Source organism: Anguilla anguilla, chromosome 14 (assembly GCF_013347855.1).
Source record: "Anguilla anguilla isolate fAngAng1 chromosome 14, fAngAng1.pri, whole genome shotgun sequence".
NCBI classification, from domain to species: domain Eukaryota; kingdom Metazoa; phylum Chordata; class Actinopteri; order Anguilliformes; family Anguillidae; genus Anguilla; species Anguilla anguilla.
This window is the reverse complement of record NC_049214.1, coordinates 12,755,622-13,043,979: the sequence shown is the minus strand read 5'-3', so window position 1 is coordinate 13,043,979 and position 288,358 is coordinate 12,755,622. Positions and strand designations below refer to the sequence as shown.

Here is a 288,358-nt window from a genome sequence, read left to right as displayed (position 1 = left end):
CAAACGTTCCAATAAGATGCATCTCATGAATATTAATGAAGGGCCATGAACAAGTATAATACTGTGGCTATGAATGTTCTGTAATATAGCACTAGCACTATCAATCAGAACCTCCTGTCCTGCAGAAGTAAAAGATGAAAAGAACAAGCGATTTCATCACCTGGCTAGTCTGGTGATCAAATGGTTTGGAGAAGAAACAGTCAGGAGCGCATTACTGTTCAATACAGAATGCCCTGAGCACTAAAAAAAGGCTAAACCTGAACCACTACACATGGACTGTTCTCGTTCTTCAAGGTTTTCTTTCTATCCTCGTTAAGTTTTCAACACATTGACACCGGGTTCTTGATGGAGTTACCAGTGATGTCAGGGCACTCTGCTGAGAGCGGCAATTGGGCCGAGACAGCCGCAACGCTTGGCATCGCCATGGTAACGCTTTAACGAGCCGCCGCGTGGCCTTCCGTGTCCCCGACAGGGCGTTATTAACAACCGCGGTTAGAGATGAAAGGGCGCCGAGAAGAGGAAAAAAACCCTGACACAAACAAAACCAACCCTGCGAAAGCGCACCTCTGCCAGAGCCAAACCACCAACCGACTGGGAGAGGCGGGGCCCACTGTTTTTCCCTCTTATCGATAGATAACGGTGCGGTCTCAACGAGGCGACCGAAAGGTACCGCACAGCCCTGAGCAAACACGAGCACTGCGTCGCTAGCCCACCGCTGTGGCGGTCCACTCTTGCCTCGCTTGTGGGAGTTTTCTCACCGTCAGAGTAGCCATTCAGGGTCCTGTTTATCAGGAAGAAAGGCGAAGGACTGTAAATGCTTCATGGCTGAAGGACGGTGCTGGGACGAAGTAAGTTAGAGAGCGGAAGATGACAAGATGGCACAATTAGATGGCACAGACATAAAACAGGATAGTCTTTTAAGCAGGCCTAATCAACACCGCTAGGTTTGCTTAGCTTAGCTTTGCTGAGGCTGCCAAGCTCCAGGCTTTAGTGAACCTAAACTAAACACACCGTAAACAACTCCACACCCCTTTCATCATTACAGACCCTGTTTAATCCCTTTTTCTAATATTTAAGCCAGACGATAAATTATGTGCATTTAGGCTACATGTTTTATTTGTAAGCAGGAAAATAACCAAGTTTCCTTGATGCAGAAAGTCATATCATTTCTAAATATGAGAGCTGGCGGACGTTCGGTAATGGACAGTTTATCTCATTGGCAGCCCACTAAACTAACACTCCGCTTATTGGTCAAAATGCAAATGGCATAATTCATTTTGGCCTCTGAAAGACAAATACTGATTTGGAAATTAGCTTTGGCTATAAACACACATTTGTTGTCTTTGGTTCTTTATGCATAGCACAACTATTAAAAAATTCTGATTGGTTTATAGCACAGAAGCAAGCCCTAATGGTTCAGGTTGTACAGTGTCTAAGCTTTTTATTGTATCTCAAAGACGCACTCAGGATGCATAAAGGGCTTTCCAACACAGGCCAATTAAAGGATACGGTGAGAATAAACACGCACACACGTAACATAATAGCGCCTGCGGTTAAAACTTAAGACAAGAAAAATAAATAATGGAAATACAGATATGCAGCAAATTAATGTAGGCCTCTCTGTTTATGAACTGCAATCCTTTTTTTCGTAACATATAATTGCTTTTTGATTTGCTGTAAACAACATATAATACATAATGCAACAGACACACGTAAATATGTGTGTGTATGTATGTGCGCGCATTATTGGCTGTATATTGATAATGTGGTGTTTCATCATGTCTCGTGATAAGCCTCTGTACTCTAGGTTTTAGAAAGGTGTGAAACAATTAAAGTGTGTGATGACATATTATAATTATTTTTTTTTTTACAGCTGGTTTTTCCCAGGTTAGCTGGGAGCTCCCATGCGCAGGTTGTTTGCCCATGCTCTGCCCTCTTTAAGACTGCGCTCGCTAGGCTGGGCAAACAGCCCCCGCAGCCGAGCCCGTCCCCGCCCGCCGCGCCGGGCCGAGCACAAACGGCACGTCTGGAGCCCCGCGCAGGTATCGCCGCGTTCGCAGATAACGCACCGCGCGCTCCACCGAGACGCAGGCAGGAGGAAATTGCAGCCGCGTTGCCTGGCAATGCCCGCGCTGCTGGAATCAATCATTAAACCGCGCTGTTTTCCCCGCGTCGGCGCCACAGCAGGGCGGGTCGGCGGTCCGGTGCCCGTGGGTTCAGGGTACGCCACCCCCGAGTCGGGCTCCGCTCATTTTGAGGGGACGCCAGTCTGCCCATCTGTCTGCCCCCAGAGCTCCGGACCTGGTCTTACAGGGTTCTGCTGGGGGGCGGGGTTCAGGTGAGCAGGGGGGCGGGGTTCAGGTGAGGGGGGGCGGGTTCAGGTGAGCAGGGGGCGGGGTTCAGGTGAGCAGGCCTCAACCAAGCGCTGCTGGCAGGGGGGGCTGAAGCTCACCCCGGTCTCAGTGGCAAAAAGCAGCCAGGACAGGACCATGGGAAATTACCCACAAGCCATCTCTTTTAATGCCAAAAACAGCGCAGCGAGGTTTAGTTTTCTTACAGTGGGACCGAGCCCCAATCGGAGAATGTAGAGGTTCATTGTTATGGGGGACTGGTGTGAATTTAAAGCCTTCATTAAAAATCACCCATTTCAAAAACCCAACCCAACACCTTTGACTGTTCAGGGAAAAATGATAAGCACTTTCATTTACAATTAAAATTCTGAGCATAGACCTGCAGTATATAGCTGACAACAGGAGCAAAATGTTAAGATATTCTGATATCTTATATTTTATAATATTATAGTATGTCATAAAACTATATTTGGAGATATTCTGGAAAGTGTGAACAAAAATTGAACATTAAAAATGATCCATAAAGGGTCACACCAAAGTCATATGTCCCAAGTGAAAACCAACAAAATTCCCTTTACAAGGACAAAGTGTTTTTTTTTTCATCCAAAACCCGAGACACCTTAAAAAAGCTAAAGGATAGAGCTGCTCCAGTATCCACCAGCTCTCAGGTGCATATTTGGGGGGGCAAAACCCACATCCACAAAGTTAGTCTTTTTTCATGATTTTTTTCCCCAGTTGTTTTCAACCGATGCTTACCGACATTTTTTATGCAGGATAATATCAAGTTCTTATCTGTAATAAACCAGGATTATGTCCAGCATGAGGACACAATGCACCTGTGAAAGACAGCTGATGCACTTGAAGCACAACTGATACTGAGCATGTGAAAATATCCTTAAAAAGTGAATGATTTAAAAATGGCTTAGAAAGTCACCTAATTACAGTAACCTGACACTTTCATTTATTATTCATTTTCATTTTTTTAACAGCCAGACTCACAAGCAAAGTAACAGAGACTGAAGCTCTCTAGACTCATGCCCTCTTCTTAATAATAAAGTAAGGAAATTGAAATACTTTATTGTGAAAATAGCATTTGTTACATTCTGCCTTCATGTGCTCATCAACTTCTTTGAGAAACATGCAATCATGACTGCAGTTTTGCATTTGTGCTATAATGTTAAACAAGGCACTGTCAGAATCAACCAATCAAAAATCAGACACTGATATTTCGGCCCTGGAACGTCCATAGCGTGCGGCACAAATTTGTTTTTCTTTTCTGTCAATTTGGAATGCCACAGACATACAACACTAAATCCTAGAGCGCCAGCAGGACAAGCACATGACAGGCCCATGCATATTAATAAGGAAGCATATGGCCTTAGCCAGTAGTAAAAGCCACTGCCCGGCTGCCCTCCCTCAGGTCCTCCCATTTAAGTCTATGACTCCATCTATGTCCCCACATACCCCCATCCTCAGACCTGGCTCCGGCTCACCCACTGATGCATTACTGAGCCGGCCACTTACTGCAAGCCGCATGCCAGTAAAACATTTCAGCATTACATCACAAAGGTATTAATAAAAACAATTAGGAGCGAGCCAATAGCAGCACAGCCTGGTTACGAGTGCACTTCCTATTTGAGATTGCAGGGTTTAGGTTGATACCTGAGTATAATAATCTCATATATATATATATATATATATATATCCTGATAGACTGAGATCAGGGAAAATATGTACTTATTACAGTACCGTGCAGTTTGTTCGTTTTTTTATAAAGAACCACATAATGTTCAATCAATAGTGCATGTTAGTGCTTGCCTATGAAGAATTCTGAGAAAGAAGAGAGCTGAATTTTAAATGGTTTTCGTTTTTGGTTTAAAGGTTTTTTTAATCAACTTTATAGCTTGTGTAGTCCCATTTTCCATTAGGCTAGTACCAGTACTAGTATCGCATTATAATTGATGAAGACATTGGGGTAAAGCACAATTATTTTGAACTGTGAAAAAATAATTAAAAAATAAAAAACCAGGATAAGTAATAGGCTATGTGTCAGAAGCCTTCACTACCTGCTGCCACTTGCTGTTTTAGCCTTATGAGAAAGCTACAGGAACACTTAGGCCTACATGTAGGGCAAACATCCAATGCAGCATCACTGAATTTTACACGTCACTTTCGATGGTCCTGGCATGCTCCTGTCTAAACATGTCCACCAGGATTTACCCCCTCTCTCTTACATGTTTAAACCTTGATAAAAAAGCTACCATAGGGGTCTCTCGCCTCTCCTCAAGGTGTAATCCAGCCCAACGAATGGCCGTTGAATGACCCCCAATACACTAAGCTGCTCTTACACTGGTTCCAAAACAAAACAATTAAGAAGATAACGGTGACAATTAAAAACACAAAGCGTGATGCTCGCACAACAAGATGTGAGAGTCTCCCTCACTATCTTATCTAGTCTGCTACACCTGCATGCAACTTGCTTTGGTCTACAAAAATAAGTGTGCTGCAAGAGTTGATTTGGTGGCTATCATAGCATATTCTGATATCACTGTGACATTTTTGTGAACTACTTGCACAACTAAACCTTGAACTACTTCCAAAACTAAGCCTACCTCTTGAATAGTGTAGAATGAACAGCAGTGTGTGAATGCAAGGCCAATTTTGGCTAAAGATAGTAGCCTGGACTGCGCTGTTAATCTTCATCAAGGCAATTGCTTTAAAAGGAAATATATTTATTATTCATATGGAAAATTCTCAAACATTAGATTGAAGTGCTTTTATATGAATACTCATTACAGCACTAAATGCAAAAAAATAGTATTTCATTTCAGGCCAAGAAAACAACAAAACCATGTTTAAAAGGTCAATTTTGTGTTTTATCTGTTTGATTGAGATTGAAACTTTAGGGTATGGCACGGCATGTTTTTTTGCTTTCTGCATGGTCTCAATTGGATAGTTGACCCATCAAGTGAAGTCTTCTTGTCTGAGAAGACCCCATATTTGAACAACAGGCAATATGACAATGTCAAAAAATTTTGGACCAGATTTAACGGGAATGTCTATTATATTGACTTTTCTTTTGATTACACAGAAAGGTGTACAAGCTTTGTCTTTTAGTGCATCGACTAAGACACCAAAGTTCCCCCAGGCACTGATTTTCCGTCCAAGGTAATCAGAATTTAACGCATGTTCTAGGGCTATGTTGCCTAGAGTGAAGAGGTGGCTGCTTTCCTGAGATTTGGATTTTAATCTTTGTTGTTTTTGAAAGGTTATGATTTTTGTCTGCTTTAAATGAGCAGGGGCCAGTTCTGACAGCACTTCCTCAGCAGATCCAGAAGCTGCTGTAGTTCCTGTGCAGTGGGCGAAAACAGCACCAGGTCACCTGCAGAGAGCAAACATTTAACTAACTGTGTTGTTTAGGGTGAGGCCAGGGCTGCAGACTGTTCCAGTAACAATGCGAATTTGGTTATACAAATATTTAACAATGTTGGACACTCTCCATCTCCCCCTTTTTCTATCCATTTCTCACAATTCTCTCTCATCATTCTCTCTGTCTTTCCTTTTCCTCTTAATCTCTCCCTTTTCTCTCTCACTCTCTCACGTAATTGCCAACCCCAGCCCTTTGTTCTGAAGCTCTAAATGGAGTGAAGGCTGCTGCATTTCCTCGGTAGGAAACTGGAAATACGGCACCAAGAAATATGAATGGAATAAAGTAAAACAGTACGTGCCCCAGCCTTGTAGCTTTTATACAACAATCATTTTAAAAGTCTAAGCAGCACCTCATCCTCAATATTTATACATAATTTATGCTTTGTACAGTATGCATTCAGACAGGAACTGAATGTACTTCCAAGAGCCTGTGCCCAAGTCGGTAAGCATGACTAAGTGTTGATCACAACTTGCTGGCTATGTTGCTGTTGTCTGTCAAGGTTCCCGATAAAAAAAGCAACACACTCCCGCTTAATCACAGGCAGGAAACCCCTTCCTGGCATTCCCAGAAAGAAGAACAAAGACAGCCTAACTGGAACGGTAAATTAAAGGCGAGCGCCCACCGAACCAGCCTTCAGCCAATCAGTGGCAAGGAGCCGAAGGCATTCCGAGGGAGAATTCAAAACCCCTCCGCGGGATCGGCGTCGCTCGCGTGAGCGAAAACAACGGTTCTTGCCGGGATAACAGGAAGCGGCAGCTTATCGCGCACAGCGGGAGGAGGCTCTGGGTCCTGCGGCTATGGTCTCCAGGCCAAAGCGCTGCGGAATAATGGTCAAAAGTCGTGCCCGATGGCTGACCAGCACGGCCTTCAGAAAACAAACCAAAATGTGAAAAGGTGGATGCATCTAAATGCAAGACCTAAAGGACTTGAGGACTTGCTTTGTTTTTGTTAAGCTTCTCTGTGGAGTTACTTTTCTTGTCACAGTTGACAGAACGTGACCACTTTGGTGATGTGCATTTTTACGCAATATATCACGGTGATCACAGTGAAGTGGGTTGTATTACTAAGTGATAAAGGCTAACTCATCTGCTCAATGAAAAACGTGGCAAATATAGGCCTAATTTTTTACTATTTCAGATAAAACCAGGTAAACGTTCTACTGTGGGAAACAGGCCTGTTAGGCCAATCTTACCAAGTACTAATGACATTCTGATTTTTGGTACATCTTTTGCCCTCAAAATATGAATCATAACTTCAAATATTTCAACGGTGAGCTGCCAGTTAAAAGATGAGTAATGGCGTTTCCTCAATTCTTAAAATATTCGAGTAACAGTGGTGAGATTTCTGACTGAAAGCCTACAGGGTTTTTCTGACGCGCAGAGGGGAGCGGGAGGGGGACGTACACCCACAAACCGCACATATATAAATACCCAGGAGGACTGAAGAAAATTAGCAAAGAAGGAGATTCATTTACCGAGGCGCAAACTTCAAAGTGAAGGGAAGTAAATAGCGTCTTGGCGTGTCTAATGTGCCGTAAGTGGTGCTCACTTTCGGGCACCACATTCGGCTCCTTGCAGAGACTCTATAAAGGAGCTCGGAGGAACGGAGAAACTGGAGGGGTCTGCTGGGTGTACAGCCGGCTGCCGTGAAGCCCGTCAACATGAGCAAAACAAATTACAGCAATATACTGAATCATAATAATATGATTAATAACCTAATTGTTTAGACTCCATGTAAAAAAAAACTGGAGTGCTTCAGAATGCAATACAATGGAATGTTCAAAATTTTTAAATGCCACTCATACATTTGTAAAAAAAAAAAAGTATTCGAAGACAAAACAGGCACACAATAAAAAGTTGCATTAGCTACAATTTCAGGATGAGATTTCGCACACACACACACACATCCATTGGATGTTTTTCCAAGGCCTTTTTGCCAGCGCCGTTTGAGAGTCGCAGGGAAATGCAGGCCATTATCTCTCATCCTCCACCTCCTTATTGAGACGAATGATGAAGATCGCTTCCTGGTAAACAAGCCTCGGGGCGGCGGACTGCGGAGCGGGCGTCTGCCGGAGGGGAGGCCGCCCGCCAGAAACGCAAGCGTGCGGGAGCTGGATGCGCTCTCCTCCGGCGCGGTAAACGCGCTACAGCGGGACACGACGTGCCGCAGTCCGCAAGGCGGGAGAGGGTCGCCTCGTATGCGAGCGCCCCACCCGCCCCACCCCCACCCCCACCCCTTCACTGGAACTTTCTGTTCTGTGATCTCTATAACGCTCATTGATTTTGCCCAGTCTGAATAAAATGAGAAAACACATAAGGAGAAGGTGGGTGGACTGTCTACTCAATTTTTAAAAAAATGAATAATAGTACAAGTTCCAGTTTGCTCAAAAGAATCTCACAACAATGTGAGATGACACACGCTCCATTCACCGTGCACAATGCTCCATGAACACAGGAGTCTCCGACTGCGTCCTTCTCGAAGGCCGGACCGCTTTGGTGCCTGCAGTGACTCTACCTGACACTTCAGCATCTTAAAATGCTAAACCTGGAGCGCGGCCGCTCTCTTGCGAAGCTTCGGCGCTGCCTCGCCGTTCGCGGTGCTTCGTTTACGGGAGTCAAAGCGTAATTCTGCCCCCCCCCCCCGCTTGAGCTGCAAGATATCGCGATGGTAAAGAAAAACAAGAAAAGCCCTGCTCACTCATAAGACTTTGTAACATAAAATTTTGATCTTTGGGAAATATAGAAGCGTAGATGACAAAACAAGACACCTGCGAGATAGAGTATAGTACACTGGACTAATTATATCGTATTATCCATTTATGTCATGCATTTTTTATTATATTTGTGAACGCTTAACTTGATTAATCATTCCCAACCAGTGCACAAGTTCATGTAAAGGGCAAAGAACATCAGACATGAGTCTGTGATTCCTGTCAATCAGAGGCTGTCAGGTGGGGGCCATACTACGGATGACACAGCCTACACTGACAGGCCCTTTTTCTTGTCCAGGGCTGATCAATGCGGCAGAAAATAACACTAATGACAGCCAGGTGTCCGAATCTTAATCCTGTAAATGCCACAAGAAAAAAAGTCAAAGTGCAGCCTCTATTTTAAAAGGGAAAGAGTTTTTACGATTGTTCAATGGTCACCGGAATCCGAAAGGAGATCTCGATCATTAGCACTCTAAATGGATGGAGGGACTGAGGGGAGGGGGGTTGTGGGACGGTGGAGGAGAACACTGTTCTACAGCAGCGTCTGAGGCGCTTCTGTCATGCAAGCTTAACCTTGCGCCGGCGTGCCGGTGACGCCTCATGCATATTAACGCGCTGAAATATCAGAAGGGTCCACCTCCAGGGCCACGGGGGGTTCTGCACGGACACAGAACCCAGCTGATCAATCTGGATTCTATTTGGCAACCCCAACACATCTGTTAGGCTACATTTCAGCCAGACATAAGATTACATTCTTTATGTACTAATTCAGACAGCTGTTCTACAATGTTTACTGTAATTCAGGTTAAGTACCTCGCTCAAGGGCACGATGGCAGCCCCGAACCTGGGGAATCGAACCTGCAACCTCAGAGCTAGGAGCCCACGTCCCTCACCATTAAGCTACTCTGCTACGCAGGACCCCACTAACAGGACTGCCAATGATGAGAACAAGTAATCGAATGAGGAAGCGCTGAGTCAGAAGAATCAGTCCATTTTTTATTGAATTTCCAAAAGAAATGGACTGCACTGTTAGTTAAGCCTATACATTAAAGGCACGGGCATGTCAATGAAATTTACATTTGTATTTTTTTTCTGGTGATAATGTGCAGTTCCTTTTGAATTTGCTGCTGCACATTAGGAATCTGTTTATACCCGGAATCAAAACAGAAGCTGTGACAGTTCCTCTCCAATTAGCTTGTAAACATGCAAAGATGTTTTATTAGAGCTGACACAACAATAACAGAGATTGACGATGGCAACACCCCAAGCCAGTGAATCTGTTACCCCATTTTATTATATAGGCCTCGTTTGTGAAATTTTTTGATTGCATGAAACACGCTTTAATCCAGCAAGTGCTTCATTGGTAATGACAGCTGCATCGTAAATGTGTTTGACAGACAAATTGAGGGCTATACAACAGCCAAAACAGCAGGCTAACGCTAACTGCAAAGAAGAGACCAGAGGCAGAGACAAGGAAGCAAGGAAGAGACCAAGCTTGTCTGCTGGAGCAGCTGTCAAGTCTTTCCAGACTCCCACTAACCACTGCGGTGAAGGTTTCCACTGGAGCGTTCGCATTTAGCTTGTACTCACGTTACTCAAAATATGTCTGCAATACTGTTTTCTGTTACGCTCTTACAAACTCAACACTGAGCATTTTAGCGTCGGTTATACTGGGTTTCCTGCTGCAACCACGGTGGCCAGAGCTGGTTGCCAAGTCTCTGAACACGCAAAGACACGCGATGAGGCTAGGCCTCAGATATATTCCACCACAGGAAGGACTACTCCTCTAGAAAGGAGACTTCAACACTTCCTAATTTTGCACTCTCACTCCAGCTGACATACTACTTAAGATGAATGGCATTTTTTCAGGAAATGATGTCCCTTTCACCCGTCCGCTCCAAATGCCGTTACTCAAATGGAAAGTGTACGCCTCATCGACGTTTAGTGGTCTAGACTGTCAGTGAAGAGCCACTGCCCATTTCTTATCTCCTCTCGGTGCCTTTTTTTAAAATGGTTCCTTCGTGACCGTCGTGGGGTTTACATGTGTGCTGGAAAAGAAAACTGGAACAAAGCAGGAATTTTCAAGTGGAAAGAATTTTAATAACTATTGCACTCGCAGACGGCAACCGTGGAGTTTATTTGATAGTCGGAGGTGTTCGGTTCTCTGAACAGGATGAGAACTGTCAGGGTTCGGACCCGGGAATGAGGCGGGAGAGGCACGTCTCCGTAACCAGGGCAACAGGGGGAGTAACGGAGGGAGAGCGGGATCCCGGGTGGCTCCCGGGGAGCTTTGCGCTCGCTAGCGCAGGCCTGAGCTGCAAAGTCTCGGAGCGCTTGGGAAGCGCGGAGGAAAGACCCGGCTAATTAGGAGGGAGCGTTCCGAGCCCCCTCCCGCTGATCCTCCCGCCGCGGGAATCCGGGCCCTCCTCCCCGGACGGGAAACCGCTCTTCCGCTCGCCGACTTCCAACGCCGCCGATAACAGGCTCCCGGATTCCTTCACGCGCTCGTCCCTCTTTGTGCCTCTCGTGTTATCCGATAGCGCTCGCGAGTGCCGACGTCGCGTCCCGGCGACTCCCGGGGGCGTCCCGAAGAGGCCGCCGGAACGCGGGGGGGGGCTTTTGTTGAAGCGCCTCGTCGCTCCTCTCGCCCCTCTTATCGAAGGCGGGCCTTTCTCTGCGCCTCCGTGCTTTCGGCCGCGAATTCCAACGCCGGCCGACTTGAATAGACGGCACCGCGCAAAAATAAAAACGTCTCTTTTCTCTCGAGCTGTCACGTTGACAGTTGGAGCGATGTGCCAGCACTTTCAAAGACTGAAAGGATTTCTATAAAGCGAAACCAAAGGCAGGTAATCTCAGGAAAAGCCTAATAAAGCCGTGGGAACCCAGTGTAATAGGTCACAACTGAACAATTTCCCAAAAGACACGGCCTTTTTGTCGCTTAAATTACCATTACACAATCAGCTCAGCATGTGGGAAGTCATATCATAGAAACTGTATTATTATTCAGAATGCTTGTACAAGTTCGACATCGATTTAAATAACAACTCGGTGGCGTTTGAGCTTCCTGCGCACGTGCATGTGGAGATGCTGAAAATCTCAGATTGAAAATGCATATTTCATTCTGCGAGATAGGACAAGCACAGCGTTTTAGGGTTTAATCAAGTGTAAAATTAACCACAAGGAAAACATAACAATAGGCTATATAAATATAATACAATAACACAATTTAGCATAACGTTTTTTTGACATTTCCGCACTTCTGGATGCAGGACCTTGGGTCAGAGCAGCACAGCATCTTCTTCGGCACAAACAGCTATGCTGCTGCCAGCTCTTACACACGTGAGCTGCTCTTGAACTGTAAGACTTCTGTTAAAATGTAGGCCAGATACTTTTTTATGCTTAAAGTGATCATGTATAATCTGACTGAACCTGCAGTTGAGGGCGGGGCCATATGCAGCAACCTCCACTGGACTACTCCACTCTTCCTCGAGGGTTCCGTCACACCTGATTCAATTCCAGGCTTTCGAATCTACGGAATCAATCGCGCAGGTTGAAGCCGCCCGCCCTGGCAGCTGGCGGCGTGTGAACGTTGCCCTTGGAGACGGCACCCATCAGCGCGCCATGTTCCACAGCGCAGGAAGGTCACTGAGGACGCCGAGGGCTGCGGTTTTTTTTCCTTTTTCTTTTTTAGGACAGTGTCGCAGGGGAGGAAACGGCGGCGTCTCCAAAAACCGTCCGCTAACGCGTTGCTGTGCCCACTTCCTGCATGGTCCCTTTGTTTTGAAGGAGACAAAAAAATCCCACCGCCATGCTGTGGGCATCAGGAGTGTGTGCGTGTTCCCTCATCCCTCATCCCCTTAGGAACAGGATCCATGGGGACGAGACTAATAATAATTTAAATTTAAATGATTTTTTTTTTTTTTAAACAGCATGTCTGGCACGTGCCGCCGGGCTTGGTGAGCGGGCGGGGCCAGTGCGAGCGGGCGGCGTGCCAGGCCGTCGCCAGGCCGACGCTTGTTACCGCTCTCCTCTCCGCCAGATGGAGCTCCTCCCCCTTCGGGGCGGGCTGTGCCCCGTGGACAGATGGAGGGCACCAAAGTGTCTGCTGGGTGACGAGGGACCACCCGGGGCCCAGACCAGCAGGTGGGCAAGGCACACGCAACAGCCTGCTTTTCACCTAGACCGACGGGCTGAGGGGACACGGGCGCCACACAAAAACAAAAAGAGGTTTGGAAGTGATTAGACTTCTGGACTTAGATTCTGGATTTGAATGTAACACGCTCAAATCCTACTGCCGCTGTACCTTTGAGCGAAAGAACGTTATCCTTAATTTCCCCACTGAATATCCAGTTGCATGCAGGGTTCGCAGAGTGCATTTCCACTTAATGGACGCAAAAACAGTTCATAAAAGCTTGTTTTTTTTGTTTGGTTTTTTGGAATGGGGGGGTTGTGGGGTCTGGTCCCAGGTTCGAACCCTGTCATGGAGCAGCTCGTGTAGATGACAATCCACTTCCCCAAAACGGTCCAAGTTAATAAGAGTCGAGCTGTGCTCCACTGCGAATGCGTTCCGCGCCATTAGAAGACGGCACCGGATAGCCGCCGTTGCCGTGGCCGCAGCGCCTCGGCGGCTGCCCTCGGCGTGCTGACGCTCACGCTATTGCGCGCGGCGGGGATTCCGTCGCACGTGGCGTGGCGGCTCTGGGCCGTCTGCCGCCTCGCGGCCTAACAGCTCAAGGCGGTCCGTCGAGCCGGTCGTCTCCACCCGCCCGGCGGTCCAGAGCCGCTGGAGTGAACGGTTCGCGAGACGAGACCAGTCCAAGAGCGGAGACAGGCACAAGGGGAGGGCGCTGAGGGTAATGTGGGTTCATGCCAGCGTCACAGTGTGTGGTCGTCTATGAAATAACGATGCTCGCTCAACTAAACACACTGACATTACTGGGCCTATGCTCCTTCCTTATAAACAAGGCCTTGGCCAGTAAAGTGGAAAGTTAAAAGACCTCATCTTTTTTATTTTGGTCATCAAAGAAACTTAATAAGGAAAAGACAGCCACACACTCAAAAAGTTTATATTTAATGGAACTGAGAAATCACAAAAGTTCCAGTTACTGACTGTCAGGGTTCAGCAGTACCTGATGGAAATGGAAGTTCAGTACACATAATCTTCTGTTACACTGAACTGGGTTCCCACTGTTTTCAAAACATTATTTTCCAGGACATTTCACATGACCAACACCTGCAATGTATAGAGAGGGGGAGATTGTGATTGCGAACCAGGGCACCTGTGGTGACGGACATTTAGGCCATTTTCTCATTTTCCATGACCAAAAAACTGCACCAAAATTCCCCGTTTTCCAGATATTCCAGAACACATGGGAACCCTGACTGAAGAATGTTTCCTTTGCTTATTCACATTAAGTTCAGTTAGGATCAATCTGTCACCCTGTCAATTTGAAATTGGAGTGTGGGCTCCTCCCTTTCTTACTAAATTATAAGATTCCATAAGCTTATGCTGTTTTTTTTTTTTTAACATGCCATTTATTTCTTTTAGAAATGTTATCACCAATCAGTTGAAAATGGCAGTAGGTTGAATTTATAAGCAGTTCTTTTTCGCAGGAGAAATCCAGGTGACTTAACCTTAGAAAACAACTGAATTCAGCTGTGTTCTTGTCAGGATTGCAGCCTGCAGCTAGGGCAGAAAAAGCAACCCATTACATTGAGGATATATCCACTGAGACAATGAAAGGCAGTGTGTGCAACAGTGAACCAGTGATTCTTCTGTTTTTCATACAGTGTGCCTGTGTTCGTGTGTGTGTGAGAGCAGAGCTGTCCCTCCCACAAGACAGATCAGGAAACCACACTCATGGCTCCACTTACTCGTCCAGGGGCCCGCCTTCTCGCATTGGTTTCCCAGCAGAACATTTAGAAAGTGCTAATGTTTTGGAGGGAGGCCCCAAATCATTTTTTGCCCAGAAAGGTCTAGGGACGACCCTGGCGGAGAGGATACCCTGATCCTCCTTTTTCCCTTTATAATAAATCCTAAGGATTGTAGGACAGTAGAACTGACTTCAGCTACGCCTAAAACCACCAGGATATGCTACAAGCAAATGCTCAAGTGAAAGAATCACCAGCAAGTAGCACAATGGTGCTAATTAATACTGCCAAAGATCCAGGATGAAAAGATGAGCAAGCAAAAGACAAACCTCTTCAGTCCTTACGACAACTGCATTAAAACTCCCAGTCACGGGCAATGCAAATTCACCCTCGGAACAGGGCCCACGTTTCACCAACAGCAGTGGAAATGTAAAATGGACACGTGAAACCTAAAGGCAAACGAAGCTGTGCAAATGAAAATAACATCTGAACCTCCACGAAACGAGCTCGGCGTTCCACCGCGGTTCAGTCTCTTAAAAGGGAATCCGGTCAAAAGCCTTCGCATTGTGGACAGTTTCGATGTGGTACTGAAATCCTTTCCCTTCTTTCCCCGTCAAACACCGGCAACTCTGTAGCGTATCTATTTTCCCCTGCCGTCGTTTTCGGGAGAAGGGCTGTTGTTTCTTCCGCTTCTTCCCTCTGGAATAGCTGTACTATCAGTTCGGTGACCCCCCCCCGGCTCCCCATCAGGGGTGATGTGTAGCACGTTCCGCTCCGTGGGTCCACCCGCTGCGTGCGGCGCTCCGAGGTTTGTGAGGACGGGCGGCTCTCCTTCTCCCAGAGCAACGTTCCCGATTCTCCATGAGGAGAAAATGGCGCTGATGACCTGCGTTTCCCCCCTCCAAATTTTGCTTATAATGTTGAGATATGAGCCTTTAAATGCTGCACTTTGCTTCATTCACTATACCAGTTGAATATCAGCATGACTTCCTCAACACTACAACTACAATACCTTTATATAACTTTGGACTGCTATTTTTTTTCTCATAAACTCACCAATCTCTAAGGCATGATTGCATGCTGTACCCAAAAATCCTATTTAATTGTTGTAAGTCTTATTTTGTATAACATACAGTACAGAATATAGCCAGGGACCGTAGTCATTATTTGCATAAGATACAGTTAAAAAAAAAAAAAAAACTTTTCCTGTATCAAACACTTCCCCAAAGCATTTCACTTTTTTATTTGCTTGAACAACAGTGAGCGAGGTTTGCAGGTTTTTATCATGAGAGCTCCACAGAAGCCTGCATTGGCTTAGAGCAAAAATCAGAAAGCCCCAAGACACAGGAACTCAGCTGGGGAGGGAACACTTCGTCAGCATGTTTCGTCCCCGCACTCAAAAGAGGGTTCCCCTAACCCAGCACCACACAGGAGGCCACTCTCACTGAACACAACAACGGACCTATCCAATACGCGGACGCCGCGGGGAAACTCAATATCAGTGGGATTCTTCCTGGAGGTCAAATGCACTACACTGTAAATTAATGAAGCTGAAACTCTTTCTTCTTTTTTTCTGGCTGTACCGTCTGAGCCCTGCTGTGGCGTATGAATGTGCCCATTTCAAGGCGGGGGGAGAACCAAGCGGCAGTGCATGACGTCTCTGTAGTAGTAATGAGGATACCCAAGCACTGCGCACGCCTCACTGCACTCCCCCTCTCTGTCTTCACGCAGGTTAAACGCTGGTCTCATCTGATCTATAGACAGCCTCACTTTGAGAGGCTTAACACACCTAATGATTTAAAGAGGAGCGTTAGGATAAACTTGACTGCGGCATTACGAGAGCATGAGGGGGAAAGAACACGTATGCACACGCGTCGACTCCCCTGCAAACTATTTGGTACAGGCCCTTGGCCAACTTTATCATACTTGCTACCAGCAGACTGACATGAATTTGAGTGTTCCAGTAGTGGCTCCTGGGTGTATGAATATTTATTCTCTCAAGATAATTCAAATATATAATACCTAGAGGATGCGAATACCTCACTTAAGTCTGCAGGGCACTTTTCAGGACTTCTCTAAAGTAAAGAAGAAAGAGCTGTGGGCGGAAGTGCAACATCTCTCTGGATGATTGACAGAGCATAACAAATGTAATGGGACCTTGCCCCCACCCACCCTCATTTTTACCCTGCACCCCTTTAACTGTTCCCTGCGTCGCAGTTATATCCATTTTAAAGGTTGCATAGCCTAATACTTCAAGAAAAAAATAATAAACTGGATGTGAAAACAATTAGGCTACATGTTATGCAACCTGCAAATGTTTTTCAGTGTTAGTACATTAAGTATCTCGTCAAAAGAGACAAATCCAGAGGCAGTGCCAATACAAAAGACAGAGGACTAAACATAGTAAATTCCAGCTTACGAATTCACCTCACATCGCACACAAATGTTTTCTGCCCCCTAGATCTCTCTACCTGGTGGGAATCCGCAAAACCCTGGTAATGACCATAATTGAAGCACGTTTTGGCAAGGTGACTCCCAACAAGAGAGAAAGGCAGAGGTGAACATTTCCAAATCGCCAGACTTCTTGAAATTAAGTGACGCAGCAATGTGCGTCTTCCCAGAAAGCGACAATCGCGCGGGGTTCCTCGCCTCTGGTACAGCGGCTACTGTGCTGGTCTGCAACCGGTTTACAACTCGAGCTCCTGCCGACTACTGTCTCAACTGCGGTTTAGCTAAGGCGTATACGTTTTCGTTCACGGGGATGTGTTACAGTTGTACCCAGTTTTATTAATATGACATGAATGTTCGTGCTGCATTTTTGCTTTTTTGATATCACACTAGTGTTCAAAAACAATGCATTAAAGAAAGTGATATGAAGTAAAATATGTCACTAATCAAATTTGTTTCAGTGACATCCTTTCCAAAACTGACACGAACTGCGCGTGTGCATATTTTTCTATAATCTATGGTGTATCCTGTCTTCTGTCATGTCACGAAACTCAACGGTTAAGCCACAAACAAATTAATTTATTTTCCTTCTGCGCATGAAAATGGCTAAATTCGTAACCATGCAAGTCGTGGGCCAAGTTAGCAAATTAGCTGGCAAATAACAGACAGGTAATCTAACATATTTCCGATCTCGTGATAACGAATAACAATTCGCTAGGTAGCTCGTAAGAATATAATTATATTATTACCCATCATAGCTAGCTACCGTACGTAAGCAACTAGTTAAACGAGTAGGCTATCTTAAGTTATACATTTATTTGTGAATTTCCCATCGACTCAAAGTCAGCGGAGCTTTTCCATTATCTAATATGACAAAGCTTTCATTTCACACAGAAAGCAGTACTTTTAGTTGACAACGATGCCAGTGCGTGAGCAACACAAACTAACACTAGTTAGCTAGTTGTGTCTTCCACACCCATTTCCATAAACAGTATCGATAGCTAAACATCCAGCTGCTGGTTAAGTTCCGAATCGTAGTGCGGACTGTTTAGTCATGATAACGTTAGTATAATGTATACAGGCTTCAGACACTCTTTTAAGCAGCTGGCTAGTTTGCTAATGCAATGCAACAACAGTCATTTTCAGATAGCTAGCTAACATTAAGTAATATAACGTAAGATCGCCCAGGGTAAAAGTTCAGGCTCAAGCAAAGTCTAATGTTCATAAAACAGGCAATTGGTATTATTTAGAACTGAAAGCAAAATTAGCATAGCTATATGACTTAGCTAACAAGCTAACCAATGACTACATAGCTATATAACTACCGTGTAACTTCACGTTCAAACTAGTTAATCAAGGTTAGCGAACTAACCAACATTATTATTTAGGCGCTTCATCCGTGAAAGCGTTATCCTGCTACCTAATTTTGTTGCGCTAGCTACTGAAGTCGCCAGCGTCAACTCCAAGCAATCGCAATAATTTTAACAATGTCTAGATACCCAACAAACTAGAATAAGGTACGTTGCCGGTGTCAATCTACGTAGCTAACTAGCTGCACATGGTTGGCCTCCCCGCGTCCATTTTTGCAGAAAATAGTTAATGTTATATTTAACAACGCCAATGTTACCTATTTCTGTTGCCATCTCGCTACATGTAGCTAGCTAGCTACGTTTCTCTTTTGCACACTCCTGACAACTGACAATAACAACTTTCTCAGCCAACCCAGCACTCTGTCGCTATCGCTACATTATCAGCTCCTCGCCAATCCATTGCAGTTACTCCTCTGGCCGCTCCGCGATTCATGCACTTTCTTCATTATCGCGATTTCCCCCCCATAAATAAAACTTACTTTTCCCTGGCTTGGCTGTCGGACGGTACGTTGTTACTCTTGCCTTTGGCGTACATGCTTGCAGAGAGCTCCGATTGTCACGCACCTGTCAACCCATCACAGCCTCCCCGAGCACAACCCCGTCACCATGGCGACACTAGGAGCGTCGCTTCCCATTGGTGTCTCGCTGTTAAAACACGCCCATTTTCTCTGGTAACCGCCATGACTGGCAGTTATTAAGCTCCGCCTTTTTCCAAACAACAACCCCTCCTCCTGCTGTCTCCTATCTCTCTCATTCCGCCCGCCTTTAGCTGAGCTTGTTGGGTACGCGCGCCGCCTGCGATCTCTCCCTGAACACACAGACACACACACAAGCATAGACACACACACACTCCCTCCCTCTTTTCTCCCCTCGCTACTCCCCCTCCTAGCTCGAAGGGCAATTTGAAACCGTCTGAGGAGGATTTTAAACAACTGGCTGTTCCTTTTATAGACAATCACACCCTCTACAGACTGGCAACCCTGTGCTTGGCCAGATAGCAAACACGGAGTGGATTTGTAAAGATGTTGAACTTGACAGGCTTCAGTGTGACTAGGAGATACAGGAAATGCAGCTGCACACTGTCAAATTAATGCAAGGTAAATCACTAAAAGGTGTTTAAGTATACAACTGAGAAAGAGAATAAAGTACTTTTTCAAGCATAGTTTTGAAGGAGAGGAGAAGTTAGGTTCGGCACTTATTTGCATGGATATTTTGGGACCTTCATGCAAACTTTACACACGTCCCCCAGCCCCCTGACTCCACCCAGAGCTATATCTATATCTGTTTGCTCATCTTCTGTTAGTGCTTTCCAGCAACATGTAAGTTTTCTGTAAACACACATCAAGGTGCTCATGAGACGGATGCTATTGTGCTTCTAAAAAATATATATTATATCGAACATGAGTTGAGCACAGAACTAGTACACTAGTACATTGCACCTAGGATGCAAGATCATTTAATGCATGAGAACCTCATTAAATAAACCAAAAACAGCCAAAATTTCCTGTCTTAAAGGAATAAATAAAAGTTTCCAGGGTTTTAAAATATAAAACAGAACATGACCTACTTGGAATAAAGTGCCCAACGTGTGAATTGGGGTTGGGGTTATGTTACTCTGGAATGAGTCCCCAAGGGCCCAATCACCATCAGTTTCTGGTGAATAGTGATAGACATGTGATTTTGGTGGGACAGCGTTCTGAAACAGCTTCAAGGGAGGTTGTACCAGAGAAGTGCCACAGGATAAGAGACAAATATTCATCCTCCTTTCCTCTCTTTTTTAAATGAAAACCGTTGAATAAATTACTTGTATTCCTGTTAGTGAATGCAATTACTGGTAAATGCAAGATGATGCAATAATAAGCGAGGTCTCTTATTAAATACGGTGTTCACAAATGCAAACCCAGGTGTTTCCTAAGCTCTAACACAGACAGTTGCTCTTATCGTATCAAAGCTACATACAAACACCCTCTAGTTGAAGCCAAGGAGGTTTACAAGATAAACCTTATAAATCTTCCAAATATCCCTGCTGAAACCATGTGTTGTACAAACGTAGCCTAAAGCTTGTTACCTTCAATCTACACAAACCCAAAAACAAAAGGGTCAAATACCAAATAAACTTTAATTTAATGAAACAGCTGTACTCTGCATTACTGGGAACACTACAAATCTCCAGCCAGTGGAATGGAGCTCCAAGGTTTGTGTACTGTACATGGAAACCTGGCAGCAGTGATGCTCAGAAAAGCTCTGGGGACTTTCTCACAAAGCTGGTTAATAGCCTCAAACTGGAATACTGTAACTGCAATCCATCAGCATTGACTTCTCCTTACGGTGTGCTGGAACTGTACTCCCCAGTGTGTCTGCAGCTGTCTCTCCAACATGGTGTCATGTCACCATTGATCAAACAAAGGAGGACATGAAATGTAGCATGTGACAGCATATGACATGCGACGGAAGACATATGAACCTTGCTAGTTCATTTGAGGCCAGGATCTGCCTACACCAGGCTGCACAGTTCACAGAGGATGACAGGCTGTAGAAGATAAACCCGTTGAAGAATTTCCATGCCTTAGGTGTACAATTCTATCTGCTTTTGGGCATTGAACAGCCACTGAGGGCTGCCTTTTGGGGGAACCATTAAAGTGTTTTTACTATGCTTGATAATTCCCTCAAGCATCAAGCAATCAGAAGTCAGCCAAGCTTTTTTAATTGAAAAATATAACTTTGTACTTTACGGAGTTCTCCCTCCCCTGAGCGCAATGAACACGTGTTTGTTTAAGAAGCGCCTAGGGCTACCCCCTGAACGAATTTGTTCAGCTATCAGTTAGCACATCTATCTAACCAGGACGTGAATTTAATATTAGGCTTTTCTGGAAAAGTCAATAAGTACCTGATAAACAGGTGGCATATCTAAAGCACTGGACTTTGATGCAGGAATTCTGACCGTGGGAATGTGGCAGCCCCACAGGGCAACATCATAGTTCCCAGGGAGGGAGAGCTTCACACAGGATTTCCTCATCATGCACTAGCGAGTCTTCAAAACAGTCTGGTGCCTGTAGCTCACCTGATCCAACTGTGCGAGAAGGGGAGACCTCTGGCACAATGGCCAGACACCTCAGCTGCAATGTAGAGTTAAAATAAGCACCAGATGCCTGCATGTGCTTCAGAGGTTCACATGTTAGTCTGACTCCTGACTCTCCCAAATGAAGTGAGGCTGTTATAGTGAGGGGGCAAACATGCAGCTGAGCATTCTAAATTGTAAGGAGGAGAAAATACGCTCAGTAAAGAACTAATAACCACGGCGATAGTGGTTACGCTGGACTACCAATCATGTGGAAGTGTACGCCCATCACCGGGCAGATTTATGAACCTCTGCCTTCTGCTGGTTGACAGCCCAGCCACTTTCCATGAATATTATTTTCTGACAGAGCCAGTCAGAGCCCTGAAACATCACACTGGATCAGTATCTCCTCGTTAACATTCATGCTGGTCACTGGCCGAAGGTCTGCTGTGTGCTGACCTTGGACTGGCCCAGCAGTTGCCAAAGCTCCATTGCATGGTAACTCAGGTAGGACGTCATAGAGTAAAGCAGGAGGAGACCCGTCAGACCCCAGCGTGGCGGATTCGTTCTGTCACTCCGCGTATGGGAAGTCGTCCATCAATGCAGCGAGATGTTGTGGGGCAGTGTAATCACTGAAGCGAAGGGGAAGATGGGGGAAATGTCACCGACCAGTTGGGATAGAGTGAGGTTTTCAAATGTTTCACTCATGGCCCAAATTGCCAAAAAAAGTAAATGGGGGATTTGTGGATATTTATTTATAAATTTTTGATATGTCATGCTGTTAGTATCCTTTCTCTTTGCCACAGCATTTATTTAAGTTTTTTGCCACCAAAAAACAACGTAAAAAGAATAGAAATTAATCTTGGAAATGAGTGGGGTTGTCAGTGTCAGTGTAAAAACATCTGATGTTTCAGATGTTTTTACACTGATTTTTTACACTGGTTATATCATATATTAGATAAGATACCACAGGCAAATCCCCCCCGTCCTTTTTTTTTGTTGTGAACACCAGCTGTACCGATCACTGTCCTTGGGTCAAAACTTGTAAAGAAACACAGTTATAGATATGGATAGTCCAATTAAATGTATTTGTGTTTCAGGCACAAAGAAACAGGTTGCCTGAAAAAGGTGAACTACTGGTTCAAACAAAAAAGTTAACTAACTATGATAGACCTATGGCCTGCTAGTGTTACTTATTCCACACCTTGATTCTGTGTTTATATCCCAATTCTAACTAAATGTCCGGGGGGGTATTTCAGGAAGCATAATTACGGAGTTAGCTGGATAACTGCGTGGAGTAATACCCAGAACAGCTCGTTTCAGTCCATGTTCCAGATTTGGAAGGGCTCCAAGTATTACTCAGTGCAGTTTTCAGCTAACTCAGTAATCCTGCTTCATGAAACAAGGCCTAGAATTGCTAAATACCAAATGAGGAAAAACACAAATAACTGCACGAGCACTATGGAGTAGCTATCATATGATGTTCCCATGTGCTAAGGGGTGCACTCAATGTAAAGATAGTTATAACACTGCCTAGTTACTGTTACCATCCATATGGAATCATTCATGTTGCAAAAAAATGCTATTTTCAATATCTCTGACCACCTCAACTCTTCGCTTGACATTTTGCTTGTAGCGTTCGAGGATGTGTCCTCAACGGATGTGTGGGTGGGGTTTACAAACACAGAGACTACAAGGGCCGCAAAATCCTACATAGTATAGCTTTAATTACTCCTAATTCCCAAGGAGCTCACCAGGCAAGACAAAGCAGCACTCTGTATATTGTGGATCCCCTAGACCAGCATGGGGAAAGACAAATCTGGTTTGCAGTGTCAAAGAGCATAGTGCCCTGCAACTTTGAGATCCCTAGACAATTTGTGCTCAGCTGACATGACTTCCCATACAATTCAACGTTTCCCACACCACTCCTTGCGTGACTTTTGTCCTCCTTGCCACATCACTTGTCAACTTCAACGACAGCTAACAAAAATATTGACCCACTGTTGCTTGCTTACTTATTGTACTCAGCTGTCTAGTCCTTGTATAACTTTTTTCCTTTAAGTACAGTGAGCTCCATAATGATGAAGACATTGTTTTTCTTGATTTGACTCTGTACAGCACAATTTTAGATTTATAATCAAACAATTCAGGTGTGGTTAAATTACACATTCTCAGCTTTTATTAAAGTGTATTTTAAAATACATTTTGGTTTCACCATGTAGAGCACTTTTTATAATTACCTCCCTGGACTACAAAGCCAAATACCAAACAAATTGTCCCAAACATTATTGAGCTCGCTGTATTTGTATCTTCATGTTCTTTGTCTTAACTTATTGCTTATTTGTTTCATTTTTATTTTCTTCTACATATTTTACCCCACATGTAGCCACAGGAAAAGGCTCATCCTTCAGCTAGATCATCTCTTTCATTTTGTTTTAACAGATTACAAAAGTGTCTTCACTGTGATCCCAGTAAGTATCTTGATCAATCAGGTAATCGATGCATGTGTGATATTCCATTAACACAGTCTCTAGAGCTCTTTCACCCACAAGCCACAACTTTCCTCCACACATACAGAATTAACCACATACTGCCCAAGTCATTACATTACCTTACATTTTAGACGACCAAAGGCAACCCTCTGAGCTAAGCACTCTCACCGGTACAGCTTTTGGTGGCGATAGACTGTGACAGGGGTTGAATGAGGAAAACAGCTGACATTTGTAGCCGCAACAGCTTGTGCCATTTCTCTGATGTTAAAATAAGTGCTCCGGTCACCGGTGAACTTTAAACACTGAGCATCGTGTTCAAAAAGAAACATTTTCAAGAGCTTCACAGACAATCTATTCATATTTTCAATTGCTTATTTATTTATTTATCCATACTTTTTTTCTTACACTGCTTTCAACAGCACTCAATTCAATCTCAGATAATTACATTGCCTCCAAAGGAGATGATTGGTAAATGGTCACAGAATGTTCCATGGCTGAGTCCCTCATAACAATGATATATTAATGTGAGTACAATACAGGACATGCCGGTATCATGTCCAACTGTGAAATGACCTGTTTGGGTCAAACAGAGCGAGATCAATAAACTGGTAAACTTTTCTGTTTGGTTCAAATGGATTCATGTCACACTTGGACATGATACTGCTGGGTAGGCATGAGGTACTTTAGTGCTGAGAGTTTCCTTCACCATGCCCAGCTATGGAGTTTTTTTCACACCTGTGTGCCGTTTCTGACACTTCATTATATCACAAATGAAATAAATCATTAGAGGGCATTAATCACTTCAGAGAAGTTATTAATAATTGTGCTTCTGCGCTCAAAGCCAAGGCACATCATTAATCACATTAATTGCAGACAGATCAGCCTGATTTACATTTAAAACACAAACAAGTACACAGCACCAAAGTTAGCTGCAAAGCAGGCTAAGGAAATGAGTTAGCCTTGATAGCTTTGTTTTTGCAAACGGACTCTGCCACAAAATCTCCAAGCCACACTCTCAGTGTTATCTTCTGTCTGTGGTCATCTAATTAAATATATCTAGACACTCAAGTCAGTGACACTTATGCCTGTGTTTTAATTTAGATATTGAAGTGAGGAGAACAAACTTAAATTTTCTGTGTCCCAAGTTTAGCCTACCAAGCGCTACTGCATCGGGTTGTTTTGAAGTGGGCCAGCAATGGCATTCCAGTTTAATGACAAACTACAATGCACACACATTATTAATAATATTGACAAGCAATCATGTAGTTTCAGTTACAGATGTCAGTTTACATTCAGCAATTAACAAACAATTATGTATTCGAACAAACAATTGTTGGAGATTAATTGCTGCTGAGGTTTACATATGCATTAGCTTCAGTAAATGATTAAGAAAGGATGATGGTGCTGAGAGAACATAACACAATCTCTGCTCCATGTCATTTTTGATATAGCCTTTAACTCAGTACACAGGTCGAAATGCGCTTTGCCCTATAGTCGTTTAAACAAAGACAAACCCCTCCAGGCCCGCAGGCCATAGAACACTATTAAAAAATCCAAATACTGGCAGGATGTTTAATTTCTTCCTTCCTTCTTGATATTAAATGAATGAATATTTAAAATGTATGTGCATGAATGATAGAAAGAATAAATATATAGAATGGAAAAACTACATACCATTAGTGACACAGGCTTTCTAGAGATACACGCTAAAATAAATCAATTTTCAAGGGTCTATCACACTGGTGAACTGGAACCATGACGAGTCACATCAGGTAATTTTATGGTCCTGTTTCTACAGAATATACACTAGGACTAAGATGTGTCAAAATGTATATACTTTGTGTCCCCTTCTCATCAGGAGTGGACAGAATTGTGTGTGGAAGCATTAGAGCTTCAGTATATATAATCAAAAACATATTTTCAATGTACAAAAACGCCAAGTTACTCACACATACAAAGCACTGTCTATAGATCATTCATTCAAATCTAGGCCTGCCATTAAAAGTATTGATATCAAAATTGTGCCAAGTTACATTAAACAATATTGGCTATCTTAGCTCACACAAATTTAACAAGATGTATTCCAAAGAAATGCTACCCAATGTTTCCTAAATTGTTTTACTAACGCTATACACTTGGTCTGTCGTCTTGTTAGCAAGGTAGCTAACGTTAAACTCCATCAAGAAAGACAATCAGAAGTGCAACTCACGGGGCTTGACAAAAGGAGTAGTAAGCATGAATATTTCTCATCTACTACAGGCCTCACTGAGAATGGGAGAATTTTATTTATTTATTTATTGAGTTCTGTTAGGTCAAAATGAAAGGCTTTCGGCCAAAATTCCTTTGGATCAGAACAAAAGGGCTGTGTAAATTCCTCCCTTTCATTTCTGATCCTGCCATAGTTCTGACCTTTCATCCATTTTCAGAATCCGCTTTATCCTTCACATTCTGACTTGATCAAACCTAAGTAAATTGTCCATAGTGCTACACATTTTCTTACAATCATTTTTGACAGGAAAGATTTGTCTTTCTCTAGCAGCACAATAGCGTTTTTGGATCCCTTTAAATGAATTCCCGGGATTATCTTTTTTCTGCTTTAACAGGGCACGTTTAACTTGTACTTTTTATACAAACACTGTTGCCAATATGTTACTCATGCAGATTTGTCAACCTTTGATGATTTAAAAAAATAATAGTGGGTGGGCTTTGTTCAAAAATGTTTTACGGGGTAAAAAATAAGACACGTAATTTATACTAAAGGAAATGCTGTTCAGAAGAAAGAACAGTCAAAGAAATCTGCACATATTTGCTAGTTGCTTCCCAATAATTAAATAAATAAATAAAAATCTGTTGCCAAGACGACTTTCAAAGTCAACAGAAGAAAAAAAAATCTGTGTGTGTGTGTGTAATGCCCCATTATCCACAATACATTTGGGAATATTGTACAGATGATGTTCTTTCAGTAGTTGCTGTTGCTGTCTGCATTTTTCTACTAGCTAGATGTTCTGTCTTCAACCACACCCCACTGTAGTTCATTAAAATGAATCTACAGGTGGAATCTACAGTTCAGCGATGGCATAGACAGAACAATTCATGTTGAACACACTTGGGGTATGCTCAAAATATTGAGAAAATACATATCAGAACTAATCTCTGGACAATACATTTATTGATACAATGACTGCCAAATCAATACCACTATTGTTTTTCTAATTAATTCCCTTGAAATATCCATAAATGTGGCTGAACCCACAAAGCTGAATATCTTGTAAGTTTAGAGAATCTGAAAAGCAATCATCAGCCAACTGTTAAATCCTTATTGGTTATATTCCATTATTTTTTAGGGTGACATAGAAGAATGATTGTATGAGAATTGCATTCAATGTCAACATTTTAAAAGAAACACTCAATATATGTTACTCATAATTAATTCTCACAGCTTTGACATCGGACACCTGATAGGACAGATCTATCCATAAGTCATGGTGGCACTGAGTCATTTCTTATTTATGCCCAAGCATAAAAAATATTAGGTGCATCTAAATGAACTAGAAATATTACACAAAAATATTACTATCAATGACTGCCACATTAATAAACTGTCTTTAAATCATACATTATTGATTTAAACATTCCAGTTCATATCATTTCAAATTAAATGTTTAGTATTTTCTCATTTAAATATAAATACTAATTTCTATGCACAATACACATTATACAAATATTTAATTGACCAATATGTAATAATAATAATAATAATTCAGGACACTTTAATATGTGTGGGAAGAAAAAGTTAACTTCGACGACTGCTTCTTGATAAATGGAAGAAAAAAAAATGCTTTTCTCGATATTTTTCAGAGCCCCACTGAATCTCCGACGGGTGCAGCGATCCAAAACATTTAACGCGGGGTGAAAGAATGAAACGCTTCAGCTTCATCACATGGTTGCTTCATAACCACTGTGCTCTGCAGTCGCAGAAAAAAAACGACTGGACTAAGAGTAATTTAAAAGGTTGTTCATCTACTCTGCAGTCAGCCTGTTCTTTCCCTACCAGTTTCGGCCGCCTTGGAAAGACCTCGCTAGCTCCAGTAATTCCCTACTAAGGGCGACTTGAAACCGCCTGTACTGAATAGCGTTTGCTGTTCCGTTACCTCCCCTCCGCAAATAAAATCCCGGAAGTTACCCGGTAAGAAACAAGAGTTTTGCTGAGCCTTTGTATGAACTTGAAAGCCATAGTGGCCGAGTCTCTCTGTCTGTACGTGCATACTGTGTCCGTAGCTCTATGTTCCAGGCTAGTTAGCTCCCTGTAATTAAATAAATGTTTAGTGCCGAACTTGCAGCAACGTAATCACGCTGGCAACCAAAACACTGGAGCAGTTTCGCTGCAACGTAAATAGTCAAAACACGCCGTTTAACTTATTTGAACATGGGTATGGTTTGCCATTGCAATATCTGAACAAGTTGTTGATTGGCAAAAGCAATGCCAGACTGTGCCTTTGGTGCATCGCTGGCCATTCATCTGCAATTTCTATACAGATAACGAACAGGTTAGTTAATGTTCCTTTTAATTATAGGTTTTCATACCAGACTGTTGGGATGTCCTTAGTTTAAGCCTTGCCTGTCCACTGTTGACAATGCTGTTCACTATCAGCTCTCCCTGGGCATGGTTGGAGAATAGGAAGCAACTTGGTATGTTCTTGCAGTGAGCTGAAAGTTTTTAATAGTCGTAAACAAATGGGTCAGTGACAGTCTATTTTACTTACTTTAGTTCGAGGAAATCCTAGACCTTATGTAATTGTCATGAAATGCAATTAAGGAATCAAGTGCATTTAAAAAAAAAAAAAAAAGATGACTCTTGAAGTAACAGGCAGGTATTTGTTCGGATGTAGAGAACTGTTATACAGTGTAAACATCAAACATATGTTAGTATTGTTAAACGGCTATTGCAACGATTATAGCTGTATGTACCAAAAAGTATTTTAGAGAGGGTATTGAATGCAGACTATTCCAATTGGCTGTAGTTAAAAGGCAACAGGCAACATTTCCAGTTATAGCCTACTGTGTGGTGGTGCTCTACTTGTCAGTAGTTTCAAAGATTTATCTTGACATTATTACTTGATGGCCATTCATTCTTTAAAACAGGTAACTTATCATTGAAACATTGTGTATTTTGACTGCAAATGTGATTTTACTTTATTTATTTATTTATTTATTTGAGAAGACAGGAAAACATATTGCCTTCACATCTGAATATAGCCTAAGTAGCAAACCAAACTTTGGCATGCTAAATGCTTTCATTGAGTAAAGCTGTCTCAGCTCATGGGGCTATATTTTTACTCCACTCTCATCATCTTTCAGATAGGGTTGCATCCGACATGGGCAAACCTGCAAGGTTAAGATTGGCAAAATGACAGTTATTTCCTGTATGAAGAGGGAAACGATGTTGATGATTCTTACTTGGTAACTTTTTCTGATTTGCTTGTAGAGCTCTGCTTTTTGCAAGCATACAACATAGCCTAAAGAGGCTAAATTCTGAGCTTGCATGGATGGAAGCAATTATCTTTCTCACTTCCCTTGATTGTGATTTATTCAGTATCATGGTTCCGTATGGTACTTTTTTAATCAAAGGCTGCATATTTTCCATGTGACATATTTGAAACCGTAGGGTCAGAACCTTTACACTGGCATTTGAAGGAATTAACTGAGAAAGAGATTATTAATTTATCTGCAAACTGCACTCATGTGCAGTAGCCTAATTTGATGATATGATTTATTTACTTTTGCATTGCAAAGGTCTTCATGATGTGCATTGTATGGCTATAATCTTTGGAAATGTATACTCTCTAATGAAGTTTGTGCCATGCACCCTGAATTGCCGAATAAAAGTTGCAAATCCCTGGAGATCCCAAATCTCATAGCGATGTTCCCTGAATTTTTTTCTTCATTGTCATAACCACCACTTGACTGATTCAGAATCATCACTCAGAAAAACAAGCTGTATTGCTTAAGAATTAGAACTGCCAACTGGCATGTAAGGTCATTCATTTAACCCAAGGGGAAAGACACACCTTATTTCCAGTGAATAGCACATATCCCTCTGAGATATCAGCACTTACAAGACCTGTGTCAGTTTATAAGCACAAGGAACCATTTAAAATCCAATCCATGAGCAGGCTAAATATTTAGTACTTGTGTGTGACCCCCACAAAGTAGACAGGTGATTCTTTATACGTGTTTCAAATTAAAGAAACAAAGTTGCTGGGCAACACAGATGTTTACTTTGATATATTTTATATGTCATTTGTCTTAAAGCACCTCATCTCTCAGCTTAGGAAGAAACACTGAACTAGTTTGATTGGGAATCTTTGCTTTTTCTGCCTGTAATGGAAAATAAAGTGTTAGCCTGTGGCTTAGTGGATGCAGCCTCAAGAAATGTAATTTGTAATCTGATATATTCAGCCCAACATCTGCATTTTATATCTATAAATGATGGTATTACCCAATGATAATTACATATGACTTTTAAAAAAATGAAATAAACTAAAAGGAAATACACCAAAAGCAGACTCAGGAAGTGACCTCTAATCTCAGGTGGTTTTTTGGTCTTAGGTGGTTTTTTTGGCTTGCATGATGTATGGTAGAGCATACGGAAGAGCATATCTGAAGAATTCACATTTGAAAGCTTTGAGTGTTTGCTGTGGTTTCCCCTTGAGTTGCATAAGAATATGCATATGTTACAGTCATAATGTGAACAGGCAATGAACACAACTTTGCTTGAATAGTAAGTTGCACACTGGAAAGCTGTAGAGGTTGAAATCCCCTGAGATTATCTTTTTAACAGTTTACCTTCCCTGTAGCTATTTACAAAGGGTAGCTTCTAGGTGAATCCAATTTAACATAGGCTACTCCTAATTTGAGCTGTGCCAATGACGTATGAATGTGTACTATGCTATATGCTAAAGAAGGCAGCTTTAGCTAGTGGGTAATGGTTTTGTCAGTGCTTATGATTCATATTTAAATTTAAAAAAAAAATCTGTATTCTCATTTTAAAAAAAACTAATTTGGATAGGGTGGCACTGAGTAATGTACAGTGTATTGTATTGAAGGCCTTTTTTTAAAACCTGATGATGGCCTTTTGCTCCCGGGCCTGTCATAAATATCCCTGTTGTGTTGTTCCCAACAAATTGACTCGGATCTTTCCCGTATTTTATTGAAAAACATTTAAACATATCCCTGCGACCCAGCCTGTTCTTTTGAACTATTTTTTTGTCATGCAGAATGAGGGGTGCTATAAGCCGGGAAATGCTGTTTCAGGGCCCATTTATTGCACTTTTAGCCGAGGGAGACCTTGAAAGATCCCTGTCATTTAACAGAGGCAGACGAAGCTGGTAACACGTTCCATATGCAGCACTCCTCCCTTTGGTCCGAAAGGAAACAGGACGAAAGTGCTTTCTTTAACCCTTTGGCCGTGTTTGTGTCTTCACAGTGAAGCCAACACGTTCCGGGTAATTCTTCTCGTTTAGCTTTTGGTCATGCAGTCTTATAATGCTTTTCAAGGAAGGCAAGCCATTTCTCTTAATCAAATTTAGTGGAAGCATAGTTTGCAAAAAAAAAAAAAAAAATTGCACCACCATCCCTGCCTCCCTCCCCAAAGAAACCTTGGATGCCAGTGCAACCCCCCCCCCCCCCCACCAACAGATTAAGTGACTGGGTTTGTGCCGTGTTTGGGTTTGCACTGTGTCAGACAGCATGTTTAGGAGATTTATATTTAAGATGCATAGCAGCATCCATGCAAAATGCTTCATAAACATTGTGTCTGCATTTCTAGTGCTTTGTCTCATTAAAGTCTGAGCAATGATTATGTTTTTCAGTAGGCACAATTAACATCTATGAGCAAGCTGTCGTCCTTTTAAGTTTAAAGATTTAAAAGCAATTAACCGACTGTATAAGATCCTGGTAATTGTACGATCAAACTAAGGTTTAATAGGCTATTTAATACACAGTGCTTTACTTTCTACCCTGCTATAATCACAATTCAACAGGAGTGGGGCAAACTGTACATCAAATGTTAAGTACTGAATGCCAGGAAATATGGGAAGTGTGAGTCCCTTTATAGTGCCTTTACTGTGTTGGCACAGATGGTGATGAAGCATCCACCTGGATCGTTTATGCTTAATTAAGACTCTCAAGTGTTAATGCTTCAGAAGTGCTTGTGCGTGAGATAATTTTATATACCCTAACTATTTAACTAAAACACTAGATTTTGAATAAAACAAAGGTTTTTTGTATTTTATTTTTTTATTATGAGATTACAACGGGCTGGTATCCATAAAGAATAAATTTGTAAAGCATTTTTTTTATTCTTGGACTATAATAATTATAAGTTATAATAATAATAAGTTCTAGCTACTGAAGTAAAAAAATATTTAAGTTCATTTAAAAATATATTTACAATTTTGGACACAATCTTAATAGGCAAAACAAAAATAGCACTTAAAATAGCTCTATTAAAAACAAAATTTTAAACGACAGAATATGGTATCACAATAAATTTGACACAAATACGGTTCTTCCCCTTAGAACTATTAATAATAGGAAAGAATTCTAAAAAAAATAAATAAAAAAAAGACCCCTTCTCTCTAACCACATTGCCCTATTGTTTTGAAAGCAGCAATGTCTTGGTACGGCTGAGAGAAAGGGGAGCGCAGTGGTCTTAGAGTTGCACGTGTGAAAGTCCTCAGAATTCCGTCCAGGTTTTGAGCCAGTGAAATTTCTAATGATGGGAGCGGCGGCGAGCGTGGGGGGGAATGCCGATGCGCGGCGCGTGGCTGGAATGCTGGGCAGCTGCCCGCGGACGCAGGCGCGGGAGAGAGCCGCTCGCCGGAGGCCCTGGCACGGGCTGCCGGCAGGAAGGGGAGGGGCCGATGGCCGCCTCGTCCACCGCCCCGTGAGAGAGAGAGGGTATTGAGGTGACCTCGCTTCAGTACCGGGGTCCTGCTCATTTCAGATGTGGCGCATATATTATATAAAAGCGAACAAAAGAAAAACAGATCTGCCCAGGAACAGGTTTTGTTTGCAGAGATATCGGTGAAGCACGGGGTCATGGGAGATATACCACTCCTGGGCGTGCATCCGTCTCCCCTGGATACGGCATGAACAGATGAAGCACTGCACTGGACTGTATAGATGAGATGTGCTTCCGTTACTCATTTCTCTCAATTCCCGCTGTCATGTGTCAGTCGATCGCATGTACCAGCATTATTTCTGCGTTTAGATCTCTACTATGTGTATGATTTGCAGGTGACCGCCACACTTTGACGCAGTGTAGATTTTGGCTGTTCTCAAATGTCTCCCGAAAATGGGAAATTCTGTGGTGAGGAAGGGCTTTAATGGCAGATCGCGTTTAATTAGCTTCAGAAGCCAGAGCCGGTTGTTCCAGAGAGCTTGTCAAAGCGACAGCTCACCTTGCCCAGCCTTGCCGGGGTGCCTGAGAAGTAACGTAACGTAACATTAAGGTGGAGCTGGCTCACGATGCGAGGTGAGCCCAGGTGAGCAGACACTCTGGTTAGGCGGATCCGCAGGGTCATCGCCCTGGAAACAGCAGGCCACATGTTCACTAACATTTTCCTACCACCTTTCAGTTAGTCAATCAATCAATCACAAATGTATGTGTTAATGTAAAGTTTTTTTGAATTTATTTATTTCTTTTTTTAAGAAAACCTGGATGTGGAGGATTTCTCCGTGGGGTAAATTAACATACTAACCTGACTGCTTGCTTACAGACGTCTTTCCCTTTGTCATTTTTAACTTAACTGTGCAGTCGCCGACTCCTCCTTCACGATGGTAGGGACTTTAAGCATCGATGGCTGTGGGTATGGCTATGGCTACTGGAAATAAGTCTGCTTTTTTTGCATTTGCATGAATTTAACTTGCTTAACGATGGATAGAGCTGAGAGGAAATGAAGGTATATGTTAGATGGGGAACGGCACTGTGTGCTCTTGTTAAATTTCAGCTCTTATCAAAATGATATATATTTATTAGCAAATACTGTAGAATATGTTTTTAACACTGTATAATATTCTGATACCAGAATGCATAAAAAAATAATGAATATGATTAATTAGGAAACACTGTACATATAAATGTATTAAATAAAGCATAAATTAAAATCTGTTTGTCAAAATAATTTTCTGTGAAAGTCAGCTGGGCAGTTTTTACACCCAGGGAGAGTATATTGTGTAACACTGGGAAATCCACTAAGGATTTGGTTGCTTTTGTGCTTGTTAAACCATCGCAAACACCAGAAAAAAAAGCATGATTCACAGAGCACCCACAGTGAACAGGCATTCAGCTGGGGAAATAGCGATACTGTGCGCCTTACGGGTCATGCATATTTAAATGATATATTTTACATTTATCTTCTCGCATTTCAGTGCCAAATGACTAATTTTTATGCAGATGGAGCTATACAGGGCATGTCTTATTCACAAAGATGATCACATATTGCCGATAAATAATAAGTGTGGGTTTCTTAAGACCACCGCAGTGGTGATGCACCGCAGTCAATTAAAAAGCCTTATCATAATAAATTGGTCAGTGTCCATGGTAGTTGTCATCCTTGCAAGATGACAATACAACTAACATGTTAGGCATGCAAGAGTGGATCTTCCATACAAAGGTATCCCCCTTTGGATTAACAGAGACTGAAATTATTCATCATGACATGCAATACTAATTGTACGTCGCTTTGGATAAAAGCGTCTTCCAAACAAATGTAATGTAATGTAATACTAGAATTGGTTTATGACAAAGATGACATTGAACATGCACCCTGTAATTTTTTTTCTCCTATTATTTACATAATCTATTTCATTGTATGGAGACAAAGATTTAGATAACCCCAATGTCCAATGTGAAACTTCATGTTTTTTCTATGATTTTGATTGATGATTTTCTGAGATTTTGCTATGATTTCTCTCTTACTTCATTTGCATCCATTATTTTGTAAATCAAGTCATTAATGTGGAACTGACAGCATTCCCAACTGCTGTGAAAAAAACAGTATGGACTGCATTCTGTATTTCTTTTTCTTAGTTGCTGTACCCATGAGTGTTTGGCTTTAGGTATAATCAGAATGCTGGCCTACATCCATCCATGTACTGCAGTAATGACCAGTCAACCTATAACTGTTTCCGGAGATATGACTTAGAATGTGCTGCACTAAGTCTCTCAAAATTCTCTCTGTAGTATTGAACAGGAAACATGGTGAGTGTGTGCAGTTGATGCCAAGGTCTTATTTTGGCAGGTCCATTTCTGAGAGCTTTTCTCGATCCTTCTGCCCAGCAGCAGGATAAAGCTCTCTTTCTGAGGAGTCGTTGACCTTCACGGTCACCCTTCGTTTACCTTTACCTTTACTCTACTGCCAGCACAGAAACAACGGAGCCACTCAAAAAAAGCCATGCAAGGAGGTATCATCTCACAGGTCCTTGCATAGACTCCCAGTGTCTGAAAAGTGACCTGCAGCAATGCTTAAGCTTGAGGGTTTGAGGGGCAGAAGAACAGAGGGTTGATGTGACTGGCTTTGGTTCCAAGAGTTTGAGAAGGGGTACATGAAGATGACTGTTCGTGCCACTGGGAGGGCTAAACAAACTTTGGTGTAGGATGGAAACTGCAGGGCAGAGGAAGACATGGGCATCACAGAGGAAGAAAGGCAGGTGAGCCTGAGGTTTGATGGCTTCATTCATTCATTTATCCATTCATTCATTCATTCATTTTGCAGAATGTAATCTCGAATCTCTCTCACTGTGTAGAAAACACAACAGGCCACAAAAGCGAGGAAAAAAAAAACAAGGCAAACCCAGTGTGTTCCCCCCACACATTGGAGCAATTATCCGAAGGAGGCACTGCAAGAGCCTTCAACTAAATCTTACAGTTTATATTAGAGTTAGGTATAATGCTGGAAAATCTTGCTAATGCTGGCATATGTTTTTATGTGCCTGTTTTTGCATGCTTGCTTGCCTGTGTGTTGCACATGTGGTTTTTGTGTTCTTCGTGCACATATTGTCCACATTCTCTAACCCAGACGCAGTGTAGTATTTCACCATCTGTGAACCAATCTCAATATGTGTTCGTCTGTAACACATCCATCCACAAATGTGTGTCGCTGTGATTGCATTTTTTCATCCTCAACTGTTTTTATTTTTGCTCTTACCACTTTCTCCACAAATCTGAATATTAACAAATGTGTCTGGTCTTAAGAAATGAATGAAACAGTCCGCAGCATTGTGCCTGTGCCGTGTCCATACCCGTTTTTTCCATTTTTTTTCTCCCTCGTTTCATTAGCGAGCCCTTGCGGCTGATTGCAAATGACACGTCTCCCTCTCGGATTGACATTCCACTCACACGTGAAAGAGGGAAAGACAGGGAGAGGGAGGGAGAGAGCGAGCGAGAGCGAAGGCACCCTTCCCTGCATCTCTTGAAATAGACTGCTTGTTAGATGATATCAACAACTGCTGAATTAAACAATCCATATGTGTTAATGAGTAAATGTTTGCCGTGTATTTCACCTCTGATATCTGGCTGCTAAAAGCCTAGAAAACACCATGGCCCCCTGCAAACAGAGACCTGTCTGAACAGTCTTTTTTGATGTAGTGTCAATGCCTGTGGAAAATTGGGCTCCTTCTTCAAGGTAGGATAAGCCCTCTTCCTTTGTGTGGCATTGCAAAAAAATAAAAAATGGCATTCACCATCTAAAATGGAGAATAGTCTACAATCATCGCACATAGCTCAAACAGGAGCTTGAACTACGTCAGAATAGAAATATGCCACAAAGGGAGGTTTGCTAAATTAAGTTTCAAAAAACGAAAAAGTTCAATAATGGTGATGATGATGATTTTCATGCATATGAATGACAAAGCATTCTGAATGTGAATTTCTGAAACTGAAAGTCGTTTAAGCCTTTATAAAAGTAACCCAACAAAGTAACCACCAAAAAAGTAGGACATGCATATCCCAGGGCTGGACAATCCGTTTCCATGGAAACCTTAAATACAGGGGTAAAATATATTTTCTGAGAGGAACAGCTGTGTAAACCACTCCCTCCAGTATATCGGAATTACAAGAGAATTTGTACAGGAATTCCTTGGGTCACAATTGGTTGACACATTAACGTATGTACATTTGCATTGTTTGCCTTTGTCCTAAATGGCGTGGCACCAACTTCTGGTGACAGTGTAGCATAATGGTTAGGTAGTTTTTTCTTTATTTTTTAGTAACATTGCTATGTGCAGGAAGATCATAAGATACACCATCATATATCTTTTCAATGATATGTTCAGCCATAGTGAATATTTCTCTTTCAATGCAATCTAGCACAAACAACTAAGCACAGCAGCTGTTGGGTGGAAAGCAAGTGTGAGGTTTTGATTTTTATTCCTCCTGGTGGTGTACAAATCAAAATCTTGTTCTGAAGTTTTGACAGTTTGCCAAAGAAATATGCAGAGCTAAACTCTCAATGAAGCACTATACATGACCCATAATCCTCACACTTTCATGAATTACACTTCCATCTGACACATTCTAAAAATTAACAGTGTACCAATTTAGGTTCAAAACTAATGTATGCTAAATATTATGAGCAGTTGTAAAACTATATGGTACTCGTATGTTTAATAAATCTGTGAAGAAAAATTTCTATTTGATGGAACGATATTGAGCTCTTTACTATTTTCTGTTGTGTCGACTCAAATTTAACACAAATGTTGATGCACATTTAATGTATCCAATATAACGTGGGATGTTAAATTTCATATCCTGTTTGAAGAACCCAGTGTTAGTGTATTTGACCTGGTTGTACATTTGAAATGGTTTAATAGTTATGTTTATAGATATATCACAACAGCAGCCTGTATGCATGTACAGTATTTTACATTCTCTATGGCCATGAAAACCCACAAAACACAGGCTTTAATTACTTTATTAGCCCTACAGGTAACATTTATGCCATCCGACATCTTAGCTACATTTTTTGATACGTAAGTGCATGAATGACAGCCGGAGAGTGTCTGTGTCCCTATATGAAATGTTTTATTGTGATTTAATCTACAAGTGAACCACTTTTGGTAGTACAATTATCTTATTTAGCCTGGGTAATTGGTGGAAACGAAAACCTGCATACACACCGGCCCTCCAGGACCAGGATTGTGGGTATCCACCCCTGGAACAGACCAGTCCAGCCGCACTTCCACCAGGTGAGGTTATTTTATACATTTAGAATACAAACAACTCAACTATTTAGACACAAATGCGCATAAATAAACATTTAGCAGACACTCTTATTCAGAGCGACTTATACAGCAGTTGGCTTTTTTTTTTACATAGCATCAATTTTTACAGCTGGATGCACATGCTGAAGCAATTCAGGTTAAGTACAGTACCTTGCTCAAGGGCACAACAGCCGTGTCTTACCTGAGAATCAAACCTGCAAACTTAAGGTTACAAACCCACTTCCCTACTCATTATACCACACAGCCGCATGTACACACACACACACACACACACACACACACTCTAATGGATTTTGGATTTCAACCTGAACAGGAGAGCCTGTGTGTTCCGTTTTAAAATGTGAACTACTGCCAAGCTTAAGTGACAGTGTTTAACTTGAATTATTTCCCTCCATTAGAGAAGTCTAACATGCTTTCAGTCACCAGGCTGCAGGTGTTAGGTAAATGCAAACTGTTCTGTCCCTCATAATGGGCTCCTTTCTGTTTCAGTGTTTCAACAGTATGCAAATGCACAGGTGAGCCTGGGAATGACTATCCAGAGCTCGGTGGCTTCAGATTTTAGGCGGCATACAAACTCCATTTTAAAGTGGTGTGTTTTAGTCAGTCTGTTACTTCAAAGTCAACATTAAGGTGCTATTAAAGAGAGCTGGTGGTTCAAGGGTAAAAAAATACAATAACAGACCTTGTGGCCATGTATAAATCAAAATGGCATTTACCCTGAAAGGGGGAATTTGAACCATGTGAGTGAGTCCTTTATTCGGTCTAAGGAACTGCTCCAGGAGACAGCAGTCATGACATGAAACTCCCAGGGGACCTGGGAACATCCTCCTAATTCATCCTGTTGGAAACTGCAGAGTGACTCGAACAATTACACATTAACAATGCTTATGCAACTGCATAGTAGACTCCTTTCACTCTGTATTCAAACACAGCTGTTAACAGGGTTCCCTATACACAATGTTTTCCCATGTTACATGAGAGAGTTTGGGAAAATCTTTTTTGCAGTCTCACTTGCAGTGCTTCTTAATTATAGAGACACATTTTAACGTGGAGTCAAACTTAAAAAACACTTGTGAGGTTAAGTATCACGTTTTCCTTTTTTGAATCCTTTCTTAGGATAACCCAATTTGGCCAAAATGGAGGTCACTGCATATCACACGAGCAAACAATGTTTTCTCCAGGATTAACAGTTACTTGTATGTATCGGGTGATGTTCTGTTGTCTCTGAGCATGATGTTTACAGCAACCATTGGGAAATTATGGGACTGAATGGCAAAATGGAGTTTTAAGTTACTTCACTTGAGAGAAAAATGTACTTTCCTTGGAAAGCTCTGGCATCAGGTGACGCCCTGCTTGGCTCACAGAAGGGTGGACCAGTGTGCTCAGACTGTGATAATCACACAATGAATGTTCAGTGGCAATAGCCATGAGTTAACTACACAGCAAATTTGTGAAATAAAACAGTATAACATAGAAAACCTTTAATTTTTACAGAGCACAAATGGCCACTATTGGACTGAATTCACAAATTTTACTGTGTTGGCCTGGTGTTCTCAAAATGGTGGTACTGGTGGAAATGGAACTGACTGTTTCCATTGTGGGACATTGTGTATAGGAGATATAAACTACTCTATGCCAGTGCATATACAAGAATATTTGCCACTTCGGGGTGACCACCCTGCCGTGCCATGTATTCTCATATATGCACTGGCATGTCGTGGCTTATATCTGTTACATATATAGCCACTAAACACCAAAAATCAGTCATACATACAGTATAGTATAATTTCATTTGAATGTAATCCAAATGCTGTTGTGGGTTTGTGGGTATTTGTTGACATTTTTATTTAAATCTAAGGGCTTTTAAAAAAAATAATCAATTAAGATTGAATGAATTATGCTTTGCAGGACATAGTATTTTATAGAGAATCACATGAAGTCAGGGAGTTAATATGACTGCATTGTAAAAAAGATAATTACATTTTTTAAAATCTACTGTTTTTTATATTTAAAAAATTATAGTATATTTACTGTGAAAATCACAATTTCAACAAGAACTATATAAATTATAGTTATGATTTAGATTATAAACTCCTTTTAAAAATATATTTTGGGAGAATATGATGACGAAGTTTACTTGATATGCAGTATGTCAGAATGTATTAATACACTATTTATTGTCCTGTTTAAATTTAATTTTGTTACTGCATTAATGACGAAAGAGATAGATATGAAATAGGACTACTTACTCTAGTAACAGGAAGTAGAAGTACCTGTAGTGTTTTATTGCAGCTGTTTCTAAGTATGTTGGTCATGTCTTCTTTCATTGTGAATTGCTTCAGTAATTGTTGTACACAGCCATGCCAATAAAACATTATTGAACTGAAGTGAGTTGACAGGGGAGGCAGAGAGAGAAAGGGAGACAGAGCGGACTTCAGAGTCGAGCTCGCTCAGATGACGAGCGCGCGCACGGGCTCGAGCGATGACTGTCAGCTGCAAGCAGCAGCATGTAGGCCGCAAGAAAGCCCTTTCAACCATTGTTCAGGGGGGGAAAATGTTCCAAAAGATCTGCGGAAGATTAGGGCAACCAACTGTCCTTTATGCGGCTTCCTGTTTTTGGAAAGGGAATTCTTTTAGGGAGCACGGAATATCTCACTCTCCAAAAATCCGTCTGGGTTAACCCCTTCTGTGGCGTGACTGCTCGGGTTGCCTTTTGGTCTGTGTGTGTGGTCGCCCGAGAGTCACTGAATCATTACCTGCGGAACGGCAGCCAGCACAGGAAGTGTTGGGTTGTGTGTTTTTCCCCTTCCATAATTGCATCCAGCTATGATTTCCTGAATGACATCATTGACAAAGTCCTGCTCATTAAAGTAGCATTGATCTGTACACGATAGTGCATAAAAATACATATTTCTATAATCATAGTATCAATCTGTTGGTAACTCATTGAGCAGTATATATTTTATGCATGGCCCAGCCCCTTACCATTTTCTTTTTCCCAATTAACATGAAATGACGTAACGTTAAAAAAAAAAACACTTAACGTAATTTAAACTTTTAAGTGTACTAATTAGTATTAAAGATGTACATACAATTCTGGTTTAGATGCACTGAGGATTATGACAGATTCTTTTTTTTATTTTGAAAGGAAAGAAAGCTGTGTTCCCTAATCCAGCCCATTGTGAAACTGGAAAGGCCTGTGTCAGTGTGGCAGTATAATCTTGTTTATTTCAATGTCAGTTTGTGTTGTGGCAAATCAGTCGGACTGCGAATTCCCTTCCACAGTTCCATTTGTGTGATGTTGTACATGGCGGTGAAAAATTGATTTACACCCTTCACTCGTTCATTGTGCAGATGTTTTGAGCCATAGCAGTGTGTTATTTAGTGTGGCGTCTAAGCATCATGTGGGCTTGTGAGACATGGAGCCATTGGTCAATGCTGTGGAATCAAAAGCAAAGAGAATGGCAAGCTTAACAACCAATTACAAACCAGGAATTTTACTGTACTGGCTTGTCGTCTTAGCAGGTTAGATAATCAACTGAGAAAATAAAAATATTGTATTTTAAATTAAATTGACTTTTAAATGAATGTTGTACGTTTGTTGATTGTCCAAGTGCTGCAAGGCGTGTGACATTAATAAAACCTGGTAGCATATTATATCTGAAGATGAGCTGGGCTTGGCTCCAATCTGGGTCACTGCCATTGTTTTCTTGAGTAACATACCTAACAGTAGCATGAACTGTCTTGTTAAACGTCAATATAAATGGATAATAGTTTGAAATGTATGCCACATGGGTTTCACCTGGAGAATGATAAAAAGAAGAAAAAGAGGAATCATAAACATTGTCATATTTATCATCAATGTGATCTTCTGCTTGATAATAATAATAATAATAATAATATAATAATAAAGTAGCTGTAAATGTCTGGCCTGATGTGGCCCTTTGGAAGGTAAGCTGACCCCACAGTGAGGGCCCCTGCCCCACACTCCTGGCCGGGGTCTCTGGGGCTCACAGTCAGTCAGGGAAAGCTGTGGATCGTGCAGGCAGAGCAAAGAAAACGGTTAGCAGAGGTTTTTTCCCCCCTCCATTTGAATTGCTAATTCTTCCCTGCAAGTACCCTTCAACGTCAGCATGTGTTATTCCACGGGTTTGTGAAAAGCAGTTTCTTCAGTTGGACAGAATGCATTTTCTCTTTTTTTTTTTTTGGACTTCCTGTAGAAAATGGGGTTCATGTTTAGGTAACTCCTTATGTAATTACAACCTCCCCCGCCACAGGCACACACATTGTACAGCCATATTTGAACTGACCTGCTCCATATAAATGCTCTTTTCATTTATGTTATTGTGGCAAATGTTTTTTTTTCATTTCATGCAATTTAATGTAATTGTGTAACCTATTTGTTTGCCTCTAAGAATGAGCATCTGAAGCCAAAGGACAACTACAACATAAAAAAGAAACCTTTGAACGGGCATCTTGATCTGGGACAATCTTCCAAAACAGGTCATTCCTAGTTGGCAAGGAGTCCTACCATCACCCCCCCCCCCCCACCCCCCCAACCCACACTTCCCTGCCAAGTAAAATGGCACATATGAACTTAAATTTCCAGTTCATTGGTGGGGGTGATGGACTTTTGGTAAATAAGGTTATGGTTTGAGGAGATGGTTATGGTTTGTTACCCCAGGGTGTAGGTACAGGAAATAAGAGAAGCCGTCCCAGAGGAGGGGGCCACAGATGAAGATGACCATCTACCCACAATGTTGTAGGGACAGTTAATCTCTCTCTCTCTCTCTCTCCCTCTCCCTCTCTCTCATGCAAACACAAACACACACACACACACACACACATGCACTTACAGAAATAGTCATACATACAGAGAAATGGGCTCTGGCCCTGGGGGATAAGGCAAGTTCCAGGTGGAAAGAGACTAGAGGGTTGCCCTGGTGTACCACTGATGAATGACAACAGAGATGGAATGCATGAGTCCCACATGATGCATCATTTATGATGCCTAGACTGGCTTCTGCACATAGGGAACTTTCCAGAGAACTATAAGGGTGCAAAAAAAACTAGCATACAGGCTGTGTGTGTGTGTGTTTGCATAAATATGCAAGGGTGTGTGAGAGGATGTGTGTATGCAAGTATAGACTGCATACACTAGTCTCAATTGATTTGCCTCTTGAGAACCAGGTTAATGTCCTAAAATAACACTAAAATCAGGTCAGTTAATGGCTCCTTTCCTGAGGGGGACGTTATAGTGCACTCTTCTTTCTCCAATCTCCCACCAAAGTGCAGTTGATCAACCTGCTTTGACCTGGGCTTGTTGATCCTAGACCTACAGGAATATAAAGATTCTCTCTCAGCTTACAGTGAAACCTAGAAGACAAAGTATGAAATGTGAGGGACAAATCATAGCTCTTAAAATTACATTTGTTAATATTTTATTTATTTTTAGGTGAAGTGTTCTGTACTGTAAAACTACTAGGGCTTCTGTTTTGACTTCTGTTTGAACTTCATAAAAAAAAAAAAAAAAGATCCTTGTAAGATGCAAAGCTTCACATTGCAGGGCCCAAAAGCACCCAGACGTCTTGCTAGGCTTCTCATACCCCTTTGGTCTCACACAGAGCACCTTTGTTCGGTGCTGAAAGTTGACTTGCGCAATGCCACCCACCCGTCTCTGGGGTTCCCGTGTTCTCGAGCGTCGAGATGGGCGGTATTCGGGGGTTAATTGCTTCAGCGTGCAGGCAGGTAATTCGTTCCGAGGGGGAGGGGTGGCGAGGTCAGTGATGTATGAGTACAGGCCGAGGGGCCAGATGTAAAACTCTTTTTTTTTTGTTGCTGTTTCTGCTTCCCTCGCGGAGGCAGGATACACGTTTGCTCAAATTACACATTTAACCAGTTCGGCACCAAGACTCCTTAGAGACTTCAGCATGCGGGGGCTCGATTGTCTGCTGCAGTACAGCTACAGTTCAAAGTCTTTGAAGAGTAAGTTGTGATCTGCCTCCACCTCGTACATTTGGATACACTTATTTTCTTTTGACAAAGCAGGGAAAACATACATAAAAATGTATTTTGAGACAAAATACCCCTAAAGTAAGTGTATTAAAATAAACTATAAAATACTTCTTCCAAAAAATGATCAGAATAAAATATAGTATTTTTTTATTTAGAAAATACAAAAATGCATTTCTTGGAAAGCATGATGTTTACTGGTAAAGAGCTTGAACCACATTATGTTTTAATGTAATTTTTTCTGGATATCATACAGTTAGATTTCTTTATAAATATTTGTCCATCCTGGTCAAATTTTATGAGGTCTGTTAAATAATAAAGGTCTGTAGTTTATCTCTAACTAGTGCAGTCAGTGAGGAGCTGCACTCTCAGAAGGTAACTTCTCTCTGCTCCATTCTGATCCTCCTTGTCCTCCCTGCCACATATGTCTCTGTTGACCAACACCTCCCACTGTCACCGTTGAGAACCCTGGGCTTTTTGTGTTATAGATTTTTATTGGTTTGCTTCCTGGCTAGAAGGTTGACCTGGGTTGGATGCGGGGCAATTTTGAGACCTCTCGATAGGTGTCCCCCAGGGTTCTGTCCTTAGCCCCCTCCTCTTCTCTCTCTCTAAACCAAATGTCTTGATTCTGTCATCGCCTCCTGTCTATGCTGATGACACACAACTCTTTCTCTCCTGCCCTCCCTCTGATACACTGGTTTCAGCACACATCTAAGCTTGCCTACAAGACATTTTCAAGCTGGACGGCATAGCATTGTGTGTAAGATGTGTGGTACAAAGAACAGAAAATTTTTTTGTGAATGTTTGAGTTGTGCTCTCTGGTTTACATGTCCTTCGAGAGATTTTCCTTTTTGAGGACAGTTTTTGAGGACAGTCTTTATTCAAAATGACAGATCCCCTTTGTTCCAGAGTGAAAAGTGGGTAGCCACGATATGTACACATTTTGCTTTTAAATCTCGCAGATTGTTTTGATCCGAGTTGTTCCCTACTGAGGTTATGCTGTTCACAGAAGTCTTTGGTTTTTACAGTGGTGTATGGGAGTGTGATGGAAAGGGGGGCAAGTGGTTAAAAATGATACACAGCAATGAAAGATGACTGGCACCAAATGTGATCCCGGCGGGGAGTGTGTCACTGTTTTTACAGCGTGTGCGCCTTTTTTTCTCCCCGTTTCACCCTTCACAGAAATAGGATGTGAAAGACTAGTAGCTTGTTTCTCAAGACCGCACATGTAAAGCGCAGATGTTATCTGCAGGGGGAGAGATGAATGAACAGGCAAGGCCTGCACGTAGCCACAGCGACCGGGCAACCTGCCTGTCTCATCACAGGAACGTTTGGGGGGGGGGGGGGGTGGGCAGATTGTGGGCGGCTTGCAGGTGAGGAGAGGTGTGTTGAGGACACAATCTTTAATCAGACCCTGAGGGCGTGGTCTTGTGTGACACGCAGCGTTGAGGTCATCAGCTTATGATGGCATTACAATCACCATTGTGCCGTCATCCAATAGAATGGGTGCAGCACGGGAGTGATTGGACAAACAAATCCGCAACATAAAAGGAGGCTATGTGTCTAATTCTCTGAGGGGTGCCCTGGAATCTTTTTGCGGGTGCCCCTTTCCTGTCTGTCTGTCTTTTTGAGGGTGCCCGTGCATGAAAGCCTCATTACTGCCTCTGACAGCTAATTAATCAAAGCAAGTCTAAGAGGAGGGAGAACAGGAAAAAAGTGGAATTTAAAGGGTAGGAGAATCCATTAATGAATGAATGAATGAATGAATAACTGCATACTGATACTTGCACTTCCTAACCAGCCTATTTCCTGTGCCCACAGTAAAACACACACACACACATGATAAGAATATGATGTTAATAAGCCCAAGTGCCCAGCTTGTCCTCAGTGTGTGAGGTAAGAATGGCGGGAACACTCCAAACAGAAGCTCATTCGGAACCCCCATGACTGGAGTGTTCATTGTGCACCTTCTGCTGTTCTGCTGAATTGAAAAGAGCAGCTTTTCTGCTTGCTTGGAACCAGTAAATGATAGGTTTCAATGAAGAATATTTGCCACTTCATGTGTTTTAATACATTATTTTTTGAAGGATGAAATGAACTGGTCCTGTTATATTTTCCAAGATGCATGTATTCCTAAAGGCTTTGTGAAGCATGTGTAATACCTTTATTACCACAGAATAACATCTTTATAAATCATTCTTAAGTGCATGTTACACCTTTATTACCACAGAATAACATCTTTATAAATCATTCATAAGTGCACGTTACATTGTCATTAACATGGAATAACATCTTTATAAATCATTCATAAGTGCACGTTACATTTTCATTAACATGGGATAACATCTTTATAAATCATAACCATAACCAGGAGTTTTTGGCTTAACCTCAGGTCAAGTGACACCGTGTGTATTTTGTAGCATTTGAGTACGACATTTGTTCTGTATCATGTCATCTTTCTTAAAAAGTTATATTTATTTGTTTTTCGAGCTTTAGGAACGGCAGTTTGTGTAAAGTATGACTAAGTACTATACAAATTGTACATATATATATATATATATATATATATATATATATATATATATATATAACATATATTGTACAAAAATATAACAATATTGACTCATGCCACTAATTCACTCTATTAACATGTATGTGCTGCTGCCTCTATGATGGCACCAAGGATAACATTTTTCCCAAAATGTGCTATTTTATAAACCCAGCAATTCAGATAACCTTGACAGAGAAATCCTGAGTGTGCTGAACAAGTCAAAATTTACATTTAAAAAACATGAGAATCTGCTGTATATGGCCAGGTAACATTGTTTACAGATGCTTCAGTATTATCTTTTTAAAAAAATTTATTAAAAAAAATATATATTTTCAAATAAAGATTACCAAGCTACATATGGCTGAAACATGCTTAGATTAGTCTGGCTTTTTAAACTTTTCATCGGCACAAAATAATACTGTAGAGTGTTCACACGTGCAGATGTGGCTAATACTGTAGCTTAACATAGCCATATATATATATATATATATATATATAGACATTTCATTGTTGTATTACTTTCATTCTCCTTCAGAGCAAATTGTGGTTCATTTGCCATGCTTTTAGATGTTTCCTGGAATCTGAGAAAAGTGAATAATAGGGGAACAATTTAAAAGACCCAAAATAAGCTTCATTGCGTATCATTGCACTCACCGCTCTTTCCTGTTATTTGTATATTTATACTGTTTCTTAAAATGTGTCTTCAGGAAAACGATTTAGTAGACACAGTGTACTGAGTCGTCACTTAGCTTGACAACCTTCACAAATGAAAGGATGCGTGAAAAATCAGCCGCAAACAGAGCAGGCTTTCTCAGCGTCAGCAGATAAGTCCTGCAGTGTAGCGAATGGTCCAGATTGTTTGATCTCTTTTCAGCCGTTTCAAACAAAGAAAACTCCTGAGTGAACGAGAGATAGACATTTTCTTCACATTGTATGTTTTCATTAAGTGCAAAGTGCATGAGTGCTCAAAGTGCAGACCTGGCAAGACACGCAAAACTTTCAGGGCAAGGAAAGCAAAATAAAAAGTGGTTGAACACATTTTTAAAAAACCGTGTTGTAAACATAATTCACTTAATGCTGATCCAAAATACAGATTTCTACTAACACTGAAGTCGGTCATTTGCCATTATGTTTTTAAAAAGAGAGTTTCCTTCTATCTTGAGGGAGAGCTAGCATTTTTTTTTTTTTTTTTTTTTGAGGGGTTCAAAATGTCAGGAGACATTATGGTGTTCTTTGTTTGAGACAGCAAATGGTTGAAAGTGATACATTATCAAAAATCACAAATGATTTCCCACACAGATGTTTATCCAAGAAAACAATTATGGATTCGTCTTAATCCCTGATTTGGATAGTACCACTGTTATTGCATGTTCCCTCCTTGGTTGCCATTTTACTTACACAGGTGCCACCATTGGTATTTACTCAGGGAAAACCTTTGGTGCCACTGGCAAACAGAAATGGAACTCAGAACTGTGCCAGATGCCCTCTCCTACATTGGAAATTAAACCACCTATGGCCTTACTACAAAGGATAGTGAGGGATTCTTTTAGTGTGTTGAGAGGAACGTCTAGTGAATGAAGTTAGATGCTTGGGCTTGTGTTTAGGGAGTACAGCCAAGCGGCCAGGGGTTTGACTGCAGTGCGGCTCGGCCTCAGAGATAATGCTAGTCCTCTCTTGGTCGCGGTCCAGAGGCCCGCAAAACCCGACAGGCCGAGGAAAGCCGTTAATCAGATAGGTGGTTTTGTCCCGGGGATGGTTTACAAAGCTGACACCAAAGGTTATGTCTGCGTGAGCCACATTAAACCTGACACGGCCCTTATCGGAGACGGCTGGAGTCAAAGCGCATTTAATGGCGGGCCCGGAGGTAACGCACACCCGTTAGCGATCCCGCTGTTGCCCGGGCGATACGGCCCCTCGCCGCAGCGTGCCGAGCGGCTGCCGACGACGGCGAGCTTTCGCTTTTCAGGAAATCAGATCGCGTTTCCGTCAGACCCGGGCTTGGTGTAATCCTGCAGTTCACAGATACCGCAGGCCACGCCGACTGTTCATTAGAACCATCCATCACACCAGAAATGTCACTTCAAGCCCTTTCAGCACGACAGGCCACAAAAAGAAAAACTTTATTTGCTCAAATTGTTTATTTGTTCAGGTTGCTTTAGCCTTCCGGCAAATATCTCAATGGAAGCAAATGGCTTAAGAACATGATGACCATGCTCATGGTACTCTGTCTCACACAACATGCTGTCTAACACTATGCCATCGGAACTGGACTGCATCTGACCTAGTTCTGTCACACGCAAGCTCTCAGCAATAATAATAATAATAATAATAATAATAATAATAATAATATTACAGTGACGATGACAACATGCAAACACTGTCTGTTTTGGCCACTGATCCACTTTTGTGGAGGTAAAGCAAAAAGTGGCAGCGTCCCACCAGGTAAGCACCGCCCCCCTCGCGCAATGCGTTTGTCACCAGGTCATGGATTTTCATGTCTCTGTCTCAGAGGGTTGACAGCTGTCTCTAGAGGATGTGTAAGACAATGTCTACCCCAACGACAGGCAGCGGTCACTGCTGAGACCCTAGGACCATGACTCAGCAGGTATAGCCTTCCCATCCTTCTCTCTGTTATTTCCTGCCCGACTCTTCCTTAGATATATCACTGTTTTAAGGTTGTTCTGCATCGGCATGCACTGTCAATGAAAAAGCCCTTTTCCTGCAGCTAACAGGCCTAAAGCAAACCCAAATCCTCTTACCAGTAATGCACCCTCTTCTTTAGCTTATGGTGTAGGAAGTGGATTGTGTCCTTTAAGTGGGTTTGTGTGCCGAAATCTGTGACCATGTGCAGCCCCCCCCCCCCCCCCGCCCCCCCCGCCCCCCCCCCACCCCCCACCCACCCCCGCCACCCCACCACGACCCTCATCATGCCCTGTCCCACCCCTTTCCATCCTCTCCAATACCCCATACTGTTTTTGGAGCGTAACCCCCCTACCCCACCCCCCCCACCCCCAACCCCCTTTGCATAATATTCCCCAATACCCCCTACCAGTTTCTGTTGTTGGAGTGCACCCCCCCCCCCCCCCCCACCCCCACCCTCCTCCAGGCAACAGGAAGCAGAATTCCGGAGCCCAGCCCTCTCTACAGGGACTTCCATCTCACCCCCATCTTTTACCCTGGCACAAGGACCCCTGCCCCCCCTTGTGAGGACGGCGACTTCGGGGACCTGCGCAGCTGCAGCGGCCAAACGCCTCGTCTGCAGCTCCGGCCCCCCTGCGGACCCTTCCGGCCGCCTCGTCGTGACATCAATCTGGGACACCTGGCGGAGAGGGGGGAGTGCTGTGCACTGAAGCGGCGAGGAAATTAGGGACTGTTTATAAGGCTGAGTGCCTATTAAAAGAAAAGAGACTCCCATAGCAGGGCCCCTCTCCAGTGCCATTTTTAAATTCAAAAACACAAGAGGAGGGATGCTTTTTTTGGATCGCTTTCCTTATTTGAGATAAAAGGGGAAGAAGGACGCGTTCATTTTGGGGAAGAGATGGCGCGCCCGGCTCATGAAAGCACTCAGAGGTCATCTGTTTGGATTCTCTACATGCAGTCTCAACGCTCAGTGTTTCTCTTCATTTTATACATTTTTAATTGCCCTCCAAAGTGGTCATTCCATTGCTGATGTCATAACTACACAGGGCTGCCTTTGAAAATTAAGTCATCTTTTCTTCAAATTTATTTCAGCAATTTTTCACTCAGAAATAGCAATTCCATTCCAAATCAACCAGCCTGCCATTGAATATCAGTTAATGAATTGAATAACAGATTAATTTGGCGTGCTCCTGGTGGTCTTTGCAGCTTTGCCTTCACCGTAACTCAGCAGAAGGTCTAGGGGTCCAGCGATGCTGAGCGTTTCCTAGCTGGTGCCGGTCCAAGAGCTGCCAGAGGCGGTGGAGCTCACCCTGCTAATCCCCACACTCTCACGTGCCGGTGCCTGCTCCCGCCACCAGATAAGCATTTCAATGGACAGCGTGCATTTGCTGTGGTCAGCATAATCAGCATATCAACTGTAATTATTAAGCGAAAGACAAACAGAGGCACTCACCACCCACCTGTCTGCCGAAAATACTTTTCTGTTACTTCTGAGGTCTGAGGGACGGTGATTATTCCTCCATGGAAATTATCAAAAATTCTAAATGATCAAGAGGAACAAGGCGTAAATGTAAATGCTTCCACTATAAGGCTTAAAACCCCTAAAGAACCTCACAGCCAATTTCCTTCCCCTACAAACTCTTTTCTGTTAAAGGATACAGTAAAAACGTTTACCTTTGGTAATGGTTGAGCGTTACTGCCTGTCTCATTTTTTGTGTCTGTTTCCATTTCACTACAGAGTAGTATCTTGAAACTGGTCATTTGTGGTCATTTGGACATTGGTCATTTGGAAGCATGGTCATTTGGACAAAACATTTCACTTTGACGTAGGAACGAGGATTAGGATTTTGGATCTTGGTGTTGGATAAGCTGCTATTAGAGACGATTCCCAGTTTAGTGATCCTTGCTAACCGGCTGCCTCCCTGTGTTTGCAATTGTGAGTTTGTAACTGTGTTGTGAGCTTCAATACTGATACTAGAAGAGAAAGTAGAGCAAGTTGTAACGGACAAGAAAGAGATGATTTTGAGAGTGAGAGAGGAATAGGAAAAGAAAAGAGAAAAGGGAATCAAGAAAAGAGGATGACAATTGAAACTGAGAGAAAACAGGCGATACAGAAAAAGAATAGGGGAGGGAGAATTATGGAGATGGAGATACGCATGGGTGACTCAGAGCTGGGGTCTGCATGGTGATGTTATTCTCTAGTCTTCTCTCTCTCATCTCATCCTTCCTCTCCCTCTCCAACTCTATCCCTCTTAACTCATTTCAGCTCAAGCAGCTTGATTGGCATGACAAACAGGATATCTGAATTTCCCAGGAAAAATATAAATGCCAAAAGCTGACTCACTGGGCCTTAACCTCAGCTTCAGTGCGGTACAGCAGTACGAGGGTACAGACAAAAACTGCTGCCTGCAATATCTGCTCACAACGCTATGGAGATACCTCTGCCCATAAGAAATACTGACCACTGCTCAGAAACATCTCTGCCCATAAAACTACTGACCACTGCTCGGAAACACCTCTGCCCGTAAAACTACTGACCACTGCTTGGAAGCACCTCTGCCCATAAAAAAGACTACTGACCACTGCTCAGAAACATCTCTGCCCATAAAAAACTGCTGACCACTGCTTGGAAACACCTCTGCCCATAAAACTACTGACCACTGCTTGGAAACACCTCTGCCCATAAAAAAGACTACTGACCACTGCTCAGAAACATCTCTGCCCATAAAAAAACTACTGAGCACTGCTTGGAAACACCTCTGCCCATAAAACTACTGACCACTGCCCGGAAAAAACCTCTGCCCATAAAAAAAACTACTGACCACTTCTCAGAGACCGCTTTAATACACTCTTTTTCTTAAGTAAATTTTGTACTGAACTGTTCTTCCTGTGTTTCGGTATTGAGGCCTCCTTGCATTCAATTTGGCGAAGTTTGTTTTTTCAGGTTTTCTGATTCCCTCAATCATGTTGTCTGAAATTTCTTGTTACCAGCTGGAAAGTCCTTTAGTAACCAAGTAAATAAAGGGAATGGAACGAATGCAAGAGGTAACCGTCTTGCTATAGATAATCTATGAGTGTATTTTTGAAGTTGCACCAGTCCACTCCACAGTTAGGGTGAATTCCATTTCAGTTTAGTCAGTTCAGGAAATGAATTAAAAATTTAATTAATTCATTGAAAATAGTTTTTTCTCTTCATTCATTGAGTTTCAGTTCTGCGACCGTGAAATGGATCTGACCGCAACCCTCGTCCGCTGTACAGTACTGTAATCACATACAGTAGCCTGCAGCTCGGTCACTGGAGTTCTAGTTTGCGGTATTTCCTGTGGGGGAATTTTCTCCATTTCCTGCAGTTCCTGAGCAGGCATCTTGTGTGGAGCTGCCTGCTGTGCATGGACTTTGCAGTGAGAGTGGGGTTCAGTATGAGAGGAAGAATGTGGGGTCGATTCGATGACACCTCTTCTCGTCTCAGCCTTAGATCAAGTGAGAACTGATCAAAGGTCACTTAAGGTATCTGCTTATGGTATTCGTGCTCATCACACGCCTTGTCAGTCACAGAGCTGGTAGCGGGGAGCGGATTACATCACAGTGAACCAGGTTCACGTTGCCGCAGCATACCTTTTGCCATTTTACAACTGCGTAATGGAAAAAAGAGTCAAAGCAGACTCTGGTAATAAAAAGTAAAGCGTAAAAAAAGAAAAGGGAAGATAAAAGCGAGTGAATCACCGGGGACGATCGAAGGGCGATGCGGGAAGCTCAGGGGGGCTGCGGTGGGCCCCTGGCATGCTGTGGCTGTTAGCAGCGATGTAGCGGTTAGCGCTGTCCTCCCCCAGGGAGCCTGCGGATGAAGTCATCTTAATGGACTCGGCGCTGGCACCGAAAGCCTTTCAGATGGCTGCAATTTAGGCGGAAGTCTTGTGGGAACGTCTCGAGCCCCCGCTCCACGCCGACGGGCCAGCAGCCACCTCCCAGCCCGCCGACTGCAAATCTGGGGCACAGATTGCCAGAGCTTCTCACACACTCTCACACACACACACGCGCAGATACACACACACACACACACACACCCATACACGCACACAAACACACAAATATTCTTTAACGCACACACGTACGCACAAAGGTTCACACATATACATATGCACAGACAAGCACACACACAAGCACACACACACACACTCACACATACACACGCACGCATACACACACAGAGATACACACACGTACACACACACACACACACACATACACACATGCATACACACGCGCTCACACACAAACACGCACACGCACACAAACACACAAATACTCTTATAACTCACACACATATACACAGAGGTGCACACATACCCATATGCACAGGCACACACACACACACAAACACACAATCACACACTGTCACACTGGCAAGCAGGCACACAAACATAACACACAAACATACTCACATGCACAGTACTGCACAGGCTCGTATACGTGCATTTACACACATGCACAGTACTGCACAGGCTCATATACGTGCATTCACACACATGCACAGGACTGCCAGACACAGGCGCCAAGTGAGGGGAGCAAAGGATCAGATAACCCTTAATCACATTGGGGGTGCACTGCCTCAATAATCAGGACAATATTCCTGAAGGATGTATTTATTTATGTCAATGCTGTGTTAATTTGTGCTAAATAACTTTCCTTCCTCCTGCTGACACACGCAGACTCTCAGCAATAATAATAATAATAATAATAATAATAATAATGTGCATCTTTGGAAGCACCCATTCATACCTACCTGCATGTCTGTCAACACTACATTTGTCAAATCTGGTAGGCTAAGCATAATTTTGTATTAATTCAAATGAGTTGAGAAAACAGACTTTTCCCTTTTAAGGGATGTGAGCATTTTTTATTAACTTCCAAAGTTGCAGCTAATTGCCTTTAACATTACCTTTAGCAGCAAAGCAATTTAAAGCCTGTTCCCATGCATTGCTTTACTGACTGTGTTCAAAATTGCTAACATTAACTACTAACTGTATTTATTGTGCGGCTGAATAAGTTAGAGAAACTCTGCTCAGGACTGATTGCATGTTTTGTTATGTGTGTTTATTTGTGGAACTGACATCATGTTTGTGTTCTGAGATGGATGTCTCATATTTTGTGTATTGGTTCTTGGCATGCTTGGCCAGGGTTAGCAAAGATGTTTGGCAAATGTTTTAAGTTTGTTGGCCAGCTACAAAACTGTTTTTATTTTAGCTCTCCCAATGCTGATGCCAAGTCGGCACCTATGCGCAAACACACAAACACACATACTGTGCACGCACACATACGCATACACACACACACACACACCAATGCACACATGCACAGACGCAAACAAACAAACACACACATGCACACATACACACATACACACACACTCACACAAAGAAACTCACAAAATCAAAGACCCCAGCAAGGATAAATGAGGAATTCAGCCTTGTGGTATTTTTGTAATGTACATAGAGAATTATGAGAGTACATTTAATTTCTGTTTTTTACAACAGTACAATTTGAACCTGAATAACAGTCCCTTGGCATAGCCCGGTTGTTTATTGATTTTCTATATGCCCCATTATCTTCTGCCGAACTAAAAGATTGAAGTAGGCATAATGACAGCAGCACTAGAACCGTACAATAATCTGACTACCTGTGAAATGCCGCGACTTAATTCTTGAATTAATGTGTAATCGAGATATTGTCATTGTGTTACTGTGGGGAGGCCAATGCCTGAGGCAACACATCTTTCATTCTTTTTCTTCTTTTTTGGAGAATGGTGTATGGCGCTGAGGATGGCATCAGCCATAACATGTCAGTTTGTGAAATTAAACAAATGGAAATATTCTATGGATCATTCCTCAGAGTGCAAGCTACCATGGGCTTTTATAAACCCTTAGCGTTCCCCAAATACTTGGCCACCTGTCATCTGAAATTCTGATATGTCCAAAGAATGTACCATGAGCACAGTGTCTATGCTATTAGTTTCACTGTATTTTTACACCACATTTGCATGATTGTTTTTCCTATGAACTGCAATAAAAGCCATACTAAGAGCTTTAGGTAGTGCCACTCTTACCCCTGCCTTTGGTCTACAAAGGTGCTCTTCTGAAAGTGATATTGAGTGTTAATGTGACCGTCTTGCATGGCAGGTGGAAAGTGTATCATTAAAAGTGATTTATCCATGTCTGTGGAGCCAGCCTGTTCCCCTTGGCCAGGGTTAATGCAGAGGGAGGTCACTGTTTCCATAGTGGATTTGCCAGGAGTTAGCGGCGTGGATGAGTTTTTTTGCATCTCTGTCTATGGTGAAGAGATGAGGCTGGCTACATTTCCCTGAATTTTGCTGAGGTCCACGTCTAGTCTAATGAGGGGGCAAACTGTGTTTCCCAAAGGTGTAGCTTGTGCCCGCTTCTTCCTTATTGGCACCAGTTTCTCTCTGTTTGCCCAGCAGCCTAGATTAGCTGCCATTGGTGCCTCTGCCAGTTTTGAGCCGGCTATAGCGGCATAGCCGATGTAGCGTCGACAACATCCGCGCGGTGCTGTTCAGCGATTTCTTTCATGGCATAAATCACGAGTGATATCCCCGAGCGATTTCGGTGCCAGATGTCAGGCTGACATGTAACTGATCGTCTCTCGCTCCGTCTTCATCCCGCTCCAGCGCAGCCTCCCCCCGCGAGGTTTGGCTCTGCGGCTAAATTTGTACACAAACCCGGGGCGTCGCTCGTCCGGCGGGTCAGGCGCAGACACGCGAGCGTGTGAGTAACGCTCTCCCGGGGGCGGCCGCGTCTTCGGAACCCCGCCGTCACGCGGATTAGCCGTTTCATATTCCTGCAGCGACGCGCGACGTCTAACTGACTGCGCCGCAAAGCATTGTGTTTGACAGGCCATTTAGTCAGAGCGTTGCGCTCCACTGCCCTCGCGTGAGCGCAGCGCGGCCCCATTCGTAACGGCAGGGACTTCCCGCGGACTCAGGGGGAGCCGCGCGGCTCAAAAGCCCTTCTGCCAGGAGCAAGATGTTTATTTCCCAAGAACCCGCGTTTTTGGCTTCGTGTGAAACGTTGAATTTTTAATCCCTTGGTTTGTAATTGAAGCTAATTTAGTTCCTGCAGCATGTGTTTCTGGGAGACATGAGGTCACAGTAGCATGTCCCATAGCAGACCATCGGACCTCCTTTCAAAGGATGGACAGGAATGACACTAGGCATATATGCTTTCCATACAAAAAGTGTGAGGGCATAGAATAGGACACCAATAATTGTACACACCAAAATTCCAAGTTTTAAATAAACCCTTCCATAGTCCAATAAGTACAGTAATGTGCTCAATTAGTAAAATGAAGGAGTGACGTTTCTCAGCAGAGGAAGTGAAAAGATGCTACTCGTGATTGGATGCCAGCCCTTCTCAGTTCCCTTCCCTGGTCCTGCCCGTCCTCTGTCTCTGGCCTCAGGAGGCTGGATGACGTGGTGTCCTGGGTGGGTAGAGTGGGCCCAGCGGTGGGCCTGGACACCCCGCTCGGCTCCCGTACGACACCCCCAGACTGACGCTGCAGTGCCCTCCCCCGAGTCAGACCTTGATTAAGGTTGAAGATGGACGTTACGTAGATTTCAAACTGTGGAGGATGAAATGCAGTCAAGCTCAAAGGCTTTTTCTGTCACCATCCTCTCAGGTAAGTGTATAATTACAGGACTGTCAAGACTGACAGCTGGAAAAAATTCAACAAAGTACAGTCATAGAAAGGCAGTGTGAGAGATATACACAAAAAAAGCAGATTAATTCATTAAAATGTTCACTTAATCAGATGGTTGTATAACCGTCTCTTCAGTACAATCTTATCTTGAAGCTTTTCCCATCAGATATCGATTTCAGGCAGGTTGTTCCACTGAATGGCAGCAGTATATAAAAGGTGGATTTTTTTTACCCATTAAGCTCTTAAATGTGAATGGGACACAATCAGCCAAGTCACGTGATTACAGTGTCTCTGAAGTTGGGGTGGTCCGTGCATGCTTAGTATCTGAAGAATACAGTTTTGTTTTTGTGTTATCCTCAATAATCGAAGGACCGAGAGCATTTAGAGTCTGTGGAGGGCTCCATGTGGCACCCGAGACGTTAGTTGAATAGCCCTGCTGAATGTGATTACAGGAACACCTATATGCAGTCCACCATTTCTCCTACTCAGCATCATAGAAGGTCAGAACATCATAGGTTCAAATCCCCCAAAAACCTGTTTCAACTGAAATAGAAAAACATTCAAACTAAATAGCAAAAGGCTATGCCTTGGTGTGGTGACGTAAGAGTCACACAGAACCCGAGTTTAATAATAGTGTTACGGTAGTGTTGTAATAATAGCACACACCGGTGAAGGACATTGTCTGTATTGTATATGTTTACGTATTGGTTTCACAGGTGGAAAGGGAAATCTAATGGACCACGCTGCAGCATTTTTATTCATATACAATAAAACTACAATATGCATGTGCATTATTCTATCAAAAGGTATGTCTCAGTGATGCTCTTTCAAGTGTCAATGAAAATCTCACTACAGAGCTGAAGTTTATTTGGGCCAGGAGAAACCAGCATTTTTTTTTTTTTTACATTTTTGCTGGGGAGAGTTTGTATAACTTTAAAACCAGGGAACAGATTTTATTGCTTCTTGCCAGAAAATCTCTCCCTCTGGACCGGGCTTTGTGCATGAAACATCTTCCTGACTGGCGCGGAGAGGCTCAGAAAACACACCGCTGAAATAGCGAGTTTTAATGTCAGGGTCCGGCTCGCCCCTTTGTGCGCGCCACATGGCGCGTCTGGACGGAGGGTGTCTGGTAAGCGCATGAGTAATGCAGTAACATAATCAGCCGCCCCCGCTAAATTTGAGCTGTGTCCTCGCGCACCGTCTGAAAAGTCTGAGATTAGCGGTATAAATACCTTGTTGACTGCCAGGACTCCATCGGCACTTAACCCATGAAACCTCGCACACTTTCATCACGCTCGCGCGTACGCCCAGACCTCGAAGGCGAGGCGGTTTTCTGCTTCCTCGCGTCTGTCTGGCCGTATGTAATAACCGTGGTGTACCGTGCTCAGCTGCATCGCAGAATGAGATGTCGGTGCTGAAATATTCCCTAGCCTCTTAGAGTTACGCTGTGTGTGTGTGCGTGCATGTGCATGTATATGTGTGAGTGCATGTGTGTGTGTGTGGGTGTGTTTGTGTGCACGCGAGTGTGTGCGCATTTATATGTGTACTTGTGTGTGTGTGTTTCCGTGTGTGTGTGGATGGCGAGGTGAACAGTATATGTGTTTGTGTGTTGGGAGGGTGGGGAACAGTGGAAATCTATTTTGGTTGCATGTGTAATGCAACAGAAAATTTCCCAGCGATCTTCACAGTCGTATTCTACTGCTGTCGCTCTGAGACATAAAGAGAGGGAGAGGGGGAGAGAGAGAGAGAGAGCGAAAGAGTGAGAGAGAGAGAGAGAGAGAGAGAGAGAGAGGGAGAGAGAGGGGGGGAGAGAGGACAGCCTTCACAGAGAGGTGCAGGACAGGAATACTGGTGTGAGGAGATCAGTGATATCCTACATATCCTTTGGGTGGAGGCATTTTCTACATGCTATTCAGAGAAAGCACTCCAATAAGTTTCGTTCACAAGCTGTGCACAATTCATTTGTGTTTAATATGCTGGCATCCTTCACATGTTGTTAAGTGAGCAGCACAAGTGCGCTGTTCAGGTAGCCACCCTATTACAATGGTGATTTAGTCACGTCTATTATGTTTGGGGTCAGATTGACCTCAGCATTATGAATCTACTCAAAACAGTCATGCGTCTTGCATATTTTACCCACACACCATGTTCGGAAATAAAATGTTTTAATGAAGTAACTGCCTGGTTGTTGTCAATGTTTTTAATTGGATAATGCAGTAGATTGATCAATTTTTTAGCTCCATGGAGCTAACAGGGAGTTCAGTGTCAGTAAAGAACTAGCCCTTAAACCTCCAGCGGCTGTGTTTCAAGTTTGAGACACCTTTTATTCTGGTCACCAGCTCTGGACAATACTTCATTATCGGCCATTTTGTTTCCCAGAGGTGGTGGTGGTGTTCCAGCCACCAGGGGTTTCCCCATCACCTAGGCGATCTGGCACCTGCGGGTGCCTGCTTGTGCCTGTGGTGTCAGCAAAGGCCGTCTGGCTCCAGCGGGTGGCTATGTGAGCTTTGGAAGAGGCTAGCGCTAGTGCGAATGCTCCTGAATTGATTAAGGATGTTTCAGAGATGGGGCAAGGCCTAAAATATGCTTTCCCATTCCAATAAACCATCGAGACAGAACTCAAAGTTGTCAGCTGGTAGCCTAAGAAACTCTTGTGTTCTCGTGTTCCAATCACTGTGAGATTGGAAGCCGTATTTTAAAACATATTACCTCTACTTAAGGGTGGCTAACCATGATTCTGCTGCCTTACTGTTTTCACTTTAAAATCAGATGATAACTCAGCCTAAAGAGTCTGGCTACATATGAGGTGATTTTACCATCTTCAACTCCTTTAATTGATCAGATAAGTACTATGCAATAACTATCAGCAGATCCCACATTTCCAACAACTAAGGTTTTCCTGGTATGCTCTGGTATAGGCATGCCTGAACTAGTTTTTTCACTTTACTTCTGCTTGTTTAGTTTAATTAAGAAAAAACTACAAGGTAGATACACAAGTAACCATTTTTCATCCTGTTTGTTTATGCACATATCTTATTATAGTTATGTTATTCACATGTGTAGTATATTTTATGTTTTGTAACTGTAGTACAGAGCGTCTCATGATTCTTGCAGCAGCAAAATCTAGTCTGTCTAGCATGGTGTTCTTTCAGAAAAATATAAAAGCACTACTGCCATCTATTGGTGGGTGTGCAACAATGCAGCTGATTGCACGCCCAAGAGTGGTGAGTGACCGCGCAATGACACACGACAGGGAAGGTCATTCAAAACTCCAGGGGGCTCTACTGCATAATCTGCTGCTGTGTTTCTAAATCATTATAAACTGAGAACATTAAATGCACTGTCAAGATTGGCTGAGCAGGAAGATTGTCTCAACAATGCAATTAAGGCTTCAGATCAAGGGCTGTGATTATATAGACTAACGCAGGACTTAAATACAAGCTCCCCTGTGGACATTCCATGTTTGAAATGTCACAAATTCTATCTTTGCCCTTACTGACAAAGGAAAATACCTTTTGGGGGATTAAAAAGGATTTTGGCTTTGAACTCTGTTTTTTAAACAGCGATTTTGCTTTTCTTTTAAATTTGAGGGTGAAATCGTCAAAAATGTCACCCGTAAATTAAAAACGGCAAAGTGTATTTCTTTTGAAGCCATTTCCCATGTTGTCCTGAAAAGCCTGTTCTGTGATAGAACACAGAGATCAGGCTCCCCCTGCAGGCAATCAAATGATCAAATTAAAATGTAGCACTATAAAACAAATAACCAAATCAATACGTTTAAAAGAAGATAAGAGAGCGTGGTTCTGCCCTTTGCCTTTCAGCGGGGAGAGTGCAGCGGGTTTGGCCGTATCATCGGGGAGTAATTGTGTGTGACGAGGCCGCATCACGGAGAGGCAGGGGACGGCCAGACAGCAGACACAATGCGCACTCTATATCAGAGCGGAGGAGACGCCGAAGCACTAGACTGAGACGGCTGGCATTTCACAGCCTCAGACAGCACCCCCCCTCGCCCCACCCCCCCGCCCCTGTCCCAGTATACTCACACACACAGACACACAGACATGCACACGCGTGCGTGAGCACACACACACACACACAGACACACAGACATGCACACGCGTGCATGAGCACACACACACACAGACACACACATATACTCGCACATAGTGCCATAAGAACTCACATACACTCATGCACGCAGGTGCACACATGCAAACACACATATATACAGACACACATGCACACACACACATACTCACACATAGTGCCATGAGAATACACATGCACGCATGCACACAGGTGCACACATACAAACACACACATTCACACATTCACACACACACATACACACACACACACAGTCACTCATTCACTCACGCACACTTCTCAGACATAATCACACATTCATCAATATGCACATATTCACAGAAACTGAAACTATTCAGCTATGTAAATAAATAAGATACCAAATGTAAGCAATTATATTTTGGATTATATTTTTATGCCTTTTTAAAATACATTTATAGTAAAGACATAAAGCATACAGCCAGCCTGAGATGACACACAAGTCAACCTGCCGGCTCTTAGTGTTACTCACTGAAGATGAGGCAGGGATGTTCGAATTAAAGGGTCTTGGCGTGCTTTCCAAGAGAAGCTCTCTCTCAGAACAGCAGAACACAGTGTGTTTTCTCAGCCATGGCATTGACTTAAGGTCCCATTCTATAGTATAGGCATCTTTCAAATAAATGATGGAGCATGAATGTTTGTGCTTACATGTCATTTATAATTCTGATGCCATGTTTCAAACGCAAGCATGGCAATGTCTTTCAGAATTCACTAAAACATCACCATCAGATCAGCGGCTCCCAAACCTGGTCCTGGGGGACCACTGTGTATGCTTGCTTTCGTTCCAACCACAATTTCAATCCCAGAATAGGATTTTTTATTTTTGTGCTTTTCAAGTTTGGATGGATTATTTGCCCAGGAGGTACCAAGATTTTTATTGAGCTGATAAAAATATAGGCTGAGGTGAGCCAATAGGCTCCTAATTGGTGAAAGTATGGACATATGGCCACCAAAGCTAACCATTTGGGAGGCACACAGAATTCACAAAACAAAAAAATAAAGAAATCAAAGACAAAGCAAATGACAACAAGTCAAACCTGAATTGTGCTAATAAATTTAATAAATAAATAAACTCAAGCACTTGTGTTGAACAACTGAATTAGGAGCCTATTGATTCATCTCTTTAATATCATCATTGTTTCATTGCTACCTCTTTTTATGTAATCTTAATGGCATGCATAACTATTCCTGGCATAATGTGACTTAAGAGGGTAAATAATCCCTCTAAACATGAAAAGCACCTAATTACGACAAATTAACAGCTTGTTAAAATTCTGGGACTGCTACTGTGCTTGGAACAAAAACCAGCATACGCAGTGGTCCCCCAGGACCGAATTTGAGAGCTACTGCATTAGATGTTGAACATGAATGCAATGTTGCCACATGAACATGAACACGAATGCAGTGTTGCCAAATGCAATTTAATATGTGAAGTGCTGCAAAATGAAACACGTTTTGATCATTGCATTTGGATTTTTTTGCTCATTGATGATTCATATATTTTTATCATAATGGATAATGCCAAAAAATTAGCTGTCTTCTTGGCAAATTATGGATCGATCTGAATGTATTAAATAGAGTTATAAGATGCACAGTCTCCGTTGTCCAGCAGAGGGTACTGTTAACCGAAATTTCAGACTAAATACGGACATACCAGACCACAAGTTAAAAAATCTAATTTGGGGCAGTGATGCTTGTTCACCAAGATCCCTTCTATAGATTTACCCTTTTGACCTAAGTGTAACAGCAAATACAACGAGCAAATGTCAGATACACAAAACAGAAAACAGAACAGAACAATTTGTGTCTCTCTCCTGCAATAGGCAACTTCAGTGATTCAATGATTTCTATCATCTATCAAGTTTGTTATACATATTTCATATTTTTATATTTTCCAGTGCATTCTTACTTAGCCTGTCCAGTATCGAGGAGCACGGTAAGCAGCATGAAGCTGTCGGGCTTCTGAGAACAGTAGCAGTGTCCTATGAATGTGGGCTGGGCAGAACCAGACACTTGCAGGGGATATCTCAGAGAGACTCGAGGTGTGTGATTATTTACAGGAGCTGATCTTTCTGATCTTCCTCTGGTCTGCGGATTTTATCCTTTAGCAAACTTTGTCACACAGTGCTGATGGCCGGGCATTTATTCGGTTATTAAACCTCTACTCACGGATGTTTATGTCGGGTCCGATAGGATTCCCTCTGCCGATGACTATCCCTCCCTGGACTGTCCTTGATTCTGAAGTGCAGAGGGTTGTCAGAGTAATCAGCATGACTGAGGACAGTGCTCACAGCTGTGAGGAGTTTTTAACAGCCACTGGATATCTGATCTCCCATTATTATAATATGAGGCATAATGAATGCCCTCTGCTTAAGTGTGTGAAGGGAACAGGCATGACCCAGTGACAACAGCTATTATGACTCTGATCCAAAGCCTTAGCAGCTCTCTGTCATTCTAATGCTATGAAATTCTATCTGATGCTTAATTGAATTTGTCTTGGTTGCTCCTCTTCTGTTTAAGAGCCACTCTCTCATTCTCAATAAACTTTCATTCTCATGCTCTGACACAGCCAAGCTGAGCTCGACCTGCACAGCTGTACCTTACTCTATGTGCAATTTCAGGCAGAAGTCTAACTTTATTACCAACTAACACAGTGAACTAACCAACACACTGAATGCTAAATAAATCTTTGTTACCCATAGTTAATCCACAGTTACTACGGCCATGTACTTTACAGATCTCCAGGCCTTTTTCAGTATAATGTCCAGTGTTAATTCAACTCTAACAGCGTTATTTCAGCTCTCAACAGGTACCATTTGGTTGCACATTCCAGAGTGGGACCAAATGTTACGAGTTGAATTAACACTGTTAGAATGGAATTAACGCTGGACATTTCATTGTGTAGCAACAACTCACAGGCTAACATAAAGAAATGCCATGCACAAATCCCCCTCTAGTGAGTTTAATTGAGTGCTTCAGCCCAGCATCCAGCTGAAGATAGTTCAAGTTCAAAGTGGATGTGAGGACAGACCAATGTAAGGATTCGTGTTGCTGCCACTTTCAAGTCCTCAGCTGAGAAACTCACATCTGGCAGAACCATCTTTTCCAGGAGCATCATCAGAGAGCTCGCCCACTTGCCAGATCAGCAGTTCATTCGATAAGAGACCTGAGATGCAGACTACAAAGGGTCCTTTTACTGGGACTGAATGGGGTCTACGCCTACAGTCTGGCGGCACAGAGCAGGGCTATAGACTCCACCCACACAGCCTTTCCACACATTTAGTTCACAGCGTACTTGCCTGTGATTTCTGTACATTATGTGTGTGTTCACTGTGGTTCTCCTATGAAGCCTGAGATTGCTACAGTAATTTGGTTCCGTCTTAAGGAGGCCAGGCATGAGCTCCAGCCAATCTCCCCAGTCAAGGACCATATCGTCACCTCCACTGTAGTGTGATTCCTGAAACCCAGCACATGCATGCAGGCAGACACACACGCGCACGCACACACACACACACACACACTCAGAGGACCGTCATCACAATAACATCAATACCATACAACAATTGTCCCGACACTTCTCTACCTAGTTTTCCTTCATCCCTTGGGAAAAATCACTGGAAGTTCATTGTATTTATCAGTAGAGCTGTCTGCTTCACATCTGTCAGTCATAAAATCATAAACCCTCTAGAGTTACCCCAGGAAATGAATCACAGGAGCAATAATAATACCATATTGTAGAGGGGTAACAATCGGTGCAGGTCTGACCTGGCAGCGAATCAGACACAAACCTTTATGCCACTCCAGCGCAAGCAGCAGAGTCAGATTTCCCTAGTTCCTGTCGTCCTGGTTTTATCATCCCCAGTGGTATAACAACAGAAATGCAGAGTCTTCTTGTTTTTTCCATTTTTATTTTATAGAGCTCCTGCTGCATCCAGTCCAGACCATACAGCTTCCAGTTTCTGCATATATGCTACAAGACATCAGTGCTTGTTAGTTTCAGTGGCTCAATAAGCTCTTGGATTGCCTCCATATTGGCTCTTCTCCAGGCAACATTAAATGCTTGGCAGTGACTGGACAATTAGGGCCCCTTCATCACAGTAGGGTGTCCAGTTTGGGATCCCTGAGAAGCAGGCCCATTGCCCCTAAATGGTGACCCACTAGCAGACCTGTAAAGAGCAGCTTTCATTCAACAAAGCTATTAACACCATGCACAGAGGTTGTTCAGTGTTCACCTAGTGCTCACCTAGATGCAAATGTATTTGCAGAATCCACATACAAACAGGTTGCTCTTGGTGTTGGTCCTTAGGTAAGTCTGCCAGGGCACTGACACATTGCAGCATAAAAGATGGTCACAAAAGGCTAGAGGTGACAATAGCCTCTTTATCAAGCACCGTTTCGAACAATTATCCCATTTGCACCACCTCAATAATCTAAGCTGATCAAGTAATTGCCACTGATTAAACCCAGATAATGATTGACAGTGATGTTTGCAAGCGACACTTTGATTGAATTCAGTTTGATTACTTACTACTGTGGACATGCTGCAATGTTTTAAAATGTTATATAGGGGCATGATAGGTTTTCTGGGAAATGCCCAAATGAAAAATAAGAGCAGTTATATAACATATAACTTGCACAAAAAAGTTTAAAAAAAAATCATGATTCAACTAATTAACTAGTCATGGTCTTCAATCAAGATTTGAAATAGAATCAGGTGATTGGGCTAAAACACTGCTGCTTTTCGTATTGGACACCCCTGCTTTATATGGATGCATTTTGCTTTTTTTTTTTTTTTGCAGTGATACTAAGTCCTGGTCCTGTAGAGACACAGAATCTGCTGGTTTTTGTTCTTCCTAAAGATCAGTGATTGATTCAGACCCAAGAAACCAGGTGACCTGAGTTAACAGTGTAATCAACTGCTTTAATTGATCAATTGCTGTGCTACTCAGGTGCTGAGTAACCACGAAAGCCAGCAGACCCTGCAGCTCTCCAGGAGTGAGGACCACTGGCTCAAAGACATGCTTTTTGCAGCATTTAAACTTCCATCCATGTTCACTGTCCTTCCTGACTCTACCCGTATTACTGTAGATTGAATAATTGTTTTTATAAATGCCTCAATTAAAAACTCAACTGTACAATTTGTCACTTGACTGTGCTGTTGGAGTGCCTATGGGGACCCCTGGAGGATAACCATTGAAACGCACAATAAGCGGCCTTAGCAGCGAATGTTTAAATTTAGTTATGTTAATAACCTGATATATCACATCAAATAATGAGTATGCAGATAAAAAAATAAATAAAAAAATCAACAGGAGGCACATGCAAAAAAAAAAAGAAAAAAAAAAAAGACTGTGGCCATCTGTAGGGAAAATAATGATATATCATGTACATCAGTTTATTTTTATTGACAGGTTATAGCCACAGTAGAAATCCCCCAGCAGCAAAGCAGACATAACTTAAAGCTGGAGGGCCACACAGAGTGAACAAATAAAAGAATTAATAAGCATGGGAGGGCCTACGCAGACTGAAGCCCTGTTACATCTTTATTCACAAGTCTGAGAATGTTGTTAGTCAGGCTGGGCATTAGTGCTCATATTAATCAGGAGAAAGCACTTACGTTACTCCTACATTGTAAGTTGCTCTGGATCAGAGCATCTGCTAAATGAGTGTAATGTAATGTACTCTAATGAAAGAAATTGAGAAAATGGCTCTAAACACAATGGGATGGAGAAGATTTGTGAATGGCTGATGCTCTCAGTGGAACAAAGGGTCAGGCGAGTCTTGCAGGCGTACAGGGCTGTACAGGAGTGTCTCCCACAATACCAAAGCACAGAAGTGCAGGCCACTCTTCTCCCATTTGACATGAAACAGAAAACACACCAGCAGCGATGGCACTTCACTTCCATGAACAGGATTAATGGCCCACTTCCTGTTCTCAGCCTTGGCTACATGATGAAGTCTCCTCACACCGATAAGGAAGATGACTGTGTGGGTGATTTTCTGTCAGAGCAGCACAATGTTTTTTTTTCACTCTTATCATATTTTCTCTTTACATCATCCTGACACCTCTTTTCTCTGGCACGAATGCCAGAAAGCTTGTCTCTCTATTCATTATCTACTGATTAGTTGAATGCAATTCGAAGCCTTGTGCCAGCCTAGCTAGATTTAAATTTTAATGCAGGACCACATCAGTTTTGTTCACTGCTCCTAAAAACTTCTTCAAATAAGTATTCTGAGTATGATGTGTTAATAGTGATTAAGCCTGAAGTCAGCTGTGATAGAACTAACAAAAATGTAGCCGAGTTCATGAGTCAGGAACGAAGTAAATAAAAGGAAGGTCAGATTTAACAGTACTCAAAAAATGTGGTTTTACACTGAAAATGCTGGAGAATTTTCTAATTTATCATTGATATTGTACAGGCAGGGATCTAGTGAGGCCTGAACTCCAGTCTCCAGGGAGAGAGGTAAATAGTGACATTTGATAAATTCATTTATTATCGTTATATAGCAGGTTGTTGTGCTGCCGCAATTCAGAATATATGTGCTGTATAAATACAAAATTAAAATAGCTGTTTAGAGAGGTTGATTAAATTATTCATGTTGCATGCACTGGATATTTTTGATGTTAAAACTGAATTAATATTTGGGCATGAATATGTGAAGATCTGTTTTAACATCCACTGGGGATGCAAGTGGACACCATTCAGTTCCATCGTTGGTTCTCGCCCCTGGCCATGGTGGACCACTAGGTCTACTCGGTTTATTTGTTTATTTAAAGGATCCCCATTAGCTGATGCCATGGCAATCAGCTACTCTTCCTGGGGTCCACACCTGACATACTGTACACAACACATTACATGATAAACATTAAATTGCATTAATATACATTAATATGAAATGCAAGGATTACATTGATATAAAATAAAAAAAATTATATTCATATAAAATTCAAAGCCAGTCAACACTGAACATACATTTAAGTTTCGTTGTTAATGAGCACTTTATTTATTAATTAAGGCAGTTTATAACAGAGTTAACTTTGCAGGAGTAGCTTGTGTTGTCAGGCTCTCTTAGAGTTAGCTGATTCACCTGTTTTTTGCTTCCATCTTAATTGGTTGGCTTGTTTTGTCATTTTTATTGTCATTTAACTGAAGGTTGAAATAAAACGCTTATTTTTTACCATAGCAGAAATACTTGGAAATTCCATCTCTGGAGCCTGTATTTTTTGGTCCAAGCAGTGAGTCATTGGGAAAGTGAAGGCATCCCCTTTGAGAAGAAGCTGAGCGTGTGAAAGAGTAGTCACAGGAAGCTGCATTAGCAGGGACTGACGGTAAACTGCAGTTGGCTACAGGCTCTTTGTTTTCTCTCACAACAGCTAGGAGTGAAGGAAAGTCGTGATGTTTCTCCGGCACTAACAAACAATCTGGTACACCGGCCCATAACTCTGGCCTCAAAAGGTCAGCATAGTTTCATCTCCCTCTCACTGAACTCAAATAGAGTCCATCTCTCTCTCTCTCTCTCTCTCTTTCTCTCTCTCTCTCTCTCTCAATCTCTGTTTATGTCTCATTCACACAAACCCACACCTCTGTCTCATACTGTTCCTTTTTTCTTCGCAAATTGTGAAATAGCGGACATCATAAAGGGAGAAACCGCATTTAGCTGTTTGAAAAAAAAGAATGGGAATTGCCTGAAATTATTCAACACTTGTACCTTAATCTTTGACTGAAGCCCTCAGATGAGAGGGACAGCAGGATGTGTAGAACTCATCTTCCCACAATTTTATGCTCGGCTCATCGGTACTGCCTGCCTTATCCAGCATCACTTGTTTGCACATTAAAAGTTTTGCCATTCATACAATGTGTATATTTAATTATTTTTGTGTGATTCATACACTACTTCAAACTGAGTATCACAAGTGCGTAACTTAAAAATTACAAATAAAATATTCTAGAGACCAGACATATTTATGACTTTACCACCAGACCACCATTAAAAAATAACAATCCACTATTATAGTATTTGTTCTAGTATACTATAAGGTGCTGTAGGAAACATAGACACGGTGTACATACTGTTCTTCTTTTATATTTCAACCCTGAGACCAGCTTGTTTTTACATAAAACCGCCACATTAAGTTTTACTTTCACGGATATGATAGACGGCATGTTTCCAAGGCATGTTCCTTGCATAAAAACCAGTGAAACAAATGAAACAGACTATTTATTTTATTTAACCTTTATTTATCCTGGTGAGCCGCACTGAGATGAAAATCTCTTTTCATGAGATCAGTTGCCGCTAGGCTGTAGCACTCAGCACGAAATACAATACGGCACACTACAATTCAAAAACAACAATATAACAAAGGGTCTTAAAAGACCTCAAAGGTCAACTGCATCTCATCTGTCTCGAACTAGTGTGAACATCGAAACGTTTCTATAACACGGATAGGTGCAGCACTGTGTAGAATAAGGCGCGCGGCCATGACGTTCTACACGCTATAAACACAGGCTGAGATGGCATTCAGAGCCTCCCCCTCAGAGAGACGCGCGTTAATGTAAGTCTCAGAGGCACCTGGTGTTCGGCTGGCTACATCTGCAAACCCAGCACAGTCGCGCATCCCAGGGGAAAGCGGTGTGTTTCTGATTTATTTTCCGTTGTAGTTGGCAAACACCCCATGGGAAAGCACTGTGGCACAAACAATGCGGTTTTGAGTGAACTATGTATGGAATCCCGGGGTTTTTCCTGTTAAAAAGCCTAACATTTGGTCACACTTTGTGTAAAGTATGTTTTCCTTAGGCCTTCATGGGGCATGTATGCTGCATTTATTGAGTATATCAGTAAAAGCAGTGTACTCATAAACATATGCAATGCTTTGTATTATGTACAATGATGTTCTCGCATGCAAATTATTCCAGGTAATGCCAGTTGACTAAGCTCACCTCTCATCCCCAGCACCAAAATCCCTTCTCACTTGCTTACAAATTACTTATAAACATTTCATATTGTGTTAACTAAGGTGAAATGCATGCTACATAAAAGCTTTTGGATTCAACATATGTATGTACATTTACACAGTGCACAGTGTGATCCAATATTTAACAGACATTATGGGTAAATAACTCCCAAGGTGCATTGCAAGTGACAGAAGTCATAACCACGTTACAAACTAAAAGGGAATAATGTGAAAAGGGAATGTGATGTTTCACAGCAGCCTCAATGCTAAATATCCAGGTATGTCTCAAGCATTGAGACAGCATTTCTTAAATAGGCTAATAAGGGCCTGGCTGCATACAGCTGCTGGATTCTGCTGCTGCATAGTGGGGGTCTGCCCCAGTTACGTTTGGGCAAAAAGTCCTTGGTTGTGGTACTGGAACAGCAAGCTGATTCTGACCGCAGCATAACAAGCAGGCGTTCGATACCAGTCATGGTAAAAACTAAACGGACGGCTGTAAACTCAGGTCATTAGGCAGGGTCTGCGTGTTCATACCGGCACGGTCCAAACCCTGAATGAGGCTTTGTTGTGACGAGTTCCCGGACTCTGACCACGTTTACGATCCCCACAAGGCTGAAACGTGTAATGCAAATGGTCTGCTGAGACCAGCTCTCATCCACTACCCACGGTCGTGAGCGTATCTAAATTCACGCTATTACACTGTAATAGACCTTGTGGGAAATTACAATGCGCTGACATATTTGTAAATACAATAAAGATGAAACCCCAGTACACTGGTATTATTTCAAATCATTTTTCAATCAAAGTGAAGTTTTTTCTTTTTTTAAAAACTTTTTTTGATGGATTTCCAACATAGTGATGTTTTTCAAGTAAAAATAAAAATTCCCACACATACTGTGCGGTCAGTGCCAAGCAGTAATGGAATTTTACTGTACTGAAATGGAGGAATCACTAAATTTATCAAATAAGCATGCTTTTGTTTTTCAGACAAAAATACAGATGGTAAATGGCAATATCGAAAAATTCATCTTGAACTGCTTGTGTCTGGTTTTCTACAAAAATCTTCCAGCATTCCAAGCGATTAGGTAGGCAGTGTTTTGTGAACTAGGTGAGCCCTTTTCTGCTGAGTTCTAGAGAGAAAAAAACAGCTGACCAAGGGGTAATAAACCTCCATCTCATTACGGGATGTCCGGATCATTCTGAATTTTAGTGCTATGGACTTTCCTGCTGTAGATACTTCTTCATTCCTTTACCATCTGTCTAAGTGATCCTTCAGCTATGTGCTGAAAAGAGATGTGTTTACCTTTATAAAGTCATGTAGATCATCTGAGATCTCAGTTCTCATTTACAATGATGACCTGGGGAATGAAAGCCGGTAAAAAATGCAAGGGATTGTGAAGCTAAACAGATATAGAGGGCAATTAGGCGGGTAGTTCTAGTGTGACAGTTTTTATGCTAATAGCCATGTAACCTCAAGCAGCTGAGTTTGTGGTACATAAAGTTTATCGGGTGGTTCAAAATACAGATGCATGAAGACAGAATATCACTAAAAAATCACAGAATTTACTCTCAGAATTTCACGCAGAAATCACTCCTTGACTAGCAGAACCTAAAGTGATGAGACATCTCTCTGGCTCCTGGAGTCAGTTAGTCAGCTAGCTGCTAAAATAGCTATATAAATAGTGAACAAGCTATTAAGTTGCTTCACATTGTAAAATAGACTTTAAGCAGGTCTGCCTGCTCCAAATTTGACTCTAAAACAAACAAAAATATATGAAATGTCAAGGCAGTGCAGTGTAATAGATAGGGAATTGGACTTGTAATGCAGAGATTGTGGATTTGGGACCCAGTGGGTGTGCTGCTGCTGTACCTTTGAGAAAGCCAATTAACCTGAATTAATTCAATAAAATATCAGGCCTAATGCACGCATTGCATGCAAAAATGTAATTTGTTAGAGTTGCTCTGGATAAGAGTGTCTGCTAAATGTCAAACTGTAATGTAAGGTCCAAGGTAAGTGGCCTACCCAGATAAACTAGAATAACTACCAGATCATTGATCGTGCAGTTTTAATAATAAACATTTCATGTCATTTCATAAATATCTCTTGGATTTTCCCCATCCAGCACTGAAACTACAAGCTTCATAGATAATTAAAATAAAATTGTTTCAAGAACTTCTCTTCCTCCCGTGTGATCCTATGGAAATTAAATTGAGATAAGTAGGATTGAATTGAAAATGTAACCACTCAGTATGGTAGATCTGATATGTTGAAGGTCAGTGCAGTTCACAAAGAAGGTTCAACTGACATCCCGGACCTAACAATATCCTTATGACTCATATGTTGACTTATGTTGAGCTTATGATATGAAATTGTATTTTTCCACAATTATTTCTTCATCAGATGTGAACCACTGGAGCTGATAGCTTCTGGCAGCTTAAAGTGGCATTTCGTTCAATTCTTAGACCCGAAACAGACACAATATGAGAGAGGATTTCCATGGGGACAGCAGAGGAGGTCCAGAGACACAAGCCAGCAGATGTCACAGGAGAACAGGCCGTGCTGGCGTTGTGAAACGTGTTCTCTAGACATTTGTGCCATTGGCTGCCCCAACGTCTGTCTTTAAAATAGATCACGGAGGCAAAACTGTGTGAAAGGGTCAGGATTATGGGAAAGGGCCCACTCTGAGGGCTCATTATTCCCCTCCGTTTATCCCCTGTTCTCCACTCAATGTCATTGTTCCGGGAAAGCTCGTCATTTCAATAAACCGAGACATCGGATTCATGTTCTTATGACAAATGTCTCGATGTTTACTAGGTTCGTCAGCCTTCAGATTTGCTTAAAAGCTGCTTTGTATGAGAAAAGAAAAAAAGGTCTTGTATTTTGCCGATGGTTTTAGGACGTGTGCTTTCAGGAGCCCTGTCACAGTGGCCAGTCAATGAGGTGCACTGAACCGGTGTGCGTGGAGTGTGCTCCTTTCCATATCGGTCTCTTCTCACAGGCCCCTGTCCAGGCACTCGTCAGGACCAAATTACCCAGGGATTGGTTTATGGGTGACTCAGCGAGGGCCGGGGACAGATTATTGAGAGCTGCAAGTATACAGACATACAGAGTTTATATTGCCGCTCATTCATGCGAGTATGTGGCTGCAATGACTCCCATCCAAGAAGTAGAAATTCATTCTGCTTATATGAGCTCCATTGGATGTAGCACTCATTGCTCCCTCTCTCTCTCTCTGTCTTTCTTTCTTTCTCTCTCTCTCTCTGTCTCTCTCACTCATTCACTCTCTCTCTGTGTTGAGTAACAAATAACTGCTTAATTACATGGGACTGGTTAGTGTGCGTGATTTAAAAATAAATATCCCATGGGGCATAAATCATTGAAAGTTGCTGTTCATTAGCTTAATCCTATTTCTTAAAGGCAACTAAATATGTTTATAAATATTGTCAAATGAGCAGTGGCAAGTTGTTTTCAAAAAGAGGTGATGCCATATAAAGTGGATCAGATTGTGAAATGAGTGAGGTAACAATGATCAGGACACACGCTCAGCGCTCACTATATAGTGCTCAGTTTAATGTTCTGGCAGGGTCAGCCTGCCAAGATAAACACAGCTCTGGCTCTGGGAGAGGAGCTTAATTCATTCCAGAATGAAGTGCCTGACTCATACATATGTGGCCCAGTAGATGGCGCCAGAGGCCAGAACTTCCCATGGTTTCAACCAAGCAGTAACACACCTGATTCTACTAATCAAAGTTCTTAGCAAACACTCTACTGGTTGATTAGTAGAATCAGGTGCGTTACTGCTTGGTTGAAACAAAAGCCAACATCCACACTGGCCCTTTCTGGATACGTTTGGGGACCCCTGCTCTAAAACATGGAGTCTACAGTCCTGGAATGACTCTGATCTTAAACCTTTGTAAAAGGTGATCAGGGTTGAGATATGTGGCTTGGTCCCTTAATGTATTTTCATGTTCTGGTAGTCTTCTCAGAGCCCAGCTCCCCACTGCCTCATATTGCCACCTAGTGGTCGCCCACATTTCAAGGTGGTGCCTATAACGTATTTCTGCTTCCACAGAAGCCTAAAGGCTAATGGATAACTTTTTTGGAGTTTTTGATATTATTTTGGTTGCAATATATGTTTTCAATTGGTCCAGATAGTTTGTTTGAGTCTGAGAAAATATATTTTTCTAACACCTGCCAGCTTTATAATGGCAATATAGTATAGCACATTTTGCAAGTTGGTTTTAAAACAAGAAAATACATTTCAAGCAATTTAAAAGCAACTTGTTCAGCAAGCTTATGTTTCCAGTGGAAGTACATGCAAGTTCATTGATTTCATATAATTTATTCACAATTCTAAACATAAATATCAGTTTGTATATGGTGCTGGTACTTCTTTCCTTGAATGTAACAGTCTCAGGTTGCATTTGCTTTAGGTGATAGTTGCAAACAAAAATAATTTATATCATATATATATATATATATACAGCCGCTGGAGGTATAACATCCCTGTAAAAGCAGCTTTGGATTTACCTGAAGTGTATTTACTTACTTTAACCCACAAACCTCTGAAAGCCCCAATATCAGATGTTATAAAGCCAGCAGGAACTTCTGTAAGAATCAGAAATATCCTTCATATTGCAGAAAATGATCTGAGCCAAACAAAATCATACACAAAAGCTGAAAAAATATATATACTTTAAAAACCCAGAAAGCGAACTATCCCTTTAATACACATAAAATGAAAGCAAACCAATCTTTGATTTTCTCCAGGATTGTTACTGCTTGGATTTTCTTTTCCAGAGATAAGGTTAATATAGCAAAATGTCTTTCTCACTGAGGTAAATTATCTTCATTTTGTTCTACTGGTAAAGAAAACGCTCCCCTGATCTTTGTTTGGTGCCTTGATCACATCTGAAGTTGGTTTCAAGCATGATTTAGGGTCAATTAGGACGATTTTATTAAACTAGTCATATTAAACTAGCATTCATTTTGTAGATATACAAATACAGCTGCAGCTTTCCTCGTCAGACACCAAAGGAGTAGAAATGACTAAATAATAGTTTTAATGTGGTCAGCTTCCGAATTTTAAACATCAAGTGATAAACAGTGATAGATATTTGGATTTGCTATCCAGATGTCTGGATGGATAACATTCTTTATACACAGGTGGTTTCTGACCCAAAATGTGACCCCTCCCCCCCCCAATCCCAAAAGTACTTTTGCCTCAGTTCAGTTACCTGAGATCTGGAATGAATTTCTAAACAGTCGACTTAATGAGGCATTCTGAAGCGCTCTCTTCCCCTTGAGTAAAGGAGCTCACATAAAGGAAAATGAGCAGTTTGAGTTTATAGTTACAGTCAAACAGTTATAGTTTGATATTTCTGGCTGCTCAACTGGACGCTAAAGCAACTTTGAAGCCCGTCAAACAGTAAATTCTCTTGCCCTGTCTCTTCTCCCTTCTCCACTCAGGCATTTGGAGCACGTCGGCCACCCATCCATTAGCAGAGCTGATGAGAATATGGGTCCCCGGGCAAGCGTTCAGCTCTGACACCGAGGTTCTGCTCCCGGACAGGTGTTGATGTGTGAGACACTATTCTAACGCTAACATGGCACAGCTGTCATAATAGGGCCTGAACGCTGCTCAACACCACCGTAGAGCGCCACTGCCGGGGCAGTTTATTTCTTTACAGCTGAAAATGAGGCATCTCACGCACACAAATATGTGCATGCAAACGGGTGTACACGCACATCTGTGTGCACATCTATTTACACATAGACAAGTATACACACATACGCACACAGACACGCATGCACTCATTCAAGTACAGGCTTGTATACACACGTGTGTGCATATCAACAAATTATAATGTTGAGTTCTCTCTTTGGTGCAAATACAATTTGAGTGCCCTTTTGACCCCTTTGCATCATGTCCAAAGGTTAATACCTTGCATTGAAAACAGTACATATTTTATTTAAAAAAAATGAAATATGGAATTCATACTACAGGTTTCTTACTGGTTTTAAAGAGTGTGGTCAATTGCAGGCATTTTTTATATGAGGAAAACTCCTGCGATGAATTTGATTATCTGCAGAAGAGTAACTGGCTCAGCTGTTAATTTTATTTGTGGTGCAGGTTGCGTACGGATGTTTCCTGTTATGACAGTTATTAAACCACAGACTTAATAACCGTCCACTGCTGCTGAGGCTGAGCCCCACCACATGGCTCATCTCCGAAACTGTTTACGGGCCCCTGAGATGGGTCTGCGCAGGCCCTCTTTACAACACAGGCACCATTTCGCAGAGCTTTGTCATTAGCCACATGTGCTGCCCAGAAAGTGAACTGCTCTCGTTTCACTAACTGCGTCTGTGAAAGACCCGCGCTCGAATCTCTTTTAATCAAAAAGAGGGAAAGATCCAAACACACTGCCATTACCTATGAAACTGCATTTTGTGAGTCCAATGTGTCCTTTACTCGAAGATCTTTCGTACTGAACAACAGAAACTCACTGCGAAAAAATCTAAGCCATGATCATCTTGTGATACTGTAAACCCTTACTGGCTGTTTCTGACTGTAAATTGCCAAGATGTGTTATCATCCATTTTGGATAAACAGCTATAATGCTGAGATGTCATATTTCTTAAATCTCTTCAGACACAACAAGTAACAGGAATTAGTCCCTGGAGCTTAATCTTTAAAAGTGCATCACCCAGTCAGAAATGAGATATTGGTTTATAACTGTAGTAAAGCAAAACCTACGGATGTGGTAGCGCTAACAGTTACACATTTCTGTAGCGCTGCTTTTCCTGGCGGCTTCATTTATTGTTGGTGACACGCACATCGACGCGCCGCAGGTTTATTTTTATCCGTGCGGTTCATAGTTTACACTGCTGAGTGATGTTATGACAGTCCTTCAGCAATCAAGCACTTTCTACAGTAAAAAAAAAAGGCTGGAGACCCAGGAAAACAATAGTTATATCCGTCGGTCTGTACGGAGGGGTCACGCTCTCGCTTTGATAATGTAAACCCCTGGGAGTGTGAAGACGCTCCTCCAGTGTGGCTGGGTGGTCTGAGGATCCGCTCTTGGTTTCTGTCTCTGTCGGTTCGGCACGCTGGACTGGCTTTCCTTTTTAAACAGCTCATTTAAACAGCGCATTCCTTCACATTTCAGCCGGGGAAATCCCCCTGACTGGGTCGACAAGATGCGGCCAACATGACAGAACTGTCTGCGCTCACAACATTCACCATAACTTATGAGGCAGAGAATCAGTGGTTCGTTTTTCATGCCTTGTACTATGTGCTAATTCAAAATAAAATTAACACTGTAGATCAAGTTAATTTAACTCAATGGCTTAAATGAATCACCGGTGCCAAAAAAATACTGAAAACCAGCAACATGGCCCTCCGGGACTGGAATCTGACACCTGTGATGCATGCTAATAGATATCATATAAATATAAGCTTTAATGAACATGGATGGGAATATAAACTGACTGCATGATAAAAAAAATGAACTGTGAATAGTATAGGGTTAAGAGTCAGTAAGGGTCAGCCCTACTATACAGTGAAGGACTGTGCTGTTGGGTGGAGGAAAAGGAAATTTGCTTGTTCGCCACATGTTTTACCAGATAATGCGAATTCACTGCACACTGCGTGCTTATACAGATGGCAACTGGGACAGCTCAGCAGTCAGCCACAGGGAAAACAGCTGTACAGCCTGAAATTCCACAAAGACACTGTTAAATGTAAAACCCAGCAGAAAGGACTCAGCAAAGATTATTCTCAGGATCTGCTGTCATGAGATACCTGTTTAATAAGCTGGGTATTATTTTAGTGTTGGCCTGTTATCTCCTGCATGTGTGGGGGCAGTACTGCAGTTCTTAGTCCCTACAGTGCATGAGCATTGTGCTGTAGCGCTGTGCAGTTAGAGCGGGCTGCAGTGGGGGCAGTCCTGCAGTTCTCTGTCCTCGCAGTACGCGAGCTGGGCAGCGCAGTGCCGTGTGATCAGAACTGGCTGCAGGCTGACGCAGTGCAGCTGTCCTGTCCTGTCCATGCGGCAGCAGAGCGGGGTCGCCCCAGTGCAGCTGAACCGGGCGGCGCACGCCTTACAGTCATCATGCGTTCAGTCCTCTGGAGGAGGTGCATGCGAGCCTAGGAGGCGGGCTGCAGCATACTGAGAAGATTACTTTTCACAATCTTAAAGACCTTTCACCGTAGAGGGGGGAGAGCTCACTTCTGCCTTTGCTGGTGTTCCATAATGAAGCACCCACCTGCGTGGGGCACGGCAGCCATGTTCGTACCAGAACATCAATCTGCACATAAGCTGAGGTCGATAGAGGTTCAGAGAAAGGGTCCCCTTCAGGCTTTAGTGAAGCCCTCCCCCCACCACCACCCCCCAGTTCGTGCTGGGTTTTGGTTTGAAGTGTGTTAGATTTATAAAAGGCAATTGACAACATCTTTCCATTCACAATATTTAGATAATGACCCCCCCCCCCCCCCAAAAAAAAAAAATCCTGGAATGGCCCATGAGAGGAGGAGAATTAAGCTGGAAATTTAGCCAGGACATTGGGAAACCCCCTTTGTCCCCTCCCCTGCTCCTCCAGGGTGCAGTCCAGAGAGACTTTCCCATAGCTTCCCCCATCCTTGGCTCCCTTTGTAAAAAGTAATAATGTACAGTAATGTATTGTTAAAACATGGACTTTTTGGAAAGCTTAATGTTAAATATATTTCACAATAAAGTTTTCTTTTTAAATTTATTTTAGCATTTGAAAATGGAAACAGTATGTTTATTTTCCCATGATCCAATATTTTTTCTCATCTTGATCATGTTTCAATATATGGCAACATATTCTATTTCCTTATAAGACCATCTCACCACACACACTCATCTGAGTTTGAGCCAGCCTGGAGGTATCCCAAACACTGTTAAAATTTATATTGATACCACATTAGGCAGGCTTACTTTAGCAATAAGCACACAAGCAAAGCCTGGAAACATGAATATAGGTCCTAAGGCCCCTGGAATTAGCGGAGAAGATTAGCGGAAATTATTAGCTACGCTACGTTGCCTGGTTTAAACAAACACCCATGGGCTTATCAGCAAAGCCTCGGATGAACAATAATAAACTTATCTCATCCCTTTGCCTCTCTGCGGCTTGCCATCAACATACTGAAGCAGAAAGGATGAGTCCAAGATGACAGCAATCACCTTTGAGTGCAGACCCTGTAATTTCTCCTTGAAGACCTGGCGAACGGAAGGTAAAAGACAATAATCAGACAATAATAGATCATTGTGCATTTAGATTTGCTCATGAAATTTTGTGGATAGAAAGAGCGATCCTTTCTGCTGGTAAGGTACTAAGTGTAAACTATTCTATGGAATGGATGAAACAGAAAAAAGCTTAAAAATAAGTTTAAGCTGAAAACTAAACCATTTGAGACGAGCCAGCTCATTGCTGCCACCAGGTGTAACACTGAGGTAAATTCACAGACAGGTGCTGTGTGTGACAGAGGCATGAAAGCAATTGCAAATAATGCATCAGAGGGTATGCAAGGCGATGGAAAAAACAGACAGGGCACCCACAGCCTGCCTGCTTAAAGTGTCTTCCTCCGACTATTGTCTGTGCAAGCTTGGCTTGTGAACTGGTGTGAAAAGAAGCAGCTAGTAACATCACATGCTTCAGGGGAGAGTCCGTGCTTGTTTAAAGAAAAAAAAAAATAATAACAACAATATAAAGACTCTTAGGATGTATGTTCTAGCCAGGAGACACAGCATCATAAAGCTTGGAAGCAATATCAGACAAACTATGATTAAAACAGCTAATCGCCTACCCCCTTCAGATGACATCATTTCAACACCCGTAGATTCACATCCACCTGTCCCACTGGCCATTTTAGTTTTGTATTTTAAAATGCCAAAACATTAATGACAGTGGCCACTCTACGATCAATAGCCTGCCCACCGCTAGTGAGATGTTTACCGTTTCCTCTGGATCATTAGGCACTGGCTGTAAACTTCACAGTCTGTTTCCAAGGTCTCAGCCTGCTGTGGCCATGTGTTAGACAGGCATTTGGCGATGACTCATTAAAAACCAGAGTGGATGCACTGTACAGAGCACTGCACTCATATCTCCTCATGCTTATTCTGATTCATACTGGGTTGCTGTAGTCACAAAAACCCAGAGGAGCTAAAACTTTGAATTTCATTAGGGAGGGTGCACATAGTACTAAAAAGAGGATGCCAAACTTTAAAAAAAAAAAAAAATCATGGGAAATAAAATGATTACTTAAGAAAAACTACATCTCTGAAGAATGATATTAGTGCAAAAGAATATCTTCTTATTTTGAGCAAAAACATCATCAGGTAACCAAATCTACTAATAGCGAATGATTTCTCCCTTACTGGGAAGGCCGCACACCATTTGAGGGGTTTTAATATTTTGTGTCTGTCGATTGAAGTTCACAATTAAATTAAGTTCATGATTAAAACACTGCAGATTCTATGGATAAGATTTTATTGGTAAACCTCAATGGCAGAACCTGATGTTTCTGGTTTGAAAACCATAAGAATATTCTGAAATCCTCTGCTTGTCGTACAGTACAATTTTCTACCTTCCTGATATATGCTTATATTGATGTCCATTTACTGCTGTAAAAATGGTCAAGACATGTCTGCCCCCCTGCCACACATACAAATGTTATTTAAACCACAGTTTAATTTAGATTCCCCTCAATATATCATATTCCAATCGGCGTTTCAAACTGTAAAAGAAAATTATATATATATATACAGGGCTCTCGACAGCTAGAGAATCAACCTACACAAAGCCAAAAAAATAATGACATGCACTTTTCCTCATATATATTACCCAGACTGCTAAATTGTGCCTTGTGAGACTCCATTTCCACCTAATTCTCCACACAATGCGTTAAGACCCTAAATGCTATAATTGAAAATGATTGAGGTAAAAGGATCCTTTCTCAAAAATCTTTATCCAAATGTCAACAGTCCAGGGCAGGAATTCTCCCTGGAATGGCTTAAGTTGTGTCTGAGTTTCCCTGAAACATTGCTCACTTTTGTGTAAAAACACTGCTGCTCTCCTGATGGATATGAAACATCTGAAATACATCAATGCAGTTTTATGTCAAAATGTTCACCGTTAAATAACTTTTCATGGTTATTGGGGTGTACTGGCTGATTTAAATAGATACATAATACTTAGAATACTTCCTCTGAGCAAGCCAAACATCATGGTTTCCCAGAATATAATATTATTCAACAATTTGGAATAGCAAGCCAGTCCCATATTCATATAGGGTAGGATATGGAATGGCCACAATCAAAATATTAAATTATGCTACACTTAGTAACCACACAAGAAGCTGAGGACATTTTTAGTTTGTTGCTGAGGAAACACAAAGCCTGCCATTGAACCTGCAGAAATGATTGTCTTGCAAATTGCGATGCACCTCTTTGTATTGAAGTCAACAAGTAGGCAGCTACAGGCACTAATAGCAGGAGATTACAGTATAGCACTGTTTTGGGATAGGATTTTCCCAGGCTCTTGGAGACTTTGCTGAAATGGGTCACTGCCTAGATTTACCTGAGAACTGGCAGCCTTCCCACAAGATTGGAATACAGTACATGACCACTCAGTGTGTAGTCACAACCTTTTCATCTGACTGCAGAAAATGATTAATTTCATCTGCCATATCTTGTGCGATCCTTTTCGAATGAGGTTCATTCAGAGATACTGTATAAACATGAATGCTCACAGATGAATGTGGTTTCCATATGAATTGTAATTTGTAATTTAGGTGCAATAACTGTACAATTTCACTGTTACCCATTGGAAAATATTTTTAAGGATATGGTTCCATGTTTAAACATTGAAGTCCATCTTAAGTTCCTCTCCACAGTCACAGTTGCCCTGAGAACTCTTTCTGCCCTGACAACATCCAAAATAGTTCATTTCCTGTCAGCTGATTCGCAACCTTTTCCCCCAGCTGTGATTAATTACTTTACCTCAAGAGCAAAAAAGAAAACAAGGACTAAAGACACATCCATAGAAAAAACTGAAGGTAGTTTGGGGTCTTATTTGCTGATTTTATCAAACTAACAACATTATTTTCTTCTACAGCTTCCCCTTCCCTGCACATGTATGCACACACACACACACACACACACACACACACACACATTTTGGTAGCAAGAGCTATCAGGAATTGGTGCTGGTTGATCCTAGCTGTCCCTGTGGTCTTCAGCCTGCTGCTCTTGGCAAAGCACCATGGGATATCCCCCCGCTCAGCTGCTGGCGGGAGAGAGCCGCTGTTTACGGAGCTCCGTGTACGCATCCGTGTGCGGTGTCCCCCTCGTCTGACCTTTGACCGCCTCTTCACAGGGGAGCCCCGCCAGTGTCTGCGTCCAGAAGGTGGAGGCGACTCCCCGCTAACGCAACTGCATAAACAAATCTCCCTTTGTTTTGCTGTTGACCCGCCAATCATTTTGTCACCCAATCAGAGCGGGCCACAAAGGCAGGGCAGTGTTTTCTTCGGCCGGGCTGTTTGTTTGGGGGACTTCATCCTTCCACCTGGCTGGAGTCGGGCCCTCAGAGAAGGAGAGAGAGAGAGCGCCACATGCTTTCTTCCGTCTCCCGGGTGAAGCGAACACAAACAAAAGCACCGTTATTCAGCTGCGGGACGTGGTGCCAAAGAGGAGAAGGATGTTCCCCCGGGAGCATCACACCTCCCAAGTGGTCTCCTCCTTTGCAGACGATGAGGAAACATTCCATGAAGTCAATTTCTGTGGAATTCCAGGGCCCGGATCGCATTTCAAAATCCAGTCTCCTTTTTTGGATGCAGTTGTGACTGGACTCTCGCCTCCACACGTTGCAACGATTACAATGAGCAATCAAGGCAAAGGAAATTGGATTGCCTGCCATATTAAGCAAACTGGTGTCTGTCTCTCACACATTTGCATAGAATCTATTTTAATATTTGCAGGGTTGATCTCAGAAAGAAAAGATAAAACAGAGAAGCTGTCTCACAATGATGTCATTTAGTGACTAAGATTAGCCAGTAATTGTTAAAGCACTCTCATCTTGCCCCTTCTGCGAATTATAGTATGTGATAATGGCGATTTCAGAGAGGTAGCAGGGAGATCTCTAACGTAACGCAGATTCTGCTCTTGGAAGCGATTTGCAGTGGTACCAGCAGCATTGGACCCCAGTCAAGAAACAGCTGGATGGCTAAGAAGCTAATTGCAACCCAAAAGGGGACCTCACAGACACGCGGATACGCAAACACTGATGTACTTCATAGAGCTGCCTGTCACATGAATTTGCTGGGGGCCATGCACAAAGGGCTGAAGATACACCCCTGGGGGGGCTTCTGCCAAAAGATGACCCGTTGTGCCAGCTGTGATCTTTGAGATGTTTATTGTACAAATCGCCTGTCTTTTCTCCAAAAGGAATTGCACAACAAAAGGACAGAGAGTCCATTCACTGCAGATTGCTCTGTCACTGTTTCTAATTCAGGCCAGGACATGGCCCTTGGGAAGCCAGTGCTGTGAAACTGTGCAGCTTTTTCCTCTGAAAAATCAATAAACCCCCTTTATTATTACAAAGGCAAACTCTTGCTCTTTTTAATTTATTCACCTTTACACTACCTTTAATTTTCCCCCTTCCCGTTGTTTCTGTTATATAACATTGTAAAGCAATGTAAAGCAAATGAATGGTCCTGAGGACAAAACAGTATTTTATGACATATTGAGGCACTTCAGGTGTGACACCGTTTATAATATTGTTAGTCTGTCTTATCCACTACAGTGGTCACTGTACTGGATGGGCCATTGATCCCCTTGTCAATGAATAAAAAACTAGAGAAATTCTGGACAGTGATGACAAGAAGCAGGTATCCACTTTTATTTCTCTGGATTCTCTTCCATTCACTGCCAAGGCTGTAAGTTCTTCTATAGAACACATTAACACCTTCTATAGAACACATTAACACCTTCAGTGTTTGGTAGTCTGTTTCATCCATTGCTATAGTTTACTAAGCAACTCCCAAATGGAGAATCAGTCTCTCTGAGAGCACGCCCTTATACAGCGACAGAAGCAGAAGCAGGAGCCATTCTTCCCTGCATCCCTGTTTCGGCTTCACTCTGCTGGCAGAGCCACAGATAAATTCCTGGTGCAAAACATAAAAGTTGCTCGCACCATTCGAACTCCATTACACATCACTGAGGGCAGTTTAGGAATGTGGTCCCAGGAACTCTTCTTCTTTTGTTTGGAAGTGCGGTCAAAATGGGGGTGGAATGGGGGAGCGGATATTTAAACTCCTTGTTGACATGCTCGTGCAATAAGCCTCTTGAGACGCAACCTGCTAGAAAAGTGCCATTTGGGGACAGTACTGCCATTTGACTGTAGTTTTCGAACTGTGGGTAGGGACCTAATGGTGAGCCATGATAGGGATTTTGGTGGATTATGTTTAATATGCAAACTCCATATTACACTTTCCATGCACATATGAAACATTACACTATTACATGTGCAATGCTAGTACCATAATCAGTGTCTTTAAAAAGTATTTGTTCCCTTTTCTCTATTTCCTCTATTATTACATATTTGTGATACAGAATGGTTTAAGATCTTGAGACAAAATTCAAGATTAGACAAAGGGAACCTGAGCAGAAAACACATTTTAAAAAATGATCATTCCATTTATTTCATGAAAAAGTTATGAACCTCCAGCAAAGGTAATTAAACTAGACATCTAGAAGCAAAGAGAATTCTTGGACATGCGAACAGGAGCCAATCTTTCACTGAAGCAGCCAGAGAGGGCACTTGATAAATACAAGGTGCGGGAAATTTGTGCCTTGGCCAAACTCCAGGAGTGTACTGGCATCATTCTACACCAGTATCTGATGCTAGGCTTAGCACCCTGTTAATGGTGGATTTATGGACACTGAATCAGGCTCAGCCAGTAAGTTGCTTTTCAGTACATTTGCAGGCGAGAAACATTTTAGGAGTTCCTGCCTGCCAGGGGTGAAAAGAAGAAGGAGAAATACTCCTAAAAAAAACAGGCGCAAATGAGCTCTGAGTTCTGTCATAAAGGGGTGAGCGGTTAACTTGTGCTGTGGCCGATGCCTGCCATGAAAGATGCCTCGCTTTGACAGCATTTAACATTCCAACATGGCTTCCACCAAGACTTTAAAGAGCTGTTAGCCACCAGTGTATATTCACCTGTGTTTGAGGACAACACGCCATCACAGTGGTTGTGACCCACGACGCTCGCGATGACAAAGGAGGTGTTTAATTGCACGTGTTATCTTTTTTTTGCCATACTTTTGGCAGCGAGCCTGCGTCCTTAAGAGAATTCGCAGGACGGCCTCCTACAGTTATTATGAAGGAAAATGCCGCGTGGTGCTAGCGCGCCGCGGTAATGCGCAGCCCTGCAGCCGCGAGTCCCGTCTGTGCGTTTCCAGCTGTGACTCTTAGATGAGTCTCCCGCTGCCCGAGGTGTAGATCGCGTGACATCGGCAGCGCTGGTACCGACCGGAGCAGAGCTGAGGGGCGCTGCACAGTGGCGTGCGCCCGGTGAATAAACATATTACCTCACCAGAAAATACGAGCTGCCTCCCACGGCGTGGCAGAATAACTGCGTTCTTTAGCCCCTGCGCATTAGGCAAACAAGGCGCCCCCATAGTGTACGTGCGTTACGGAGGAGAGCCGGAGGAGGGGGTTGCCAGCGTGGACTGACTCAGCGAGCACGCTGTGGTTATTGCGGGGGGGGGGGGACCCCTCTTTATCACCCTTTATGGTCTTGGCTGATGCCCCTGTCCAGGGTGACTCAGCATTTGTGAGGCTGTGAGACCAAAAGAGAACACAATGCAGGGGACAAATAACTAAAAGCACTCCTTGAAAAGTGTTAATAATAACAATAATAATAATAATAATAATACGAAATTGATTCTCATACAGGGCAGCACGGCAGTTCAGTGGGTAGTAGCACCATCACTTCACCCAAGGTTTTGGGTTCGAATCTGGCCTGGGCCTTTCTGTGTGAAGTTTGCATGTTCTCCCCATGCAGAACATGCAGTTTCTTTTTCAAATTTAATGAAGTACCGTTTTTACATGGAAAATAAATACTTCAGGCCTCATTTATTGCAAATTTGGCAGAACTTGCGCATGAATCAGAGAGGTTGCCTAATGATTAGTCACAGAAATTGAAAAAGTCACGGTACTCCAAAGATGGTGAGAACCAGCCCACTTCAAGTACTGAGTATGAGCATGCGATATATTGCTTTTCTCCCTTTATGTTGAAAATAAATGAAACTAACACAGACCAAAGGACAGAGAACTATAAACTGGTTGCATGAAAATGGCATTGTCACAAGACATTTTGTAACACAAACCCCCTGTGGTGCTGTGGAAATTACATTGGAAGAAAATATACAAATAAAAAGTGATCTTTCAGCTCAGAGGGACCCAATTTCTATGAATAATTATTAGGCAACCTCTTTGATTCATGTACAAGTTCTGCCAAATTTACCTCCCCTGAACAATCGCTTTCACGTTTCAAGTTCATTTATTTTGAAAAATGGTCCTTGCATATTGATAAACATAATGTAAAGTGTAGATATGATGTCCCTTAGTTCTGTGGGTGCGGCGTTCCTGTTTTGTACTACTCAATATGAAAAGGCTGACTGCCCAAAAGCAACTGCACTTGCACATGTTCTCAATCCATTTCTTATGAAAGTAATGTCAACTCATTAATAAATGCTTTTTTTGAAGGAATGTTGAATCTGTGTTCATAACAATGTAATAAGCAATATAGGAAACATGATGCTATAGAAATTTAGAGAGAGACAAAGACAGAGAGAGAGAGAGAGAGAGAGAGAGAGCTCTGTGTGTGAGATAGAGCCCAGAATTCAGTTGAGGAAAGAGCTTCATTTTTGTATTTTGGGGTAAGATCTTACTGGAAGGAAGGCCTGATGGCTCAAACTTCCTGGGGAAAACCAAAAATCATCATTAAATGTTGGCAGTCTGTCCGTGGGAATATACGAAAAACCAGACTTTCTATACAGGGAAAGTTACTTCTTTAAGGGGGAGTCTGACTAATGTTAGTCTAGCTGAAGCTGTGAGACTCCCTTAACAGTCATATTTTGCTTAATTGTCACACATGAAGCAATGTAGAGCTGCAAAGAAACATCATTAAATTACATTTTTGTTTGCCTAATTGATCTCCTTATCACAGATAAAAATACACATTTTGTATCTTTGCCATTTTGCAAACAGATTTATGCAGTTGGATTTTTACCAGAGAAATTGAGGTAAAGCACCTGGCACAAGCATACACGCAGTAGAGTCCTACATAAGGTTTCAGCTCATTATCCTCATTATATGGCCATCAGCCAATAAAGTGATGCAGGTTGTCTGCCAGGAATAAGTGAGATGTGGTGGTGTGTTGATCTGATGATTATTTGTTTCTGTAGTTTTTGTTGACATGTCTTCTATGGATGTTTCAACGGATGAGGTCAGGAAATGTCAGGAAGAAACTGTCACCCCATCCGTCTGTTTCACCCGTACTGTTTCAGACAGGCTCTGGCTCAGGGCCCGTTGGACTGAGCTGTCTATCTCAAGAGCCTGTCTGGAAACATTTATATTCTTGGAAACATGAAAGTTACTTTCAGAAACTGTGCAGAGGTCCCAGGATAGCCTATTCCTAACAATAACAATCTAAGGAGCTTCTCACACTACCAAACATATGTGTGTCATTTACAACCTTTAGTTGGAGCTGCGATCACAGGTGTTCTCACGAGAATGCAGTTCTTTTGACAATATTCATTAGTAACAGTAGTATAAGTTTGTGAAGTGGAAACCTAACAGTTTAAACATGTATGTTTCTTTGAAATACAAATTGATATTGATATATCACTAGAAAGGCCAGAGGCCACACCATTGGGCATTTACAATTTAAAATTACTCAGACACTGTAAATGCAGTACCCTCCTCCTTCCACAACTTTTCCCAAATATTTGGACTGAAAATAACTGTTTTTAAAATTCTAAAAAATAATCTCAGTAAAGAAATACAGGCAGTTTGTATTATTTTCTTCAAAAACTTCCCGCCAGACAATAAGCAGTAGGTGTTGGTACTCAGCCAGGAGCAAATGAATCACATTCTCCTCTGACATGCTATTCAGTAACTGAATGACAGGAGGGGATGAATAATTGTTCCCATCGTAGTTACAGAAACAATAGGTTTTTTAATGCAACTTTGAATAAACTCTGAAAATGCGGTGTCGGGGTTAGGGTTAGAGTTAGGGTTAGGCAAATGCAGCTGGAATAGGGCTAAAGACAAATGTGTGAAGTGGAACTGAATTTTGCGTGGTCCCTGCTCACACAAACCACCAAAGCTGAGCATTTTCTGTGGATTTGATGAGAGAAGAGAAGAGAGGCAATGCATGTGTAAAAGCACACTCCAGATAGTGGAAACAGAGGAAGGAAGAAGCGTAGCCTACTGAATTCATTATTATGGAAGAAATTATTTATTTAAACATATTGCACTTTGTATATCTTTAACGGCTCTTTCCTTTTTGTTTTGTACATTTGTTGTGCTTTTCTCAGAGTGCGTGTAATACGCCATGATGCGTATTTTCCCTATAAAACAAATTTCCATATAAAACGCTATATTTTAGAAACAAGAATGTTGCAATTGTTTCTGTTGTGTCCTTTATTTCAAGAAAATAGTTTTGCAACATATGGTCTCATAACCTTTATGAAATTAGGTTACTGTGGGTGCAGAAATCAATGTTGCAAGACTGGACAAGCCCGTATACTGTGTGTTTTTTATTTTATTTTTTGTAGCTGTTTTATCTTAGCGTTTCACACAAGCTGATGTGTGGCGAGTGTTCTGACTCAGACAATGCCATGCAACATCCAGGTGGGTGCTACATTTTGGTGGTGGTTGAGGAGAATTACACCCATATACTGCAAATGTCTTTAAAATGAAGAAACCCTATATAAATGCAATTCCTATTTTTTTGTTAGGATTCTTCTTCTTCTTCTTCTTCTTCTTGCTAAATTCTCACCCCTTTCCAAAAATTGTGGAAAAGATATTTGACCACACCTCCTTTAAATCCAGTCACTGTTACAATTTTGGAAATATATAAATTGAAAAGGGACCCATGTAGATCATGTGTATCACATTTTGTACACCTACTACCCAAGATGGCGCTACAGCACCACTTCAAAATTGCAATGTTCAAATCATTATTGCTGATGTACCCTTACACCAAATTTGGTATGGTCGATATTTAGATAAGGTTTGCAGTCCATGACAAAGTATAAGTTGGTACAATGAATTTTGGCTGAACAATATTGACATTTCTATATTCACTAGGCTATGACATTTCATAAAATACTTCCACACAAAGACAATCACTTTTTTAAAAGACATCAGATGATTTCCCAGTAGCTAACTGGGAGCTGGTTAACTTGGAAACAATTTAATTCCATGCAAAGCATGCATCACATGCTATAACTGTACAAATTACTACAAAAATATAGTATATATAAGATGACTTGCTTTCACTTTCTATACATTTCAGAACTGATACCATCCATAAGGACTATATCATAACTGGTTGAACTCAGGGAAGATATCCATTGTAAGATATAGTCTAGCTTTTAAATTAAGGAATAGCATGCTTTACTTGCATTTCACATTACATGAGCACTTGTGTGTGAGAACAGGACAGGCAGAAAGGCAAGTATGGACAGCAGCCAGCAATGGGGGAAAAATGAAAAAAGGGCCAGTTTTGCTCCAAAGGGGCAAATGGGGTGGTGCTCCAGCACCATTAGGACCTTATGTGTGCATGTGCCAGGCTGGGAGGAACAAAGGAATGGCCCCCAACATCGCTGCTTGCAGCTATATTTATCATTACTATTATTTGAGGAATACACAAATTGATTATGGACCTCTCATAGACCACTCACAGTCCTTACATGCTCTCCCCATTGCAGTAGTAACTAGGGCATATTTTACAGGTCAGTATGTGTCCTTTTTTACCCTCTCTTTACAGCTTCAGATTTAGTGGAGCAACGGAGAGTAGCTGGCCGCCCTTGGAGAGTATAAACTGCGGACCTTCCGTTTCACCCGTGAGGGAAAACTTCACAGCACTTCCACAGATTAATGACTTTCAGTCGCCAGTCTCCAATGTGGGAGGGGCACTCTCACTGGCCCCTCCCCAAACAGCCTCCTGACGCGGATCACATGCTCTCCTGTGGCGTGGCAGGCGCGGGGAATAGGTTGGGCTGATAAAACACGTCTGCGTCTCATTTGTCTGTCACAAGATGTATGGGGTTTCAGCTGAGGCCCCCGGTGAACTCCAGAGCAGGTCCGCTTTAACATGGGAAGTGGAAATAAAGACAGCTCAGCCAATAATAAACTCCCAGCCATCCCGGCCCCTGTGGATGAGCTGCTTTAATACCATTTAAATGCTACTCAGTGGTGTACAAATGTAAAGACACGGCTGAAGATTAATTACAAGGAGAGGAAAGGGGATTTTTCCAATGGCAGCTGTCATTAATTTGCATGAACATGGGTGGTTCCAATATACTGGCCAAAATATAGTATAGTGATATTTGAAACACTGTATTTTTCATATATAAAGATGTAGGTAGGCCAGTTCTGTACAATAATGGGTAAGTATGTGATAATATCCTTTATAATGTGTGCATTTAATACTCATCCTATAGTCTAACCTGTTCTGGTGTAAAATACCATCCATATGAAGCACAATCAAGCCTATCAACACTCACCCAACCTGCAGCAGCATTATGGGTGTAACCAGATACCATTGGGCCCATTAAAGACCAGAGTCATTAGCCTTTCATCTAACATTTATAGGGACTCAAATGCTGGTCCAGTGTGTGTAAATCAATCAATCCTGTGCTTAATTGACACCAGAAATCCTTAACTGCTTGTCGCCAACTTTATTTGGACTTTTCCCCCAATTTTTGCCTCTGGGGGAAGAGCAGACGTGAGCGAGGCCAGGGAAAGCGGTGAGCTCTACTGTCCCTAGTCAGGTGTCCATCATTAAGAGGAACCCAACAAGGAGACATTTTGAAAGTTGCAAGTTTCACTCACAAGGTCTCTTATAAAACACCTCCAAATGTTAAAATTTGTATCATTTATCAGTGAGTGGATGAAAACATTTCACTGGTGTAAAATGTCAATCTTTCTCAAGGTTTTATACTCAAGCATATTATAGGCATGCATGAACATGATGTTCTGAGCGTTTTAGCTCAAAACATTTAACTCCCAGTCCAGGAATAAGTGCTCCATAACACACATCACAGTAATTCATAACACTAAATCAAATGTCACTGGGAATATGAGGAGAGGAGGCACCAAAGGCAGTCCTAAGCATTGGCTATGTCTCGGTTTGTGCATCCAGAATTTAGCCTGAACAGGTGGAATTCTCAGCTCATAGTCTGATTTTGTAGAGGATTATACTGAGAATGAAAAGATGACAACCAAATAATTCCCACTAAATCCCATTCTATCAGAGTTAAGAGTATTCCATCAGAGTTAGAGTTGATTTCACGCTCCAGTATGTGCTAAGTTACTCAGACACTGTGTGTCCACAATCACATGATGTATGTACGATACTCTTCTAGCAGTCTTATTTCCTCAAATTATTCATGATGTTTCATGCAGTAAACCTGAAAGCAGAGTTTGTAAGTCCATCTTGTTCTGGTGGTTGTAGTTATTTTGTTATTCTACACTTTGGTGTTGTTTTTCATAATGACCTTAAGAAGTCTCTTTGGGCTAAATTAATTTAAAAATAGCATAATTGAAAGATTAAGTATAAATAAAATGAATATATCAATAGACAGAACAGGTTAATTCAAATGAACCTTTACATTATTTGAAACCTAAAAAAGTTATTTAGATTCATTGTCTCAATTGATAGAAATTAAATTTAGTTAACAACAACCCTGAAACCGACTTGATTTGACTTGACTTTTAAGGACTACTGTCATTGTAAATTCCTTGATTTGTGGTACACATTTTTTGTGCCAAAATTGTAAAATGTTCCCTCAGAACTGATAATGAAGCGGCACATTAAAGAGTTTAGGTGACCCGTGTCCCATCAGAGAAAGGGCACTTTGAAGAGTCCGGACGCCAGTTTTATGCTTCCTTTATTGGGACAGTGCCCTCTGCCCTTTCCGACCCATCCTGAGCTGGTTAGTGCTGACTCAGGGGTGTGACAGGACACTCACAGGTGGGGCTTCTCCCCAGGCAAAAGGGAAGAGCTTGTTACCTCCTGCATGGGTTCAAAGAGCATTTAAGAGAATTTAAACGTTTCCGCATTATAGGATCTTCAAAGTGCCTTCAAAGAGGGTTGCCTGATATGGATGAAACATTAGAGAGCCTCTATCACTTTTACTTTAAAGATGGGTTAGTGTGGTCAGCATTTACAAGAACTCATTAAAGTTATGGGTCAATCCACCAGGCCTCTATTAATGTGCAACACAAACACACACACTTTCAATAGACTGGGCCACTTTCCTTCCTCTTCCAGACTAAAGGGGCATTATGCATCTATTATAATAACACAGCTGTTTTAATAACTCATTATTGCACTAGATACCTTTATGAACAAGAGCAGTGAGGGCTAGGTACACCAGGCTGTACTGTAGCATTGCGACCAGAATCAGATACTAACATACTGACAGTTTTGGGAGATCATCTATTAAATTTAATTTTCCACATGACGGTGGATTTTAGAGAAGTTGAGTAACTTTCTGTGCTCGCAGCAGAAGGACCATTCCTGGTCACAATGAAGAAAGTGGCATCCCCACAGGCTAGAGATGATTCACTCTTCCTCTCCTCATTCTCTCTTCTCTTTTCTCTGCTCCTTCCCTTTCCGTCCTGAACATCACTTCATCCTCAACCCCTCTGTTCCCTGGAGGTGACATCTGAGAGGGTGGGGCCCTTTAGAGTGCAGCAGCAGACAGCCTGGTAGACAGTCGCCACAGAAGGCCTCACTGAGGCCTATGCGATCGAAGCAAGACAGAACCATCTTTTTTGCTTGCTTGTTATGTTGCCAAATTGTGTGATGACTTTCCAAAAGACAGAAAAGGGAACCAGAAAACTGTCTGGAATTGACCGGATTCACATAAATATCAAGTCAATAGTTGTATATATTGTTACATAATGCATGCAATAAAATCTAAATTTTAGTCAAACTTCTTCATTAGAGATTACCTACTTTCAAGCAGAAATAGCATTAGTGCTTTATATGGCTTGATTTTAATGTTATATTTATTTTTATCTAATTAAGCAGTCCTGAAGCACAGTAAAAATGTATTAATGCTTTCTAAAGCTAAAATACCATGACCATGAAAATACTACGTATACTTTTTGAAGGCCTTGTGATGTTGTGTGGAGCTCTACTCATCATATTATACCTTATTTAAATATCTGGATATTTATTGGAGCAGTTCATGTACCACGGCAAACACTACAATGGCAGTGTCATATCACATTTTAACACATGGAAGCTTCTAGAAGTTAAGTTCCCAAACCCCTATAGCACTCTACTGCCTATTCTATTTCCACACATCTTTTATTAGCTTTGGGAAAATGTGGCTGAACAAGCTTGTTGGGTTCCTCCATCTTCATAGAATCCACAGGTTTCCTTAAGCCCTTGTTCTAAAACCATGGGAATAACGTTTGAACATTTGAACTTTTCATGAGCTATAGTACAGACCATATGTGTAATAAATAAAAGGAGGAAAAGGCTTAGGTTTGTACTGTAGAGTTTGGGCCATTGTTTATTGCAGTCTGAAATGTTTTAATATACTAAACTTAAGTGGTATTCTCCATTGGCAAAGTAAAACTTATAACGGCTCAACCCTCACTTGGCTTGATTAATGTCACCGATGACATGTTTGACTTGTAATGCATCTTTGTAAGGGTAAGCTTAATGGTACTTTGGATCTGTCAAGAGAAACCGTTCTGGTGCCGACTGATTTTTTTGGCATGCTGCACATCAGCACTGTGGGCAAGCGCACAACGGCTGGAGGGGTACTGCAAGAGCTCCCTCTTCTCCTGGAACTGCATTGTCCAGCTCACAATGGAGTGGACTACAGGAAGAAAGCCTCTTTGGTCTGTTCCCAAAAGCCCTGGGGCCAAATGGTGCTTCATACGCAGCACGGCCCCAGCCTCATTTCACCCCCAAACCCCGCACTACTCCGAGCCCTCACAGGGCCAGGGGGGTACAGTTCCTCCACCGGCCACCGCTGAAGAAGTTTAATAAGGGGTTTGGTACCCCCCCACAGAGCCGTCAATGTTGCACAATTTATGTCTTCTCATCTGCTATAAACGAGCCATAAAAGGTCCACATCTGGAGCCATTACAGATCTACAAAGCCAACTCACAGGGAAGACCACTGGTGCTGTTGGTATTTTTGCGAGGAAAGCGCAGTGGGGTCTTCGTGACGGTAAAGGTTTCTTTCACGCACTCGTTTGTTGAACTTTCTCTCTGACACCTCCTGTCGCTAAATGAGGCTCGGCTCACAGATGTGAACACCTGCATTTTCTTCAGAAGAGTACACAATTCTGTACAAGATTCCAAGAGTTCAAGTTTTTCCAACTTACCTTCATGCCCTCATGAAATCATCAAATTAGCATTTATCTTAAACCCTGAACTTTGGCACCAGCAAGAACCAATAAGAGCAAATGACTTAAGGTCATCAGTAGGAATATATTCTTTATTCGATTAAAAATACCCACTGTGCATATAAATTACAATATGGGATTGTCCGGTGTCAATGTCTTCTGTGGCTGCTTAAATGAAACTACCTTTTGATTCTTCTCTACAGGTTAGATGGACATGTAAAATTATAGATACCGTTTCCCCAAGGTTAGCAGATACTATAAGAAACATTTGTAAAAAGCCATCAACAACTTTGGTTTGAAGACACCAGGTTCCAGTTGAAAAATGTCATGTTTTTTAATAAATTAGTACCTCGAAATGCATCCAACAGACTACCTTTTAAATGAACAGAAACATATTACGAATCCGATTAATTGCTTACACGTTATTTTCTTTCACCTGAACATAGCCATGTATAAACATAACTTTGTAACTGTAAAGCATATTGAGCAGTTTGCCAATTGATGTTCTTTTAAAAGTAGATTTTTTATTTTTTAAATCCTGTTTTACTAAACATCTGTTTAAGCGTAAGGAGAGTTCTTGGTGGCGATGATCAGCAATTCTCTCTGGCGTTCCCTGGCCAAACATTCATCTGGAAAGTTTGAAATGACTTCATGCTAAGAAATGCAAGCAAACTGCATACCAGCAAACAAACGATCAAACAGCTGTATTCTAGTGCTCTTCAAAAACGTGATTTCTCTTTAAATAAAACTCTAAATGGCTTTACAAGAGCTGCTGGCCAGCAGGCTCACTGAAACATTTTGGACCATTTTGTGCAGGCCCCCAGGATGGGTGACTGCTGTGCTCGCTCCACAGGAACCGCTAACTGTAGCGAGGAGCGACGACTTCAAACAAACACATGGGACGACTTTTCCACAATTTGGTGTTTGACAAGGCATTTTGTACTCAGGATGACAGAAAACTACAAAAAAACAAAAAAAACATGACATTTCACAATGGCGCAGCCCTCCAACACACACGCGTAATGACACAGGGGAGCTGGGGGGATCTGGAAAATGAGGCCTCTACGCCGTGGCAACATTACAAGGGGCCTGCTTCTCCATGTTGTGTTTCCGGAAAGCTCCGCGGGTTCGACAGATGAAGAACTGCGCTTTTGTGGACTCCGCAGTCCGACCGCCAACGTTTCGGCCTCGGGCCCACGGCCCCAAAGCTCGGAGCCGCGGCTGATGGGATAGAAACCGTCCGTTACGTTGATGACGCGCCCCGCTCGGTGACAGAGTTCTCAGAAGCGGTTGCGGTAGCCGCCGTTGGACCGCGCAGCCTTCCCTTCCGTTCCGCTACGCTGAGCTACTCCGCGAACAGGATGGTCGCGGCCATGACGATGCAGCAGCAGGCCACGTACGGGCTCTTCCGCTCACCTGCAACCCAGCACAGAACGCACGCTCAGAACGGCACGCAGGACGCGGAGAGGGTCAAACACAAACAGCCGGGGCCTTAATCCTGCAATCACAGCACTTTGCATACCTTGTGTGCATGTCATTTATCTGCGCTCCTGCTATAAAGTCACTCTGTCAGTCAGGCATTTTCTTTACCGCTAGGAAGAAGCTCACACACAAGAGAGGAGCCATATAATCACCTCCCTACCTGTTCAATTAGATAGCAACTGAGGTGCAGACTTCAAAATTCTCATTTAATGGCTTGTGTTGAACTTTTGTATGTTAATATTAATTGGGAGCTGGCAGGAATGTGGGGCTTAGAGGCTGGGTGAGAGAACTGGTCCTCCGTAATGTGAAATTATATATGCAGGACATTTCACAGCTTACCTATTCTTGCACATTTCCAGAATATTCCCAAAACCCTGCAAACAGGAAGAAAAAAAAATGAGTCTAATCACAAGGTAATTACAGAATATTCCCAGTTTATACATTAGTACTTTTGGAGATCATTTCAGATCACTTTGGCCCTCAGCCAAAAAAAAAAGACGAAGCATTTCAAATTTAGTCACTGCAATGATCTATTTTGCATAAGACGTATCAAAGTGCCTGCCATCACTGTAAGCCATCTGAACTGAATCTGAACTCAGTGGCGGTGGAGCGATACTAATCCGTGTGTGGGTTGTGGCTAGCCCACAGGGTGGTGTGATGCGGCTGGCTGCCTGTTCGCTGCCGCTGACTAGCTCATCATATCTATGGGGAGCTCGGCGTATATGTGCGTACGTCTCCCCTAGTCTGTATATAACCTCTCCATCACCGAGCCCCCTCTCTGCCTCCTAAGGGCAGCCCACAGTGACTGGGTGCCTTCGGGCTCCAGACAGAAGAGTCAGTGACGCAGGAACACCAGCAGCATGTACGTAAAACTGGGAGGCAGACTATAAAAACAAAAGTATAATTCAGCGGCTTATGGACAATCTTCTTAATTTTACAGCCTGTTTCTATAAGACACAAAAAGTATAATTTCCCAGAATTCATTGAGGAGTCTGGCATTAAGGTTGTACTGCTGCAGAGACCAACAAGTCACTACTCTGTGGAACACCCTTTTAATTTTACTGCAGACACTTTGATGTACCTCTACCATATAAAAGACCTTCAAACATTTTTCCCTCTTAATTAAAAAAAATAAACGAATAAACTTCTGTTCTCAAGCCACCACAATAAGTAGCTAATGTTACAGTGCACTTCCACAGTGACCCGTGGGAGCTGCCAGAATCCTAGTCATGTGACTGCTTAACTCTGGCTGCATTATTCTTATAATTCTTCGGCCTTTATAAAGGGGAGAGGCAGTACGGGATCCAGAGGAGAGAGAGGGGAGTCTGTGCAGCAGATGCGCTGAGGGGCAGCAGATAAGCTGCAGATGCTGGTGTCCCGTTCGAGCGCGTCGGAGGTTCCCTGCGAGATGACACCGGGGGGGGGGGGGGGGCGGCGTCCTCCCCTTCGCCTGAAAAGCGCGGCCGGAAATTGTCACCGCGGACGCGAGCGTGTTTATCTGATGGAGACGGATTTGCAGGCTTAAGCGCTTCCTCTCACTCCCCCCCCCCTCCGGACTTCCAAACCACAGACCTCCACTTATGGGACCCTCGCCGGGGGTCACATTCTGTACCTACTCTGCCTAAAAAGCTTCTAGTCCACTTGTGGTCTGAGCTGTAGGGTTCCAGCAAGACCACGGGGGAAAGGACTAACATGTGTTATGTGCAAAAGAAATGACATTACTATTTGGGCAAACATGTTCCCCTTGTGACATTTTTGTAAGCAAACAGAAAAGCTGTAATGGATGCCGCTATTTTGTGGAGAAGTTTCTCTGCAGCCGTGATTCAGTGTAAATTAAGAACGTAGAGTTAGGGTGAATTCCATTTCAAGTAGGTCAGTTCAGGATGTAAACTGAAATTCAGTTAAATAACAGAAAAATCCTCATAGAGCATTATGGCCATTTTTGATTCATTCATTTGAATTAATTTCCTGAGTTGAAAAGTAATTGACCTCTGACCCTGGACTGTACACATGATTACATCAGGGAGAAAGGTGAATGGGAGTGTGCCTTCTGAAAACCTGTGGTTTATCACAATTACAATCTCATCAGCCAAGTAGAGAAACAAACAGCTTAACCAGCTACCAGTAAACTGTGTTGCACTGATAACCGGCAGGCGGTAGGTTGCTCTTGTCCTAATTAGGCGATCTGTGCAGCTGACTGGTCACAGCTGATTTAACGATGTAGTACAGGCACGCAAAGCGTCCAGCGGGGTGCAGACGCCCAGGCGGAAAACAGCTGCGCCTCTTGGACAGCCAGGAGCCAAAATGGCTGTGATCAGAGGGCCAGCAGGATAAAATACAACACCTCAACAGGAAAACCCCTTCGGGGTGTTCCTCTGGTCCAGGACCAACTGTCAAAACCCATTGATGGTGCAAGGGCATAAACATCAGCCGCAGGGCCCTGTCCAGAATGAGCAAAAGGGCACATGGGCAGAATCTGGGAGACGGTGTTTTTGGTATCATGACCGGGGATCTGATGATGAGATTGCACTACTGTACATGAATGCTCCTTTGAGTGGTTTCACCCCAAATGTCCTGTCCATGGAAAAATTCACCCTCACCTCCTTTGCGCACAGAAACTTTTTTTGCGTAGATTAGCTTCGTTTGTGTGTGACATGAAAGAAAAAACTTGGGTTTCACAGTTTAGGTCCTCGAACAAATCCACAAACGCACTTACAGTTCTGGGAAACAGGGGCAAAACACGATGTCGAGGAGACAGTCAAGCTTTATCAATTTAAGGACACAGTAAATCAACGTACAGCCCTCCAACTGTACGCTCGTAAATTTGACTGATTGTTGGTTTACAATGCTCCGGCGGTTTGCTACACCGGATCACTCAATGCGTTTGTCTAAACTCACATTCACTTCTCCGTTACAGAAACAGCCTGCTCACTCCAGCAGTATGCACTGCACGCACAGCACAACTACAGCAGACAGTTCATAACCGCCTGACGGGGTGCTAAGAATCACGAGAGTCTTCTTTCATTCAGCTAGATCATCTGTAGGGCTCCGGTGGCTGGACGAGGATAATCCCCTTCATTTCCTCCACTCCGCCAGATTTACAAATATATGGCAACATCCTGTTGCTGTAGCCTCTTTAAGGAAGGGCTTTTAATGAGGGAGCTTGTTTTTTTTCACAACAAAGATACAGAGAGAACGTGCACAACATTCAGTTGTTTCTTTTCTTTGAGCTGTAAGGAGGATGCCTCCATTTGGCGAATGGTTCTTACTAAACACGCACCACTGTATCGCAGAGGGGCAGATTGCAGAAAATTTGCGGTCGCTAATAAATGTCGCTCGTTCTCAAGATCAACCGTCACCAGCTTCTGCCCGCCCCCAGAATATTTTGGGGAAAATATCCAAAGCTATTTATGCTTGTAATCCCATGATCAGGAAAGTGTGGCTCATCGAACAATTTGCAATGTGGCAAAGCGAGGCCTAGCTATGAGTTTTTAGAAATAAAACACAGGCAAACTGGCTAGCACAATTACCCTGTTAATATGCTAACACTTACATAGAAGATTGCATGTAGATACCTGCTAATAAGACTAAAATATTTCCACGTGCAAGTATGCTACAGTTCTGTGACCGTGGCCCACTGTTACGAAAGCAGCACAGAGCCAAGACGGATTAGTGCCAGTCGAATGTGGAAGTTCATCGTCTCACGAAGGCGAAACCCAATCTGCAACAACTGCACCTCCTTAAAGAGGCCGGCATGCGACTCGGGCTCTCATTCAGTAGCATCCTGGCCTGGAGGCTCTGTGCTGCAGTGAGCATAGCGAACCCGTACCCACCCGGTTTTGTTCTTGTCCAGCAGGCTGGGAGCGAGGGCCCGGAGGTAGGCACACGTGCAGATGAGGAGGAGGATGACTGTGAGGAGGCTCTGAAAGTTGAAAATGGCAGACTGCAAAAAAAAGAAAAGAAAAAAAGCTATTTTTACTATGAAATGAAAATCACTACGTGAATAAAAATGATACAAGCCTAACTTTATGTCAACCAGCAGTCTGGCAGTGCATAATTAGCCTATTCTTGTTAGTGGAAAAAACAAAACGCTAACATCACTTCAATCAGACAGGTTGCCTTATTTTCATTGTTTGATAAGTAGGAACATTTATTTATGCTGCAAATTTAATTTGGCAGGTTAAACCATAAAGATGTGAACTTTCAGTAAGAAGGATTTCTGTGGATCTGCAAATGTGACAAAGTTGGAGAAAAACATGGAGGGCACAGACAGAGTACAGAATCACACTCCTGAGAATGTGCTTTGCCCAGATATGTCCCCTTGGCCACTCAACGCCCCTGCTAGCTGCAGGCAGAAGTAGGACAGTCATTAAAGATTCCCTGGAGACGAGCGGATGTCCGGACAGGTGAGCAATCAGTCGTCGGCTCTTGATTACTGGTTCTGAGCTTGCGTCTCAGCTGAAGTTGTGGATTATGCTCAAGCTCAGAAATGCACCCAATCTACACTTTTCATGACCAACAACCCTTCAAGGGCCACTGCAACAACAGTCACCATTTCAAAACATACAAATTAAAGGATTCTAGAATAGCCACTGTACACCATATGGCACATCTGTACCAAACTATATTCCTTGTTTACTATTCATCACCCACCCAGCAGTAATATATACATGCAGATTATATCCAATATTAATTTATATACATCTGATGTGTGTATATGCATATGTTGCCCACTGTTTTTACACTGTAGCCGCTGCTGTATCGGTTACAAGTCACCGTAGTTGCAAAACCAGCTATAATTGAGCAGTCCTAAAAAAACACTGAGCCAGGGAGACGGTACATTTGCCAAACCCAGGCAAAATAGCACACAGGCCCTATCATCAGAACACAGAAGAGCAAGGAGGTGTGTTTTCCACAGGTGTTGCACAGTTTACACCAGGCAATGAACATTCCGTCTCCCGTGCAATACACTGCACATCTTATTGTTGAACTCCCTCCAGAGCAGGAGCAACAGAAGCACATTGCATTTTCCTTCTTCCTCAAAGGCTTCCAAAACACAATACAAATTCACCAAACCGGTCTTCACCGATAAAGTACTTTACATATGTGAAAAAGCATGTGATGTGAACACCGGCAATTTCCACAGTAGTTTTCTTTCCCCCCCATACTCAGCGAACTGAAAAGTGAACCACCATTTTGGATACCATTAGAACAGCACACACAGGTGATTTCAGTGGACACTAGGCTCATGACAGGGAAATTATGAAGAGAATGCAACCCCATATTTCAATCTGTGTAACCTGGTTATGATACACATCAAAATGAATGCACAATTTATCAGCCAGTTCCTCTTTAGGCTTTATATTAGAACGTTAAGGCTTAAAATCAGGGATTTTGCAAACTGAATATACCAGTCCATTAACGTGAAACACTCAGTATTTCAAATTTATAGCAGAAGAGTTTTAAAAAAAAAAAATCACAGGATTTCTTCGTAAAAAATTAAAGCAAATCAAACAAGATAACGACACGTAGCTATAAATATACCAATAATAATCACAAACCAGTTAGCTAGTAGGAACAGGCGAGTCAACGTCACTATTATTGAATCTTATTCATTAAATGAATTTGCAATTACTCAGAATAGCTAACATTAGCTACATCGGACAACAGAGCACAGCTAATGTTAGGTACTAACTGTTGTGAATCAATAACCTGCTAATTTGCTAGCTCAAGAAAATTATGACTGTAATACTGGGTAATTCTGCAGTAGTTCGTATGTTATGGTGTAACGTTAGCTACTGGCTCAGGGTGGCTATAACTATAATTTACATAGGTAGCTAATGTGCTAAGCTCAGCCAGCTAATCCTGCAGATACTGACTGACATTTTGCCTTGAATCGCAATTAAACATTAAAATAGGAACACGAACGTAATTCTTTCAAAATCAACTCAGTTAGCAAAATTTGGATAAGGGTGCACCGATTTAATTGTTGCTAATCGCTTACCATTGTGAAAGTCCACTACAGCCACATCACATTTCCTGTGTGACCCTGGAAGTACGTAAAATACGTGAGCATTATCACTTCTCATTGGATCGTACCCGCTCTAAACAGAAGCATGGTGGTTAAATGTTCGCTGGTGCGCATTGCACTGTGATTGGTCTATGATTTTAGGTATAACATTAAAACCAATCACAGGAATGCGCGTTTTAAATGCGTAGGGAAAAGCAACGTTCGCGATACTTCACGTGCTCTATTATAACGCGCATTTCATTGGCTGCCTGATGTCAGCAAAACTCATCTCTCGCGACAAAACAGCGGAACTTCCTTCAGGTATGTGTGCTGATTTCCCACCACTGAAATTGGGGGAGAGAGAGTACTTTTGTTTCAGTTAATAGTTGACCGAATGCTTCCGCAACTATCGGAAATTTATTAATTCACTAAAAGAACAAGTTAGTTTTTTTTGAACGGGTATGCGTGGGGATTTGTCAGTACATGCAACGGGGTGATATACATTTAAGTCCCTACACTGTTGTTATTATTATCCCTACACTGTTGCTATTATTGCTGTGAACATATTGGAAAGTGCTCTGAGTATAAACACGTTTAACCTACAGACATCAAAATAGTTTATTAGCTAGCCAAACTGTTTACATACTATTGTATTTTGCGATGGCTAGTTGCTAGATTAGCTAGACACCTTTGCAACTGTTTTGAATGAATGTACGTTGGATGTAGTTAATATGATTTATCTAGGTATATATAGTCGTTTCACATCAAATAATCCATGTCACTGTTGCAATACAGTAATGTAGCATGAATTGCATTGCACTGAACGTTAACGAGCGTGCTTTTTATGGTTGAGTTACAGGGTCAGAGTGAACTTGTGACTTATGTGACATACAGAAGCCCAGCAAAGTTGACATATGCTTATGCTCCCAACATCCCATAACATTCCATCCCCATTAATCTTCGTCAAACAATTAATCTTTTAACACATTTGGTGGGATTATATTTGGATTGATTATGATTTCACAAAGCATCTAGGATAGAGACTGTCAAAAACAAGGTTAAAACACCAGTCCAAGATTTGCATTATCTACCTTCTGAGGTAAAGATTAAAACATTTTTCACAATTTACAAAAAAAAGCCACCATTGAATAAATAAATTGATTTGCTCGATAGCACTGTAGGTATTTGTGGTGTAGTCTAGCAATGGATTGTGTAGCCCTGCCACACGTTTCCGATATCACCTCTTGGCTAAATTTCATTGATATTTTTCGTACTGTATGACCCTTTCATGTGCTCCCTTTCACACTGTTGAGCTTTACTAAAAGTAGTTTACTGTATATTGATTAGAATTGGCATAATCCAACATGCTGATGTGTCTGTATGAAAGTATTTTTGTTCTATTTTATTTTATTTTTTGGTTACGGTCGGGGAAAGTGGCTCTCCAGCGGGACATCTGTCAGGGTAACGTAATTGTTGTGGCAGTGAGTTTGGAAATTTTCTTATGGGATGCAGTGACCTTAAAATTATGGGCACCAGGGGCAGTCCAGTGTCCAGAGAATGTGACAGATTCACACAAATCAAAGGCACCACTTGCAATAAAGGGCAAGAGAATGTAACAGAGTTATAAGCTACATTTTGCTCACAGGCCTCCATTTAATTAAGACTCAATTTGCCCGTCCAATCGAAAGTCAGCAGAGAGAAGAAACCTGTGACTATTAGGTATGTTATTGGGACGGATGGGCTCATTCCTGAACACTAATGGCATTGAGTCTGTAATTATCAGAGGGCTGGTGAGTGACAGTTTTGGCTTAATTTTAGCCTTGCTGGTGCAGCTGCTCCCATCTGCATGCAGAGTATATCCCGGTATTTATTCTTTTTTTGGGATCTGTAAGTCTTTCTTTGTTTGAAATGTAAACGTGATTATCATTGGGCTATTTTTCTGCCACAGATCTTTGGGCTTTTTCAGTGCATAGGCCCTGTACGGTAGAGAGCAATGAGGGATAATTTATTATGCCCATCTATGCTGTGCACTCAAGGAATTGTGGGCATTTGGCCTTCTGATCTCTACCCGCCTGCAGGCAAGTCCCGGTTTACAGGGTCCGGGCACGAAGGGAATGCGTTTTAAACACACAGCTGTTACCGCCGTACAACAGAATCTGGATGTGTTATTAGCAAACCACTAATCTCAGAAGACACCTTGAATTAGTGACTACTTGCGGTTTAACCCGAGTTTCTCAGAAGCATAAATCTTCCCCTGGTCAGTCCGAACTCATACAGTATCTTTTTGCTTTGTTGGGGCGAGGGTTTGGAGAGACCTCATACAGACCTCGCACTGTAGGCCACAGGCAGTAATCATGCTGAATATCGTCCTCTCATTTCCACGACATCAGCTGATTCACATCAAAGGCAAACTGTTTATCATCTCCACTTCCACTGACGTTGAGTGAAAGCCAGCATTTTACCTTTTCTTCCATGTGGTCCCCATGCATTCTTGTTGCACCTTGTGCCCCCTTTTGACCCGTGACTCAATGCCGTACTTTATATTTTGTTTGTTTTCTGCAAATATTGTGTCAGTATGCAAGTAAGCATATTTGCTTTTACACTATAAGTTCTTAATTAAAATGACTTTTGCTTGGATGTTCAAGGTTGAAGTAAGTTTTGTGAAGAGCTGTGGTATGTATGGAGTGCGAACATGTAATGTTGAACAGATAAAACAGCCAGTTGGAGCAGTTTTCTGTGTCAGGCCTTTTGTAGCTAATCTGGCTCTCCTCTCCTGCAGCTACACTCTCAGAAGCAAAGGAATGAAAAAGGGCCTGTAAAGGCACAAATGCTTGTCACTGGGGTGGTACTCAATACCCAGGCATGTGCAGAGAGGGTGGCTCTGGGTGCCCAAGCACCTGCCCCTTTTGCCTCAAGTGCCTGATATGGCCTTTGATAAAATTTAGGCTATATCCGTTCATTTTGTTAAAATATATTCTGTACAATAACTGGGTGTCATTAAATAGTTCCTTGAGGTTGGTGTGCCCTTTTCTCACTTTGAGCACCTGCCCCTCAAAAGGTCTTTGTACTGTCCTGCCTAAATCTGTACCCCTAGCCAGCAGTATATAATAAATTTGTACATTTTTTGTTTGTAAAAGGTACTTATTAGTACCCAAATAGAACATTATGGTACTTTCTGGGTGAAATTTGTTCCCTAAAGAACAAAAATGCTCTTCCACTGTATCTTAATTTCTGAGAGTATATCTTTGCTCTACTCTGATTTAAATTTCCAGCTTTCCAGGGTGATAGAACAGATCCACTGAGGCTGGTCCTTTTTTTGTTAGCTTAGAGTCAGACTGCCCAGTCAGCTGGGTGGTGAATGGTGATGCTATTGTGCTGTAGCCCCTACCATGGAGATCAGGGGTTCCCAGAGTTATGCTTTGCTCCCAAAGTTTGGCATATGCGTCTTTGTGCCAGTATGTTCACCAGTACCGGGAGGTAATGCCATGGATTGCAGGTGATCAAAACTGGCTCTTCTCATGGCTTAGTGGGACAGACATGGTGTGTGTTTTACATTAAATACCTGCCCCTGTGTTTCTGGGCTGCCTCCGTCTCATTTCGAGCCAGCCAGGGCCATCTTGGATGGAACATCCCAAACTTTTGGCACAGGGACATGAACGCCTGCATGTGGGCGCCGCCAGCTTGGCCCAGCGGGCACCCCTGCAGTAAAGGCCTGGAAGAAACGAGGAGCAAGCGTTTTACCGGGCTGTGGCCTGGCCAGCCGTCTGTCACTTGCGGTCCGCTCTTTGCAGACTCGTGAGCGGCTCCGGTGAGTCCCGCCCGTACAGGATGTTACGGCAGCCAGCAGACGCTGCAGATCTACACTGGATCTGTGTTTAAAGTTTAAATGAGTTCGCTCTGGCCATCCTCACTGACGATTGGCGGCCCACAGAGCCGCTATTGTTGGAGTGTGGCCTCTGGGCCGGACCCAGGGCTTCCCTGGCAGGCAGGAGGACGGTGTCCAGAGCCGGGCCTGTTATTCACTGCTAGCTCCTGGCTACATGCTAACAACTAAACTGCTCTCTCAGTGTCTGAGTCAGCGCTGAAAGGGCTGTGCTTTTTTATCGCCTGACAGTTGGCGCTTTTGGATAAAATGTTTGAGTTACTTGTCTGGGTGACTTGGAGAAGGGAATAGTGGAATTGTGGGAATGGGGAAGGTTCTCGTCATGAACGGGAGCAAAGTGAAGAAGAGCATTTTAAATGTGTAGAAAGGTGGAGGTCTCCAGTGTCTGTTTAACAAAAGTCAAATTATGTAAGTTCAGAAATGAACAAAGTAATAGACAAAGATTTAAGGGAGGGTGAATTATGTCAATAGGGTTGTATCGATTAAGGTTTTTGCTCTGGACATTTGGTTTACAACAATGGCTGAGGGATGTTCCATGCACGACAGCAATGCATTGAACAGTATACGGTGCCCTCATTACTTCTAAGTTGCAACTATTATCAGAATGGAGATGACTGATGTCAAATTTAACCCCTGCTGTGCTTGTGGCTGTTGACCGTTCCGCGCGCCCACTTGTTGCCTGGCACCAGCCTGGCCCGTTGGTTTTTGGGAGGAACCCTCGCACGTCCCCAGAGTCCAGGTGGAGCGTACAGCTGATTTACGGAGATTTCGGGCCCGCGCGGGCTAAAGACAGGACCGCGGGATTCCTCCCGCGACTTTGAACTGGCCCCAGCGTCTCCGTGGCAGCAGAATGCGCGGCGGGGCTCACGCCTGTCATTACCGCCGGCCATCGCCGCCCGCGCAGCTGTTACTGTAACTAATGAATGGCTGGCCCGTTTTTATGGGGTTAAAGTTTAATCTGTGGCAGAGCATGCACGGTCAGGCTCGATCTGTCGACGGGGGTGCCTGTTACCTGTCGATTCCGCGCGCCCTTCCTTTAAAGCCACCGTTAATCGTTTCTGGGAAAAATCTTAGGGTGCATAAAGTGCTCTTTTTGTATGGCGACAGCTGTTCTTTAGTTTAATGGATCCAGAAGGGTGAATAAAGCTTTTTGCCAATCCTCACTGTCCCAGCACAGTTCTTGTAGGTAGGCCTATATAAAGCTGATAGAGTTTCTGTGTTCAGTGTATTACATGACATTGCGAGAAAGTTATTTTGTTTAATTATAGTAATGTTGGTGGGGTCAGAAGCTAATAAATAGCCTTTCACTGGGTGTTGTACTCTCAGACAAGGACAATGCGAATCACCTGGAGCAGTACATTAATGACTGGAACTAATTTTGCCTTTACATTGGACTGGAGCGGTGGAGTCCAAGGTGAATTAAGGTGATGTCTGTGAGTGTATTTAAGGCTGAGGAAACATTGATTCAGTTTTTTCATTTCAAAAGATACCTAAGATCCAGAAACAGCTTGAAATGCTCCTCCAAAAAGCCTTGATTTCAAGGGAGTAATGACCTTGAAATCCAGGCCAGGGCAAAGGTCGCTACTGGCTTTGCCTGAGAAGAGAAATGACCACCCTGAGTTACTGACCACACCCAGAGTGTACAAGACTGTGGGGGTAAAAAAAAAACTCTCAAAAATCTACCACTACGCTTTTATTTTCTGTTGGGCTCTCTTTCTATTCCCTACAAAGGCTGAGTGCTCTCCATGTTGCTGGTACACCCCACGCTCCCCATTGTAATCGGCATCCTTGTGGTGGCCCAGAACACCCATTGCCAAACCCAGTGGGGTTTCCTTGTGGTCTGAAGAGACCAGGAGCCCAACACTGTGAAGTCCTTTCATTAGGGACAGCCTGCTGTGTGTTGCAGCTTCTAGCACTGCGTGTGTGTTAAGCATCACCCTGCATTTACAGTAAAACCTGTGTGTAATAATGCACAAGACTAAATCCACAGGGACTGATAGAGGGGCAGCAATTATTATTGAGCTGAAAGCCTTTTACGTGTCTCAGGGTCCACAGTAAAACACTTCCCGTAAGCGTTTCTGACTTCTTGATGCTGACACATCTGTGTTCCATATTAAAACCTTCCATTCCTGTTTTATCGATACAGAACGGTGCAGTGTGCCACACATGCCAGCTGAGACCACAATGATTCATTCATTTGATTATTTCTTGAATTGCTAAAACTTCTATAACAGCAACGCTTGTTCCAAAAAAAGTATATTTTTTACATTTGTCCCCCTGGTGACCATTTAAAATCCATTCAAAATCACTATTGGTGATAAAACCATTACTGCACCCTGTGTATTTTATGTTTTTAATTTTTCACAATACACCAGAATATAGTAAAACATTAACATTTAAACTTTTAGTCAGGGCATTCCCAAAATGATTGAGTAGCCAACCAGGTTAGAAAAGTCAAAAAGGGCTTAAAGGAAAAAATCACATTATTCAGCCAATACCCCCTCAGTCTCAAGAAATTTAGTGATTGCTCCTTATAAAAGTTGTCAGCCCAGCAGAGGTCTGTAGTGGGCCATTGACTGGACAGCTGGCAATTGGGGAACTCCTTGTATTTGTTTTGTAACAGGAAATAAGAAGAAAACTTGTATTGTGAGTGTGAGTCTTTTTGAATCCAATGGGAGGGGCTAGCACATGCTCTCAATCCCTGACTTGTGTGAACCAATCAAAATACACCGCAACAAAACACTTACCAATTCAGATTGGTGAATACCCAATAACACTAGTTGCTCCACCATTTTGTTACGTTATGCATAGATTATGTTTATGCATAACATAATGCATTTGTGTCTTTTTGTATCTGCTCCATATGTTCTCACCTTTAATATATCTCGTCTGCAGGCTTCAGAATGAGTGTCAGCGTGCGTGGGATCAGCGTGTCCAACAGGCCCGGGCACTCTTTCTTCCTGAAGGTAGCCTGGAGAGAGCAGCTGGGGAGAGGCTTCACTGTCACCCTGTCCGACGGCGTCTCTGCCTGGGATGGTAAAGGTGGGTCCAGGGAATCCCTGAGTAAACTTGGGTTCTTGGGTTTGTTGGAATCAGCCCTTAACCCCCCCCCCCCCAAAAAAAATAAAATAAAAAACCCAGCTAAGAATTATAGCAAAAAGGGTAACACTGACATTAGCTCCAAATATAAAATGTGCAGGGGGTGTCATAACCATGTGTGGACACAAAGAGCCCTTGTGCTGGATATGATTTGTGATTTTCCATGTAATATTGCATAATCCTTACATTTCTGAAATGTATTAAGATTAATTTCTGTAACGTGCATCTATAAGTCAGAAGGAGAAAAAAATATGAGTGTGGGAAAACTTGAAATTGATCCCAGGCCCATTTTTCAGTGATTGAGGTAGCCTCCTGGAAAACTCCTCAGACACATTCAACAAAAAAGAAAACAAATTATTGAAGATTAATTGTTGAACATTACGCTAAAATTTATGAATACATTAAACATATCTACGTCATGGCTATATATCAACAAGCACAGTAGTTGAAGGGAAAGTTTGTTTTCCTAAAAGGGATGTATTTTCTACAACTGAAAATAAGCTCCTCCTTTTCACAGGGCATTTAAGAACAGGGTTGAGTAAATGTAGTGCCGTGTGTGGTGTGACGGCCCGGGGAGCAGGAAAAAGGGATTCAGGCATTCATTGTGTGCAATGCTTGGAGGACTTAAACTTGTGAACTTTAAGTGTCACTTAAGGGCCCTCAAAATGTCCTCTCCTGGTCTTAATGGCCACCGGTGACCACTTGCTGTTCCTTCACTGCCGGGGAATATTCTGGGGGGAAAAACTAACGCTCAGATTTTAACTAAACACATAGCATTAAATAGCTACCTGAGAGACTTAACCGTAGTAACTGTCTGTAAGAATCAGCCAAATTACTTCTCTGAGGTCCAGAGCCCTATTTGGAATGGTGGGGTGATTTGAGTCCCGCAAAGGTCCCCCAGTGATCTCAGTGATACTAATTCAAGGCCTTTGCTTGCACAAGGAGCACAGCTCCCAACAGTACACCACGATGGTGGTGATGTAAGGAAAATCAATCAAGAATGAGCAGCACAGCATTGTGTTTTTGTGTCTGTTAGGCTCCATTGGTTTGTGTGCCTACATTATTAGACTGTGCCTGTCTCCTCCTGACTGTGTGTATACACAACAAAATATTCAGTGTAAAATCAACTCCAATCGATTACTTTTGACTCTTGCTTTTGATTTGACCCTGATAATTTTGCCACGTGAGAATAAATGGGTTGTGGCTGTCTTTCATCTATGGTCATCGCTAATCAGTGTCTCTGTGTCTGTGTCTCTCTCTCTCTCCATCTCTCTTGAGTATGGTCATTGCTAATCCCTCTCTCTTGGTGTCCGTGTACATAGTATCTGCGAGTGATGTCATCCGGGAGTCAGAGGAGATGGAGATACAGATGGAGAAGTACGTGCAGGACCTTCAGCTTGCACTGACTGAAGAAGGACAGCAGGCCAAGGGCTACACCTTCCACCTGTCCCCTGACTCCGCCCAGTCCGGTGTCCTTCACCTGTCCTACGAGAAGGCGCAGAAGGACATCTCGGTGAGTGGTTGCAAGGACTACTGTTCTACAGTTCTGAGTGTAATACATCTAAAGGTAAAACAGAAAATGAGGTGGCCCTCTCAGTTTAGCTCTTTGCACACACACACACACACACACACACACACACACACACGCATTAAATCCTATAATAGGATCCATGGTTCACATTTAGGAAGCACCAGCCCTTTCATATTGGGATCGCATCAGCTCTAGATTCTCTCTAAAAAGCTTGATGTCAAATGGAGAATATTCCTGGAACATAGCATCTATAGCATCCACAGTAGAGTCTGTACTGGTCAGGCTGTAAACTGTACTGGTTTTGCATTGGTTGTTAGACAAAAATGCTTTTTTCCTCCTTTCTACATGCCTTTTAGAACACAGCACTTTGTTGTACATATGATTTACCAAACCATTTTCGCTTTGCGATTTTCAACCGTAAAACAGATGTGAAGAAAGAATGAATATTCACCACATTTTGGTCTTGTACAGCACAGATACATAAATTATGTTATGCGATGCTTGTTATGGATCACTGCCCTTTACATGTCTCGAATATGAATATTTATTTTTCAGTTTTGGTCACAACTCACAAGTAACTCACTAATGAAGCTGTATTTCTTTTTTGCTTTAAGTCACCGATGAGCTCCAAACTTTGTAACTGAAGTGAGGGTGGATTCCTTGGTGGATTTTGGGGTTACGTTACAAAGCCCCTAGGTTAATGAGCTAAGTAATTTAGGGTCCGTTGGCCACAGAATGTAGCAGTAATTCTTAAATTGAAATGCACTGTTTTATGAGAGTTATTTAAATTCAACATGCCGTATTCCTCCCTCATTGGGGCGACATAGCTCAGGAGGTAAGACCGATTGTCTGGCAGTCGGAGGGTTGCCGGTTCAAACCCCACCCTGGGCATGTCGAAGTGTCCTTGAGCAAGACACCTAACCCCTAACCCCTAACTGCTCTGGCGAATGAGAGGCATCAATTGTAAAGCGCTTTGGATAAAAGCGCTATATAAATGCAGTCCATTTACCATTTACCATTGGTATCACCCAGTACCAGCCCCCTCTCCCCCACATAAAAATGAAATTAAGATGTAAATGGAGTTTTGCTGGGACCTAATCTCCTGATTGGACCCTACTTTTGAGGTTGGATCGGTGGTCCTCAGCCCACAGCCCATCAGCGCGTCTTGTTCTCCGTGTTCAGAAAACCATCAGCAGTGTCTCCCTGGTCATTGGGCCTCCACCCTCCCTACTGTATTAGTCTCAGACCACTGTGCTCTCGAAGACTAGCACAAATGAGGTTTTTGGTGGCTTTGATGTTTGGGTTGGGGTATCTGTACAGTTTGATGAAGGACAAAGAGTGAGCTTAAAAACTGATTCTTTCAATTATTCTTTAGATTAGCAAGAGCAATTCAGAGTAACACCTGGACTATAGAAATGTCTACTCCAGGCACTCCCCTGCTCGGTTTGCTTGGTGTTGGTTTTCTTGATTGCCAAACGATGCTTCATGGACCATTCTGTAGCCATTTCCCCCCATTAGCCCAAAGGCAATAAAAATCAAATGATACTGTCTGATGGCCGTAGCTTTAAATAACTTGCACCAAGTCAAGTTTTCATTGTTATTTAGTCTGAAAAATGCTTCTGTGAGTTATGTAAATCTTGGATTGCTCCAGTATCTTTGGCGTTTTATGCAGAATTTTTCCCCTTGAGTATTAATGTTGATGCAGGGCTTTAGACTAGTTCATGGACATGTTTTGAAAATGCTTAAACTGGATGAATGCATTGATAGATTGTACAGAAGCCAAAATGATCTGCTCTTTTGAATCCAAGACCTCCCAGACTCAACACCAACAGGACCCAGTAGTCCCTGCTGACAGACTGATTGAATTGTTGTTGCTGTGGTTTTGGGTAAACAGTGATTAGTGTGTGAGCGTGTATGTGTGTGTGGGTGTGTGTTTCTGTGTTTGCCTTTGCATTTGGGACAAAGGAATATTTCTTTCATGATTTGGCGTGGAACTCCCCAATTTTAGATTTGGAATCAAGTGATTCATATGTGGTTAAAGTGCTTTTCAGTTTTTATTAAAGGGTATTTTTATTTATTTATGTTGCATAATGTATACAGTACAGAACTCTTTATACGTAGTCCCCCCATTTCAGGGTGGCTCCAAATGCCTTCACATGTATTTCTGATTGGTCAGGTGTGTTCTACTGCTTCCCTAATGCAAGTATAAGAGAGCGTCTAGTCTTGAGTCAAGACTTTTGATTGGCTTTGGAGTCTGTCTTTGGTGTTTAGTGCCACGTGGGCACTAGACTCGTGCCAGTGAAAGTCAAGGAAGCCATTTTGAGGCTGAGAAAATAATTCATAATATGCTGCTGATCTCATGGTAATACCATCAACTTTGCTTACCTCTGTTAAATGCATACTCTGGTTATGTGTACAATTATAACTCTTTAGCGCATGTAGTTATCGAGGGTTGACTGTGCCTAATAATTACACATAATGTACACTTAGAAGCAGGGGAGGGGCAACTTGTGGAATATGAGAGAGCCCTTTTGTCTTTCATAGCACATAGCAGTAGGACCCCCATATCAGTGAACAATTTTAATGTGCCATTACAGGAACTGTTACAATGGACCATAAAACACAGTATTTGAGGATGACACAAAGCCATCCAGCCTAGGCTTGTCAAGTAAATTTCCGGATGTCAGACAGTCAGGCGAAAAATTGTCATAATTAAGCTGTTGCACACCACATAGTATCTGAAAAATGCAGGGCCATTGTCATTGGAGTACCCTGGTGCAGTGCTGTTCACTACTCCTGCCATACAGGTGGCAGCATACCATAGCGGGCCTGGCTGGAGGTGGGGAGATAGGTGTGAATGGGCTTGATGTGCAAAGGGTGGGTGAGGAGGACGACAGAAAGGGCCACCCACTAAGTCTCAAGTCAGCAACTGCCAGGGGCTTCAGCTCCACCTAAACAAACGGGACTGGCCGGCACTACCCCCCCCCACCCCATATCCTTCTGGGGGAGAATGTGAGATCAGGGGAAGGCAAGACTGCTTATCTCACCCCCTCCCCCGCCCCCCCCTCCCCCCCCCCCAGATATAATCAATGTGATCAATGTGCTTGAGTTTCTCTGCGGCAGGGAGAGGACCTGCATGGCACTCTTTGACACATGACTGTCACTAACGGGCCCTTTTAGGGGACTGGGCTGCTGGCAAATTGACGCAAGATGCGCGTCTGATTTCCTCTTTCAGTTGAACGGTCTTGGCTTGTTTTAGACCGGTAAGCGTCTGGTCCACTGGCCTCAGTGAGCTAGCAGGCCAAGCAGATGGCTGAGTTTGGGGTCCTGTCTGAAACGTGCTGTGACTGACACAGATGTGGACCTGTGTTGGAGTTAGTCAAAAAAAAGTTTAAAAGTTGTCGCAGATAGCAAACCTTAACTTTAGAATAGCATTTCATTACAATGAAAAAAATGGTGAAATGGTGGCTGAGAGGAATGTGAGTGATGGTGTCACATGTCATCTGTGCCTCTTAAGAAAATAAAGGCATGTGACCAAAGGCTGGGGATGGAAGCAGGCCTTTCACCACACAGCTATCCTGTCAGCAGGGGCCCAGCGGGACCACCCTGCTCCTGCTGGAGGCTGTAATTGAGCTCCCAGGCTTTAGGCTGCCCCATGGATGGATCTGGGATTGTCTTCTGTTTGCTAAACAGCACTGCACTGCATTACACTTCTCTGGAGCCCAGTCTGAAGGGCCGTGCTTTTTGATGAAGCTAGAGCGAGAACACAGGCCTTTTGCGGAGCACGCCGTTGTCTTTTTTGGCTCGCTGACCGTGCCTCGGGCCTGCTCCCCGGGCAAATCCTGACTGTGGGAAACTTCCCAAACCATCCGTTCTCTGCTCAGCCCATCCATAATTTCCAGGAAAACAATCCGTTGTTTTTCTGATAGACGTCTGTATAAACTTTTGAGCATTCAACCACCCTGTTTCTAGGCAAACATTCGGAACTGCAGCCTAATTGACGGAACTGGGCTCCTGCATCACTCTAAACACCTAACAGCTGCCATGAATGCATGCTGAAATATTGCAGACCTCCTCCGCCATTGTTCCAGAGTTTTCTTTTTTGGAAGGGGGTTGAGGTGTTTTCCGGACCTTTTCGCACATATAATTATCTGTGCTAAAAAAAAGCGTGTTACTGTGCGTTACAATGTGAAATAGTGAAGAAAGAGGTTTTGTGCACTTATGATAAATTGCCTAATTGCGATGTGTTTGCTTATCATAACTTTAAGAAATTAAACTACATCAGTTTATGTGTAAGCTGATCAAAGGTAAAGAGAATCTGCTCACCAGAGCAGGTTCTGTGCATCTGTCTGTCTGCAGGCCTACACAGTTTGGAAGGGTTGGCACTGCGATGTGGAGATATTGTGTCGTTGAGCATCTGAGTCAGAGTAAAATACCTCCCTTCGCTACCATAAAAATGACTGTGGGCCTCATGCTTATTATGTGGAGAAAAACTTTACATGGAGGTTTGGTTTCCTTTTATTGGAAGCTTTTAAAAAACCCTTTCCACTGTGCGGTGTGGGCCTACTAATTAGGTACATAAAATAGTGGGACACTGTATTATAGGATGTACTTCAGCATCCCAGAGAAACCTCATAAAATACAATAGCATTTTTTAAAATGACTAATAGCTAATGACACATATACTCAACACACACACACCGTCACAGACACATTCACAGACAGTACAGAAAGAGATGATAGTTTATGCTCGGTGAGAGATGATAGTTTAAACGGCTCCATGATTGCTGATATTGTATGCATGATGCATTTGAGGGGGCTTATGACAAAATTAAATTGATGGTGTCATAAATGACTTAAGGGGCTGCTCAATTTCAGTTGCTGTACGGTGAGCTTGAACATGTGAATTCCACAATACCATTGCCTTCTTGACAAATAAGAACAAAGCTGCTCTAACATACTGTATTCATATGCTGACAATAAGTTATAATGAGGTAACAACATTGGATTTTTATTTTTAAGTGGCGGTATCTGTTCTTACACACTGAAAAATCGGAGCAAGCGTAAACGTTAGATGGTGATTTATGTAGGCATGCAGTGAATATTGTCGACGTTGTGTGCAAACATGGTATCTCCGTTTCTTGAGAGAGAGAAAATGAGTGTGTTATGGGCTGGGTGTGAGAACCTCTCTTTCTCCCGTCCATGATAACCATGTCCCCTTCCTGGTGGATGAGTGACAGGGAGGGTGTTTTGGGGCTGGCCCTAGTCTCTGAACAGGTGTGCTGTTTGATCAGCTGGGTTGATGTGTTTGTACAATTACTTTTTTTACTCACCTCACTCTACACCACCCGGTTTGTCTCTGCTACTACCCCCTTCCCCCCACAATCCCCCTGTCACCAAATGCACACCTCACAAATGTGGGTGAAGTCATGCCTTCCTCTTAAGCGGATATTCTTAGCTTGTGTTCTTGTTGGTGGAAAGCTTGCCAGGGAGCCTCTGTATGTGCAGTCTTCCAGTCCTCCATGCTTGCTTTGATTCTGCTCCACAGCCTTGGTTAGAATTAGCATTTTTCATCCTAATGATTATAACTGTCAGGATTATTATAAACATTTCAGCGATATTAGCCTTATTCTAACTGGTCCTGAGACTATGACGACAGTCAAATAGTTTTAAAATGATTCAATAATAAACAAAGAAATGAACCTTGGTGAAGGAATACCTTACATGTACAGTGATCAGACAACACAACTAGGATCCTTCATACAAATGTTGTAATTTATTGTTTGTATTGTTTGTATTTGGTGGTGCGTGTATGTGTGAGTACTGTGGGGCTTTGTCAGTTTTCATGACGTGTAATACCCAGATTTTCTCTCTCCCACCACATCGGTTGCAGTCATGGCTCGGGAGCTTTCTCTATACCGCTGGAGAGTAGATACTCATGTGGTCACTGCAGAATCGCTACTGGTTTCTGGTTTTGTTAACAAAAAAAGTGTTGCAACAAAACCAGCTTGGGTTAAAGACAAACCCCAACACAAATTTTATCTACCAAACAGCACAGCTGTTTCATTGCTTAGGAAGTACAAAATGTCATGGAAATTCTAAGCATCCCTTTAGGATGTGTTGAATAATGTATAATAAAGTCTTTTGTGTCTTCGATAATGTGACCTAATGTTGTACAGTAGAACCTAATTGGACTGAAGGAAAGAAAGATGTATTTGATTTCTGTTAATGTTTTGGGGGATGGGGGGGGGGGGGGGGGGGGGGGGGGGGGGGGGGGGGGGGGGGGGGGGAGTGACTGGAAGCATGTGTGAAACCTCAGCCAATCAGCAGGAGAGTCAATGCAGCCTGTGCCCGCCCTCAGGGATATGATGTAATTGACTGCAGTGGGTCTCCCTCTTCTGGACTCCCAGCAAGCTGACCAATGAGATTTTCCTGGAAGCCCTCTTCCATCTCTGCTGTGCCATGGCTCAATGTTCTAAGGCTGAATCTATCTGCCAGTCTTTCCCATCGGTCCAAGGGGGAGTCTTTCTACTGCTGCAGGTTCGAGGGCGATTGGGGAGCCCGTAAAGAGTCGCGAGGTCCTCTCCTCTACGTGCGAGTGACTTTATCCCCTTTTAGCATTTTTGCCCAAAAAGAGTGGATTGTAATGTTTACAGATAAAACAAGCACGGCCTGCCTTTCAGAGATATGGGGGCTTAAAAACATTGACGTGCCACGCCTTTTGGCACAAAGAGAATGACGAGTAATGCCATTTGAAGAGATAATCTCTTCCGTTATCCTTGAGTTGAACTTCCCTCTATAAATCTTTTCTTTTGGAAGGGCTCCAAAACAGTGTAGATTTATCATTTATGTGCAAACCATTCTTATGGGAGCAAGTCGTACCGTCTCTGTGTGGGAACCCAGATACACAGTGATGCTGCAAGGTGCAGTAAGTTCAGTAAATGTCTTAAGTATCGAAAGCTGTTTGTGCAACCACATTTAATGCGATTTGCATTGTTGATTAACCACTGGCTAATATTTTTCAGTCTATTCCACATACAATACACCCTTAAAAACATATATCACGTTTTGTTAGGAAGAGCTTTTTACAGCAACAGTATGACCCCCCCAGATGGAATCTGGAAGTTCAGTACAGAAGAACCTGGCAGTGAAAAGCATATACTGTACACCCACAGCACAGGAAGGAATTGAATATATGGATATGTCACACTCTTCATAAATAACTTTGAATGCTTGATGTTCTTTAGCATTCATTTCCCAAATGGTCTCTCCCTATCTATATAAAATAACAGAAAAATAATGTTTTCTGTAGCACAAAAATAGCCAACACAGATGGCTTGTGAGCTTTTTTCCTCCAGGTATACAGTTGTAATTGAGCTATTTAGTTCTCTGTTTACCCCTTCAGAACATAATGTATAGTGGCTTATCTGGTTTTATACACATTTATTTTCTCCTGCCAGAAAGCTGCTGTACCTGATGATAAAAACATTCTTCTTTTGGAGAATCATAATTTAAGAACCTTTGATCTTTAAAAAAAAAAAAGCTGTCAGTGAATTCAGCCATACAATTAGCAGATGTGCATCTCAGCTCTGCATTAAAAAAGAATTGAAATGAGGATAGAGTAAATATAGTGCAGAGGGCATTACTGTGAGCATAAGCTCCCCCATGCATGTTTACACAGGGAAATGAATTCCCTCCTGCATACCAAGCTAATATCGTGTTTCTTTAGTTTTCAGGTATGAGGAAGTGAGAGTGGAAATTTGACTTTTCATAACTGGCATCAGGTTACATGACTGCATTAGGATACACCAGCAAAAGAAGTGCAACCTAATGGGTGACTGGACTGTAGACCTCTTTTCTGTGTATAACAAGAGTGCAGCTTGTGGAAAAGCTTACGTGAGGCCTAATTGTGAGCCTGTCACCACTCCAACCGCTAGCGGCCTGTGCCTGGAACACAGGGTCTACGGACACCACGCTCAAGTCCCCTGAGTATCACCCAGGGAACTTCTCAGAGATGGCCTTCCTGATTCAGCCGAGTTGAGCTGTATATAAGACAAGTCAATTTCAGTCCAAAGCCATCTTTTAGTTAACAACAAGGAGCCAGGGCTAACGTTGATGCAACACCGGTGGTCTTCCGTGGGCATGGGAAAAGTTGCTCTACAGAGCAGGCGGATAGTGCAAGAGGCTGAATTGCGCCTTTGAAACCGGGCTCCGTATCTGTGACCAATCAAACGGGCTCCTGGAAAGTGGCAGTACCGCCATGTGGTGAGCGTCACGGCGCGGCCCCCAGCTTGCCTGCTTTGCGTCGGGTCTACTGGCACAGGCGGGACGCCCCTGGAGGCCAACACTGCGGTACTGCAGAGGCTGCAGGGGATCGACCCCCCACCATCGGGGTGTTGGCCCTTTCGCCAGGCCCTTCTTTTGCATGGGGTGTGCCACAAAAATCTCAGGGGGGCCCCTACCCTAGGTCATGCCCAGCTTGCTGCAGCACTGGAGGGGAGGCACTCAAGTCCTAATGGATCTCAGCTTAGCTTTTGGTGGGACATGTTTCTCTGGAGCCGAAACTACACCAGGAATAGCTCGGCATCTATTTTAGCGTAGCTTGCTTGAAACTTTGAATGAGGGGAATCTTCTGGTGCTGAAAGTATTGTGTGGGGGGTGAAGGAGCTGTGGAGGTGTTAAGCGTGCAGGGAGGTGTAAAGCTCGCGGTGAACCTGAGGGCGGAGTCAGTCTGTATCACTGAGCCAAGGCACTGAGGCGCTGAGTACGGTGTCACGGAAACGGACGCCCACAGGGGCGATCCCTCCGGCTGACAGGGAGACCTCGTCCCGCGTCCTCTCTGTGGCGGTCCTGTCATCCTGGACTTCGCACCACCGATCGCTGTAGTGCCCGATCAGCACTCTCCTCCCTCCTCACGGCGACCGCCTGCCCTCCCCCGAGCGCCCCGCGCTCACGTGTCCCGCAACACGCCGCTACGGCGCTGTCGCTTGATAACACCCCCGCCCCGGTCTGACCCCGGAGCCCAAACGCCGTGTTTTCGGATGGGTCTCTGTGCTTGTGAAGTCTGTAATGCTGCCGCTACGGTGTCCATAAAGGCATTACAGAAAACGAATACAGTGAACACGTTTTGGGTGTCTTTTAGGTGTTCTTTAAGAAGTGATTCCCCTGTCTGGATTCTTATTTCTTTGAAGGGACGATATTCAAAAAGTAGAAGAATATCCAGCCGTTTCACATACTTTTTTTCAGTGTGTAAAATATAATTTATGATAGGATGAACTTGGAACCATGCGAGAGCATAAGGAAGAGGTTTAGATGGACTGCTTCTCTGATCTCACATGCTGGTCTGGTGCAGCAGGTTTATCCACTCAAAGTTACAGTGTAAGAGACCTCCACTTGCGCATCTTGAATAATCATAAAATAAATCTGCGGTGTTGCTGAGGTCTCCCACAATTCAGTCTTTGTTGTGGGGAGGAGTGGTCCAGTGGTCCTTTCCATTGTAGTAGTAATATACTATTGCTAGAGTTAAAATTTCACTTTACGTATACCATTTTTTAAAACTATAAAATGTATACATTTTTATGTTGTAATATGTAGTTTACCATGTGTTTTACATTATCGTAGGCTGAACGTTTCACTTTGTACCGTGAAGTCTAGATCTTATAGCCATGTTTAGTCCCCGGTTTGGAGAGTAATTAGCCAGTTACTCCCTTTGTACTGTCTCATGCTGTATTGTGTGATTTACACTTTGTACAGCCTGCGTTAGAACAGCCTTCATCTTTTAAAGGCTGCATTGGTAGTGTGCTTTCTAAAGGCTGCATTGGTAGTGTGCTTTTTAAAGGCTGCATTGGTAGTGTGCTTTCTAAAGGCTGCATTGGTAGTGTGCTTTTTAAAGGCTGCATTGGTAGTGCGCTTTCTAAAGGCTGCATTGGTAGTGTGCTTTCTAAAGGCTGCATTGGTAGTGTGCTTTCTAAAGGCTGCATTGGTAGTGTGCTTTTTAAAGGGTACATTAGTAGTGTGCTTTTTAAAGGCTACATTGGTAGTGTGCTTTCTAAAGGCTGCATTGGTAGTGTGCTTTTTAAAGGCTACATTGGTAGTGTGCTTTCTTAAGGCTGCATTGGTAGTGTGCTTTTTAAAGGCTACATTGGTAGTGTGCTTTTTAAAGGCTACATTGGTAGTGTGCTTTTTAAAGGCTGCATTGTTAGTGTGCTACCAAGGAAAATAATTTTTTTAACTGAAACTACAAAAATGAGTTCCAATTCAAACCAGTAAATCTTTCTGCCTCTCAAGCTCTGTTGACTTGGCGTAGGCTTGGTACATCCAAATAAACACTTTCTCTGGGGGTTTGTTTTCAAGTACCTATCAGCAAAATCAAATTGAATTTCAGATCTCAAAACAGTCATGAATATTAAATTGTGCAAGTGTGGTGATGGCCTGTAATTTTTCAGATGCTGTCCAAGGCAAGACTATAAGGACTTCTGTGTGGCTCTGGCTTTCACGCTTGGCTAAAGATTTGTGCTGAATTCTGCCCGTGAAGTCTGAATCATGTCTACCAAAATCCATAACCAGATGGCCTATGTTTTGGCTAAGAAATGGGGTGGAATGATTTAGTGCTCAGCTGGCGCGCCGTTCTAAAACAGACCTCCTGGTCTAATCGGTTCCTGTCTTCTGGGGGCGTCTCCGAATACCGGCTGACTGGCACTTCCCTCCTTTTATCGCTCTGCCAGGTGGACGCTCTCGGCCAAGGGACGGACGCATGGGCAGAGACTTCCGTAAAGCCCTGTGCCCCCCCCCCCCCCCCCCCCCCCCCCACCAGGCTTAATGGAGATAAATAGCTATCTTCAGCCCGGAGCACAGAAAGGCGCGGGAAGCTGGCACACCGTTCTGAAACAGACTTCCCGGTCTGATCGGCTCCTGTCGTCTGAGGGCGTCTCCGAACGCCACAGGAAGTGGTTCTGACACATCTGTCCCTGTTCCAGAAAAGAACGTCCCGGGTGCGGCAGTTGTGCGGAGGTGTCTTTCTGCTGTTGATGTGGTCGGTGTTGTTTTGAGAAGAACCAGAGAGGCCGCCACAGTGATTTATGAGTCAGGGACTGGACCTAACCCCCCAGCCCTCAAACTGCTGTCCACCCCTCCCTGCCTCTGGCCACCCACCCACCCACTCACCCACCCACGTAACCGGCAGGCCAGACATCAGGAAAGGCTGACTGGCAGCTCCAGATTGTCTGTGTCCGCTGGGACGGCCTTACCTCTCCACTTCCCTCCTTTTATCGCTCTGCAAGGTGGACGATCTCGGCACAACGGACGGACGCATGGGCAGAGACTTCCTGCTGACATGCTGTAAAGCCCTGTGTCCCCCAGCCGCCCCCCCCCCCCCCCCCCCCCAGGCTGTATGGAGATAAATAGCTATTTTCAGCTCGGGGCGCAGAAAGGTGTGGGAAGCGGAGGGCACGGGTTGGTGGAAATGGCGGCTTCAAGGACTGTGTCCTCCGTGCCCACACAGGACATCGCCTGAAAGGTCAAAGCTTTCACAGAGGACTCATTCCAGCCATATTTTTCTGTTCCTCCCTGAACTTACAGCTGCAGTCACATAACTGAAACACACACCTCTCCCGGCTGCCTGTGATTACTTCTGCTGAATTGTAATTGCTGCTTGATGTACTTTATTGTCTCTGAATGGGCTACAGTCCCGATATATTTGACCTTGGCAAGTTGGAAGTTGTAAATGTGTCATGCTACTGGCTACACTTTGCTGTGTGAGACCGCACTGCATTCCTTATGGTTAGATAAAGGGAAAAAATAAGGCTTTCAACAGTTAGAGATAGCAAAATAACATGCTGCCTAACATGCCTGCCATTTCTTTTTAATACCTTTTCCTATTTTTTCCTCTTGTTGCTTTTAATCACTTTTTTTAAAGACATCTTTTTTAGCTATGACGGCTTGCTCAGTAGTGGATGCATTTCAGGTTGATTATGCTTAAAGCAATAATAATAATAATAATAATGATAATAATAATTTCATTTCACGGGATCCTTTCATAGAGAATTTGAGAAATTGCACCATTGATGAGGCTGACAGTGCTTCACAGAATGAACGATTAGGAGCCAATTATAAACAAAGCTTTTAGGTGAAGAGAGAAGAGTAAAATTGAGTGTCTCTGAGGGGCTGTGCAGAACGGAAGTGTTTGAGTGCTTCACTCCTCCGCTTCTTCATTCGTTCATTCCTGACGTCTTGTTTTCTCTGACCGTCTTCACACCTACATTTCCCCCTCCCGAGAGCTGACCTTCGTTCCTGCTTGGCGAACCTGCCCTGTGTCTAGACAAGCGTGACGCCCTCTCTGATAATGCCTCTGTTGTGCTCCTGTTTTGGCCCGGTCAGCGTGGGTGCCTATCCTAAGGGTTTCTTTTGTAGGCACCAGATTCCATGACCTCAGTGGATAAAGTGGTAAAGAGCCACAATGTTCCTTAGCCGCTAACTTCCTGTTACACCTTCGCCAAGGCAATGAATCTTTCCCTGTTTTCTTTCCTCCTCCTGGTTTTAATGTAGTTAAATGCATGGGCCATGGGCATGCTTTTTTCTAGTCAGTTGGCTCTTTGAAAGTAGTGTGAGGGCTTCCTTACCTGCAGGAAATACTGCCTCTTAATGCAGCCATAGTTCAGGGTACTGGTCCCTCTCCTGCTGGCCCAACGTCAAAGGGCTTTTACAACCAGGTCAATGTGGAAAGAGGTGACCGGAGGTAACGTTAAGGAGATCCACATGCCCGAACACTTCGTACGGTCAATTTGCTCAGGGCAAACTGAAAAAGGAAGGGGGGGGGGGCGTATTGGGGTCAGTCTGGGCAACGGTTGCCTGCATCACGGTGAAGACGTCCGGAAAAGGGCGGAATTATGGGCCGAATGTCTCGGGCAGGTTAGTGGTGTGGTGGGGGTCGTAACCAAGAACTCAGGTGAAGAGCCCTGGGCTTTGATCTGGAGACTGGAACCAGCGTCCTGTTGGTTTTTATGCCCAGACTGTCTGTGCAGTTATGGGTCTGCTCCAGGCCTGGAAACGGAGCAAGTGTTACCACGACAACAGTGCCGACTCAGATAAAAATCTTTTAAAAGATGCAAGAGAGACGACACGTCGAAGCTGCAGCATCCCCTGAGATTTATTTCGGATCTTTTTTTTTGACATTGTGCCATTATATTCATTCTAAAGGGCAAATCGGGCCAATGCAGTCAGCAAAAGGGCTGTAGAGGTAACAGAGCTCCAGACTGGCTAAAGGACTGCAGGTGTGCATTCGCTGACATCGTTAAAATGGCTGAGCGAACTGCCGAAAGTGGCTCTGTGATTTACTCACCAGTCATAATGGGTCAACTCAAAGTCATGTACTTTTTTCCTTCAGGTAAAGTGACATGTGTCCTGGTGCCCTTGATAAATGTAATTATTTGTTTAAATATCTCATGGTCAAATGAACCTTCCAATCCCAGGCGGACATTAATGAGATCACTATATTGTTGAAATATTCCTTGCTACTTTGGGTAGCTGGGTGTTGTCCTACATTATGGTAATTGCTAATGTACGCTGGTGCACTGCACTGTTTTAGGAAAAGCAGATGATTATATTTTTAGGTATTGATTATAAATGTTTTCTACTCTATTGTTTAGAAAGATTTAAAGTTTGCTTAGTGTTTTCCAGGTGCTGCTGACTTATCTTATAATTTAAGGGTACACTTAAGATGAATGTAGGTTACTGAAGAGTGCATGTACCCTACATTGAACAGTTGTTCCAGCTGTGCTTGATTCCTACAGGTATGTGTGTCAGTGCATAGCTGAAAAGAAGCTGCTTCTGTATACGTAGATTTGTAAAAGAGAGTTAGTTATAATTTATCCCAGGCTCCTCATGGTTACATATGAATAGACTATTCCTCATATTGGTCTAAATTTATACCTGTGCATTATTTTAACCTTTGTGGTTGTGTAACGTTTCGCTGCTTGACCTAGGTTTTTTAAAGTCGAATAAAAGAATTGGAGTGGGCAGTGATATTTTTTTTGTTTATTTAGTGTAACAGTTTTTATTGCAGGATTGTAGAAGCTACATCAGGTTGAGATCCTTCAGCAGGACAAAGGGGCATGGGGGAGTTTAGAACTATGTGAACTTAGTTATTGGCTGCTGGTAGTGAGAAGTATCTTGTCCAGAGTGCAGTTGTTAGTGCATGCAGTAGCATACTAGCACTCATAGGAGAAGCAGTGACCGCCAAAGATGTTAAAAAAAACAGCCTTGATACAGTTCTCGAAGTTTTCCCGACTGAATGAATGGCCTTGGTTGGCTTAATGGCCGGTTCTCACTAACGAACCTCCTTATTTTTATTCCCTTTATTCCTCCTCTGAAGACATAGAAGTACCTTCTTTGAAATATGAGGACATTTTCTGCCAATCAGGAAACCAAAGTGTGAGCTGGTAGTTATTCATCCAGCCTTCCATAGTTATGTTTGTTTGTTGGTGTGTAATGGGGCAGTGGTAGTGGGACTGACTATAATGTCCGTATGATATGTTCACGCCTCTGAAATGTAAAAAGCCCAGTAATCGCATGATTTTCCCATTTTAATATGCTACTGGAAACGTGAGTAAAATGTGTAGGTTTAATGGTGAGACTGAAAACATGAATTGCTTTGGCCTTTCAATTCTTTACTAAAAATGTAAAAAAGGAAATGGAGCTGTGTAGAATCCAGCTGTATTCTTTATCATGACTGTGGTGAAAAGTTATATATTTGATCTGATCCAAAATGCTATTTCCACAGCCTACACATTGTTGCTTCCACCAATAAAAATGAATAAAAAAGAATGTGGTTATAACTTGATTACATCACAATTAAAGACAGTTAAAATGTGTAATTTTTGTGTATTATGCTTTATAAAGTACAGGTGTGTAGACATTAAGTAGAGGGTAGCTGTACTACAGAGAGAAGATCTGTCTTAGAGTATGCTGTTAGATTGCACATGCCATTTCTTGCCTGTCAGAAAAACACCAAGTTTACATTTGAGTAAAATATTGATTGAAGAATTACAATATTGGGTATGTGTGTTAGCCTTGTGCTATGTACAGTGTAGCCCATGCAAAATGCTTCATCTGGGAGGAAAGGAAATCCTGTCTAGCTGAATGCCATTGGGGAAAAAATGATGATATGGACAATTTGCCCTTTCCAGGAGTTCAAATCTACGCATCATTGAGTGAGCGTTGAGAAGATGAATGCTAGTGAATACAATGGGAGCATTCCTCACAATCCTCCCATGAAGTCAAATGTGTAACTGTGATGTTGTGACTCACACAAAGACTTACTGACGTATTGTTGGTAAACATCATATCACCAGGATTCATAAATTGTGGAAATGAACATCTTTTCTCACATTTATGGCAGAGTTGGGCAGAAAAAAAATCACGATTACATTGTTGGCAGCTTTGAGGCCAATGCCATGGGAACCATTTAAATAAAATATACTGTTAGGTATTGATGTGTGTTTGTTGCTTGCTTGAAGAAAACAAGAACACCATGGTCAGTGAAGGAGAGTGGACTTAGACAGTCTGTCCTGGCTCAGTACCCTTGTAGGTCATACATGTGGACCCCATCAAAGTGCCCTTGTCAATCGCAGCAGAAACCACATCTGGGTCTACGACGTAAGAGGAACTAAAACAGGAAGGCAGGTCTGTTATGGATATACCCCTTGTATATTTTTACAATTATGTTTTCATATAAATCTGTTAACCCAAGTGGGCCTAAAACCACTTTAAAAACACCAGGACCCTGTACCTCCTCATAACTGGAATGTTGATACTTATGACATACAAGTCCGTTTTCTGAAAGGGGGGGAAGAGAACGCTATAATTCTGTTGTCGGCGGATTTCCTGTTGAAATGTTATTTTTCTGTGTGATGGCAGCCTGCCTCTTTTTTCAGGGTCTTTGTATTTCTGTGTTCTGTTATGTGTGAGGATGCCTTCCTCCAGCTGAGACGAATCTGTTCAGTGTCCTGAATCTTTACCTGAAAGGCTACCTGAGAAGCTACATGTCACTGTCAACTGTTCAATTAGGCTGTGGGTGCAGAGTGGTGTTTTGCAACTTTTTACAACCCAACCACCCACTCACCCCCCACCTCACTTCCCAAGTTGCTCATATCCTTTCCCCACCCATAGGGAATTTTCAGCATTCCCTGGTCTCCTTGACCTCCTGCTGAAAAGGCCCTTTGCGGTTCTGGATTTAATCATCTCCCTCATCCCAGATAGATTGATCTTGTCTGGAGCCTTCCCAGTCTCACAAAGGTTCTTCTTGTCTGTGTTTGTGTGTGTGTGCACGCGCGTGTTTTGTTTTCAAAGTCTCTCAGTTTTGGGTGAGCTGCATTGCTCTCACAGACGTAAATCCAGCCTGCCACAGAGGGTCCAAAGGTGATCTTGTTCCTGCCTGATGTAGATCTTCTTTGGCAGGAAAAACAAACCCAGAAAAAGTGTTGAGTGTTTTGAGCTCAGGTTGTGAGTATCCCACAAGGCCTGGCAGATGCGCTTCCCTTAAGTCGCGCTGAGAAGCTATGGCAACAGAAAACTGCGGCACTTTTCTTGGATTTGAAATCCCGACCCATGCGGAGCTTTGGATTATCAATAACAGAGAGGGATTCCCAGACCCCCACAGGCACTCAGCTAAGTCACCTCCAGCAAACCAGGGAGAGGAGAGCATTAGTACTAAGAAGTACTGAGATTGTAAGCAGTTCCCAACAGACAGGGATAAAGCAGTTCCTTTTTCATCGGGCCGACGAAGCGTGACTGATTTCCTGCTCCGATTGTTAGCGCGCCAGGGGTGTCTCGCTCTCGGCGGCCCACAGGGGCTAAGCTGTCACCTGCGGCTTTGTGGGGCGCTGGCAGCCGCCCGCCACGTACCGGGAACAGCGTGCTAATAGGAGCGCTAACGTGCTAGTTGCCGGGGGCCTGCTTTATCAGGCTCCTCCGCCTTCGCCTGTCAGCTGGAAGCCTTCTTCTCCAGTTGGAAGGGGGGAAGCTGAACACCTGCTCCGGCAGCGTTTTGGTCACTGCCGTCAGGCTGCGACCTGCTCGACCACCTCGTCTAAGGAAAAGTGCTGGTGAATTATGGGTTCCACGCAGCCGCACGTGCTCATTACCTTTACGGGAGAGAGAGGAATGTCTCTGAATAATATACCACCCGCCATCTTACTTGTTTTTATTGCTCGTGATTTAGGAGCTAATTTCTTAGACCTTTTACTCATTTTTTTACAGCGCTAATTTATTATATTATTTTTGTAAACATTTTTTATCCTCAATTTCTTCTCGCCAGCTGTGCCATTTGAGTTACTGCCGTGCCACCCGCATCAGTACGCTAGGAGTAATGCAGCTGAAGCATAGCAGACCTGCGCTGTACTCACCTGCAAACCAGCACTTTTTCCTTTTTTTAAACACTGGCTCCTGCTAGTTAATACTGTGCCGTATCTGGCCAGAAGATGATTTTCATCACATTTTGAACATTAGTCACCCTGTGGAGAATGGTCAGTTTTTCTGTATACGTCCAGGTAGATATTTTTACTTATTGGAATGGGATGGAAATTACAAAACACTTACGGTAATTTCTGGGAACTGGTTTATGTCACTGTACAAGGAAACGCAGCCAATGTGAGTGTGTTGTGTTACCGTAGCAATGGCAGCTCAGTAGAAAGGCAGCCTTTGAGAAAGTGCTGTCAAAGTGAAAAAAGGAAATAAAACTATTGCATCAACTTTTCTGTTGCCATAAGCATAAATGAAAACGTCAATGATGAGTAATACCGGACGGCATAGTATTAATAGTGCAGAAGACATGCACTGAGTTGCCTTTCAGAAATTCCTCTGGAAATTAGTTGCTAGTAACTGTGGCTTTTTACATCTTATTATTTATAAATCTGATCTTCCCATTGACATGCTTGGTATTAATGGCAACAAATGGCCTTTTTTCATTCAAAGGAAAATGGAAAATTTGCCATAATGCAGCGCAGCTGGCTTTTCAAAAGTGCTTCTCTCCTGCTCAAACATCGCCTGTTAATGTCTTGGAGAACAGGGTGGGGGGTAGAGGGAGAAGGAGAAGGAGCTGGAGAAAAAACAGGGGAGTATGTGCCGATGCCAATGACAACGTGGTTTCTTTTCTTCGAGATTGGAACTTCTCCGAATATCTGTGGTGCGCTACTGTCAAATGCACAATGCAGTTGCCTCCGGTTGCAGTGACAGTTGGACGACTGTTGCCAGAGCGCTGAGTATCAGACTGAAAGCGTAGCTTAGCACCTTCCTAACCTACGCATGAGACCACTGCTTTATAATCACTGTGTCATGCCCTTGAAGTGTCAGTGGGATGATGTGGGCTAGGCTAGGCTAGATTATACTTATACTTAGCCCCCCCCCCCCCCCCCCCCCCTTCCTTTTTCAGTTTTCCCCAAGCAAATTGCCCCTACGGAGTGTTCGGGCATGTGGATTTCCTTAACGTCACCTCCGGTCACCTCTTTCCACATCGACCTGGTTGTAAAAGCCCTTTGACGTTGGACCATTATACTAGATTATACTACATTAATCCCAGTTGGGATGTTTGCGTATCTCCTTGATGACAACATATACTGTATGTATGATAATTCACACATTCAGAAAACAGAATAGATACACATTTTACAATGTGGCCTTTCATATTTCTTCCAATGATGAATGTGTACACATTAGCATGAAATGCTGGCGCACAAGCTCATATGCAGTCCCGCATTGGGATGTGACCCCACAAACTCGTGGGATTGAGCCTGTGAAAGTCTGGTTGTTGTGTCCTCTGAGAGGGGTGCACATGATTGGACCTACAGACCTGTGCTGCTCTATGCTCACTTTAAGGCCCCCCTTCGTGCCTGGCGGCCCGTGGTGGTACCGCGGGACACACTCCATGTGGCCCACTTCACGGGGGGGGCCCTCCTGTTTGTTTCATTTTCTTTCCTTTTGTTCTTTTCCCGAGTATTTAGAAAAGCTCTCGCAGCTGTGATTTGGCTTTTTTCTTTTCTCTTTTTGGCGGACTCCGAGGACCAGCGGGAAGGGGCTGGCATCTGCACAACGGTGATCCCTGTTTCTCTCTCTTTCCATCCTTTTCTTCTGTCGTTCCCCCTGCTTGCCATCCCTGCTCTCTTTGTTTTGTTCTTTGGCTGCAGTCGCCCACCCCCCTACTTGAGTGGGGGCCTTGAGTCAAAACCTCTTCTTCAGTGCATAAGGCAAAAGGGATGGACTGAAATAAACAAACTGACTTTGTTCAAACTGTTGTATAAAAAGGATCTTTGACTTTTTGTTGGTGGGAGGGTAGTGGCGGTGAGGGAGGCGGAAGGGGATGGCACAGGGACATCATGACCAAGCGTATCCAATGGAAAACTTTACCACTCAGGACCTGCTGTTATTGAGCTGTAAGGTGAAGCAATTTGGCAGATGCTTTTAGCCAGTGCAATTTACAAAAGGTGCATCTGACGTGGTAAGCAAACACCACTAGACCTAGAGATGGGCAAAGTTGCAGTACAGTCAATGCTGCTGTTCGTGCATGTCGCCAGACTAGCAAGATGGACACAGAGGTTTAAAAAAAAAATTAATTAACTCTAATAAGGTGTAGTCTGAACAGGTTGGTTTTAAGATGTTTGTGGGAAACAGTCAGTGATTCTGCTTTCCTGACTGCCTACCCCAAGTTAAATGTTAAAGTGTTAAAATGTTTAAAGCAAGTTACATGTTTCCAATCAATATCCAATGGAAAACAGCAGAAGCAAAATTCTCCAAACTCTTCAATCCTGTCATTATTGGCTCCAGTGATAACTCCAGCTGCCATTTATTGATCCAGCAAGCAGCTGTGCTTTGCTAGTTAAAATGTGGACTTTGAGGTGAACAGTTGTGTGGTCAGAAAACAGGTGTTGCCCGGACAGTTCAAACTGCAGTAGAAATGACAGGTATCACAAAGTCTGTCTGAAGGCAGGGGTTTATAACAGTAAGATCTGAACACTGCTGTAACCATGTGGAGTTTTCAGGAGAGCTGTGACTTCTGCTTTGCCATGTTTTCACCACTATAAAACAAATGTTTTGGGAGAAATTCATTCTTGCAAGGAAAAGTCTCATTATTTATATAAAAAAGTTAATTCTGGTAATTTTTGTGCCAGTTTCTTCCATTCTGTGCCAGAAAATTCTATAATTTATACTCACTTATATTCTACTGTTAATGGAGTCAAACAGTCTAGCATGCTCATTTTCTTCATTATAATTAGCTATGAACCATCTAGTCAGTTTCTGTTGCTGTGGTTTGATGTCTTTCCAATCTCAACAAGCTAACCATAGCATCTAATAGCAAAACTGTAAAGAAACTTACTTGACTGAGAGAATGTTAGAGAGAGAACAAAAGACAAACTCACACGCAAATGTGGATTCACTCAATAATTTTTCCTCAACATTGAAATGAAAATAAGCGTAAGTGCTACTTTCTTAGAAAATATACTTTATTTTTATGATTAAAAAAAAAATTGCTCAACTCTCCAACTTCCACTCCAATTTAATTATAAGCCAGATTTAAGGGCCAAAGTTGGTAAATCCAAGCTAAATAAATGGGAAAGGACTGTGTGAAACGTGGAAGATAAAATTTGCATTATGGCTGTACTGTTTCCTCAGTAAGATTAGTTTATTAGCCTGCCCACTCTCATGGGGTCTCCCTAATTATGTCTTTGGAGGCAGTGAACCGATCAGGACTTTCACTGCTGGACTGTCTCTGAAGCCTCGATCCCGTCTCCTGCCTGTGACTGATGGCCTCTTCCCGGAGCAGGGTCAGAGAAAAGAGGAGTTAGAGATGTGTGAGCTATGGCAGGAACTGTTTATGCACAGCAACAAAAGTGTAACCGTTTAAAAATATATAGTCCATAAAAAAATACTTTTATAAAAATTCTTCCTTATGATGATATTTGTGGTATGTCACTGTCACATAAATCAGTTCTTTGGTATTTCTCCTTTGTATTTGATATTGCTGAGTTCTCTTTCCTTGATATTGACTTTGAAAATGGTCTAACAATGCATGGGCCAGTTTAGCTTGGGCCATCCAGGCCTTCACGACTTTCAGGACAGTGATTATGGGAAATGGGCTCAGGTGGAGATGAAATGCACTCAGGTCAAAGCTGAGGCCCAAAATACTGTTTTCGAGAAAAAAAAGTGCATCACCCTTGAAGCTGTAATTGGGTGAGAATTGGTTTGGTGAGCAGATGCACTCATATTAAAAAATGCGCATACACAGTAAAATGTTCAGCTCTAACAAAGCTGTTCAACTCTATCAATTTTTCATTATTTCAGTAAGCATCACATGCCCTCTATCAGAGCATAACGTGCTCAACCAGTGCTAATTTAATACTGAATATTTTACTGCGTTAGTGTACATAAAATGTTGCAGTAATACATATTGTTCTAAGATCCACACTGTACTATGATACTCTAAATTTGTTCGTTAAATAATATAATGTCTTTTTGATAGGCTGGCTCAGCTCCAGCACCATTAAACAGTTTTGGTTTGAAACAGATGAGCTCACTCGTTAAAGTGTCAGCATAAACAAGTCTGCTGCACCCTGAAGCATGGGGATCTGTTAATTCCTCAGAAACATCTGTGTCAGCACATCACCCTTTCCTCTTTGAAGACTGATTAGTCTAACAAGCTTCTGAATAGAGGAAGACAGGGATGGGGTCTGCTGGTTTCATTGGATTGTGTAAGATCATGGAGCTCAAATGGTGGTGTAGGCATCAGTAAGTGCTCACTGATGTTTTTTTGAGTTCTCACAGATGACAAGGCTAGCTGTGAAAGTATCTAAACTGCTGAAATTAAACATTGTCATAATTTCCCTTCGGGTGGGACACAAAGGAAAAGGAACAGGAAAAAGGAAAACATTTTCTTAGCGGATACAATCGTTCCAAGATTTTTGTTGTTAATTGCCTCTAAGTGTTGATGGGAGAAAAAGTACAACTAAGGCACCATTTCTGCTCAGTAGTCACAGGATGACTTTAAACTGAGTTAAGATCTCACTTTAGAACATTTAGGTGAATGCATAGTGAAATGGGGACACCTCAGTTGTTACTGGCTTTAATTAAGATGCAGAACAATACACCATTCTGGCTAGTGCCAGCCCTATCAGCCCATCTAAACTCACTATTTACCTACAAAATAGTGAGTATTCATGGGGCCTGAGCTTGAACACACTTAGTCTCTGCCTCTCTACAGGAAATAAGATCATTGTATTGCTCAATCATATCCTACTAAGACTCGACAATTCATTTTGTTTGGTCCATTCAGTTAGGTTCACCCCTACATTGGATTAGAAATAAGTAGGGATTGGTTGTAGTAGTTGAGTAATTTTTCGATGCCTGAATTTAAGAAGATCATGTTCTTCAGATTCAGTGCTCAGGGTGCGGGCGATGCCACGGTAACCCAAGAGGCACATTCGGCTAAATTCCTAATTGTGGAGGGGGGGAAAAAAAACAGGGTTCAAAAAGAAAGGAAGTAGTTATGTTTCCAGTGTTTATGTTGTTGTAACATGGAGGCCCTCCAGGGCTGCTGTTGTTTGGCCAGTCAGAGTATTGAGACTGAGGCCTGGAGTCCTTTCCTTGCACATATCGTATGTACAGTGATGTAAGGTCCCTGGCCCCGGGCCAGTTGCGGTATGCTGTGGTCCCTGCGTAGTGTCACCAGCTGTGAGCCTGGGTCGCTGTGCGACATCGCTGGCTTGGCCTGTCCCCTCAAGGAAGGACACCTAAGAAAGTAATGTCTGATGATGTGCACAGCCCAGACAGCATGTAGCACTGTGTCAACACTGGTCTTGAGCACCAGAGTGTAGGAAAGAGAAAATTTGTATTATTTTATTTATCAGGGAATGCCATCAATTCTTTTATTAACAGCACGGATGGTTATCTTGAATAGTGCTGTTGGGAAAAGCTGATTGACTGTGGGGATATAAATGGATCTTATGAGACCATGTGATGTTTAATGAAGCTATAAGGTCAAGCTAGCAGGCACTGCTAGACTTGTGACTGTTGGAGCAATAGGGCTTCCTCCGTCCACCTGCTTCTATTTACTGTATATCATCCTCAGGGCTGTTAATGTCTTCAGCTGGGCCCAGCTGGGACAGAATTCCTGTTTCAATGCAGTGATTTATTTTGTTCTTCTGTGCCATTTTTGGATTGTGGCTGGGATTCACTCGGTATTTGTTCTTAACTTTGCTCTTCATTGTCTAACAATTAAAAGTAAGAATAAATAAAGAAAAATTTCAGACAACACTTGTGTTTAATTGTCAGTCAAAGGAAATGTGTTTTTGAATACAGTGAAGAGAGTGGAATGTATCTAACCTAATTAAAATCTCTTGCGTGTAGAACACTATCCCTATTTAATATATTTGAATGGTAGCAGTAACTAGCACTAGAACATTTTTTGTTTTTTTTGTATTTGAGTGTTATTTTAATTATTCATATATACACTTATCGTCCATAGAGGAAATTGAGTAATGGCTGGCAAATTTGCAATGTTACAAAATCATGCTGTAATAGTCTTTTAAAGGAAAGGCGTGTATTTTGGGTTTGGCAAACCTTTTACTGACATGAGTCAGGTTTTCACTAAGGAAGTCTAAGCACTAAGCACCAAGAAACAGAAACACAACTGGCCACTTTTATAGGAACTGGGTGGGGCTGCACTGGCAAGGCCATATAAATCAATGATATGTAGACATTTGCTCATTTTATTCCATGTAGGGACTGGTATATTTGTGCTAATGTTTTACAAGTTTTAAAAAGATTTGAAATGCTTCCTGAGATATTTTGGTATGCTTCAAATATTTAATATATGACAAATGTATCTGAAACACATAGGCCTAATGGTCAGTATCTGAATATGCGCAAGGCATTATTCTCTCCAGATGAGAGCATATGATAATTGCTCTTTATGATGGCATACAACACTTTATCTGTCTATAAGAGCAGAACTGCTTAATTACATGAAGGGATCATACATCTTTATATTTATAAATGCGTTTGAGTCATAGGATGGGCTGGATTTGGTCTGATTACAGGAATGACAAACTGATGATTTTTGTTATTTGCTTATATTCTTTCCTTATTTAAAAAGCTGTAGATACAATGTAACTACTCATTAATTTCACTAAATATATAATTAATCATTGCCTTCTTAATGTGCCAACATAATTAGAAAGGCTCCAACAGACCAGAGCTTGTAATTGTCACCTGAGCCCGACCAGAACTCGAGAGTTTAGATCAGGTTGGGTCCTAATTCTCTCATTTTATATTAGGCTCAGTTTGGGTTGGAAAAAACAATGGCTAAATTAATTGCTAAATTAAAAATTAATAAGCTAGTTCTTGAACAATAGTAGGCCTGCCTTAACCATGAATGTGAAAAAACAGGGCGCTGGGTACATTTTCAAGCAAACAACAAGATTTTTTCAACAACCGCAATAAAACCGCTACCTCCCATTTTTTTTAAAGCGACTTTACAAAAGAAAAAAAAGCCCAAAGTCACACATTACAAGCAGACTTGGCAATTCTGCTGTACTATATATAAGTACGTTGGCCGTAAAACAGGAACATTGTCATTAGGATGGTACAATGCACAAGCCTGCCGCCGTGCACCATCTACTAATCACACACAGACGTCTGCAGAATATCGATGATACCTCAAACCAGGGTGATGCACTTGCTAAAATCGGGTTTGAATCGGGTCGGGCTTTCAAAATGGTGCAACGCACAGACTTGGGCCGAAAACAGTGTGGGCTCTCGTTGGGTCGTTGGCTCTGGACCCGTTTCAAGCTCTGCAACAGGCTATGAAGTGTCATCATATATTTAATGACAGGGAGACCTAACGTCCTAACGCCATTTGGTCCAAGAGAACAAGGTCTTATACTCAATTCCAGTGTCCTGAGAGGAACTTAATGCTTAATGTGAAACAGGTTTTCCGCAAGGGGAAACGAGCTCACAACTTGGAACATTCATTTATCAGGCTTTCATCACCTCAAGAAGACTAAAACTGTAATGTTCGAAAAGTTTATTTGATGTTTAAAACCTCTTTTATGTATGTTTTGTTTAATGTTTTTACAGTCGACCAATGTTTTACTAATTTGTCTACACATATTTCAGAGTATCTGCTGTGAAAACTGTCATTTTTACCTATTAGACATATAACATGACACTCTTATCAAATGACTTATTCAGCTTATTGTTTTACACACAGTCAATTCATACAGCTGGATATTTATTTAATCAATTCAGGTAAAGTGTTCTGGGATACAATGGCAGTGTCCAACCTGGGAATTCAACCTGCAACATTGAAGTTGCCCTGTTCCCTAACCTATGTACTACAGTGCTGCCCATTTACCCGCCCTTTAATTTAACCCTTTCCTATCGCTGACTCCAGCCCTAAACCTGCCCCAAACCCTAAAACAGACATTCAAATATACAATTACACAAGTTTAACAGTCTGCATAATGTATAGCAGTGAAAAAGTGGTTACTTAACTACCACTGTATATTTCTCGCTCATTTTAAAGTGTCACATAGAATTTTCTGGAGTTCATTCAGATTCCGTTACACATTAGCCCAAAGCTGTGCATATGTGTGTTTATTTGAGAATGAGTTTCCATCTCAGATCATTACGTTTCCAGTTTGATGGAGTGCACCTGCTGTTTGGCAGGAGGTGTGTCAAAAATGTGAAACATTCAACCCCCTCGCTTTATTAATTCTGGAGCTATATGAGCATGACGTACCGACCCAGACGTTTCACCTTTTCCGTAGACCAAGTGTGACTCAGTTAACATTGGTTCTTTTATAAGGAAGAAATACTACTTCAGTTTGAAAGACCAGCCCAGAAAGTAATGGCACACAGGTCATAAAGCATGAATAAGAAGCTTTTTTTCATTATTGTGTTTATATTATGTCTACAGTGCCTCTGTGTGATATAGGACCAGTCGAATGGTAATAGAATCAACACCACTGTTTTCTTCTGCTCTCCTGTTGCAGTGAAATTATGATGCCTGTGAATGGTCCTTCAAGTACAGTACTTCAATTGTAGCTGTTTTTCTGGTTTTCCCCCAGCTGTTTACACCTATTGTTTCCAACGCATGATGTGTTATATGTCCTGTATGACGTGTTATATAATTTTTCTGTTGAAATGTAGATGGTTTTGTGGGTATAGTGTTAGCGGTAGCCATAGGAAACCCATAATAAATGCTCACAGGTTAGCCCTAGTCGAGCCGAGATGCAGTTGAAGCAGGTCTGTTTTTAGCCTGTAGCAGAATTGCATTTCCTGACCATAGCGGGGAGCTCCTTCCACCACTGGGGAGCAGAGAAGAGACGTGGCTGATAGGGAAGTCTGATTTACTGATGTCATCCTAACTGCACATGTGAGTCCAGACAAGAAACAAAATCAACTGATATTCACTACACAGTGCATCAGAGGCTGAAGGAGATGGCTGGATTGCTAGATATGTATCACTTCTCTATCTATTTTGGTGATTTAAAAGTTCACCTGGCCATAATTATGGCATAGTCATCGTTACTTCTGATGTGGTGTGTCTGATTGATAGGTGTTTACACTGCTCACAGTGGGGGCCAGGCAGTCTGTGATGATAAGCAGGACCCGTGCTCAGAGCACACAGGGTCCAGAGCGTGGCCCATGTGGTCAGTGCCTGGGGTCAGTTGCTGGTGTCGAGACGGGTCAGGGCCTTGCCCAAAGGGCGTGAGAAGGTCATGGCAGTTGCTTTGCGCTCATCTTCCTGAGGGAGCACTCAGCCTGTCTAAGATGGCATGAAACATACTTCATTCTGAGAGCGAACAAGGTGTGTCTGTTTTAGAATGTGTTAACAGGGAGGTTTCAGAAAATGCCCATATCATCTGTGCCTCTTGCAGTCAGTGTGATGTTAAATCACAGTTATCACATTTTTTGTTCTTCTGTCCATATAATTTCAAACACAACTGGAAAATGTAACAATTACATGTCGTTACAGAGCATTCATACTGCATTCATGAATATCATATCTAGTGTACTGTGAACTTTCAATGTACTCATCCCGTCGACTAAATACCTCCCTTCACTAGCTATCAGTGTTGCACCTACATTGATTTTATTTTGATATCTCACTTCTGGGTTAAAAATCAGCTTGAGAACCAAGAAACTGGGAAAAGCGTATTTCTCGTCAGGACTAAATTTGCCCCAACCCCCTGACAATTTTGCTCACCATTATAAGTTACATGTTAACAAATGATTTTTTTAAAAATATATTTTTTTTAAATATAAAATAATTACCATGCAGGAGAATTGTATTGGCTGTATGATTGTTCAAGAGAGAATGTCGGGCCATCCCTGTTGGAAGACATCACAAACACGCAGCAGGGAAAGTTTCTGGGTTTGTGTGTCCGAGCTCTGAGTGCTGTCTCCTGGCGATGGCGTCCAGGGCATCCAGGCCCTTGAGATAGGCCCCGTGCGTTATCTCGCAGGCACTACTCCAAAGTGACCTGTGTCAGGCCCGTGGCCTGATTAACCCGATAGCCGCTAGTTCCGCCGGGCCTCCCAAGTGCCCGTGGCCTTTATCTGTGCGGGGTCGCCGCGGGAACTGCTCAGCGTCCGGGGTCGTGACGCTGGGCTCCATATCCAGGCCTCGCCGCCTTGCGCCTCCGGGGTGATGAAACGCCACTTCTCGGAAGCAAGCGTACGCCTGTCCCCGAAGAGCGTCGCTGTGATAGTCACCATCTCAGCCCATCGCTGGCAGAGGCACTCAGCTGTTTTAGGACAAGGACCCTTACGGACATCAACCATCGGGATCCATTATTAACTCCTTCTGGCCATCCCGAGTGTCTCCTCTTATCTCCGTGGGAACCGTGGTTTGATTCTAATGGCATACGCAGGGGTTGTAGGGCCCATAGATGGCTTTTCTGCGATTGTTTTGGTCTGTACATGTAACTTCCTTTTAACACAATGTGTGTGTGCGTACAGTCTCAGTGGGCTCCACAGTAAAGTTACCCACAACTGACAAATGTAAACATGTGGGTTCAGCACTTTTGAAGCATTCATAATCTCGGCAGTAATCACCCCAACTCAAACCAATAGCCCCACCCATGCCAATTTGTGTCTTCTATGGCACATGGAGGAATACCTCTTTTTTCTTTATACCCATTGTTAATCTGATGGTGAATTATGGTGTGTCTCCTGCATTGTTTGAAGCAAAATGGTACCCTGTGTAGTGACAATGAATGGAAAAAGCATATTTATTACCAAAACAGAAGGGATATTGGTGTTGGAACAATGGTAATGAACAATATATCCTCTCTCTCTCTCTCTCTAACTCCCCCTCCCCCTCTTCTTCCACCTCTCTCTCTGTGTCTCACCCCCTCCCTGCCTCCGTCCGCAGTTCAGGCTGGGCTCAGTGGAGCTGCAGCCTGTGGCAGAGCCCTGTGAGGTGATTAAAGCGCTCATTAGCCACGGGCTGGAGCGCAGCGGTCAGCTGCAGGCCAGCAGCCTCCACCTGCGGGAGGAGAACCAGCGTCTGAGAGAGGAGCAGGACCACATGACGGCAGAGTAGGTGATCGCCCACAATGCACTGCCCCGCCTCGCTGCCCCACCTCACTGAGTGTGGTTCTGTTTGTCTGTGTCTGCCTGGCGCTCAGGTGAAACTGGTACGAAAATGCCCACAGAAGCCTGGATTTGTGCAAGCCGTGTGTGTCTGAATGTGGAGCCTGTTCCTTTTGGTGACTCCTTCCGTGGTACACTGCAACACCCCCGGCGTGAGCCGCACGTTTCCTCTTACGAGTCACGACATGGGTGTAACGCGGGTGGGAGCGGCATCGCTAGAAGTGTCTCTCCATGAAGCACAATGGCTCAATTTTCAGCACTCTAAATTTGGGAGGCAGAAATATAGCAGGTCCAGAAGCACATTAAAAAAAGGGAAAAGGAGAGGTTGCGCTGTGAGACTAATGGATAGCATGTGTCACTAAGTGGGCCTGCCTGTAACACACGTATTGCGGTTCTGAAACTGGGGAGGGGGAGGGGGCCCCCCGGCTGCCTGCCCAGACCCTCGCCCCCACAGCGATCGCCCTCCCACACCCCCGGAGGGTGTGAAGGGTCCCGTGCGTCAGCCAGGCGCTCGCCCCCGCACTCTGTTTACCGCCTTCGCCATGGCGACGGTCTGCACGGTCTCCGCGGATTCCCTCCCCGCCCCTCACCAGCTGGACCCCGTCCTGAGGATCAACGATGACATCATCACTCGGTTCCCTACACAGTATCCTCGCCGGCCCCTCCCAGGAACAGTCGGAGCGGGAGTTTCTTTAAGGGGGGGGAAGGGCAGTAGGTCTCTTTGACGCGTTTGTATTTGTGCTCAGTGGCCAGACAGCAGTTTGGCTAGGCTTGACTGTGCTGAAGTGGACTGTGTGTCCACATCATCCCACCCAACCATCCCTTTTGCGTATTTCCTTTAAAAGTCAATGTAAAAATAGGAATAATGATGACCACAACCTTCCCTTTTCTTTCTCAGCTTTCCCAACTCACGTCATGTTCAGTTTGGCTTTCAGGAGGCCAAGAATTTCTTTCTGAACATTGTTTAGTCTGCGGGGACAGTTTAGTGGTCTATTGAGCAATTTGGTTGCACATTTTGTGACCATTTCTGACCTTTCATCACACTAAAGTTGCTCTCAAAATAGTTCCTCTGGGCGTTCCTGCCAATGCCTGTAGCATTAGCATCCACAAGAACCCACAGGTGATGACATAAACGTCAGTTAGCTCTATGTTAGTATCTGTTGCTAGGAAACCATGTCTGTGTTTCTTTTCAGATAATCAGAATTTGGTTGTAATAGGGTTTTAGTTGGGGTGGTGGTCCTGTCTGGTTGTGAGTGTATCACTTTGAGTCACTCAGTACGTGGTGCCTGAGGGAGATGAGGAAGGGTGGATCCACCCTCACGTGGGCAGTTTGAATCGCTCAGTTTCCTCTCTTTCTCACTTTTAGGAAGTGGAGTTATCTCACTCAGGGTTCAGGTCAGCACCCCTGTTTTGTTACATTTTTGGGATCATTATCAGTTGCGATGATTAAATGCACTGGTGCCAGGCAAAACAGTATTCGTCTCTGTCTCCTGCAGTGTTCTTTCAGATCCGTGGTAGCGCAATCACATAAGATGAGCGCGGGTGAAACATCAGTTAAATTGGCAGGAGTGGTGGATGAGAACAGGCATCACAGCTGCAAGCTGCAAGGCTGGTGCAGGGAGGTAGATGTCTGGCAGACATCAGCGCCTGATTGGCTGCAGGCGTTGCTATTACACGATGCGGTAGGGAATACCCCCCTCCCAGGGATGTGCAAAAGCTATGTTTAGACTGCTATGATTATGTGACAGATCTGAATTTGAATCGGTTACGAAACATTCTTCTTTCACCGAATGTATTAATGGCAAAAAAATTCAACAAAAAAAAAAAACACAGCCTGGTTCATCCAATGTCTGCTGCAGCTCCCATAGCAACTGTACGGCAATATAAAACAAAGGAAATACAGTTATTTTTCAGATGCTTGTGGTTGTTTTTTTGTGTGATGTGAAATTATCTGAGGTCAGAAAAAGAGAATGTCATAATTCTTTTTTTGCACATGTGGCCTTTCATAGTTCAGTATATTTAAGCACAGAGAGCCACACACACGTCACTAGTGAGACAGCGAGTGGAGGTTTGAGAGAACTCCTGACTGGACCAGGTATGTGACAGTTTAAGTGACAGAAGGCAGATTATGTTCCACCTCGTGGGACTGCTGCCCAGTCCTGGCACAGTCACTGGCCACTACACCTCACGGCATCAGTAACCTGCGCTCTAGCCGGATTAGCCAAATAAAGCCTGTTTTCAGACACTGTTGTATTTCACTCTACAAGTGAATACAGGCTGCTTTAAATCAGACTTTTCACTTAGTGCAGATTTTGTAAAAACGCTCTCCTTTGCTGATTAATGGCAGTGTGGGGAAATGCTTGCAGGGTTTTGCCGTGTTGTGTAACCCTGACAGTGAGTCAGAGACCCTGCTGTTCCACGGTGCTGCTGTTAGGGGACAGTGGGAAGATTTCATGTTTTATTAACTTCTTGAGTATAAGCACACAAATGTGAAATACATCCACCAAAAAGCATGTGTATAAGGCTATTTGCTACTGTTCGGTAGCTGTGGCGATTTCCATGATCTGTTATGCAGATATTGCCCTGTATCCAACCGACATTTGTCTTTAACTTATCTTTGACTTGTAAGCGAGTGCAAGTTGTACTCTTATATTTCATATTATTAACTGTTGATTGATTTGTCAGAGACAGGTAGTCCCAATCTTGTGTTTGCATTTGATGATGAAGATCAGTAGTAATAATATTTCTCCCCAGACATAGCCCTTCTCCATCAGCTTGCCCTTCTGTATGTGAAAGTTGAGAATGAGTGGTGCTGATGTTAGCACTTTACTTGAACTGGAGGGAGATGAGAGGCTGGGTGTGATGTGGTTTGCGTGCCCCTGATCATGTGACTGTTTCCTCTTTATCGTGCCTTGGCTAATTGTGTCCTGCTGTATATGCGCATGTTTGCCTTGAAGCAGAACCCCCCCCCCCCCACCCATTACTCAGCCGTAGTGAACGTTTCCTGTTGCTTCACACTTGGGATGCTGAAGCAAATAGATGCAAACAGAATTTTCCCAGTAAAGTCACCAGATGCTTTGAAGGGTTCCAGGTCTTAACCAGCCTTTTTATATCATACGGTTAGATAGATCACAGATCATAAAGGTGTTCTTTATGCGGAAAATGATCAATCCCGACCATATGAGTGGCTCAGTTGGAGAGGTCGCTCACTGCGAGCTCAGGCTGAACCCTGATGCTCCTGGACCCTCAGTCATGGCATCAGCTGTCTGTGCCCGGCAATCCGTTGCCATGGGATGCAGTCACTACATCAGCCCCTCTGTAAAACACAACAGGCCCCATGGGCTACGGGTTGCCATCAGTGAGAGAGGTACCTCCTGGTGCTGTGAATGGACTGCAGGGTGTAAAATGGTTGCAGGTTTTTCAGGTGAGAGGAGTGAGCGAGCGAGCTTCGCCTGCTACACTCCCGATGCGATGGCGCGACGGCAGTTTAGCATTCGGGGAAAGGAAAGTCCCGCCCGTATGCAGACCAGGCGGCGGTGGCTGCAATCCCGCAGGCCATCATAGACGGTATTGTTCGCTGCAGACATGGTGGTCAGAACAGCAGGATTTAATGAGGCTTCACTGCAGCAGGAGCGGTTGGAAGCGGTTGAAAGGCTTGGGTGCGGCTGGGAAGCAGGGCTGGGGAAGTGATGTCACACCTTCGCCGGCTGTCAGAGGGCAGGTTAGCAGCCTCTGCACGGCGCCTTGCCGGTGGACGCTAAAAACGAAGCACAGCTCACTGCAGCTGAAAACATGTCTTCTTCCCAGAGCAAGTTACACACACCAGAGCAAAGTCAGGCAAAGGCAGTTGGAGGCCTGGAGATTAGACAGATATATGTACAGAGACGGCAGTGCTGCCTCATCAGGGCTCTGGTCTTATACATGAACCTAAATGTAGGACTAAGTATGTCTGAATGAGATGCCAAGTTTCACTGTCTCTGTGCGGTAATGAAATTTCATACTGTACTTTCTATTTAATATTTATTTTTTAAAGTGAATGAAACATGCTGTGTATGAAATAAATAAGGTGCTATGTTATGGGCAACGGTGCATCGTGCTTAGATTGAATAGGGACCTGGAGTTCCCCTTCAGTTTGAGCTTTTGTGTGTCTCCAGGTCCAGAACTACCTAGCCACAGCCCCATCGAGGAGAGCTTGACCGACATCGACGTTGCCCCCTCCCGCAAACGTCGCCAACGCCATCTTCAAGGCCCGGGGTCAGAGGTCAAGAAAGGGGTTCAAGAGGTCCAGAAGAAAGAAAGGTAGACATGGCCAATGGGCCCGAAACCGTTTGCATGGCTGTGATTACAAATTCACAGATGATGCCTTTTTAAAAGAATTGGCCATAGCTAAAAATGTGCATTTATTTTATAATCAGTGCAAAGGTCTTTTCTGTATAATCTTTTTTTGAAAATCTTACTCCATGGCATAAATTTATTGCTTGACACAAAATTTATTTAAATATCAAAGTTCATAGCAAATCAGTTACAGCTTCAAGAGAAACAATATGCATCACTTTGGTTCCAAAAATGTGCCACATAAAGTGTGGGAAAGTTTGCGCTTATATTTCATTATTGTAAAAAGTCTTTTTTTGGTGGAGATTCAGTAATGCACTTTATTTAATATATTCCTTATGCAGAACTGGGGAAAAAAATACAAATGATCGTATTTATTAGAGTGAAATCAATGAGGTTTCATAGAAAACATTTTACATGCATCTTTGTGGGTCTACATTTGTCTTTTATGGTCATGTAAACTGCAGTTACACTAGTTGCTGTTCGTTCTACTCTAAGTAACACCTCCACACCATCTACACCTTTTTCTTTCTTTTCTTTTTTCTTCAGCTGCATGTCTTAAGACTAACTGCTTGGGCAATGAAAATACATGAAAAAGAAAGGTAGCAAGGTAGAAAGGGTCTTCAAAGAGAAGACAAAAATGTCTTTTAGCCAGCTTTCTCTGATCTGCCACAACACTTTTACATACTTTACATAACAAATAATACACTTTGAGTATTGTAATGCCTGGAGTGAGCTTTGGAGGTAGACCCCCATTCAACATCGAAACTTCAAAAAATAGTTGGCTGGATCCACTGTTGGCTCGGCCACTTGGAGCAATGGGGCCAAACTTGTGAAATGGACATTTCAAAGACACTTTATTAAACAGAGAGAACTGACTCCGCATTGGAAGTTGAATCACTATATTGTTGAACTGAAGGTTCCATAGGTGGAAGATTTAAACACCGACAGGAGCTCAAGCACTTCCCACCCACACATTCCTTGGAATGAAAACCACGCGCCAAAGGTCTGTGCGTATTTCCCAGATAAACAATCCAATAGATCATGTAGCCCTAAATTAGTGTTGTTTTGAAATACACAGCCTATTACAGCACACACACACACTTAATTGGAAGCACAGACTGGGAAGGAGGGACCACTCAGACTCTGTATCTCACTTTGATCAGCCCCTGAACATGGACTGCACTTGCCATGGTTTTCCACATGACCATTCACCTGCTATAAATGGTGTCAATTGCAGTGTTTAGTGTTCATTTTACCATAGCGGTTAATGAGTCCAAGTGGGATCAATGTAGTCTTTTAGAGTAAAACATTTCAGATCGATTTAACTGAGCACCGAGTAATGTATCTTTCATGCTATATTAATATTGCTATCTGTTCCTGATTGGAAATGATGTTCTGTGCAAACGGACAGAATCTATTCAGCATTTGCCGTGCGCTTTTTTTTCCGGATGTAATAACTATATGCAAGAAGAGTCCGAAATTTAAGCACATACATCTCACTCGTGCAGGCGTAGCCTGGAATGAATGACAGACGTTGTGCAGCTCGGTTGATATCGTTTGAATTTCTGAGGTTTTCGTGTGGTTGATGGTGAAATCCTACTATACTGAACTGGGGTCACAAACGAGACCGCTATCCTTGCATTGTCCGTTAATGTAAGAACAGGGCAGGTCTGTGGAAGTGGATGTCATGCAGCATGAAGTGTGATTTAGGAGCAGGCAGTCAGTGTGCTACAAGAGGTGAGGTCAGTCCCCTGCTTGTCAGCTCTGTCATATTTGGGAGGCGTTAGGCCTGGAAGGCTGACTGGGTCTACAGCGTATGTGACGAATTGCATTAACGCACAAGTCTGCATATTTTTACTCTGAGAAAATTGCCAAAATTCAGGAAATAATATGCTACTTCATATAAATGCAAATACTACAAGGTCTTTAAAAAAACTTACAATGGGTGATTACCCAGACTTGAACCTCAACAAAATAATTACGCCTGTTTCTATGAGCTAATCGTCTTTTGTTGTCTTACATTTGTGTTGTCTGTTGATCATACTATTTACACAACCATTGGTAGCATTATGAAATTCAAAGAGAAAGTGCTTAATTTTAATGAAAAATCTAAAATTAGATATCACACTCTTCAAACTTTAAAAACAAGTTTATTTCTCTTCTGATCTTGCTCAACATGAGTGGAAACCGAAGTTGCTGTTAGGGTTTTTAAAAAACATATCATTAGCTTGCATGGCAAAAACTTGATAATCTTTCTATTTCATTCTGCTTCTGTTACAAGTGTCATAATAAAATTAAAATTATGTATTGTGTTATTATTGTGAATTGGCATATTATGGCAAATTAAGTGCTGTACGTTAAACACACTCGTGTCTCACTGATGTTTACCAGACCTGACATTCTCAACCAGTTGCCAGTCGTGTATGGCTGGACCTAACACACAGTGATCCGGCCGACCAATGGTGTAACTTCGTCACTCACTCTCTCAGTCACTCACTTAGTCACAGACATTCGCGTTTGTAGGGCTGGCCCTGCTGTTGCGGTCCAGCCAAAAAAAACGATTTCGTGTTTATTTCTGGGAAGATTTTGATGCGGTTTCTCTGTATTTATTAATGGAAATTGGGCACAATTCCCTGTCATTCTCGCGTCTCCCAGGACTTGTTTTATTTCATTGTAAAAGCCATCCAAAGGCTACAATTGCACAATAGCAGAAATCCTTCACACAACATTTTTAATTCACGAAAATGTTTTGAAATTATCTCTTTTTTTGTACGTTAAGTGTTGTCCTGTACTTCAGTGGTTCAGTAGCTTTCCTCTTTGTCCTTGTGAAAATGTGTGTAATCTGCAAAAAGTACCAATGGCACTTTCTTTTCTCTGTGCTGTGGGACTGCGCTTAACAGAAACAGTATGTTTTTTGATCACAATTCCGTATATCTCTGACCACTGAACATCTGTGGCACATTTGTAGCACATTGTCATTAGGGTAAATGTAATCGAATGCGTAGGCCTGGTTTTAGTTTTGGTTTTGGTGCATGGAGCCAGAAAGCTTCCTTTCTTTTTCCCACCTTGCATTGTGTTCTGTTTAAAGCAGTGATAGTGGCACCTCTCTTCATTCCTCTGGTTTTCCTCTCTCTACATTCTGTCGTTGTTAGTGCTCTATTAGTCATCTGATTTGCTATTAGTAGGGAGTTGAAGAAGCAGGAGCCATAATTGGAAATGCATATTGCAATCAGGGGAGAAGTTAAAATGCTCAGGCTCAATTTTACGTTTTTCATTGTACTTTTTAATGCAGATTTTGTGCTTGCCATACCTCCAGCTGAATCATCAGAAGTCAGTTACTCCCGTGTTCAGTGTTTGACACTGAAATAGATGAGTGCAGTGAGTGTTTAACTTAAACAAACGGGCAGCTGGTGCAGGATCGTGTTTGCATATTAGATGGAAAATAAGCTCTTGAGAGGCAGCTTGGGTGAAAGCTTTAGCTTGGGGCTACTTCGAAATCTGGAAGGTTCCGTGGTCAGGCTTTTCTTTTTTTCACAAGACCCTGAGTGCTGTGTGGTGTTGTGAGAAAGGCTGTCTGTGATTGGCCAGCATATGATGGGCGGAGTTGGCAGGACGTTTAAAGCCTGTGAATGATCAGTGGGGTCTCTCTCTGCCAGTGTCCTGTTCCACTCATGCACCCTGCTCATTTCTCTCTAGTCCTGCTGTTAATCTTGACTGTTACCCTGCAGACCAGACCAGAACAATCACTGCTTTGGTTGCATTTGAGGTATATATTCGCAGGGCTGTGTCATATTCTGTGACTCTTCTGTACATCTGTACATCCATGGCTCTGTTGAAGTAGTGCCAACATGAAGTGAAACCCCCTATTTTCCTGGTTACAGAGTCCAACCGGATGCACGTTGACAGCACTTCATCATAACAACAGTATATGTTTACCACGAACACTAAGGCTTGGCAGTTAAGCCCAAAGCAATTTGCTGTTCGATGTGAATAGTGGGGAAGTTTCTTGTAAACACCTACAGCGGAGTTATATGCTTGTTTCAGAGCTATGTTAGCTGTGTCTGTTTGCAAATGGGTGCCTTTGAAATGCTATCAAACCATTACAATATTGAATAGGTTTGGTGCAACAGGTCACCCTTGTGAGGTGAGGCATGGATGAGAGAAGGAGTGCATCTGCGATGTTTCCTCTGGTCAGCGGCACACGCTGTTTGATGAATGGGCGCGTCGCTCCCTGCGACCATGATGGGGGGTCAATGGCGGGATCTGTGGGTGGGTCTTGGACTGACCTTGGGTAACCGTGGAAAAAGACTGTTGATTTTGGAATGTCTTTCTCTCTCTCTGGGGAGAAGAGTTTGTCAGTTCTGACACTTAGAAAGAGTTTGCACTTTGTCTTGTTTACACTGCAGTTTGAATCAATGGAAAATGCAGCTGTGACCTTTTTCAGCCTGGGGAAACATGCGTTCATTAGCTGTAAAACACAACTGATAGCTTCCTGAATTGGTCTGATATTTTATTGCTATTATTCTTGCTTTCAGGGCCCTGTTTCAAACTGCGCTACACAAACCTTTTTTTATTAGATGGCTATACTTTGTGAATTATTGCCAATAGTTTCAAACTAAGAATGTCCTGTCCGGATGCGAGCTATCTTCCTTTAAAGCTGCTGGATGATTAAAGATGACGTTTGCTGAACAACGCTGAAAAGAGTGACACTATATGTGTGGTTATTTTTTCCTTTTAATTCTGGGTTCTTATTATCTCATTTTCAAAATAAATGCAACATGGCTATGCATACCTCTGCTGTTAAGTTGGTTGCCTCTGTAGTATATCTCCACATATTTGAGGGCTTTCCTTCTTAAAAAACCAAGCATAACTGCTTTTTTCCTGACTTCCGTTTGAGCTGGAAATCCTTTGCCACCTCTGCGGGGTTTTGGCATGGTTTTTTTTCTTACGTCATGGAAGTCACCATTCAGAAAACTTCAGCGAAGTGCAAGTTGATCCTATGATGTCACATTTGTTTCAAAGCACTGTGATAGGATAATTACTGAACTACATGGAGATAGCATATTGGGTTAAGTCAGCTTTGATTGACTGCAGCTTTTGATGCCTGCTGCCAAGAATCAGCAGCATTTAAACCCTCGGAAGTGGGTTCTTCGGAAGTAAAACATGAAACTTCATGTGTGATTTATGCAACAGTTTCAGTCTCCTTCCCTGTGCATTTGTTTGATGATCCCACATCCCCCCTGTAAACCCATGCGCATTCCTGTACATGTGTAGCTCTCTGCAGCATATCAGCACATGGCGGATGGTGTCTGAACCTCATGACACGCACACTCTTTTCCCTGGCTTTCTGCAGCAAAAGCGTTTCTGTTCCGAAGAAGGACAGATGCGCAAGCCTCAGCAGCCTGAGATGGAAGAGAAAAGGAGAAAGTGAGGGTTGGGAAAGGAGAAGTTCTGTCATGCTGTGGGGGATTTCTCTTTTTTTCGTGGCGGGAAGTGGTGTCCGTGCAACTGCCACTCCGTGGTGAAAATGGACTTAAGCAGACAAGGATCAGACAATATCCCTGTTGGCCCCACTGTATCAGCCCAAGGGTTGGCTGATTGTCTGCATATGACCAGATTTCTATTACGAACAGTTAAATGTACTTGTATATGATCAGCATCAGAATTCTCCATTTAATTCTCCTGTTTACATATTCTTTCCTGTTACACATTTGGAGAGAAAGTATAAAGTATGGGGGGAATGTATAAATTAACTGTTGATATTGGTAACCTGATATTATTTTTTAAAGTATGGTTTCTGTTTTGGATCTCTGTAGGGTTCTTAACTTCCAAACGACGAGCCATGGTTTTACATGAAAAGTCGTTTTGACACTGGCCTACCTTTTCCCGTCATGCTTTTTTGACTTGAGACAGGTGTGGTCTGTCTGGTTCACCCATGTGTGGCCATCCGAACCACCCCATTGCAGAGGTCAAAGCTATGATATGAATGCTGATGACAGCTTCAGTGCGATTGAGTAGAACTTGCTGAGTAAGGGTTCTCCCCCCCCCCAGCTTTGTACCTGGAGTCAGGAGGGGGTTCACCTCCAGCATATCCCGGAGTCAGGAGGGCTCTGAATGGCCTCATTCACCCCGCCAGAGTGTCATCTCAGTTTAGCCGCACTCAGCCCCCACCCAGGTGCAAACTCCTTCAAAGGACGGAACCTTCCAGAATCCTTGCTCCTGTCCTTATTTGACCTTTGCTCCCACTGCAGTCACAGCAAAAAATGGATTGGCTCTGCCCCCTTTGACTTTAGCCACAGCAGCCATCACTTTCACTGTCGATTACTGTCTCCAGCAATGGAACAGTTAGAGCCCACAGGTTTCTCTGAATGGCTGCTGTGGTGACGGTATTCCAATAGAAGGTGCCACAAGCAAGTGGTGCCCTTTGCGACTGGAGCCGCCGTTAATTGCAGGAGCACGCGCCCAATGCAGACCAGATTTAGACGGGCCAGAGCTAACACAGACCCGGGTCTCTCACCCCGTCCCTCAGACCCATTATAGCAGCTGCCATGCACCCATGCCAGGCAGAGTGAGCAATGGGCACGAGCAGATGGGCGAGCCCCACAGGCGCCCACATCTGTTCTACTACAGCCCACTTCCAGCATAACCCCCGAAAAATAAATAATAACTCCTACCTACCCTTTTATTTCAGATCTTCTTGGCTGCTTGCTACAGGGGGGTCAGTCAGATTAATCGCAGCCCACTGACTCCTCTCTCCGTGAATTATCCTGTCGCACCTCCTGTCAACAAAAGATGCATGTGCTGTTGTGCAGAGACACAGAGACGCCGTTGTGGAGGTCTCGAAGAGGAGTCAAAAGTGCCCTTTGTTTCCCGATGTTTCGCGATGCCGCCCAGACCCCAACCGAGACCCTGGGGAGGGGCATGGAGCACGCTCAGAACGGCTCGGGCGGAGCGAGTGAGGAGTTATCGGTGAAGCCGGCCGCCGCCCCTCCATCGCGGGTCGCCGGCTCCCTGTGAAAGGTTAATCCCGGGCAGTGCTGTCAGCCCTCTTCAGCGGCAATTAGCCGCGTGCCCTTTGAATCCTGGGATGACTTTTGCCCTCTCTTCTGCGTCCCTGACGGGGTCGCGCCATCGGTGCGCGGCGGACCTCGTTGGGGTCAAACGAATCGCCCCGCTCTGGGCTAATGTGAGTAGCCTTAGAACAACCACAGGTAGCTTCACTTTTTCCCCTAGTTTCAAGGAAGAACCGGTGTCCAGCATTTATCTATGATAGAGGGAGTCTGAACCAAAGTTTGCAAGTGTGGTTTAGCGAGTGTGTAGGTCTGTGAAAGAATGACTGCTAGTGAGTCCTAGTGAGTGAGTTTTTAGGTGGTGGAATAGAAGTTAAAAAGAAGGTTCTGTCTCAGACGTGTCAGAGATATCAGAGACTGCGACGGCAGGCAGGCAGAAGGGCAGGTGTTGGACAGATGAAGAGTGTGCACAGAGAAGCACAGAGGCAGGGCAAGCCGGGCAATGAGAGAGAGAAGACAGTGTGGTTCAGAGAGGTCCCATCTCTAGCTGAGGGCCCTGCTGTGGGCACTGACTGGTCTGCAGCTGCCTGGCAGAGTCCCAGAACAGCCTCCCCTCTGTCTGGAGGACCTAACTGCTGCCACTGTCTCTACCCACGACCCCACCGGACCCTTCTTTGAGAACAGCTGTGCAGAGAGTCATCCATCCACAAGTTCCTGGGAACCAGACAGGGTTCTGGCTGACTTACCCCTACGCTGACATCCACACTGTTCTCAATGCATTTCTGCAACAGTTATTCATTTTGATCAATGGCGATCCTTGTCATCACTGTAGAATTTCTGTCTTTTTCTTTCTTTCTGTTTTCTTTCTTTCATTCAGCCATTCAACCATCCATCTATCCTGCCTTCTTTTGTTCTTCCCTTCTTCCTTCCTTGTTTCAGGTACTGTAGCATAATTTGAGTGACTGGCATTTGAAATTTCCTCCAGATCAGTTTAACTGTCTTGCCACCATGCATCCAGATAACTGAAAAGCAGTTCCCCTGAGGTCCTGTCATCACATGCTCTGGAGTGCTACTGTAGATGAGTGCTCAGGCCTTTTCTATGAATGGAGTTGTTGGCAGCGATGTAATGCACACGCATGTGTTTCTCGTCCATCTCCCTCTTTAACACCTGTCTACAAGGGAAACAAGACCAATGCGTCTCAGTCTTCTGACCATCAGGCGGAGAAAAAAGAGACAGCACGGTCTCCGTAGCACAAGATAAACATCCTCCCCTGCTTTCCGTGGGCTGTGGCAGGGAAACATGATATATCACACTGTCTTCATCATCCTATTGCCTTTATTTAAAGACCCGCAGAGAACATGTTTTATGGTGGCAATTACTTTGAGGGTCGAACAAAAAATCTGAATGAAGGAATTTTCTTTTTTTTCGCTCATTCCAATGGAAGATCTCGAGATTCCCTCTGTTTTCAATGACTTACACTTTTACGTTTTCTGGGCCATCGTGTTTTTTTACATTCTTAACTTTTTCCATGTGCTGAAAACTGTCCTCGTACATTGAATATTTTAATGGGTGGCCTTTTCATGCCAATATATCATACTGCATGCAAATGTCACGCGTCACTTGGGGTTAATTGGAACCACCAGTATGTATTTAGTGCTTTGACACATAACACATTTGCTTCACCATTAAAAATCTTTAGATCAATGATCAAACCCATAAGGAATCCTTTCATTAACAAATCAGTGAATGTGATGTGTGATGTATTCATTCATTAGCTCCGTAATGAAAGGAAAACCCTGTGCTAGCGTAGGGTTGACAGGCATAGACTGGCATATATTCTTATGCAGCCCTTCAGTGAAGTACATAATTGGGTGCTTATCATCATGTTTTACTTAAAGGTGCACCTGCGATGTTTCTTGCGACAAGGGCTGACACGATGTTTCCTGCATGCATTATTTCACCCAGCAGGGTTTCCCGCATTCAACAGGGCCCCTTTTGTCCCAGGCCCTGAACTCTGACCGCCTCCTCATACACGTAGACCTCCGTCAATAAACTACTGTACATTTTTGAAGAGGTTTATTATTGTCTGGAATTTTTGGAATTTTGAACTTAAGCCAGGAACCACAATACCCTTTTGAATGAGCTTTGACTGAAAACATTTGTCACTCTTTGTCACGGTCCACCGTCCGCTCCATCCAAAGCTGAGGCCGAAGCGCGTTGCGGTTTGGCCAGACCTGGCCCTCGGTGAATCCCTGTCGTCGGCTTTCGGTTGCCCCTCTCTTTCCCGAGTTCCCCTTTCCCGGGAAGAGTGTGCAAACGCGCCGGTCTTCACAGTAGACTTCCTTTCGCGGCTCGGACACACGGCCCTGGAGAAATATCGCCCGCTGTTGGGGGCAGGTAGGCGTGAGCTCGCATGAATGAACAATGGCGGCGCAGTGAAAAGCGAAACGCTTGCGGTGGGGTTTGTTATGATCCCCCCGGTGTTTATGTCATAACGCAGGCACATATCCCATGAGCCGTCGTGCTCTTAGGGGCTGAGGGCACTGACGGGAAGAGCTTACGTCCGCTTAGACTGTAGTACTTTAACAAAGGGCTTATGTGATACTTCTAAGCTGTGGTTTAAACCTTTGTGGGAAAGTGTCATTCAGCTCTCATAACCCCTGAGATTGCATTTCAGCTCCGCAAAAATATCTTACAACGATCTCCCCGCAGGAGCACCTTATAAAGTGTCCCTCTGTACATAGTGATTTACAGTGAAAAGAAAATGAAATCTCTTCAAGTATTTTAGGAAATTTAAAGCATATGTTGTATTTTTGTTTCTCATCAATGTTGTACTCTCTAGGTATCTTGTGGAGTAGTCAGAGGTACTGTTGTAAAGAAAGGGCTCTCAAAGCCTGGTTTCACACTTTTATGTGGGATACATGCCTGGACCCAATCCCAGAATCCCAGATAATTGTCTATGTTTCAAGGGGGACACGGTAGATATTCTGGGAAAAGCAGTTCATTAATGCAAGCTGCTTAACAAACTGGTAATAACGTGGTCTTTGGCAACAACCATGTAAATGTTGGATGAAGTATTAAGGAAACAAATTTTTGCTTTTCCACTGCAACATAGTTGAATTTTGGAATATAAAACAATTTTAGGATTTTTAAATTAACAAGAAACATTTTAAAATTAATTTATGCTTTTTCACTTTTTTTTTCATTTCAAAAGATGCATATTCAAAAGCTTTTCTACCCTGTCCCATTTCGGTCAGCTTGCTCATGAGGAGGATAATAATTGACAGAACGAGGCTTTACTGCTCCTACAGATACCTTTTGGAATTAATATTTTCCCTCTTAAAGTACTTCTGTATCCAGGGCTATCTACATAACCAGATTTTCACAAATTAATTTTAATGGTGGCTCCTTGCCTTTAGATTTACAATGGCAGTGTCCCATCTCAGAATAAAACCAGTTCACCAGCCATTTGACTTGGCACAGAGCTTGTGGTTGACTTTGTTTTTCTGCCTTGAATGTTTATTATTTTATTTTAATTAACCATGCACTTCCTGTGTTACTTTCCTTAGGTGAACTCACTGTGAATCACAGATCTTTGTAAACTGTTCTTGGTTCTATTGGTTTTGCTCTTAGACATGGTGGAAGGAAGCAATGAATCAACTTTAGATTCCTTATACGTTAAGGAAATACTGATAGCTGGTGTACTGGCACGCTAACGGATAGAAGCTGTGCCGGATAAGTAGAGTCAGCGTGGGTGTTAATGCTACAACTACTTCCTACATTAAGATATATGGCTTTAATCTGAAGCAGACTTTCCATTGCTGTCCGCTCAGTTGGTTCTCAGGAACTCTACTTTTAATGTGTGCTTTAACCCTGTCATGTAAAAGATCTTTACAGGCCAGTGAAAGGGAACTGTTTTTAACAGCCCTTTACATGGCAGATGGTGTGTTTCATCTCTGAATCTCAGGGATGACCAGGTGTGGTGTGAGGGCGTGGGCACTCGGGCACTGTCATCTTTGTAGCTGTGAGTGTACCCTGCCTTCGCCCAGCACATCGCCTTTAGAAAAACAGATCCCGCTCAGATGGTCCAGTGCTCTCCGGGTACGCATTGAGGTGAAATCTATGACCCTCTAGATCCGCTTTTGTATAGATTTTGTTCACAGATCACATCGACTTAATGGCCCCTTTGCCCTTACCCGTCGTATCTATGAGAACATCCTCAGTTTGAGTGATTCTACTTCAATTGTAAAAACAAAGACATAAAAAAGTCAGCTTACCTAGACTTTCACCCCTGTCTTTTGCCTGAAGGACGTGGAAGAAGAACTTCTCACACGTCAAAAGCCCACAAGCACCATGCCGTCCAGAGCTAGTTTGCTGCGTAATGTGCAGGAATCGCTGACCTTTCACCTCTTCTCCCTTAATGCTACTTAATTTCTGTCTGAACTTACTGAACAGTGGTTTTAGTCATCCATGATTGGTTCTGATTTACAACCATCTTGTGTTTTTTTTTTTTTTTTTAACGGTCAAACGATCTCCACTCTTGCAGTCAAATGAATAAAAGTCAGTATAAATTAAGCAGTGGTGTAAACCAAGGCCTGTGAGGTCAGGGGCTGGGTCAATGGAGGACAGAAGCCTAGCAGATTCATTTTTTTTCAGCCTCCTGTGGGACTTCCTGTTTTTAACACCAGTTTGTTTTCTGAAGAACTTGGTAGGACAGTTTAGTTTCAGTCATTGCTGAAAAAAATAAACTATTAATAAAAATGGTTAGCAATTATCTCACATGCTTAGCTTTCTTTATTAATGCCTGTGTTGCATGATTCACAAATTAGTGTGTTTACATGTGTGTTAATTTTGCAAACACATGTTCAGTCATTTTGTTCCCTGCCATCACATACCCCCAGCCCATTATTATTGACTAATGGGGTAATCCGTGCTTTTGTCATGTTCCCTGTTACATTGTGTCTGTGTAATAACCAAGTCAAGTGTAGCTATTCATTTCATATTTAAATTAACTACATTCATTCCATCTTAATTATTAAAAATGTACACATTTCTAAAGCCTTTTTCTACAATTCACTTAAAAGGCAAAGGTTATTCATCATTCATGATTCAGTACTGTCTCACAGATCCACCCCATGACAGGATATTACAACATGGAAATATGGAACTCACTATGACAGCGGTTGGCCCCTAATTGCTACATTATTCTATGGAGCTGGGTTTGGATTAGACTTTGAGAATCCAGGTGGAGATAGCCAGGCTTAAAATGATCATGCAGGCCTAAAAAGTCATTCTTTAACACGCTTCCAAACCATTTAGCCCAGGAGTAAATTACAGCTCTTCAAGCACAGACCAATCATTTGTAATCCAATCTGACAAAGTAGTCGTGGTTGCTGTTAGACCACACAATGAAGAGAACTCCAATGTAGACAGCTCCTCATAACCCTTCTCCCAGAGGAGAATCTCGTGCCTAGTGATTAGGAGGTGAATGGGTTTGAGGTTAGGGTGAGGTTTTATCTGTTACTGCGTGTTACTGCTGCAGTGACACATGGGAAGGGTCTGTCTCACCAACAGATATCCAACCCCCTCAGGTTGTGAACAGAAGCAACGCAGCTGGGTGTAACCCACACCCTGCTGAGGAAGATCATCTTTCCAGGGGAACCTTGCAAAAGAGCTATTCTGCTGACATTGATCCCATCCTTCAGTTTAATAGCCAAAACACTGTTTCTCTCTCTCTCTCTCTCTCTCTCTCGCTTTCTGTTTCTCAGTGTGTAACTGATTTGATTAAATACATATGCCGCAATGTTGTCACGGGACTCACTCATGGATGATGAGAAATGTGTGCATTAAAAGCTTACCGAGGTTAAATGAAAACACAGAGTTCAAAAGTCTTGTTTCCACGCTGGTCCTCACAGAGAGTGTTTTCATACTGCCTTCAGTCCCGCTGTCATCTCGCCCGTGTTCTTACGAGGGCTCGCAGCTGGAGGCTGGAGGCTGGAAGCACGCTGCACAATGTATTAGCTTGACGTATTAGCGGCATTGGCGGGGTGGTGAACGAATGAGGCGCAGTCTGCCCCGCGCCGTCCTCCCCTGACCTGCTCTGGCCTTCTTGTGCAGGCTTAGAGTGGCGCTGTGAAGCGGCGCTCGCCCAGAGCAGCGCTGCTGAAGCGCAGCAACCTGGCCTTGCTTTACCAGGCTAATGTGATAAATGGGTGGCTGTGCGGTGCAGCGGTTAAGCTAATAGGCTTGTCCCTTTAAGGTTACACTTCCTGAGCCTTGGCCATGTAATGCAGTAGCACTCGGCAAGGTGAATTGCTTCACTGTGAAGCATTGATAATTGATTGAAAGAATAAGCCTACGTGCTGTTAGTCGTCCCAAATATAAAGGAATGTTTGAAGCAAAACCAACCTAAACTTCCAACCAGTTTCAATGATAGATGTTTATATACTTACTTTTTATCCTCTTCTGAAGGGGTTGGAAATGGAGAAAGCTGTGTGGGAATTGTTCTTCCAATGAAAAGCAATTTGAAATCAATTGATAAGAACACTGTTTCTCTTCTTACTTAAAATTTCACAAAAGAGAGTATAAAGTTTTCTTTTAAGGGTCAAACACGCTGCTTTGGTCAACCCCCAGGCATAAAACGGAAACCTTTCTGAATGGAGCAAATATGTGGCTAACACGGTCCAGATGCAGCCAATCCTGCACTGGTAACATGCTCCATTTTGGCTTTCATTCTCCTTAATCAAATAAGGACTTTTTTACTCACTTAACTGCTGGAGAGGTTTAACCTTAATTTGGGGGGGGGGGGGGGGGGGTTCTATCCACACAGGCTGTGTATAACCAAAACTCAGGACTGCAGCAAAAACTCAGGACCCCAATGTAGAAACCGAGCTTTTTAAAGCATCAGCAAAACGCTCAGCCTCTCACTGTGGTTTTTATAGGACTGCACTATTTTGAGCAAAGAAGCATGTCCAGATCATTTGACATTTTTATGAAAATAGAGCTGATTTAGAGTTTTTATTTTGAAATGAAGCATGCAATGAATACAAAATGTCATCTGCGGGTACAAACATTCAAATAAATGATTCAGCTAGAGAAGCTTGAACCAATACGGTGAGGTTTATTGACCGTGCATTCAATTTCTATTGCGTGCAGTATGATAAAATTGCATTTGAAAAATGCACAGTGATTTACTGTCAGCAGGACTGAAGTACAATTCAGTCTCCACAGCCAACAGTAGCTTGGTAATGTATGCCCTCATAGTTAAGTTTTTTTCTTTCTCATTTGAGGTTAGAACTCCTCTTAGTGTGTTCACATCAGGGTTTTTTTGTTATCATTTTGGTGAAATGTATTGGCCTTCTAAGGCTTGTGGACGCTTTTCCTCCAGGAGCCACCTGATGTTGGTGAAATGCTGTTATTCAAACCATTTTCCCATGGAAAAACTTTGTTTGGAGCTGCCATCTCCCATTCTTGGTTGTGCTCTTACAGGGCCAGCAAGCTGGGCATTGCTAGTAACGGCTGGGATCAATGCCTGAATATGGCTTTTTTTTCTTTTTTTTACATTGCGCCCTTTGCTGAACTCGCTTTTGTTTTGTGGGTGCGCTTGCTCTCTAATGGGTGGAATCCGGTTTCATGTTATGGCTTCTTGACCTGCTGTAGGATTGAGTGGCTTTCAGACATTTGCCCCCTCAGAGAAAGCAGAAAGTGGCCAAGCATTTAAGATGGTGTCTATTATTTTACTGGCTGATCTGGGAACAGTCCATGCAATCACATTAATTTAAATGCCCTCTGAACGATTACGCCAGTTCTTTCTTTCTCTTTGGAAGAAAGTCTATCAATTTCCTTTGTAATTATACAGTGGTCACGTGATGGCTGTTCCTTTTAGTGTCCTTGGGTACCTTTGACCTGCTTCCCTGTTCCTCATATCACTATTGTAATTTGGCAGTTAACAGGGATATCAAGCAGCTGCTATGGACTAAATGGCCAGATTTCAGAAACATAGCCTGTCATCATTGCCTCATTTCCTCTCCTCTATGGTGACTGAGACATTTCCCATTTCTCAGCTGGACTTTCAATAAAGCAACACAGATCAAGGCTTTGGGTAGTAAATGGGACTGTGTCACCTACAACAAGTTGGGGTTTGCTGGAATTTTGTTCATTTGAGTATATTTTTGTCTTATTGTTAGTTATTTTTCTTACAATATATACTGGAGTTTGTCCTGTTGAAGGTGAACCACTTTATTCACATTTCCACACATCACAAATATAACACATCATAATATAACATCAGTACTATCTTAAAATAGCTTTGTCATCTGAGTGAGGGGTGAACATACATAGAAGTGCTTTAGAGGCACAGACCGGGTCTTTCTTCAGGCAGAAGATTGGGGTTGCACTGAAGAATCGGGTTGCCTAACCTGCCAGTTAAGTTGCATTTGTTACGCATGAGACAAGTGCTGCTAGCTGAACTAGAGCTCAGCCTTTAACACAACAGACAGACCAACAAGAGCATGGCTTTGTGACCTGTTGGGGAGGTTTGTTTAAATGGGGTGGTCCAAATAAATTATGATTCGTCCCCAGGGGGGTCAGGTATTTTTGGTTCACCCCTGTTTTACATTACTTATTCTGAGTTATTTACAGGACAGGGGCTTAAAATTGTCTGTTTTTCCAAGTGTCACCACAAGGCCAGTCAAATGATATTTGACAGACTTATTGCAGTTCTCCAGGAGTTGGGTCGAGTCCCACCGGATTAGAGAACAAAAATCTCCCGGTGCTCACAGGAGTTCAGAAAACCTGTCGAACCATTTGCTTAAAATTGGATTTAATTACACAACAAATCTGACTGAGGCCTGGTCACAGTAACGTTGTGCGTATTTATTGACTATTTAGTGCTGCATTGAAAAGCAGCAAGGCGGATAACACTGCGGCTAGCTGTTGAACTCGCTGTGTTAGGATGGGTCACATTTGCATTGCAAATACATGGTCACAGAGGTATGTGCCTGAGGAAAGGCCTCGGTCATGAGCCGCAAATATTCCACTTGTACAAAGACCTAGTTTCTTAAAATGTTTACCCGGGTTTATTACTTCTCAATTAAACAATAACTGCCCATCTTTAATAAAGATAATGCAGTGATTGATCTTTTATTAAGCATGCATTGAACTGATGACTTACTACCCCCCCCCATTCATCTAACCCACTGATTCCACATATATGCAGTGATGATATATGTAGTGGAAACCCATTAAGCCCTGAAAGGCTTGTGCAGACATGGCAGGGAAACGGGCTGTGTCATCGCTGTGGCCCCTAATGAACCGGGGCCTTGTGCGTTTGGCAGATGCGGGCCCTCCCCTGTGTCTCTTTAGCGCGGCGGGGTCATAAAATCCTGTGACATTGCGAAATCCAGCACGGCCTTAGCCTGCCCCCGCATGGTTTGTCCCCCCGAGCGGCCATCAATTATCCTCCAGCCGGCCGGGGCGGCCGCAGCCCAGGAGTCGGCCTCATCCCCTTTTAACCAGTGCTGGGTTGCTGGTTTGAACTGGACCGAACATGGCACTGCCTGGGGACAACATTCGGTTTTAGGTTTCAGGTTGAACTGTTGTGGGATGCTCTCTTTGGGTCATCTGTACATCTATGTATTTGCATACATGCATTTGCTGCTCATACGTCAATCTGTCAAATGTGCTCACTTAAACGCATAAACTCTATATCTGTGTGACTTCAAAGACCCATAGACCCATAGTTGTTGTCTATTGTAAATACCATGAAGCAAACTCAGTGAGAAAGAGATGCCACAGCACACAGAAACAAGGAGCAAGGGGGTTTATTTATGCAAGCAAGGAAGAAGTTACTGAAACGAATTTGGCCATAAAGTTCAACATAATTTGTTGAAAGAAAAACAACAAAAGCAAGCAATTCAACCAGAAATAATCCATTAACAAACAACCAGAAACCCAAAGTAACAATAAGCCATGGAATAATAGAATACCACAAACACATACATATACACATGCCTACATATATCCAGACACACATATATCTTTGACAGTCATGTATTGATACATATACATGGTCTCACACACATACTCACACACACACACAAACACGGACATGCCTGCATATACACTTGTATACTTTGGTGCTTTTTCTCAGATGATATAATATGATGTAATGAGAATGTCTTTGTGCGTATGACTTTGTGCTTTTGTTTGTCCTGGACCTCCCATTTCCTGTTCATCTGGGTCTCCCGCCAACTGCAGCAGTAATTCACTGCAGTTTCCCGGGACCCTCACTTGTCACAGGTAGTTGAGATGGCTCTCTCAGCAGTCGCAGACGTGTACGCAACAATTCCTCCGTGGCACTCCTTTTTGCCTAGTAAGGTTACATTAAGGCTCCCTTACTCAGTGTATTGCATTTTAAAACGTATTTTCTTCAACACATTCCTATCAGCCATGGAGGGGTCTCCAGAGAATCCACAGTGTTTGGGGTTAGAGAAGCCAGACTTGTCCTGATTGGAGTCCTTCCTCCACACAGCTTTCCACCAACATGCTGTGGAAAAGCCAGAATACCCCCCATCACACGCACACACACACACACACACATGCACATGCACAAACACACACACACACACACACAACGTGACCCCTGTTTTCCCACTTATGAATATGAAATCATCAGTTGTTTGTCTAGTTTTTATTTTAACAGAATAAAAACTAGACAAACAACTGATGATTTCATATTTCATATTTCATATATCCTCGGTGGGAATGTGAAGAAATGAAGTGCATTGCCTGTTGCAGTCAAAGTAAAGTGGGCAGAGATCCAATAGAGCTGACTTTTCTAAACTTCTGACGTATGTAATATATTCCAGACAAAAACAAACTGCATTTTAATGGTAAGAGTCAACAATTCCAAGCAGGTGAGTTTAAATAAAAGTTCCGCTTCTTGACCTACGTCATGACAGTCCTGCTTTTCAAAATGGCATTATACCATATGGGGCTTAGTTTTAGATAAAACCCGCCCTGCTGGGGATTCTGATGACTGAAATGTTCTAATATTGAAGCTGTCTGTGACTTACTAAAGGGTTGCTTGTGTGCTCTTATAATGAAGACAATATTAATAATGAAAGCTGTGTTGAAAAAGCAACATATGTGCTATGTTTTTTTTTTTTGGCATTGTAGCACAGTAGATAAGGAACTGGGCTTGTAACCGAAAGGTCATAGGTTTGATTCCTGGGTAGGACACTGCCGTTGTACCCTTGAGCAATGTACTTAACCTAAATTGCTTCAGTACATATCCAGCTGTATAAATGGATGGAATGTATACTGCTATGCAAAAGTTGTGTAAGTCGCTATGGATAAGAGCGTCTGCTAAATGCCTGTAATGTAGTGTAATTTTCAATGATGCAATGTGATTAAGGAGTGGGATAGAGTTCTGACTGGAAGCATCTTTTACTGGCCAGCAATGTGACCAATCATGAGGTAATCTACAGGACTCCTGGTTACTGTTGGCCCTAGCATGGTCAGGCTCAGGTTTTCAGCTATAGGGTCACCATGGCACCAAGGAGTGCTGCTTAAGCTGAGTGTAACCATCCAGGAATTCCATTCTGTGCTATGTTTTGCATTGGACTATACAGTGCCATTAAATGTATTTGCCACACTGCATGGTTTCAGACAAAATATAATATTAGACAAAGGGAACCTTTGTAAACAAAAAACTCATTTTTAAAAACGATTATTTCATTTATTTAATGAAAAAAGTTATCAAACACCCATATCACCCATATGAAAAAGTAATTGTCCCCATAGTAACTTAGTCAACCAGTTAACCTAATTTAATTGAGAATTAGATTCAGCTGATTGAACACAACCAGGCTTGATTGCAGCCAGCCCTGTTGAATCTAAACCTCACTCTTATTGTATAGTGTATAGTGTATTGTGTAACTGTATCATCACAGTGAAGTCACCACAAAATGTCTGCAAGCACACTATGCCATGATCTAAAGAAATTTCAGAAGAGATGAGAAAAAAATAGTTGTTGAAATATATCAGTCTGGAAAGGGTTACAAAGCCATTTCTAAGGCTCAAATGGAGAACACTTGGAACACTGGTGAATCTTCCCAGGAGTGGCTGGCCTGCCAAACTTTCTCCAAGAATGCAGTAACAACTCATTCTGGAAGTCACAAAAAACCCAGAAGGATATCCAAAGAACTCCAGGACTCTCTTCTCAGCTAAGGTCAGTGTTCATGACACAATAAAAACGTGACTAGGAAAAAATGGGATTCATGGGAGAGTAGCGAGATGGAAACGATTTCTAACCAAGAGAAACATCAATGCTTGTCTCACATTTGCAAAAAAAGCACCTGGATGATCCCTAAGCCTTTTGGGATAATGCTCTATGGACAGATCAATCAAAAATGGAACTTTTCGAACAACATAAAGCAAATACAGCATTACGTCATACCAACTTGTCGAACATGGTGGTGGTAGTGTGATGGTGTGGTATGGAGATGCTGTGCTACCTCAAAACCTGGACAACTTGTTATTATTGAAGGAACCATAAATTCTGCTGCGTACCAGAACATTCTTAAGGGAAATGTCCAGACATGTGTCTGTGAGCTGACGCGTAATTGGGTTATGCAGCACAACAGTGACCCAGAACACAAAAGCAAGTCCACTTTAGATTGGCAGAAAAGAAACAAAATTAAAGTTTAGGAGTGGCTTAGTTAAAGTCCTGACGTGAACCCAATAGAGATGCTGTGGCAGGACCTGAAAAGTGTAGTTCTTGCTTGAAAACCTACCAATTTGTCTGAATTTAAGCAGTTCTGAAGAGTAGGCTAAAAATCCTCCACAGTGATATGAAATATCAAATTATAGGAAGTGTTTGGTTGCAGGTATTGCTGCTAAATGTGGTGCAACCAGTTAGGTTAGGCAATTAATTTTTCACATGGGAGATATGGGTATTTCATAACGTTTTTCATTAAATAAATTAAATAATAATTAAAAAATGTTTTGTGTTAAATCAGGTTCCCTTTGTCTAATATTACAAGACCTGAAACCATTCAGTGTGACAGATATGCAATGGGAGAGAAAATCTGGAAGGGGACAACACAGCATATGAATGATAATCCTCCCACATCAACATTGATTCACTATAACTGCTAACTGCAGAGATTCTAGGATTTAATTCCCCAGGAACCCGTTTCTAATTATTTGGTATTCATTCCAGGGGTAAAGGCTTTTGAAAGCTTGTGTGGATGGTTTACTTGTGCCCTGTAAAACTGTTAATGAACTTCAGCTTCCTCTGCATCAGGCAGAATTATTGCCAATGACCTTCTCTCTGACGCGAGAGTGAAGGAAGACCTCAGGCAGTCACTTCCACTGTTAAGTCAGTGCAAGATGAAAGGCTTCCTAAAGTAGCCATTTTTATTTCATTTTTGACAGAAGGAAGATTTAGATCAAATGAAAGAATAGTTTGGTGCTGACATTGTACTGAGTATGGCCTTGAACTTTTAAGTGAAGTATGCAGAGATAAAAAATTTCTCTGGGGAGTCTGGAAAGAGAATTAGTTTGTGAGATTTTTCGCAGGAAACAATCTATTCATTTTAGCAGGTTTACCAGAGTTGGTAAGTAAGTCACCACCAGAGAATTTTCAGGTGGACATGTTTAAATAGAGCCCCATGGTTCGTTTGGTTATGATTCATCAGGAAAAGTAACTGATCATTGGTTAATTAGCAATATTAGCATACCGAGTAATGACATTTACAGTCTTTTGCCACGTTACTGAGAAGACCAGTTTCAAGCTTCCTAACAATAATAGCATAAGTGACCAAGATGTGTCTAAATAAGATAATCATATTTCATATTTCAAATTTCAAATAAGATTTTGGGTGAGGGTGTCTTGAGCGATCTCGGCTTTAAAACAGGCCATTGGTTGAATCCTGTTGATCTTGAAAATGGCTGACTATGGATAAGAAATGGGTTGTATGATGATTTTCTTTATTTATTTTTTTTGTGTTATGACCCCCACATTATAGCAATTTTGCGGATTATGCATTTTTTTAAATCATCTTGGTGTTGTAGAATGGGGGAATATTGACTGTGCATTGCCCTCTGTAGCGTGGTAGTGTAGTGTCAAGACAATAATGGGTGGATTTTATTGGGCTATTAGTTAACGAGTATGGTGCAGTTGTGCAGTTTTTGGCAGTAGCAATATGTGTTAACAAGTTCCTATCCCAGTGATCGAGTTGGGAAATCTGTAAATTAAAAGCATAGCTTTCTGCTCACAACAATGCTGAAATTGAAATTGATGAGCGAAGTATGCTCATTGCATTTGAAAAGGAAAGCCCAACTGATATTTCAAAATGCCCACCCTGTCAATGCATTCTAGAATCACCCCTGATTCAAACTGATGTACTTACAGCAGTTTCATAAATGGTTGAACTTGTAATGGAACTGTTTGTAAGGTCCCACACGTAGCTTACGCTCTCCATATATTTGAGGATAAACTTCTTGGTACCAGCAGTTATAACATTGTTTTTTATTTTCTCAGAAAGCAAGAGCCCACCTCTATCTTTTGATCCTTCAGCTCCTGAATTGGGTCTGTTGTTCCCTTTCGCTCTCAGCTACTGCTTTGATTTAATATTCACCACAAGGGTTTCCGTCATCCTGCATCACCGGAGCCTCAAGCTAACGACATTTTAAGCCACCGCAAAGACACGTGGGATACCTTGAAGTGAAGCTCATCATGTTTTTTCAAAGGGCACTTATTAATGCCCTCAGCTGGTCTGGAAGTCATTAAGAACAGGGATCCTGTAAATAAAAACTTCTACACAAATTTACTGTTTCAGTCTAGCATAGTGGTTTTGTGTCCTGCTTGACATTATACTGAAGTTTACAATTTAATCTGTGGTCTATCTACCTAGGAAATGAGTCATCTCTAGTGAGAGTCATCTCATTGACTAAACAGAGGGAAAAAATGTACGCTCTTGTTTTTCACGTGCGATACATTTTGAAAGTGGAATAAATTCATCATATTGGAGTTAACCCTGAATCATTTACTGTAGTCTGGGATACCCGTGACTCAATGAGACTACTGTTTCTTTGCTGTGTACTGTCCTGTTTTTAGGCTCATCAAGTTGCTATGGGGCAAGTTGCTATTTAAATTAACTGGGTGAACTGATCATATAAAAAAAGTCCTGGAGGTTTGCCTGAACCCCTGATGAACATTTTGTAATATCTTTCCACTGAGCCAGCTGTTGAGCCTCCAAGCTCTAACGCTGCTGCAGCCTTGTCTGGGTGGTCTAGGCCTTCATCTTTGGCTTTAGAGGATAGCTGCACTATTCAGGCTAATCTCTCCTAGCTCTTCTGGAAAAGCCCACTCATTTTTGCCCTTAATCTGCACAGGATCAGACAGCACTTCTTAATAAAGGGGGCGCGCTGCATACAGTAGCTGAGAATGCCAGGGGAGGTGATGGTTAGTTTCAGGCGTCTGCCTGCATTTTAAATCTTGTAATGATCTTTATACAGGCTCTACTTTTGTATGATGTTTAAATTGTGTGTGTTCTGTGTTTGCAGAAATATGTCTCTGGCTGTGTGAGATTTTCAGGGTTATAATTTCCCACATGCATTTTCCCCCTATGTGCAGTATCATCTCACAGCACATCTGGTGAATGGATCTTTGATATCAACTACATATTTAGGGAATCCAAAGGGTTAGTTTTTAGTGTCAGTCACAGAGGGAGAAAAATATCAGACAAGCAAAAACTCACTTTCAATGAAACTGTTCCCAGACTGATTAGCATGTCTTTGAGCTGTATTTCACAGTATATTTTGTCACAGTGTGTTTATACTGCTGTCAACTTTGGTGTTCATCTTAGTCAATGCAAGGAATAGGTGCTTCTAATAATGAGAATCTGGGTTCATCTTTGTGCTTCATGTACAGCGTCAAGTCCAATAGACTAGCCGTTGCTACCATTTTCTGTGGTACCTTCCATTTAAAGACTAGTAATGAGGATCCCCCCTTGTTTTCTAGGGCAGTGGCAGACGTGAACTACTTTAACAGGCCACATGATACACACCACATCCTGAATTGTACAGGAAAACTGGAGTAAATCACCTTTTTCTCTCTCCCAGTGTCCGGTTTTCACATTGGGCTTTTAGAGAGCTTGACCTGGCTGCTGTCAAGTGACCTCTGCTGGATCATTGCAATTCCCCGCTGTGTATCACTGGGAGGGGGTCGCTAATTGGCACGCTGAAATATTTTGATAATGGTCTCCAGGGTATAGGTCAATTCAATTAAAGTGTAAATTCATGGGGAAATTCCATTTCAAATCTTAAGAAGTTTTGTATTGATCAATTTCAATTTGAATTGAAATTGATTTGGCATTAGACGTGTTGTAATTGTTGGAATTGGAATTGCATTTAAATGTACACATTTAAAAGTGGAGTTGAATTTCAAATAGTCAGTTTCCCATGCTTATTAATTGGAATTGACATTTTTCAGTCCATTAGGAAGTTCCTCATATTGACATTTCTAGTGTCATTGTTCATATAGTACTATGCAGATACTCAGTATACATATGGCTGATGCTTGCATGCATTTGGTTTCACTGGGTATCAGCTTGACCCGAAATCGAATCCATAATTTCTCTGAAAAAATAACTGGTCCATTTTGTTTTCTGTTGTGCTTTGTCACCTTAGGAAAAAAAGTCTGTTGTATTTACATACATAGCCCACAGCAGGAAAATAACACAGCACTTTGGTTATCATTGGCTGAGTTTGGCCCAGGATTTGGGGAATAGATAAAATCTGTCTATAACTTGCTCTGACATAAAACATACCAACACAAGTGTTTGTTTTTTTTCCCCCTACTGTGCAAGTGAAATCAGTCAGCCTCAATCATGGTCATTCTCCTTTCACATCCGTACATTTTGTTTTGTATTTTTAAGCGTTCACAGAACATGAGAGACCAAATTCCAAAAATCCCCAGAATCCACAGAATATAACTCCATTTACACACAGATCATACAGTAAAATGGCCACAGCAGTGCCTCATCTCAGGATAGAAGCGCTGGTTATTATCCCAGTATCTTGATGCCTCTCACCCATAGTCTTCAAAGTTATTCTTGTTATGTCCTTGTTTCTTTAAGCACTGTGTTTGCTTGACAGCAGCTTTTTTTTTTATCAGAACACTTTGTATCTAGTGAAGAACAAGGGCAAAGAAATTTTTTGAACTGAATCTGCTGCAGATAAGGAGAGCTCGGTATGTGCGCTGATGCCTTTCTCCAAACCCGTGCGCGCGTGTCATTCACTCTCCTCTGTCACTGTCGTAAAAGAATGCTACAATTCAGCGAGATCAGCGGAGGGCAGGCAGCTGGTGATGTGCTGTACGCGGAGATACTGATCGTAAGGGCTTATCGCACGGAGACAAGGATGAGAAAGACGCCACAGCTCTTTGACACGCACCCTTTCGGGGTTAAATATTATCTTCGCGCCTATTCACTCGATTGCCTTCGGCAATGTCCTGCCTGGTCGGGACCATAGTAATCAGGGAGACACAATGATTTCACACTATTAGTGTCACCTTATTAGTACAGTTAGACTCACCTGTCAGATTTGATTCAGTGACTCGCTCTGAATTACACTCATTTGGCGATCGGTATCGTTGTTTAGACACAGGTAACAAGCGGCAGTTGAATGTTGTGCATTTTTTGTGGCTGATGTGGCCCGTGTTTCCCTGTTCGCAGCACGGAACCCGCGCGATCCAAAGCAGAGGCCAATCGGAAGGCGTCTCGACGGTCAGCTGCCATCGCCACAACTAGTAAGCCTACAGAGACAGATGATTTGTTTGATGACTTCTAATCGTGACAAGACCATCGCTGGGGTAACCAGATACTACACTACAATTATGTATTTTTTACAAATATTAAATGCGGGAAACAACAATAAAAAGTGGGGTTTTTTTGGCGTAATGAAACCATTTGGTGTTTTTTTTTTCTTTTTTTTTTAAACTGGTACAGGTTACTGTAATTCAACTCAGTTGTAGACATTGGATCTGTATTCATCTGCAATATAAACTACAGTTAGCTGCTATAATCATGATTAAGGAGAAGTTCTGTAATGACAAAGTATGTGGGGATAACACAGCAGCGCCAACTATGTGGGAATATGGTTATGCTATTAGGTTCTTGTGGGGGCTTGTTCAAAAGAATTTGGATATTAAACACAGGTTAGAAGTGAACAGAAAATGTAATGGCAAGATGACCTTTTGTCTGCATAACTTACAGCAGCGGGTAAATATATTACTCTCATTTATACAAATTTATCCATAACTTTTTATGATTGTCAGGATAGTTAGTCTTGCCAAAGTGTATGAGTACACTAGCATATAGCCATCAGTAAGCCTACCGAGCACAAAGTTTCAAAAAGACTTCTAATCCTGAAACGCGTGTCATGTATTCATTGAGGCCTTTGGGTATTAAGACATGCATAAATACTCTTTTTATGCATGTCTTTTTAAAAAGTCTTTTTATTTAAAAAAATGTAATAATCATTAAGTGATGCATTCAAATTAAAGTAGTTTTTGTGCCACATTTCTGCAAGGAGCAAATCTTCGGGGAGTGAGGATCTAAATGTTTGGAGAAGATCTATAATGTGTCAGTCCAAGTCAGGTCAATACCAAACAGGAGTATATTTTTGAATCATAGGGTTTGTGCTGTCAGGAGTCACGGAACAGAGAAAATAAATCAGTTTTTCTTGAAGGGTCTGACCCTTTCTGTTGTCTCAACTGCATGCATGAACACACTCGCATACACACACACACCCACACACGCATGCATGCACGCACACACACACAAGCATGTCTGTTAATCAGCCTACTCAATCATGGAATCTGCCAATCTGAATCTTATCCTCATCTCTTCATCTCCTCTTTGACCTGTCTGGCTATGACTATGTGTGAATGCAGTGTCTTCACCACCTGAATATTTTCTCCTTCATCAGAGATAACAATCATCCTTGCACTGGTGATTCTGCCATGCCTGGTGCTTCACAAAACGTACAATTTACAAAGTGTCAGCAATAATACTTTTCCTGCCATCTTAATATCAGTGTCTATAGTAGGGACTTCAACCCTGGTTCTGGAGAGTCACTGAGAGCTCTGGTTTGTATTTTCAGTTTAAAATCAGTTAACAGTTCAGACCCAAGAAACCAGATGAGGTGAGTTATCTGTTTAATCAACTGCTTAATTTTATCAATTAGCAGCTGAGCAGTAATGAAAACATGAAGACCCTCTTGCTCGTTATGACCGGGGAAGCAGCCTCCTGGTCTAAAATAGAATGTAAAAGTGATCACAAAATCTGAAGCAACACAAGAAAGGCTGCAAAATACAGGTAATATGTGCTATCTAAACCTTGAGCAGTGAGGATGGGTCTTATCATGCCAAGTAACCTGTGATGCCTGTCAGCTGTTGGTAATGATTGGGTCGCTGTGATAATACAGCTTCAGAGTGAAAGACTGTGTGGGTCATGTACCTGTCACATGAAACTACCTGAGCATGACAACACTGGCCCTGGCATTCTGGGGTCTGTCATCTAGTACACATTTTAACAGCCATAAAACAAAAGCCTGATCTCCAACCTGCTGATGAATGTCTTTGTGTGTTCAGAGTGACAGAAAGATGGCCTTAGCCTGGTATAGTTATGTTTTCTGAAAGAGAAAATTAAAAGAATACATTTGTATTTACAAGTCCCAGCATCACCTCCACCTGTCTGGATGCCAGAAGACCAACATGCACATGAATTACTTTAATTTCTGTATGCAGGCAGGCTGTAATTCAAAATACTGGAGTCTTTAACCATCCTAAAATTAAAGAGAAAAGAGAAGTGACAGCACCCTGTTGTCTGCATTATAAATGTTTCACTTTCAGGTTTGAGCTCTGTTAGCAATCGAGACTGAGTGTGGTGTTAACACTTAATACTCTAGAGCAGAATTGTCCTCAGCTGGCTAATATCAGCCTTCGTAAATGAAACCTAAATTAAGTCATAGAGTCAGTAATGTAAGCTTGTTTAACGCTCTAAATATTTTAAGGGGGAAATGAGCATAGAGAAGTCGGATGACCCAATAAGCAAAAGTAAATTTAATAGAAATCAAAGGTGATCCGCATTCATGCGCTGCCCCCATACTTAAGCCTATCATACAATTATATAAATGCATCCATGTTAAATGTATCAGTCCCTATCAAATTCAACCTAACAAAAACGTAAGTTACGCTTCAAATAGAATGTAGTTTATTTTGGTAATTTCAGGTTATAAACCCCCATAATACTCCAATGGGTATTTGGTTCTGTGATAAGCTATATACCCGAGTGCTGTTAACATTTAAACGACTGGCTATATTGGAAATGTATAGGCTATAAAAGGAGAGCCGAGATCGTTTTATTATTTCTTCTTTGCGTCCGTTATTTCTCAAGTAGTACCAGGAAATTGACTGTGTTCATCTGAAAATCGTTAACCAATAGTGGTGCGGTCTCTCCCCCGTGTGGAAAGAAATGGGAACGTGGAGGCTCCGCTATCGTTAGGCTTTCCCTTGCAGCGCATTATGTGCACGAGACTTCTAAAACTTGTCTTCAAAATGCAAAAGTCTCTATAGTGTCGTCCCATGTGAATAATTGGTACATGCTTTATCGCTATACTCACAGCCTGCCAATTCGCATTGATTGTGTTATGACAAGAATACGTCAATATGTAGCCTACGATAGCGTCAGCAATGAAAATGTGGATTTATCTACACCAAGGCTAGAGAATTGAAGAATTGAAGCAGAAAAGTCGCGTAGCCAGTAAACTGTCAGTATTGTCACTCTTGAGCTGCTCCGTCACGAAACCTGCATCTTCTGAAAGAGCGGAGCGTGCCGGTGACTCAGATGGGGACGCCGCCTGTGGTTCCAGGCGTAAGACTCAGTTTTCCAGGTAAATCCATAAATTCCGTTACTCTATTTTTCATCTTATGCTTGTATATATATATGAACAAAATACGGTAAATCGAGAAATGACAGCTTTACACGAATACATACATTCATCAATGAAGGCAACACATTTTTTCGTCACAATTAGTAGTATTATTAGTAATTCGTATTGGATGCTAATTATAGATTGTGGATTGTCAATAAATCAAATATTGGTGGTTATGATACATCAACCAAGTAAATAAATATGAAAGTGATTATCCGAACATGCCCCTAGCGTGTGTTTTAATAATGAGCTCTTTAAAAAAAAAACTCCACAGGGGGTATCCGTTCACTTTTTAGGGTTGCCGTCTGTGCCCCTCCTCTTGCACTGACGAAATAGCTTAATAGTGGGTGTAAATCGAATTTGAACTTGCAGCCGGCTGATTTCTTGGTTCTTCTAGCCAGCATCTGAACAGACAACAAACAAGAGCAGGAGTCCCTACAGATGGAGCTGTAAGAATCGTCCGCAATCATTCTGGAGAAGAGTAGCCTACTTACTGCTCGCGCTGCCTGTGGGAAAGGAAAGCATCCTGGACTTTTTTAAACAATTGCGCAGATAGAGACGAGACGGGACTGAAGGATATACTTTGAATACTTCTTAAATTCTGGATTTACAAACACGTGAGGTATTATTATTATTATTATTATTATTATTATTATTATTATTCGTTACTGTTGTTTTGTAAACGTCACTTAAAATTAAGTTTTCTAGTTTTTTTCAAAAACCTCAAATGCAATTCACTGTACTCTATGTTGACAAGGCGCATTTGAATAAGTGACAAGTGAGTAGTTCCTTTAAAGAACGTTTAAATAAGTTAAAAGTCAAATATATGTGAATTGTAACGCCTGTGAAAATCACTAATGCCAACAAAATATAGGTTTTTTTTTTCCTTTTCTGTAACAGTCATTTGCAATTCGCAACAAAAAGATTTTTTTTTCAGTTTCTCAGAAGCGGCTCTACCTTGCATTCAGCCCTGAGGATCAACACTACATAGAAAACAAGAGAATGCCACTTGTTTTGGAGAAAACAGTAGAAAAGAAAAGAATTTTCCTCGCCCCGGGATAAAATCATTTTATATGTGCATAGCTCACAAGAATAGGTACTTGTGTCTTTTATGAGAAAGCCTTTCAAATTCAGTGTTTATTGTTCTGTGACAATGACAATATACTGAAGCCGCTTGCACGGAATACACGCTCCAACTTTTTGTTCCCAAGATTCTGAAAGCAATCGGAGATACGGCCTGTTTTTTCCTCCCGATCGTCCAATGAGTTAACTTAAGCCTTCTGCGATAGACTGTGTTGTCACTTTTTTGGAAAACATGTAATATCTAACTGATGAAATGTTCTAGTCATACAGAACCCCCCTCAAAAAATCCAGTGACACACGCTTTGTGCTGAGCACTCCAAACATGAAACCAGTCAATTCGGCAGTGAACTAATAGTTGCTTGGTGATCTAACGGTAACAGACGTGTTTCACTGAGAACAACGTTAATTAAAAGACAGGGGTGCGTTTCCGCCTAAAACCAGCCATTACTTGAGATTAAAGGAGCTCTAGACGAATGCCCTCGTAATCTTGTCAGCAGGTAATGTGCATGTATCATTAACGCGTTACGTTAGTTGCTACAATGTTTCAACGAAGGAAGACAGCACTGGCCAAGGAACACCGAACTGTGCAGCTGGATGCAGTCTATTTACGTCACTGTGCCAGTATCGCTCCCTAGTGTTTAACCAGGACATAAGTTTGCTCTTGTCTATTTAACGTTTTTATTTTTATTTCTATCATTGTCTGCCATCACATTAAAAGGCAATGGAAATATTTTAGTGGTAGCACAACATATTTATTTATTTATTTATTTATTTATTTATTTATTTATTAATCCATCCATTCATCCATGAAATGCACGATTAGCTGTAGCCTACTTGAAGAACGCGTACAAAACAAGGAAACTTAAATTTGCCACATGCAGATTTTTAGAGCCATTGTCATTGTTCCAGCGTGTACGCTGCGTTTCTGGCTAGGGACAGTCAAAACGATCGTTCTGTTGCAGGGACAAACTGGACATCTGCACGAAGGTATCTGGAAGAATCTAACGGGCTTCAAAAGCAGGTCAACAGGGAAGGAAGGAAAACACACGTACCAGAAGGACAGCGCACAACTAAAGAGTCACAAGGGGAGCACAACGCTGTGAATTCTCAAGGCACCCCGCTGTCAGGCCGCATTTCAGGTTAGTGGGCATTAGAGATCTGAGACAAGCGAACTGTAAAGTTGTGGAGGAGACATTTTAATTAAAAGCTAAACTTGCGCGAGAGCTCAAATAAACCAATTGCAGATTTAATAAGTTATTTTCTCTTCTTCATCTTCATAAAAGTTCTCAATTCGAACTGATTGACAGAGAAAGTCGAGACATTTCCTTGATTTTATTCGGAGAAAGGCAACTTGAAGTGATTGATTTGAGTTGGCGCACCACCTTATCAATCTTCTCGCAAAATTTGTGTCTGCTTCTCCGGCTTCCCTTCCTAATAAACGACTGTTTTTAGTTTAAGGGCTAAGTTGCAATCATAGGGAATTGTTAGTTTGCAGTCCCTCACCCCCACTTTTGATTTTCTTGTTTCCCACCCTCCCCCCTTGGTGTGTGTTCTTAATTTAGATGTTAAGTGTCAAATAAAAACATGAAATGCTGAACAAAAGTTTTAGCAACGCTGTCCATAGGATCTGTTGCCCAAGGCTTCTATCCTGAAAAGACCTGTACTCAGCTGTCTATCTCCCTTCCCCCTTCATCTGGTGTAAATTTAATGTCACAATCCAAGCAGCAGTGAGTCCTGTTGTCTAAGTGCCAAACAGTCTTCCACTGTCAACACCTCTAGAATTTACAGGCCCAGTGCGGTGTTGGGCCATGATTGCATGCAGAGGTGGACGCTCCTAGTTCAAACTGTGTGCGCTGCTAACAAAGTGGAAACAGGGTCTTGCCCTGTCTCTACTCCGCCTCCCACCTGTGACTTGACCCAGCAGGGTAACCTCATTTGGAGTTATTTTGCCACCCACTTAGAGGACTTTGCCCCAGACAGACAAATTGCCCCGGACCACCAGAGTATGACAGAAGCCTGAGTGGCCACAGGCAGTCTCTCTGGGCTGTGGGTGTCACATAAAACAGGAAGTGCCTGGGTCAGTTGAAATGTGTTTCTCATAACCTGTTTCAGGCTTTAACATGGATCTCTTATGTGCACTCAAACTTAAGGTGAATGCTTTCCTGTCAGAAACATCCTTCTTCCCTATCTGCGAAATAAGAGTGATCTGTAATAGTGTGTGGTATGATATAAAAGTGAATGTAGGCTTTCTGTGAGAATGCTAGCAAATGTTTTCAATTATATGTTCTCTTGTTTTGTTGTTTGTATTTAAAGCACATCTGACTTGTTGAGTATGATGCTTTTGTAGAATAGATTAATGCAATGTTCCCATTTATCTGGTTTGCAGGTCAAAGATGACACTATTAAGTATAAAACACTTCCTGTGGATATTTTATGTGTGCTGTGCAGTTGCTGAACATGGTAAGATAATAGCTTCATGTTGCGCATTCATTCATAAGATGACACATACCCTGAACACTCAGACAAAATGCCTTTCCATTTCTAATGGAGAAAAACGTTGGTAACACAGGTTACCACAAGCTCTCCCATGTGAAGAAAATGTATACTTCAACATTCTTAAAATATTGTTATATATAGTTTTTGTACTACTTAATGTACTTCAAAAATCAGCATACAATTTCTTTCACATGACTGTGGTCACTTGAAACTATAGGTTTATAGTATTTAGATTTATGCTTTACCTGACTGAAATTGAGCTCCCCATGCTGACCTGTCTGAGAGGTGAACTTTGGTTGGCTTGTTTTACTTGGGGTTTTGGACATCCACAGAAATACCCAGCAGCTTTTGTCAGCCAAGAGATTGTTGTTGGACTTTCCTAAGCCATGTAGACAGGGCATGCATCATTAGCTGTGCCACTGGACCATAACTAAATGCTGATTTTCATTTCCTGTAATGTTATCAGATAATAAGAGCTGCTTGAGTGGACATATTCACACTGCATGCAACATGCCTTCATCATCTGATTATTTGCAAGCTGATTTGTGCCCTTTCTTTTCCACCTCCACCCCTAAAACACACTCTCTCTCTCTCTCTCTCTCTCTCTCTCTCTCTCCCCCTCTCTCTCTCTACCTGCTCTCTCATTATCTCTTTCACCCCCTCCCTCTCTCCCTCTCTCTTTCCTTCCTTCCTCCCTCCCTCCCTCTCCACAGAGCCCATCTGGCAGATGAAGGTGGAGAAGAGTCCCCCGGTCAGCGGCTCTCTTGCAGGAAAAGCGGTGCTGACCTGCCACTTCTCGACCGTGCCGACCGCGGTCCCCACCCTCAGCTCCACCTCGGCCGAAACCACCACCACTGCCAGCCCCGCCCCCACCACCACCTCGGCAGACCACCTCCGCATCAAGTGGACCAAGTTGGAGGATGACATTGAGATCACGGTGCTGGTGGCCCAGAATGGGGTGATCAAGATCGGGTCGGCCTACCAGGGCAGGGTGTCTGTGCCCAGCCATCCGGAGGATGTGGGCGATGCCTCTCTCACCATGGTCAGGCTCCGGGCTAGCGACGCAGGGCTATACCGCTGTGAGGTCATGTACGGCATCGAGGACACCCAGGATACCGTCTCTCTGGATGTCACTGGTGAGTGTGGAGCAGAAATAATACTGTTACAAGTCCTGGTTTTGCTGGTATGATTTGATGCTCAGTTGTGTTTTCTTATTACTGAAAGCTATGAAAAAAATTGTTTTCTTATGAATATTCTTTGAAGTCCATCGCAAAGATCAATGTTGGTGACAATAAATGCACCATTCTTGGGTACCCCCTTTCATGCAATTCTAGAAATGCAATTTTTTAGCACCCATGTTGCAACCCAGAATTTGTGTAAAGAAGAGATAGGAAATAATGTATGCAGCAGCTTAACATCGGGCAGTTATAGAGAATCTTCATGTTGATTGAGGTTTATCCTATTTTCACATATCTGAGAGAAAAAAAAAAAACACAGTTTCTTGTCATTATGAATCCACCATCCTGGTCCAGCTTCTAAATGTGTCCAACTGTGATTCAGTTCATGGAAATTCAAGTCAGGTGAATGTTTCCACGAATTGCAGTCTGTGAAATGTTAAGTACTGGTATTCTACGGGCCATTAGTCAGTCTCATTGGACCCGCGCTTGGATTTCTGTGGCCATGGTTACGCACACCATTGAGACGGGCTGCTGGCAAAAGTGAAATTTTTACTTCTGGAAAGAAGACATAGTTAAGATAAGACCGTAGATGGCCATACACACCAGGTTAAAGCATTACATTATATTAATCATGTCAGGAAATTCACTTAAAGACCAAACTCCTGATTCGACTTCAATTCATGGCAAACCTCTAACCGTTTAATAGCCATTACATATGTTGGCATGGAAAACCACAAACATACTTTTCATTGTTTGAAGGATCAAATTATGAATAACGTGCATTTTGCTGTAATATCCGTATGGTTTAGATTTGGTTTAACAAATTTAGACTGGTGGTGAAATCTGTGAAGCTCATTGACAGGTTGGCAAATTTTAATATCATTAATATAGTTGATCCCTAGGAAAATGTAGAAGTCCCTTTGGTTCTTACAGTGACTGCGCCAGCATGTTCCAAACACCGAGGAGTCCGTTCATAAATTTGTCGTATTGTGATGGAACCTATTTAAATCTTCATCATTGCCCTCATAAGGAAATCCAGGGTCACTATCCAATTATATTTCTCCTTTGGCTGACTGTCAGTTCTCTGACTGTACTTGAAACTTGAGGAAATTCATGCTGATTCAGTGAAAAGCACCACACAGAGCTTGGAGACTTGAAAGTGACTTGAAAGGAACAGACCAGCAGATCTGTAATTGAGAGTTAAGTTAAAAAAAATTTCCATCAAAGAAAAATCACGCAGTCTGAGCTCAAATCTAATACACATAGTTTGGGATGTGCTGACTAGATGTTGTCGTCATTCAGTTTAATGCAGAAGAAAATATTTCAGACTTGAGGCTTCATTTAATTCTAACTGCAGCGCACATTGTCCCAAGGCGTTGTCCTTAACATTGCGTAACACATGCAACGTACAATGTCATTTTCAATTTTTGGTACATTACACATTTTGTAGCTGCTGAAATCAGCCAAAATGTTGTGGAAAAATTGTAATAGCATATTCTTATGTTAAATGTTAAGGACAAAAACCAAACAGAAGCCAACTATTATGGGCAAGGTAATGAATTCTCCCATGGTTAGTGCGGAAATCTGTTCACCTGACTGAAACAAGCTCTTTGTTTCCTTTATTATTAGACTTGTAAATCTCTCTACATGCCTTTCTGATCGTTATGTGCTGGGAGTTGTTTTTGAGGAGCATATCTCACATGATTTGATATTTGCTTGTTTATGAGGCATTTGCTGTTGGCCAACTAAATGGAGAAAATTGCATTAAAACACTTACGCACACAAACACACACACACACACACACACACACACTAGTCCACATTGTAATAGCTCATGCCTAACTGATTGCTGAGTTTTCTGCCTCTTTAGGACACCCAGCCATTAGCATAATTTACTGCATCTGAAGAGTCATTTCAGGACAGAAATGGATCCTCCAAGGGCTGCAACCGCCTGGGGTTTTTTGCTCCAGCTCAGCTCCCACTGAATACGATTAGGCCCATAATAGTAGCTAGCTAACATGTCTCCTAGGTCATCCAGGCATTGGAAGTTTAAAGATACCTACTAAAGCTGCTGAGTCCTTTAAAATGGCCCAACTGTCATTACTCGACAGCCTCACCCAGTAGCCCTGAGTAAGACTGAGCTCAGGGGATGTCCCAATACAAATTTGGAGGGTGAGATCCAAAAGACAAATAGTTGATTCATTTTTGTGCCATGTAACAGTACACGATTGTTTCATTCACATAATCCATCTCCTTCCCCTCTTTAGTCAGCCACATGGAATAAAGCTGAAGTCCTAAATATATTTTATTTCTATGAAATATCCATCAGTTGTATTCTGATGTCAAATGTTGCATGGCCTTATGCTTTACCTAACATGCTTTTGTGAAGCTTGCACCTAACTCTGTTGTGTTGTTAATTCAGATTTTTAGATTGTGTTTATGTTCCCAGATTAGTTTAAAATGGAGTCTACTGGCAGTCGGGTTGACGCATGGTTAGAGGGTGATTACTGTGTGGTAGACTGGTTTCCTGTTCAGAGGTTATGATTGCACATCAGGACATGTTCAAGGCCACATAAGCCCGGGAGTGCTCCAATCCAATTAGGTCTTCTGGTTTAGACAAGGTCTAGGCAGGGACTAACATTATGAGCTAAAAAATATTCCACTAACTTGGATTTAATCCAAACAAGCAAGCCAACTTAAGTGTTGCTCTGTAATACCCCAAACAGCAAAGGAGATCAAAAAACATATACTACCCAATGTACTTCACCTCAACCATAGTTTGGTAATTATGTTAATAACTTCAGTCTTATTTTAACACGGTGCATTAATTTGGGAAGGTTGTTGATTTCTTGTACATTTAGTTGTTTCATTTTACCTAAATATGACCCGACAGTTTTGATTGAATCCAGGACTAAATCTAGTCTCTAAAGCCAAGTGCCTCGGTGTGTTTGTGCAGGTGTCGTTTTTCATTACCGGGCTCGCAGCAGTCGATACACGCTGGACTTCAGCGAAGCCGTTAAAGCCTGTCGCCAGATCGGGGCCTCCATCGCCACAGCGGGCCAGCTGAGGTCTGCTTTTGAGGACGGGTTCGACCAGTGCGATGCTGGCTGGGTTGCGGACCAGACTGTTAGGTGAGAGACAGTTATTTGTTGCGGCTGTTTTGATTCTCTTTCTTTCTATTCTAGATGTGAAAGTGATGGGTAGGTAAGGTTTTTTTTTTCTTCCTTTTTTCACTGCTACACCTTGGTTTAAAAACATAAGGAAATGTAAAGAGCAAACCTTTTATTCCATCTGACCCTTCATTTGTCTGTAATCTGAAGTGAATGTGCTGTGTCCTGTTTGAGGATCCAACTTTTTTATGAGACTATTTTAAATGTTAAATATCTCAATCAAATGCCCCCTCAGCCCCCTTTTATATAGGCCTATGGTATGTGAGTAATTGTGTTTACTCACAGCTTTCACATCTGGAACTAGTTTTGTTGCTCTACTCTTATGTATATGAAGTTAAAGTGAGGCATTACAAACAACCATGTTGTCTATGGTTCATGCCTTCAGCCTCAAATTGACCATTATATATCTGCCCAGCTGTTCTTCATCCCGTATTTCCTACCATTCTGGAATAATTCCAGAACGATGTGCCAATCGCAAAGGAAAAATGAATGCTTCCTGGCTTGCAATGAGCACACGATGCCATACATTCGACACTGTGCCTTGGGATTGTGCAAAGAGAACGTTCACACTACATTTTAATCCACTCAGATACCCTATCACGAGGCCCAGAGCTGGTTGCCATGGAGACCAATACGGAAGGCCTGGCGTCAGAACGTATGGACTCCGAGACCCCAGCGAGAAATACGATGTGTACTGTTATGTGGACAAACTGCATGGTAAGCAAACTTATGGTTACAAAAGCTATTTATTCTGCATGAACATTAGGCACTTTAGATGTGGTAAAAGAAAATTCTTAGGAAAACATCCGTGGCATTGGTAGCTCTCAGTATTCGAAAGTATGAACTAAGGGAGAAAGTCATGGCTGAAATATAAGATATCTGACAGGTTGACTGGTTGGTTTCTTGAATAACGTCAATGATAAAGCCAACCAGCATCCCATGTTTTGAGTCATTGCTCAGTATAAAACTCTGATGTATAGAGGAGATTAAAACCATCCTCTGGAGACTGTTAGACAAGCTCTCTTTCTCTCTTTTTGGCAAAGCTCTATGAGGCAAAGCTTTAAAAAATACACAAAAATGTGTGATAATTTTAGTGCACAACATGTCTGACTCCATAAAGGGAAAAATTGTGTTAAGCAGATACTTTATCTCTTTCTCACGACGTTGACTCTACTGCCACTCTGAACTCTACAATCTCCATGGTTGAGTCATGACATTACAATCTAAAGGACCTTTTGGCTTTGTGGGCTCTGGAACATTACAGTGCTTATTGCAGGTTAACACAAATGGGAAATGTGAATTAGAGGACATGGCGGGAAGTAACGCAACTATTTACTCTCAAAAGCTGGTTTTGTGACATTTTCATTGGATGATCGCCTCACCACACAAATATGTACAGATTTATGATTGCAGTTGTGCTGTTCCTCTATCAAATCCCCGCCCTATCAAGTCCTTGTACATGAGACACTGAGACATGACATTACTGCTTTCAACTTTTAAAATTTGGACCTGCTCTGGATACATATGGGTGTTGCAGATTGGAGTGCCTAGTTTCTCAGAGCTAAATTCCCAGGATTCCTGCTGTGATTGTTTGATGATTTATTCGTGTTCAGCTCCTGCTCCAGTGAGGGAAATGCACCTCCAGTTTGAGTTCAGCATTTGCAAAAAGGATCTAACACACGGCCGGAAACCTGCAGTCCAATTCAAAGAGAGTTCCACACTGCTTTAGCTTCTGCATTTCTTTCTGTGTGCAAAATTCTTATTTCAACGGGAAGGGAATACATAGACTTAAATATATGAGGTGTATAGCATATCAATGAAATAATTATACATCTCTCTAAACATAAACATTTATACAAAAAGGCAATATGGTGAGTAATATTCCGATGAGGGTGAAATAAACAATTTTTCAATTTCTCTCATTAAAATGTTCAGATGTGAGAAAAGTCCAAAGTTAATGTAATGTCAAGTCAGTGCCTTTACTATGAGACTCACTGGACAAATGTTTAGCTAAATTCTGGCTCCTCCTGACACTAGCACTGCTGTCAAAATACAAACGCCCTTTTGTATGTTTTTGTGTTTAATACGTTTCACATCTGTTTGAAAAAGAATTCAACAGGACAGGCTCAAGGGGAAAGTCTATATTGTCATGGCAGTCCGTGCACCACATTGTATGGATAGCTTAGTGCTTATTTTCTAGGTTACGCCCAAATCTAAATGAAAACATGCACTCTTTCCACTTTACTTGCTGGTTTTTCTTCCCCAAACTGTCTGTGGGAGGGATATCATTTAGTTTTTTATAAAGACGTAATGGTGCTTATGAGCAGAGCTGTAATAAGAGGACCAGAAGGAGAGGGAGGGGGAGAAGTCAGGCATTAAACCAGTTGAAGGGCATGGCTGATTTGAAAGAAGTGTATGGTCACACCCCATAATATATAGCACTCCAGAGTTCTATAGAGAGTGTCTTAAGTTCTGACCATCCAGGCTCCAAGAGTGAACCCAACAACCCCTTTATTCGTGTGCTTCTCCAGGTGAGGTTTACTTCTCAGCCTCTAAGATGACCTTGGAGGAGGCCAGGCAGGACTGTGAGAACAGGGGGTACGTGCTGGCTTCCCCCGGCCACCTCCATGCAGCCTGGAGGAAGGGCCTGGACCGCTGCGACTACGGCTGGCTCTCAGACGGCAGCGCCCGCTACCCCGTCTCTGTGCCCCGGACCCAGTGCGGCGGGGGGCTGCTGGGAGTCAGGACCCTCTACCGGTACCAGAACCAGACCGGCTTTCCCCAGCCCACCGAGAAGTTTGGGGCCTTCTGTTTCAACGGTAAACGCCCCGCACCTTTTGAAGTAAATTATAGATGTGTGGTTGGAAAAAGACACATCAGTCTGTAGACACCTGCCCCAGTTACTGACGACTGGCACGTGTGTTTTGTGTGAAATGGAGCCACGTATGGTGCACTGCCATTTTGAAAAGCTGTGTGTGCAGAAAACACTGTAATCGGAGGTAAGTGTGTGGAGGCCCTCCTACTTGAATTTCCCTACTTCTTTAGCTTCTGCAACTCTCACGGTAACTTATATGTTGTTTTTGTCTGGGATTACATACACAAAACCTGTGAAATTTGCTGTGATTTCATCAACTTTGAGCCTGGAGATTACAGGGTTTCAGGGGAGATGAATCCAGATAGAGTCCCTCTGAAAAACATGATATTTTTGAATTATCAGAGCATATATGAATAACTTACACCTCAAATTTTCAGTGTATGTAATGACAAATTCACTTTACTGCAGTTTGTCATCAGCTTTGAGTGTGACTCTAAATTCAGCGAAGCAGCAGAGATGTGCCACTTACCTAATGAGTGAATCAGAGGCTGAGGATTGAAAAATATTTTTTAGCGATTCTGAGTGACTTGGGGTTTAGACCAGGCTTTCCTTCCCATGTAAACAGTTTGTTGGCAGCAACTGTCATGTTGAATAAAATAAGCATATCCACCTAAGCAGTGATTCCAACCATAAAGCAATTAAACACGGGTTAAGTTCTTCGTTTTCACAGTGGTGTTTACATTGACTTGTTAACTGATCAATGACACCCATATTTATTATGTCGTGTTTATGTGTATTTCCCTTTGGCTGCCAGCTACGGAAAATAAAACGTGCGTTACGTTCTTCTTAGAAGTATTTAGAGCCTCTGAAGACACACTTCACACATTCTAAAAGGCCAACATACAAACCTATAGGCCTAATACTTTACTGGTCGATGAGGGGAACAGCTAACAGAGGGAGGTGTCATGTCGGGGAGCTGTCTCTTCAGTGTGATGGCATTATTTTTTTGCGAGTTCTGATTGGACAGTATGTTAAGCTGTCCGGTTTCTTCAGGGGAATGACCAGGTTTGGCTGTATCTTATCATTAACCAGTCATTCATATTTCTTGTTGTTGCTCATCTTGTCCGTGTCTCTAGAGTCCTAGTGGAAATGGCTGTTCCCGGTTCCCTTTTTCTTCTGGGTGCCAGACTATATGGGTGCTTTTACTTTTGAACACTTTTCTGCACTCAGTAAAAGTGGCTTTCAATTACAAACTGGGGTAGGGTCATGCAAATGCACCACTATTTTGTACATTTTAGATCAGTCCCCCATTTTCTGAAGGGTTGCTCTTTGACCCGTCTGTGCAGCAAATGTTCAGCTAAAGAATCTTAGGCCTGCCCCTTCACCTCTCCAGTGTTTTCAAGTTGCCGTTTTTCCATTTTGTGAAGCATCTCACGTCACCTCATGTTACCACCTCATGTCAATCAAACTAACTTCAAGGTGTGCAAAGAAACACTGAACCCAACACACTGAGGTTCGCTGTAACACAAAGTCTACCTAACGGTGCACAAATAACGATGAGATCATTCTGTTTCCACACTCCTTAGTAGGTCAGTGTGCATGTGTGCTTTTTCTTTTTTTTTTTACAAAGGGGAAAACCGTACCTCATATCTTACATCAGAGATATAGCTGCTGAGAAATAGGGTGTGTCCCTAATGTAGAACAGCTGCCCCTTGCTCCAGACGGCCGATTTAATCAGCTGGGAAAGGCGTCCCTCAATGGCTGCTCTGTGTGGTGTGTGTCGCAGGGGTACGGAGCAGTGATAAAAAAGAACTTCTGTAGTCCTTTTTTTCCAGACAGCGTGAACCCCAAAACCCCACGGAACAGTGCCTTTATTAAACCCTGTTGATCACTACAGCCTATGATATTGGCATATGATATTCGCAGTGTAGAGGGAAAAGCCCGTTATCCCCCTAAAGTGGGATTGGCAGACAAATCAAAAAATGACAGGGCTGGTACCGCACTGACTGACAGACAGGATGCACCATTTAGAGCTAAGAGGAGAAGCATAGAACTGTGGACAAGGCCCTACAATAGATCATTCATGACAGCGGTCTGCTGTAGGTCCAAACACAGCAAATCTCAGACATTGTTGGCAATGTAAACTGTTAAAAGCAGAGGATTACATTCAAGTTGGATGTTATGAAAAGGCAGGAAATGCATTGTGAACTAATCCCATTTCATTTTTAATGAGGAAAAGCAACCCGTATGGCTTGGTGGTAATCTCAAAATGGTGTTTACAACAGATCAACATAATATGACTGCACTCTGCAGGAAGAGGGAAAGAAAACTGATGAGCATGTTGAATGCTAATGGTTAAGAGAATGTGAGGCCCATGGAATTATTGTTTGGAGAGTACATTTGATCCTTCTGCTGGCAGTCCCTTCTCTGGGAAGTCCAGTAACTACTGTTATAATTTATCACAGAATGAATGCACCACTTTTTCAAGGAAGGGAAGAAAATATCAATAACCAGTGTATCAGTAGTAACTTGTTTGACCTATTCCTTTAATTGTATGGGTTCCCTGATGATCCCTATCTATTGATTAGTTTTTCAGTTTTTTATTGTAAAAGGTTACAATACAAATATTATCAAGGATTTGAAGGTGGATGTGACTCAAAGGAAAGGTTTGCTTTTTTCGTGAAGGAGAGAAATCTTATTATTCCATAAAACAGGCTGCAAGGTTTGTAGGTTATGAGTCTGAAGGAACACACCCTGCTGACAATAAAACAAAGGGGCATTTGAGTCTGAATTGAACTGGTTGTAATACAGACTTTGGCAGACAGAAGAAAAGTCACAAGTTAAACCATAGAACACTGTTGGAAAAGTATAGAACAAGAACAAGGTGAAGAAAGAGTATTAAAAACATGGGGGGAGAGAGAGGGAGAGAGAGAGAGAGAGAGAGAGAGAAATGCAGCTGACATTAAGCAAAAACTGACATTGTATGTAAGAGGTGGTGTAGGAATGCGTACCGTTAGTCACCATTTTTGAGTCTGTGCTGTAGATATTTAAAACTTGGCCTATATCAGCATAGCCTGTGGAAACGCTACTCTTCTGTGCCAGAGAATTTCTAACAGGAAATGGGGGGTGGGGGGAGGGGGGGGTCGGTTAAAATAAGATGAAATAGCCAAATTAAGAGCTGGTGAAACATTGCATTGTCTAAAAATAAGGAGTTGTTGGCAAAAAAACTATTTGCACAGTACGTCTCTCAGTGCCCAGAATAAAATTGGTCTCTATAGATGCCAGACCAATGGTTTAAAATTTGAGTACCTTTCGATTTCAACATCTGTATTAATCAGTGTTATGATACTACATTCTATGCCAGTAGTTCCCAACCCTCTTCCTGGGCATCTGCCGTCCTGTAGGTTTTCATCCTATCCCTGATTTGGCACACCCGATTCTACTAATTAGCAGCTCAGCAAGATCTCAGCTGTTGAATAAGATGTGCTTTGTTAGGGTTGGAGTGAAAACCTACAGGACGGTCATCCTCCAGGAGCAGGGTTGGGAACTCCTGTGCTATGCTGTTATTATGCTATTGTACATAAAATCAAATGTATTCATTTTAAAACACATTTAACTAATGTATCAAATAAGTCTTTAATATAAAAAATGAAAAAACAAAATCTTTACTTGTGGTATTTATTTTGGATTTTTACTTCCCTAATATCTTGGCACTGCTTCTGCTAACTGTAATTGTATTATAATTGTGTCACTGTAATTGCCTGGAGGTAGAAGGGAATGTGTTGCTGTTGTGTGGTAACGTATTCTCTGGTGCTAGAGGAGCATTTACTGACAAATGTAGCACTGTACAATAGTAATCCTTTGCATTTTACTAAAGGTGCCAGTAACTCACTACATTCACTACAATCAGTGTTTCAGAATGTGAATTTACCTTGCAGGTTGGGATTTGATATACAGTTAGGAAGAATTGCATTATCTGATTATGTAACCCATTTTTTGCTGGCATGTACTTCAGTATCACATATATTTCCTGTAATGCATTCATTGCTGAAAACATTTGCTCTGTATATTTCAGATTGAATTCTGTTGTATTCCATGTTTATTTTGCTATAGGATGTTTATATAGCTAAACGTTTATCCCAAATGACAAAAGTTACCTGTGTTTGGATTAGACAGCCATTGATTTACCACATTTTTTATTCTTTTCCTCCCAGGTCAAGACCCTGTCACCCCAGAACCAGTTACCACGGTGTCTCCCAAGTTGGCTGGCTCGGGCAAAACAAAGCCACCCATGACTCCAATTCCTGTCGGCACCACATCCATGGCGGAGGCTCCCTCCATGTTCTCTACAAGCATGGCTGCCCCATGGGAAAGAGGGTCCCTTGGGTTGGTCACCCTTCCCCCTGAACCTGCCGTCACCACACATGAATTTGATGTGGACGACTTCATCAGTGAGAGCCACAGCCAAGTAGAGTCCGTTCCTCGGGGTGACACGCTGTACCCGGAGATTCTGCCTCCACTGCCCACAATGAGGAGTGCGCCACCCTATCTGGACATTGCCACAGAGGAAGTCAGGGTGAAGTCAACAACGGCTTCCCCTAGAGCACGGGAGGACCAGGAGGGCTCGGCAGTGGAGCGTCCCGTGGATGCCAGCGGGTTCAGCCCAGAAACACCTGTAGACGAAACTCCTGCCCCTACGGCAGCTACGCAGACTGTTGCCAGGCCAACAGCCGGGGACAGAGCAGGAAAGACCACAGAAGAAGAAGGAAGCTCAGGGAGTCCTGACTCAGAGCCAAAATCAGAAGAAAAGGAAACGAAGAAAGAGCTGTCTTCCTCGCACCATGACTTGAGGAAACCGGCGATTGTTTACAAGGAAGATAAGGAGGGCTCTGCAGACAGTGACGTGTCTAAAGACACCACCGAGGTAGTCATCATTGAGGAGTCTACCACGAGGGTGCCCGGGCTGCGTGAGGAGGCCTCCAGGGATAAGGACACCAAGGCTGAGGTTGATGCAGAGTACCTTACACCATCCACAGTGTCTCACACCATGGACAAGCCATTGGACACCCAGGACGTGGCCATCCCCACAAAGCTTCCATTCCATATTCTTTTTGTCAACGCGGAAGAAACAAATCAATCAGGTGAGTCATATGCTTTTTCCTATGCTTTGTTGATATGTGATTGGTTTTTCATCTATATAATCAGGCACAGTACGAGGTCAATTCATGTGTACCTTATACTTCAATTACACAGTTCTTAAAGTCATATGCAGTATTCAATGCTGTTTATTGTATTTCTTCTCAAAACTATTTTTTTTTTCATATTGAAATTTGTTTTATTAACCAAAACACTATTTATATTGTATTTTATGCAGACATATTACTTAGATTTGATGTGAATTGAACCCCTAGCAGAATTTTATCAAGCATATAAATTATTTATATAATTATAAAGGTTTTTCTTTAAAAAAAGATCCTTAAAGGGCTGGTCTATTTGGTATAGGATTATGAACTGGTATTATCCGACTATCACCTTGACAATGTTAACGCAAGGAAATACCCTGTATCATATTGAATCTAAAGACAGCTAGAGCTGTATAAATTAGGATTACTTGTCCAGTTTAGATTTTAGAGCCCCTTGATGCTGGTGGCTTTGCACTGCAGGGGCTCATTATTGGTCTTTATGGCAAGATCTGGACTGGTTGAGTGAAAGAAAATGTGTGTATTTAAGATATTGACACACAATCCACGTGAAATACAAACTGTGATACACCTTTTAAAATATAAAAAGTAAAGTTGTAAAATTATGATTTCACAAAAATCCACATGACCCTATTGTTAATGCTCTTGTATATACATGTTTTAAATTTTTTACGTATACTCAGATATCAAAAATGATACCTGAGTATTCAGTCTTTATAAGAATTTCAATAGTCACAGTTGCAATGGATTATTAAATCCATTTGGTTTGAAACATCTCAGATATTTATGCTATGCCTCACATGTGTACATTGTGGGCCAATAAGAAAGAAATAAATCGTATAAGGATTCATTTCCGATGAAAGGACATTCATGAGGAACCCCAGGATACCTCAGATTTTTTGCCTAATGTGAGATATTATGGCTGTAGATGGAAGATCTTGCTGTGAAATTTTGATTGAAAAATTGTACCTATTTTTATGTCTGGTCCTGAGATGCTGGAGTCATCACTGTTGGGGCTGTCCATGGTCCTGAAGCTACTGTATCTCCTCCTCCCATCCACTGGATTATTACTAGCTAGCACAGCCTAAAGCATGCCTATATGAATGATGGGAATATGTTTTTAATGTATAGATCAGCTGTGCAAGACAGCCATGTCATTTTAAAAAAACACACTGTTCTATAAATTGTGGTTCATAAAATCTTGATAATTTTTGGTTTAGGAATTTATGACATGGCAATTTTGCTTGCAAAGGGGCACTGTCATTAATAATGTGTTTACAATTGAACTTGCCTTTTTTGGGTTGCATCCGGACTGGGTTTCTCTCATGAGAAACTTTTAAGAAAATGGCCAGTAGTATTTCATCTCCATACTTTTTACAATTTGATTGTACTTTCAAGTCATTAACCTGGCAATGAGAGCTGTTTTACTCAAGTTAGAGATTACATTTCCTGGTGGCTGGAATGAGAATTAATCATTTGTACAATAATGTTTATCTTTAAAGTTAACTTGTGAATAAGTCCACTGAAACTGCTTTTGCACAGGGGAAGCATTGTATCTTTGAATTTAAGTTAAGAATCCACAATTGATTAAGTTGGAAGTTGTTCTTTATTCAACCCTGAATCGGTTAGAAACACAGCTTGTAGAGGTTCATGAGAAAAGTAAATGCAAGTATGGCTGCTGTACCCATGGGAACAGCCTTGGTTCAAGGTGACCTAATTTTTCCTGTATGTAGGAAATGTAATAAATCTTGGTATTTTACAGCTATCATCACTCATGGCACTGAATCTGAGACATGCACTCATTTTTGAGTTGGTGAGATTGAAGTGATGTCAAGTGCCTTAATACACCTCAGACAGAAGGTACCCTGAATCTGAAGACATTGAAAAGCAAAATGAACAACTGCGTTTTGTAGTTGCTATGCAGACACTTAGATACCGGGTGTTCTGGTTCTTAGCTGACAGGAGTGGAACCCGGTAGGATCTTGTGATGCTGTAGCCCGTCTGTTTCAAGGTTTGACTCATTGTTCATTCAGAGATTCCTTTCTGCACACCTCTGTTGTAAGTAGCTGCTGTTTGAGCATTTGTGGCCTGTTTGTTAGCTTGAACAAGTTTTACCATTCTCCTCTGACCTCTCTCATTAACAAGGTGTTTTTGCTCACAGAACTGCTACTCACTGGATGTTCTTTTGCTTATCACACCTTTCTCTGTAAACTCTAAGAGTCTGCAGTGTGTGAAAATCCCAGGAGAGCAGCTGTTTCTGAGATGCTGGAACTACCAACGTCTGGCACCGACAATCATACCATGGTCAACGTCGCTAAGACCACACGTCTTGCCCATTGTAGTTTTTGGTTGAACAACTGAACCTCTTAAAGAGCAATTGCACTCACTGTTTCAGCCTGACTCCGCCTACTACACAATTCTGAAAAATGCGTCCAGGAGTGAAAAATAACCAGCCAAAAAAATCAATATGATCTAGGGTGTAATTACCCTTCAGCCATGCATGCCATATATATTGAGTTGCAGCCACATGATTCACTGAGGAACAGGCTATTTGCATTAATAAGCAGGTGTAGCTAATAAAGCTGGCTATTGAGCATATATATATATATATATATATTTTTTCTTCATATGTATGAAAAAAAAAGATTCATATTCCCTATAGGGGTCAATTGCCGGGTTTTAGGAGGATATATAAACTAAACTATTATAGAAAGAATTATGCTGATGTAACTTGCTGAAGGGCACAGCATCAATGAAACCTGAGTCTGCAAACACCCTGATAATTCCAGTTGCCGTTCTCCAACCACTTCCTAACAACACTTAACTGCACAGGTCACCATGAACAATTGTTTTTCTCTTTTTCAGCAATTTTAATATCATTCCAGAATTTGAAATGCCCATTTGCAATTTCAAGCACATTCTGTGTTTTTGGGAGGATGAACAGCAGCACATGCATTTCATTTCACCGCAATCCACACATGTGATCTGTATGATTATTTCTCCAGCAGTCTGGAGGTGCAAAATTTGCAGTGGGGGGGGGGGGGGGCTGTGTTGAACAGTGAGCCAGGGGAAACCCTGTTGACTGTAATTCGTCCTCCTTGGGTGTTAGTATGACTAATTTTGGTGCCACATTGGGCACTGACAGGAATCCAATCAAGATAGACAGGCATGCCAGTGTAAACTGAAAGCTGAGTACGTCAGTTAGATATGCTTCTCTGGAGCCCCTCTATCAGCAGTGTTTTGATGTAACCAAATAAGGAAAAGCAGTGGTTCACCCATTACCTCTGAATCAGAAGGCTGTAATGCGGTGGAGTGACTGGTTGCTCACAACCCACAGCAAGAAAACAAACTTTGTGAAATCGCTATTCAGTCTGCATTAATGAATATGTCTTCACCCAGTGTCTGTTGAAAGAGCTCTTAGTCAGTTGCAAGTGTCAGGACCACCTTTGTTTGCACAGATGTGGGAACATTAGCGTAAGAAAGAAGTGAATCCACTCTCAGGCGGCAGCTGCTTCAGAGACTGAGGTCAGTGACATGACAGGCCTTCACGCGGCGCGTTATTTTATCACAATGGAGGCTGCCAGCGCATGTGCACGTGTGGGGCAGGATGAACAGCCCTGCGCACACGATACCTTGTGGGTAATTGGCCAGTGGGTTATGGTAGCTGACAGTTGTGTGCACTTGTGTGAGGGGGGCCTGGGTGAAATGCCCCAGCTCAACAGGCCCAGCTTTGGGGTGCTTTAAGGAACATATTCAGAGCAATGACACCGCAGTCCATTCAAGGTAAGCAAAGTATGCACACAACTGCAGCATTCCAGTTGTGGTCAGTGAAAGATAAATCTCCTTAAATTAGTGCTAGCTATCTTGTAGTACCATGTCCTGTGCCTGCAAGCCAGTGACTGGATATTGTTAGAGTGAACGTGCTTCTTTGCGTTAGATATCAGTGAAACCGTAATAATTAGAGGCACAGATACACAGTTTTCATACTGGGGAAAAAAGGTTGGGGGTACTTAATGACTTTTCAAATTTGAAGTTAAATTGCAGGTACTATTGCAGTTGTATTCCATGTGGCAGTATGTAGAAATTTACTGCCACCTTTCTTTGTTTGGACTGGCTGACAGCCTGGCGTACGTACCTGTGTAAATATGGCTGTGCTGTGGTCAGGGAATGATGTCATTACAAACGCCAGGCCTCTGTCTGCTGGAGACGTGGAGCAGTGGACGTAAGCGCTTATGGGAATTGTATTGCGTCAGCATTGCTCAATACAGGAGAGGCCTGACAGCCAAAGCTCTGCAAATCTGTTGCTTGTTGGCAGCAGATTTGGGAAATGTTGCGCTATTTTCCACTTTGAGAGAATTCCAACTGGGTTTTACACTGTTTTAATGAGCATAGTCATAAAACAAAACAAAATGAAACTGTGTCAGTTCTTTGAACTTAGCATTTTCATACATTAGTACAGTGTGGTTATCATGATGTAAAGCATCCTATAGCTTGTTCTAGGGCTGGCGGAAAGCCATACGTACAGATATTTATAAATAATGTGATATTTTTGCCTGTATTTCAAAAATATATATTTTTTTTAATTTTGCATTGCAACCTATCGGTTAGATTATTTTATACTGGACATAATATGTGCTTCCAGACAGTTCTCCCTTATTTAATTATATCCATTTTATAGATTAATACAAAGTGATGATGGTTTTGAAGTATTTGTTGATGGATGTCGCTTGCACAGCTAAAGGAAATCACAGCTCGTGACTGCCCTCTACCACACGTTACAACCATATAATATTAGCCAGCTGCTTAAATGTCCTTCCAGTTCCATAATGGGTGAATCTAATTTTTTTTTTTTTTAAATCTCAGCTATGGTTCATGGATTTTGTGTAAAATGATGATGTATGACAAGAAACCACCGGGAGTTATAGGCAAGCGTCAGCCTGAGCCATATGACGATTTATATAATTATATTTATAGAATTTATATCATTGTGGGCATAATTTTAATGAAAAGCTCAAATACTTTTAAACAATTTTCAAACTGGAGTGGAGCTTGATAAAGTACCACCCCAGTAAAAGGCTTAAAATTTTATTGTTTTATTTTTCCAACCAACAATTATTGCATGACTCTCATCAAAATATTTCCATTACCAGAAAGATGAACACTCAGGGCTGCCCACATAACCTTAAAGGCCCCACTGGTGGTAGAGATAAGGTATCAGTTGGTAATGGAAAATCCTAGTTGTGTACTGATTATCAAATGCTGTTTTGGGAAAAAAAATTCTAAGGTCCTGCTGTAACAGTGGTGACGCAAAGCCTATCTGAGGCAACGGTTGTCCTTGGCAATGTGCAAAACAATTTGATGCAATGCAGCACAGCATTCTGGTCCTCCTCCGTAGCAGGTCTTGATATGCTTTTTAATTTGACCTGGCTTATTTTAACAGATACTTCACGTGGAACCAAGGCCTTGGGTACAGGGCATTCCCATTGGCCCCTACGGTTTTTGGGGCTCCAGCTCTCCCCAATCTAGAAACTGGTGTCCCCGTGATTGTGGACATGACTGAGTACGCATACAGGCTCCTGGCCATGCATTTTCTCCAGGGCACCCAGCTGAAGTCTCCTAAAATGACTTTTTCCAAAACATTTCCAGATTGTTTCCAAGATTTTTTCCAAACGTACTGGAAACAAATAAAGTTTTGGTAGAGGAAGCAGATGGAGCAGTGTTTGGGGCGAGATGGACCAGAGTGTCCTTTCTGCCTGTTGAAATTTTTTTGCCACCCACCTTGGCCAGTAAATGAGGAATTGTTTGGAGACAACTTGTGGAAGTAGCTATGATTTCTCTTAAAAAATATTGTATAAGCAGAGGGCTACTAATGCTATTTTCAGTTGTCCTGGAAAATTGTTGTCCTGGATTTTGGATCTGCATTCTCTAATGTGAAATAATTGAATACTGTATGTTTTTTTTTCCTGAATACAATTGTTTGTTTCACTATTTCTTTGAATTAGAAAACATTGTTCTTGGTTGCTTTTGATGCTTCTTGTGGCTTCAAATCTAGTTGAAACAGTCTTGTTTACTAAAGAAATTACTTTCACCCAGCCTTGATTCTCCACAGATCAGGTTCCTGGTCTGTGCTTCTATCAGAGGAAGAATGCTGATGAAGGGATATTGTTCAGTACTCGAGATAGCATGTCCAAATGACGTTTAATTAGAATTTTCATTTTCACATTATTTTCATCTTTTTTTTTCATTTTCATCTTCATTCCTTTTGGCTACAATCGCGTAAAATATTGATAAGGTAAAAATGTAGAACAGTTGTGGCAGTTAAAATGGAAAACAGATGGGGTATGCATATTTAAATTACAGAGGCTTGGTGCTGTGGTCAGAAGTTACACTAGTTCATATATAGCATTGACAAAATAAATCAATATAATGTGTCTGGAATAATTAAAAGTGTGACTTGTGGCATGAATAGAGTAATGTTGAACCTTAATATTAAAAATGAAGTGTTTCATTACAATACTGTATCACCAGCTAATTATGGAGTGAATCATTTGGGAAGTATTTCCAAGGGAGATGACAGATCAACAGTTTGTAATCGTATTTGCAGTTTTAATCCATTTGGGTCCCTTTGCGAGTACATTTAGTAGTAATACTAGTAGTAGTAATTGTAGTAGTAGTAGTAATAGTAGCATGGTAAAACAGTATTAGTAGATGCTGAAGTAGTCATCAGAATAATTGTAGCATATTCCTATTTTAAAGTGTTGAAACATAAATTAAAAATTGATCCAACTGATTTATCCTTTTGACGCTTGAAACTTTCCAAGTATATTTTTTGCATAATTCCCATAGCAGTTTATAAATTCTGTTTATGAATCACGTCCCCCTTAAAGATAACAACACCACATGTACATCATTATGTGTCGGGAATACTAAGGGGCAGTTCATTCTAATCAAGTCTATCCCTGTGTTTCAGTGTGTTCATTTAATGTTATGTTATTCCTTTTCTTAACTCATTAGGTTCTTTATTTTTCAATTATTAATTCTACTAAATACATTTAAAATCTAGGTGGGAAAATAGTGTATTTTATTTTGCTTACAAAATGTCTTTACCACACCATGCAACCATTTCATGTGATTGTAATAGAAAAATTATTCTTGGATCAGAATAAATAATAAGAAATGCGTTATCAAAAATTTTACTAACAAGCTAGGTTTCCAGAAGAAATATAATTTGTCTCGAACATGCCAAGAGACAGACACAGACATAAACATTCTTTGTAAAAAAATGAACAAAAAACAAACAAAAAAAAAAAACTGTGATGGTCAGGTATTTACTGTTGTTGGTTTGATTCTTCACAAATGTAATCCAGTGAGTGATTTATCGTCTTTGTTTTGCAGTCGATCCCATTTTGCGGTTCTTAGGAGAGGGAGCCCGCATTGATTCTCCAGACCAACCACACCCAGCAATTGTTGGTGAACTCCCGTTGGGTAGTGGGGACAATGATCTCTATCCTTCTCCTTTGGCCACCATTGTCCCAACCCTGAGCTTTATTAATGGGAAACATGAGTTGACTCTGGAACCAGATCACCTAGGGGTTCAAGAAGCCAGAGGAGATCAATTTGAGAGTGTGTCTCCCTCTGAGAATGAGGTACCCCAGTATGAAGGACCTGGAGACTTCTCACAGGAAACAACAACCTCATTTGACTACTCCGTCGTTGAAGCTGGTGTTTTACCTGAGGAAGAAGTCTCAAGGGACTCCATGTCAGCAAAGCTCAAACCCTTGTTCTCAACCACCTTTCAGCCCTATGACAGCGACTCTATAGGAGCAGATAAGTTTGTTGAGTCGACTCCTCCCCAGCGTCCCCGTCCCTCCTCACCTGAATCATCAGGTGAGGAGCCTAAAATAAAGGCAACTACATCAACCCATGCTCCCGCAACAGTTGGACCGAGCACACCAATAGGTGCGACACCGGGAAAAGATTCCTCTCTGGCAGAAAAGGATAGTCCCAAAGAGTTATCCCCAGATGGCCCAACACACAGAACCCCCTTGGATGAAGATATGGAAGGATCTACTGGTCCAGAAGGCTTAGGGCCTGAAGGTTCAGTTGTGCCCACAACTGAATCTTTCAGCCAAATGTCGGTGGCAACAGATGAGGCGGAAATAGCAGAGCGAGGGAAAGACTCAGAGGGTGTGAGTATAGATTTTACCACAAAATCCCCTTTGAAACTTGTCTCCGTTAGTACTAGTGTTCTTACTGCAGACACCAGTCCGCAACCAGAAACTTCAGGTGACTTTGAAGGGTCGACTTCAGCCGAAGAGGAAGGCTCCACATCAGAACCGTTTCCACCAACCTCTGTTGACGAAGCCTCTAAGGATGATGTGCGGAAAGCTGTGTCACCTCTGGAAGTCCCAAGCACTGTTGAGAATGGTATTGATTTTACAGAAGGGGAGGAGACTTCAGGTGATCAAACTGCTGAGAAGCTTCCCAAGGAGGCTTCAGTGACAAAATCACCTGTTTTGCTAGACACAAAGGTGGAATCCACTGCACCTTCAGTACAGTTGAAGATTGATGGTACCACTCAAGAAACACTGGGCACAGAGGAGAGTTCAGGAGACATAATTGATACTAAAATGTCCCAGCCATCAATTCCTGTTGTGATACCAACTCCAACAAGCAGCTATGTTAAATCTGGTTTAGAAGAAAAGTTAGACGAGGAAAAGCAAGATGAGGAAAAGCCTGTCATCGACGTTGATACCTCTTCAGTGGTTGAGTCTTCCCCGTCGCCTTTTCCAATCCTAACCGAGGAAGCAGTGGGCATGGCTGTTGTGACCATCACCCCAAAAACCCCGTCTGAAAAGACCCAGGACACAGAGGGATCCAGTGAAGACTTAACTCCTGACTCCAAGCAAGTTGTGTCAAAATCTACCACAGCCCAACCAACAACTACTTCTAGCTCTGTGTCGTCAGAGGAATTTTCTGGAGACAGCGTCAAGGCTTTGACTGCTGCCCAGCCTGAAGTGGTAGTTTATGTAGGGACCACTATCATCCCAAAGCCTGCAACAACACCTAAAGAGTCTTTCCAGCAAGTGATGTCAGAGGTCACTTCAACACATCTTCCATTTGCTGATAAGGTCCTTGAGGAAACTGGGCCTACACCCACAAAGCCTGAATCAAAATCAGACTCCAGTTCTCAGGAGCAGGAACCTCAGCCATCTCCAGGCACAGAAGTAGTCAAATTGCAGTCTTCCAGCTCTGAAAGCTCCTCAGGGGAAGAGGAGGAGGGAAAAGAGAAATCCCTATTAGAGGCTACTACCTCCAGCACCACAGTGGCATCTACCACAGCTTCGGAGGAATATGTAGTAGACTATGATAGCGTTGCAGGCCCTCCACTGCTTGAGGCTGGGCCTCCTCATGGAATGGAAACCACCGTGGAACCTGAGACAGGAACAGACCTTGGATACACCATTGAGGGTCAGACTGTTGACATCCCAGGTACTCTTACAATCTGATGCTAATTAATATTTTCTTAAAGCTATATGCTTTTCAAAATAATGAAATACCATCAATATATCAATTTATACCAAAATATCTGTCTTTATTCAATTCATACATTGAATAAAGGAGGTCCTCTTTGCTGTTAGGGAATTAAATGTAATTATATGTTATAATATAAAAAAGTAAATTTTATTTAACTTATTTTTGTACAACTCTTTTTCACAGAAGTTACAGGAAATTTTTGTCATTGCAGGTGTTCATTCTTGCACTGAGAACGTGTGCCTGAATGGAGGTTCTTGCTATAAGAGGGGAGAATCCTATATCTGTGCATGTGCCCCTGGCTACAGCGGGGTGCACTGTGAAACAGGTAGGTAACACGCCTTACATGTCCATGGACTATGCCATGGTCACAGAATCACTGCACAGCATACTGGCCCTTGTGCTTTCTTATTCCTATTCTCTTTTGTGAATGCTGCTGCCCAGTCTTTTGCTGCTTGTTTAGCGCTGATCTATTCAGCTGTATTCCCAAGTGTTGAAGAGAGATGAGGATGTGAAATATTCTTTCATATTTAGTTTATGTGAAATAATAATTGTTTTATCCCATTGGAGCTTTTGGTGTTTTTAAACTACACTGATGAAACACAATCCTCTCATTTGGCACGTGTAGATATTGACGAGTGCCAGTCCAACCCCTGTCGAAATGGCGCCACCTGCATAGATGGAATAAACTCTTTCTCATGTATCTGCCTTCCAAGCTATGCAGGAGCACTCTGTGAACATGGTAAGGACTCCTTTTGTTACAATTATTTATTTATTTATCTATTTTTTAATATAACATTTGTTTAACAATGTTTTTCCAACTGAAATCAATTCTCTTTTGATAATAAAAGGGGAATAATATAAGGGATTATAATTATTAGATGGCCAGATACAGAGAATCTGTTTTTATGTATTTATTTGGCCCAGACACACAGATTAACCCCCCTCCTCCCCTACATACATATACTGCACATGCCCACTTGTGAATATAACTTGACATCCAAAAATCCTACTAAGCAAGTAATATCTTTAGCAGCTTTTCAACCTTTTGGCTTTTACGAACCACACTAAAATAATTAGAAAATATATTGTGGGATTGAGTGCTGTTACCAGATGGGTTTACATTGCACAATCTCTGGCTGGTTAGTCATGGCTCGAGTGTCCCTTTAGTTGTAAACAGCATGAAACCTTCTTCCCACTATATTTTGGCGCTCTATATTAGAGTGTCGTTTGACCACATTCTTCAGTTTCAGGCAATAGTCCTACAAAAACTGCATGAAGAATTTGAAGGACACAATGACCAGTACAAAAGAAATGAAACCCAACAAAATTCAGTGACATGGAGAATTTCACAGACGGGGACATTCTGATCTTGATTAAGTCGAGCTGTTTTCGCGGGGGTGACGTGTGAGTGTGGCTGTAACCAGTTCTGACCGCCCACATGTCGCTGTTGGGCCAGTACTGGTAACCCCCATCCAAAAACAAAAAACTGAACAAAACAGCTGGAGTCAATTTAACAGTGTTCGATGTACCTTTCTGATTGCCACTTAGCAGCCTTAGAAAAAGTAATGTTCCTTACTCACTCTGTGACTGACTGTCTGAGTGAACATCACCTATGAAGTCAAAGACAGTACCTCTTATAACCACTAGATGGCAAAAGGATTGGTGGAGTCACTATGTACTGTCAATCACTTAATTGCTTGAAGAAATCAAATTGTTTGCTTTCTACAGTGATTGGGTGAAAAAAGGGAAATTACACACTTCTTTTCATGTAATTAAGTAATTTTTATTTGAAAGTCACTTTTTATTTGCATGGAGAGAAGTGTTTAAATCTGATTTAATAGGCTGTTAATGAGCACCTTTTTTTGGGTTTGCGTTCTTTTTTCTTCAGTGATGCATCAAATGAGTTAGTCGCTAATAACACATGACAGCTGCACCCACTTTGGGGGATTATGAAGCCGTACTGCTCTGGCACTACGAGAACAGATGTCCAACAAAATAGTTGCAGGTTATACAAAAACTGTTTCCAATTTGATATTTTTAAAAACACCTCAAATTCCACCTGCATATAAACAAATAATCCTAGCAGTATCAGTTGCACACACCTTGTTCTGTCACCTTATTCAGTGGTGTTTTGTTCCCTATGGATTTTTATCCAGTGCTGGGTGTACTGTTGGTGCCTGTGTAGCTCAGAGTCATACATGGTCCAGCTGTTCTCACTTAAGTGTGAGAGGTTGGCTTTTATTTTGTCTCAGGTTCTGGTGATTGGCAGGCTGCACCGAATTCAGTTCCCCCTCCCCGAAAGTTCTGATGCGAGCCATCGTCCCCTCGGTGAATTGGTTCCAGGCACACTTTGCGTGTAGCTGTAATTATGGAGCAGCAACGGCCACCCCCCCCCCCCCCCACACACACACACACTCACACCACATACCCCTCCATCCTCCTGATCATTTGTTTGTTCGCACACAGCTGTTTTCTCAGGCTTCACTGCCAGCAAAAAGGCAGAAATAAAAAAATAGGAAAAAGGAATCCATTATTGTTACAGAGGAGATTTACAGCTGTGCAGACGTTGAGGATAAAAACTAATTAAATAATTTATCCTCTTCACATGTGGTGGGAGAAAAGGACACAGCCACGTTGGTTAGCACTGGAATGAGAGGACTCTACAGAAGTCTTCTTCTCCCAGACTGTTGAGTCTAATAAGACTCTTCTAGATGCCATTCTTTCTAAGATTTCTTTAAGCACTGTTATTAGTTAAATACCACATTTGTGAATTTTTCTTCCCACAGAATTTTTCTTTCAGTGGTTTTGTTAGTTCAATTGCTTTAACATGTGCAAAGAAAAAACCTAAAATCATCATTAATACATCATAAATATATCATATCAAGAATTTACGATATTGAGGCGCACACATACTGAAACTCAAAAGTGAGAATTGAAACGGTATGATGTTACTATTTTAAACAGTTGTTTTAGCGCTTAATGTTTTGCAGTATCCTGACAGAGAATCTAACCAGACCCCATCCAAATATGCATGCCCTTATTAGGTTACAGTGTTGTGATGATTTTCTTGAGATTTTGCACAAGTGGCTCATTTATTTACTTTGGCCCTAAGAAAAAGGAACTCCCCAAAAGGAACAGCAGTACCTCAATTTCACAACTAGATGGCGGAAATGCACTAATCAGGTGACTGGCCAGAGTAGCTGTAGACCCTGAACAGTGCCTGTTCTTGTTCTTGATTTTGATGGGCTCGACCTCCTATAGAGGGCTGAGTCCTAACATTAGGGTCACATGATGCCGGTAATCCTGATTCCCTCCTCCCCCGCTCACCCTGGGGGACCCTTATTTTGCTCCCCTTCATCAACTCCAGACTTCCTGAGAGATCGGGTCTCCTGACAGTAAAACAGGCACGAGCAGGCTGGAGAGCATGGGGCCTAATTGGCACGCAGGGCACCCGTGCCTAACGCCAGGCCTGGAATCAGTCTCTCAGCATGTCCTCCCATGACCCTCAACCTTCCACATTCCCCTCAGCCCCCTGGCCTCTCTCAGGTGTACAGACACAGCAATGGCAGCTTTCCCATACATCAGTCCCAATCCAGCCATAATATTAATACTAAGTGCTCCTTTAGTAAACCGATATATTCTTGGATATTCCATGTGATATGGGGATGTCTCCAGATATGAGAGTACCATCGCTCCAGTACAACTGAAAATGTATCACATTCTCATGAAAGCAGAAAAGAGAAACCCACATGCTTTCTGAAATTAGGAAACAAAAAAGTACTGTCATGAGATTTATCAAAAAATAACAGCATAACTGCTAGCTATGTAATTTATTTTTTCCAAAGTGATATGGGATTCATCACTCATTCGCTTGGCTTGATTGTAATGTAATCAAGGCCATTGTGAACATTGGGATGAAAGTCTCGACAGTTTTATCTCCAGGCCTGGATTTAAGCCTTTGTTTATTTGACAAACAAAGGGCCTTGGTTAGACTTTGTTACTCTTAGAAAAGGGCAGTATTTTCTTTTTCCTGTCTGCCAAAAATGATGCCAAGCTTTGCTGTGTGAGATTGGCATTTAAATTTCCAGCTATACCTCCAGGTTAGCCGCAGCGATTTGCAGCAATTTGTTGATGCCAATTGCAATGTTTTCCTCAAAGTTTAATTTACTGCAGTTGTTTTCATTATAAAACAAATTGAAAAGAATGCTTTACTGAATTCTTTATAAATTTTGTGGTCTGTAATAAGACACAATGTTTTATTTGTACAATAATCATACCTCATGCGTAGAACTCAAGAGCTTGTGCAGTTTGTACTCAGACTTAAAAATATTAAGCAATTTTAATTCAGATGTTTATTGAATTTGTCATGTTATGTCAAAGGTTATGGAATTATTTAAGCACATCTTTAAGACCTCATTCAATGAGTCCGTTTAAAAAAGAATGCCCTGTCAGTCGGCTATGGTTTAAAGCCAACTTTAACTTGACTTAACTAGGGGTTTAAAAGGATAGTTTGTTTGCAAGCCACAGTCAGTGATTTGTACTGATGACTCTGTTGTACACTGTATGTTTGCAACAGCAGCTAATTCACTCTCTGCAACAGCAGCACATCAGCCCAAGAATGAAAGGACAATGGAATTTCCAAAAGGACGGCCAAGAGTCCAGTGTAGCACAAGCGAGAGCTGTCTGTATGGGTTCATTCATTAAACAGTCCTTCCTTTAGGAGCTGTGTGGCTACCATTGTTTCGCCACTCTGGCTTTCCCCTGTGGATATTGAAGTTATTAGGGGTTGGTTGATAAGCCAGATCATGATAATAATTGTGCTAAATTGCGTTGGCTGGATTTGCATAGCGGTGATTAGCATAGTAGCAGTTGTGTGCCTCTGAATGTGCTCTTTCTGTGAGCCAGTGTGTCAGGCTGCCTGGCAGATACAGCACGCGGCACTGTTCAGCAAACAGTGCCGCTGTAATCCCTCTGATGGGGATGAAAGACAAACTCATGCGACATGAGGCACAGTCAGTAAGGTCCACTGCACATTTCAACCCATTTAGATACTGCTTGCTCATTGGTCTCTTTTTCCTCTTTTTTAAAAAACTTTTTTTGTGTTAAATTTTCTTAAGTTAAGTTTTATTATAGGAAAACAAGTGCCATTGTCTATTTTATTGTTGTTATTGCATAATTTACATTAATGCATTTTTGTCCATACTGTGAAGTGCAGTTTTTAGTTATACAATTTGTCAATAGGTAAAATGAGCACAACAAATAGTTGAAGTAAGACCCATCCTCCCACTGCAACACTTGTTAGTAGTTCAACAGCCCACAGATTGATTGATTGATTGATTGAATGCACTGAGACCACCTCCTCTACTTTTCTTGCCTACAGACACAGAGACCTGTGACTATGGGTGGCACAAGTTCCAGGGTCACTGCTACAAGTACCTCACCCACCGCCGGACGTGGGACGCCGCAGAGAGGGAGTGTCGCCTGCAGGGGGCGCACCTGGCCAGCGTTCTTTCGCATGAGGAGCAGCTCTTTGTCAACCGTAAGCGCTTGTCACCATTCGCTCCAGAGTGACTTTCCATGATACTGAAAAGTTCCAGCTCTTCATTTATTGGCCATTTGTAATTGATACCTTGGAATTCTTCGTCACAAATTTTCATTTTAGAATGATACTAAATAGTAATAAAATAAAATGCAAATACATTTATTTTATGCTTCCATAAAAGCAACAAGGGGGTGTACATGCTCCTCCTGGGCATCTGAAAAGTACTGTGAATAAGACATGTTCCATATCCTATTAATCTCTATTGTAAAGAGTAACTATGCTGATGAATGGAGGTGGTAGTGTGGCTTGGCACTTCATATGGAACTGATCTAAGATCCCCTTGACATTGTTACTGAACCTAAGTTGGGCCAGCATATGGTATAAATAGCACGTAAGTGGATGGTATGCACATCTGAGCTGTGTACAGCAGAATGCCTTTGGTAAGGATATCAGAAAAAAAGTCTTTAATTTAAATGACAGATTCACCTCCATAGACTATGACTACTCTCTCGGGAATTGTTTTAGTTCTGATTCTTAACAGTGTAATCGCTGGAATATTCTGTTATAATAAAGGTTTAATTCTTCTAGTCTTCAGTAGTCATAGCTATTGAACTAACTTTTGGCAGTTTTTTAGAACACATAAAACGTTTGGGCTTTTTAAACAGGAAGCATGATTCACAAGTATGAAATTGTCCCTGTTTTCACATTTGCGCTGTGAGCTTAATATGGCAGAGGAATTGTCTCCTGACTTTTAACTCTGTCCTGGCAGGCTTGGGACATGACTACCAGTGGATTGGTCTGAATGACAAGATGTTTGAGAATGATTTCCGCTGGACAGATGGTCGTCCCATGGTAAGAAATGGTTACTGTTTTGAGGAAGCTTGTATGAAATAACAGCTGTGTGTCTTTCCCTACATCACTGATTTAACACAAGCCTTCTGAACTCGAGTATCACAGTGAGGGTTGTAACAGGGGATGTAACTCAATAAAAAATAATTTTTTGCTAGTGAGTATGGTCAGATAGTGTTCTGTAAGCCACTTTCAAACCCACGTTGTTTATCTTCTGTATGAATGGATACACACAGTAATGTCCAGTTAAATACAAGTGGTTTTTCTCAGTTCACATGTACGTGTGTGTGTGTGTGTGTGTGTGTGGCGGGGGGGGGGGGGGGGGGGGGGGGGTGTGTCTGTGTGAGTCTGTATGTACGAGCCTGTCTGTGTGTATTTGTACGCACATGCCTGTGTGGAGAAGTGGAGTGTATCACAGCAGGATGCCTGTCAGAGGTCTCCATCTGCCGTGTAGGAAAGGAACTTAATTACTATTTGTGTGGAGTAGCTGAATCAGTTGTCCATCACTTCAAAGCCAGAGCGACAGAGGAAAGAAGGATAGAATGAAAGGAGGAGACCGGAGGGTAGGGAGAAGCATTGACCATCTGCAGAGACACTGCCGGTGGTCTCACCCGCGGGTCCAAATGGAAGCCGGTGAGCCCAGACAGCGATGACACAGGTGTGGACAGTTAGCAGGAATCTAGGGGAGGCAGGTCTCTGTGGAAAGGGAGCAAGTGGGCCCCACTTGTCAAAGGAATCATTTGCAGGAAGAAGCAGCGGGTTGCAGCGCACCCTTCCAAAACCCCTGCAAGAATGTGTCTGTGGTCACCTGAGCAGGAACGCCAGAGAGTTTTAGCCCTCACATTTGGCGAAAGACAGAGTCTGAGATCAGGAAGCCCCAACAGTGCTATTCACTCCCTCCAGTTAGCAGTTGAAAGAGATATAAAACTTAAATATAAAACACCAAATGAAGAATATTTCTTAACGACGTGAAACAGCATGCAATGCCATAATTTTGTACAATATATTTGCAAAACTAATCAGGGATGTTTGTCTTCTAAGCTGGATGACCTTTACTTTCTGCCCATGCTGAGTACTCCAGCATGCAGTTTATATGTTTTGCATTAGTTGTTCCTCAGTGTGGTTCCATGCGAATGTTGGCCTTTTTAAAACTGACATTTGACGGCTGGCAGCATTCACAGGGTGCTGTAGATGAGTCACTGTCCTGGGTTCAGTACGCAGTCTTCCGTAACTTTGACCCACAGTAGAAAAATTCCTTCTTTGCAAACACAATTTGCCATTTTCAGCAATCGCCAAAATGAACTAACCTTGTTTGTGAGGGAAAAAGGCCAAGGTTGCATTTATCCACAGTACACTGTGTACTGGGCGTCCTAGGTGTACCCGTTTTTCGATTGGTTCACCAGAAAATCAAAGGTCCCGTCCCCAGGTTCACTAATGCAATCTGACTCCACCAGACCGCAATCGTCCACCAGCAAATTTCTCCGGTACACCCATGATTGGAACTCTGGAGCCGCTACTGGGTCGAAGTTTTGATAAATGTAGGCCAATGTATTGTGATTATGAAGTTCTGCACATTGAATTCTTGAGTCTGGGGTAGACCTATTCTAGTCATGAGGGTGCATGAGCAGTAGTGATTGGCACCGTAAGGACCAGATGATGGATCCGATGCTGTGGGGCAGAGAGGCACAACTTGTGATGTGATGACAGGAAGTGATGAAAAGCCCCCCAGATGCTGTTCCTGAGTTCTGGGTTTTCACTCTGTGTCTTCTGGCTGCTCTTAGGCAGATGTGCCCTGCAGCTAGAATCAGGCATCAAACACAATGCCAGAGCTGACAGAAGGGTTATCAAGGGCTGAGACAGGAGAGGGTGGTATTGCTCTAGCACTGATTATTCACAGTGACATGCAGAATGCCTCTATTATTTAATGCGTCTTCTTCTGCTTATCCAACAGAATCCAAGCTATCTCTCTCTTTTGTATCTCTCATCTCTGACACACACGCACGCACGCACACATACACACACACACACACACACACACACACACGCACACACACATGCACACACACATTCAGGGCCTTGGCAAAACATTTTCTTGCCTTTTAGATAGTCTTCTTGATTTTTACTTTGTGATCCATTTCACCACAATGTCATACTGGGCTATATGAGGTCATATACATAGGCTAATAATTTATGCCTTATAGGATGCAAAGATGAGGAAGTAAATAGCCGGCCTTGAAAGAAGACTTGAGTCAGAAATATGGGATAATAGCCTTGGTGTGGGTCCTGAAAATACCCTGCTCGCTTAGCTTATTGTTTTAGCAGAAACTCTTGCAAATCCTCAGAGCATTCGTCTCCAGTGGATCAAAATCTGCTTGGCTCTGCAGTTCTATAAAAATGAACCGTGGCGACAGCCAGGAAGGTAATGCAGTGTGGTTTAATTGTCTAGGGGAACAGGGCTATTTGTGTTTGGGGTTTGTTCTGCAACTGAATTACTGGCCAATTAACATTTTTTAAAGTTATTTTTACCCAAACCCTGTCAAGTTTTTAATTTATTTGTATGTGTGCGTGTGTGTGTGTGTGTGTGTGTCCTGCAGAGACCATAGAGAAAGTATGTCAAAGCAGTCAGAGTGATCTCGCTGAGATTAATATAAAGTATTTTAATGGGGAGGCTGTTGTTTCTTTAGTTGCTGGTAGGCTTTGGTTTTATCCTGCTTTTTGTAAAGACGCAGTACCACGGACATCCACCTGAGGGACCTGTTCCTCAGTAATACTTTGGCTATCAGTATGGAGTACAAGACATTTTCAGTTTAGTTCTGAGAAAACCTGAGCTGTGTCTGAACCTCTTAACTGAGTTTCTTAACTGCTCATCCAGGTTTTTGCGAATGAAGCAAGAGAAAGGGCAAGTATGCCCCCTAGGGTCCATTTCACCACACGAACATTACTGATCGCTGTAATGTGAGCTGAAAGTGGTATGATTCAACGGATGATAGAACTTACGACCTCCTGGATCCATGAGAAAAAATACTGCTGACACAACAAATCATTTGCTGAGATGTGGGCGGATGGGTGGTGCAAAGGAAAGCTTCAAAAACATTTTTACTGTTTTTGTGTACTTTTCTCATGCGTTCTGTACACATTTGTTAAAACATAGATGGAATGCATGATAAAGACACATCTGCCAATGTGACTGTAGTTCCCTGTAGTTGTACCTGTATTTAATCCAGGGAATATAAATCACAGAATGGTGCGCTTGTATTCATGCCTGCTGTTGGATGGTTAGAGCATCCTGTACTCTCTTAGAACAGACATTTATCTGTGATTTATCATAGCACTGGAGGTAGAGCAAGTAGAAGATAAGCGTATAAATTGCGATAAAGCAGGACTGTGTCGGGTGGTATTCAGGTCTAAATGTACCGGGGACTGGGGACACCCAGGCTGTGCGGAAGTCAGGGTGCTTCTGGCTGGGGATAGATAAGAAAGTGGTGACCTGTGGATAGTGGAGTGGCTGGCATGAGGCACCTTGTTCTGGTGTATTGACTTGTCAGTCTTTCCACACTATGCTTTGCCTCCTGGTCTAACACTCACCTTAAGCGACTGCAGTAGAAAATGAACACGGATAGACCACTCACCTCTTTATTCAAGTGATCACCAAACTTTATGTAGCGCCCAGTTAATCAAATCATATGAGCTAGAGTCCACTTCACCAGCCAACTTGTTTTATTAACTGGTATGCTATGCTGTAAATAAATCAGCAAGCAAGTAAATTACATAAATGTAGTATTTTTATATCCACATCAAATTTGTGTGCTTGACGTACAAGTTTCAAGATAATGTGCAAAGTTCACATTCCTGCCCTATAACTGACTGAAAACCAGCACAATTCAGTCTCTCTGGATAAGCGTGACAGAAAACGCCCAAATGTAGCCAGTGATTAAGAAAGAGGTCAGCTGGGAGGTTTACTTGTGTTCTGTGAAGTTTACATTTCATGGCTAAGCTTGGACTAATGGAAGTCTGCAGCGTGTAAATAAAAGATTTAGAAGTTTATACCAGAGTGACGCATAGGCCTGTAATAAAGTGCGGGGGTCGAGCACTTCCCCTCAGTGAGGGAAATGACGCTGCGCAGAAGGCCTTATCAGATCGTGATGTGCAGTAATGGACTCAGTCATGCCTCACGAATCAGCTGCCGAACCCTGCCAGGGCTCCATGCTCCCCCCGAGGTGGCTGTAGATACTTTGTCGTTCCCACGACTGGCTGTGAATCAGCATCCTGGAACGACTGCATTAGTTTAACATCTTATTACAACAGATGGGTCAGATAGGGCTGTCTGTAGCGCATTTATGTCTGATGGTTATAGACTAGTGGCAAATCATTTCCCCCGTAACAGTGTTTGATGGATCAGTAAGCATCTGATAGGAGGCGAAAGCAGATTATTGTGTAATTATTTTTAATAACCAAAACCATTTTCCTTGCAATTTAATAATTATTGTTGTTTTTTTTTACCTTGATTGAAGGAGTCGAGTTATGTTGGCATTAAAAAAAAATGTTGATAGCATTTGTATGTTTTTTTTTTTGTTTTTTTTTTTGCAGCAATATGAGAACTGGAGACCCAGCCAGCCGGACAGCTTCTTCTCCACAGGCGAGGACTGTGTGGTGATGATCTGGCATGAGGGCGGGCAATGGAATGATGTGCCCTGTAACTACCACCTGACCTTCACCTGCAAGAAGGGCACAGGTGAGGGGGGTCACTCTGCAGCCTCTCAAACTGAGCGTGTTGACAGCCACAGCTGGAATGTGCTCTGTTAGTGGCTGTTATTATTAAAGTTTTAATGAAGAACAGTGGAAGCTTAGCGTCTGTGGACTTGGTTAGTACTTCAATAGGAGATCTCCTGGGAAAGTTAAGTTGCTGCTGGAAGAGATGTTGGTGGCCCAGTAGGAGGTGCTCTTCCCTCTGGACCAAATGGATTACTCAGTGCCTCAGCTCGGTCATGTACCTCAAAAGGAGTATGCCAGCTGATAGGGGCATGGATTTCCTTTGGACTGAACTGAATGTCTGAAGATTTCCAGCTGGTTCACCTGAATGAATATTCAGTAAAATAAGTGTGTGTGCATTAGGGCTGCACACTATATTGAATCGCGTTTTTTTAAAGCATAATAAGATTAACCGCGACCATGCGATGTACATGCATTTTTTTCTCTTTTATCATACCTGATACGGTAGTAAATAACCCAAAATCACTGGCCATGTAAAATGCTTCCAGGCACAAATTATAATAAATCACTGATCTATGAGCCTGGCGGCAGTTATGCCCCATGGAGGCAGTTATTCTTATTGCCCTTAAAAAACCTGGCATTTTATATATCATGCAGCCCTAGTGTGAAAACGTAGATATTTTAGTTCAGTTTGGTTTGTTACTTTTTTCTTATCATAAAAAGGGGGATGTTAGATGATGACTGATTTTATGAACACTCTGAAAGAGTTCTCCCCTGTATTCCTCTACACTGAGTCGTAGCGTGGCGTCATTCCCTAATCCTTTTGCATTCTCCCTCTCCCTTCAGTTGCTTGCGGTCAGCCTCCGGTCGTGCAGAATGCCCGTATCTTCGGAAACATGAGGCCTCGTTATGAGATCAACTCTCTGGTGCGTTACCACTGCAAGGACGGCTTCATCCAGAGACACGTGCCCACCATCCGCTGCCGTGGTGACGGCCAGTGGGACCAGCCCAAAATCACCTGCATTAGCCGTGAGTGTCCAGACCTTCATTCTGTTAATGTAATGTCAGCCATTTTTACTGAGTCATTAATCCAGACAAATAAGCACTTGAACAACTATTGAACATGGCACAAGCCTAGGTACCTGCTTTGGGTGAGTGTATTAGAGAACGGCATACTTAGTTCATCTACACACTAAGCTATTCAGTGGTCAATCAACATTTTACTCTAATAGAGTACAATTGATCCCCCTTAGACTCATATAAACACTGTTATATGAGTCTAAGTTATATGAGACTTAAATTAACACCAGAAATGTTACCATGAGTCACATAACTGTCCTTCACAACAGGTTGTTATGGTTTTGGGGGGCTTGAGCATTCTGCCCTATTCCTTTCCACCCCTGTTTCTCTAATTAGAGTTTGTCACATCGTTTGGATTAATAGTCCATGCGCATGCAGAATTCACTCTGCCTACAGACCCCTTCCACGCTGATTGGTTCAGAGCTTGGCAGGTGTGTTGATTGCGTTAGCTGCGGCCCCTGTCTAACGTTACTTAAGGTGTGGGTTCACAGAAAGACGGTGCTTTAGTGTCATCTACACGCAAGAGCCGGTACTGGTAACCAAACAGTGCTTTTCAGCGCTTTGTACCTATATATAAAATTCACGTCAAAGAATTATGCCCATAGGCGTTAATAATCTCTTGCGTGAAAATTGTATAAGGGAGGTATCTGGTTTAACTCACCCGTGACTTCTTTAGTCAGGATTGTCACGGGGTAGAGAGTTAGGAGGAGATCAGTTCTGCAAGTTGCGCAGTTAGTCCTCTCTCTCTGAGCTATGGAGGTTTTTGAGTGCAGTGTCCAGAAGTTGGGTCTGCATCAGCTCGCTCCGTTGAGCTATTGTTTATTTTATTTTCGTTCTGAGTTTTGGAGAACCTATCTACTCCTTCCCCTTGGTTCGGAGTCCTCCTTTTGAGGTTCCCTTATTTAGTTGGGATATTCCCGTGGAGTAGTAGTCGTTTCTGTTCGTTTATCTTTGCCCTTCCTCGATCTCGAAAGAGATTTTGTGGCGTGCTCAGCTTTTAGAGAGACGCATTAAGATCCCTGTTCGGTTGCGCTTGGTCTCCGTCCCCCAACCCTTTCACAGGTGGATTCACAATGTAGATGTAGATAGACCCTGTAAATGTGCTCATTCAAATTAAAGTATTTTCAGTGAGTGAAATAATGGGATTCCATCGTATGACATTTCTGTGTATTTTGTTTTAGCTTCCACCTACCAAAGGACATATGCACAGAAATCTCAAAACAACAACTACAACAACACCAAGAGGAGATTTGACGAGTCAGCCCGACATGTCCACCGCTGGGCCCTTAGACAAGAAAAACATGACCACTGATCCCTTCGAGTATCCCACGGCACAAGCGTGGAATATGCTTTTTTGTGACAGACAGCTGAAAAATAACAAGCAATATCAGGTGCCTTTCGAATGTTTCACAACAATTTCCGCCATTTTGTTTTTCTTAAAGAGACTTATCTAAGGACAACCAAAGGGACTCGGTCAGCTGGCCCTGAAAAATCTGTGTCTGTCTGCCATTGGTTGACTGCTGGATAATTTTTATGTACTTTTATTTTCCTCCTCTTTGTTTTTAACAGGAATTACTTATGATCTCATGTCTCCTATCTATGACTCCTATTCATGTTGGAGCTGATCATTTCAAACCTACATTGTGAAACAAAATGCCCGGACAGTTATTGAAGGGGAAAAGAGTCAAGGCAATAGCAACATACTGTATGTAAATAGGCAACAGTGCAAGGCTCAAATAATTTAAATAATCAGTACATCGCATTAAAACAATTTAAAACTGTTAAGACTTTCTCCTTCAGAGAGTCTGATTACAGCTCCATAAGGGGCTCAAACGTCCAGAGCTAGACAAGCATAGAATTTACAACAAAAACAAATAATGTGACAGCTGCAAAGCAAGGTTTTATCTAAAATATCAAATGTCAGTGTCAGATGTACAAATAAAACACAGATCATGCACAAGCTTCTGTGATGTGACATTTTAAGTTTTCAAACAAGGGTCACGCTTCCTGCAGAAATCCGCAGATTATATACTGTGTAGGGAAAACTGTGATCTGTACTGACTATGCAAAAGAGCAAGCCAAGAGGACTGCATATCTGCCCCAATCAGATTTCAAATTTCTGGCGCACAAGATATGGGAGGGGCTTTTTTGAACTGCATTATGAACCACACATACAAAATATAAGTAAATATAGGAATCTACATTTTAAATTGTTTTCTTATAGAATTTATAATAAGTTAATAATTGGGTTCATGTTTGTGTATATAACCATTTTAATATGTTTGTTTCATGTGTGGTATGATAAAAAAAAAAGCTGCCAGAAAACTTTGTTTGAATGTTAGTGCCTGACTGTTGCTTCCAGGGAACTTCCTACTATGACGTTAGCAATTAAAGTGAAACCATAGAGATTCAGCTTATTGGATATTCTACACAAGGGTAAGGGGAATTTTTTATAAAGATAATATAAATTTTTATTAACATCCACTATTTGCTTCTGAATTTTATTTTTTATTTAACCTTTATTTACCCGGGGTAGGTTCGCTGAGCACGGATGCTCTTTTGCGGGAACGCCCTGCTTCACACTCATACACATTCAGACCTGCGAGCTGCCCAGTACAACCCACAATCCTCTATTGTTGGCCACTGAGCAGCTCCACTGGAGGGAGAGGACATTTTTTTAGCCAATTGAATTAGGGGATGATTCGGTGGCAAGTTTTTGTGAGAGCCAGATCTGGGATTTTAGCCAGGACACCGGGGAACCCCCAACACATTGCGATAAGTGTCATGGGATCTTTAATGACCACAGTGAGTCAGGACCTCGGTTTATCATCTCATCCGAAAGATGGCATCTCCTACAGCACAGTGTCCCCGTCAATGCACTGGGGCATTGGGGTTTATTTGACCAGAGGGAAGATTGCCCCCTGCTGGCCCACCAACACTACTTCCAGCAGCAACTTAGTATTCCCTGGTGGTCTCCTATCCAAGTACTAACCAAGCCTACACTTGCTTAGCTTCAGCCAGTCGGCAGGAGCAGAGTGCGTGGTGGTATGGCTGCTGGTGAATTCCTTGCTATGTTAATAGAAAACTACTATTTCGCCTTCATATTTAAAAGTGACTTTGCTTTGCCAATAACCAAGGGTCTTAATGTGTGAAAGCTGCTCAGGCTGTATTTACACTTTTTATTTTATGACAATGTATTAAAACCATGATTAATAGAATGTACTATGTGGAAAAAAAAACTCAGAGAGACTTGAACAATTGCTTTTGATGAGAGCTGCAAATAATTTATTTTAACACTTTTTCACATGTCTAGGTATCTTGGAGAAGCAATCATATATATACATGGCACATTTTTGATAGAGATGCAGAAATATATTTATGCAGTACAGGTGATTGGTGAAAACACAAGGCCTCATTACAGTTTATCCTAAATGTGATTGTTCTTTAATTAGAATGATGAATCAAAATATGCCCTGCACTTTTTATTCTAAAGTGATGCCTTTCATCAGTTGTGCCAGGCTTGATGCTATGGAAGTGCTGAATAATGGTACTATTTTTACAGTAGAAAAGCATGTTGAGGATAGACTTGAACTGAGGCCAAAATGCCATTGTAATAAAGATGGTGCTGTCACATTCATTCATAAAGATGTAGATGATGTAGTCTGGGCTTAGTTTGGAAACCAAAGCCCCAAACTCACTGTGTCCATCAGTAAACCATCTGTGGCTCAACACTGAAACCTTTTTATAAACTTGTGTTGCTCAAGGGATTCAAGCCGATTCATTTGTCTCGTCCCCACCAGCAATGTCCTTAATTAAACCTGTTTGTTTGTTTCTTTTATTTTCTTCTTTTTTGTCTTGTGTTTTATCATTAAAATGCACATGTATTTGTATTTATATCATAACTTTATTGTATAATGTGAATGTCTGGGATGTTTGTGAATTATGCTTTGTAAAGACTTTTACCTTTTTGTACATGCTCTATGTCACCAAAGAAGGCCACCCATTTTAATACATTATTTTGTGTCTATTTTCTGTTTAAACTCATGGTAGGAATATCAACACACATGCCAACATTAAATTACATTACATGTATTTGGCAGACACTTTTATCCAAGGCAACATACAGTAAGTGCATACTGAAGGTAATTAGAACAACTACAAAACACAGGTCCGATAAGGTATAATACTCATTATGTAACATATGATAATACAGTTGATCTTTTATTTACAATTGGACTAGCAACCAGCTGAGCACTGCTCAGTTATTTTGATTGTTTCACATTGAAACAGGCAAAAATAAATAAATAAATAAAGAAAAAAAAAGTAAAAATTAAAAAAAAAATCAGGTTTACCCAGTCCTCAGCTGCACTAATAAAATCAACTATTATCACATGTAAGCGAAGAACATTAAATCAATACCAATTTTCCCAACATAAAGCAATTTGTAAACTCTGAAAACAGAGAGATTGCAGATTTAAAAAAAAAAAGATAAATTCACTGCAACAGTCCAATGGAAACATGTGTCCGTCTCGATATAGCATGACGCGAAGACACATTAATATCGGATACATTATTAACAGAAACCTCAGAACCAGCTTGGTGTATTGATTCTCAAATAATGCATGGATGCCTAAATTTTTGTTGTGAAGCTAAAATGCTAAGGAAACAGTTTGCCTGAAATGTGCATTATCAGCTGAAGAATTCAACCAAGAAGAACAGCACCCATAATACAACCGGATTTGTTGGGCCTGATTTTCTGCTGCCCGGCCCCAATTAATTTTTGGCCCCTGGGCCTGGACTCAATGGGTCCATTAGGTAAACCATGCTTGCACATTAGGGTTTGGCTAGTGTTACATTTAGGGTTAGGAAAATGGGAAGTAATATGGTTGAAGCAAGATTCCGGATGTGTTCAGAAGCTTTGGAAAAGGTTAAGACATGAGAGAGTCCTTCATTTTGGATTATCCAAATTTTTTTCACAAGTATAACCATACTTAATTGGATTTTTTTTTCCAATTAAGTACTTTTTTACAACAACAACAACAAAAAAAGACTTCAAACACATTACTTTGTATTGGTTTCATTTAATTGATTATATTTCAGTTGTTTTTCATCAATCTTGATGCAAGAATCTGATATTTCAAAGAACTCCTTGGACTAGAATTATATTTTTGGTTTCTAATGAAGATTAGGCTTGGGTTATTGTCAGGATTAGGATTACAATTAGGATTAGGGTTTGGATTTATGGTTAGGTTAGGAAAAAATCTTTCTGTCCCAAGTTACTCCTTGTGAGTGCCCCTTGGGGGAAAAAATGATTGTATTGGCCATTCAGTGTACTGGAGGAAGAATTTGGTCCCTCTTGTGTTGAAGTATTGTGTGTTTACTTAGACCTCCTGGGAATCTGTGTTAGTGCATGTAGATTGGGCCAATTGCTGTGTGCCATGGGAATGAAAACTATGTTCATATTTTAGCTTTTCTTTTTAAAATTGAGGTAGTCATAAAACGTACCCCCAGGTTTAACATGGTGTTATGGGCCGATGATATCATGACAGAGCATTTTCCTATCATAAACGAGAGTTACCAGCTGAATTTACCATTAGTGAGGCATCACTACCCCCTAGTGATCATTTGCATATGTGAAATCAATTCATAAAAGAACATTGCGATGCGAAAAAATCCACCTGCTCTAGTCAGCAGGTATATTTGTACGTAGCGTACGTCAGGGGTTCACATCGACTTTTTTTTACTTATCTTCTGTGAAGTAAGCAGCTTTGCTGTTGGTTTTGTTAGATATTGTCTATTTGTTAGGCAGTCAGCACGTTCTGATGTTCATCATACAATTTATTAAGAATCGTAGGAACCAGCCTGCTCAGACAGGCAGGAAACAGTTGGGGGCTTTCATTTATGACAGTTCCTTTGAGCCACTGCAGTAGTTTGTGTTTTTTGGAGACTATGCAAATGTCCCTACACAGAGATAACACAATGAGCAATAACACCCAAAAGATACAGTAGTGAATCATCGACCGCTGGAATATGCATATTGCCCTAAAGTGATCTTTTTCTCCGTTCTGAAACCTGCAGTGTTCTTTGTGTAACCACAAAGAATGCTTAAACAGTTGCTCGCATGTTCTTAAGATAATCAAATATTAATACAATCAGAGAAAACACTGATGTACACAAGGATTAAGGACAGATACAATTACACCAATTTCTGTTTTAAGTTGTTTTATTTTTTGAGTTGACTTTGGGTCAAAAGGTATTTTACATAGATACAAACAATACTTTGACAAAGTACTGTTTTATGTACACAAAACAAATTAGAAAATAAATATTTGTTTTTGTGTGTCATGGCTTTCAAGCATATTTTTTGAAATTACGTTGCCTGGGATAAGTCGACCCATTTCTGTCAGTCAACCAGTTTCTACCAGAAGAGTTGCCAGATGGGGAAAAAAAAGCAAGCACAATTAAGCTAGCATGGGCACAATCAGCAACAAGAACTCAGTATTGGCACCTTTCTTACCCAGTTTCTTGTTTCTTATTTTATAGCAAAATTATTTTCTGCTGGCTACTCCTAGTGGCTAGGGTTAAAATGTTATCAGACAGTGAATCCTGTTTCTTACCCTACACTTCCAAAAATGCGATTCAAAAAAAAAAAAAAAAAAATACAATACCTAAGTAGCCTACTTGGGAGGGAGGATTATGGAATTTTTTCATGACTAACAAATATTAAGCTGCTTTAAAAAAAAGAAAAAAAAAAAAAAGGTCTGTTTCTGTCCAGCAGTTGATTTTGGTAACTGCCCTGAGTTCAAGATATACACTGCTTAGATTGCCTTTGTATTATCAATAAAAAACTGTCACAGGAAAGCTACTCAAAGATAACCTGATACTTACATGGGAGCTACAACAGATTATTGTTATACATGTTTTTGAAATGTATATCTTTACAACGAGTATCAAACGAACCGATGAGCACCACAGTATCCCTCTGTCTTATATTTTGCACCATTAATGCCTGTTAGGACTAGAAGAGAGGGAATGGAAAATCAAGAAGAACAATACCCCCCATTCACACAGCGAGCAATTTGTTTGACCAGTTGCCAAAAGTACATTTAATTTCTATTAAGCTGAGCGACGGTCAGTGACCAGAACAACTGTGCAACTAAGAGACAAAAGTTGCCAGAGAAAAGTTGCCCGAGACTAAACAGCCAATCAGGTTCCTCGCTCCCCATTTTTCTAACCAATATGATACCAATTGTTCCACATGGCTTCACTCATTGTAATAGAACAGCTAAAAATGTAAAGGATAGGTTATGGCAAATATGTTGCCTGCCCAACCAAAATCAGTCACATTAACCCGAAAACACTTTGTTGAGTTTTACACCACTAGAGAGACGGTGAACTAGCTAGCTATGGCTAACAATCTATCTCTCTCACAAGCTAGCTAGCTAGTGAGACAGATAGAGAGATGGGGGCGACATAGCTCAGGAGGTAAGAGCGGTTGTCTGGCAGTCGAAGGGTTGCCGGTTCGTTCCCCCGCCCTGGGCGTGTCGAAGTGTCCCTAATTGCTCCCAACGAGCTGACTGGTACCTTGCATGGCAGCCTTTCACTGTTGGTGTGTGAATGGGTGAATGAGAGTCATCAATTGTAAAGCGCTTTGGATAAAATCGCTATATAAATGCAGTCTATTTACTAACGAGAGTGCAGTAACAGGTAATAATTATCAGGTGTAACTATAGCAACTTAAAGGATAGGCTATATGGTAAATATACATCTTCGATACATTGTGAAGGCCAATGTCTCTATTCATTAAAAATGTGTAGCTGCACGAGGACACAATGGGAAACTCTTGCCCCTACCTCAGCCTAGAACACTTGAGCGACCCGTCGACCAAGTTGCTCGCTGTGTGAAGGTGGGGTAAGTTCCGCCATCTGTCTACATTAGACTTGTGTAAACCAATTGTGCCAACCATAATTTAATGCAGTCAGCAGTTGCAGTGAAATTAATCATCAGCAGCACATTACTTGTTGCCAGAGACCCTGCTCAGCTCTTTAGTTCCAGTGTTTGTAATAGCCCCAAGTGCTTGACGTACATTTCAGAACTCAGGATGAGTCGACAGTATTCATTCCCATTGCAAAGCAATGATGACATATATAGGCAGTGGGAACAATATATTTGATACCGTGCTGCTAAGTTGTAGTTGATAGCTTTTGTTTTTTTCTTTTGCTGTCCTCAGTTAAATGATTGCTGGATTTGCTGCCACGCACTACCCATTCATGTACATACATTTTTTTTGTTATTAACTGTACTGGGTACACAGCTGAGCACTGCATATAACAGACAAAAGTGACAACATGGAAGAAAATGTAATCTTAAGAAATATATATATTACAATAAAAGAGAACACTGGAACAAAGGAATACATGCCTCTTTGTCTGAAAAAAGTACAGGATAATAGACAAATGCAAATCCTATATATCTATGGCTTTTCTGTTTTATTCATATTGTATGTAGTAATATGATAATGATATAAATATACCAGTTTGGTCCACAGACATAACAATTTACTTGAAAACAAAATACACAAAAGTTTGACCATAGTACATCACACATAATAGCACCCCAAAGAGATGTTACATATAAGACAACAAAGGTGCTTATTACTTATTGTGCTAATTTGTACATAAAGTCCAAGGTCTCTGAACATAAAAAAAACTTCAATACCGATCCGTCTTCTGCCCATTTAGAATTTTGCACATGTACTAAAATGCCAAATTTATTGAAAACCAACAACACTAAGTGCCCAAGCATATCAGTTCCCACTTTGAGAAGCTTTACTGTTTTTGTTTTATTTTTTGTCCAGTCCAAACAAATTCCCCAAGCTAATATATGCCCGATTTCATAGAATTACATAGATTCTGGGAGGATACCGGGTTGATGTGACTCCATGCTTTTATCTGCCCTGTACCCTCTTCCCCACCCAACCGGCCCCACTCCCACTCTCTCCCACCCCAATTTCCTCTATACTATTTTATATAGACCTTCTGATAAAATTACATTAATTTAAAATATCTGAGAATGATTAACAATGAAATAACAGTTTGTTTCAGTTTCTGTTTCAGTTTACAAAAATGTTGTGTACATTACTGTATGAAAATGATCGATTATCCATTCACCTTCTTACTATGGTATTAGAAAACAAAAGGGATGTTATCACAGTTTGAATGCGTTCATACTAGTTTAAGTCTAGCTTCCACTTGTGTTTCGTTCTGCCGTTTTTTTTTTTTTTGTTTTGCTTTGTTTTGTTTTGTTTTGCTCAGGTGTTGCATTATTTGTAGGCCTTGAAGCAGTAGGCACCATAGAGCTTGTGCTTCTTGTCGGGGAAGCCTCCGAACCGTACGGCCGCCTCCGTGGGGCTGCAGCGCCTCCTTGGGCGGGTGATGGGGTAGCGCACGCTGCCATCGGCCAGCCAGCCTGAGTCGCAGCGGTCGTAGCCTAGCAGCTTCCAGGCCGCAAACATCTGTCCCACCTTGGCGATCTGAGCGCCGTCCTTCCGACACGCTTGCACGGCCTCATCATATGTCAGCTTGGTTGGGTGTATCAAGTAATAGAATCGTCCTGGAGAAAATGACAAAAGATTACCAAAAAAATAAATAAACAAATAAAAAACCACTTGCATGCAGAGCCCCACATTCTAACATCATAACATACCACCTCCTCAACTTTCTGCCACGGCAACCCCACTTTTAGATAACAGGGACTCATGATGTTCTATGATGAGTACATTTGTTAATCTGTAGTTATTACACATTGCGCAATACTTGATTCTGATGGTAACAAATGATAACGGTGAATGATAAAGGTCAAGCTTTCACATACAATTAATAACTTAATCTGCATCAAAGTGCAGAACCTTGTTGTCAATCTTGACGTCATTTCAACATGCCAATTTTCTAGCCCCCTGACACCCCCCCCCCCCCCCCCCCCCGCCCCCCCCCACTTCGAAACTTGTTCCAGCACCACTGTCTTAAACCAAGTTGTAGAAGAACCATACTGAAGTTACAGTATATGAAGCCTGGGCCAGAGGCTGAAGTGGATATCTCTGAATGGGGAACAGAAGAAATATATCCCTTCCTAACCAGGTAAAGCACTGTAAATTAATTCCTGCTCTCAGTTTATCTTCTATTTCATAGAAAAAGTAAGGATTCTTGTGGTTGAGGCTCACCTCTGTAGTTGGACGTAAAGCAGAACACGTCATAGCGGTTCTTCTCCTTGTCGCGTATACCGTAGTTCCTGACACCGGGCACGGTGTCCTTGCCCCCACAGGGCTCCCGGGGTGTGGTTATGGGGTACTGCACGGACCCGTCACTCAGCCAGCCTGCATTGCACCAGTCCAGCCCCCCTCTCCAGGCGTCGTATAGCTGGTCGAAGGAGGCTATGACCGCGTCCTGGTCCTGGCAAGCCTTCTCCGCGTCGTGGAAGTTCAGGTTGTAGCGTCCCAGCCGTGGGAAATAGGGGAACACAATCCCTGCCAAATTACATGCAGGTGTGGATGAATGTTCCCCCATGTTTGAGGATATACCATACATTAAATATCTCTAATTATACTGCAAATATTATATCTATTATATTACATTGCATACATTTTATGTAGCAGATGCTTTCATCCAAAGCGATGTACAATAAGTGCATACCGAAAGTAGTTGGAACAACTAGAGAACACAGGTCCAGTAAGGTACAATTCTCCTTAAGTATCAGTTATTCATATGAACATCAAGTCAAGTTCAGTGAATAAACATGGGCTAGGTCAGGAAAGTTATGGCAATCAAACTAGAAGTGAGGCATGATAAAGGCACGATAAAGAGCTACAACATCAAGCTATATTAATATACTGACTGACCAGCAGATTCATGACATTTGGAATATAAACATGTGAGTAGGCATGTATCTTAAAATATAAAAATATATTTTATGTTGCAATATTTGCAACATATATTTTCACACATTCTTTAAAATGTTTTTGGGAATGCTACCAATTATTTCAATGTACATTCTTATATTGCAGTCCATTTGGTTTCCACAAGAGCTATGTTAGATCTGATTATCTACATTTGCAAGAGTGAAATGAACAGTTGTTCAATGTTTCTTTATTTTGGAGAAAATGGGAAACCTTTGATTTTGTATTTTAGGGGATGATGCTGGAGTGGAGCCAGAGGCACAGGGGTAGCAACCTCCAGTTATTTTAGTGTGACACTTCTTCCCAGCAGCCAATGCAGGAAGGTCCACTAAATATAGCACCCACGAGATCCTACAGTACAAGAACAGGCTGTTAAAAATGATTTACAAGGTAAACAAGAATCATGTTTTCCTGTGATGAAGACTGCTTCTTTTGGACCAGGCCATTTGGCTGTGCCGGTAATCCGTTACCGAGTAACCACAGCAACATGCCCTTATGACGGTAAAAACCAATTAACAATCAGTTTTAAAAAAAAGGTCATTCATTTATTTATTTTGCGCATACCATAGCAAGACATTAGCATAGCTACAATTCCCACTGGGCACATAAGAACATTTAAATATTTTGGGTGGTAGCCTAAATTAATAGCACCTTTATTGTAACTAAAGTAGTGTGCACTGTGCCCACCAGAAAAAAAAGACTAATGTGAAGACTTGGATTCATTAAAAATCACTCCCTAACATTAACTCACAATTAAATCCAACTGTTGAGTTCGTTTTATTCACGGAGATGGTTGACAATTTCAGCACATAAAAATTAACAAACGTAAAAAGTTGATTGACTTGATTTATCTAAGTGGGCAATTGGTTGACATATCATGTCTGAATCCAGTCCCAGATCTCAAAAAGAATGTTTAAACTCTTCTGAGGCCAGTATGCACTGACAGTGTTAAAACTGCATGATATGTGAAAATGAATTAATTCTATTTAAGGCTCATCCTCCCACTGGCCCATAACTGCAAATTACAGTGTGATTAAACCTGATCCCCAGTCAAAGCTGGTTGGGCCAAGCTTTTTTTTGTCCTGCCCAATTTGAAATTGTCACCTGAGTCTCTTGAGTATCACTTGTAAAGAGGTAGAAAGTAAAAAAGAGATGTCAACGCCAACTCTTTTATAAAGAGATCTCTGTAAAAATCCTCTGTGGATTTGGTTTGCCTTTTGGCTGCAGTGCCTTTTGGCTTCAGTGGGAGTTACTCTAGCAGCTTACAGTAGATGCCCAGGCTCAACAAAGTGCTTGTTTTGGAAAACACAATCTCTCTGAGTGAGCAAAGGGTTTTTTTTTTGTTTTGTGCCTTGATGTCCACCATACAGGCTTCTCCCTCCGCTGGTGCCCCACTGAACGCAGAGACCATTAAAGCAGCAAAGGACTCCAGCATTGGCTTCAGCCTGATCACAGTGTAGGTGTTACTGCATGTCTCTGGATGATTGCAATTCCAGGACAGTGTTTGTGCTGAGGCTAGTGGGAGTCTGTCAGGGAATTTGAGAGAGAATATATTTCATTTTTCTATACTATTTACTGAATACGTTGCTGCTGATGTATGGTGAGTTTCTGAAGGCTAATTACTGTGGGTGCTCTGGGGTTGTCCCTCTGAGAGGATTCAGTTCAGAAAGTGCAATATCATGTGTAAACTGGATCGATTGGAGACCCCCCCCTCCCCCCCCCCCCCCATCTTAGTCAGTGATAGCGCATGCAAAAAACCACCATCATGTCCTTCACAGTAGCATTTTTTTAATCCGAAGTTATGATTAGAAATACTTTTTCTTCACAACTATGTGTGTGGTGAGAGACAGAGAAAGAGTGCAGATGATTTTAATGCTGCATTGTGGTTGCTGTTCTCCCTGAAACACCCTGATAGCACAACCGAACGCCTAGTTTTTTTTAAACATCAGTACTGTATAACAAAATACTAAATGGTAAAAACCACCTGACTTGAACATGTCAAGTATACTAGGATACCACTGAGTCACCATGTCATTATATTATTTAATTGTGCATTTAATTAATCTATAATTCTGTATGTACACACGCACAGCCATGAACAGCAGCACATTAATAGTGTTCAGCTATTTCAAATATCTCCTGCTGTGACACAAGTAATTGGCACTAGTACACTTGGTAATATTACTAGTGTTATTATTGTTACTGTACAATATTAAGCAGCATATATGATTGTGTTACACTGTGTAGGGCAGTTCACAGAAGTCTGCTTCTTATCAGACCCCAAAGGAAAACAGTCTGTTTACTGTGGTGACAGGGAGTTAGCAGGAAAAGTGGAAACATGGAATGGTTCGAGAAACCTCGTCAACACGGTCTCCTATGCATTGCATACATATAGCCACTGAACTACACACACAATTTGCACCATTGTATATTGCCATTATTAACACACTGTACAATAAATTGCATTTACTTTAACCTGGCATTTCTCCAACTCTTACCACTGCACACCTTGCAGTTTTATGGTCCCAACATGCACATAGAACTCATGATATCTGCACCCCGTAGTCACTCGCCTATACATTAGTGTCATAGCAGGATATACAATTGTAGTCTACACAAGCCAGAGGCACGTCCGCGTCTACCAAGATAGATAGCAATCTGTATAGAGCCACATGACTGGCAGAAAACAGTCTCCTCTGTCTATGCATAACTGTTAGCACAGAGGAAAGGTTAAAACACTATTTTGGTGTCATATAATCGAGATGCCGTTAAATTAATCCTGTTCCAGTAGCACCAGGAAAGATTAAACATATTCCTTCGCCACTCAGATTCTTCCTCTTTGGTGTCAGAGGGGTTTCTTACAGTTGGTGACCATGACATGATAAGTTCTGGTTTATTTCACTTGGTGACCTTGATGCGTTTTTTGGTGTGTCTGAAGGGTTTCTTACAACAGCACGTCATTTAACCTTGAACAACACCTTAATATTGTACATTGATCAAATTCATGCTCAATCCAATATATTGTCAACTGCCGATGTTTTTTTAAATATATATATTTTTAAAGGTATGTACATACAAATGTTCTTGATAGAATATATGTATGCCAATAAGTGAGAGCATCAGTCATTGGAAAACCCTGCAAAACCAAAGCGGAAACCTGTGTTCCTCATTTTAACCACCCTCTCCCCTGAGCGATGTATGGTTGCTTCAAGTTGAATAACATTATTTTTAATGCTTTCCATGTTTTGTGCTTGTCATGCAAAATTGTTATCAGTGAAATGTAAATTTTCCCTCTGAGGGACAAAGGAGTTTTCATTTATTCATGAAGTTGTTCAGCTATGGTTCACTGCCAGCTTTCGAGAATGTGGTCAACATAACGTCCTCAATTCCAGTAATGTATGCAAGGATATTTGGTGCCCAACACCAGGATATGAGAAACACCTTCTAATACAGGTGAGTGAGCAGAGGCAGGTCTAAAATGACAGTGGGATGCTGGGAAATTACCTTGTAGATCCAGGGCCACTACCCCAGTGCCATCCTCCAGCCCATCGATGATCTCGCACTTGTACTTGCCGTAGTCTTCCAGTGTGAGCTCGGTGATAACCAGGGACGCATCATTCTCACCGGACCCTTGGAGGAAGACCCTTCCGTGGAACCTGCCATAGCTTTTCTTGTGGAAGCCCATGGCCACAAACACGTCATCCTCCTTCAGGTAGTCAGAGGTCAACTTGGTCCACTTGATTCTCAGTTTGGGGTTGGGGGGTGCCGTGTCCTCACGGATGAACTTGCAGGGCAGGGTGGCATTACCTCCACGGCGAGACACCACTTTGGCCTGCTCTGTCATCACTGAGAGGCGGGGGCCATTTTCTGAAATTTAAAAAACCCACAGAGGGAAGGTTATGTACTGTAGACATGCCAATGTATGATATTGAAAATTAAGATTGGCATAATCATATTACTGGTTCAGCAAACAGTACAATTAGTAAAATGTTGAGTATTCATTCAATCTGAACGAGTTCATATTAGGCCAATAGGGAGAGCGAAATGTATTCCCTCAGAGTTGATTAAGCACCAAACCATTTGACTGTGCGTTCTCCAGGGCAACATACTTAACTTAATTTTAATGTATTGTCCAAAAGGAGGACATTCACTAGAGGGTGGTTATATGGAGATCATGGTTATATTACATTATTTGCTTGGCAGATGCTGTCTTCCACTGCAGCTGGCTTGGCTTACAGTTTTTAAAAACATGCCTGTTAGGCAGGGTGATGTAGCTAGGAAGAAAATTATAGTTGGACATTATACCTTGCCAAGAGGCACAGTCTTTTGGAAATGCAGTAATTTCATTGCATTGTAGAGAGAATAAAACAAGGGTTCAATTTTCATGCCCAGCAAGTAAGCACTTTACCTCCTTAAAAACCCACTTTTTATTTATTTATTTATTTATTTTTATGGAAGCCGTTTTTGTGGAAGGTTAAAGACTTATGGGTAAAGAAGGAAAGTCCAATTTGGGAATCACACTTGCAACCTTTTGGTCATAAGCCCATCTTCTGGACCACTTCAGCAGGCACCATCTTAGGAGCTGGAGCTTAAAGGTTCTGAATCCTCAATCATGTGAAATGCCATGTATTCAACTCCTAATCCCAAAGTGAGACCCGAGGAGCCTTTCTTTAACTATGGGCCTTTTTTCTTTTCTACCCGTTTGCTATCAAACTTGGCATCAGCTGACACTTCACTTCAGTTAAAACATTCCGTGGTTGTCTTCTCTTAACGTTCTCCTCACAAGAGAAAATTGGAAGGAGCACAATTTTGGTAAGATTTCCATGAGATGGAGCGCTTATTACTCGATCAAGCAAATTTGCAAAGAACATTTTGTTCGGCTGGCAGCCTCAGCATGAAACGACTAACACTGACCATGTGTCGCGTTTCTCTAAACAGAAAACAAAAGCTTTCATTCTCATGGTTAGGCTATTCAACATTAATAAAACATGAACAGCACATAAACATGATTATGTTTGTTGCATATGCAGTTGATTATAGAAATGTCGCTCTGCTGAATAAAAATAGCTACAAAGACCAAGCTGACCAAAGGACTTCAGTACCTACTATAACAGGCGGCTATGGCGGCTAACCTTGAATGCAACTCAAAATCAAAAGTTTTCACGTATGTACCAATTATGAGATGGTTGTTCCTTATACAGTATATTAAACTCCGGAAGGAAACAATGTTGTGATAGAGGGATCAATGTGTTGGTTATATCTAGATTATGAGTTAGACCTCTCCAGTAAGGAAAAGGAGGCTAGATATTTGACCATGAATATCAAAGAAATGTGGAAGACAGCAATAAGGGCATCAAAGAAACATATTTACTGACAATAGCACATTAAACATCATATTGAGAGTTCCTTCCACAACCTGATACATCCACTGGTCAGTTATAAGATAAATTGTGTGTAAAAATTTCACGATCATGTAATTTGAAACACTACTGTATCAATAACCTGTGTGTCTCAAATGCTAAGAAAAAAGAAATAAATCAATAGATAATTATGCAAGAGCACAAGTGCCAGCATAGTTTACTAATTTACCTCCTGCTAATAATTAAAACACTAGTCATTTATGCTGCATTCACCAATATTTTAGTACCTGCAAGAGTTCATAAATCTAACATAAACATTTTTTAAAGTTATCATATTTGAGCAGTACTGATTTATTTTAGTAGGATAGTAGACCTCTTTAAGAAAGACACAACTGAAATGCCATGGAACTGTGCTCACTTTAATGTGTCTTTATCACTGTTTGAGATTTCCCATTGCACTGCACATGGTACACATGGTACACAAAGAACAGCATTATTGAGTGATGTTAAAAATGTATTGAATCACTGCTTGTATTACACTTTGTATACACTTTGTTGTACGTTGCTCTGGATAAGAGCGTCTGCCAAATGCCTGTAATGTAATGTAATGTAATGCTTGGAATTTACTTAAATAATGCATTTTCACATGGCCACCCTTTTAACCCCTTAGTGCACATGCCAAATCTGGCCAATTCTTGCCCATTTAGGGGGTACCCTATTCAAAGCGTTATAACTCCAGATGTAAACACCACAGAGACTTGAAAAATGGCTTAAATGAAGCAAGACATTTGTACCATTTACAATACTAACAATACTCACTTAGATTCGTTTATATATATAATTTTGGAAGAAATAAAGTGCCAAATACAATTGTCTAGGCAAAAAAATCAAAAATGAATTTACTCTTATTTAGTTTGCAATGAAATACTGAGAGATTGCATATATACAGCAGGTTAAACTGCACATGTCTTGGATCAAAAACCTCTTGACCACAAGTTCATAAAATCTAAGGGTGGATATGTAGAACTACTATAGATCTATGAAGCAAAAACTAAGCAGTGTACCCAGTGTCTCCAAATCTATCCAAAATGTTTAAATTATGCATTGCTGTAAATCACAACATATTCACGTATTTCACTACAAATCAACTGTTTTGACTCAAGAAACTCACTGTGCACCATTTTCAAGTGGGAATTACAAGCTTTCCATCAGTACTGTGGTCTAAAATATCTAGGGGTCCAGAAACATATCCAAAATCTCTCTAAAATTGAATAAAATGCGTTTTGTCCATTATAAAGCATATAAATGAGCCCCTTAAGAAGATTTAAGATGAAACATTGATATCAGATTAAAGAATAATGCAAGAATATTGTCACACAATGCGGCACAGTACCTAAAAGCTAGGTCTATCAGCAAACATATGGCTTAGCTATGTTCAGAAGTCCTCAATAATAATAGTATTTTCCAATAAATTACGAAACAGCATTTTGTCAGGTACAGTGTCTTTTACTGCTACCACAGAGTGAATGCGTATGTGAATGCCATGATGAGAACATTTTCGGTTATGCTGACCTATAAAACGCTATTCCAAAAGCAAAATTAGATATGTTATACATTGTTAGAAAGCTTATACTCTCACCTACTGAATAAATAAATTGTCAATCAAGCCAGACTGTACTAAAAAGGGCGACAACGCCGTAAACAACACGTGTGGTATTACACACAGCTATTTTTGAAGGTACCCAGGCATCACAAATGCGCGTATATTTCATAAACGGATTGTCCAAGACAATATATGACCACTCAGTCTCAAAAGGGACATCTCTACGCATAAAACCGACGCTAAGGTTGTATATCTATTCAATATTTAGTCCCAGATATTGACTGTAGAATGACATGGTATCGTTTTTGAAAACTTTTTCTTTCTCATTTCATTATTCATTGAGCAGCGTTTTCACTGCTGTATTGTCATATCTTAGGGCTATTGTCGGGTTTATCTTGTTGCCATGATGAAATACGATTTTTGAGTGGTGAAAGAATATTTTTATGAATGCCCAAACAGACAATATTGTCCATTATGTCATGGGTGGGGGGTGTAGTTGCAAATGAGACTGCAGGGAGGGGGTGCGTGTTAAATGAACGACCAGAGCGACAATGGTGGCGCTGCGAAACTCCGTATTCGGCATAGTTGTCGTGTACCATCTACTAATGAAACTAAAACAAAGCGTTTCTGTTTTTAACTCATACTTTGGTTGCAGTAGCACTGACGTCTGAATTCAGTAATCTCGGCATGCCGGCATGCCGACCGAGGGGCTTTGCGCTAAGAGGTTTAGATCTCTCAAGGATAATTTTCCTCTGAATTCATTTTATACTACATCTCAATTATTTTCTACATTCCTCTACGATACGAGGAGACCAAGAGTGATTTTAAATCCATCATTCCCAGAACGTAAATCCTACTATATCAGATGCTGGAACCTTGCTGTAAACTACAGTGCAGTAATGGCACCACCAGTAATTTGGATAGAGGTCATTTGTTAATTAAATAAGTCAGTGGCGCATATTGGCATTAAGTAATTAGTGGCAATATCCCACTAGTTCTACGCAGCTGGAGGCATTGCCTCTGCCTGCAGGTGACTGTCTGGCCAGGCTCAGAAAACACAAGGAGAGAGACAGAGGAAGCATCCGATCTACCACAGCTACCCTTGAGTAATCAGACGGTGCAATGCAGAGCAGTTGCAGAATTCCCATCCCACAACTCCACCTTAAAAATAAAGAGCACAGCTTAGGTTTTTGACATTGCAGGTTTTAAGGTCTCATATTTAATGTTGTGCTTTGTTTATTTAAAAAAACCTGTTTAAATAATTCCAGGCTTTAGGCTAGCATTTCAATTTTTGTATACCCCATTTTAGGGAAAACCATCACAGCCTTTTCAAGCACATGAGAGAAAGAATAGAGGAAGGAGAAGAATGTTGTGTAAAATAAACGCATTCAATACAGTGCAATGCAATTCTCTAGTCAGTTAAAAAGCCATTAACTGTCCTTTCGTGATCATGCAATTTCAGTTTCACCCAGTAACATTCTATTCTCTCATTTGATTCGAAACATCTGCTGCTCCAGGAGGGAACAGAGGCCACAGAGAACCACCCCAGTGATTTGGTATCGCTACACACTAAAAATGTGAAGTAATTCATAACATTTTTTGAATAGCACAAAAATTACATTTGTGCTATGAGTGACACGAAACACCCACTGCTGAAGGGCATATAAAATTATTTTTCAAATAATTCATTATGTATATATATATATATAAAAGAAAAAAGTACAGGGCATAAAGAAGCTCCTAAATGCTTGGGCAAGCTGTGGAACAGCAACCTGAACTAACAGGAAAACAAGATCGAGGGAATTGAAGCTAGTTCCATGTTTGAGGTCATCGGGAAAACAGCACTCTTATTCTTCAGCTCAAATCTGAACCATCTGCCCATTTGTAACAACAAATCCCCAAGGTCACAGTGAACGTTTGTCGGCCATTCAAACTGAGTCTAAGCATGGACATGATGTCCTCACGTTGTGAACACTGAGGCATGTTCAAGGTGTGTTATGACACTGCACAGGTCTGGATTTATTCCCTGTTCAACAATCAGTTACTTTTACACTACAGGCCTCAAGCAAGTGCTCAAACAAGTTTAATGAACCCCCCCCTTTAAAACATGATGCAGAGAATTTGAAGCTGCAGAAGAGGTCAGCAAGTCAATGTGAAAGTCCACTAGTCAGCAAGTCTCTCCCACGAGAACCTGGGAACTCCCTCTGTCATGGCAGCTGCCCAGGTTGATGACATCATTGGCCCACACAAGCATTACTACACATATTGTAGGAATCAGATTACCCTCCACCAAAAACAATCCTTGTTATTTGTTGTTTTCGTTTTCTTGTATGGCAGAACCTATCAAGGGAAGATCCAGGAGGGAATGCATTAAAATGTAAAAAGCTTTGCTAAACATAAATCATCATTAACAGTGGGCATTGTTTTTCTGTTAAAACTCCAGAGAAACTGAGGTTTATTTTTTTATATAGCTTTATGATTGCTTTAGACCATCTGCATCACAAGGTCAACCACACATCCAAACCACATTCTGCTTTTGTGACACAAAGTCAGTGGAACACACGCCAAACTTGAGAGGATACGGCCAACAGATAATGCGGGGATGTGAGAGTAGCGAGACGCCGCTGTCTTATCATTTATTCATCGCCTGTAGTAAAGCAGGCTAGTGCTCAGCTTACACTGTGGGTAGGGTGGTGGTGGTGATTGGGGGGGGGGGGGAGTGGTTAGTGTTGTTTGGGGGGGTGGTTGGTGGTGGGGTGGGGGGGTTCAGGACCCTGCTGGGAGCACCGCTGAGGTGATGGTGCAGTGGTAGAGATGCACAGTGGCATCGTTTTTTTTGGCTGCTGCATTAGGGGAGAGAGGCAGTGCTTCACCGCAGTCCTGCTCTGTCCTGTACCCTGTGCTCACACAAACCCCATCCCCCCCAGCACTCTCCCCCAGCACTCCCCCAGCTCTCCCCTCCTCCTACCTGAGATGTAGATGGTCCTGTAGTGCTCCAGGTCGCTGTAGGCGTGCTCAAAGCTGTCGGCCAGGCACAGGGAGATGAAGCCGAGGAGAAAGCTGGAGAGAAGTAGGGAGCTCATCTTTGCAGCACCAAGAGGGGGGGGGCTTCTTCACTGCAAAAGGAGGGTGAGAAACAGGGGATGGTCTGTTTCGCAGATGGGCGATGCACAAAACTTTGATCACAGGATCGCATCCTTTCTACAGCAGGAAGACGGCAAAGACTACCAAAAAGTTTAAAACTACAAGAAAAGTCACTTCTTTCCAATTGTACAAGGTTAGAAGTCTCCCGGATCCCCCCTCCCCCTGCCCGAGCATTGGCACGGACAGCTCTGTGCTAAATGTGCAGAGAGGTGCTCTAACCCCCTGGGGGGAGAGGGAGGGGGCGGGGGCACATGAAGGGCATGCATCCTAAAGCAATCTGAGTGCTTTTCCTGCAGCTGTCTCCCTGCGCGACAGAGACGCAGTTCCTCGCCCTGTCCTTCAATGTCATCAGTGGCAAAATAAATGGAGCAGTAAAGAATGAGCACTGCCGAGAATAGCGCAACACACTTACGCCGACACTACACTGTTCCTGTAAGAATAAAATCTATGAGTTATATCACAGCCCTAAAGTACAAAAACACACACACACATTACTCAGGCAGCTCTTCCGGTAATGAATTGTGCATTTAATGCTCAATGCAGCATGCAATATATCACCCAAAAGAACAATGAAAAAGAACTGCTTCACGGAGCAACTTACAATAACTTGCTCGTCCTCACAAAGACGAATTTGCGAAACCTGAAGAAAACTTTCAGAATCCCACATCTGGTGCTGCATATCCCACTACGGCATTCCTCCCTCTCTCTCCTCTGACAGCAGGCTGTGCGGGCAGGCGACTGGGGAAACTTACCATCTTAAAGAGCACATGCACCTGCTCGGGGCGTGCGGAGAGCCGTGCGCAAACTAGGTTACAGTTGTGTGGGCTCGCTCTGCAGTCATGCCCATTGATTTTTCATTCATTTCTACCCAGAATGCTGACGCACCCACGCTCTGTGCCAGGTAGCGCTTCTGCAGTCAGCAGAACAGCAGTGCGCTGCAGAGGAGCCCCCTCGCACCCCCCTCCCGCACCCCCCTCCCGCCCCCCCCACCAAAAACCCGCACACACCCCCCACCCCCCGAATACCCACACACACACACACACACACTGCCCTCAAACCCACCAGTTCGAAAATAGTAATTAGGAAACGGGGATCTGACGCCGATAAGAAAAGGACAGGGCTACCAAACGTTCTCTATCCTGGGGGAGAGTTGCCAGCATCACGAACGGAATTTCCTTGAGAAGTGCAATGTCTGCAGGAGGAGGACGAGCGAGTGAGAAAAAGAGAGCACAAGACAAAAGAAAACGAACCAAAACTGAGTTTCTCTCTGCAGCAGGGCCGATGCAGAGCTTCAGCCCTTCATCAGTGCAGGGACACGCAACATCAGGCAGGAGAGGGAGGACACTGTGTAGATCTGCACTGTTAAACCAGCCCTCCGAGCTTTATTACGACAAGAGTTTTTATAGCTGGGGAACTTCACTCTCCCCCCTTCTTTGTCCGAAAAAATCATCAGCTATAACCAACAGGACTTCTTTCTAGAGGAAAAAAAAAAAAAAAACCTTTATCAAAATTTCTACTGTTTTGTTGTGCTTTCTTTTTCTGGTAAGATTGGATGTACGTATGGCTGAGAGAAACAATGTTTGTCTACTCTTGGACAAGGGGGGTTGAGGGTGGGGTTTATTGGTTTCTAGTTGTTGGAAAAAATAATCTATTGATCATTTTGTTTTTTTATCCCTGGAAGTAACTTTAAAAAAAACAGAGAGCTGCTAATTGTCACCCGTAATTAGTGTTTATAAATGATGCCAAGTAATCATCATTGGAGAGCAGTATTTCAGAGTCAAAGAGTAACCAGAGTAAACATCATGTCAATCGCTGGCTTTTAGCTTAGTCCAGATGTCTGGGAATGTACACGTCAGCTCCCTAAAAGGGACATCAATGTCAGCAAAGATATGCTGTAACTATGTGCACATGTGCCCGTGATAATCTGTGTGTGTGTGTGTTACACGGTGCAATGATAAATTAGCCCATGGTTTATTCGAGTGGGCCTGTAATAGGCCTGTCTGTAGAATATGAATTTGTGCTGTGATAAAATGAGCTTCAGGTTAACAGTGCATTCTTTTTTAAAAAATAAATTCATTTTTAGGATAATATAGCATTTTTTTCAATAACAAGATGGTCTGTAGGTTTATGTCATTACACTGCAATATGATAAGTACGTTTGCTAGTTAATACAGTACATACCGCAAACTACTATTACAGTGTATGGTGCTAAAACAAGCTGGTGTCTAGTTTATTACACAGTGCCGTGATAAACTGACCTGATGATTAGTATATAAATCATATGTCATAACAATAAATGGTGCTCTGAAAAGCTGCTTATGGGTTATAACATGATACTGTGATAGGCTGGGCTGTGGGCTATAACATGGTGTTATAAGTTGTCTTGCTAGTTCATACAGAACATAAATGAGTTTTGCTAGGTTATTACAGTATTTAATATTTGCTGTAATAAGTAGGCCTATAGGTTATTTAATGGCCAGATTATTATTATGTGGCCATGTCGATAAACAACCTGTATGCTATTGCTACCAAAAAGCGAGGCTGCAAGTCATTACAAGGCAGTCTGCTCTTGGCAGGTCCACGTGGTGTATAATTTTTCTTGGTGCATGACTGTTCCCTGGCTCAGTGTCATTGTACTGAAGGAAAAGAGGCTAGCTTACACGCATCATGAAGGTTGTCTGGGGGCTGTCCCAAATATGTGCCTCTTTGCTGATCAGAAAACGCTTACACAAAGCTTATTGTATTATCCACAAGTTTCTCCTATCCCCCATCTGCTTACTATCCTTCTGATGGGAATGTATCCCACTATAAAGTATCATCTGTTATTATCTATCCTATTCTGTCTAGTAGGTCAACTGTCCCTTCCCCCAACAAAAAATATATAGAGTATATTAATTAGAAATATAATTCAGGACGCATACCAAAAACATAATCAATGACATATTTGTGAAATTAAAAAAAATTAAAATCCTTAGAATTAACATTTTAATTCACATTGAACAATATTTAAATGTATATTGCAAAATATTTGCCACAGTGATGAAACAATTTGGGGTGGGGGGCAGAGGATGTGATTTCCAGCAAATTCCTTCAAGCGGCCTCCAAACATTTTGCAAGAAGCAATTTCACAGGCCCTGCACTTCCCCCACCCACCATGTCCTGGGACTCTCCGGGAATATTCTGTTTAATTTTGGTCCCAGCTGGTGCTAGCCTGGCTTTAGGACAGTGGAGTTAAGCCATAATTGCACAAGAGGCTGAATTCTTCTGTCAGTTTTTTTTTTTAAAGATATTAAATAGCATGATGGCTATTCTGCTCTTGACATGTGAGCTTGAACTCATTTTCGTGGCCAATATTTTTTTTGCATTAGTTATTATTTCTGAATTAATGTGTTGTATATCCCACTACGGCATTCCTCCCTCTCTCTCCTCTGACAGCCGGCTTTACGGACAGGCGATCGGGGAAACTTACCATCTTAAAGACTAAACTTGTTTGACTTAACTTGTTAGTTATGACAGCTGGTATAATATGTCAAACTTCCCTGATGTTGGTGGCATAACTTGTGGCAAATGCAGTGTGCAGAACAGACCTAGGGAGTCTTTTTGGATACATAAATTCTTTGTTCTTTGATAAAGTTTAATATAGATAGTTTATGTATTTACATGTTACAATTGCATATTTTCTGTTTTGTGACCCTTACAGCTAACTGATTCTACAGTGCTTACATAGTGATGTTGTCATAATGGAGATTCCCTTTGGCAACTGCATACACCAAAATTGCATTAAGCGATGTCAATTTGAGGGATTCGTACATCCAATAGCACAGACAACAATGAAGGTCGTAGGTCGAAAACGTTTTGCCTGTCTACCGACATGATGAGTAAATAGTATATTTTGTCAAGAAAACATCTGTCGAGTACAATTCATCTGTTCTATGTAACACTAAAAGTTTTGTGATAACAAATTAAGTCAGTGGATATCTCTATGTGAACACTGGATACAGAAGGGGCACACACACACACATAAGCTCTCTCGCTCTCTCTCTCTCTCTCTCTCTCTCACTCACATACACACACAGGCACACACATGTTTAAAAAGACACATCACTGCAGGTTTAATAATTGAAACATATTTTAAAGTTTAGTAATTGAGAACTAAGCTATTTATAAGTCAACCCAATATGATATAGCAGTATTCATGTAAGACTAAGACTTGTCATTATTTCGCATAAAAAATACTTAAGCACAACTTATTTATGTTAGCTGGATACAAACATGATCAAATCATACTGTTCTTCAAAACAAATTTAATTGCATATACCAACAATGTACCACCACATTGGCCTGTAGCAAGAATGTAGTGCATGAAATCAAAACTAAAATAAACAATAACTGTTAATAATTTTGAATCACTAATGATAACATCTTAGGACACAAGACAATAAAACAATAGACACAGGTTTCTTTAGCCGTCATAGTCTCAATTTGCCATGAGTTAGATTACAATGTATTCTCAAGATACCTCTTGTAAAATAATACGAAGTCCAATATTGTGTATGGCTGAAATAGTACACAATACCACAACCAGTGTGTGCTAACACCAGTGCACTCAAACTATGTACAGTATAGTGGGCATTCATCTCTCTGCCAAACGTGCCAGTCTGGAGTGTCAGAGGGCTGTAGTTTAGCCAGGGTGGGCAAGGAGACCACAGTCTGCCTTTTACCCAGCACTGGATATGAGCCTTCAGTTTGACATGGCTAGGCACACGATCCTATTTTTCTTTAAAATCCTGTGATCTTTTTTTGTTACATGAGAACAATCCACACGTTGTGCTGCTGAAACCCTTATGTTGTTTTTGGATGGGTATTCAATTGGCAGAGCACTGTTTCACCATTACTCCTCCTTTAAGAAAGAATGAACTGTACTCAATGCAAGCTTTTCTTCAACTGAAGACGTGACAAACACATTTTAGTTACTATTTTTTCAACTTAGGTCAATGCAGTACAATATATTATGTCAACATAGTTCCAGCCAAGAAATATAACCGAGACATAAAGCATTCGCTACAGTTATTTTGTAATGGGTTTCAGACAGCGTTTGAAACATTTGGAAATGTTTTAGGGGGCCATTATTATATGTATCGGACATGGTATTTGGAAAATCAGTAAAATGATAAAAAGAAAGAGTTTATAGACATTTTTATAACTTACTGTACATTCATGTCATTGCCTGTTAACTATAAAACATTAAATTAGCCAGTTTATATGGTTTTAATACTGCAAATGGATGAAAGAAATCTTGAACATAACTCATTCAGAAGTGAATTTGCAGAACAAACTCCCAGCATGCACTTTTCACCATAGGACTCCGTGAAGTGTAATTTTGAGAGCATAATGGAGAAAAATTGAGCTTTGATTCAACAATGACATTCACTGTTGGTACCACTCCGCGTGTATATTCTGGTTTTGATATAAAAATAAGCTGGATAACTAACATTAAATCATAAAGAATTCCCTCTTAGTACAGTTATGGTAACTAAAGCAAAACTTGAAGAGCAAATACAGCCTTTCAGGTAGACTGATACAAGTAAGAACAAGGTGTGTAACAGTTGTAAACAGCAACACTCTCAGTCTTTCACACCAGGAACAAATAAGAACAGCAATAAAGAATAATTTGCTGCCATGAAACAATGCCAGGCTGCGGTAAGCAAACAAGTCAAATGGGGCTAGATTCCTCTCACACCGCTCTGTGTCCACATTCCATACGGCACTGACAGGATACTGCCTTGTGTCTGTCAACAGCAGACCAGCTATACGTTTTATCACAGTGGCATTGCCTTATAATATGTGCAACAGGGGGTAATAGTCTCAGTGGGAGTATGCACAATGCAGTAAAATCAAATCAGTGCGCTCAGATTCTTTGCACGCAAAGCCCCCTGGGATAGACACAAATGATGGACATCCATGGTTACTCTTTACTGTTGATGGCCAAGGTGACGGCAGAAGCAGCTCACCAAGGCAGCAGGCCTGCTTTATGGAGACACGTGTCTTTCAAGTGGGGCCATGTCAGGCAGTCAACACCTGTGGTGTTTGGGCTTAGGAATGTATGAACAACATTGCAGTAGCTTTCCGCTATGCTCAATGGTGTGATCCACATCTGCACACAGCTCTCTTCATCAGGATTAACCAGGTCTATGGAGATTTCTGTCTGAATGCTTTGTGATTTCTACCTACCAGGAAATCTCAAACAGAAGTTACATATGTCCAGTAACAATGAGTAAGAGCAACAGGCCATTTACAGTTAGGCTTCTAAAAATCCACCATCCCTTGATGTTGAACTGGCCCTCTTCAGGATTCATGTACAGCACAGATAATTTATCTGCTTCCTAAAGCTATTAAAAGTCCTAGAGGAAGTATCTTATCTCTACACCAATGGGGCTCTTCATATTCTTACTTCCATACTGGGTAAGGATTTTTCCATTAACATTATACAGGTTCAATTTTGTTAACGCTACTACAGACACTGTCCTAGAAATAGTGAAGTGATTCACTTCTAAATCTTTGCTAATATGTAAGCTGGCCTTGGACCAAACATAGCCCTTAGCCTGGCTGTGAACTAGTTGCTTTAGGATCTGGAATGGATGAATTAATTCTATGGTCATTCACATTCCTCCAACAGCAACCAATTAATCTAATCTTAAGGTGTGGATTTATGGCAGTATTTTATGGCGGAAGCAACCAGCCCTTGTGCTTCTGAACAGCTTCTGCAGATAAAGAGGATGTTTGCTCACTTCAAATGGGCTAGCCGGTTCAGAGAACAGACTCTTTTTCTTCAGTTGATAATAGCCAGTGACTGACACACACAGAGTGAGTGACAAGCTTTAATCAACCCAAAGTTGCCAATGTCAATACAGAGAGAAAAAGAGTATCAATTTTCTCTCCCAAAGGCCATGTTTGATGTCGAGATGGCCTCTGACTGGTCATTACCTTCCTCTTTCAACATTAATGTGGCACAAAAAAGTGATGAAATTCCTTGCAAATGAGGCCACACATCTGAAGTTGAATAGTTATCATTCCTTATGACTTGTGAGGTGCTAGTAGAATAAGAGTTTTTGTTTTGCTGTTTAAAATATCGGCCATTCAGAAGGCAAGTTCAGACTGATCTTCTAATGACCACTGTTATAACTCGTATACCTTACATAATTGGCCACTAGATAATTTAATAACCAGGGCAATATTCACACATTTAAAACAGACAACAGAGGTGTTTGTTTTAATGCAATTACTTTTAAAAATACAAAATTCTTCTTCAATAGAGTAACTGCTAGGTTTGAAGTCTTTCTGTCTGGCACCAGCACGTGCAGCATGGACCTTGCTAACACCAAAGCACTGTTGTCTTTAAAAGGAGCAGGATCTGGGCTTATGTTGGTAGGGTTATTTTGAGAAACAGGGGAATGTGTAATCATACAGTGTGCCAGAGCAGCTCTAAGAGCCGCGTACCAAGACGGCGCTTTGATCTGCGTCAGGTCAGCTCCGTCGGCTGCAGTTCCTCGCCCGCGTCCTTGTACCGCATTAGGTCCAGAGTGTCCCCCTCCCACCGAGCCACGGTTTCAGGCTAAAACACGAGACGAGTCCACTCTGTGTGTTTACGTAGAGGACCACATCTTTGGAGTAAATGTCAAAGCTTTTCCATCAGCTGCACATAAAAGCCCATTACAGCCACTATAGGGTGGCTGCCAGATGAAGGTACTTTGTGGCATATGTGTCGTAATTATATATACATTGAAAGAAAAACAGATGACAAAGAGTGTGCGTGTGTTCATGTGTGTGCGTGTGTGTGGTTGACAGTTTAGGCAATACATTTACACACAATTACATTGTACACTGTATAAACTTCCATTAGCATGAGAAAACTACTTTTCTTTAGAACTGTGAGTATAAAATGTAAGCATGGCTTTATTTTACTTCACGTGATTTTATCCATGCGTTAAATCTTGTGAATTTATGAATTGGTCCTGCAGTCTTCCCATTTCAGAAATGGGCATGTGGCCTAAACATTGCATAGGAAACTAAGATGGTTATGCTGCAGGGTGGCTCATTCGGTTACGGCACCACGCTGTGGTCACTGTGGTGCAAGGATAAACCCCACAGTCTCTGATTGAATCCAGCCTGAGCCAGTACCAACTGTGACCAGGTGCTCCAATAGTGTGATGGCAATAGTGTGGCCCAGGCTAAAGAAGGGTTTAGTTGGTTAGGGTCTGCATTTCATCTCTCACTAGCAACCCTTGCTGGTCAGTCAGGCACCTTTGGCCTGCAAGTGAAGGCTGCATATGAAAGATCTTCCTCAGACTCTGCTCTGTGCAAGCTGTTGTCTGTGGAGTGTAAAGACGCAGCGAGCAACACCACATGGTTCGGAGAAGAATGGTGGATGTCTGCACTCTGAACCTGAGGTCCACGTATGAATTCAGCTGTGGTTGCAGGTAATTGGACATTCAAAATTAGGGTGTGAACTGAATGTTCAGTCCCACACTGGGGCAAAATTTCAGAAAAGTTTTAAATAAAGAAGAAAATATATATATATATTTTTAAAGAAACTAAGATGGATACTGGCATACACCCCATGCTTACCATCTCTAAGTGTCAGGATTATGCTCTTTTCTGTTTCTGTTTTTCCTTTTTTGGGCCACCAGATGGCGGCACTTCTCAGTTTTGTATTTCAGTTCGTTCCCCTCATTGCTTTCCCCTGTGTGTATTATTGTGCTCATTTATTCTATTATTGTTTTTGTCTGTGTCTCGTTATCCCTTCCCCCTCTGGGTTAATTGTGCATTGTGTCCTCCTGTGTCTTGTTAGCCCCTGTCTATTTAAGTCCTTTGTTTGCCTGACTCGGGTGCTGGTTCCTTGTGTTCCGCCTGCCTGTGCTCTGCCCGCCTGTGTTCTGCCCGTACTGTTTCTGTTCCCCGTATCTGCTACGTTTCTGAGTTTTCTAGTGTTTCAAGTTCTCTGCTTGTTTTGAGTGTTTTAAGTTCCATTGCGTGTTTTCTGGTTTTTGAGTTTTCTTTTGGTATTGCCCCTCATGGACTTTTGTTTTGTTCTCTGTTTATGTTGCATTTGTAAGTAAAGTCTTTGCTTAAAAACTTTCCTTTTGAGTCTTCCGTATTTTCACTCTGCGCCTGGGTCCAACTCCCCGAAACCCTGACACTAAGTATATCAACATTAGCATTTCTGCTGAGTCACTCACCACCTCTGAGTACCAGCTGAGAGTGCATCTCTGAAAACTGATTTGACTGCCAACAATCTGATACCCTTTTGAATTGACACTAGAATCAGCTGATTACAGTGTTGATGCATGTGGTTGAAAGATTATTCATTACTGAAAAATAATATTTAAAAGATGAAAGGGCCAATAATCTCTTGTATTTTACTGCTTCTGTTTTTCAACCTTACCAAAACAGAATTTCATTTTACCTTTTGTGTTAAAGTTGATCAATCTCAGTTAGTTCATACCATTTGGTTTTGGTCAGCATGATCACACATTAACAAATTTAGCACTTTATCAGGATAGTTACAGTAATAAATGTGCTTTTAATACAAGAGCATTTTCACACGCAAATGTGAGTAAAAGGCTTATTTGTGTGAATGGAGACATAAGTGATAAGCCAGCATTTAGACCTGTCGCAAAGGTAAAGCCTCCATTTAGGGAAGCAGCATATACAGTGTTCACTATGTATGGGGGTCATTTGATGTGGACAGATTTGCAGACTAGGCACAGTTGCTGCTTATAATAAAACTTCTGCTTCAGTATTGCTTTTTATTTGGGCTTAGAGCTCAGAGGATATTTTTTCCACGTGGTAAAAAGAGAGGGTTCACTTCAGTCCACCCACACAGGATTTCATTTAGAGAGATGCTGTGGTCTTCAGCATCACTCATGCTCCACCTTGGCACAGACAAAGAGCTCTCAGTGTGGACTGCGGCCATGTACACTGAACTCATCATTCCATAATCACGGTGGTTTTGACTGGCTACCTGCCTGGGTACCAAACCTCTCCCACACCACTTCCCTCCCATCCCCTCCCCTCCCCTCCCCTCCACACCTCCCTCCAGCTCCAGCACTAGCACACACACCCTCCCTCTCACCACACCCCCACTTCTCCAAGTCTCTCAAGGTAACTTCAGACTCCCTGATTAGAACCGTATTGTCGCTAGCCTTACAGAACAGATTTACAACAGTTTTTTTTTTCCATTCTGTTAAAAAAAAACAAAAAAAAAAAACTTGAGTACATTCCAGCACATTTTGGCAAAAGTGTTTTGCCTGAAAAAAGAATCAAAAAAGGTAATGACTTCCTCACTCCAGAAACTGTGGAGAAAAGGGCAAAATCTCACTTTGGAGAGTAATCTTTTTCAGGTTATTCTCGTTCAGCTCTTAAGGTTTATACAGAGCTGAATAACTTCTCCACATCTGCCAAAATCTTCTCAACCTCTGTCCAATTTGGACTGGAAATTAGACTAAAGAAAATCATTCTGGCTCCTTTAAAATCTCCAGTGGGATTCATACTGATGTGTGAGAACATTGCATTCCCATTTATTTTTTCTCATTGTTGTCAGTTTTTTTTAACATTTGGAATGCCCCGTTTTGTTTTATAGATGCGTCCCATGGCTGCAACAGCTTAGGACAGAGCAGACAAGCAAGGTATCCTCTGAAAGGCCAAATTTCATATTCAGCTGGTGCAGGCTGACCACAGGCACCCAAACAAATGAGAAGAGTCCCTTTTGATGATGAGGAAGGCGTAAACTTTTGACAGAATCCCTCCCTCCCAGGCAATAGTATAGCCATATAGACTTAACTCTGCACTATGGGGTGCATCACTGCACCAAGGGTCAGTGCTTTAGCAGGACAGGGCAACCAGGAGGCCCTGAAGCCTCAGTGATCCTTAAAGATCCATGAGTGGTTGAAATGTCATTTGCCCAGAACTGTGAACACGTCATCGTCAACTGTAAGTGACACAATACATGCCATATTCTTAGCGGATAAAAATAATGTGGATTTGTTCATTTATTAGTTAACTTGACAGCGGCAATGTACATTAATTACATTTATGAAAATGTGCCAGAGTTAGCCAAGGAGGTTCAATTTTCTTCTGTAGTTCCTGGGCTACATGTCTTTGCTTGGTAAATTCCCTTTCAAATTAAAATGCTATTGTTATAGACTGAAAAACGTTTAGCTGTATCTGAAGGCGAATACCATATTTGGGAATGTTAACCAATGATGTCTGGCATTTAAATTTAAACAAAGTTGTACACTATAAAATAATTGCATTCCTCAACACTTTGACAGCTGCATCAACCAGCCCCACCCCCCTCCCCCTTTCCACCTTGAGTGGAAAACAGTCTATAAATCAGGGAAGATTAGGGAACCATTGACCTCTGATTTTTAAGAACAATACATAACAAAGAAAAACTCCCATCTACGACCATATCTCAATTCACAAGGATGTGAACACAGATGTGGTCGTGCCGTAAATACAATAGACCACCACAGGCTGAATGTGCAATAAAGCAATTACACTGTCTATTCCTCACAGACACTTCCTGCTTGAAAAAACAAACTTATCTCTAGAAAACAAGCAAACAAACAAAAAAAAAAACCCTGTGGTGTTTTGCATTAAGGGTGGTGGGGGGGGGGGGGGGGGGGGGGGGGGGGGGGGGGGCGGGCGACAGAGGTCGCCTCTGAAATTACTCTGTGCAATTGGACGGCTCCAGGCTGTCACCCCACCTGAGCAGGGCAAGAAGGCAATTAGGCTGTGCTACACCTTTCACTAGACTGATAGTGTACTAGGAATGTGAAGCAAGCAATGTGAAATACTCAGTGCTAATTTAACTCTAACAGAGTTTGACTCTGAACAAATAAAATGTAATCCATCAGAGTTATTTTAACACTGAACGCCTTGCGTTTTGAGTCAGGGTTCTGGACTAACTAAGTAAAATGAAGGGGAAAAAAAGTACAATTCTGTGTCCAACAGGGACCAAATGTGCTTTGTTAGAGTTAACACTGTCAGAGTTAATTTTACTGAGAACATTTTGTTGCATGCTATGCCGAATGTTTTGTTGAAATCCTGGGTGGGGTGCATATTGGATGGGTTCTTTGTTGACAAAAGGCCCAGCTCACTCCCGCATTTGATTTGAACACTGCCTCAAAATACAGCAGTCTGCTGTGATCACCAGCATCACAGTATTAAAGCATATGTTTGTTCAATTCAGAACACACTGAAATTAAAGCCTCTGCAAAAAGATGGTTGATGATGCAACCTGCAGTGTCGTGCATCTTCGCGTCATGTAAATCACTGAAGGTGGATTGTCATTTTAAAGTAGTAAGGGCAAAAAGTAAAACCAAAGGAATAACATACATAGGTGTCAGAGAATTTGAATGTCCAAAAATAAAATCTTTGATGAATGGCTTGGGGTTTTGGAGACTCAGCAAAGGTTTCAGAATCAAACACAGTCCAATATCCAAAGAAATGCCATTAATGAGGGCAGGCCAAACATCTGTCTTTCGGATGAGACGTTAAACTGAGGTCCTGACTCACTGTGGTCATTGAAGATCCCATGACACTTGTCACAAAGAGTAGGGGGTTCCCTGGTGTCCTGTCTAAATTCCCAATCTGGCTCTCTCCAACTTGCCACCTAATCATCCCCTGATTTAATTGGCTTAAAAAAATGTTCTCTCCCTCTCCACCTTAGCTAATGTGTGGTGAGCGTTTTGGCGCAAAAATGGCAGCCCAGGTGGGTGCTACACATTGGTGGTAGGTGAAGTGAGTTCCCACTCATCACTGTAAAGCACTTTGAGCGTTCGGAAAAGTGCTATATAAATGCAATGATTGATTCATTCATTCATTCTCTGACAATCTCCCAGAATCCTGGGCCCTTCAATAAAAGCATGAACAATGAGGCAAAGATCAAGTGAAAGGGTAGCAGTCCAAATAGCCCGTCACACATGGCGCTTAGTAATGATGAATAATTGGGGAAATTGGAATTCTGTGCTACAGGCATATGCCAATCTTCATACGTAAATATATGAGCCAAGGATTTCCAACTGTCAGTGTCTCTGTATATTCCAGATATCCAGATATAGAAATAAAATCTGATCTTATTTAGAAACCTTAGATTAACACAAAGGACAGTTTGGAATTGATATGTTGAAAACTACATATATACAATAGACAATAGGCGAGATAAAATGGTTCCTATAAAGAAAAGAAACATGAAGAGAAATCAGTAAAAAGAAATCTTAAAAGCAGATGGTATTTTCACTAGGGGGCATAGTTTATGCCAAATAAATACATTCAATAAACATTTTTTTAAATGTCTTTAGAAAATAGACTTCAAAATTATTGGCAACCCTGTGATTAGTACTTGGTGCACCTCCCCTGACAAGGATAGAGAAACTGGGTCTTTTCCTATATTGGAGAACACATTATTTGGGGATGCTGAACCATTCCTCCATGTCAAACCATTCAAGATCCTTGATATCCTTAGGTTTGCACTTAGGAACCGCTCTCTTCAATTCAGACCAGATTTTGAAGTGTGCTCGGGGGAAATTTCCTTCTTGGAAAGTTCATCGAAGGCCAAGTCATAGCCTCCTGGCAGATGCAACCTGGTTTTTGACTAAATCTTCCTGGTAGTTGGTTGAATAAATTGTGCCATTGATCTTAACAAGAGCACCTACATTGTTTCCAGAGAAACAGCCCCAAAGCATAAATGAGTCACCAGCATATCTGATGGTAGGTATGAGGTGCATTTCCTCGTATGCACCCCTCTTTTATCCCAAACACGCCAACAGTGTGCACTGCCAAAAAGTTCAATTTTGGTCTCATCTGACCATAGCACACAATTCCAGTCATAGTTCCAATGATATCTGGGAAAGTCCAGACCCTTGAAATTGTTGGTTGCTCTCAGTAAGTGCGTTCTTCATGCAACCCTTCCATAGAGCCTGTTTGGAATGAAGGAGGTGTCCTATGACTGAATTTGAGCTGTAGGGTCCCCAAGATGCAACTAAACTCTGTAATTCTTTAACTGTGATCCTTGGGTTTTTCTTGGCCTTCTTCACTTGGCCTTTTTGCAAATGTTCCAGATTACTGACTAACATTTCCCCATGGCGATTGATGACAAAAGGATTTTATATTCTTTTTGCTATCGTAATGAAACAGTATGTGAAAGTGAAGTGCCACAACACAGTTCCTTAAGTCTGTGATTAATTTAAAGTTGAATTTTATAACAGATTTATCTTTAATTTAATTTTAAATAATCTTCTCAATGTTCTTTTTTTTTTTTTAGTATTGTAACTGTATTTGACTATAGTTTTCCCATATACTTGAGCACAAAATATAGTTATTATCTAATGTTTATTTTAAGCTGTAATTTATTTCTCATTTACATCAAGCTTGCCAGTAATTCTGAACCTCATTGTATATGCTGGGGTGGGGGGGATTATAGTTTACCCTAAAATCGTCAAGTATGTCATTGTTTTAGAGGCTAAATTGCAACAAAGGGAACCTGTGTGACATTTTAGACGGAAACACTTCTGCTATAATGTGAATGGAAAAAGTGTGGATAAAAACTGCTTGTGAGTATGTGTACACCATGTCATACTGAAAATGGAAACAGTGTATTCAAAGACCAAGAGTTTGCTTGTAATTTTGTTAGTTCCTAAATGTTTAGACAACACACTTTTAAAGCAAATTGCAAAAGAATAATGTTTTAGAAATAGCATTTTATCATTAATATAAAACTACAGATATGAATGAAGATTCAGCGAGAGACCCCCTTAAACTGAAACTTAGGTTGCCCTTCTGAGAACACTCGAAGTGGGTAAATGTATTGCTAAGACGAGATCACATTTTCTCCTTTTGTGAAAATGACACCGTTTAATAGTTTGTAATGCGTAAAAGCTTACATCCACGGCAAGCCTTCCCCAATGGTGATGCAATTCGTAACGGACTACGTTAGAGAAGCGAATACCTGCCATAGCTCATAATTATATGCTCATTTAACCCACTTACGTGTCAACATAACGACATTTTTTCACCATAAAAGGCCACAACCTGAGAAGTGTCTTTCAAACACTTCATCTCAGACACTTCACTTGGACGTTTATATTCTGCTTAAACCAGTAGATGGCAAACTAAACTAACTTATCGCCACAAAACGCCCCATTCATGAAGTCAATAAAGAAGCGTTTATTAATTTATACCATTACACCAGCACTGCCCCCGATGTTTGTTTAGCCAGCTGTTTCCTCCGGTGTGCTTTCAACTGTATAGAAGTGGGCCTTATGTTAACGCACTCCAAGTCCATTTGCTCCAAAAGAACATTCTGTAACCGTGCACGTAGCTACTATAAGTAAGTCTTTTCACGTAGTAGATTGTGGACTGCACTTGCTGGTTTCTCGTGGAGCCACACAGTCTCATAATTCATCGAGTATCAACAGAGGCAAATTTGAGGGGAAAACACTAGCCACGTTAATTTAACTCATTTATTGAACCCGACTGCCTTTGGGGAAACCGCTCCCTCAAAGTTGCATGAATGGGAGCATCCGCAAACTAAAGCAAAAGCAAGCACATTGCAGGAACGTTTATTCCAAAAGCGAGCATCTATCCAGAAAAATAAATAAATAAAATCATTCCCGAGAAAGTCCACAAAGTCGTAAATTTACCCACACTGTGAAATGTTTAATATCATAGTCGTAACCTTTCAAGAATTATATAATTATATATAATTTTCTCTACTGAGAATTGTAAAACCTCACAGGACACTTTAATCTGAAATTTTGGAGGGGATGTGCATATCAAATTGTCAGTTTAGTATCGCTTGCATTTTACATGCTCCAGGCAAAGTCTCCCTGGTCCCGCTATAATTCTGACATCATATTGGAAGAACGGTCCAAAAACATATTCCTATTCCCAGGCCACGGCATATTTTGTATGATAGAAAAAACTATATGTAGATGTATTGTTCAATTTATGATTGGCAAAGGGAAAAGCAATAGACAACCATAATATTTAACAATGGACTGATGGAATTTAAACGTCACTGTTAAGACAACAACAACAAGAAATCACAACCAAACAAGCTTATAATAATAATAATAATAATAATAATAATAATAATAATAATGATGACAGTTAAATACAGCTAACATCAGTAACAGCAGTGCCACCCAACTCTATCGTGGAGTGTCAGCTACAAAACATATAACCTCAAAATCCGAGCATCATTTGCGTCGCCACGAATTTTAAGCCTTTGCATTCAGTAACTATTGTTAAGTGTTTTTCCTTACTTGTTACCCAGTCCTGAAATACATCAGTGCACCTTTGTAGATCTATGTAATATAACAGCATCATTTTTCAACCTCTACAGCATTTTTAAGAAACACGCGGTCCCACTTTAAGAAAGTTGAACACTTCAAGAGCAAGTCCCTGTTGAAAGTTAAGCTGCACTCACCTTGTGAAGTTGCGCGTTCAGTTGCAGAATGGTTGAAAGGGGTCCTTGCCTGAGAAAGAGTGAGTCCGCTTTCTCAGAACCTCGAAAGGAGGAACCACGTCATAAGCGAAGCAGTAACAACTACACAAAAAACGTCTTCAAGTGCTCCTAATTACCGACTAAACAGGCACCTCTCACAAACCCGCCCGTCTGATACAAGTACGGCAGTTCAACAAAACACAAAGTCATATGAATTCCCAAGGGGAGTTTTTAGCATACTTCAGATGAGGCTGTTTCTGATAAACCGTCAAACCCTAACAAAACACAACACAAGCGATACGATTATACATATACCCTTATTCACTGTAGTGGGATGCAACAATGTAGATGCCAGGAGAGGGTGTTTATTTATTTATGTATTGATTGATTGATTGATTTATTAGTTTGTTAGTATTTTTTGTTGTTTTTTTTCCACGTTTCCCAAGCGAAACCTAGATGATCAAATAAAAAATATATTCAATCACTGTATTGGGATTTATTGCAATAGCATATCTGTAAAACCTATTATTATTATTATTATTAGTATTATTATTATTATAAATAGATATTGAAAGTTGAGAGAGAGAGAGAGGGAGAGAGAGAGAGAGAGAGAGAGAGTTTGTTTAAAAAATTAAAAAATAAAAAAAAAACCCAGTTTATGCACGTGGATTTCGCGATGGTCATGGGCCATCTTCTTCCCCCTACAACAAAAGGTTTGTCCGTGCCCCCGTCTATACCCCATAAAAGCGTTCTTCTTCACTTAACAGAGAAGAGACTACTCCACCGTTGGGTATTATCCTGATGCATTCTTCGTTACACCTAATTTATTTAATTTTTCAATTATGTAGCAAAGCACGAGTCAGTTTTGTTTTGTGTCACAATGAAAACGCGATACCGATTCAGAATGTTCCATTTCTTCCACAGCCTTAATGCATTGGCGGAAATATGCTGTCACTTGAATTTCCCCGTAAAGACGAGCAATTTATTTTTAACGTCTCTACGTGTTATTCAAATATTTCTGATTTCGTTCTATCTGGTAAGACTGTAAGTCCTACTTACAGCAACACAGCAGTAAGCTAACAGATGTAATGTCGAATACATATTTCTTGGTTAAACGGTTGATTGTCAATCTTCTGAAAATGACTATTGGGCAGTGTGTAAATACATATGAATCAATAAATAATCTACAATGACGTATTTGCTTACACAATTCATTCATTGTATTGAGCTGTGATAGCAATGTACAATTAATGAACTGTAGAAATGGAAAAGATTTACAAATAGCCTAAAGCAGTGTTAGGGCCTGGGATAGGATCATTCCAAAGGCCCTCAACAATTGTACTGTAATTGTGCATCGATGGGGCGATTTCCTGGGGCCCAAAATCCCTGGCAGCACCCTTGTATGCAAGATTCTATTTCCAGCAGTTACCTTGGTTCAGTTAGCAAATTAGCTGTATATACAAATGCCAGTTTACACCATAATAAAACTTTGCATTTAAGGACAGGAAAACAGTCTTCAGCTGAACCTGAACTTCTCAAAACTTTGCCATCCAATGTGGTAGTACAAACATTTTTTAAAGCTTAACTTGTACAATTCTCATGTCTACTTAAACTGATTATATCATAATTTTTGATGTCACTGTCAGCTTTGATTCACTGGACAAATTTTGATGTTCAGTATCCAGGTAAATAGTGGGAAATGCAACATTACTATTTATGGTGACTTACCCTGTTGGGAGAGAAAGTAACCTCTATACAAATTATCCCATGTTAGTAGACAACTGTTTATAAGCTTTATCTGATCTCATTATAAGCAAAACATCCTTAGAAACCAAGTGAGCCAATTGCTGTGTTTGAAAGTTTGCTGTGTTGTTGTCATTATTTTACGAGATTTTTATTGTTTTGTGGGTGTATCCTCCTTGGCAAAACTTTCTGTTCTGAATGCATAGCTATGGTGACCAATAAAAGGATGTTAGTGGATTCTGATCTTTAGAGGATGATTAAATTTTGGACTTGCTACTGCAGTGATGCCAGATAACACATCTGCTTCATACTAAATGACATCATACCACGTTTCAAAATTAAGTAACCACGCATCAAACTGCTAAGTATCTTGTACATCACACTGTAAATGATTTATGGTCTCAGGATCTTTTGTATACCATCAAATAGCATCTTAAAATGACAGAACACATAAAAATGTGCTATTAAAGAGAAAGTCAGAAAGAGAGAGAGTGAGTGAGAAAGACAGAGTCTCAAGTATTGTTTTACAAATGTCCTTGTGAAGAGAAACAGGGTTTTTTTTGTTTTTTGTTTTTTTTTGTCAGATTTACAGTGGTCAGTGGTGTGCAAGTAATTTACTGTCCTGGTTCTCTGCCCTGTGTACTGCAGTGATTTCTTCCTTTGGAGCTCAAAGCACAATCACCGTCACAGTGCTGTCACTTTAATCCTGAGCCAGAGAGACAGACTTCCACAGTGCCTACCTTTTCTCTGCCCCCTCACCATCTACAATCAGACAATACCTGCTGATGTCCAGTGTGTTGCATTCAGAGGCTGTGTTATACTCACCTGATGCATTAGCTGGACAGAACATGCTGCCTCACACTACGGATAATATTATGCCTTTTGTTAGCCAAGCACCCTTATCCAAGACTTCTATGGCATGCACTTTACATATCTTCAAGATTATTATTTTTTTAAATCACAATTTAGAGTTTGACACATATATAGAAAACGTACTTCACTTTGTGTAATGTCATTGTTTTATGGCTCTTTTTCTTAAATTGTAAAGGTTAATCACATCATTTAACTAAAACTTGTCTAATGTAATGTAATAATAGTTTTTTCTCTCATTTCCTGAATGGATGTTTTTTTTTTTCTTTTGCAACTGACTATAATTGTATGTTTATACAGCTGGATATTTGCATGTACCAAACTCAAGGATACAAAGACAGTGCTCACCTGTAATATAAACCTGCCTCTCATAATACAAGCCATGTGTCCTTACCTTTGACAGAATGGTAGTGTAGGTAGATTCTGATGATTCATGTATCAATCTGATTGGCTGGGTTAACACCCAATGGCATCAATACAGGATATAAACATTGTAGTGCATGCTGTTAATGAAGACCCCCTATATTTGCCTTTGTCTGTTTACAGGTGGATTGGGCTGAACTTAAGAGCTAGAATCAAGCACAGTGTAACAAATTCATTCTGGATGCAGTGTATGTGAGATTTATACACAGCAAAAGTGTTAAATAATCTCTAACAGAGTCAAAAGGGGACACTTTTTGAGTAAAAAATAAAAATAAAAATGAGGAAATCTACATCATAAATTTACATCTACCAAATTACATTTGGTAATTCCTTCAATATTCATAGGTCATATATTTTCTTTAACTTGGGAAAAACTAAGTGTACAGTATAGCAATAAAACACATTTCTGGAGGCCCACTGGAACAGTATTAACGTTACACCCTCTCACAGTAAAACGTTTCCAAATGTGCTAGCTTAGCTTGGTTCTGAACAGGGACGCATTTGTATAGAAAGCAGTGTCCCAGTTTGAAAACTATATGTTGAAGGCATATTGTAGCAAGGTCAGACTCTCTCTGACTTCTTCCACAAAGAGGCCTCCAGAGAAATTCAAGATGAATTCCCAGCCCCGGCAGATACTTAGAGGAAAGAACAGCCTTCTTAGCAATTCTATGCTATCTGTGCTTTTGCATGGCTATTCTGAATGCAAGTAGTGCTCTGCCAGATGTGGTTGAGTTTGGCATGTTTCAAAATGTGACATGTTGAATTGCCCAACTGCTCCAGTCCACGGGATGACATTATCCCATCCCATTCCCTCTCTGAAGTACAGTACTTTGCTTCTAGTGCAAAATGAAGTTAATGCTAATTGCTTTATTTTATCAGACTGTTGGGGTTCAAGGTTAAGTCATGAGTTATTCAGCACAGTTTAGTTGGGATGGTGATGAATTAGCCATTGGCAAAGAGAGTGAGTGAGGAGGAGTGGTTTGAGAGCAACAAAAAAAGAAAAAAGCCTCACGCCAACACTCCTCCCCCAAGCCCGCCCATCAGCTGTCTGCAAGGAACTTCACAGGAAAGAAGCACGCATTTGAAATCCCTGCCATGATGAATGAAACAATTTCCACTTGTTTACACAAGACAAAGTCAATACAGTCTCTGTGATGAAACTAAAAGCCATGATGCAAATTTCCCACCTTTAAATTACTGTCCTTTATGTTTTTTTGTTTTTTTAAATCCAAAATCTGCTAGCAATTACACAATGATAATAGAGAGGTATAAGCACATGTAGACTCAGCTGTGCTGCTCAGAAATGTAAATGCATGTGGCTGCTCCACTAAGCAAAGTCTGCAACAGGGCTGGGGCCCAAAGTTCTTTCCATGACTATAGCCTCAGTTTTCCATCGCACACAATCTGATGTGTGCTTATTCACAGACCGTAGGTTCCAGGTTCTTGCAATCTGAATGGCAGGCGAGTCAGAACATGTACTCTGGGTTCCCCGTCATGCAGCACAGTTGCCCTTGACAACAAACACAACCAATGGCAAGCTTGTAGTGTTCATATGCAGATTGTAGGTCTGGAATAATTTGCCTTTTGCCCAGCCTTCTATGTGCTTCATTATAAGGGTATGCATATATGGTGTGTAATAAAACAATGTTGCTTGCTTTAAACAGTCAGTTCATTATTTTACCATCATTTTTCTTTAATTGTACTTTAATTGTCTCAGTTTATTGTGGCTCCTTCTTTAATTCCCTGTTTTCTTCTTTCCCAGTTTGCAATTCCCAGTCATTGTTATAGGGCTGTCCCACCTCTGCAGCGTTCTTTGTCATTTCAGGAGGGATTTTTCACAATGAAATGAGGGGTAGCTTACCCACCCCCTTCCCTGGTTGATGCAATGGCTGATTATGTGCTGTTCCATGGAATTCCCAGCCCTTTTCTCTACTCAAGTGATCCATGGATTCCAGATCATGAGATGCACGAGTGCAACAAGCAATAGAAATAGCAGATAACTAATGGACGTACTCCTCTGTCATCGCACTAAATATGTGGTTGTCACTGGTGACTCCATGCTGAGTGCAAATTGATTACAACTGCTGGAAATGGATGTTATTTGCATAATGGGCCCCTGAATCAGGTCAGTAATTAAACTAGAGTCTAAAACTAAAAGAAGGTGGTAATGGCACACCTTATTGATTGCATGGACATGTGTGTGGGGGACAGCTTAATGAAAAATATAATTCCGTAGTGTTATTTTAACCCCACAATGGTATGACAGAAAATGTCATATATATTATATTATAAACGATATTGGCTATCTTAATTTATTTTTGTATTGTGTTTGTTACGAGTAACTTATAATAATGAATGTAAATCTATTCATGTGTATCTGAGTAGAGTGCAATTGGCAATTTTGATCAGTCTACCTTGATCAGATGCTGTTATTGGCAGAAGATGTAGCGAAATCAGAAGGAAAACATACGGAAATGCAGAAATAACCCAATTTTGGGGCTTTATTGTGTGAAGTTGCATCTGAATTCTGTATGTTTACATGAGGTCAGAAGGTACAGAAGTTGATGTTCTTAAGGGCTGAGAGCCTGTAGCCATTGTGTCATATTTCTTTAGGAAACCCGGAAAATGCCAAACTCTCTGTGCTGTATGTGGGGTATGCCTCGCCAAGCCATAATTTAGTGGATGGCATACCTGCCGTCCCAATGGTGACAGTGGTTTTTTGATAATCTGTTTGATTGAACCCTTCAGATCAACAGTGTTTGGTGTCCACAAATAAACTCATTTTGTCTGTCTCAAGAGAATCAGGCCTTGAGCATCCTGTGTGTATCAACCTTAAAAAAGGCAGAAAGCTCTCTCTCCTTCTGACATTCGCCCTTTCTCCTTCCCTCTCTCTCTCTCCCTCTGTTGGAGACCGCCTGAACTGAATATGTTCTGCTCGACAAGGTAATGAGTGCTGCCTCTGTTTACAATCGGTGAGGCCACACAAAGACACCATTTTGGGGGCTATGTACTTGCTTGATTCCTGGAGTCGTCATATTTTTAAAAAAGCTAACCGTTTCCTTGAATGATTCCTTCTGTAGTCCATGTTGTGTAGAGGGACAGGCTAACAGGTCTGGACTCAGAAAGCAAGCTCTGTGCACCCGTCACAAGGTCCGATTCATTTTGGAATGGGCTGGAATGTACAAGGGCTGCTCCCCAAGGCCCATGGTTTGCGCTCTGGCTCACCGATCAAATGCGTCGCTGAGCACACACCTCTCAACCAAAATGCACCTCAATATTTTTCAGCTTTCAAAGAATTTATGGAACAAGTCATGGCCATATCTTGTACCCAAGAGTGAGGCGGGAGGCCTTTTGTGAAACCTGACCCACACAAGGATATCAAATCATTTGAATTCATCTTACGGTAGGCTTCAGTTGAATTAACCAAAATTAATTTAATTGCATAAACAAGCATTTTTAAGCAGTCAAGGTTCAGTGTTAATCTATTATTAAACAAACTTTGTCCATTTAAAATGCTCCCAATGGGAACACTGTGAATGAATGCCACACAGTAAGTTTTTCAATTAAAAAGACCAAGCCCAGAAAACCCTAGCTGACACAAGCAGCATTCATTCTTTCATCCATTCATACTCATGCTTAGGCAGCACACCTTAACTCTCTCTCTCTCAAAAAACAAAAAGAAAAAAAAGGCTGAGAACCCCTTTAGGAGTGTTTTTTTTTCACCCTTTCATGAAATTTCTGTGACCTTTTGAGACATGGGCGGGTCAGCTAAGGGTGTTGCCGTGGATGCTGCAGGAAATGAGGCGTTAAAAGTTGGGAGTGGGTGGGGTACTGGCATGTAGTTCCAGTTGAAGGGGACCATAAAGGGGGAGTAGATTCCTGATGAGAGAAAGGGGCATTGTGGGACAAAAAAAAATAGGGAGTGGTCATTTCAATCACAGGCTCAGTGACTCGGAGCAGCAGGTCCAGGGAGTCCAGGAGCTGTGACCAAACAACACGTGTTTTGGCTTCTCAAGCAGGATACAACACCAGCGCATACACTTTGTGGAATCAAGTTGTATGCTCTCTCTTTTGCAGGGGGCAAAATAAACTGACTGTAAACAGTCAGCTGAATATTTGGTGAGATTAATAATAGATGCACAAATAAAAAGTCAATGAAAACCAAGGAGACTGAAATTGGTTCTGGGCTATTTTGGCCATCTCTCTGGAAATATTGGTGGGAAATATTCCTGTACAAATATAAATATTGTCTGGCACTGCCCTTGGGGGGGGGTCTTTTTCCATGGTCAAAAGCTGACCATGTTCAGAACCCACTTAGGCGCTACGGTTTTAGCATGCGGCTTTATGTTAGTGTGGCCCCCTCGCAATAAATAGAAGAGGACAGCCATGCTTGTGTGCTTTAGCATGTTAATGTTTTGAAGACTTCCTGTGAACAGTTACTCTCATTTTCCTTCAGCCCCAAAGTCTCTAAAATCACCTTATCGTTGAATTTTGGTGCTGACTGTTAAAATCCTCATTTTCTCCACTCTACCCACCCCTATGCTTGCACCAGGAAACCACCATTTACATTTACGCATTATCAGCTCAGTTAATAACCTATGGCCTAACCCGCTCTTACCGAAGGAGAAAATAGCTACTTACAATCAGCTCTGTTGCCTCTCAACCTTAGAAAAATATTTTATTTGTGATGGGTAACAGCACAACAATCTCTGCCTTAAGGGGTTAATTATGCAGCAACCACTTGTTGAATGTGTGTTGAACCTTGATAAATTTTCGCACCAATGTGCTCCTGCTGCAGGTAGAAAATGTATCCCCCAGGAGCAGATGGGACTGGCAGAAGGGGTGTTCGGTGTGACTGAATAATTTATTTTGCCAGTGTCACACAGCAGACTCTACAGCAGGGGTATAGTGGGAGGAAAACAAACAACCTGGAGATGAGGCATCCAAACCAAACTCATTGCTCTCCATCTAATGGCAGAGAGATGGTGCTTCATGCTCATTGTGCCACAAAAAAGAGGGTGTAATTCAGAAAGGGGATGTGCTACCGGAGGGATGGGGGTCACAGCAGCAGGAGCTTGTTCCAATGACTCCCAGTGTTTAAAATGTAAAGACTGTTAATGTGGCGCTTCTCCGTATCGTAAAACTGGGGTCACTGTGAGTGGCAGCTCGGCCTTCCCCAGCCAATCAGAGGACAGCAGCTAACGCAAAAAAATGAGTTTGCTTCAGTGGTATGGTTTTTGGGGTTTTGAGACAACTTACACACTTTAAGTTGTCTCAAATTATAATATTATATTATTATTGTCTATATTATTGTCTAATTATACACAAATTAGAAAACTGGCTTTCTTCTTATTCCACTTCACGAAATGAGACGATGGTCTAATTCTCTTAAATCGAGAACAATACCTACTTGTTTTGCCTTGAATGGATCCCTGAAACATGACCACGTCTGTGGCCTGTATACATACTGTACTGCCAATACCTTGCCAAATATAGCATCTCTCCAGAATCAAAGCTGTGATTATGCATGTTGAATTAGTTACTGCATACTACATTAGGCTACTGGAAGATTACTACCCTGGTGATTCAGAAATTCAGATGAAACTACAGAAATCTCACAGACCTGGATGATTACTCAAAAGGGAGAAAGATGAATGGTCATGCAGGGGCCGTGTAAAAGAGACCATTGATCATTAACACAGAATGTGTCCATGTCTGTTTTAATACAGCAGGAAAACAGCCATCGGAGTGAAAAGTACATAATGTTGAAATTCAGTTCCTACCATGAGCTCACACCTGCACATTCAGAACAGCGTCAGACTATGACAGAAGTGATTCCCGCTACCTTTGCTAGAAAGTCGAAAGAAAAGGAGGACAGGAATAAAAAATAAAAAATATAAAGAGAAAATTACTGCTGGGGTCCTACAGCGGCTGTCTTGCCTCACTGGCTTGTTTCAATGGGTTAAATCTGAGGTCCTGACAAAAAAAGAGTGCCCATGTGGAAACTGAGCCCTATCTCAGACAGCACATGTGAAGAAGGGCTTTCCCCACAGATAAGGAGGCAGACTCACCGTCACCCTGCTGCCTGCTGGACGTCACGGGGGGCACGAGAGAGAGAGCCGAGGAGGGTTCTTTTGAGAACGCAGACCACAGATTGAATGCTTAAGGACAAAGAGAATGACTAACAGAATAACAATGAGTATGTGTACTTAGACCTTAGAACAATTTCTTCCCTTCTTCTATGACCTCAAAACAGTCATATTTGAATAAGTTATTAATTCCATCTGAGATTTGTCCTAAATACATCTTTGAGGGAAAGCCTTTGGAGGTCACAATAACAACATAAAATCCCTTGGATGTATAACAACATGCGTCTAATCAAACTCATAACCCATTCAGCCCAAAGTTTACAATTCGATTATATATAAATATAGCAAATACATATAGAGCTTAAACTTGGATCATGTGCCATAGCTTACATTTAAAAAAATGGATTAGATGTTTCTGAGCCCTTTGTGTACATTTATTATAAGATCTATTAACAGTATAAACATTTCAAAACATCTGGGGCTTTTGGGTATGGACCAATATTCCCTTTCAGATAACAAAAAAAGGCAGTAGCATGTCATGGTAGGGGACCGATTTCAAACATATCCACCCCTATAACATACAGGTTTTATTTGTTATTCAATTACATAGCATTTATTCAAGGCAGTAGCGACAGCTTTCAAGGGACCTCAATCACACAATCAAATAAATGAATAAATGAGCAGTGCTGGTCTTACACATGGAAAATATGGACAGTTAGATGGATATGATTAATATTTTTCAAGGTTTTTGGGCTTATAAAAAAAAACAAGAAAAAATAGCTAGAAAGAATATTTGATCGGTTTTGGAATTTTTTTTCATCCTCAGAAACCACCACTTTCGTTGATTTGAATGATGGTGAAAACGTCCTATCAGAAATGAACCAACTCACAATATTATGCCAGGTAACACAGGGAGACCTTGTCAGAAGATGAGTCCTCATCCAACCTTGTCACAGTTGTGTTTGAATTCCCCATTTCTCAGCTGTATTTCCAAGCCATAAATTGTTACCTAACCCTTCTAATTTAATTTAAGTGAAAAGTCACGGATATTCAATTTGATGTTTTATAGTTTCCCCCTCAGCTAACCGTGGCAGGTGACCTTTAGCCCCCGCAGGTACAGCTGTGAAATCTCGACACAGAGCCTATTATCTCTCAGGCAGTGACAAAGTGTGAGGGTTTGATCTGCAGGTCGCGTGAGACAGGCTCTCGCTGATAAGAGCAGGATGTGGGCATGACAGGAGACTGTGTCTGCCTGTCAGGGTTTTGACTAGCCCTCACTCCCGTGAGGTCGGGGGGTCGGGGTGGGTGAGGATGGGCGGGGGTTTGGGGATCCGTTGTAAAGGATGATCCGCGTGTCTCCCTTGGGCTGCAGGACCGAGACGCTGCAGACGGTCATCCTGACGTCTCTGCTGTTCTGGTAGCCCGTTCTGCCTGGACAAACAGGAAAAATCTGTCTTCTGTCAAACTCAGATTGCAGCCACCTCAAATTTACCAGACATGTTCCCCTTCAAAGATCACAGTACTTCATCCCAAACAAATCTTAGATCAAGTAGATTTTTTGCATTGTTAAAACAACATTTTAAATATTTTAATTTAACGACTGTACTGCTTAGAAGCTCACTCCCTCAAAAAACATTGGCATGAGGTTATAGTCCCTGTTCTGTATAAACCTAAAATAACATTACACAGTCTTTGGCAGCAACTATGTATTCACTGTACATAGGTCACCTGGGGTCGTAGGGTTTGAGTAAGGAGATGGCAGAAACCCACTGTAAACCATCCAACTTCTGTATTGTTTTCATTTGTTTTTGGCTGAGTTTCCCTGAGAGCCCAGTGATCACAGTATAACTCCTAATTTGCATTTATGAACCTTTGAAAATGGCATTATCGAATGTACACGCTCCAGCTCTTATTTTGCAAACTTAATAAGTACATGGACACCAGCACAAATGGTCCCTTTAAACTCTGTAATGACTGACTGATGTGTGTGTGTGTGTGTGTGTATGTGTGTGTGTGTGTTTCTGTATATAGGAGAGTTCAGGTTCAAAACTAGTAAAGCTGGAAGCTCCTCAGTAGAGTGTGTGTCCTTGCCTTGCTGGGTGTGTCTGGAAATGGACTCCAAGGCCATTTATGCTCACTCTAACAAAAACAACAAAACAAGCCCTCATAGAATCCCTCATATGACTAAAAAGGATATTAAAATAAAATCAAATAAACTAATTCAGCGCATAATGGAAAAAAGCAAAAAAAAAAATTTCTGGAGTCAGAAATCCCATCCTCCTCAATTACAGTAGGCCATTGAGAGTTACTGCAATTACACTTTTCCTTCTTGTCATTAGGGGGCACTGTTGGTCAAAAATGCTGAAGGGAGTGGTCTCCTTTGGATACGGAATCAGTGGTTCCCTCTTCAGCTTTGTGTAATGAGCTGCTCAGTCAGTGTCGGAGGTAATGCATAGGATCAGTACAGGGACAGCCCTGACCCTGCGCTACGTGCTCTCTATAGCCTCAGATTCACAAGTGAATATTAAACTCAGTACCTGCTTGGCACCAGTGTACCAGTGACGGAGCATCCGTTGTGGATTATTAATAGAAAAATACCCCCATATGTTTATGTAGTATGTTAGTTCATTTACACAGTAGGGTGGGGGGAGTGGCAACAAACATTCAACTCTCTTCCCCCCCAAAGGAGAGATGGACAGAAACCATCTGTCATCCTAACTCTCTGAGTTTTTTTTTCAATATTTTTGGTGTTCTGTTCCTTTTTTAACAATATTAAGGCGATGCATCAGCGTGCCTCCAAACTTACACAAACCCACAATACTGACAGAATCACAGAGAAGTGAAAGCTGTATGTCCACAGACTGTGCAGCCCCAGAGTGTTTGCATGGGGATTTGCTCCAGCTAAGACACCAGACTCATTCAAGTTCATTATCGTCTTGATCAAACCCATTCTGCCTCACAGCAGGGCTTTCAGGGTGTTAATGCTTTACAGAAGGGATAGGAGGCCACCAGCCTGGATCACGGCCATCTTGGATCTGCAAGGTTTCACTGTAATCCAGTTTCAAAGACATTAGCGTTTCATGCTACTATTTTTAGAATAACGTGTGATTCCCAAAAGATGAGGCAGGGATTTCAGGTGCTATTTGAGATTTGTACTGAAACAACATCAATATGAAAAAAAAACTGAGCATGCAATCCAGGAGAGATGCAGAAAATAGTTAAAAGGCTATGGCCTGGTGGCCATTGGGCTCCTGATGGATAGTTATTTCTCTAGAACCTGACAACAGGGGTACACTTTGCACAGCACAATTGGATCACATAGTGGAGAATTCGTCACCACTCCACTATGTGATCCAATAAGAGGCTCAGCTCATCTTGTCACACCTGCTACAGAGGTGAGTAACAAGAAACACAGGAGAGACTTCAGAAATAAAGCAGGACCATTGGTCATACAGGGGGGAAGATAGATGGTCTCTGCTTTCTGGAAAAAAAGGAAATGTGATTCTGAACCTGGCAGAACTTGCCAATGTTTAAGTTTGTTTTTGTTTTTTTTAACTTTTTTCTTCTCTTGGTCGGAGGGATCCACTCCTCTGTGAAAATGTGCTTTGCATCCCCAAAGCCAGCCTGCAGTAATGCAATGAGAGTACTGCCATCTTATAGGCAGTCAGGGGTAGTGCTGCCTCTCATAGGCCATCAGGAGTAGTGCTGCCTCTCATAGGCTGTAAGGGGTAGTGCTGCCTCTCATAGGCCATCAGGGGTAGTGCTGCCGTCTCATAGGCCATCAGGGGTAGTGCTGCCTCTCATAGGCCATCAGGGGTAGTGCTGCCTCTCATAGGCCATCAGGGGTAGTGCTGCCTCTCATAGGCCTATCCCAGCTGTCCTTTGCAGGGGTAACTTCTTAATGACCCAAAAATTGTGCAAAAACTTCAGACCTGACCAGATTCCTCTGATGGAGGGAGTTTGATCAAGTAAACAAGCTAATTAAATAAATAAGAACAGAAGTCAGCAGGAAACTTGAAATGGATCTGTCTTTTTTGTACACCGTGATTCAAATGTTATCCATCATGCTTTCAAAATTTCAGAAGACACTTGCTTGCAATCAACTTTGTTTAGAGTGTATCCAAGCTTGATGGTTTCATGATGTGCTCTGGTCTACAACCTCCCCAGACATTCCCATGTCACCCCCCTGCTCACTGACCTCCACTGGCTGCCTGTTATGGCTTGCATCAAATTTAAGACTTTGGTGCTTGCATACCAGGCAGCTAAGGGGTCAGCACCAGGATACATCCAGAGGATCATCAGACCCTACACACCAGCCAGACCTCTCCGTTCTGCCACCTCTGGACGCTTGGCACCTCCCCGTCTTCGTGTCTGTACTTCCCGTTCACGTCTGCTGTCTGTCCTGGCCCCTCACTGGTGGAATGACCTTCCCGTGGCGGTCAGAACAGCAGGGAATCTGATTACCTTCAATCGCAGACTAAACACTCATTTCTTCAGGCTGCACATCTCCCCACCCCTCCCTAGCCTCTAGTTTAGCTCAATGTACCTAGTTAGGCTAATGCGATCATGTTAGTTTTGTATTTGGCAGGATTGTTTTGTCTGATTCTGATTAGGCAAATGTGATTTCAGTGCTAGTTTTGTACTTGGCAGGATTGTTTGTTTGTTTGCTGAACAGGTTACCCTACAGGGTTGGAGTCCTGATCTGTGGTCACTTCTGGCACTACGATCTTTACTTCACTCTAGTGTGTTTTCTGCACCTCTGCACCTTGAACTAATGCACTTGTTGTACGTCACTCTGGATAAGAGCGTCTGCTAAATGCCTGTAATGTAATGTAATGTAATGCTCTGATTAACTTTGTTGATCGCCTGCAAGTGATAGGAGCTGTGAGTTACCAAAAATTGAAAAAATATATTGTTTCTTTGCAGAAATTCATGCCTCTAAGGCTCAATTGGAATTCAACTGTCACACTGCCATTTCACTCTACTAGTGTTATCCATATATCCAAGCAGAAGTGAAAGTAATATTTTAGTAAACTTAGTACACGGAGGAAAAAGCACTTATCATATGTCCTTAAAATCTTCTCTAATTGGCTAATGATTCACTAATGTGTAATCTTGTGGCCTATATATTGCATTACTGCCATATGCTGCTTCTGTGGAGGCCTGGTCTGATCATGATACTTATACATAAGCAGTCACACTCTTCCAAATGAGTCACACAGTGTATGTTTCAGTTGTTTGCGTGGGAGCACTAATGCTTATGTAATGAACTATGATACGTGGGCATCTATGTAATGTGTGTACTTACTTGCAAACACCTTTATGAAATAAATTAGATATGCAGCATGTTTATGTCCAAAATATGCCCTGATGCATAGCATTCTATGGCGGCATGTTTATTGTAGAGAAAAATAATTTTAAAGTCAAAATTCTGCATTCAGTGAGTTTGAAACAGCTCTGTCCCTTTTATCAGCAGGGAAAACATCTCCTTTGGGAGTGGCAGCAGTGCCAGGGACCCAGCACTCTGAGAATCCCTCTGTTCAGGGAACCTATAGCGTCCAACGGCTTTTCTCCTCAGCGCTTCCCAGTGCCACAATGTTTCGGGGGGGGGGTTAGCGTAGGCAGTGACCAATGACTGCAGAGTGACCTCAGGGTCTCGCAAAAGTCCTGGAGCTACACCCCCCCCTCCCCCCACCCCCGAAAGGCTGTTTTCTCCCGGTGTCTTATCTCCAACCCCCAGAGCATCAGGATAACTAGGCCTGCCAGTGACAGGCTATCAGAAGAGCCAGCTCTCTGATCAGACCCCTGAGGGCTTGATAAGGAGATCTGTTCGGGGCCTCTTTCGTCAGGGAAACATCAATACATTCTGCACTCCCAAGTTCCTGTTCAGCCCAGATTCAGAGCTGACTCTTCCGGTGGCCACTATCTATACTCTGCTCCTGACTGGCAGTTCACAGATACTGCGGCAAGCAGCATCTCCGGCGAGCCTCGCTCTCCAGATGGTAGACACCAATTGACTGCCTGCTTTAGAAGTCACGCACCAATGAAATCAGGAATTTTTAATTGGCCCCAGCATACCGCAGTGAACCTTTTCAAGATTACAAGCATCATTTTGAGTGACAGATCTTTGATTGGCCATCACTGTCAGTTCAATGCACATAATGTAGTCATCAGCCTTGGTGAACCAATTTGAATGTGTTTGTTTTGCGGTTGCATCTTAGACCTTAGGCTGTGAGTATTACACCACTTTGGGATTTCTATAATCCTGACATACATGACAAGCGTCAATAATATGTACCTTTTAATCCAAAGAAGAATATATTTACAGCAACATAATAAGCAAGCCCGTGCATATAAATTTAATATGAATACCAATAGCCATGCTTTTTAATGCATTGTAAGTACATTGAAGCAGAACAGCAATGCTCATTGGTGAACAGCAGATGGTGCTTTTGCTCTCCTCAGAATAAAAATGTCAAGAAAATGTGAGGAGCTGTGGCATTCTTGGGAACTTGATTTGCAAAGTGTTTTCATTTATAAAGGCTTCCACTCCTCTAGAAACAGTCTAATATGAAACTCTTTGGGGGGTTAATTTGCAATGGCATTTGGAATACTCTGTACTTCTGAAAAGGTTTGGCCAGGCTTAGTTTTTCTTTTTTAAATATACTTCAAGAAAAAATAAATAATCATTTAGGAAATATATTTGATAGTTAATGAAGCATACACATAGACTTTAGGATTTAAAGTGAGTTAATGTTTTTCTTTTCTTTCAGACAATGAGACAAACTTGATTTACATTTCACAAGAATTTAGTCACATCATTATTAAAGATGGAAAGGTTGGAGTGCATAGGCAAACTAAAGATATACAGTATTTATGGAACAGATGAGAGGAATTGAGGTATAACTGAGGTATAACAGTTAAGCTACTAATTGTCATTTAAACATTTCAGAGTTTGACATTAACCCCTTCACGCACATGCAAAATCTTGCCAATCCTTGCCCATGTAGGGGATACCCTATTTAAAGCTTTATAACTCCAGATGTGAACATCAAAGAGACTTGAAAATGCCTTAAATGAAGCAAGACATTTATACAATTTACAATACTAATGCAGATTAGTTTATATACATAATTCTGGAAGAAATAAAGTGCCACAAATGCAATTGCCTAGGCAAAAAATCAAAAATGAATTTACTCCTATTTAGTTTGCAATGAAATACTGAGAGATTGCATATTTACAGCAGGTTAAACTATATATGTGCTGGATCAAAAAGTTCATAAAATCTAAGGGTGGATATATAGAACTACTATAGCTGTATGAAGCAAAAACTAAGCAGTGTATCCAGTGTCTCCAAATCTATCCAAAATGTCAAAATTATGCATTGCTGTGAATCACAACATATTCACGTATTTCACTACAAATCAACTGTTCTGACTCAAGAAAAACACTGCTGCATCATTTTCAAGTCGGAATTAAAAGCTTTCAGTCAGTACAGTGGTCTAAAATATCCAGGGGTCCAGAAACATATCCAAAATCTCTCAAAAATTAAATAAAATGCTTTTTGTCCATTATAAAGCATATAAATTAGCCCCTTATGAAGTTTTAAGATGGAACATTGCTATCAGGTTAAAAAAATCATGCAAAAAATATTGTCACGCAATGCGGTACAGTACTTGAATGTGTAATTAACTCTTGTATGTATTTCTATACTTTGTACTCTAGTATGTTTTCTTGTATGGGGATGGGACGACCACATGAAAACAATTTTCAACCGTCCACCACGTTTTGGCAATGCTACAACCCTCACGTCATCACTGTTGCATGCTTCACAAAAACTATTACACTACTAAATAACGCTTACATTACAGTGTGAAATATCCACATTATATAATACCACTAACCTATTTAAAGACACTCAACTTCAAAAATAACGTATATAACCGAAGTATTTTGAGCAGTAGTCCTAATACTTACATAGCAATGATGAAATCGTATCTGTTTTCAGTAGATGGAGACAGAGACAGGAAATCGATGATATAGTTCTATCCGCTCCTGTCTTACACCAGAAAACTATGTCAGCTAGGTCTATCAGCAAACATATGGCTTAGCTATGCCCAGAAGTCCTCACTAATAATAGTATTTTCCAAGAAATTTCGAAAAATCGTTGACAAGGTTTCGTTAGCAGCGTCTTTGTTTTACTGCTGAATGCGTAATTGAGTGCGATGATAAGACAATTTCCGGTTATGCTGACCTATAAACGCTATTCCAAAAGGAAAATTAGACATGTTATACATCATTAGAAAGCTTATACTCTCACCTACTGAATAAATGAATTGTCAATCAAGCCAGACTGTACTAAAAACGGCGACGACGCCGTAAACAACAGGTGTGGTATTATGCACAGCTATTTTGGAAGGTACCCCGGCATCACACATGCGCGTATATTTCCCAAACGGATTGTCCAAGACAATAATGACCACTCAGTCTCAAAAGGGACATCTCTATGCGTAAAACCAATAGTAAGGTTGTATGTATTCAATATTCAGTCCCAGATATTGACTGTAGAATGACATGGTATCATTTAAAAAAAACCTTTTCTGGTTTATTTCTCGTTATTCAGTGAGCAGCGTTTTCACTGCTGTACAGGCGGGTTTACTTTGTTGCTATGGCGGAATACGATTTTTTAGTGGTGAAAGAATATTTTTATGAATGTCAAGATAGACAATATTGTACATTATGTCAAGGGTGGGGGGTGTTTTCTAGATGAGACTGCAGGGAGAGGGTGCGTGTTAAATGAACGACCAGAGCGACAATGGTGGCAATGCGAAACTCCGTATTCGGCATAGTTGTCGTGTATAGTCTACTAATGAAACTAAAACAATGCGTTTCTGTTTTTAACTAATACTTTGGTTGCAGTAGCACTGAATGTCTGAGTTTAGTAATCTCCACTAGGGGCTTTGCGCTAAAGGGTTAAGCACAGACTTCTACATAAATATGTTTCAGGACCACTGAATAGATATTCTGATTCCCTCACCTCCACCCCAGTTGGAATGGGAATCTCAGGAAGCAGTCTGACATGGAATGTTTTCTACTTCTTAGACTTCTTGGGGACTCTCTCAACAGGGGTCCCCCAGGGCTCAGTGCTTGGCACCCTTCTAATCCACCATTAAGATCAAATCAACTGACACTATTACTTTTGTATTTGTGTTTTCTTATATATCACTCTAATACTAATGACCCTGAACTATTTTTATACATCTGACTCTGACTCACAAGCTGAACTAAAGGTTTACACACAGGGAATACCATTACTGGCCAAATCCTTCATGTATCAAAGACATTGGTGTATTTCTGCATGGTCCTGGATGCTTGTGTATGATTCCCTTCCAAAATTTGTGAAAACCATGAGCCCTGTACCCTAGTGAAGAGCATATCGCCTTACAGCTCCTCAATGCTGTGACCCCATCTGTCTGTTCCTCTGTATAAAGAGATCCCCGCTCCTGATTCAGGCCCTTGTGGTGTCCTGTCTGCACTACCGCGACAGACTGCTTACTGTCCTCCCAGTCTGCTCCACCACAGTGCATTGGTTCATTCAGAATAAAATGGCTTTGCTGGTCTTCATCCTCCCAAAGCATGATCTCCAACTGTCCCAGCACATGACTGCCGCTGCATGACTGGTCAGCCTCCCAATACTTGCCACTGTTTCGTCCCTCCGTATCCCTCTTCTTCTCACTGTTAAAACAATTAACTACATATTATGTAAACGTGCTGCTAGAAAGAAAAAAAAACAACAACTAGAAATCTTCCTCAATTTCTTTCTTAATTTGTCAAGTGCTCAGTTTATTTCTCAGTTATGTACAGTTCTGAAAAACAGTCCATTAATTGGTAAATTATTTATGAATTCACTCATTTCTGCCTCCTGCAGAATTTTAAAATACAGAAGTCTGTAAAGACCTTATGCAAGTGCAATATAAAATGTAATTAGTTTATCACATGCTGTAGGGATTCAATATAATTGCAATGATTAAACTAAATTATCTCTTGCTGCATCTTGTCAGGCTATTTTCTAGGTGGGATGTGAAATATAAGGTACATTACAGCTTATTTTCTCCTGGGTGAACAGAAGCCAGCTTTCGTGCCAATGTCTGAAAAGGGCATGCCACAAAAGGCAGCATTAAGACTTCATACAGTTCTGTACGAGAGACATGCCTGCCACTCCTCCTCTCACACACTCACTCTGAATGAATGACAGATCAAGATTAATTTGAGGCAATGACACTCTGACCCTGAATTATTGACCGTGCTCCAAAGACCCTTGACCAATAGATTTCTTTTTCTCTTTTTTTACTTTTCTGGAGAGCAGAGACAGGGACATGGGGTGAAAATGTTTGAATATTTTTGTTGTATTCAGTCCTATGTAGGCACACACACACTGATATTTCCTATTCCTGAGATGAAATTTCAATACTGTATATGTATACTATTCTGGAATTTCTTTTATTAATGTCATAATCCTTAGAGAAGAGAGCACTCAAGGATTATCATACCTGGGAAATTACCTCCTCAGAAAAGAACACAGAACAAAGGGATTTATGGTTCTTAGAGTTTGCTTAGAAACAATTACAAAGAACCCCACCCCCCCCACCCCCCCATAAAAAGCCCTTCTACCTTTTGTTAATTTATTCATTGCTTTCCAGAATGAAGCAAAACTCTAAATATCCCATATGGCTAAGAAGCAGAAGTCAGGTCACCAAGCGTTCAGTCATTTGGAAATCCAATATCTCTCTCCTGTTGTTCTGCGTGTCAGAGAAACGAGCAATGGAAATTTGTTTGGATATTTATTTTACTGGACTGAGAGAGAGAGAGAGATGGAGAGGGAGAGAGAAAGTGAGAGAGAGAGATGGAGAGAGAGAAAGAGAGAGAGAGATACTCTCTCTTTTTTCCCTTGGTGCAATATCTGCACAGAAAATAATCCACCGTGCTGCATGATGTACCATTCCAAATAGTAGTAAAATGGTTGTTGATGCTGAGTGATTTAACATAAGAATGTGTCTACAGCAAATTGGCGGAAAACGCTTCAGCTGCTGCCCTGCCCCCAAGTGACCAGCGGGGGGTACGTTGGCACACAATTAGGCACTGTTATCCCAGCTGACCGAAACCCTCCTACCACACAGTAACCACTGGCGTGGTGCAGATTCCATACCAGAACATGGGGCCCGTCCATACACTGCGAGAGTGCCTTAAGCGGATGAGCCACAAGGCAGCCCCTTACACTACATTTTAACATCTGAGGTATCACAGAATAACTCATGGCTAGAGTAACATCCTTTCTGAAGAGCAGTCTTAATGCTTTCATGTGATTTATGTATTTTTCCCCCAGCCCTTCACTTTGCCATTTTATTCTTTATGTAGGAGAACTCAGTTAGGCAGTGGTGTAATACATTAGACATTTTTTACAGCTGCTGGGTCAGCCACAGTTCCAGAGCGATTAAGCTTTTGACCTTCCCCAGAAATTATTCTCCTGGATTAAGAGCTGTCTGTCTCAGGTAAAATGCTAAATCAAAACACCATGATATCAGCCCAAGGTGTTTCTGTGCCACATTTAACTGTGAAGTGTCATTTCAGAATCAAGCATAGTAGAGACTAGAGTGTAGCACTACAGTAGCACTACAACAAAACTACAAAAATGTCTATCATCCACACACTGCTAATCCTCAGTGACAAACCACTGGCCACAGTAAAAGATATTTGTGAATATTTGATAAATGCTGATCCAGTGTTTTCTTTGTAATCAATGTCCCCAATAAAAAGGCATCCAGTACAGCAAATTAATTGAAGTGGTGTAATATATGACAATTAATAACAGCCACTTATTTTTACAATCCCAATACAGATAATAATATTGAACGTACCATGATTCTGATTATCAAAATATGTTTGTTCCTGCGGTTATAGACATGCCAGTACACCTTAGCAGTGCTGATTGGTAAAGATAATTCACTCCTCCGGAACAGGAAGTACATATTGACTGTGGTGGCTGACTGCACGTGCTTACTCTTCTGAATGAATGGGTTGGTGAGGACTTAGATTACCTTACAGGACTCTGTGTGTGTGTGTGTGTGTGTGTGTGTTTGCGTGTGTGTGTCTCAGAGATTTCGATCAGTACGCTGATGACAATCAAATCTTAATTGTGCAAGGATCTCATTAAGCCTCCTGCATGCAAGGGCACCTCAAAGAAATGATCACATCAGATAATGGATGGGCTCCCATCAGTGAGAGAGGAGCAGCATCAAAGCATGCCCTTGCTCTTGCCTCCCAGCCAGTGGCTTTCAGCAGTATTCATCCTGTTATCACCATTCTGTTTAGTGAAGATGCATAGCCCTCAACTCCAAGCTGCGCTTTTCTGAGCACCCAAAGGCCTGGAATCCTAACTTTGACTCATGATTAAATGCAAAAAAAAAAAAAATTTCCAAACACAAGTGCACAAGTCTTAAAACTGGGCTTCAAGTCATTTCAATAAAATTTTATTTGTACAGTGCTATTTTTTTTTTTACAGAGACGCTGTCACAGGGACGCTTTACCGAAACAGGAAATATGAAAAATTTGGCAAAGCCAAGCCTGAACCCACAGAAATCCAGCAGTTTTTGTAAAAAAAAAAAACAGTGGGGAGCAAAAAAAAAAAAGAAAGAAAGAAAACTTCCTGGGGGGAATAAATCTCAGGAGGACCTTACCTATATAGAGCTATACCACATCCTCTGTAGACTGGTCCAGTTTATGAAGAAAAAATAAATACAGAAATGAATAAGACTTACATTATAAGTCAAATTAAGCTGAAACGTACATCACCAATCAAGTAAAGTGGCCGATAACACAAAACTCACCTCACCGGGTTTCTTTGGCCTAACTTGGTTTCTGATTTTGTGGTAAAAACAAAAAAGCAGACCCTGCAACTCTCTATGAGTGCAGTTACAGATCCTTCCTCCTTATGCAGTGATCGACATGAAAAACCAAATACTTTGGGCTGCTAATTAAATGTTCTATAGCAAGTGGGTCACTACAAGGCACAACGGCAGCACTTATGCGTGAGACTGGAAGTCAGTGCTATCGTCTTCCTTCTGGGTCACAGACTGTTCACTGACCCAGTTTCAGAACCCATTTACAGGACTGAGATGTACAGATCGCACAACAAGCTCTATTCATTCCGCACCTCTCCTAAAATCCCACAATCCCTCAAATGATTCCACTGCTCAGTGGCTCAGAATATAAAGGGACATACAGAAACAGGATAAAACAAAATAAAATTTTCTGCCTCAGATGATGCAAAACCCAATTATGCCAAGGAAGAGGGGAAGGCATGTAAGGGGTGTTAAAGGGAATTAGAGATTCCGGGGTGTTTTTTCTTGAGAGTTGGTGTGATGAAAATAAATTGCCGTGTCTCGTCTCATCCTTATCCTTATCTCAGTGTTGACTTTTAGGCCAATGTGGGTCTTGCTTGTACTGCTTAAAGTCACATTGTTTAAATGGAAAATAACTGTGTGGTGTGTGCTTTCACAAACCAAAACTTGTGATTTTGGGGTGGTTGGACAGCCTCAAAAGAAAATAAATTAAAGCATGTGGAAAAGGGGATAGGCCACATTCTTTTGCAAAAGTACAGCCTAGCATGGCAAGAACAGAAAGGCAACACTAATTCACAGGGACATGCACAGGCCTAAATAACAGCTCATACAATTCATTTCTGATTACACCTGATATCACCTCCAATTTCATCTCTGATTTCAGATTCCACCTTTCTTCCCCAAAGCTTCCTTCAACTCTGAAAAATTCTACACATGCATGAGCGCTCACACACGGACGTGCGTGTGCTCGCACACACACACACACACACACAGATATGTCCTATTCCTGAGTTGAAATATACAATTAAGATTCAACTACAGATATGAGCAGTAATCCATGCTCCCTGGCATGCAGTCTCCCTGACCTTGGGAAGAGGACAGGACATAGACGATAGAGTTAAAACGAGGTGGACAGGCTTCTGCCAGTTATTAGTGTTCCAGGAAGGTGGGGGTGGGGGTGGGGGATGGGGCTTACTGTAGCCAGGGAAGACAGCCGGATTTCAGCAGGTTTAATGAGGAACTGAGGGGTTTGGGAGGGGGCAGAGAGAGAGACAGTCAGACAGCCGTCAGACGGTTTCTCAGATGAGCAGGTCAGAGGCATCTCTTGGAAAGAGAGCCCCTCTGTGAAAGTCACCTTGTGCAGCTTGTTCAGGAGCAATCCTTCCAATTGGGAAGAGCAACAAATCACAATCAATCTCTGGATGTTCAATTTTGAAGAAAAAAAAAAGTTGACAGGAGTAACTAGCTACCATTGCATTTCCTCCACATCTTTGAGAAAGAAAGAAAGAAAGAAAGAAAAAGAAAGAAAGATGCATTCTTCATCACAGCCGCAGAAATTCTGCCTTGCTGAGAAAACATGTCTGGATGCCGAAGGGTGCAAGAGTTTTGAAATGACTAGACACGTTGACAGAAGTGACTGAACATAAGGCAGGTGAAAATGAAAGGCCAATCAAGGATGAAGGCAGACAAGTGATGCAATGCGGGCACTTGGCGTGTAAGCGCAGAGGGGTTCTGAACCGTCCCCTTTAAGACACAGTCAATAGGAAAATACAGCTACAAGCTAATGTGGTTTATCCGTGCCCAACTCCGCCCCCTGGCCACCCCCTCCCTCCATCTGCCCTCTGGAGCACATCAACACTTACAAACACGAGGGCAAAAACTGTGTCTAAAAACGCCTTTGGTCCATTAGGCAGGGAGCGCTGAGGCAAACTCAAACAGTGTGATCGCCTTCCGATTTAGCGCTCTCAGTTCTGTGCTGTATGTGGCTCAGGCGGCTGCCGGCTCGTGGTGGAAGCCCTCTGATACAGAACGAGGCGCCTCTGGGCAGCGGAGGTAGAGTGCGGGCGACAGGAATGCATAATGCATTACGCTCGGAAGGAAACGATGGGGGCAAAAAAAGATTGCGCACACACACACACACACACACACAAACACACAAAGACGTGTGTACAACAGTATGGGACTGCCCTGGAGGACTACTGCAGGCTACACTTCTGTATGTAAGCCTGAGGGCCACCTGTGATTGGTGCTTCAGATCCTCCAGTCCAGGGTACCTCGAGGCAGCTGTCCTGAGGGGTGCCCTGGGCCTGCTGTCTTACCGCCCCTCTGATGTTCCATCTCCATCTTTCAGCCATCAGAGCAGATACAAGGACCCATCCCCGGTCCTCCCTTTGAAAATATTGTGCTCTTTTTCATGGTCGGCACAACTGTTTCTGTGGGGCAGGGGTCCTAAGCCCTGGTCCTGGAGACCCTCAGGGTCTGATGCTTTTCGGTTTCACCTTCACAATCAGCAGCTAATTTAGACTTAGAAAACCTGAGTCAAGAAAGCAACAAGCTCAGTAACAACGAAACCAAACCAAAAACAAGAAGACTCTATGGCTCTCCAGAACCAAGGTTGGAGACCCCTGCTATTGCCATTTTTTCTGTAGGTGAAATTTAATAGGAACATTCATTTTCCGTTTGGTTTTTATGAATGAAGATATTGTGTCAAATTCTGGGTCTGTGCATTTTGCATGAAGCAGACATCAATTTACTCTACAGCTGCTGGTCCCCTGCAACACCACTGCTGACCCCTAGGGGGAACCACCGATGCAATACATCTTTCCAGCTGCATCCCTCTTGCTTAGTGGCCTGGTGAAGTATCATTAAGAGATGACACGCTGTCCTAAGCGCCTAATAAGCGATGCTTTGTCAGAGTGGACATGGTTTATTGCCATTGTCTCTTATCTCTCTGAGCATGCACGTCAAATTAGCCGCTGCGCCAGAGCTCAACGCTCAGCCCTCGCATGCAGGCACTGCTCTTTATTTCGGCTGGGGAGTACAAATGTGACACTGCAAATGACTGTGTGCTTGTTAAGCGACTATTAACTATCCTCATTTGTCTAGCAAATGATGGTGAGCCATTGAACTGAATTGTAATTCAATATCTGCATATTACATGACCCTTTTTCACACCAGGAATGACATTGCGTGATTTCATCAGCATTGCAGGAGAACTGGAATCATTTTTGTTGTTTCTGATATCTGGGCACTCGAGAAAAGTAGCTACTTTAGAAAATGATTTAATTTAATATGTGTGTGCAGACAGAAGTCTGCTTATTAGCTGACCGTATAGGATTTATCCTCAAACACTTACCAAAATTCTGAAATGATGAGGCAGATATTTTGTGGGTATTGTAGAATCACTGAAGCGCATCTGCAGTAAGTCCAGTAACAACCGTGCACGCACACACACACAGACACACACACACACACACACACGCACACACACACACACAGACACACACACACTTTGACACTTAGCCAGCGTTGAAACAATTTAAGAGTCAGCTTATTGCATCCTCTCTTGGGCTGAGGAAGAAATGTATCAAATAACAACACCATTACGTTGCCATCAAATACCACCAGGGGATGGCTGCTTCCCATTACTAAAGCAACTTGCTGATGGAAAATTTTGGCCAGGTTGAGTCATGGGTGTGTCACAGTTGTGCCACACACTCCCACACAAGGAGCACTTTAGAGAATGAATGAATGAATGGGGTGCATTAAGAAACATTTGTCATGTGCTTCACAATGTGCACACCCCACCCTAAACCCCAACAAAAAAGGTGACAGCGAACATGAAAAACTGCCAGGGTGGCAAAAGGGGGAAAATATCTGGACTAATGAGCCCAATTGGGAAATGCCATCCTCCTTTAGCCAGCTTAGAATGCAGGTTCGTAGTAATGAACAAGTACACTTTCGAGTCAGTCTAAATCAGTTCAGAGATGGTTGTACGAAGTCAGCCGTAGGTGGTAGTCCTGTGGCAGGGTGGCAGGTGCCACACCTGAGGGAAGGAAATAAGAACAGTATGGACTGTAGACAGTCGAGAAAGAGCTACAGGTAGCAGGCCTGAAGTGCGTGAAACACTTTCTTGCTTTCCAAGGACAATTAAAGCATGCACTGTCCCTGAAAATGCAATGCTAGCACATTCAATTGAGGTAGATAACTATAAAATATATTCAAAGAACTTGCATCATTGCAAGCATTGCATCATTCTCCTCCTTACACTTTAAAGTTAGGTACCAAGCACAAGCTTTACATAAACATACAATGCAGGAGAAAATAAACATTTCCACTTGAGTAGTATGTTATAACAAGCATAAAGCTTGTTGTTAAATATACTGTATATCAGTACTTGAGTTTTTTAATTTTTTTTTTGTTTTTGTTTTAGATAATTCAAATATTAATTGAAACAGTTAAGTTCAAAGTATTATGTAGATATACCACACTTTGGACCTAACCCATTCATCTTGTCCTCTTCTTTTATAAGACTTCTGGTAACTTTTTTACAAAGTAAAAAAAAAAACTTTCTTATATAACATGTCCAAAATGTGAAAAGCCAGAAAGAAAAAAAACACAAAAAAAAAACAGTGAAGTACAAAAACAAGAAAGTACAAAGCACACTATATGGGGATACACTCAGGTACAGAGTAAAAGCAACATGGTGTCAGGAGGAGGATGGAAGTCTCTCAACTTAACTTGGAGTTTTGAAGATTTTAAATTAATATAAAGCTGGATCTAAGCCTTAGGACAATTCACCTTGGTCATCAGATGCATTTCTTTGACAATTTTGGCACTCATAAAATAAAATAAAACATAACAAGTAGCCATTGTGCAGTCATATTGAAATTATGCATTTCCTGGTGTTTTTCCTGTGTCATTAAAAGAAGACAATTAACTTGGAGGTGGGGGTAAAGGGAAGTAATGTTGAGGTTTAAAGAGAAAAAAAAACTAAGTAAAAATGCACTCTAATAATAATGATAAGCATGTCACCAGGTTGTGTTTACACCACCTGGTAAAAGTGACCCAATTCCAGTTTTTTGCTCATAAGTGGCACAGATAAGATACGTATCGTAACATGTAAAAAGTAAAAAGCACATGGAATCAAATATTTTCAGATTTGTTTTGGGCCTGTGAAGGAGTGACCCTTCACTAGTTTGTTAATTGTTCAATTGATGGCATTTAATTTTAATTGATTGTGTATTTATTGTTTAATTGATTATTAATTGTTTAATTTGTTAATTTGATGTGATTGTAACCAGGTGCAACTGATTGGCTCAACGATTTAAGTGTCTGTCAGTAGGGACAGGGAGAAGGAAGGTGAGCCACTAACATCTGTACGGCTGGTGTTTTTAAAATAAATTATTAGTCCTTTTTACAAGTCTTGTTTTACTCAGTTGTTGTTTTTAAGCCTTTTTGACAGGGCCACCTTCATACGTAGAAAAAATCTGATAGGAATCAAATATTTGCCAATGCGACTGTTATCTAAATGCAAAGATCGGTATTGGTCTTGGTTATTATGATTCGCACATCATTCAAAATGCAATATTCTCACTTTTTCGCATTTGGATGATGCGTAACATATCACATGCTCAAGCACTCTCCGCTTGTCATGGGTCTGGGGTGCAGTTCTGTTTTTGGCCTCCCGGCCTGATTATTACCTCATTGGATGCACCTGTTTCCAATTATTCCTCCCTATGCTGTGATTTCGGCCACCTGCGTCGTGCAAGGCTATTTAAGACACTGTCTGACTTTCAGTCCTTGCTTCAGTGTCGACTTACGTTCACATTGAGCCGGTAAGGTATTTAGAGCCTGTTTAAAAGCCTCCTATTCTCTCGCTTCTCAAGAAGCGTTTCCCCCTTAGAAGGTTTGTATTTCGGTCTGTGTTTCTGGGCTTCGTGCCGGCAGACCGTTAGGGCTTTACCTTTTCGTTTTCCTAAGCTGCGTCTTAGGTTCTTGGGTATCTCGGTGTTCGACCCCAAGTTTTCCTTTTTGTTTTGGGTCTGAGCTGCGACTCCGTTACTTTGGGTTTCCCTGGTTTCTATCCCAACTATTTTCGTTCCTGAGCGGTGCTCAGTGTTTCTTTCTTTTTCTCGCCCTTGTTTTTACAGGGTTGTGTTCAGTTTGGCTTTTTTAAGGCTTGACAGAGTTTTCACTCCTGTCATTCTGTTTTATTTTTTCCCTTCCTCGTTTCCTCTAGCCTCAGTGGCTTATCACCTCAGTTATAAGCTTTTCGAGTCCCTGTACGGTTGCGTGTGGTCCTCCAACACCCCCTCCCCACACTGCTGGTAATGGTACATGTTAAATGAAGGACGAAGGCTCAGTCCATTGGCAAATTCCAATGTTACATGACTTTGTGGTGAAGAGTGGGTATAGGCCAAAATACAGGGGAAGTGTGCAGACCGAAGACTCTTTAAAAAGCAATACCTTGAATGATAATTTCTGTCACGTTCTGTCGCCATTGTAGATGGCGTTATGGCCGTTGCGGCATAGTTGTTTACTTTCGAATCCGTAACCAAACCCTTCTGTACGCATCCAGTTTGAAGTGTACACTGTGTGAGCACAAGTATCAGATATGAGTCTCTTTTAAAAGCAGATGCAAACAAGCAGTCACAAAAATGGGATATAGGCAAATCTGAACTGGGGATCAAGACCCGTGATGTAAATGTAGCTTTAGAATATGAAGTTGACCTCAGCATGTTTATGCTTTAGTACCGGTACTCTTTCATGCACTCTTTAGAAAACCACAAACTGCGTAACCATGGCCACAAATTCTTCTGAGCAAATGGGGTACAAACCTATACATTTGGAACCAATAATCAAAAAGGTCATCGTCAGGCAGCTGAAGAATTCAGATGTTCTATGCATATCTCACTAAACAAGCAAGCCTTTTGACAAGAACGGAACTCGAAATGAAAGAGTAGAACAGACTTCTGTGGGCTCTCTGTCAGGAGTGCTCAATGAGGGGAATTAATGAACATGTTTTTGAGTTATAATTAAGTCTGAACAAATCTCATAAGAAATTGGTCTGAACTACCAACTGTTTAAGTTAACCAAATATCAATTAATATATTGTTTTTTTATTTTTTTTATTGCACAACTGCCATCTTGAGTCTCCCAACAGGTGTACAATGCATGAACGCTTCCAAGTGGGAGCATTAGGGTTTTCAGATCGTTCTGCTTTCTCCCATATGATGTAAACATTAAATAATATGCAGTAATCACTTCACCATTGCATCGCTAGACCAAAGAGAAGACTGCTTTGTGTACTAAGGGAGGGCTAGGTGACATTTCCACCAAGAAAAGTTGTATAAAAATGAGACTACAAAAAAAGGGAGAAAATGCAACACTTGTACTACAACTTGTATGAATTAATTGTATGAAACAACATTGCAATGTTATTCAGTTTGTTTCATTTGTAAAATAGATGTGCCATGTCTGCATTCTGGTTGATTATACCAACCCTGCACTACACCACATTTGCTGCAGTTTTGTTGTTGCGGACACATTTTCAGTATCCAAGAGAAGTCTTTACAATTTTATCTTGATACTGAAAGATCAGTGATTTAGAAGACTTGTTAAATCTGATAGGGTATAGGACTTTATTCTTCCAAAGCTCACGTAATGTATTGGTGCCATTAAGTTGCTGCCAGTGGATACTGTTATAAATTGCAACTTTTTTGTCATAAATTCTCAGCTAAGAAGCTTGGGAAATCCAACCTAAATGAAACTAAAACAAAGCTGTATAGTTTATGGGAGTACCTGGACAATTTTATTGGGAACATCACATCCATTATCCTTGGATACAGCTTGAATAAAGATGTATGTCAGGTATGCTTACATAGTAGCTTTGATTGTCATCCATAGCAGAAAAGCCTCATCATTGTCCAGTGATACATCATGGAAGGTATTTTGGTCAATTATCATTGAGTGATATTGCATTCAAATACTCTTTAAAATGCATCCTTCCGTCCATCATTGTCCCCCTGCCTCCTTGTGACGCACAGAATATTCAAATTGCTTAAAAAAACGAACGACAGAAATATGATCTGGCCTCCTTCAGAGAAGGATACAACGATCAAGCCTTTGCAGAAATCATTTTCACTGTTATGAACAACAACACAGCGCTTTGTTTTGAACAAGTAATTGAAAGGGTGACAGAAAGGTTGATGCATAAGCAGTCTCAGATTATGAATACTGAGGGCCCTGGGGCTATGACCACACATTACAGGGCAAATATTAATTTATTTAACTAAACAAATACACATACACAATAAAGGAAAGTCTTGAGGTGTGGAAGTCATCCATGCATGTGCAGGGATGTGTGAAGTATCATGGGAAATGTTTTAAGCTGCAATGACTCAAATGAATTAACATACCAGAAGAGTTGGGGGGGGGGGGAAACAAGCCACTAAAATGGGAGAGAACTTTAAATAAGGTACAACACTCAGCACAGGTGTTGTACCTTGTGTGCCTCAGTTAAAGATCTCTTCCCAGCTCCACCCACCAGCCTTCTGCTCAGAAGTCAAAAAGCACCCTAAAAAACCAGGCAAGTAAAGGCATCACAATTGCCTACAATTTAATCTTATGCAGAGTTTACGCTTCAAAATGACAATCAGTACTATTATACTCAACTCATGGCTCAGTACACAATCGCTCCTATCAAGCTCTGTGATGAGCATGTGAACAATTAGGGTAAATCATTAGATATGTCCTTTCTTTTGACATAGAGAGGTGGCCATCAGGCTCGGACATTGCATCTGCAACATTACATGTTTTTTTGCGCTGTCACGCTCACTGTTATTCACTTTTACAAGTTTGTGAGACACTTGATGGCATTCTCTTAGCTGTTGTTCCAAACCTATTAAATTATCTTTGTAACCCAGCATCACAGTCCCTCAAGGAGGCCATTAAGCCAACAGCATTGGAGAGGTCAAGATCAACTTCTTGAAGGTTTTCTGAAACTGTTGTAACATGAAGTTTCAAATACTGTAGGAGGAAAGGAAAGGAATTTCCAGTTTCTCCATTCAGTGACATAGCACTAGGGCCTTTTTGTCAGCAGCAAGATTAAGATTTTCATCCTCATTTATTTCATAGTCAGACTGTTGAATATTCACGTAGTTGCTGCATAGCACTTTGGTTGTGGATGCATGGACAGACCACTGACCATCTGATAAAAACCTGAGCGTCTGTATTTGCCTGTTTTCATTGGGCTCAAGATGTGATGTAAGTATCTGCCACTACGAGGTGGATCTGGCAGAGAAATTAAACAGTGATTGCAGAAATGTATAAAATTCTGATCTCAAGGCATCAGTTCTCTATACTAACACCCACTAAGTTTAGCGTGTGGGCTGCACAGGGAACCCATTCTGCTCATACGTTTATATCCCATACATGGGATCGTACACCTTTGTAGGCTCCCTTGCATTATTGTAGCACTGACCTTGAAAACTGTTTGTCAAAGGGATAGTCCAGATTTTTGGGAAATTCACTTTTTTAGCTATCTAAATAAGCGAATTAGACGATAAGATGCCAATTTCATCTTTGTGCTTTCAGTATAACAATGTTTGACAATATCTACAAGCTGCATGCTAACTGTGCTGCCATTATGGATGGCTGCATACAGGTAATAAGGTTCTCACAGAGATAGCGAAGTTCAACATAATGTTACCCATCCAAGGAAGCCAAGAGTTCAGCCATATTTAATAATAGGAACCAAGGGAAATATACAGAATTTTAAAAAAATATACAAAAATACATCACACCTTTTGCCTAATTTCTGGTTCCCATCACAATTTATCCAACTTTTATTCATTGTTTAGCAAGAGTTAATTTTAGTGTTTGCTGAACTAACCTAATAGCGTTGGAAAAAAATTGTAAATCAATTTGAATCCAAACATAAATGTTTAACGTTTGGAAACATTAAAGTACTTTGTCAACCATAACACTCAAGCTGCAAATCAGCAAACTATTAATTACCCAGCACAGGACTGTGGCTCAACAGATTCTACAGCTGCCATGACAACATTGCCAGAATGGACCAAGAATAAGCACAAATGCTTTACAGCAATCGCCTGCTTTCTGTTATTATGTCAAAGTATATAATTGAATTCCCATCTAAATTAACAGCAAGAAAAATAATGACTTAATTTAAACTGGTGGTGGACAAAGTTGGAAGATGTGTGCGTTCTCGTATGCAGGCATCTGGATGCTTGGGTTGTTTATCGAACTTATGAGGGCAGCCAAATTACTCAATCCATTAGGGCAAGCGTCCACCCATACCCCAGCACTTCCTGCCAGCCGGACATGAACGCAAATGACTATGCAAGATGAAAAGCAAATTAGGACAGCTGCTGTGCGCAGATGTTCCTTTTCCAAGAACGGAGCTTTCAGACACAGGTACCATGTAGGTTGTCTGCATCCTCTTGTACACAGTTGTGTTCTGTATTCATATTCAAGGTGGAATATGGAAATCAACATTTAAATCAGAGGTGCTCTGACCCCAGTCCTAAAGAGCCACAGTCTCTCTTGACTTCTATTGTGTATCAGCACCAGTAATTAATTTAAATTAATTCATTGGCTAATGAGGCTTACCGAAACAAGGTTTCAAAACCTCGATTCGAAAGGCCTAATCTATGATTGAAAATAAACCATAAAACCACAATGATGAAAACCCATAGCCACTGCAGCACTCCAGGTTTGACATCTAAATATAGGCCAATATATGAAGCCTTAAAAGTTATATTAACATCAGTAACAGTGGCACTTCTAAATCCCTATGCTATATGCACATTTTTCATGGTCAGGTAATACAGTTGAACGAGTTAGTAAAAATACATTTTCAAATCAAAATATTAACTCAATCTGCTTTACTTAACAGTCAGAATGACAGCTGTTGCATGGTTTTGGATGGAACTGCTTATATAAACTTATGTTGCACACTACCCACTATAGACATATGGTTCAGAGAATGTCTGCTCCTTCTTTGAAGACTTCAGCTTCACCATGGAGTAGAAAGATAGAGGCAAGAGTGTAACTTACCCCCAAGTTACAGAACGGGCTAAATAACCCTGCCCCATCCCCCAATAATATAGCATGATGATCACAAAAATAATTTAATAGAATAAAGATGGGGATTTCATGATGCGATTGGGTTATGCTGATATGTAAGCCTGAGTATTTGTCACGGAAGTTGCAGGTTCCACGGATTCTGTGACTTTCTCCATAAACAGAGCCTATTGCGTTATTTGTATAGGCCTACGCATTTTAACAATTGCCAAATGCTGGGAGAAACAAAGTGTGACAATGTATACAAATTCGGGAATGCACAGGGACCAAGATTCTCGCCCTTGTCAGTTGTTGCTTGCAGAAGTTTGATGGCCCCCTGTAAACACTGATGTCCAGCATTCCTTACCCCATTACGGTAACATCAGCGATGCACAACATATTGTATCAAAACAAAATTTAAAGAAATAAAGACACGGCAACCTTTTTTTTTAATAATGCAAATTGTGCATGCTCTATATCTAACATTCTGTTAAAGGCAAAAAAGCATGCTCTTTCTTTCGTGATGCACAAAATTAAGCAAGCAAATGCACCAGCCTTTAAATGTATTTTACTCGTCAGGTGTTCTATAACACCGGGCAACTGCCTGCTGATTTTTTTGAAAACATAAAGCACTTATTTTGTACAGTTCCATTGTACAGTTGTGCATGCTAATTCAATTCACTGATGCGCACAAGATCTATTAATTAATTTAATAAATTAACATAAAAAAATAAAAAAAATAACGAATTTCCTCCACTTTAAATTTTCAGTGATTTTCAACAATTTTGTGGTGACAGCTCCGTGAGTGTTTGCTGTGACAAACATTCGGCCTTGATGATCAGTAATCTGTAGCATTTTCCTCCTGGAATTCACCAGAAATAATTTCACAGCCATTTAAAAAAAATATTTTAAAATATTTATTTTATTTTTCCTTTGTCTCCGAGATCCTTGACTGACCCAGAAATTGACTGAGGTGTGCCATCAATGAGGACATTCCAACCCGTTAAATGCTCCTTCTAGTAGCTAGGAGGCTCCCAAAGAATTCTTGAGCAAGGAAACAGCAGTGCATCCATAGCAGAAATATTCTTTCGGAATGTGTGACATACAATGATCGACCTGTGGATTCACCTCTCCCCATCCGTCACATCTGTAATTGATGTGGCTTCAAACTTATGCTTGAAAGAGCATGGACATTCCAATTGCCTTATCCACATTTCTTTGATTCCTCCATCCCTACGTCTTTTCCTTGCTTCCTTTCCTTGCATCCTCCAATGCGTGGTGCTAGGCGCAAGGAAAGGAATCGAGGAGATATATAAGCGAATGCAATGAGACGACATTGACAATACATGATTCCAGATGTCAATTTCACATTTCTAACCCATTTGGCCTTCCATACTAGGAAAGCAGACAAGGGGAGGAGAGAGAACGCACCCCAGAGCTCTGAAAAGTGTGGAGGTCCCTTGTGCAATCTCAGTGGTTTGAGTCAAAAACCACTGACAGAAAGTCACCAAGTCTCATGATTAACCTCTGTTGCAACTTCACACTGTGAAACGTATATACTTTCTCAAGGCGGAAAAGACCATTATGGTAATTAAGAGGGATTTCAATTGGTGTCACTCTGCAGAATGTCTTATCGGTGGCTTTGCAGCAGTTTTCAGGCAGAATCCATTTGCCAGGGCTGTTCAGGGAAGAAAAACTGTTTTTCCCCCACTGTGTTTTGTCCATTTATCTGCTGACAGAGAAAGCAATATTTTATTTTTGATACCAGCCTTCTGCATCTGAAAAATCAATTTCATATTACAGTTCATCTGCACCATCATCAATAGGCATTTAAAGAGTGACAAGAAAAACTCTGACATACATTTCACTTGTGGTCTGGGTCTGATAGAAACTGTTGTTTTTTTCAACATGTAATTTAACCTGTCTGAAACAACAACATTGATAATTGATAACAGGGTAAGTCATAATAGTGAGGTAATTGGGCTTGTACTTCAGAGATTGCAGATAGGTTTGCCAGGTTTTCAAATGGAGTTTCCAGTTTTCAAATAATTTGTACAGGTCCAGTATTTGGTCCTAACTGGACCATATAATGTTGTGAAGCATAGAAGTGCATAAGCAAAAGAATACATGTATGTATTTTTTTTTTTAAATATGTGTCTGCACATAAATCTTTATTTTCAGCTTTTGATAATGATTAGCATGTATTGTCACACACAGGATATGTCAGAGAGCTTATAATGGGGCATGTTGATGAGCATTGGGAGTGTGCCTGACTATGTGACTCAATAAGATGACACCAGGAGTGACTATATCAGGAAGTGCTGGGGTGGAACTGTCTCATGTTTGGTGCCTGGTCCTCCAGCATCCAGTTATAGGATATGCCAGAAACCGGTGGTTTCCATGGCAAGGGAGGCTCTGATGAAAGCCAGGCAGAGTGTTTACCCAGGGGAAATATTGACATGGAGGATAATAAGGAAAGCAGACCCCAAAGGGACTCTTAAACACAGGCTTTTAAAATATTTTTGTGCTCATGAATTATTTATTGGGTGACAATATGCGAAAGTTCTGCGTTTGCCTCCTTATTTTGTGGAGGGACACGGTGACAGGTGTCTGACGGGCTATATCCATCCCAACATTACCTGGAACCACACCCAACCCTACACAAAAAAAAAAAAAAAAAAAGACAGCTCATGTATTTTCATGCCATCTGCACTCCAGGACAAGAACACACTTCTCACAGTTTGTGGCACTTTGGTCAGGTTAGATACTGCTCGACTAGCTACAGCCAGGAAGCGGCAGAGTTATCGGCCAAAAGCAAAAAGCTGCTCTGTGGAACTGAACCATTTTTTTCTTTTTGATTTCCCCCCCCCCCCCCCCCCCCCCCCCCCTTTTATTCCCTCGTGAGTGTTAAGCGGTATGCGATTCAGCTCACCACACAAAAGGGCAGTCACCGAACTTTTTACAGACTGCATGCTTGGACGTATGGTTGTTATGGAAATTAAAAAGTGTCACTGGATCCGCCTCACTTTGTGGGTTGTCACTGCAGCTGTTGGGTTTTTTTTTGCCATTATTTGCAGGTGAATAAAAACGTTGTCATCTGCTGGTGTCAGGCTAAAGCACTGTTTGCTAAAGCTTCTAAACATGTTGACTGAATCGATTTGCATATATGCCAGCCGGGAAGTAAACATCAGGGCTGCCTGCACAATGCAAAAAGGAGGGGGAGCATTTGTAATTCAGGTTTGTGGTGCATTTACCCTTCCCACATTTATTATACAATATGTTCCTCTAATTGCAAAGGAACACACGCATGCTTGCTTGCGCTCTCTCTCTCTCTCTTTCTCTCACCCACACACATTGCGTAAGCGCACCTGTTTATTAAAATGCAATCTGTATAAGACAATCTACATAAGAAAAAAGAGACATCTGAAGCCATACACAACCACACATAAAAGGAAGAAGCCCAAGCCAACCGAATAGAAGGGGACTGGATAGGTACTCAACAGCCAGGATGGTCAAACTAGACAAAAACGTCTTGGCTGGACAGTTGACACCGGGACTGGCCCGAAATAAGGAACACTGGAGTACACTTTGCTTAGGGCAAAATACACTGTTTAATGAAGAGGGTAGACTGACGTTTCAATGCCTACAACGTTTTCCTCAGAGTCAAAAAACACTATTTTTGTAAATAACCAAACATATATTCGCTTTTTTCTGGGAAAGTTGCAGTACATTTCTGAAATGGTATGATTGCTGCTCTTGTGTGGTACTTAAGCATGAAATTTCTGAAAATAAAGGTGGTTTTGCATACAACTCATTTTGGTTTTTTTTCGTACTCAAACAATTAGACAAGAATCATAACCACAATTCTATAAGAACCAGATTCAATAAGCAGAATTGGGATGGTAACCAGAATCGATAAAATGGAAACGATACCCAACCCTACTGTGAACTTGCAAGGCATGTCTTGTTGTTGTTAGGCCAGTTCATGTCGTGAACCAATCTCTTTGATTGGTTCATGTGGTAAACCACATTGATAGCTAGTAAACTAGGCGGTCCAAGCAGAGAGATGTACAGGAATATGCATTTCAGAGGGGCAGGGTGATTCATTAAGGCCTCCAGGTTGGGTCATGGCGTGGACTTGAACCAGGAGAGGGAGGAGGCCAACTCACAGCGGGAGAAGGGGCAGAAGCTCCCAGGAAGAAAATAGAGAAGAGAAGAAGGATTAGGCACTGTATAATTATGGGATTAACTGTTGCATATGTAGAGGCCTGAGTGTAATACAGAAAAGCCCTGTGTGCTATGCTAAGGCAGCATATCTAAAAGACTGCCCTGTGTGGCTGACACTTGTTGTTTTGCTATAAAATGGTACATGGACTTCGTTATGAAGATGCAAGAGTAAAACAAAAAAAAAAAAAAAAAAAAAAAAAGGATGTGTATCTGGGGAAAAGCCCTTGCTATCAATGTTGCCAATTTGGCGACTTTGTCGCTAGACCTTTTCAGATCAAAAAAGAGCCTAGCGACAAATCTAGTGACTTTTTGTGCAGCTGGTTTCCTCTGAAAATTTGCCAAAATGGCTTGGTGGGTCTGCAATCTTTCCTGCGCTTCCCATTGCTCTACAGCTCACAAGTGGCTTTTTAGTGAGTGCAGCGAGACGCTAGTCCACTGTCCACAAATGGGAGGTTGAGGGGGTTCATATCCTTATTGTCGAGGGCTACCTGCTTTATACTTAGGCAAATGACCACTGATTGAAGTTAACAGAGGCACTGTTCTTTCTTAAATAGTTTTCAGTTAGCAGATCTGTCTGTGCTCTGATGAGCATCTCGATGAGCTAAATCCATTATTATACTGCAGCTTGTCTGCACTCATCTGAAGGGACCTACAGCTGGGCAGCTAGCTGGGATATCAGTAAGACAGTTTCCCATTTAGGAGGTTCTATGTATTAATGAATCAGATGGATGTATCTGTTTCCATTGCATTTTTAGATTAGCCATTGTCATCGTACTGTACAGTTATAGTCACCATTACTACATCAACCAGAATTGTTATGAAAAACACCACACACAAAGTATTATATAATTGCATCTCACAAGAACCATTTCCCAGGTAGCCCTGCCCACCGTTTAGCCAAGGGGGGAAAGTAAGCCAATCTCAATCTCTTTTGTTATAGCAGTATTTGATCTGCAACTCAAGGGCAATACACAAGTTATTTAAAAAAACAACTTCTGTTTACATGCTCACACTACTACATCAGACAAAAATATGCTTACAACGCAGTTCAGCTTTTATTTGCTTGTCTGTAGTCATTCACTAGACATTCCTGACTGTGCCCTGTTTTTGATTGACCAAACCCTGGCAAACCCTCTCAGTTGGCAGACAAGTTTTGTTTGCCTTGATTTCTAATGGTAGGCTCAATGGCCTGGCAAATGTGAATACCATGGATATTCCTGCTTCAAATATATTTTACCATTAGAATATTGGCAGGAGACTTTTCAATGAGCAGAACAATCCTTAATCATTTGATTCTAATGCCTTCAATCCATCTGGAGGTGGGAGGGGTGGTGTTCTCTCCTCTTCATGTGCTGTTTAGTCACATCCATTCCACTGTGATCCAGTCTGTTCCTCTGTCCCCTTTGGTGAGAAATAACCCATCAGAGGAGAAGGATGGGGTTGGGGGTCATCTAAATCACAGACTAAACGGGCCATGTAATCTGCTAATTTGCTATGGACATTTTTGAATGAACAAGGCATTACAGCACTTATTTCATTTCTGTGAAACCTTCTCTGTTTGTCTGTTCTGAGACTCGTTAATCAAATTGACCTTCTAATGTTATTCCTGGGCCTGAGTTCAGTTTCTGTCATATGTGTAACGGACACTCCTTTGCATTATCACAACAAGATCTTCAGTATTTTAGGCAGATATCTTGCGTACTGAATATTTTTAGCCTTTTACCTGTAATCATAATGCCAGCTGCATCTGCACAGGAGTGGAAGGTGAACAGTTGTCTACTTAATCAACAGTAAGTGTGTTGGACAGTTACAATGTTGCAATCCTCTCACCTCCCTTATCTGCCTTTCTAAGTTTAAATTGTTGGATATATGACACGGTTTCATAACACACAGGACCTTCTGTTCTACAATCACAATATTGACTCAAATATTCACTCTAAGCTCTGGCATTTTGGCTGTTGATCAAAATGAAAACTTAAATCTGTAAAACTAAATCTGCTTTCAGTGAAGATCTACTCGCTTCAATTAAACTTGAGCGAAATATTTAGTGTTTATCCCTTTATACAATGTTATTCTTGTGGTAAGTTTCACAACAGCATCTCACTGAAAAACAAAAGCAAATGCACAAACAATGATATTCTAGACAGGTGTTGAAAAGCTTTTGGCTTTCACCATCCTGAGGCACGGCCCTGATAAAAATTTTTTTTAAAAAGCCTGTAATTGTTTTGATGATTGCTTTTGACATCATATACCTTGTGTATTCCCAACAACAAACAATATAGAAAGTTCAGTCCTGTCTTCACATGGATGCTTTTGATAAGTGTAGTAGTAGTAGTAATTAATTATTATTATTATTATTATTATTATTATTATAATTATTATTATAATTATTATTATAATTATTATTATTATTATCTGTTGATTTATGAACAGATTTGAACATGCTTCCCTAATCAGCATGTCATCATTACAGTGCTCGATGAAGCCTCAGTGAGTGTGTTTGCTACAATTTAACGTGCACATAAGTCTCTACAAGTCACGTTGGTGACTGACTGTGTTTTGGGTCCAGTAACTGTTCAGTGTTAGTACATCAGTGGGTTTTGCTCTTCAGCAAATCACAATGGTTGGTTCAAATCGGTGAGTCACTAAAGATATGACATGATTGAAATGTGTACCGTCTGTCCACATGCCAAATGCATATGTATATAGTTATGAAGATGTGCAAGAATTGCATTGCCAAATAAATGTAGTCACATTTCTAAGGCTTTGTGGCATATCATATTGAATACAAACGGTATAAAGTGTGGCAATTGAAATTTCGGTATAATGGTGCACTGTCAAAAGTGATTATGCCCACATTAGAATAAGTGGATTGATGTGGCTTCGACTGACATAATCTGCTCTGTTTCCTGAAACTCGATGATGATGTGCTGTCAAAACATATTTCACTCTGTTCTACATTCTTTTGTCACCCGTGCATTATAGGCAAAACTAATGCATTAACAGTGATAATTATTGAAGTGCCTGGCTTAGGATCTGCTGGTTCTCATTGTTACCGTGAATCATCACACCTAGTTTACTGGCTTTAAATTGGTTGCTGATTTTAAGATTAAAAGAGAAGTCAACAGACCTTCTAGCCAACCAGGGTCATAGTTGGTCAGCTCTGCTTCTTATCTCTTTAAATAGAGATATATAGTAGTTCATATCAGATTTGAAATTCATGTCTTCAACAGCTCTTTTTAAATATCAGTAATGGCATGTTTTTTTTTTTTTTTTTTTTACCGTAGGTGTATTCTTCAGACCATAATTTTTCAAACCACAATCTGTGGGAATTTATTGAAACGATTCAGAATGCATTCTTTTCCCATTATTTCTCAGGTCCAGTTGATTCTTTACACATTTGTCTGAATTTCAATCCCCTATGCCAGAGAGAGAACATTGCTTTTTGAAAATAAAACCTTTTGTTGACTCTTAAAGATAAGTGCTTTTGAATTACCGCAATAAATAATTGCTTGGGGATTAGCGTATCGCTCAAGTAACCAATTTTATTGTTTACTCTACATAAAGACTCCCATAAAATATGGATTCCTACTTCTTCAGCTTGAATTAATTGTGGCAGGTCACAATGTTTTAATTATATATATAATATGTATTTTTTTTTTTTACATCTACCATGGTTTTATTATGTTTATGGATTTATTATGATATGTTTTATTAAGGTTAATTGGTAATCTGCTGAAGTGAGTATCTTAGTATGATACTACCTTGAAAGGCGGCACAGGTTGGCCCATTGCATGTGGCCCTGTACTGAGTGATTAATGCCCTTTAAAAATCATATGCAGGTCCTCAGCCATTTTGGCTCATCTGCTGGAATTTCTGCTTAATCTCTGCTTGAGCTACTCTGTGCCTAGGCCTTTGACCAGCCGTGGAGCACTTCACTGTTGAAATACTTTCAAACCTGGCCCCCAGCCATTCTTCCATGTGCTACACTGAACCACTGAGAAATCATTCTACAATCGGGGTGTAAATGGAGTTCCATAATATTTTCATGTGAAATATTACAGTCTTGATATGGGATAAGATATGACA

General features: G+C 41.9%; 5 protein-coding genes and 1 long non-coding RNA gene across 12 annotated transcripts in view; 2 read left to right on the top strand and 4 right to left on the bottom strand.

Annotated features, from left to right (window-relative positions):
• ssbp2 (single-stranded DNA binding protein 2) overlaps nt 1-18,809 on the bottom strand; it is a 96,094-nt gene extending 77,285 nt beyond the window's left edge. Inside the window, exon 1 of the mRNA XM_035390361.1 lies at nt 18,660-18,809. Within this exon, the coding sequence (XP_035246252.1) occupies nt 18,660-18,715 (56 nt within the window). The 5' untranslated portion in view covers nt 18,716-18,809. The remainder of the gene's footprint in view (nt 1-18,659) is intronic.
• A 45,224-nt stretch (nt 18,810-64,033) lies between these two features.
• LOC118213337 lies at nt 64,034-65,393 on the bottom strand. Its single transcript, XR_004762396.1, has 3 exons — nt 65,298-65,393; nt 64,843-65,220; nt 64,034-64,511 (listed from the first exon to the last, which is right to left on the bottom strand). It is a non-coding gene; the product is annotated as an uncharacterized LOC118213337 (long non-coding RNA).
• A 29,380-nt stretch (nt 65,394-94,773) lies between these two features.
• Nucleotides 94,774-102,302, bottom strand: tmem167a (transmembrane protein 167A). Its single transcript, XM_035390777.1, has 4 exons — nt 102,187-102,302; nt 100,016-100,125; nt 96,522-96,556; nt 94,774-96,116 (listed from the first exon to the last, which is right to left on the bottom strand). Exons 1-4 carry the CDS (start codon nt 102,187-102,189, stop codon nt 96,046-96,048), a joined length of 219 nt encoding a protein of 72 aa, XP_035246668.1. The 5' UTR covers nt 102,190-102,302; the 3' UTR covers nt 94,774-96,045.
• A 105-nt stretch (nt 102,303-102,407) lies between these two features.
• On the top strand, nt 102,408-168,571 carry LOC118213000 (DNA repair protein XRCC4-like). Its single transcript, XM_035391584.1, has 8 exons — nt 102,408-102,513; nt 108,971-109,117; nt 110,497-110,687; nt 139,129-139,295; nt 139,804-139,995; nt 140,716-140,744; nt 143,504-143,648; nt 168,440-168,571. Exons 1-8 carry the CDS (start codon nt 102,465-102,467, stop codon nt 168,552-168,554), a joined length of 1,035 nt encoding a protein of 344 aa, XP_035247475.1. The 5' UTR covers nt 102,408-102,464; the 3' UTR covers nt 168,555-168,571.
• A 1,343-nt stretch (nt 168,572-169,914) lies between these two features.
• On the top strand, nt 169,915-211,847 carry vcanb (versican b). 4 transcript variants are annotated; one of them, XM_035390772.1, is made up of 17 exons: nt 169,915-171,659; nt 172,103-172,323; nt 173,747-173,923; nt 175,171-175,244; nt 175,994-176,416; nt 179,415-179,589; nt 180,218-180,345; nt 182,160-182,447; nt 186,658-187,584; nt 195,040-197,136; nt 197,393-197,506; nt 197,807-197,920; nt 202,562-202,720; nt 203,493-203,575; nt 208,160-208,304; nt 209,129-209,311; nt 210,544-211,847. In XM_035390772.1, exons 4-17 carry the CDS (start codon nt 175,178-175,180, stop codon nt 210,672-210,674), a joined length of 5,034 nt encoding a protein of 1,677 aa, XP_035246663.1. In that variant the 5' UTR covers nt 169,915-171,659; nt 172,103-172,323; nt 173,747-173,923; nt 175,171-175,177; the 3' UTR covers nt 210,675-211,847. The 4 variants fall into 4 exon arrangements, with proteins under 4 accessions (XP_035246663.1, XP_035246662.1, XP_035246666.1 ...); XM_035390771.1 differs by having other exon boundaries at nt 172,099-172,323; XM_035390775.1 differs by lacking the exon at nt 172,103-172,323.
• Nucleotides 211,848-218,631: 6,784 nt separating this feature from the next.
• Nucleotides 218,632-247,090, bottom strand: hapln1b (hyaluronan and proteoglycan link protein 1b). 4 transcript variants are annotated; one of them, XM_035390090.1, is made up of 5 exons: nt 246,913-247,090; nt 230,245-230,392; nt 223,818-224,180; nt 219,582-219,884; nt 218,632-218,974 (listed from the first exon to the last, which is right to left on the bottom strand). In XM_035390090.1, exons 2-5 carry the CDS (start codon nt 230,357-230,359, stop codon nt 218,685-218,687), a joined length of 1,071 nt encoding a protein of 356 aa, XP_035245981.1. In that variant the 5' UTR covers nt 230,360-230,392; nt 246,913-247,090; the 3' UTR covers nt 218,632-218,684. The 4 variants fall into 4 exon arrangements, with proteins under 4 accessions (XP_035245981.1, XP_035245983.1, XP_035245980.1 ...); XM_035390092.1 differs by lacking the exon at nt 246,913-247,090 and adding an exon at nt 231,483-231,750; XM_035390089.1 differs by lacking the exon at nt 246,913-247,090 and adding an exon at nt 231,022-231,347.
• Between the last annotated feature and the right edge of the window lie 41,268 nt (nt 247,091-288,358).

Coding starts and splice junctions, on each gene's coding strand:
- LOC118213000 (XM_035391584.1), top strand. CDS start 102,465: ATGTCAGCAAAACTCATCTCTCGCGACAAAACAGCGGAACTTCCTTCA. Junction 110,688..139,128: donor AGGCGCAGAAGGACATCTCG/GTGAGTGGTTGC, acceptor CTCCGTCCGCAG/TTCAGGCTGGGCTCAGTGGA. Junction 139,296..139,803: donor CAGGACCACATGACGGCAGA/GTAGGTGATCGC, acceptor TCGCCCCCACAG/CGATCGCCCTCCCACACCCC.
- tmem167a (XM_035390777.1), bottom strand. Junction 96,557..100,015: donor CTGGACAAGAACAAAACCGG/GTGGGTACGGGT, acceptor TCCTGTTTGCAG/GGTTTTGGGAATATTCTGGA. Junction 96,117..96,521: donor CTGGAAATGTGCAAGAATAG/GTAAGCTGTGAA, acceptor GCTGGGTTGCAG/GTGAGCGGAAGAGCCCGTAC.
- vcanb (XM_035390775.1), top strand. CDS start 175,178: ATGACACTATTAAGTATAAAACACTTCCTGTGGATATTTTATGTGTGC. Junction 176,417..179,414: donor CGTCTCTCTGGATGTCACTG/GTGAGTGTGGAG, acceptor GTGTTTGTGCAG/GTGTCGTTTTTCATTACCGG. Junction 208,305..209,128: donor CACCTGCAAGAAGGGCACAG/GTGAGGGGGGTC, acceptor CTCTCCCTTCAG/TTGCTTGCGGTCAGCCTCCG.
- hapln1b (XM_035390090.1), bottom strand. CDS start 230,359: ATGAGCTCCCTACTTCTCTCCAGCTTTCTCCTCGGCTTCATCTCCCTG. Junction 224,181..230,244: donor CAGGACCATCTACATCTCAG/GTAGGAGGAGGG, acceptor TTTAAATTTCAG/AAAATGGCCCCCGCCTCTCA. Junction 219,885..223,817: donor AGTGGCCCTGGATCTACAAG/GTAATTTCCCAG, acceptor GTAATTTGGCAG/GGATTGTGTTCCCCTATTTC.